Here is a 237,805-nt window from a genome sequence, read left to right as displayed (position 1 = left end):
AGGGGGCCGGGGCGAAGGGAGGGCTCCGCTCCCGGGCGCGGCGGCGCCGCGGGGCTCCCCAGGCCGGGCCCGGGGCAGGCGGACCCCCAGCCCCTGCTCGGCAAGGGCAGCGGGGGATCCCGGGAGCAGGGGGATCCCGAGGGGCAGGGGCATTCCTGGGGAGCAGGGGCCATCCCGGAGGCAGGGGGATCCCGGCAGCAGGGACCATCCCGGGGGACACAGGGATCCCGGAGGCAGGGGGTATCCTGGTGGGGGGCATCTCAGAAACTGGGCAGAGCAGACAATGCAGTATGGAGTTCTGCCGGATAGATGCGTTGGTTGACTCAAAATTACAGGGGAGGGCTTCCCCTCCTCTGCACACAGGGGTGATGTGCAGAGGGGAGCATGAGCACTCATCTGCACCCTCCCGAAGGCTTTTGGTGCTCAGTTCCCGCGGCTGGTGCCCATTCCTGAGGCTGCTGCAAGCCTGCTGAATCCCCTAAGAGTTGTAGGGTTTGGTGTGTGTTACACGCCTACAGCACAGTAGGTAATTCAGATATCCTGGAGAGAGATGAAGAACAACGCAGGTACTTTTCAGTGCATTTTTTTTTTAATGTTAACCATTGCAAAGTCATAGGGTTTCAATGCCACTGGCACCCTGCACTGGCCCAGGGCACCGGCCATGGTTCAGACCGAGCCAGACCTGGTGAGGTCAATGCTGTCATTGTATGATGGCTCCTCAGGCGTCTGAACTGGTTCTGGTTTAAAGTGACTGAAGAATATGGCTAAAATAAAGCCTCTATACAACCAAAGAAAGCATATTTCTGTCCTTATAGAGGACATCTCTCCAAAACCAAACCCAGCACCATTTGAATAGGGTGGAGGAGAGGGTGTCATAGCTGATAATTGTACAGGGACCCTCATTTGTTCGTGTTTAATATGTGCCGTGTTACTGTGTGATGGTATGTACAGAACATGGCCCCAGACATCAGCTGAGAAGAGGATACAAGGAAGCTCAGATAAACACGGAGGAAGTTGCTTTTGAACTTGTTCTGTGCCAGATCACTTACTCCGCAAACCAGAGCTGGTGGTGCCTGTCCAGGCAGGGATTTCTCACCATAAACAGAGCAAACCTATATATGTGTGGTAGTCTGTGCAAGAGGTGAAAGCCTGGCACCAAGCAGCAAGCTGCTGGAGGCTGGCTGACCCCCAGAAAGATGGAGAAGCCTTGGGGGGAAGTAGCGAACCGGTGCACAGTGCCCAATGCTTCCCTGCAGTGAGTGGCCTGGGAAAGGCATGGACCCAAAGACAGAGCAGTAAATCCTGCCCGTCCTCCAGACACAGGTGCTGTTTTGCTCAGTGGTCTGATATCTGAAGTGCCAACCAAAGGCACTTTCTCCTGAGATTTGCCAATCCAGACAAAACTTTTAGCAGGGTTTTTGCTAAATGAGAACAAAAGCATCTTGTTCTTTGTTTATGCAATTCCATTAATTCTTGGGGCCATTCACACCCTTTAAAATATTCGTACAAAACATTTAAGTTCAGTGCAGCAGATCGCTCCAGCTGAGCCTTGGCATCAAACATAGAAGTGTCCACGGGAGTCCCTGGGACTGCCCTCGTGCAAAACTGAAGCCACAGTCTGTTCAATCACGGCTGTTGCAGCAATTACTGTCTTTATGAACACCTCTGGAAGTGCTGTCTGGCAAGCACCTCTGTGAGATGGGCTGCTGCCTCCACCCACAGGTGAGTCACCCGCCCGCAGAGAGGTTGCACCCCTCGAACAGACAGCCCCCCCGATGCCAAGGTGAGAGGCATTTTGTATTTGCCGAGCAGGGCTGGCATCTGTCCAGAGCTCCCACCGCCCCTCGGGGACCCCTTTCCTCCGCTGGCTTTTGCTGCTCCCCGGTGCGTTCCCCAGCGCTCTGCAGCACTCCGATGGATGGCAGCGTGCTGGGAGCTGCCATCCTGACACTCTACAGCAGGCATTGTGTCGGTGGGGCCCTGTCAACTGGCGGGCTCAGGAAATCTGCCTGGCATCTTTCAAGGGAGAAACCACAACAACAAGGGGTGGGAGAGAGACATGCTAGCTGTCCACAAGCATCCAAAGAGTGCAAGCAGCAGGGAGCCAGAACAATTGTTCAGGGTGGTACCAGACGAAGACGGGAGCGTCAGAGCCTACTACCCCTGCTGATCCTCTTCTGAGAATAGACCTGGGGAAGAGGAGGGCCCCGGGGGCATGTTTGCCTCTCTCGGTGGCTGGCCTTGCCTAAACCTTGTCTCTCTGTCAGTACAAAACGGCCTCGCTGGAGTCCTCCCGCGTGCGGATGCTTGCGTGCACGCACTCGCTTTGGGGCCAGGTCATGGGTTTTCACCATGCGCCACGTGATGGCTGCTGTGGTCCTGCAAGCCCCAGCTCCTGCAAGCAGGCGAAACACAGGCATCTTTCCTTTGCCTAAGAGAAAATAGCTGTTCATCGCTGAGCTCCCTCCACCTCGGGCACGCTGTAACCTTCAAAAGCTCAGGAAAGAGAAGGATGATTAGCCAAGGGTGACAGTTAGTTTGGGTTTGAATCACGTGGGATTTTTTAACCCACTTGCGATTTTGGGCACTCAGGATTCTCTAGGGAACAAGGGACTGACCCGCTAGCACAGGGTGTACATCCACTGCGGGTTCTGAAGCCTGCGTTACACCTCCAGAGCTGCTCACCTCCTCCCTGCTCTACCTGCTGTGCTTGACCCAGGACAGTCCCGCTCCAACAAAGTCCATAAGCACCTGCGTGGTTTTAGGTCTGTGCATTGTCCCGCTGAAACCAAAGCAGTGATGTCAGTTTATATCAGCTGGGGCTCTGGCTTTCCTTATCCAAATGCTGAACAAACCTTAAATAAGAAGCCTGACAGCATCCGATTTCAGTCCTTGGCATAGTATTTAATGTATGTGAGAATTTACTTTCCGAAAACATTTTGTGCCTTTTGGACTTGAAATCTGCTTGAAAGACACATCGTCTTTTGCATGATGTATTGTGCCCAAAATAGCTCAGCGGTTACTGCTTCCTCATGTGACTACGATGTATTTATTTCCGCTCCCTCAATTGTAAATTGTTTTTGGGGTTTTTTTTTCCCTTTCTTCTGTACTGATGCACATATTTCTTCAGAAAACAGCAAGGAGAAAATATCCTGTGTATGGATTGTACCCAGCAGATTAGATCAGTAATTTAATCCAGCAGATGTAATGAAGTTAAGGGCTCTCCCCCAAAAGCTAGGGCTGCCAAGCTGTACTGAGGGCAACAAACAAGGAAATAATTGAGTGAGTGGGAAAGGAGACAGCAAATCTCAATAATTTGTTCATATTGAATCACCATTTTTTGTCTTGGAGGAAGGCCTCGTCACCGAGTCGGGATGGATTTTAAAATGCAAACTGCAGAAAATGATGGAAGTGGAAAATGTACTCTGGGGCTGGGAGGTTGTTGCTCACTGCGAAGCTGGGAATGGCTTGTTGTGGGGAAGGGATTCTTCTGGTTCATCCTACTGGCAAGCAAATGGAGAGTTTCTCAACACTGTTTACTTGAAGTAGAATTAAAACCCCAACTAAGAGGGTGTTAATTCTTCCTGTCCCACCACTCCTGCAGGCTGAATTCACTCAGAACAGCAGCAGCAGCAGATACACTGTGGTCAGCAAAACGTGATGGAGCTGTGGCGAGCCGGGAATGTTGCTGCTGCTGCCAGGCCCCTCCGGCCAGATCCCAAAAGCACCACAGATGTCTTCAGCGGCACCTGGACAGCCCCAAAACCCCGCTGCGCGTGGCCAGACCCTGCGGCACCCCCTCTCTGGCACTACATTTCTGTCTATTAAAGCACTGTTTTGCTCATGGCTGCAGTGCCGCGGTGCAAGGGGCCGTGAGCAGCTGGTGCAGAGCGGGCTGTGCTCCCTGCAGCCATGTGCTGCAGCCGGCGTGCTCTGCAAAAATCCTCTGCACAAGCACCGAACAGGGCTTCGCGTAAGACACAATGGCAGCTGCTTTAAAAACACACACTGGGAGCAAGTCTCTGCTGCATTGCCCTCCCACGCTGCTGCTTTTTCTCTCGCCCAAGAATCCTCTATCCATCACATTTACGCATGGAGAAGCGGGTTGACAGGAGTGGTGGGGACACCTCGTCACCCAGGTGGGTCCATGGAAGCTCTGTGCAACTGAGCCAGCCAACTTTTGTTTGGAGCCAGGATAGCTGGGCCAGGACAGGGAGCCTTCTGCTTCCAGCAGCATGTGTCTGCCGTACCTTGCGTGTGGTTTGAAGAAGGCAGGAAAAAATGAACTTTCTGCCCCCTTACCATGAGCTTTGGTCCCTTTGGAGGGCAGCTGTATTCACATTTGCTATTATTTCCCTGTTTAGAAAGTACTCCTGCCTGACGGAAGCAGCACAGCTTGCCCTCAGCAGGTGTACAGGGAGAGAGAGCTGTTTGGTTTACTTTCGCATGGGATATGGGTGCCACAGCAGAGGTGAAGATCTCTCTTTCTCCTGGGAGGAAAAAGCTGTTTCCATCCCTCCAGGTTGTTGCTCTGTGGCTGTATTTTGCACGCTCCTTGCTCTGCAGCGGTGCTCTGCTTGCACGATGCCATCCTGCAAAGGGGGTACCTGAAGAGTGACCCCCACAAGAGCCATCTCCGTCCCCCCAGGCCTGGCTCCCGCTTCCCCTCCCGGCACCGGCGTTCCCCAGCTGTAATCCACGACCCAGATGACTGCAGCCAGATGTACAACCTCCCCATCGCTCCCCAAGCCCCCCTCGGCAGCGGCAGGACGGCACCGGGAGCCCAGCCCGGCCCCGCCGGGGGATGGGTGGGGAGGGGGCTGCCCCGGCTCCGAGCAGAGGGGCCCGGCGGGACGCGGGCGGGCTCAGCCCCTCACCGCGGCCGCCCGGCGCTGCGGTGCCGGTTTGCGGGCCCCTGGCGCCCTCTAGCACCGCCTCCCCGCGCTCCTCCGGAATAAAAACCGGGGAAAAACGGGTTGAGCGGCCCCACAGAGCAAACGTGATATAAAATCGGCTGCAAACGGAGCCCCACCAGGTGCAGCAAGTCCCGGACAGCCCGGGCTGTCCCTGCCACCTGTGACGGGCATCGCTGTGGGGTGAGGATGATCCCGGCTCCTGCCCTTCGCCTCCCCCTTGCAAGTGTGTGCGCACACGGAGTGCGGCACAAAATCCATACGGTCAGTGCCGTCTATGTGTGATGGAGCCGTTGGCTCCCAGCTGCACGTCTGCAGTCGCTGGGCACAGGAACGCTGCGGACGAGGCAAGGATGCATCGGCTTGACACAGCTGTCCAGGCAGCGTGGGGTGCCCACAGCCAGGTGGGATGGATGCTACCACCCGGCTTCTCTCCAGGTAGCTGGAAAAGAGACCCTGTCACTCCCCAGACTGTGCTTGGGGTCCATGCTCTCCAGCAAGGCACGTGGTTGTCTTTTAGTGCTGGGTTTTCAGCTGCTCGGGGCTGAGCTGAGTCAGCAGCACTGGCACAAGCCCATTGGGCTTTTTCTGGATGATTTTTGTGGACGGTTTCAGCTTAGGATGTGAATTTATTCAGGCTGATCATTTTCATCCATTTGACATAGTGTGAAAGCAAAACTGAGCCAGGTGGTTTTAGTGACAACGCTTTCTGCTCAGTAACTAATTGTTGGCGATTCTGCTTTTATTTACCAAACCCTCTTTCAAAGCAAACAAAACTTCATGATTTCTCTCTCAATAGTTTTTGATGCTTAGGGTTTTCAGGGGTCTCTAGCTGATGGAGGGACGTTCCCATCAGGCTGAACTTGCAGGCTCCTGGTTTCCGGCTGTGGGTGCTCTCTGCCCGTTCCCACTTGGCTCTCCCCTGCAGTAGCTCCCCAGGGACCACCATGCACACCAGAAAGGTTTACAGCTGCTTGGGATTTCCCTATATACGGGTCCCTGCCCAGCAGCAAAAGCAAGGTCAGAGGGGTTGCTTTTACTGGAGACAGGATGGAGAAGGGGTTTGTCCTCGGGCACTTGTTAATCAGAAACTTCCCAGGCATTGCAAGGTCCATCCGAGAGCCGGCCACGTGCAGGCAGTGCTTGGAGGATGCCGTGTGCTCTGCACGCACAGGCTGTAGCACATGTCGCTGCTTGGGGAGGATGTGAGCTTTGGGGCAGGGGCCAGACAGTGAGGCCAGCATGGCAGAGGGCTTTCAGCTATGGGGCTGGCCTTGTGTCGCCTTTGGCCACCATGTACCCCAGTCCCCCCGAGAGCTAATGCTGCTGAAATCCCTTCTGCCAGCTGCAGGCATGTCAGTGCTGGCAGCAGGGACAAAGTGGCCCTGGCTTCTTACTTCTCGTGTTGCTGGAAAAGTCCAAAGTGCAGGGAGGTAATAACCAATTCAGCTGGGAAGATGCTGGTGAGCGCTGGCTGCAGCAGCTGGGAGGAGGGATGCTCTACACGGTGGGTGCCCCACGGGGGTCCGGCCTCACTGCCTTGGGGCTGAATGTGGGACAAGGAAGCAGGCAGCGAGGGGGCAGCGGTGCCAGTCTGGCCGCAGCGCGGTCCCCCTGAATTGCTGCTGCTCTGGGCCCGTTGCTATAGCAATGCTGATGTCGCAGCGCTGTCAGGAGGCAGTGCGGTGCTGGAGTTGGCATCTGTCATTGAGGCGAGTTGAAGCCATCCTGGGTTTCAGTTGGATAAAAAGTTGGGGAGCAGCCAGAGCTGCTCATTTCCCCACCGCAGGGGCTTCAAGAAGTTGTCTCCCCTCTCCCTCACCGATTATGCCCACCCGTCATGGCATCACCCTGCCCTGCACAAGGGGAAGGCTCCCAGCCTGCTGCAGAGAGCCCAGGAGAAGCGCTGCCTGGTACCAAGCTTGGGGTGTGATGGTCCCATTTCCACCACAGATGCCATCGATGAGAGGAGGTGAAGGCTGAGGCTTCCCTTCCCCACTGCAACGGGGCCTCTGTGACCATTTGTGCCCAGAAGGCAGGGTGCAGCAAATGCACCGATGAAGCTGAAGCCAGAGGCCAGCTGGCGAGAGGCACAGAGGCAGAAACGTGTGTTCAAAACCTTTAGGACAGGCTGAGTTTAAGGCTCTTTCCTCCCCGCTCCAGCCTGGCAAAACCTGGGGTACTGGCACCCCGGCAGGGTGAGAGGGTGTTCCCCAAAATGCTGGCAGGGCAGGGCCTGTTGCACCACAATGCATCTGCTTTTGAGAAGCCAGCTTGGAAAAGTTGCTTGCCAGCAGTTTTTTGGCTTTGAATTGGCTGTAGCTGGTTGCTTGTGGCTGTGCCTCGCTCCCTGCCTTTCCCAGGCAGAGCGGATGGCTCCCACGTGAGCTCGGCTGGCCAGATGCGATTAGTCCCTCTGATTGCAGGAGGACAACTAATGCAAAGCAAATTACTTGCAGACAAAATGTTTGCAGGGCTGGGACAACCCTTAGCTTCACTGGGGAAGAAGATGTTTCTGGCAATAGAGAAAAAACACGTTTAAACAGACCACGAAATTGTAAAATCACAGAAAAGAGAAGGCAAGAGGAGGCTGTCTGAGTGGATCTGTCACAGCTGATTGCATTTCAGAGCTCAGGGTACCTGGAAATGTCTGGCCCTGGGCTAGCCATGCTGCTCACGCATTGTCATCTTGAAGAAAAAAGTAATTGCCCAAACTTACTAGAGTTTTGCCTTCCTTGGAAAATGTTAACAAACATCATTAAAACTCTAAGCTGCATCTTCATTGTCCAGATTATTAATTACCTGGAGCAGTGCCACTTGCTAACAGCTCAGACTGTGGAACGTCGTTGCAGGTGTGTCAGAGGACAAGCACAAAGACAGAAGCATTGATTCTTAGGCTGATAAGTGCCACCTGGCACTGCCTGTTAGGTCTAATCAGCAATCTGCCACCAATTTGCGCTATGAATGGCTGAACAAGCCACGGCTACGGATCTGCATCTCCCCCAGCAAGCGGGAGCCCAGCTCTTCATCCACCACCACGCAACCGCCACGAACAGGGCCCTGCTGCTCCCCAGCGCCCGCAGCTTTCCCAGGAGGTGAATTTGCTTCCCCCCCCCTCCGAGGGACCCGCACCCCTGGCCGGTGAGGGGCTGGCACATGCTGCCGCAGGGGAAAGTGCAGGCAAGCCCAGCACAGGCAGGGATGCAACGACTCACTCCAGTGGGAGTTTCTTCCCAGCCTGGCCCTTAGTGGTTGACTTATTCTCTGGAGTAGCAGCTTTATGAGCCTCTGCACATTTCCATGCTTGCTCATTACTGCTGCTTATTATTTTACAGGGCCCCAGAGCACTGCACTCATCCCAGAGCTGGTGCTGGCCCAGGGTAGCTCTCTAGCTCTGCAGTGCCTCCAGCGCTCTGTGTTTCCAAAGACAAGGGTTTTTGGGTTTTTATCTGCTCAAGCTCCTTGGGCTCTGCTGCAGTGACTCTTCAGGCAGCACCCCAGGAAGCAGCCAAGCTCGGGGCCACCGGCTGGGTTCGTGCTCCCAGGCGTGGTGTGACTGGTGTGAACCTATCTGGAATTGAAACGGCCGAGTGTGCACAAATAATGGACGCACCCTGTGACATTTATACGCTTGCTTTTGAACCCATAACCATGCTTTAACTCTTCCCCATCTCAGGATGTGTCTGTATATGGCTACAAAATATCTTGGATAGTTTTAAGCTGTGATGTTATATTTCTAAAATATTTGATGCTGCTGAGGCATGTCTGAAAAGCATTTAAAATTTACCAAATAGCCTGAAAATATCTCCTATTTGGGAGTCTGAGTGTTTGTTGCTTGCCCCCCCCCCATCTCAGTAGGACACGTTTCAAAGGCCCTTTGAACATTCAACTCTTCATCACATTTGAAAGCTCTCGTGGGTGACTGCTGGAGCTGGGGGCTTTCCTGTGCCTGGTCCTCCGCTGGCTGAAACCTTGGCTCATTTTGATCTTGGCACAAGGAAAATTAATTTCCTGGCCTCAGCCCAGTGCAGGCTCATTAGAATCTGGCACCATCACCCTTCAGTGCGCAGGAGGGGTCGGCGGGGGCCCGGGGCAGCACTGTGGTTCCCCTGGAGATGCCCGTGGGGAAATGCCAGGGACAGAGGAGGTGCCAGGCAGGGCCCGTGTCCCAGCACGCTGCTGGCAGGGACGTGGGATGCTGACCTGCAGGGAGCAAAACCCTTCAGGTGCAAAGGGGGGGGGGGGTCCCCGTGTTTGCTGGGGTTTGTTTTATTTTACAGTCAGTATCAGCAGCCGCAATGTGTCCTGCTTGGCCCCAGCTACTGCTGCCACCTCCCAGTGCCGTGCCGTGGGTAATCCCGGGGTGCCGGCCCCGGAGCAGGGCAGAGGGGGAAGCCGTGCCCCATGTCTCATTTGCCAGCCTGAGCCCAGGACAGCCAGCTGGTTACAGCGAAGGGCTCTTGCTCTGCTCCGGAGGAGGGGACTGACTGAGCCACCTCGGCTCGGCAGCTCTGCCGGGCTCTGGAGCGCGGGAAGGACTCAGACCTGCAGGGCTGTGCTTGGGGCACAGACCCCGTCCACGTCCTCCTGCCACCCGTGGAAATGATGTCTTGGCGGTGGTTTGGGTGGTGCTTTTGTTGCCAGCATGGGTCCCACCTCTTGAACACTGCTAGGGGTTGCAGAGTGTCAGGGAAGATGTTTTCTTCACTTGACTTTGCCTTTTGGAGAGGGAGAAGGAGCTAATGGGGGCAGTTTGGTGGGCAAAGGAGTGTTCAGACTTTGTCCCTGGGCTGCACGTGCCAAGACAAGGCCTGTGCTGAGATTACAGTATCTGACCAGCTCCATGGTTTACAACCCTCCTTGGGGAGCTGGTTACTGCTATTACCAAAAATTTCTTCAAAAGCAGCAACTTCTGCAACTCATTAAAGTGCCAGCCTGGTTGCAGGGCTGGTTTGTGGCGTGACGGAGCTGCCCTGCCCTGCGGCGGGCTACACCCTCCCGACCCCCAAATCTCCTGGGGTCCCTCCAGCATCGAAAGGAGCACAGAACCCTCCACATCTCTGGGCAAGCCAGACCTGCTGGGCGAGCCTGCTGGTGGTGTGACACATTGAACAGGGCTTGCCGTGCAGATAAATTGGGGATTTGAATGCCAAGAAGCAAAGACTTAGTAACAGGCTGGGCTCTGCAAACCTCCTGGATGCTTTGCAGGGAAAACAACGGTGATGAAGGATGCTGGAGGGAACCACAGGTGGAAGCTGTCCTTCAGGAGAGATCAGAGGGATAGGCTGAGGAGCCTGAGATGGAAACAGAGGGACTGGGCACAGGAGAGACCGAAAATGAAATAACCAGACAAAGGAAAGAGAGTTGCAATGTAAGACTGGGCTTGGCAATATGAGAAAGGCAAGGGACAAAAGCAGTCTCCCAGCGAAACGCTGGAATTTAACTTTCACAGCTGCGAAAGGAAAACAATCGCTTCCCACACAAAAATAACTGATGGGCTGTGTTGATGAGAAGATGTCTGAGGAATTTCAATTAAAAGCCAGTGACACTGACAAAGGCAACGAGATTGAAGTGTTCAAAGGTAAGTGAGCAATGGGGAGGGAAGAACAATAACTGGCGAGGGAGGGAACGGTTCCTGCTGAGCACTGCGTGGGCTGGGCCCTTCCCAAGGCGGCAGAGAGAAAGCCCTCGCCCGCTGAGCATGGCAGGGTGCTGGGATCCACCTCCTGCACGTGTCCCGTGCCCTGTGCACGCTCCCTCTGCCTTCCCGTGCCCCCGCACGCCCCCACACCTCCTGCATGCACTCTGCTCTGCGGGGAGATGCTTGCTGAAGCAGGGCTGTCCCCTCTGACATCTCTGGTGGATGTCTGCTCGTGTGTACCACGAAACCAAGCTCCCTGCATTTTGCCCAGGTGACGAGTCAGCCCTGTGAGCATGGTGTCACCTTTGTCCCCCGGCTGCCCTCCTGCACCTCCCATCCAGGTGATGCCCACTGCCTTCAGGCCCCTTCTCTATGACCACTTTGGAGTGGGAGCTCTGTGCATCCTTGGCAAAGGACCTGTACCAGAACAGAGTGGGAAGAGCCGGCAGGTTTACATGTGATTAGGAGAAAAGTCCCCTTAACCTTGGCTGGTGGCACTGCAATAGGTCACAGCAGAAGCAAGCCGAGCCGTGCTTACCAGCAGCGCATGGAAAGAGCCTGCACTGCTTTTCCTGCAGCCACCAAACAAAGAAGATGAACACCTTCCAAGATGGTGCAGCTGACATTGTCTCTGGTGGGAATAGCTCGTCCTTGCAGCCTGCCTGCTGAAGACACAACTCTGCTCCGTCTGAGCCAGCGACAAGAGCTGGGAGCAGGAGGGCAGCAGGCTCAGCACGCTCCCGGGCTGCCAGGAGAGGTATCGCCAGAGCCTGGCCAGGACAGGGCGGGTGTCCCTGCCCAGGAGACGGAGCAGCGAGGAGCAGCTGAGGCTGGGGGAGTGCGGGGAAAGCTGCGGCACGAGCCAGCAATCGAGCAACATGGGCCAGCGGGAGGAAGGAGGGCTGGCCTCGCACTGAAATAGCTCGCTTGGCTCCGAGCACAGCGTGCAACTTCTGGCACACAGAGAACCCTGCAAATTTCCGTGCCGAAGAAAACATCTAGATTTAAAATCCTGAAGCACAGTGTTTGTGCAGAGCAGCTGGCCAGAGCCCAGCGCCCAGCATCGGCCAGGCTCTTTGTGTCTCCAGCCCTGCGCGGAGCTCTGTCCCCAGGCAGGGATGGCCGAGCCAAGGGCAGGTGCCGTCCCCCACGGGCCTCGGGCTGCTTCTCGGCTGTTGGCACAGGCAGAAGTAGCTGGCGCTAGCGGGCGCTTAGTGCTTGCACTGACAGTCCCCCATAGGCTGCAATACAACAGGCCTCTTGGGTTGACAGCCCTGATGGGGACGAGCTGATTTTCTGCCTTTAAAAACAAATCTACTTATACGTAGATGTGTCAGAGTAACAGATAGCCACTGTCACAGCCGGCCTCGCTCAGAGCCCTGCCAGATACCACAGTCCTGATTCCCCAAGGCATGCCGTATCTTCAGGCGTCTGTTGTTCCATTAATCTATTTTTAGTAAATATATCCCCCTTAGTTCAGCTGCAGTTATCTGATTAGTTCCTGTAACTATATGAGGAGCAACATCTCCAGGCGTGACTGCGATTTCTGAGCAGACTGTGTCTCTGCACACACGTTTTCTAAAGGAGAGAAACTTGCTGAAGATGCTTCTCCCTGCAATGTTCGTGGTCACGGTGCTCTGAGCTCTGGTGCTGTACGAGGCTGAATTTGGGGGGGCCAGGGCAGCAAGGATCAGCACTGCTGCAGGCGCTGGAGCACGCAACCTTTGATAAAGGCAGAATTAACCAGGCATGCTTCCCTGCTGCCACCCGTGATAAGGAGCCATCCTCCTCCGGCGTTGCCCTGATGCGGCGGCGATAAGCAGCTGGCTTTGTTTGCTCCTGAACACAGGGCTGTTGACAGAGATTTCCATCGTCATTGACTGAGAGAGGGGAAAAGTCCCTGTGCTTCAGCGGTCACAGCCTGGGGGCATGCTCCCCAAAGGTGCGGGGTGCTGGGGCTGCGTACCCCCTTCCTCCAGGCAGGTAGTGCCGGGGAAAAGCTCCACCACGGACTTGTCACTGCACAGGGACCACTTAAAAACCCTACAGACCCACAGATGGCTCCAGCATCACACTTTGCTCCGAGGCCTCGGCCTCTATTGACTGCAGCTGTCCCGGAAAATCAGATTATACCTGGCATCGAGTCTGCTCTGACGAGTCAGGTCTTCCATCTCCCGGCTAGCTCATCAGGATGGAGAGTGCGTGATGGGGAGCAGGGGGATAAGCCTCCACTGTGAGAGCATTTCCTCTGGCCTCAGCTGCGTTGGAGGAGTGCTGCAAACCCAGAGCTCCTCAGTGTTTCCTGGGGCCCACGACGGCCACGCGTGCCTGAGACTTGGGGTGGGAGGAGGATCTCGCCCAGGAACCAGGCACGGGAGCTCCTGACCCGGCTCATCTCCCTTGTCCGTGTCCAAAGCCATCGGAGCTCTACTGCCTGCTCCTCCTCCTCACACCGGAGTGCTTTAGGGCCATTGATCAGGGATTAACTGTAGAATTAAACGCTCCCAGGGCAGCAAAGGGAAAACCTCATCCGTGCCCACGCTGACAGCAACCCCTCAGCATCACCGCACCTGGCACCCGAGCTCCAGTGTTGGCACCTCAGCGTCACCGTGGCAGGTGCCCCAGCTCTGGCACTGGCCCTGGGTTTGCCGGGCGGGCTGAGCCGCGCCGTGTTGGCCATCACCTCCCTCTTGTGCAAGTGCTATTACTTATTTACATCTTCATTGTGCGCCTGCCTGACTTCTCACCAGAGCAATTTATTCTCCACTCCTCCTTCAATGTGACTGTTCAAGCCTCCCTTTCCAGTCAGGATGAGGCCACACCACTGGAAATATGTCACATAGCGAAAGACATTTATTTCAGTCGAGAGAGTCGCAAGCGCCTCAGGTGACACTCCATTTGCAGTCAGAAAGATGCCAAGTGTTGCTCGCTGAAACCAGTTGCTGAGACGGACTGGGGATAACTGTCTTAGAAACACTCGAGCCTGCGGCCCCGGCAGCCCACGCTCCGTGCACCCCCCGGGCTCTGCCCTGCTCCGCGCCTGCCCTCAGACCCCGCTTCTCACAGGGGTGCTGCCAGCAGCAGATGGTCCGTATCTGCCTCGAGTGAACCCCCCCAACCGTGCCCGGACTGTGGCAAACCTGGGGCAGGGGGGACCCCAGCTGTGGGGGATGGACCCCAAACCCGGCTGGGTGGGGGGCTGCACCGAAACCCCACTGAGCACCCTCCCTCCTGCCGCTGCTTGCTGTGGGGCTGGGGCACACGAGTGGCTCAGGGGGGGCGGGCACGGGGTAGGACACCCCACGCTGCTTCCCGGGGTGCAAATGTCCCCGTGGGTGCGTGTGAGCACCCTCAGCGCCGCTCCCTTCGTGTGTGCAACACCCCCCCCCCCCGCTCCCTTCACGCACGTGTCGCAGCCCCGCGCGCCGCTCCCCACGCGCGTGCACCAGCGCCCCGCGCGCCGCTCCCGTGCGCGCGCAGGTTCCCCCCCCCCCCCCCCCGGTTACCGCCGGTGCAGCGCGGTGCGGGGCGCGGGCCGGGGCGGAGCCAGCGGGCGCGGAGCGGAGCGGTCCGGCCCCCGCCACCGCCCCCGCGGCGCTGCCATTGGTGGCGGGGCCGGGCCGGGGGAGACCGCGGCGGTAGCGGCCGGCACAGCCCGCGCCCCCCCAGCGCCCGGCGCGGCGCCGTGGCCCCGGCATGTCGCGGAAGAAGGCGGCTCGCAGCAAGGGCGGCGGCGGCGCCGCGCCCTCCGCCGCGCTGCCCCCCGCCGCCCAGGGGCCCGGCCGTGCTGCTGCCGCCGCCGGCCCGCGGAGCTCCGCGCCCGCCCCTGAGCTGCCCCGCAACGGCGGTGCGGCGGCCGGGCGGCCCTCGCTGAGCAGCAGCGGCGAGTTCTACGATCTCGCCTTCAAGGTGCGGGGCCGGGGGGCGCGGGGAGGGGCGCGGAGGCGGGAGCCCGGTGCAGCTGTCGGTGCGGGGTCCGTCGGGTGCGGGGCCGGGGCCGGGCGCAGCCTGCCCGCGGCCGCCGGAGAAGTTCCCGGGGTCCGGGACCGGGCGGGCATGCCTTCCCCCCCCCCCCCCGCCAGCCCCGGCATCCCCCCCCTCCTCTGCTGCCGCCTGGTTCGGGTCTCAGGCGGCGGGTCCGCCGCGGGCGGGCTCCCGGGGCGGCTGGGGCTGGGCTCGGTGCGGGGCTGCCCCTGCAGAGCCCTCGGCAGCGGGGCTGCTTCTGCGGAACTTTTACAAGTGATGACAAAAGGCTTTCTGCTCAGATGAGTTCTTGTAACCTTCTGGTTCCTCTTTAACCATGTAAAAAATGCGGTTGTAGAGCGGGGTGACAGTATTCCTTGAGTCTCATCGAATCTGCTCTGGCTGCTGTTGAAATGTCTCCAGCTTGTGCTTTCTTTTAAGGGCTCAGATGGCTTCTTCTCGCCGCTTCAGATTCTGGGGAGCGAGTCACAGATCAAACATACTTGCAGCCCCTCTCTGTCATGCGACCTGATGCAAGCCTAGCTTGGAGCTCACGTAGCGATTTTGGCTGAGGCTGCAATTCAGCGCGACCCATCTGACTGCATTTCTAACACAGATCTTTGTAACCGAGCGCAGGGGGTTAGGCTTGGAGAAGGTGTTTGCTACGGCAAGTCCAACCCTGGCGTGCTCTGTTGGAGAGCTCAGTGCCTGTGGCGTTCAGTGTGGCCATCACGTTGTTAAGATTTGGGACATTGAGTAGGTGAGGGGTGTTCAAGAAGTGAATTTGTTTGCTTTTGTAGGCGGTTGGTCCTGATACAGCTGCAGTGACAGTTCAACAGCTTCCCTAAAATGGAGCCATCTCCGTGTTCACGCTGGTCCTGGCTCCTTGAGCTCACATCTACCTCCCTGGGGCTGGGGCTTTCGCTGGAGATTGCCCCCATGGCACAGGGATGAGCCAGATGGGGTCTCAGATAAGCCCAAACGCCTCAGGTAGCCAAAACCTCTGCTAACGGTCTGGTTGGTTTTCAACCAGTGACAAATTGCTTTGTATTTAGTAAAAACCTGTTTTATTAAACTTTCTCTTTCCTTTACCCCTCTGCCAGAGGCAGTGACCAAACACGAGTCCCAGGCATGGGGCTGGCTCCTGGTCGCTGAGCCCTTGGTGTGAGCCTGGCCCTGGGTGCTGCTGCGTGCCCCGGCTGAGGCTTCAGCAGTGCTGGGCAGGGAGAAGCTGCCTTTAAAGGTCACCCTGCTCTAGAACAGAGGTCTGGAAAATTTAAAAAAAAATCACTAAATTTGTACTAAAAATGCCTTTTTTCCTCCCCTTTCCCTGGCTTCACACAGATACATTTGTGGGCTCGCTGGCTCCCCTAACCCTGTTGTGCCAGAGCTCGGCGCACGACTGCGTGCGGTGCTCCCGTTGGAGACCCAGTGTGGGGCTCTGCACCGTGGGCGATGGAGCACCATGGCTGGATCCCCGCCACCCGCTCCCCTCCCTGGCGATGCCCTCCAGCCCCAAAACAAGTTACAGCTGCAACCGGGGCTACTGGGGCCTCTCGGGAGGCTGAGCTGCAGAGTGGTGGTGGCATTTGCTGCTTCTGATGGCTCCTGCGTGGGTTCGGTGTAACCCAGGGCAGTGCCTACCTTAAAACCATATAAGTTCGGTCCTGGGCTAATGGCTTACAGAAGGCTAATGACAGCGCTTTTGGGAGAGAAGGAACCTTGCCATGTCAGCGTGAAGCCATGCAAGTCGGTGTGGGTGCAGAAGCCACTAATGCAGCTCAGCTGCGTGGTCTGGGATTTCTCGGTGTCAGGAAGTTGTCCTGCCCAGGGCAGCAGGGTCGGCAGCCCCGGGGGGGCAGGAGGGCTCAGGAGAGCTTGTGGTTTGAGCACAGGCTTCGGAGAGCTGCGTGTGGGAGCAGTTTTAGCTCTGCTGTGGTTTCTTTGTGGCAGTGTGGGTGCTTGCCCTGTCTGTCCCCGGGGCTGCTGCTGGGTGGGGAAACTGAGGCAGGCAGCATCAGGAGCTGCTCCCTCGGTATCTGCTGAGGACCGGGAGGGCGGCCACAAGGCTGTGCGGGTCCTGCTGAAGGAGTTTGCTCACAGAAGGCAGAGTGCGCTCCTGGAGCTGGTGCTTATGGTTGGGGGCCCCGTGAAGTCTCCCCGTGGGCAGCAGTGCCCTCCCAGAAAGCTCCACGCGTGGCGGGTTCTGGGCTGTTTCATGTGTGCGCTGGGGGCAGCACCTCTTGGTTTTTGAGGGCTGTTTGTGCCCCCACAGAGGATCAGTTAAGTACTGGTCGGGGGAAGGTGTCTCAAGTTTGGCGAGTGCTCAGGGACACGTGTAGTGCAGGGTAGGGAATAATCCCACTGTGGGTCCCCTCTTCTCTCCCCCACCCTCCCCTGCGTCTAGAGGACATCGCCCTTGGACATGCTTTTCCCCCTCAAGGATACAGGATCTCCTGGGATGGTGCTTTTGGGATGGAGACACATAACAGCTGTGGTGGGGCTTCCTTCCTGAAACTCGCTAACGCACACCCCCCCTGCTCCCTCGCAGGTGATGCTGGTGGGCGACTCGGGGGTCGGCAAAACCTGCTTGCTGGTGAGGTTCAAAGACGGCGCTTTCCTCGCCGGCAGCTTCATTTCCACAGTCGGAATCGACTTCAGGGTAAGTGCCTGGGGGGCTCCTCTGTCCCCGGCGGGTCTGGCAGGTGAGTGACGGCTTTTGCAGAGGAGCAACAAAATATTGCTCCAGCGACTTAAACCTCATCATCCTGACCCGTGTCAGCTCCAGCTGGGGCAGCTCAGGGCTGAGCAGCCATCTGATGGCGGTGGCAGCGCCGCAGCCTCTTCGCTACTGTTTTGCATGAGGATGGGGGAACATGTCCTCTGCCCTGGGTCCTGGGGATGATTCGTGTGAGAACAACGGCTGAGGTCTGAGCATCTGCCCAGTGAAAGTATTTCCCTAAATCAGTTTCGGTGTTCTTAAGAGTTTGTCGTTTGGTTATTTTTTAAAAAAAACAAACAAAAAACCCCAACAAAACCAAAACTGACACACACCAAAATCCCCTGGAAACATCCCCTGAGCACAGCTTTGGGGTGCCAGTGTGGAGGTGCAGTGCCAGGGTGGCCCTGCTCCTTCTGGCACAGAGGACATGAGTTGTGCTGAGGGCTGTCTGAGCTCCTGGAGAATAACTGTTCTGGTGGCAGCGACCGGAGCATCCCGGTACCGGTGCGGGGGGAACCCCAAGGGCAGCGTGTCAGGGCTGTGCGGCACCAACGAGGACAGTGGGAACCTGCTTGAGAGGGGGGATAACGTGGGGAATGGGGGACAGAAGGGGAGACAGCTCATGTCTTGCAGTGCCCTGGTGTGGGCAGAGCGTCCTTTGCCAGGCAGGAACGTGTTAGTGCTGGCCAGGGCCCTCGGGCTGGGGGGCTGCCCAGGGATGCTGTGGTCCAGGCAGCCCCTGGTGAAGGGGGGCGGTGGGGCTGCCATGGGCACCCTGGGCTGCAGAGCGGGCACCCCTGGGGTGGGACAGCAGAGCAACGGGGCCGGTGACTTTACAGAGATGGCATCAAAGAAACCTTACGGCAGTCTGTGAAGGGCAAGTGAGGGAGCTTTTGCTACCAAAAGCAGCAGCCAGCAGTGTGCCTGCCTTGGGTCGCTGGCCCAAGGATCGGGTGCTCCCTGTCCCTCACCAGTTCCCCAACCATCTGTTTCCCCCAAACCATGAGCTCGCAACCCCCCGAGATGTCCAGCCAGTGCTGCAGGCCCCCGGGGGGAGGCTCAGCCCTTGGGAATGGGGACGTGCCCGGTGGCTCTGCTCTCCCTGCCCTGCTGTCAGGGCACCGACTGCGTCGTCTCACTGTGTGATAGCTTTTGGCTCTGCTTCAGTGGGTGCACTGAAGCACTGGTGGTGATGCCACACACCAGTGCTGCATCTTCCCGACCGCCTTTTCTCAGCAGGATCTTGGATTTCCCCTTCTTGGAGGATTGCTGGGAACTGGGTGTCTCTTGTAACCTATTATTTTGTTGGTGTGTGAACAATAACTCACTGGTACAGTGAGTTGTGGAAGAGATGAGGGATGGCTCGCAAAGCCTTTAGAAACAAAGTGATGCTTTTCCCTGCAAATAGGCTTTTGGTGCAGAGCGACGCTGCAGGCTGCAGCAGCGGCTTGGTGAAGTTGGTAAATTGGAGTCCATATTTTTATACAACGGTAATTACATGGTATTTCAGGTACTCTTAAAATGAAAAGCGTTTTATTACTGATTGCAATGATTGATACCAAGGGCAGTCATAAAATCCTGTGACTTATTGATTAGAGCACTGAAATGACTGCTACTGAGAAGCAATCAAATTAGGGTTAATTTACTTCTGTAATAGAGCTGCTAAAGCTACATCAGTTTGAAATGGGCAGATTATACAGTGGGGAAGATCATGTGTATGCCCTAAAACTCATTATTATCACCTTTGTATGGTACTCATAATTTTTGGGGGGACACATAAATAGTTTTTTGATTGTACATCTCCGTTTCCATTAAGATAATCCTATTTGCAGGCGCCGTGTAATTGTGCCCCTCTCGCTGTTTGCATCACGATGCAGAAGCTCTGGGGTGGTAACGCTGGAGGCTTCTGCTGCGAGAGCGTGTTTGGGTTTTAATTTGTGTCTAATAACAAAACTGTCACATCAATGCTCCTTTTCTCTGTAATCCCAGAATCTGGGATTGGGTTTTCCAGGTGAAGCAAGCGAGGCTGTTTGCAACCGTGGGCAGTTGTGGTCGGGGAAGGCAGTCACTGGGTTTTTGCTCTGTTTGCCTGGGACCTGTGCAAGAGGCGCTGAGCGAGCACAGGGCATTATTTTGGTGCATCGGGCTTTTTCAGGAGGTTTTGCGGCGGTCGCTGAGCCTCGCTGGCGGCAGAGGCCGTGGGGACCTCCCCAAGGCCAGGGCGTGCGGCAGCTGCACTCCCGTGCACGTGCGACCTTGCTCGGCCAGGGGAGCCGGGAGCTGCCGGGAGCACGGGTAAAGGCTGGGAACGTTGTGGGGACGGAGCTGCCCACCTCCTGCCGTTGTTTTTGGGACTGTCTCCACTCCTGTTGATGCCGGCAGGTCTCTGCGAAGCACCCTAGGATGGGACGCAGCCCCCGCGCCCACCCAGCTGCTCTCCGCCTCCTCTCCCAGTTTGTCCACTGGTCCCAGTGGCTCCAGGATCAGACGCTTGTTTCTGAGGGTGTCAAACCATTACATACACGCAAAGCTACGGATTATGTAGCCCTGAGTGAATGTAAATGAATAGAAATCCATTTAAAATTAATCTGGCATTACAATTCCTAATGGCCCCCTAAGTTTTTTCCCTCCTACTGTTTTATGTTAGGGAGAACCTCTCGCATTGTGTTTGTTTATCATCGTCTCTTAAACAAAGAAGGATGTTGATCTAAATAATATTTGGAAAAATAAACCGCTGATACTAGGGAAACAAAGATGATTGTAGTATTAAAAAATGCATCACAATGATACCTATTGGCTTCTACTGGGGGAGCATCTTTGGCTCCTTGGGAACACACCAGCCCTCCCTGTTCAGCCGGGGCAGTGCCGGGGTGTCCGGGATGCCGAGCAGAGGGTTTGGCTGGGGGTGCGCTGCTGGGGTGAGCCCCCTCCCACTGTGGGTGCCACTAAGGCAAGGCAGAGCCCTGGGGAGAGGGGTCCTGCTCCTGGTGGGGGCTTTGTGTGAGCAGAGGGCTTGCTTGGAGCGACAGAGACTGGCTGAGCTGCTTCCCCCAGACCGGAAAAGCCTTCCCTGGGGGGTGGGGGGGCAAACCCCTCTCTGCCTCCGGTGTCTTTGTTGCAAGCATCGCCTTCAGGGTTTCCATCCATTGCTAGGTAATGGGGGGCTTAATTATTCCCTCCCATGAGCCACAGTATGGCCAGGGCTGTGCCGAGCCGTGGCATGAAGTCTTCCTCCTCCTCTTCCGTGGGGCTGGGGGGTCTCGGCAGATCCCTCTGCGTGGGGGCAGTGGTGGGGCCAGGTCTCTCCCTGCGGATCCCCGCTGGTGAGGGCAGGACGGGTCCTGCCTGCGCAGGCAGAGCAGCCATCTGGGGCAGGTCGCAGGTTTTGTAACTTCGTATGTTAGGATTTCAGGAAGAAGGGTCTCCTGGAAAAGAGCAGGTTTATCACTCAGGGGTGTGAATCTCATTTTTCTTGGTGCTACTGAAGAAGCTGCCTTGTGCTGTAATTTTGGGAACACCGCAGAAACCTCGACAGAAATTAAAGCTGTGCAGCCAACAGTACTTCTGTCTCGTTGTAACAGCTGACTAACGGGAGGAATGTCTTGCCAAAGCCGAGAAACCAAAGGGCGACATGAGCCCGCTGTGTGCCCCCTCCCTGCTGATGGCTGGTGCTCACAGCCCCACACTCTGTCCCAAGCTTTGCAGGGTTGGCGAGTTAAGATTTTTGTACTAATTAGACCTGAAAGGAGAAGAACATAAAAGAAAAAAATTAAAGATGAGCCTCTTCTCCCTGGGAAGAGGTGCTAATGAGTTTCTTTGCATTAGCAGGGGAGATGGTTTCTGTGTTAATCAGTGGGATGAAACCGTTAGGAAGCGCTTTGCCAGGGAGTTCAGAGCAGGGCAGCTTGCCTTCGTTTCCTCCGAGGTGTGTAACGGTATCGCCCCTCTCTTGCTGCCCCGAGGAGAGGGAGCAAACCAACATCGTCCTGGTGCAAAGCCTGTGGGAGGAGGAGGAGGGAGCCAGCCCCGGTGCTTGGGCACAGCTTTGGGCTTCCCGAGCTGGGCACGGGGAATATTTCCTCTGAAGGCTGGGACTTAATGTCCACCGGTTTGTACCAGCGTGCCCAGGAGGGGTTTCTGCTGGTTGTTGCCCTGCAGAGACCCCCAGCTCCCCCCCTTCCCCCCCCAGCCAGAGTGTCCTCGGGTGTGGGTGAGCCAGTGGTGGCCGTGCTCTCTGCCCAGCCTTGGCCGTGCCGCAGTTAATCTGCACGCTGGGACGGCTGCTGCGCGCTGTAAATAAAAGCTGTCACTTGTGACCCTGAGCTTTAAGGACTCTTGATTACATTTAGCCCTGTGCTGCTCTGGGCGTGGAATCGGCAATATATAATACTTCTTTTTTGCGTAAGAGATTTGTTGCATCTCTATTTATTTTTTGTAGTGTGTATGTGTGTGCACCTTCCGTTGGCAAAACAGCAGCTGCTGGCTGCCTGCTGACTCTCTCAGCGAGCTTAACTTTGCAGGAGAGATGGAAAGCTTTGTTCCGGCCATGCAGGGTGTGCAAACTAACGCTGGCCACTGTCTGGATTTGGCAAGTCTGGTTCTGGGTCTCCATGCGCTCAAGGGAGGGAGGTGTGGATGCCCTGAGCGCCTGCCGGTCCCCAGCGGGTGCCTGCATCCCCGCCTTTGGGGTGATGCTCCAGCACAGCGTTTGTTCTCCTTTTGAAGGGTTGGTGCAACCTGGAGCCATCTGAAAGGCAAGGGCTGGCTTTTATCTCAGCAGCTGGCACTGAGCATTAGCAGGGCTAATTTTCTGATGGATCAATCCGGAAAAAGTGGGAGGGGATCTGCTTAGGCCAGAAGAAAGAAATGGAAATAAATTAATTCCAGCGTGTCTTTGTATACAAAAATAGCCCTGAACATTCGAGGGAAGGGACTCTGGGCATTGAGCAGAGTGTTTTGTCTCTTCTGTTCTCACGCTTTGCCGTGTAGCGTGGTGACGTGTACGGGGTCGGACGGGGGGCTGCCGCAGGCTGCGGTCAGTGGGTTTAGCTTGGTGCCTGGGGTCATGAGCTGGAGCTCCCTGGGGGACAGCCCTGGCTCCGTGCCCCTGCAAGAGCAGTGGCCTTCCCCTGGGAAGGGCATCTCTGTGCTGCCTGCGTCGCCTGGGCCTGCCTGTCCCTCCGTGGGGCTGCTGTGCCAGCGGCAGTGCGGCTGGGACCGCTCCGGGCCGGGGGAGGCGAGGAAGGAGCCCTGTGCTGGCAGGGCAGGGCGGGCAGGGGTGTGCCTGTGTGCCTGCCTTGGGTACGTGTTTCCAGCAGCTCTTTGTCTGAAATTGGCTTGTTCTGCATCTCCTGTTGCTGTATGAATTTTAATAGAAGCCAGTAGCTGATTTCATACTTTTCATTTCTCGCTGTAAGGAAAGCTGAGCTAAATTTGCCCAGAGGAGTTTTCTTGCGATGCTTTTCCACCCCTTCTGCCCAGTTTCAGGGGGCAGACGAGATGCAGGCGCCGGTGCCGTAAGGACCAGGTGCTGCCTGAATCCGGCAGCAGGTGAGGCAGGTCCTGGAGAGCTCACACGGGGAGGGCAGGTGCTCTTAGCCGGAACACGCCTTGATTTTATCGATTTATGTCGTGTCTGACTCTTAGGACAACAGCTTCTCCGCAGCTGCTGCTGGTTCCTGTTCCCCGCTCCCAGGATGGGCTCTCAAAGGAGTAAATAATAATTTTTTTTCTGGGAAACTGAGCCCTGCTTTGCTTTCAGCTGCTGCTCTCCTCCCTTGCAGAAGGACACAGCTTTGCAGTCGGCGAAGCCTGTCATTTGCATGCAGGGGCTCAGTTGCCAAGAGATGCTGCGCACAGCGCCCGTGGCGGGCTGCACCCGCTTTCTCGCATATGCTAGTATTTTATTCATGTTTCTTTGGCTCTTGTATTTGAAAAATAATAAACCTCCTTGATGTGCTCCAGTTCTGCAGCACACCAGTAAACTGCAAGCACCAGTGTGCTGGTGGTAATCCCAGTGGACAACAGACTTGATTCTTGCCGTGGGGTTGGTAAAAGAAGTAAGATGAATGTCTTCAAAGCAGAGAAGTGCTTGAGCTGCTCTTTAAATGAGCAGCTGCAGCGGCATCAAGACCCAGAGCCTTGTTAAGAAAACTCTTAACCAGTTTGCAGGATGATGTGAAGGTGCCTGCCCTGCTGTCAGCACACCGGGGGCTCTCCCACCTCCTTGGTGGCTGGGAAATACCACCCAGAATAGATTGGGTGTTTAATCCAGGTGTGAAATTTTGCATCCATTCCAGCTGACAGCGAGACCACTGGGGATGTTGGGTTTCATGGGAGATGCTCCTGGAAGGGCAATGGTGTCTCACAGGTTCCTACCGCCCCGCTGCTGCCTGGTGGCTTCCCGGTGCCTGCCGGCAGCCGGCATCCCCATAGGTCTGTCCTGGTCTGGGATGGTTGGAATAAAAGGTGTAATTAGCTCAGGTGGAGGGCAGGAGGCCCAGGCTGCTCGGGAGCAAGCACGGAAAAAATACACGTGGGAGCTGCTGGTGGAAGGAGGGAGGTTGTAATCTGCTTCTGTATCCTCCTCGTTAGAGCTGTACGGGAGCTCAAAACCCTGGTAGGGGATGAGGAGCAACACGGTGGAAACTCAACTGGATGGTACAATTCCCGTAGATCCGCAGCCTGTTGCAAACCTACGTGGAAAGCACAAGCCGAGTCGCTTCCCAGGCCCTGTAGCGTCTGACCAGAACGGCTTAATTTCTTAATCCTTTAATTTCTTTTCCAGGCAAGTTGTGCTGCAGTGCCGAGGCAGGTTGGGAAGCGGTGCCCAGGCGCGTGTGTTGTCACTGCAGCGTCCCCTCCCTGAGCCAGCGGCATCCACTGCAGCCGGGTCACCATCAGGTGCAGTCCTGGCTCTGTGGATGCGTGGGGTTGGTGATGTGTGCTCTCCGTCCTCAGCGTGGGGATGCCACCGTGCCGTGGGGATGGCTGCCTGCACTCCTGGAGCCCTCCCATGCCTTCACCTTATTTCTGTTTTTCCTGCAGCAGCGTGGGAAGGGGAGCGTTGCTTTGTGCATCGTACGATTGTGTGAGGTTTTGGTGGTAGCTCGGTGGCCGCGCTTCAAAGTGCCCTGCGAGGTCCCTGCAGAGAGTTGGGTTTCAGTGCGGGGCGATGGATCTGCTCGTGTGAGCACCCTCGCTGCAGCACCCGTCTCCTGCGGGGATGGTGGGTGCAGTGGAGCTGCCACTGGGGATTGCTCCGCCTGTGAGCGGCAGCCGGAGGCATTTCCCCGCATCCTTGGGGATGTGGGTCGGTGCCCCGCTCCTTGTTTTGCTCCATCTTAGCAGGGTCCCTGCAAGGAGCAGGATGAGGAGGGGCTCGGTGCTGGAAGAAGGCTGTGGGCATACACGTGCGCTGTGTCTGCACCTCTGTGGATGGTGCCAGGCGAGAAACTGGCCCTGGGGAGGCCAATTTGGGTGCTGGAGCATCAGCTGTCCTGGTGCTGAGCCAGGCATTACGCTGGGTCTGCTCGTGGTGCCAGGGCCTGTGAGGGAGTGTTTTATAGCCAATAAAACATTTAAATGGGTCTAGAGTAAGTCTAAATGGTTTGAATATTTAATGGAATACATTTGGCTTAATTTCACTTTCATCTTTTATTTGCGATAAAATACTGAATTCAGCTGTGCAGAATTGGGTTTTTCTTTGAAAGTGGAGGGGAGGTGGGTGAGCTGGCAGGGATGGGTGGGCTTTGGGGTGCCTCTGCCCCCCACTGCTGCCCCTGTGATGGGGGCATTTAGGGACATCCCCGCCCCATGACTCACCTTGCTCACACCCCCGAAGTACCTCCCAAGCCCTCACTGTCTTTCCACTGAGCCGCTGACTCATTTCATTACCGCTGATTAATTATTTGCCCCCAGCAGGTTTCGGTTTATTCCTGGTGTGGATGCTGGTGATCTCTGTGTGCACGTGGGGAAGGGCAAGGTGCCAGTCCTGGGTTCAGCAGTGCTGGGGAGCGCTGTAGCGGGACATCGCTGCCTTTCCCAAAAAGCTGGTGTGGGGACAGCCATCTGCAGCTGAGCTTGCAGGGCACCGACAGGAACAGTGAGTGCCAGCAGAATATTGTCGCCCATTAGGATGGGGGGGGGGAAGAAAAAGGGGAAATCCAGTTACGTCCAAGTGGATCAGAGCCGTGTTTGCTGGGGAAGAAGCTGGCAGCAATTGTCCACTCGTCCTTGGCTGGTGATGGGGACACACATGCTGGTTCCTATGGCAATGGGGAATTCAGGCATTGAGGGCTTGTTCACCTGCAGAGCCTTTGGAAGCAAAATATTGTGTTGGCAGTGTTGTCCTGGGCGCGGGTGAGGGATGCAGCGAGCAGGGGGATGCAGGGAGGCCGCTGGCGGGGAGCCCCGAGGAGGAGGAGAGCCGCTGGGGAAGCATGGGGAGCTGTGGAATTCCTGCACAGGACAACGTTGGTGGCACCATGGGGACATCCCTGCCCCGGAGCATGGGACTGGCTCCGTGCTGTGCCATCGAATGCCCACGGCCGGGCAGAACTGGGGTGATGCCTTGCTTGGCTGCACCGTGCTGCCTGCGTGGCTCCTGGCCATGCTCACAGCCTGGCAAAAGGGCAGCGAAGCCACGGTGCTGCTGTACAACGCTGCTGGCCAGCTCTGAGAGCGATGGAGCTGCTCCCCTGGCAAGGGATCTCCAGCGGAGCGGTGTAACTCATACAGCTTTGTTTATCTAACAGGGGCACGCAGCATTTTTAATCCTGGCTAAGCACAGAGTCATTGCCTTGAAGGATTGCAGAACCTCTCGAAGACAACATCAAATATTTCATCTTTATGCCTGCATCAGAAAAAATATTTCTTCCCAATCATAACTAATATGTGTTGGGAGCTTGTGCTCCTTCAGCTTTAAAGGGTGATGCCTGCTGCCCTGGTCTGAGGCCATTCCAGGGTGAGAAGCAGCCCCATGGGGGTCTGGGGGTCTTGGTGATGCTTTGGGTCTTCAGGCTGGGGAGATGTTTGTGTTGCAGATGTGGTGGTCGTGGGGTCAGTGCTGCCCTCAGGCAAGAGAGGTTGATTCTAGAGGTTGTAAGACTGACAGTACATCTCTGAGGATGCAACTGGTCCTGTTGGGAACATCTGGACAGATTTTGTCTCATTTTCTGTGGTGTTTTTTTAGTATTTAATTTATTGAAAAGATGGGAGCGGTGGGAAGCCGTGCCCAGCTGCATCAATGCAGCCAAACCTCCCCGGGTTGGACCCCACGAAGCCGTCCACCTGCGGTGAGCCCGGACCTCGTCAGCTCTTGTTCAATCTGCCCGTGTCTCAGGATGTTTTCCTCCTACCCGTCGAGCCATGATGTTCCTGTGCCCAAGTGACGCTCTGGGGAAATGGAGGCTTTGGCTTTTCCAGCTTTGCTTGCGCGGGTGTCACCACGGCAACCGTGCGGCCACCTCCCCCCTCCCACCGGCAAACGCCTCATCCGACGCGCACCGTTTTATGGCGTTAGTGCGGTTATTAGCAAAACCCCACCGAGCTGCTGCCGTTTGCGATACGCGCCCACGGTGCGATGCGTGCTGGGGGGGGGCGGCAGAGGAGGAGCGGCGGGTCCTGCCCCAGCACCGATGCTGCTGCTCCTCGTTACCGATAATGAAGCTGGACCGACCTTGGCTCTCGGTACTGTTCGCGCCACGGAGAGCTGTTGGTGTCGGCACTCCTGTGCCTTTTGCTCTCGACCTTGAAACAACCCCCTGTTAATGTTTTTTCCCCCCAAAGCGAACTGCTGGAGGCATCCAGGGAGCCCCAGCCCCTCCAGGGAGCGCAGACCCCGCTGGCCAGGACCTTGCCCTCCGTTGGACGGTGATGTTGAATTTGGTTCGAATTGCCAGGGTTTGCTTCCCCCGTGCCGCTCGACGGCCGCAGGTCCCCGCCAGTGCCTCCGTGCCTTGCTGCTTCCTCTGAGCTGATGACTAAGAAAAACACAACTGCGTGGCTGGATGAATAATTCAGTCCAGCCTTGTTGCTGGGGAGTTGGTAGCGAAGACCCTGTTTGGGGACCACTTCATCGGAGGGGGCTGGTCCCTAGATGAGCATCCGTCTTGCAACAGGGATTCAATGCCCTGGGCGATGCAGGGTCTGTCCAGTCCTTTTCCAGGGTGCACAGGGAGCCCTTCCCAATGGTTCTGCAGCCAGATGGTTGGGCTTTAATTTGTTGTGGGTTTTTTTTTCCCCAGTGTTAAGCACACTCGGCTCTCGGGAGCTGCAGGGAAGCAGCTGTTTCTCCTGGGTCGTGGCTGCAGGAGGACGGCAGCGTTTCCTCTGCATGGCCGGGCACTTGCCCTCCCACCCCACCGCCTGCAAAGCCCCCGCGGGCTCACCGCTTGCAGCGTCGCCACATTTGCCGTGTGCCTCGGCGGAAATGCCGGAGGATTGTTGCTACTCTCAGCGTCAATTTTTAGAGCACGGCGCGGGTTTTGGCAGCGGCACCGGTCAGCCCACGCAGCCCCGAGCAGCGCCAGCCTTGGGGAGGGACTGGCAGCTCTGCCAGGCTGGCGGGGACGCGGCTTTCTGGGGGTGAGCTTGCCGTGCCATGTGCCTCCCCAAGGCACCAGCACAGCCCGGCTGGCTCCTCCAGGCTGGGCAGAGCAGTGGGGCAGGACTGGGAAGAGACGCCAGCGCTGTGACGGCCGTGCTGGGCTGCCCCAGGAGCAGCCACCGGTTGCATTTATTTTCTGCCGTTAACTGTATGCTCTTGGGCATTGCCGTGGGGGCTGAGGGGCCGTGGGGTGTTGTGTGGTCATGGTGTGGGTCGGCGCCCGGAGGGAGCAGGGCCGGGGCTGCGAAGCATCTCAAGCCATTGCACCGCAAGTGTGGGCTTCCTCGGGCTCCTGTGAGTCAATGCTTTCTGAAAGAAAAGCATTCCTGGGAGATCACACGTCACAGGTTTCAGATGAGTGGGCTTTACTTTTTCCTCTAAGTGCCGAGGCACACGTGGCCTGAAGCCAACCCTGAGCAGCTCAAATGGCGCTGGGTCCTCAGCCCCGTGGGCATGCTCTCCTCCCGCTCAGGGAGCCCGGCCGTGGGGAAGCCCAGCTCCTTCCCTAGACCTGCCACGGTTTGCTGACGTGGCTTGGGAAAACATGATGGGTCCAGAGCGGGGCTGGGAATCGCTTCCCAGTGCATCCTGCTGCACCGCGTTTGGGAGAAGAGCTGGCTGCGGTGCATCCCTGCGGTGCGTCCCTGCGGTGCGTCACCACGGGGCACCCCGGCAGCCCATCCCAGTGGGACATTGCCGCGACACAGGCACAGCAGCCCTGTGGCAGAACTGGGGGGGAGCTGGAGCCATAAGAGGGGTGATCCCAGCTGTCTCTGCCTGAGATGAGAGGTTTGTGTCGTGAGGAGGGGGAATAAAAGGAGGCTGTTCTCCCTCCCCGTGCCCGCCGTCGCCGCAGTAGGTGAGCGGCGCTCGGCTGAACAGCAGCGCGCACCGAGGCGCTCGTTGCTGCTGCCTCTCCTGAGGCTTTGCTGAGCCAAGAGAGCTGCAGGGATGGAAACACCTGAAACGTGCCAGCACAACGGTGCTGGAGCATGATCTGCCGTGGGGGACGAGTGCTCCCAGGCCTGAGCATTGTGCCTGCCGCTCTGCTGCAGTCTCTTTCCCGAGGGCTTTGCTGAGAAGGTACCAGCTCCTGCGGCATCGCCGTGCTCTGTGATGCAGGACGTACACCAAAATCAAAGAGCAGTGCCAGCCGTGGTCCTGTGTTCTGTGGTGCTGACAGACCTCTGACAGTGGCACCGAGAGCACTTGATTCAGTTAGGGACAAGGAGCTGAACATGGAGATCCGGGTCTCGCTGTGATGGGGGGGTGCGCCATACCCCTTTGCATCGGGGTGAGTCGCAGCTTGGCGAGGTGGCTCCCTGCAGGGCTGGGGCTCTGCAAGTAGGATTGCAGTTCAGCCTGAACTTTCTTAAATGCATTAACATGCTGCACTTATAAATGTGCATGAATTAATGTGAGAAGTGCTCGACAATGCCTAAAATAACTTTGTTCCAAGCAAGCACTAATGCACGGCAGATGTGTTTTTCTCTCCTGAATAGTACACGCATGAGGTCAAATTGCTCCCAAAAGCTCGGTGCGCTGGCAATCCTGCGGGGCCTGGCATTGCCGGGGTGTTGCCAAGGGAGAGCATCAGGGAGCGGCACAGCTTCAGGGATGACCGATTCCCCGTGGGATCAGCCCCGCAGCTTGGCACAGAGGTGGAAATCCTCTCCCGAGGACCCTGGCCGTTCCAGCCTGAGTTCTTGGCTGCAGTCGGGCTTTCCAAGGGATGTTCCTGGTGGAACAAAAAAATCAAGGCAACTGCTTGTGGGTTTTGGTTCAGTTTTATTTGCAAAAAGGGGCTTATCCTGCCAGGCTGGGGGGTCCCCTCGCTGAGTGTTTCCTAGTGGCTTTCTGTCCCGTGAACCCCACTGCTGCATGGCTGCTTTGGGACCAAACCAGTTAAACTCCTGAGCTGGGACGGGTTTTGGGCTGGAAATGAGACAGCTGCTGCAGGGCTTAAATGTGATTCCCAGGACCCTGCTCCCAGACACAACTGGACTGAGGCAAAATCACATCCCCTGTGTCTGGGGTGGCTCCCTCGGAGGGGTCGTCCCGTTTATCGTCCTTGGAGGGAGCAGAGGATAGAGTGCGTGGGGATGGGGCACACAGGCTGCCCAGGACTGGCCGCAGTCACCGAGGCTTTGAGAAGGGTGAAGCATTGGGTGCAAACCCAGGAGGCCGGTGAGCAGCGAGGCAGTGGTGCGGGGCACGGCTCTCACGGCAGGGCTGCCCAGCTCGGCTGCGGCTCCTGCTGCTCCAGCACCCTGCGGGCTGCTGTGATGGAAGCACTGGGTACCGCAGCACTTCTGACACAAGGACTGGCTTCTTTGACATAAAAACTGATGCAAGGCTTTATTTCCACCCCTGGAGCAGAGTAAACAATTCCCTGTATAACAGTAATTGATGACCCATTTTTCATTCTCATGGCATTGACAGGCGCTGTGTTTGCTGCAAATGAGAAATGATATTGCAATAAATGCTCTGTAGACATCCTTGTTCTGCTTTGCAGCACGGTATGTCCTTGATGAAGAAAATGAAGATAAATATGTTGAGTGCCACGTTACTTATTCTCAGTATTGGCACAGATCTGCGTGAGCCATCTCTGCCCCCTTTGTTTCCAAGGCTGCCTGGTTTAGAAGTAAGCTCAGATATTTTTAAAAATATCTCTTCTATTATAAAGTAGGAAAAAAAGAGACTGAAGGGGTGAGTAATGCAGCCCAGGGTGGTGGGAGAGCTGTTGCAGACTGTCCCTGGGCAGGGAGGAGGGATGCGGCCGTGGGCTCCGTCCGCTCCTGGCACCCGACCGTGTGCTGGGAGCTGCCGCAGCCTTCCTGCTGACTTTGGCTTTTTGGTGGCTCTGGTCTCTGGGACAGCTGTAGCAGATCCTACCCTGTGGATTTTTAAGGGTGGATAATCCAGTTTCCCTGACTGCCCGCATGGCTGGGGCACAGGCTTGCTCCGATGTGGTGGAGGCATCTAAAAGACTTGCACGGCCGTTCCTCCCATCTGTTGGGATGAGCCTGAGCAGCCCTGTCGGGCTTAAAAGCATCGACAGTCTGAGTCTCGCCTGCCTGTGCCTCCTTCAGGGCACCGTCCCCTTGATCATCCCCGGGGCACCAACTTGCTGGTGAGATGGAGCAGCCAGGCTGGGGAAGGAAAGAGTTACCGACCTGGTACTGCTGCACCAGTGCCAGATGGCTGCAAGACACGGCTGCCACGGGCGATGCTGAGAAGCAGAGCATGACTTTATTTTAAAATATATGATCCTAACCAGATCCTCTTACCCCTAATCTGTGTCCCTAAGACAGGATTCTCTACTTCTTGCCAGAAAAACCTTTTATGTGCAGACTGATGTGAATAGAAGATGATAAGTCACTAATTCTTCAGTGTGTCTGCTCTAACAAGAGCCTTGACTCTTATCTCCTGCAGGGCTGGCAGCCAGGGAGATGTTAATTGTGCTTTAATGTAGCATACATGGCTCTTGACAAAGACTGGTGCTGCAGACATCCCTGGGGCGTTCGCTGGGTGCGGGGAAGGGGCTGCGCCGCCCATGGAGGCGAGGGGCTCTGCAGGGCAGCACAGAGGGTCCGTGCCCACTTGGAGACCATGGGTTGGGGTGATTTATATAGGGCAGGGCTTGGGGCTTCTCCTGTTTGCCTGCAGCGTGTGGGGCAGGTTGTGCCCTGGCCAGGACCTGACGTGCAGGGGGAGACGGGACACAGTGGGGAGACCCCTCAAAGGAGGTGGTTGGGGGGGATGCAGGGTCAGCTCCAGCAGCAGAGCGGATCAGAAGCGCTGTCTGCTGCAAGGTGCTGTGCTAATCTGTTTTTTGTGGGGTCTGCTGTTGAACTGAGCAATGAGGACCGACACATTACTGTTTCTGAAAGGATCTTGGCACCGGGGATCGGTGGCTGGCTCTGGAGCGTCTCTGGCTCCAGGCAGGAGCGTGCAAGTCCTGGAGGGGAAAAAAAAAAACCAAGGCAGAAGTTTCTATTTTTAGCTGCAGAGTGCAAATGCACAGTGCTGCCGAGGAAATTAATCACCTGCCCTGGAAGATGAATGGTCAGGTTTTCTCTCTGAGCAGAAGATTTATGGGATGAGGTGGAGGGAACTGTGGCAGGGTGTCCTGGCTGCCCGGGTCTCCCCCAGGACGTGTGCCAGGGCTGCAGGGCACATTGCCGGCGGTGGCACAGCAGAGATGTGTTTGCTGCTGCTCCACAGCTGCTGAGGAGGAGGAGGATCATCGAAGATGTTTCCCAGTAGTTGGACCATCCTTCAGCGGGACTCAGCATGACTGGAGCAGGACTGCGTCCAGCCGCACCATGGCACAGCCCTGCATCCATCCTGCGTCCCTGCCCTGCTCTCCCAGCAGCTTTCCACAGGCTCCAGCGCAGCATTGGGCTGTTCCCTCCCCTCTCTTGCAGGGGATGTGCTCCTGAAACAGTTTTTTCCTAAGCTGGGGGTGGTGGGCTGGCTGGCTGCGTTCTCTGTCAAGGTGCCGCGTGGCCGAGCTGTGCTGGACGCGCTGGTGGCACGGCCGGGAGGAACGCCTGTTGCCCCGTGAACCGGTGATGGGCAGAGCAGCCCTGCCATAATGTGCTTTGAAAGCTTGCGTGAAGTCGAGATAAGAGCTCAGCGCTGCTCTTATTGCTTGGTGTCTGCTCATGGTTGCCGAAACTTAAATATTTGTTCCTGGTTACCGTTTATCTCGCTGAACAGATCTTGATTTCGGAAGTGCAGATCCTTGTGCAATATCAGCCTCCCGCTCTCTTCCCTTTTGTTACCCCCAGCAGAAATAATGGGATGATTTAAAACCAGCTGCTGCCAGGGCGGTTTCTCCAACAAAAGCTCTGGGCAGCTTTTTCCTCGGGGTTGGGTCCACTGCGCCAGCCTCAGGCACAGCCGCACTTGGGGCTCCTGCCCGCGGCTCCCCCACGGCATCGTGCCGGGCTGCTGAACCCTGGCGGGGGGGGGCGGGCAGCAGAGCCAAAACCTGCCGGGTGCTCACCCTGGGGGCCCTGGGCTCGTGCCGAGCTGCTGCCATGCTCCCCGTGCCATGCCAGGGTAGTGCACAGGCTGTACATAATGCAGAGCTGGAGAGTCGGAGAAGCTCCAGCTCCTCACCCAGAGCCTGCTCAGATGGTCTGTACCCCGAGCCAGACCCTGCTGCCGTGTCCCAGCCTCCCAGCGTGGTGTTTGGGCACCCCGTGTTGGCCGATTTGGTTGTTTCGTGAGGTTGGGGTTTTTTTCCATTTTCTCAAATGAAAATGAAATTTTCTCATTTTCAGTCTCAAATATCACCCAATTTGGCTGCTTTATTTTGAGGGATCAGGTTTTTAAAGGACTGCTTGTAGTGAGGGAGCAAAGGGGGGCTGCTCTTCCAGCCCTGACCTTGGCACAGGGCTGGGCTGTCCCTGAGCCAAGCTGCTGTGGCTGGAGAAGATGCTGAGCTGCCAGGACCAGCTTGCTGGCAGCAGCACACACGCATGTGGGAAAACTTCAGGGTTTTAATGAGTAAATTTAATGCAGTGTCCTGCTGTTTTGGGCAGATTTCCATATCGATCCTTAATCTATTTTTGCAGCCGCTTTTGGAGGTGGCATTCACTTGTCTGTCTGCTAGGGCTCCATCACAACTGCATCCCAGCTCCTCCTGGCACGGGAGCCTTTGTGCTCGTGGAGGCAGGGGCTCCCCGGGGCTTTGCCGAATGTGAATTTGGATCCGGGTCCTGCCTTGGCACGGGGCTGGGGTCACCCAGCACCCCTTAAGCCAGCTCACCCCTGCCATGCTGCTGTTTTCCTCCTGGCTTCCTAAAAATAAAGGATGCCCCAATCTCTCTCCCATTCCCCGTGCACTCCCCGGCAGCGATGGGGTCCTGGTAGCCCCCCTGGCCGCGGTTGGCGTGTGACACTGCAGCCCTAATGAAGTTTGCTGGGTGGCCGTGCTGTCAGTCCTGCAGCCCGCAGCAGAGCTGTTACTGCTGCTAATTAACTCAGCTGGTGCCCCAGCCGCCTTCGGTCGAGTTTGATGTATATTTGCTAATGCAATTTTTTCCCCTTTCCACAGGAACTCGCCCCTGGTCAGCCACAGGGGCTCTCTCCAAAATGCACTAATGACATTTGGGGGGGGCTTCTTCTTTTCCATTGTAAAAGTGGAGATGGACGGCTGGGGGCCGGACCCCCACGGGCTCTGGGAACAAACCCACTGCAGCAGAGGTGCTGGCGCAGCTGCGGCCCCCAGCAGCGGTGACAGGGACAGGGGCCTCAGTCCTTGCCAGGACCCTGCAGCCCCCAGGGTTTCGCTCTTCTCCCCCTCTCCAGGACACGACCCCAAGGGTTTGGGCAGGAGCAGGGCTGTGGGCCAGGCACAGCAGGGTCCCTCAGCGGGTCCCCAAACGCTGCCCGTCCCCTCTCCTCCTTTGGGGCTGTGCACGCCGGGCTGCAGCCGTGCCCGGGACGTGCTGTGCCACGCAGTGCCCACCCACGCAGGGGGATGCTCGGGTGGGTGGGTGTTGGTGGGTGCTGCTGGGCAGCGCCGTTTGAGCCAGGAGCCAGGGTGAGGGGTTCCCCTGGTTGGAACCTGAATGGTGTCAGCAAGCAGCTTTCCATTTGTCAGATTAATTACGAAGCGAGTTAATCCATGTATCCAATTTAATTTTTAAGGCTTTAATTAATGAGCTAACGCGTGGAAAAGTTGGGGAGCGGCAGGGTTGTGGTGCGATTGCTGACCCTGGGTTACGCTGCAGCCTTCGCCGTGTGTCTGCGGGTGGGCTGGGATGTGCCAGTCACTCCGGTGTGGTTCACCAGCACCGTGGGGACCCCGTGGACCGGGAGGGTGGCATTGCCCAAACCGCAGCCGCTGATGAGCTGACCTGAGAGCAGAGTGGGGGCACCTTGATTTGGGTGGGAGCATCGTCCATCACGGGGTGCACATTTCGGGGAGTAGCGCAGTTTCACCTTGTCACGGGCACTTTTTTCCTCCCTCCTTTCTGCCTCCAAACGGCTGCTCTCGTGCTGCCGTCGCTGGGGCGGGATCGCGCCAGGGCTGCAGCCAGCGGGGCCGTTGGTGTGTTGATAACACTGCTTTTAATTGAAGACCATCTGTACTTGGTAATTTAATTTTTTCTGCATCTGCAAGGTTCCAACTTTATTTATCTGACGTCCTGAGGATTATTTAACTCACAGGCGTCATGTTCCTCCAACAAAGGCACCCCAGGCATTCCGCTGCAGCCCCTGCTAGAAGGTATTTTAATAACATTGTCAAAGCCCCAGGAAAAAGGACACATAAAAACTGAAATTGCAAAGGGCAACAACAGAGCTGAGTTGCGGGGACAGCTTTTCTGCCCGCTTTTGCATAGCGGGTGGCCTGCTGTGAGTTTTACCCCTATTACATTAAACTGCGCAAGATTAAGAATGAACCCTGAACACCACGACCCCTCTCATTGTGATCAGGCCCGGCAGTGTATTTCATGTTTCAGTGCATTGACACACGTCATCTTTTGTCTTTGGATGCTTATTAGTCGTTAAACCCCCCAGCTGTGCCTTTGAAAGGCTGTGGGCATGGAATTGAACTGCAGCTCCTTAAAAAATAATAATAATTGGAAACTGGAAAGTCTATTAGCCATGGTATGGGGGAAGACTTGGGCATCTGGTTCACGTGGCCCCAACGGGAGCTGTTGTGTGCAGCTGGCGGCAGCCCCTGCCTTTTCCCACCCCACTCCTCCCACCTTCTTCACCCGTGTTTTGCAGCGCCCTGTGCTTGGGGGCAGGCAGGGATGCAGGCAGGAGCCGCTGCTTGAGACAGCTCCGGCTGTGTCTCCTGCCTGCAGGAGCGTCTCTGCTAATACTCATCCTGAAACGCTGCTCTGTTCCACACCGAAACCCCAGGGAATCCACTATTTTCCCCAGCCCAGTCCAGCAGCACCTAGATCCACATGCAGCCTTTAATTAGATTTAAGCATTTCCCCCTCTGAAATGTAGGTCAGTCGTAATTAGTGTGAATCCTGCTGCTGCCAGCTTTGCTTTTAATTAAGCTCCTGAAGTGGAGGTCGATGCATGAGGTGTGCAGCATCGGAGCTTCAGCTTTTTCGGCTGCTCACCAGATGCTTTGTGGTCGTTTCGGCTCGGCTGGTCCATGCTCAGGGCCGGGGCTGTGTTCTCCCTTCTCCTGCCGGCTGGTCACCTTTGGAGCACGGCCACGCTGGGGATGTGGCTGCATCCCTGGGCACAGCCATCCCTCAGCACACACTGTCCTCTGAGCTGGAGGTGCTGGTGCGGCCGTGGAGCTGCGCGGGGAAGGGCACTTGTTTAGTGCAGGTTTTAACGTGAAGCTCCTGTTGTCATCGTCCCTTGTCATCATCAGCTGGGCACTCCGGGATCAGCAGGGACACGCAGAGTGTTTTTCTGCCTCTCCAGGTCCCGGCACGGCATCCCTGGCGCGGTCCCTGGCAGGTGGCATCGGCAGCTGGTTGCCACCGACTGGGGACGGTGTTTGGACGAGCACCGTGCTGGTGCGGAGCCCAGGGCTCCCAGCCCCTCCACCTTGTGGGGCTCTGGTGCGGCACTGGGACCTGTGGTAGGACCCAGGGTTTTCGGACAGCAAACTGAGCATAGAGACTGGATCTTCTGCAGAAGGTAAATCTGCTCTGTCTCACCCACAAAACAGGTGCCTGTCAGCGTGGTTCTCCATCCGCTGGGAACGACGGCAAAGGCGCAGGTCCTCTGGTCGGGTTTTCTCAGCGCTGTTTGCTGTGGCGCGTTTCCACCCCGGGACAGCTCGCCTGGCACGGCCACACTCACCTGGGAGCCGGCGTGCAGAGATGCCGGGGGCTGGGGAGCACGTCACGGCAGTGGGGACCCTCAGTTTTAAGCACTTCAGGCCTTCAGCAGCCCTGGTTTCGTGTCCTGGGGAAAGCCGCGGCTCCGTGCTCGGGGCACGGCGAGCCAGTCCTGAGCCCCCGACCGGTTCCCCGAGCGCTTTTTGGCTCCCCCACGCCGCAGCCTGGCTGCCTATTTTTACTGCTCCTGGGCTGTGAATCACTCCGCTCCCTCGTCTCGGTTGCTGCCTTTGAAGGTATTTATAAACCACGATCATCTCCCCTGTGCCTGCTTTAGCAGACTGTGTAAATTTAGAGCTCTGGCTCACTCCTGCCCTCTCCTCCTTGTCCGTATCCTTGCTGTTCGGTGAGCATAGATGTGCAGGACTGAGATGCTCTCTCTACCCTAATTAAAAACATCAAAACAGAAATGAAGAGCCCCACTGCTGCTGTCCTGGCAGGGTGATGCTGGCACTGGCATCCTGAGGAGCCGAGCGGTGTGGGATGTGCAGGGATGGCCCTTGGCACGTGTGTGCTGCTGTTTACCTGGGAGGGTTTTGGTGGCACCGGAGCTGGTGGCGTGTCCGGTGCTGAGGGGTGAGCTGGGGCAGAGCCCCTGTTCCTGCCGGTCGGTGTCGGGGAAGGTGAGGAGCGGGGCTGAGCCAGCAGAGCCCGGCCGGGGTCAGGGCAGCCCTGGCCATCCCACGGCTGTGTGTCTGGAGCGGGGAGACCACCCCGTGCCTGCTCCAGGGAAAAGGGATTTAAATTGGGCATCACTGGAGCAGTGAACAGCTGCCCCATCCTGCCGGTGCACAGTTCCCTGGCTGTGTTTTCATCACGTCCTGCTGATTACCGTGCTAATTTCTGTGGATCGAGCAGGCAAATTAATCTCTTCTCTTCTTCTTCCCCTGGGACCGCTGGATCATTAGGATTGAGTTTTGTTAAAACTTATGAGAGCCTGGTGTAGCTCACCGGGCCGGCAATCGCTTTGGGATGCGGTCAGGATCCATCCCCTGCCCTCGCTGGCCGGCACAGCCGCCCGGAGGGGCACCGATGGGCTCCCCCCGCAGCCCCACACTGCTCCCGGATCTGCCGGGGCGTTACCTGGGCGGTCACAGAAAGTTTCTTGTTGGCTTTGGGGAAAACCCCAAGGGGCAGGGTGGAGGGGCACTGCCCCCTCTCCTCCTCCTTCCCACATTCGCTGCTAAAAACCAAACAGGAAAAAAACCCCAACCACCAAACGTGAGCTCACTGGGAGAAAAATGGGTACAAACAGCAGGAAAAGGAGTTATTTTTAAGTTGCTAACTGAATATGGAGTAGTTGGCTGTGTCTTTTGAAGGCCATTAAGATGGGATGCTGGCGCTCATTAATTTATTGCCAGAGGTCTTCTAGCCCAAGCCGCACACCGCACTAAATCAGCCTTGCAGACGCGAGGATTTAACTATCCAAATAGATGTAGCTTGCGGCAGATGCAGGGAACGATCTTCTGGCTGGGCCATGGTGCAAGTGGCTCCAACAGGCTCTGGGACCAATGTAAGCGAGTTTAAAAAGTGGGGAGAGGAGATCAGCCCGAGGGCTGGGGGGGAAACGCGGCTGGGGGGCTGGGGTGCACGTATCTCCCCAGGGTCCTCAGCATCCTGCAGTCGTGCTCGCCCATCATTGCCCTTTCTCTTCTCTTTCAGAATAAGGTGCTGACGGTGGATGGGGTGAAGGTGAAGCTGCAGGTACGTCCCCATGGCCCTGGTAGCAGCTCCCTCACTCCACCTGGGGCATTCAGGGCTGGGAGCACCCCAGAAGCAGGACCCCCGTCTCCATCCTTTGCCGTTTTGTCTCCTCCTCCAGGACAGCCTTACAAGCCCTTTCGGCCGCCCCGTCCCCTTGGTGGGAGCCTGCTCAAGGCGGGGGGCTGTTCTGGCCATGGTGATCCCCGTCCCAGCCTCCCTGTTGGCAACTGCAGCTGGAGGCGGTGGCACCGGAGCAGTCTGTGGGGTTTTCTCCAGGCAGCTCCTGCTTTGGGAGAGCCAGAGGACGGTGAGAGGGACGGAGACCCTCCGAAGGGATCCACATCCCCTGGCTCAGCCTGCATCCAGCCCACGAACACGTGGGAGATTTTGTGTCCCCCACAGCCAGAGCCGTGCTGCCCCCCCGAGACCCAACCATTTCTCTGACCCCTTTTCCAGGAGCTCAGTAACAACATTAGCGCTGATCTTCCCCCGACAGCAGCATGGCACTCTGCAAACGTATCGCTGCATTAAAAACTGATAAATTAAATTAGCGGGTCCCCACGCATCCATCTGCTGGATGGATTTGCCGATTAAGGGACGCGTCGAGAGCCCTTTGCCACGCACCATCGTCTCCACAGGCTGAGGAGCGGGGAGGTGCTGCTTCAATATTTATTGCACTTGTCATTTTTCCTATTACTGCCCCTAGAAGCAAAAGGCCGAAGAAGCTTCTGGGGGTTGCACCGTGCTGTTTGGTTTGGTGTTGGTTTTGGTGCCGGGTGGGTCCCTCAGCCCGCGCATTGGCAGGTCATGGCTGACCCCTCTGCTCCCGTCTGCCTTCCAGATCTGGGATACGGCCGGGCAGGAGCGCTTCCGCAGCGTCACCCACGCCTACTACCGGGACGCCCACGGTAAGCACGGCCGCCTCTGCTTCCCGGGGGGGGAGCACCCTCCCTCCGGCTCTTCGGGACCCTGGGCTGTGACTCCAGGCCAGGTGAGTCGGGAATCCCCGGGGCGGTTTCCCTGTAGGAAGCAGCCGCCAAGGATGGAGGAGCCTCTGCCTGTCGAGGTGCAAACACCGTGTGTCTAGGGCATTGTCCGTAGTGGATTAAAGCGTGTTGCTTTGTATTTTACAGCAGGGACCTCAGCGGTGCTTTAACGCCGTGTCCCCAGGCGCGACCGGCAGCGGGGGGCACACGCTGCCTCGGGGAACGGTGCAGAGCAAGCTCTGAGCTGTGGGCTCTGCTTGGCCGTGCCTCTGCCCAGCACCACGGCACCAGCATTAATGCTCCGTCCCTCTCTCCGCAGCCCTGCTCCTGCTCTACGATGTCACCAACAAAGCGTCGTTTGACAACATCCAGGTCTGTCCCTCGCGTGTGATGGGCTGGGTCGCGGTTGCGGATCGGCCCTGGGGAGGGGGTATGTGCTGCCGGAGATGCATGTTCGTGGTGTGAACCAGGATTGTTTCCAGAAGGGCTGTGGTTGATGCTAAGCACCTGTCTGATGGCAGGTCTGCCTACGAGGACACCAGAGGACACACAGAGAAGTTTTTCGCTTTCATAGTAAATAAAAGGGCTGACGGATTCACTTCACTGGCAAATTTACACTGTGTGTAACCCTAGTACCGGCTGGAGAACTTGCTCCGGTAAATGAGTGCAGGCAGCTTTACCAAGCGAGGTGCTTCCTCGTCTTCCTCTGCACCTTCAGGTCCCGACAGGTCAGGCTTGGGGGGCCACGTTGCCTCCCCCCACCTTAGTGCCAAACCCAGGCAGGGGAGAGGGTCGCATCCTGCTGCACGCTCCTCGCCCCCAGCAGACCTGCCCTTCCTGCCGGTTTTTGTGGGGGTCCCTTGTGCCGCCCAAGTCTGCCCCCTCCCTGCAGACCCGGCCCCCGGGCTGACCCTGAGCCCCGGTGTGGGTGTTTCAGGGGTGCTGGGGAGCAGTGTTGGAGCAGAGGGTTCCCTTAAATCTGCTAGAGAGGGGGAGAGCAAACGCTGCCCGTGGGCATGTCACTGTGTGGCGGGGAAGGAGGACCTGGCCTCAGCGTGTACCCCCCTCACCCCGCTGGACCCGTGGAGCTGCTGGGGGCCGCCTACGCCAGCGCCGGCAGAGCGTGCTGCTAGCCCCGGGAGCAATTAGCCCTGGACGAACAGGATGTAATTGCTCGTGTCCCGGACACAGAGTACACCGTGTGCGTCTGCAGCGAGCAGGCTGTGCACCAGCAAAAACACCCTGTTTAACAGCACGGGAGGGGCCGTGCCAGCATTAACACCTCGGTGTGGGGAGCAGGGGGCCGTGATCTGCCGGGGCCGTGATCTGCCATGGCCGCTCCTGGGGGCAAGGAATGCGTGCCCAGAGTGAGTGCGAGGTGCTGGAAAGAGGGATGGAGGGGGAAGAGTGCCAGAAGGGAGCCAAGGGGGGTTGTCAGGAGTGACCCAGTGTCCCTTGGACCAACCCATCCATTGAGCTGAGCGCCCTGAGCCCAGCCGGGGTGCGATGGGGTCCTGGGGCTTTTTCCGTGTGCATTGGGCTCCTGCTTCAATCCCGAACCATCCCTCACTTTCCTAGCCAGCTGGTGGTTGATGCAGGATGCTGCTGGGTGAGGAGCGGTGGTGGAGCAGGGATCACCCAGCACTTGCCATGAGCCCAGCGTCAGTGCTCAGAGCCAGGGCATGGGCTGCAGCAGCACTGCCCGCCTGGGAGGCAGCAAGCAGCCGCTCGCACCGCAGGGTCAGGGATTACAGGGAATTAGGGCAGGTTTGATTAGATTAGGCTGGATTAGAGGGCAGGGAAGCCACCCCGTGGCTTGGGGAGACAGATTCAGCCGCCTGCCGAGACAAGTGTGCTCAGCACAGGGGCAGCATGTGCAGGACACAGGCATGAGGCACGTCCCAGAGCAAACCCTCAGCCTTTTCCTCCAAAAGGAGGTCTAGTCTTAGTGTCCCAACTGAGGGGGAATTCGGGTTAAATTCCTGTAAGCGCCTGTGGTCAGATGGAGCGGGCCGCAGGGCTGAAAGGCTGCCGTTACCCTTGAGAACAGGGGCTTGGTCAGCAGTCGAAGCAGGGTGCCAGGCTTGCTCGGCAAAGCAGGTTCCCCAGGGCTCAGTGGCATCCCAGGACACCCCCTCATCTGCAGGGCTCTCTGGGAAAGGGTGTCCTCGGGGCCGAGTCACTGGCTGCTGGCTGGCTTCTCCTGCCGAACCACAAGGAAGGAGGCTGCTCCTCTCCCGGGGTGCTGCTGAATCACAGGGGATCTGTGGGACCAGCTGCTTCCTGCGTGCCGCTCCCACCCTGCACAGACGAGTTTCTGAGCTGGGCTTTTTGTTTGGCATCTAATCCCCAGCCACCCCTCCCTGTGTCCATGTAACGCCCCCCAGCATTGCTCGGGGACGGTAGCGTTTCCCATGGGGGGTGCCCTGTCCCCAGGACCGGGGCAGTCCCGCATCTTCCCCCTCCCGTTAACCCCTCTCTCTGGCTGTCTCTCCCCAGGCTTGGCTGACAGAGATTCATGAATACGCGCAGCAAGACGTGGTCCTCATGTTACTGGGAAACAAGGTGAGCCCGGCCCCACGGCTTTGCCAGAGCCTCCTCTTCCTCCCCTGACGGTCCCATGATGGAGCTGCGCTGCAGCCGTGGGCAGGGGAGCCTGGGAGGGCGTTGGGGGATGTGGGGCTTGTCTACTGACCTTCCAAATCATCCCAAATTACTCTTCGATGTTACTGTTGGCAGGTGGATTCGGCCCAGGACAGAGTGGTGAAAAGGGAAGATGGAGAAAAATTAGCCAAGGTACGTGAGGTGTCCGTCTGCTGCAGCGGAATCGGTTGTTGCGTGCTCTGACGAGGGATGTGCAAGTAGAACAACTTGTAATTGATGATGTACACCAGTGGGATGGTTAACTGGAGACCAGTCTGACCAAAAATACGTCTGGGAGCACTTTGCTTTTCTTCCCTTGTCTTGCTTTCCTCTTCCTGCTCATCTGCTCTTCTTCCTCTAAGCTTCCACTAACATTTTTCGCTTCTTTGACCTCAGAAATTATTTCTGAAGAAGTGTAAGGAACACCTGAGCTGTGACCCCTCACTCAGCTTTTCCTGCCCACCGCGGCAGAGCCCCTCTGCCAGGGCAGCTCCTTCGGCAGGCACCGATGTCGGCCAGGGCTCAGCGCAAGCCGGGAGCTCCCGAGCCCCCGGGGACACCCTGGGTGACATTTCTGACACTGGTGTGTCTTGTCCCACAGGAGTACGGTGTGCCCTTTATGGAGACCAGCGCAAAAAGTGGCCTCAATGTTGAATTAGCGTTCACAGCCATTGCAAAGTAAGTGACTAGTGCTGCGGCCGTGCTGGGCATCTCTCCCGCGGTGGGGGTAGCAGTCTTCGAGATAAAGGCTGGCACTGTCACCCCTCTTTCCATTCCCGGGGCTCCCACCTTCAGCTCTTGTGCTGGCAGATACTTGCCCATCTCATATAAGATACAAAATGTCTCATGGAGGGGAGCTTTAGCAAACCATCTAGACCAAGTCCAGTTCAACTGAGCTGGGCCAGGCAGCTTAGAAGCAGGCGGCGCAGGCAGAAAAGTAACGTGCTTTCCCCCTTCCCGCAGGGAACTGAAGCACAGGTCCATGAAGCTGCCCAACGAGCCCAAATTCAAGCTCCACGACTACGTGAAGAAGGAAGTGAGAGGCTCGGGCTGCTGCAGGTCCTAATGCGCTCGGTGATTTGTACAGAGACTCGTGCCAAGTGTTTGTGCGCCGCGCTCTCTCCTCGTGGACAGTGTGTGCATGTCTGTCTGTCGTGTCTGTATCTGCCTGAAAGGTGAGCTGAGACGTGGGGAATGGAAGCAGCAGCAGAAAAAGCTCTCTCGGCCGGGGCAGACGCTGGCCGTGTTGCAGCCAGGTGCTGCTCCCCGAGCCCCTGTCGCATCCATCCGCACTGCGAGCCCTCCGGATTCCCTCTCCGCTCGCTCCCGCTTCCCACGCAGGTGGGAGGGGGGCATTCAGGAAGGGACTGGGGTGGGCTGGGGTCTCGCCATTGCTCCTTCGGCAGACCTGGCTGCCTCTACCCGTTCAGCAGCAGCCAGGAGCGTTATGAGGCTTCCTTAATGTTAGTAGGAATTGTGACGTGACCAAGGGGAACGAGCGAACGCCTTCTCCCCATCAACATCTGGGTAGGAAAAAGTCCCAAATTCCCTTTCCTTTCCCCACACACCTGGAATTCAGCTGTTCAGAGCCCTGGCCCAGGGCACACAGGAAAGACTTGTTTTCGAGGCAACCAGTTTTGTAGTTGCTTACTTAGGTCTGTTCATCTTTCATGTGGTGTAACACACCTCCTCGATGAAGGCTTCTCCTCTTCCCTGCAGAAAAGAGCTTAGCTGTCTGAGTAAGCTGCTGCTAACCTATCTGTTGTACAAAGATTCCTGAATGTTTTATCTGTTTGGTAAAGGCTTTGGTTCTCTTACTACTGCTGTTTCTAGTACTTTAATTGAGAAGAAATCTAATGTACTGCAGCTTATTCTAAATACCTTCATGTAAGTGTGATAGCGTTTTTAGACTGCAACAATGCTTTGATATCTTCAAAGTTCTCTTGGGACAGCTCTTTCTGTTAACTGAAGAAAGCTGGAGGGATGCTGTAGGCATTGATTTCACAGGTTTCAGACTCTTCTGCCAGCTCTCTTCAGTGGGACTCCTCACCCCTTTAGTCTGTGTCAGGCATTTGGCTTTTTTTTTTTTTTAATCTTTTTTAAAGCAGCACCTCTAAGTACAAATTTGAATTTGGATGAAGTGTTTGGCCTTTGGCAATTTTCTTCTTTGAAAATTCCACATGCGCGACACCAGGTGCCCCCTGCACTGAACCTCCCCGCGCTGCCCTAAACAGACCATTTTAAGTAAAATAACCCATCCTTCGCTCTCCAGCCGCCAGCCGAGCACCAGCGCTCTCAGCAGTCAGTTCAGACGCCGCTGCCCCTTGTTTCGCTCGGGCTGTAGCTCCAGCGCTGCATTCCTGACTTGCACAAAGACCCTCTGCAGCCACTGCGTGTGGTTCAGGCAGACAGGGACTCCACGGAGCTACGCTCCTCAGTAAAATGAGCAGCTACTGCTTGAAGTGGATCCAGCACAATAACAGTATGAAAAAAGGATGTTAAAATAAACCTGCTGCAAACAGAGCATTTTTTTTTTCCTAAATAGCTTTTTAGGGAGAAACAAGTCTTTCAACTGCCTGTTTTAAAATTTATTTAAATTTATTGAAAAGCCATTCCTGCAGGAATATTTGCAGCACACAGCCAGGAGCAGACCCCTGCTGCAAGTACCGCGGAGCAGGCAGGCGGCGGCAGCAAGCGGGGCTGTGGGGGAACAGCAGTCAGGACCCCCCATGTCCCACCTCAGCAGCAGCACTCCCCACAGATCCATGGGGATGGCCAGCACTGGCACAGATGCTCCCACCAGAGCAGCAGCCATCCATTCCTCAGCCGAGGCTTTCTCTGAAATAACTGGAATGAGACTCTTCACCTGCTCTAGAAGGTGGCAATGTCTGCTACAAGTCCTCTCATTTGCAAGTAGTGACAGAACACGGGGAAGGCTCTGAAAGTGGCTCGGGCACTGTTAAGTGCACAAGAATCTGTAAAACTCGCTATTTCACGCTGCTTTGGTGAGCTTCGCTGTGCTCCTGTGGCTGCTGCTTGTCCAGTGTCTCCTACATGAAGCTGCTTATCTCACAGCCACCTCCATTCTCATCCTGGGCTGTGTAGCACACGCTTGCTAGCTGCAGTGAAGAAAAAAAAAAAAAGGGAGTGGGATTTTCTCTAGTCCTGAGCTTGCCAAGTACCAGTATTTTGGTATCCCAGCTGTGCCCTGGGCACTGTGTTTTCTCAGCCTGGCCTTGGCCGTGCAGCACCAGCCCCTGTCCTGAGGTGCCCATCGTTGCACGGACACACTACCCCAGAAGCTAGAGTCTCCCAGAGGCCAAAAATAAGCAGCAGTATTCTTAATGCTCCCATCAGGTTGCTGCCTTCTCTCTTCCTTACAGGGCAGGAGAGCCTTGCATCTTGCCATCTTGAAGAAAAAGCTTACAACTCAACTTACTTCAGTGTGGAACCAAAACAAATTTAAAAAAATGATTCAATTAAGGAATATGTAAATAGTACCATTCAGAGTACTTTACACCTGTTGGGAGCTAACAACTGCAGCAGAGACATCACAACTGCGTTTAGGTCTAGTACCACAAACTTTAAGCCAGATTCAACCCCCATCTCTCCCAGTCACAAGTTCACTCTATACAACTGGTCTCCCAGCGCCTGTACATTGACCTTCCTTAAAGCTCTTCCTCAGACGGTTACTTGGCATCTTCTTACATGGGCCTTTACTGCCACCAAGCGATGAGGAATTGTTCGGTGCATTCAAACAAGCCAGAGGACTCAGCATTACATGCAACTTCTCATTTTTGCCGCTTGTTTACAGCTTTTGTTTCATTCCTGTTAATAAATTTTTTTAATAATCTTTGTGGCTACAATGGTATTTTGGTTAACACACCTGCAGTGTTTAATCTTTCAAATAGTTCAGCTCATGCTTAAACCCACCTAGATCCTTCCATCACCAGCACATGGTCAGGTGCTCCAATGCAACCAGTATGAATCAAAGAGAGCTGGGCTAAGCTGCACCACATGTTTTAAGGGGCTCTGATCCCCTTCAAAGTATATATTAATAGTAGAAATGGTCTGCTGGGTGCCCAAATGTAAAGTTTAAAGTTGGTCTGTGGTTTTACATTCCACCCATTAGATTTGTGAAAAACAGAAGCAAAAGCAAACCAAGTCTTTTGAAAACTTTATTAAAAATTTTCAAGTAGTCATCTACACAATCTAGCACTGAAATTCATACATATGGCGAGAACTGCCACCTGTGAATCCCTTCAGTTACCCACACTACTTCAGGCAGCTCTGCAGCTGCTTCTTTGTGCTTTAAAAGCTGCCTTGACTCCCAAGTTGTACAGCATGAGAAACAGCAGCGTCCGCAGAAGAGCACGTCTGTTAGCCGTACCGGGAGCTGCATCGCTTGCTCTGCTCCAGAGCTTGCGGCTCACACGATGCCTCCAATAGCGGCTCTGCAAGGCACGAAGTAAGTGCCCCAGCCCCCGTTTCACCCGCCTGAAGCCCACCCTGCTTTCCCCAGGGCTGTAGATCCCAGCAGCAGCTTACGGGGATGCATGGTACGCTAAAAACAAGCGACACTTTATTTTACTTCCCTGAAAGCCCGCGCGTAGGCCGCGCTGCCTGCCCAGGCAGCCACCCGGCAGGCAGGGCCAGCGGGCGGGCACGGAGGGTGCCGGTGCCCGGCCCACACCACCCAGGCCCCCAGGAAAGCCACTCGCCGCCAGGCTCCTACGTGGCCGTTCATCGCCCCCGCCTCGCCGCCCCTCGGGCCGCCGCGATCCGGTTCCCGCCAGCCCCTGAGGAGAGAGAAAGCAGAACGGTGAGAGCGGGACGCCCCACCCCGCCCGGCCCCGCCGCGGCTCCCTCGGGCCTCAGCCGTGGACGGTCAGCAGGGGCCGCGGCCGCCCGCCGCCCTCAGACGAGGTGTCAGAAAGGTAGATAGAGATCATCACCGGCCCGCCGCCATTAACAGCCCGGCGGCCCCCGCTCCGCCTCACCTGCTGGCTGGAAAGACCGACCGCGTGCCCCAGCTGCAGACTTTATAACTCCCCCGCGTCGCTATTGGTCAGACTGCCTGCGAAAACGGCCAATCGCGAGCGGTTGGCGTGATCGCCCTCCCGCCTCTCCCAGCGCTCATTGGTTGCTGTCCTTCCTCCCTCCAATGGCGCCGCGCGGCGCAGCGTGGCCCGAGGCGGTGGTCTGCTGCCGTGTGATTGGCCCCTGGAGGAGGCCGAGCCAGGCCAGTAGTAACAGTGGTTGTAGTATAGAGTGACTGGGGAAGCGCCAATCAGCGCTGGGCCCTGAGGGCTGCTGGGAACTGTAGTCCTAACGTCACGGAGGCGCGGCGAGGAGCGGGCGGAAGGCAGCGCGCCGGACTACAAGTCCCGAGGAGCGCGGGGCGTAGGGCTTCCGGCCCGGGCGGCAGCTGAGCCGCTAGACGAGGGGGGAGCAGGCCCAGGGTCGCGATGTGCCGGGGCCGGGCGCCGGCGCTCTGGCCGCTGCCAGGTACGAGAGGGGCCGGGCCGGGTTGGGCTGAGGGGAGCCCCCCCCCCCGGCTGAGGGGAGCCGGCCGGGCGCGGGGCTCTGTGAGGGAAAGGGCTGGGCGATGGGGACGGTGAGGGCCGGGGGCTCCCCGCGGAGGGGCTGCGCGGCGGCCCGGGCGGGCGGCCCCGCTCTGGAGAGGTGCCTGCGGCGGCTGCCCCGGGCGCTGCAGGGCTGCTCGGTGCGGCTCCGGGGGCTGCCGAGCACCGCCTCGTCTTCTGCCGCCCCGTTCCCTTCCCTTGCGCGGTCTGTTGGTCGGTTTTTAAACTCTGTGCAGGTGCCGGCGTGATTTCAGGTGCGCAGAGGAGGTCGTGCATCACCTCCTGCGTTGTTCGGTCCTCGGTGAATCCTGTCCGTGTCTTGCGTTCTTTGCCCCGGCCGCCTTCCCTTTGCTGTTTGGCATACCTCATTGCGGGGCATGCTTAGTTTTGTCTTTTTGTGCTCCATTACTTGTGTGACTTGTGGCACGTGTTGCTGATGGTTCTCCCTTGATCTCCCAGTAACCTCATTTCCTTATGCTTTGCTTTCACGATTTACGCAATATGGGATATTTGGTGGTAGATCTCCATAACTGCCCCAAGACAATTGCACATCTCAGGGGAGGCAGTGAAACTGCGCTATCATCTTCTCATTTGGAACATGCTGTTTAGTTCTGCCTGATTCTACTGCCAGCTTGCAGCTGCTGCTCCTCTGACAGACTCGCTGTCAAATGCTTTTCTCCTGTTTGATCCGTGACTGTAACCTGATGATCCTGTTGCGTTGCACGAAATCCAGAAGTGAGGACCTTCTTTTGGTCCAGCTTGCTTTTGTGCTATGTTGGTATCAAAGACAATGGCTCAGGCTCTGCTGGGGGCCAATGAGTGTGAGAAGAAAGCTGGTACATAAGTTAGCCAGGTTTAATATGTATGTCGCAAGCCAGGTTCACGCTATTGTACCCTCTGGGGAGTAACTGTGTTGTGAAGAACTCTGGCCTAGCAGTTACTGTTTCAACTTTAACAATGTTGCCAAACACTTTGTTTCTCAATCCCAGCACTTTAATTTTGCCTCCCTGTGCGTTTTCACCCCAGTGATGTATTCTTTTCAGTCTGTCCCAAGCAGTTAGCGTTCCTTTTAAATAGCTGTTGCATTTTGGCTTCGAGCGTTTCTCTGACAGTGACTCTTGCTTGCAGCCACAATGACATTTGTTAGGTTTGCAGGGAGAGGTCTGTGTGAGTGAAGGACGGTTCCAGAAAGCCCTTGCTGAGGGAAAGTGGCATGAGAAGGTCAACCACTTCCATAACAGCCTTTACTCAGCTCCCTGGGAGCTGTGCGAGGAGAGGAGGTGGCTCACAGAAAGCGTGTTGTGATGAAGATAACCCAGTGCACCACCAAAAACTGAGGCTGCATTGTGTCGAGTGCTGTACAGGCATCTATTAGCCACGAGAGCTGGCTGTTGCCATTGACAAGGGGCAAGGGAATGGATAGTGCTGTCCTCATTGCACGCCTGGGGAGTGAGAGATCAAAGAGTTTGGGGATTTCCTAAGTGTCGTGCAGGAAACTGTAAGAGCACGGAACTGCCTGCAGTCTGTTGGGTCCTCTTCCAAGTCCTGGGACCCCCTGGGCATTGCTGTCTCAAGTAAGGCTGAGAAGGGAGGGGGTAAATCCAGCCAGAAGGTTCCAGCTTTGTGGGTTGGTTTGCTGCAGTGCACAGCAGCAGATCACTTGCAGGTGAAACTGCCCGGAAAAAAGGAATGTTTCGTGATGAGGGAGGTTAAATTTTACCAAGCGGCAGTGAGCAACCTAAGCCGAACTGGAGTGACCAGAACATTTAGTCAGGGAATGCAGGTACCTTCATTGGTAACACCCAAACATGGATTTTCATGATGTTGCTTGAACCCAACGAACAAAAACCCAAATCCATAGTTTTCAGGCTGTTTGGTTCCCTGGCCCAAGGGATGGCATGGCGACACCAGCCACTCTGCAGTGTGAGAGTGGTGGGGCTGGGCCCACAGCTGCCCTTTCCTGTGGCAGCACAGCCTTAGATGACCTTAAGCCACTTGTGAAGCACCACAGGTAAGTTTTTGGCCCTTGATTGAAACCCTTCTGCAATCAACCGTTCCCTTCCTGTGGCTCAACAAAAACAACCTCACTGCTGGAGTTGCAGGGAGGCCAGCAGGCTCTGGGAAGTTGCTGAGCACCCTGTGATGGTGTTGGTGCCTGCTCTGCCCTGCCATGAGCTGCTGCAGAAGTGGCTGTACATCAGCCGGGGTTGATCCTGGACAGCGCTGAGCATTTTGCAGCTTCAGTTGGTGTTCAGCAGTTAGTGACCTCGTGGGCTGAGCGTTTGCCATTCCACGGGACCTTCCTAGCCCCTGCTAGCCATGACTGTGGTGCTTCCTGAAGCATGATTGTACTTGCCTCTTGGGTTGTCTCAGCCAAGCTCAGCTGTGCCAGGAGAAAGGCATTTGAGAGAAAAATCCTTCCTGGTTTCACTAACTCAATACTGGGATTATGTGGACAAGTTCAATTTGTCAGAATTCTTCCCTCCAGATTTTTATGTCCTATGCCTTCCCTTCCCTGGCTGTACTCCTTTGCCATGGACATGATGAGGCACACACTGGCATGTCCCCTTGCCCGTGGGTTGGGTTGGGGGACATAGCAGCTGCCTGGGGCAAGGGAGGAGGCGGGTGGTTGCTCACAGGGGTGCATGTCACCCTTCTTACAAGCTCAGCAGCTCCCCCAGGAATCCAGGGCAGCAGCACCCCGACTTACCCATTTACAGACTGCTCCCACTCTGCCTTTAGCACAGCCTGAGTTTGGAGCTTCATCAGTTACCTTGCTGCTTTTAATGAGGTGTAAAAACTGCAGAAGGTGTATTGGGTGCTGGAGTGGGGTGAGAGCTTTCCATGCAGTGCCTGCTCTGGGAGAGCCTCAGCCATAGGAGTATGTTGTTCTCCTGCGTGGGGTGGGTGTCCTGGCAGTAGAAGTCCCCCACCATCAGTGCCTGTCTTTCAGGCTAGCACTGCTCACCAGCTCTGCCTTTTTGTGGCGTTTCTTAGTTAACTGGATTTCCCTGGATTGTCTCTACAAGCAAAGACTGTGTTGCTCTTTGTTATGCTGCTAGATACTCAGTATTATGAATAGTTCGGGAACCATCTAAAGAGGGTGAGAAACTCAAACTCCCTTTAAAGTGAGTGATGGACTCTCCTGTCCCTGGAGATTTCTCTGATCAGAGGAATAAATCTGAGTGTGCTAAGAGAGTAGTTGTTTTTTTTCTGAACTAGACTAAACCTCTTCAGTCTCAGAGCAGTCAGGGCAAAGCTGCGAGGGAGCTCAGAGATTGGCTGAGCTGTGGGATTTTCCAGCTGAATTTACATATCGCCCACTGCTCTGCATGCCTTTCTGTTTACATCACTTAAGAGCGATACACACATACACGCACACAGATAGCGGAAGAGACAGTTTGACCAAGGAAAAGCCTGCCCACAGCTTAGGAACTTGGTCATGGTGGCGTCTTGCCGGGCTTCAATACTCCGTGCCAGCTTGGACAGCAGATGGTGAGTTTCCTCCAAGGTAAAGTGTTTACCCTGGGTGCTGGATGTCAGGGCTGTGTCGGCAGGGTTCCTCGGAGGCTGCTGTGCTTTAGCGGACACAGGAGTAGTGAGACAGGAACTGTTTTCATGCCTGTGTCTATGTCTTAGTAAAGAAGCAGGAGGTATCTGAAATCCAGCACCAGTTTAGAAGCGGGTACCTGTCACCTGTCCAACGAGCTGGACCTGTATTATGCTGATTTTATGATCCTTCAGAGTGACCTTTGCAAGGACGTGTAACACTTGACTGTGCAGTAGCCCTGCAAGTGTTTTCTGAGGTTGCTTCTGGCAGTTTCAGAAACGGAAAATCCTTATACTCTTTAGGTGAAGTTGTGAGCAAAGCAGCCAAGTTTGTGAGAAGAGGCAGTAACTCTCACTGCCTCTCCCTTGCGTCCTAAGTCATCATGGCTACAGTACAGCTGCTAATGGTTCATTGGGGGAGTAATTTAAATACAGCTTTCCTAGCGTGGTGTTAGGTGGTTGTGGGACACTGAATAGTGCTTCCGTCTGAAAGTTGTCAGTAGACTTGCCACAGTGGAAGTGTCCACATCCACTGATCTCTTCAGGAATCAAGGATTCAATGCTTGTTTATCAAGGGGCAGGACCTTACTACTTTGCTTGTATTTTGCCCAGCTGACATGCTACCTGTAGAGCACTACAGCTTTCTCCCTTTCTCAGTTGCTGGTTAACACTCACTATCACTATCTTACATTGTGCTCTCCTGCTTGTTCTCAGTTGCAAAGTCCAAGGAAACTGTACAAAAAAAGAGCAGGTTACTGAAATTTACTGGATTTTTGTTTGTTTTGTGAAGGAGCTGATACATTTCAGATGGATCCTTAAATTGGTCTAATTGCACACAGAGAGCAAGCAAGAGTGTGTTGTGAAGTTTCAAAGCTTTGGAGGACCTTGGAGGGGGAGCAGGGAGTGGAAGTGACACTTTGTGCAGTCTGAGTAATTGAATGGATTCAGGTTTCTTATGACTTTAATCTGGAAGAATCTCATGTGGTAGGAGTGGTTAAACCTTTCCAGAGAAGTGCAGTCACTGGTAAGGCAAAGCTGTTTGAAAAGCCCTCAGTGACTACACAGCAATCGAGGAATGAAGTAGAGAAGAAACTTTGATTGCCTTGGGTCTAGCAGGGTGGCTCCAGGGAAGGGGAATGCAGCAGGTGAGAAAAGCATGCCTCTGGATTCCTTGGAAGAGTTGGGGTGCAGTGTCTGCTAAAAACTTAGTACATTCATTGGTGTTTAGCTCCTGTCCCAGGCCAGTTGAGAGCAGCTTTTGAACTTTGGTAAATTAACAGCCAAGGGTGGGACTAGAATGGCTGAGGACGGATTAGTTTCTGTTTTTCATGAGTAAGTATCTTGGTCACAGCCTTGCTGAAGTGCTTGTGTCGGCACTGCACCGGGCGGAGGTGAGAGGTATGCAAGGGAGTTCCGGATCTGTTTGTACAGGGGTTTTCTGTGTGACCTCCAGCTGCACCTGAACTGATCCACCAAGATTGAAGCCCACCGAGCAGAGGCTTTGCTTTGTCATGTGCTGCCCTGCCAGGACAGAGGCTGAATCTCTCCAGAACCAGGCTTTGCTGCTGACCTGGCATGTCTTAAGAGTTTTTTTTAAATGAGTTGCAAGCCCATCTATCTACTGGATTCCTGCAGGCCAGTTTGCGGCAGGGAAATCAGCAGCAGAGCCTCAGCTAGTCCGCAGGACCCCATGGGGTCTTGGCAGCTGCTTGCTCTCTGTCAAGCAAGGCTGAGGAGGACCAGTTAGCACCAGTTCTGGTGTGATTTGTGTAGGTGACTATTCTTAGCTTTTGAAGCATGATATCTTATATCGTGACCTGCCTCGCACAGAGGAAATGGCTGTTCCCTCTCAAGGAACAGCAGCAGGACTGAGATTTTGTCTTGGAGGGGTGGGAGATTGTTGGTTTGGGGGCTTGGTTGTGTCTTGTGGGTTTTTTTTCTTAAACAAATACACAATTTAATAATGTGAAGGTCCCTGAGTGGTTCTGGTTTTCAAGTGAGGATGTGGGAAAGATCACAAGCTGTGAAAGGAACAGCATGCAGCGCTGTCATGTTTGGGCCAACTTTGAAAGCACCTTTTGATTAAGGTCTTTGTGTGGAAGAGCTCTGATTGTGCTTGTTTCTGCCAGCCTGGCCACCCCAGCAGTGACCGTGTAGGTACTGAGCCAAGACAAGCTGATCTCAGTTGCAGGGGTTGGGCACTACCAAAACCTGGTCTGTGGCCTCATGCATAAGAAAAATGTTTTATAGGTGGATGCTTCCAGGTTTCCTAAAATGGAAGTAAAGCTTCAAGTATAGCTTTTGTGTCATGGAAACAGCATTAAACATTGGCCTCTGTTCTAACTTATAACTTGATTTTATTTGGGGGGGGGGGGGGGGGATTAGATGCTTTGTTCCACCAGAGCAATCATTTTTGATCCGGTTACAGACACATCTGAAAGTTACTGCTTCAGGTTTTAACATGAAGTATTGCAAAAAATTTTTCTATCCCAAGGACTCATTACCCATTAGGAAAAGCACCTAATACAAAATGATTTACCTTTCTGAATGGCATTTGCACAAAGGAATGACAGTGTTCAAACAGCTGTTGAATGTGCTCTCTCAGCTCTGCAGTCAATTGAAGCACTGGTAAAAGTAGCAGCAATTAAAAAATCACTTTTATATTTATTGATGACAGTTCAGTACAATTATGGTCTCACGTTAAGTAGCTCAGAAAAGTTTGTATGACTTTTAAGAGCAATGCAAAAACTTGTAAACAATAAAAAGATTCTTTCTGTTCCACAGAAGCTAAGACCCACCAGATGGAAGTACCATGCTCTGTTGGAAAGGCTGAACTTCTGTTCATGTTTTATGTTCTTCTAGTACTGACTGCACCTCTCGGCATGTGAGCCTGGTCTTGGGTCACCCCAAGTGTAAGAAATGCCCAACTGGGTCAGAGCATTGCTCTGCCTAGCCCCAGGTCTGTCTTCAGCAGTTCTGTAAATGGATGCTATTCATGGAGAGCACATGAACCTGACCACTTTCTACAATCCCTTTGCCTGATATTTTCCCACCACTCAGAGGAGTTGGACTAGGGACTACATCCCGTTGATCATTTTATTTGTCAGTCCCTGAAGTTTCTCTAACTATGCTGTGGCCTTCTTCCGAAGCAAAGACCAGAACTGCTACAACACACAGGAGACAAGTGCATCAAGGTTTTATGTAGCACCCAAATGGCACCCTCATGGTTGTTCTCCACAGCTTTTGTGATGCTGCTCAATGTTTTGTTGGCCTGTTTGCTGCTGCCCGCCTGGGCTGAGAATTGCAGCTAACTGTCCACAGAGACTGCAGCATCTCTTTCCTGAGTTGGAGCTGCCAGGGCAGAGCTGAGCATGGCATAGGCCTGCTTTACATTATTTTTCCCTAGACACATTGCTTGACATTTATCTCCATAAAAGCTCATCTGCAACCTTTATGTCTTCTCAGCTTTGTGGGGTTCTTTTTTAGTTCCTGCCCATCAACACTGTATTTGACTACTCAAAAGATCTTAGTGTCATCTGCAAACTCAACAATTTCACTGCTTGCTCTTAGTCAACGTCTTCACCTATGACCTTGGAAAAACTTATTCAGCAGTGGTTCTTGGGGGAACCCTTGCGTAGTCTCCTCTAACCTGAAGAGTGACCATTGAGCTCCACCCTCTGCTTCCTGTCCTGTGACCGCCTTGAGAGATGTCTATCTCAGTGATCATCTGTAGCTCACGCACATTCTTATGACCCGTGTTTTACAAGTCAGACTAGATGCTGATAGCCCTTGTCACCATGTTCTTTAAATCCTGTTAATGCAGTTTGCAAGCACTTACGAAATGAGTGCTGTTTCCACCAGAAACACTGACCAGGAAAGCTGGAGTGACTGTCCCGTGGCTGTCTCTGTAGAAGAGCTGATGAATCTTGTCTCATTTGTGCTTTGGTCAGAGACATTCCATTGCAGGTTGCTGTGGGCCACAGAGAATCAGTTAATGGATAGAAAGTGCAGGCAACACCTTGGTACTGCAGAAGGACAAGGTGGACAGAGCCTGCCTAAACGGGGCTGGATTTACTAGCCCTGCTAGCTCCCCTAGAAGAGCCCTGGATGTGTGAGAGCTTGTGATGCAGCCAAGGAAGGGGTGTAGTCCACAAACCTGCACCCCCTGCTCTCAGCATCTGCTTGCCTTGCCTGTCCCTTGTCCCGTTGAGCTTGGCTGTTGGAGCAGCACAGTGCATTTTAGCTTTTGTAATAGTATTTCCCCAGTGATGTGCCAATAATCTCAAGGATGTGTAACCCTTCCCGTTGTGGCAGCAGTGTTGTAAGAGGAGCAGAAGCTTATGTCTTTTGCCATAAATACCCAGGCAGTGAAATAAGGAAATTCACGTCACCCACGGCCTGTTCCCAGCTGGAGCAGGATAACCCCATGCCTGCCTTTCTCACGAGGCCAGCTGCATGCATTGGCCTCACTTTCCAGCAAACACTCCTGCTGTGTATGATTTTGCCAGCCCAACAGTTTCTGCAGGAGTGAATAACCTTAGAGACAGCTTCAATGAACTGAGGGAGGAAAAAAGGAAGAAAGCCGAGCAGATGTAGGACATGTCACTGAGCTTTACGGGCTGTTGATTGCGTAAGGCAGAGACACTTGCAGATTTCTTGGCAAAGAGACGCTGTGCAGCATGGGCCATTGCATCTGCCAGCTGCTCCCCAGCAGTGCCACTGTTCACCTGTGGGATCCGGTGCCATGCCTGTGTCTGGCCCCGGAGAGCAGCTGGAGCACAAACCCCAGCAGTGCCATTGCGCCTGCAATAGTGTGGTTCCCATATTAGGAACTGGCTCTGAATCAGGGCCAGGCAGGTTACATGATGTTTATGAAGGACGGGATACTCTGCCATCCCTTCTCCTCTTGCCACGTCCCCACTCAAAGCCCTGACCTTGATCTTGAGGTTGGTTGTAAGGATCTTTTGCTGAGTGTTGGGAATAGTCAGGGGTGTATGTGTGCGCTCTGGGGGCTGAGAGGAGGGGACACCCTTGAGGTACCTGTGCCGGTCCCACCGCACCCCTCTTGTGGGCAAACTCTCCACCACGGGCCAGAGGATTAGCTGGGCCACTGGTCTCGGAGGTGATTCCCTTCCCTGGTCTGAGCTGCAGCAGTGGGGCTGGCAGCAGTGTGCAACAGGCAGCAGTAAACTGCTCCATTGCTGATCTTGTTCGCCTTTGCAGTGGGGAGGAATAGCATTGCTTTCCCCAGCTGTCTCTGCAGCTACTGGTGGTTGGGTTTTTCCTTGCCTGGAGTACTAAAGTAGGAATTTTAAGGCTTTTCTTCTTGCTGAGTCTCAAAAGCCTGAGTTGATCCCTGTGGTGTGCAAATGCTGAAACCTAGCCTTTCCCTTCCCTCGCATCTGGTTACTATCAGCTGTGTGATTTAGCAAATAGCAGGTCCCCACATTTTCCTTTTTCCAGGGTAGACTTTTTTTTTGTCTTTTTTTTTTTTTCTTTTGCTGTCAAAAACACTAAAGTTGTGCGTTTTTAAAAAAAAAAAAAAAACTCTAGGCAAGGAGAGTGTGGATCACAGTCTGGGTTCCCAAGGTGATCTTCAGATGTGTGGATCCACACGTCTCTCCAGTTTAGAGGGCAGAGTCCTGTGCTGTTGTGCTGCTGGGACACACAGGTTCTTTCAAGAGTCCTTGTCTTTTCAGAGCAAACAGAGCCTATCCTCTCACTGCAGGTGTCAGGGTGCCTCTGCAACCCATTTTGCTGTAAATCATAGCCTAACCCTGCAGAGACCTGGGCTGGAAAATTGGGAGAATGTTTCCAACATGAGGGCTTCTGACCCATTGCTCTGCGGAGCTGCTGAAGATGCTCAGGGGATTTCTGGAGACCCTTTGTATTTGGTCCTCAGAGAAGGACTTAGCAGCCCAAAGGATTCTGCAATTTCCAGTAAATCTTAGTTTTCCTTCTAGGTCACAGAGCGCATGTGTTTTGTAACACAAAATATTTGATATTTCACTGTGTCATAGTCTGTATCTCCTCAGGATGCGGTTCTGGTCATACCCCGCAGGCTGAGCAGCTCTGCCTGCAGTCAGACCAGGGGCAGGAGCTGCCCATGGCCCGTGCAGGGTGCCCCAGGGAGGAACACCAGCCACCCGGGAGGGATGCTCATCTTCCAGGCCTGGGAGCACAGGGTGGTGTAGCTGGTAGGGATCAAATGCCAAGCCAGGGTTCAGAGATCTGGTGGAGATTTTTCCGAGTGCTGTAGGAAGCTGGTATTAATGTTGACAACACCAGTTCTTTTCTGCCTCCTTTTAACTTCTTTGATAACAGTTGGAAAAGCCCTTTCTCAGTACCTCTTGGAAGAGAGCTTGAGATGTGAAGGAGCTGTCAGACAGTGCTCTGGAGAGATGTCTGCTCTATTGAAGTGCTTCCTATATATGGTGGTTGCAGAGATTTGGGCTGAAATCAGATATTCATGTGGCAGCTGGTGTTCTGCAGCCTGGCTGATGTTCCACTTGACATTTTTTCCATTGCTTGCATTCTTCTGGTTTCTGTTTGGAGAAGACATGAAGCAGGCTCCCTGCTGCTGCTTGCAGGTAGGTTGCTCAGCCAAGCTGCAGAGTAGAGGACATGCTTATATACAATGAGTGGAAAATGCCTGTATTCCAGCCCGTGTTCCCTTCCTCGCTTTGGATTTATCCAAGCTCTGTTGAAGTTGGAAAGCATTTTGCATCCATTTCAGTGGGTCTTTGGGACAGGGTGAAACTGGAGATGTTCCTCCTTAATGCCTCTCAGCAGTAAGCAGTTCTGTGGCCTGAGGTTACCCTGTAAGCTGCACCATGGTGGACACCTCCTAGCCTGCACAGAAGTTTCAAAGTTATTTAAAGGGTCATACTCATCCTTGGCTGACAGGCCATAACTTACTGATTGCAGCAGCTCGAGTGTCTGTATGTCACTGTTGCAAATCTGATCCTACGTTTAATGACATTACAAAACTACTCAAACTGTTGTCCTCATTCTTGGGTTTTCCTGTCTCTCTGTGCTCCACAGTGAGTGCTTTCCTATTGCTTTTTTGAGTCTCCATCTGTTATGATTGAAGGCAATACATACCCTGAAAATGAGAAGGGGGTGAAGCTTTTGCCTGAGTCTCCAGACAGCCCACAATCCTCCATAAGGATAGGCTTCCTCTCTTTCCATCTGGGGGTGATTGTTTGCCTTAAAAACCCAGTAGGAATATTTGATGTGTGATGTTCCCTTAATGCTGTCACGACTGGTGAGGTGGGAGCATATCCCTGCTCTTGTCCTGTGAGTAGTGCAAGACAGAGGGTGTTCGGGTAGATGCTGCTGAGGTTGTCTGAAGAAGGATTTGTGAATTCTTAGCCCTGAAAAGTGAGTCCCTCTATTTCTACCCTAATGTGGGAGGAAGAGCATGCTGAATCCCTTAGCTTTATTGTTAGACTTCGGGAACCTATATAAGAGGGAAACTTTAGGGATACGTACATGTTATTAGACATGAGATAATGCAACCTTGAGGCATGAAATCATAGGAAATATGGCAGTTTGTGTCATCACTCATAGAAGTACTTGCTTTTATTTATGAGCAGTGCATCATCTGGAGGCCCCAGCTGAGGTGGAGACCTTTTTGTGCTAGGTGCTGCACAAATGTCCAAAGATTCTTTCATCTTCAGATTTTGTAGTCCAGATGTGCTGTGCAGAAGAGGTAAACTAAAGAGACTTGTGCAGGGAGGAAGCAGAGAGCTCCAGTGGCTTGCCCAAGGTTGTGAGGGGCTCAGTGGGGTTCAGATCTTGTGGGGCCATGGCCAGTGTTACTCAAAAGCTTTGGCTCCCCTTTTCCCCAGCACTCAGCCTCCCTGTGCCTTCTGCTATCTGTGCTCTAAGGAACCACTGAAAAGACTAAAAGGATCCTGATGGCCAATATCAAACTTCTCACTTGTTGGAACGCAGCTTTAAACTCGGCAGGTCTCCATGATGCAGCAGCACAACACTACTTCATTCCTGCTGTTCTTGAGACTACTCCAGCAACTCTGCTTAGCATCTCCTAAGGGATCTGGCATTTGCAAACAGCCAGGACAGTGCTTTCAAATGTGTGGAAAACATTATCCAGATCCCTATTTTTAAGATGGTCTTGGGTTTGGTTTTGAGATTTTTGTTTGGTTGGTTTTTGGTTGGGGTTTTGTTGGTTGGTTTGGGTTTTTTTTTGTTTTAGACTGCAAATTTTTTAGAGAGTTTAGTCCTGAGTGGCAGTTCCTGGGCTGTGCTGCTGCTGTAATCTGTCTGCCTGACAGTTGTCCGATAAAGAACTGCAGCGAGCAACACGAAGTGCTGTGTCAGGCGTGGCTGAGCTGTTGGCTATTAGCAGAGCATTGGCTGAGGGCATCCTGAGTATCGCCTTTGCAATGTTGAAAATGTGAGCACAGGATATGACCAGTTCTGTGTGCAGGCAGCCTCGTGCTGGGGCTTGCAGGGAAGGTGGGTATGCTCTTGGGCTGGGACTAAGGAGGCCCTGGGCAAGTCTCAGGTCACAGCTACGTTGCGTGATTGTGTCTCTCTGAGCCTCAGTTTCCCTTTCTGTAAAGCGGAGAAATCACAGTGGTCTCCTTTATAAAGAGCTTAGAGATTTAGGGCTTGTAACCCTCAAATAAGAGAAAATTAATTGCTAGAAATACCCAAGATGCTTCACCTCCCCAAAAGTTGAAAATGTGAGCAGTGGGAGTGCAAAAGCCCAGCCAGAAAGCCTGGTGCCATCTCAGTGGGGACCAGGAGCTCTGCAGTGGCTGATTGCAGGCATCTGCGGGGTGTTTCTTCTGAGGTGCCCTTCGCTGGTGGTTGGCTCTTGTCCTGCAGAAAAGGATTTTGGTTGTGTTTTAGTAAACCATTTTTGGCCTGTCTGTCCTCACTGCAGATGTCTGTCTGGTCTGTCTGTTTAGCCCTTGGACTCTGCTGCTGGCAGTGAGAATACCAAGACTTAACTATACCTTGGACAGAAAGGGATCTCTTAATCAGGATCCTTCCTGAGCAGCTTATTCCTGGAGTGCAGGGTCCCTTTCTCCTTGGGCGGGCTGGGACAGCCTGTGAGTGCAAGCAGTACCCTTCAGCTGCAAGGATGAAGGGGCAGCTTGGGAGGAGAGCTCAGTGTCCTGCTGAACCATTGTCTTCTCTGATGGAAACATCTGCTCAAGCCAGAAGCATCTCTGTGTGATGGCAGAGAGGAGGTGCAGCTCCTTCCTATGGGTACCCTGGCTCCAAAGGACACTCTTTGAGAGCATCTTGTCAGATTCGTTGGGACAACAGCAAAATCTTGTGCCCTGAAGCCAGCATCAGGTTTCAACAGAGGTTAAAGAAAGCAAACTTCTGCAGATCATTATTGTGTAATACTTGACTTTGCAAACTTGAACATAGTAAAAAACTGTATAAACAATGGAGGAAGATAAATGAGCCCTACTGCTGACTTTTGGGGGGAGAGGATTTCTCTTTCTGGGTGATGATCCAGACTTTGCTGGTTGTTTCTGAGCAGAAACTGGGAGTGAGATCTAGAATTACTTGAAGTAAGGTTTCTTTCATACTTTCCTTGACCTCGTAGCTCAGACCGTGCTGGAAGGAACTCCTTTAATGCAAATATAACTAAATCAAATGTGGGATTTTTGCTTTCAGCTAAGATCTAGCCCTGGCTTTTGTGTTCAGCAGTACGGCCCAGGGCTTTTGAATTAAATAGCAAAACTCCCACTGAGTGCCTTCCATGCGCTCAGCTCCCCAGCACGCTGAAAGATCATGCTTGCATCTGTGGCCTCAGCTGAAATGCCCCTGCCTGCCATGGTACAGTCTGCTCTTTGTTTGCCGTTGCTGACTTGTGGTGGGGGCTCCCTTTTAGGACCCTGCTTTTACTAATCACTGCTGTGTGCAAATTGTTTTGGGAAGCAGTGGGTAACCTGCTTTCTGAACTAACTGAAACTGGGGAGGGAGAGAGGACCAGATACAGAGCGTGTATAGGGCTCTTCTCTGCTGGGACTGTGAGTCACAGCTAGTACATACTCTCATTTTGAAAAGATGATGTGTATCATGGCCAGTCGGGTGCTATCTTCGAGTAGTCTCCTGAGAAGTCTCATCTGCTGTTAAAACGGTCGTATACTTGTAAAAGCAGCTAATGATTATGGGTGTTCCAGTATTTGGTCAGTTAAGGAGTTATTTTAAATGATAATCGTTTTTTTTAGAAAATGCTGAACACTCATCCAGGAATGATTTGAAAGAACCTGACTGTGTGCTTGCCACCTGCTTCTGAAAAATCCAGGTTTATGTGAGTTTAGGTAAACACTTGGACTTAATGCTACAGGAGTGTTCTCTGAGCCCAGCAAAATACATACAATGAACCTAACTCTCTTTCTGTCCTCTTTCACAGAGCAAACTTCCCATGACTAAGAAATGCTGGCCTAGATTATGAGCTCAAACAAGAACGCTCGCTACAATCGTTTCTCCAGTGGCACAACAAACATCAGTACTTCCGAAAACACTAACGGGGTAAGGCTTGGTGTTGTTGGCAGAGGATAGGGGCTAGGGCTGCTGCTTATGTTCTCATCCTTTCTTTTGAGGAAATGATGCCTGTTGAAAAGATGGTGTTTTCTTGGCTCTTAACAATCACAGTATGCACAGATAAAAGTTGGGAATATGTATGTACATTTTTTTCATCAATTCAGGAAAGGTAGCAAGGCTGTGGGCTGTGCTGCAGTGGTACACACTGACCTTCGTTTTGTCAATATTTCAGACAAGAATGGAAACAACTTTTGGGCCAGCCTACTCTGCTGTGACAACCATCACAAAGGGTGAGTATATTTCATGCATAGAGCTTCTCCTCAAAGCACTATGTGTGATTCCTACCAGGTTTGTTGTTTTTACAAATCATAAAGCTGTTGGGAGCATCACTGTGTTCATTACAGACAGGTGCCAAGGTGCTAGTTTTAGTATTTTGCAGCCCAAGTGTTATTTAATCATGGCATCTGATCACCAGGCATGATGGAAATGAGCATGCACAGAAATTTTCTCCCATTAGGCAGACTTAACGGTACCACTGGGAAGCCACTTGCTGAAATTAGGATAGTACAACAGAGTTTGATACAGAGCTCAATACCAAATCTTATTTATCCCTGTAACTTCTCATGCAATCATTACTAACGCTGACAATTCCCACCTTCACTCTCTGTCTGACTGTGAGTCACTCTGGACACTTTGGCAAAACCACCATGGCCATTTTTAGCTCAGACAGGAGGGGATGCAAGTGTACCTGCTCATTTAAAATTCTTGTGCTTTGTTCCTCAAAGCCCAGCAGGTGAGAAGTCTGAGCCCTGACACATGGTGTAAGTGTAGAAAAAGGTCTGGTTTCATTTTGGAATAAAAATATCCTTACTTTAGTAAAGATAAACTGTGGCATTTGACACTGATTTAGATAAGGAAATGAACATCTGCCCAGGGAAAATGTTTGGATTACATTTGTACGGGACTCTGGACTCTAAATGTTTTTGGACTCCTGAATATTTACATTTAAAATTTTATATGTCAGTAATACAATCTTTATACAAATACCTCCAATTTAATTTAGCATGCTTCCCTTGTGCTATAAGAATATCCAGACCTCCCTTGATTGAAGCAATTTTTGTTGGTGACTGAAATATGTGGGAGTATAAGGTTTCCTTTTAATAGTATTTTTAACCTATGAACCCGGTAGAATATTATCTGTGTTCTTTTCCGGGCAAGCTACCTTCAAAGGGCTGCATGCATTTCAGCAAGCTATCAGAGTTCAGGATAGTTCTGCCTGCACTGATATGTCTAGGTCAAGAACTGGACTTGGGGAATCCCTATTCTTTTCCTTTTTCAAGGAACATACAGCTACAGAGACTGACCTGTAGCTCAGAAATGTTACTGAGGAGCCTAAATGCTTGCTTTTTTTTCTTTTTCTTTTTTTTCCCTCTTCAAAGCTGACGGGACCAATACTTTTAAACAGCACCGTCGGACCCCATCCTCCTCCAGCACACTCACCTACTCCCCACGAGATGAGGATGATGGCATGGTAGGTGTTGTCAGAAGCCCCCCTGCTGACTGGCTTAGCTTGATTATATGTCAAATGAGACATGTCTGGTGCTCCTCTGGACTTCTCTGCCTCCCTCATCGTTCCCACGCACTGCATTATATCTGAGGCAGATGTCTGCACCAGAGGCAGGACCAGCCTCAGCATTTCCTGGCTGCGCCCGGGGTTGGTGCAGTGGGGAAGCAGAGACTGTTTCTGACCTCGGGCTTTAGGCTGGTGCTGCTGGTGCTCATTTTCAGATTGCTTTAAAATGTTATGTGGTTACAAAGCCCAGGAGCTACAAATCTCACTTGTGAGGGTACCTCTGCCCCCTGATATGAGCACTGTGCTCTGGGTCTCCTGAGCTCGGGAGAAAACAGAGCTGCTGTCAGCGATGTCTGGGGCTGTGCCTGAGGCCAGTCAGTCTCAATCAGGGTGCGTTGGATGGACCATCCAGCAGCACAGCTGGCCCTGCAGTTATGACCAGAAAATCCATTCCTCTTTCCACCTCCAGATGGTGCTTCTGACCACAGGGAACAGGTCTGAAGCCTGCAGAGTGGGATGTTGGACACTACAGACTATGCTCTGCTCCTGGGGATTGCAACATCGGGGTCTTCTCACACAAACCATTCCCATGTCTCGCAATATCTTTGCAGAAAAGCACTTCCCAGTTTTTTAACCCAGCTTTCTCATTCATCACGCTCACTTCTGAGTAACTTCTTTTGGAGGAATCTAGTGATCCAGTAGGCCTCAGGATTAGCTGCTTAAAGAGAAATTAAATCAGCTAAATCAATCAAATCAAGAACAGCAACAGCAAAGCAAACCTCAGTGAATGGACAGATAGCTCCAAGACCTTGATCTTCTATCTCTAGTGCTCCAGCCACATCTCATAACCACAAGCTCCTATTTAGATTTAAGCACGTCAGTAGTAGACTCTTCAAATTAAGTAAGTCGTAGACTTTGTCAGGTTACGAGACCCAGCTTCCAAGCCAGGGATAAATGGATCACTGCTGCTGAAGTTAGGCACTGGCAGAGACTGGGGTCAGCAACAGTATGGAGCTACAACACTTCTTAAAATAAATCTGACACCAGATTGCAAAGAGCTTTATTGTCAGCATCCTATAATGTTCCTTCTGTTGCTCAGAGATCTTGCTGTGTTTTATGTGAGCGTGTGTTTGTTTTTTCCAAAAGTCCTTTGAACATTTGCCTCATGTCCTTGGCAAATGCAACTCTCCAGCACATCACTGACCCCATGGTGCTGGGCCGCTGTTCCAGGAAGCCCTTGGCTGTCAGCACTGATCCTGTGGGCTGAGCGCTGTGCTCACTGCACCCTTTTCATGAGCTGTGCAGCTCTCACAGAGCACAGGTGAGGATTTTTCCAGAGGAGTAGGGGGTGCTGGGAACCTTATATTTAGCCATGTCGAATGGAGAAACTCCCTGACTCTGTTGAAAACTAGTGTGGCAAATAGAGGTATGCAGCCAAGAATAGGAGAGATCTCTCCTAGGACCTAGCCTCTGTCCTCTTGGACAGTCTCAGCCCACCTTCCCTGGAATGCTAAATATTCTTAAGCAAAAACAGCAAGAGGATTAATGAGTGGTTCAGGAAGCAGCCTGCAGCCCTGGGTGCTAACAAACCAGAAGTGCCACAGCCCTGCTCTGCCTGCTGCTCCAGACGAATTCTCACTAACCCTTTTAGAAAGCTTCCTTTGCTTTGTCAAGAAATAATCTGGGATTTCCCTTCCTCATCGCTGAGTTTTCCCTTCTCCAGAAGCTGCCAAGGGCTTGTCAGCCATCAGAGAGACAGCTGGAGACAAGTCAGAGCCCTCCTGTGACCTCCACCACCCCTTTTTCTGTCTTTTTAAAGCTTCTGTTAATGACACCAAAAGCAGAGCAGCGTGTTCTGTGTGCAAGGCAGGGATTATTGAGCGGCTGCTGTCATCTTTCCTGAAAACAGCGTTCCCAGCCTTGCTATGCCTACAGGGAGTGGAAACAAGGACTGTACTAGAGCCTTCACGTGGAGACTGCTTTTGTAGCTGACGTGATGGGAACTGCACCTAAAGATTACAGCTGAATATTGGGGCAAATGTATACTGATGGATGAAGAGCTGCCTGGCTGTCCAAAGTCTCTGTTGTTTACGGGGAGTGTCACCTCTGAACTAGAGGCTGGACTGAGTTACTGGCCAGCCACAAGCTATTCATCTTCCATCTAAAGATGTTTGAGCACTCCATCCTTGGGCTGTTTGAAGATGGACTTGATGTTTAGTGCAGAAATAGCCCTGGTGCAGCTGTGGGGAGGTGGGACCCTCCTGACACATCCTCCCAAATCCTAGCCTGGCCGAAGCAGTGCCACTTGTGCTGCCTTGCTGCTGAACTCTGTGGGCCTTGAACCACAAACCCTATGGTAGGGCCTGGTGCTCCTTGGCTTTGGTGCATGTGGTCAAAAACAAATGCTGCAGATACCTAGAGGGGCAATAAATGCCAGAACACACCTCTGCCATTCAGCATTGTCACTACACCCTGAGTGGAGTGACCTTTTTCAGCACATCAGCTTTCCTTCTGCGTAGTGTACACCAGCATTAGCCCAGCCAGGACACCGGGAGCTGAGCTTACAGTGTTGCAGAAGCCTAGCAAGGCTGTGTCTCACACCCCTGCCTGCTGGAAGTGGTCTTGGGCTGCAGTCCCTCTCCTCTCCATCAGTGATACACACGGGATGTTGCTCTTGATAAACCTGCCTCCCTGCAGAGCCTGCCTTTGCTGCCCTGCTTTCTGTGTCACCTCCAGAATGGGAACTGTGCACAGTCATTCTTGTTATTTTAATAACTTCTGTTACTAGTGGAGGAAAATAATAAAATTAATGGATACACATAAAATTGATTTACTTTGTTATAACCATTCCTCCTCAAGTTTTACATATTTAGCCAATAAATATGCCTTCTTTAAGAAAAAGAGCTTTATGCTTTGGCTTCTAAGCAGATGCAGCATTTCTGAGCTCCTAGGATCCCACTATCATAAAAATTAAGAAGCAGAGCAGTGTGAAGAACCAGCAGGATCCTGGTCTGCTCCTCTTCTGCAACCTGGCAAGGACTGCACTCAGGCTGCAGTATAGTCTGTCTCTGGGGAAGACAGCAGTCTCTGAAGCTCATCTTACATCTTTCATTGCTGAATTTCCTGACTGCCCCACTGGCCTCTTACAGTGCTTTTGTCTGTCCTTGGGTCTGATGTCACACACTTTCACCCAGGGCAAGCACACAGAATGCAGCACAGGAGATTTAGGTTGAACATGAGGAAAAACAGTTTTGCTCACAAGGTAGTGCAGGACAGGAACCCAGGGCAGCAGAGTCTCATCTGTGCAGCTTTCCCCATTCCAGCTGGGCAGGGCCAGGGCTGACCTGATCCAGGGCCAGGGAGAGTCCCTCTTCGAGTGGGCAGCAGGGCCAGTGATCTCCAGAGCTCCTTCCAGCCAGCACTTCTAAGAGTTTGCAGCTGATGTAGGTTACAGTCAAGACACGTATAGGTGTGATATGTGCAGGTGCAGGCAGCGTGGGCATTGGTCATCTCTTGATGCTAAGCATCTGAAGCTTATGGCTTCGTTCTGCCATTTCTTTGTCAGCCCATCTGTTCTGCTCCTTGAAGACTTTTATTGCTTCTCTGCACTCTTCCCAGCAGCATCTCCTCCAGAGTAACCCAGCAGTAGCTGCGCTACCGGCTGCTCTAGACCCCCACATCCAATCACCCCCTGGTCTGAAGAGTCTCTGGTTTCGCTTTGATGCTGAATTGCATCTTGGCTACACGCTGCTGGTTGATATTCCACCCTTAGAGATGAGCTGCTGGTTAATATTCCAGTGCAGCATTCCCTCAAAGCCAATCCCAAGGCCGCTGTAACCAGTGGGATTTTTCTTGATTGGTGCATGCGATGTCCACTTAGCTCTCCCCTCCCGAGCAGGAAGCGACAAAGCCAGTCTGTTACTGAATTGAATAGAAGGAAGTCTCCGCACTTACGCAAAGAAATTTGGCAGAAGTTAGATAGCGAGTGAAACAACAAGTGCTGCTGCAGAGATTATAGAAATTGCAGACGCTGGTAGCTGTCTCTGGGGGAGATTTACAAAGCTTTCTGTGAAGGATTAATTCTTCCAAACCATTGCTTTGCAGGTGCCCACGGTAAGTATACAAACGAATGCACTTTTGAGAAAGTTACGTGCTTGGAATTTAGATGTCAGCTTGGTTTAGTAAGTTAACGCTGAATGATGCCTGACCTGTCTCTGAACATGGTGCGCTGTTCCCGGCTGCCGGGAAGGGCGCTCAGCAGCGAGACGTGCTACTTCTGGGGGCCACTCAGTGCAGCTTGGCAGAGTGGATGAACAAATGGAGCGGCTGAGTTTTTTGGAGGGGGGGACTGCACCTGAAGTCTGTGTATATGGTTTTGGAGCACGGGGAATTATTTGCAGTAACAAGAACTGGTTTTTATCTCTTTGAAGCCTCCGATCAGCACCCCACGCCGCTCTGACTCTGCTATCTCTGTCCGTTCATTGCACTCTGAGTCCAACATGTCCTTGCGCTCGACGTTCTCACTCCATGAGGAAGAGGAGGAGCCAGTAGGTATTTGGGATTGTCTGAAGAAGCAGTATTAGGAAGTTCAGTGTCAAAAGAGTAACTTAGTGGACTCTTGTGAGCACATAGAGCTATCATGGGCAGATTTTCGTGGTGTCTGGCAACTAAAAGCCTGGCTGTCAGGGCTCCTGTTTTTAATTTTGTTTCCACCACTGACTTCTGTAAGTTACTTTGCTTCCTTGTGTACCGTTTCCCCATATGTAAAGAGGGGACAATGGTGAGGCTTTTCTGCTTCTCAGAAAAACTTAAAGTCTTTGCAAAGCCATGTGTGATTCCCTGGCTCTGCTGCAGAACAGTAGGGGGTTGCAAGTCTTTAGGCTGGTGGTCTAGCCCCAGGCAGCAAGACTAATACAATTCCCCAGTGATTCAGAGCCCCATCCCTCATTTAGGGCTGCGTGGCACCCCACTGACTTGATTGTAAGCCCTAGGAGAGTGCAAGGCATTGTCCACATGTGACTCTTATTGGAGGAGGATACTTTTAAGCTGAGCTTAGCTTGTGACCCAGTAACTAACCCCAGACTGGATACATAAAAGGTCAGGTGGCATTTTGCCACAGATCAGGGATAAAAGTTTGTTTCATATTTTGGAACCCAGGGGGTTGTGTTTGCAGTTCTGAGAGCAGCACAGGATGAAAAGACAGACCAAACTGCAGTGATTGATTTGAAATGCTCTGAAATGTGAAGCCCTGCTCTGGCATGGAGTGGAGAGCTGTGCTGCTCCAGGAGGACGTGCTCAGAGCCTGCGCTTCAGCAGTTTTAGTTGGTAAACAAAACTGGAGAGATGGGCCCATTGCAGCAGAAACAATGTTGTTTCTGCTTCATAAGGGAATGAAAGAGCCCTTCCTTCAGGATGTTTCAAAAATACAGAAAGGCAAGTTGGTTTAAAATTGCTTTTGAACTTCAGGCTTAGTACAGGGGACGTTTTTGACAATGCACTGTTCAGTCCACCCAAGCAAAAAGTGTCAGGCAGTGCAGCTCACGCAGTTCAGGTGACTTGAGTCACTCTGGCAAAGAAGTTGGTCTGTGCAGTTTGCTGTCAGATCCTGATCCTGCCACATGCTGGTGGCAGCCAGTTTGTGATGAACTGAGGGTCTCCAGCCATTCCCAAATTCATTCTTCCTCTACCTCTTGCATGCTGGAGGTCAGCAGATGCAGACAAAAATTTATTTTGAGATAATGGAATACTTAGTGCCCCAGGCTCCCCAAGGCTCACCGCTGAAGAGTTGTTTTGTTCTTTCTGCAGAGCTGGAGGCTTTTGCGTTTGGACTAATCCCTGTCCTCTCTCTGTCCCTTTCTCTCCTCCTCTTCAGGAGCCACTGGTGTTTGCTGAACAACCGTCCGTGAAGCTGTGCTGCCAACTGTGTTGTAGTGTGTTTAAGGATCCAGTTATCACAACCTGTGGGGTAAGGCAGTACTCTTTCAAATCATGAGTGTGGGTTCCACAGATGTCCTATGTGACCTATAGCCAAGCCCTAACTGTCCCCAGTGACTGTCCCCAGTGACTATCAGCCTGAGTGAGCAAAGACGAGGCAGCCCCTATCCAGGGAAGTCAGGCTGGTGTAGGACCAGATTTGCCATGAGGCAGCTCTGAACCAGTCTGCAGTGGGGTGTTCGGGGCACTCTCCAGTTAGCCAGAGAAGCCTGGGGCTTGCTTAAAATTGGGCTGCTTTTTCCAGGAAAGCTGTACTGTTGGCTTTCTTATCCTGGCCATGTTCAGTCTCCTTTGGTGTAGCCTCAGCGAAGTCTAAAACTTTCCCGTCCTGAAGGGCTCTGCAGAGTGGTGCTGCCTCCTGGGTACCCCAGGAACAGCTGCTCTTCAGTTGTGAAGAAAGCGTTTCTTATAAAACAAGAATGGCTTGAAGCTTCATTTATTTAATGCTTGCAAAGGGATTTGAGATCCTCTAATGAAAGGCACAAAGTATTATGAATATTCTTCTAGATTCCATTTTACAGGGATTTAATAGAAACTGTATATTATTGCTGCTTCTGTGCTACTTGTGAAGAAAGATGGCTTTGTGACAGGCTCTAGTGCTTCTGATGTGCTTCTCATTGCTAGGACAGAGCTGTAGCAACAAAAGCAGAGAGCAGAATTGTTTATTGCAGTGAGGGTGCTATCCCCAAAGGTGTTGGAAGTTGGTGCAGTGAAACTGCACCATTTCAGTAAGCAGCTCTTCATGGAGACACTGAGATTTACTGGTTAATATGGAAAAAAAAAATCTGCTGCAGGAAGCAGACTGGCTTCATTTTCAGTCCTGGTTTGGCAGCTGTGGAGAGAGCACCATGCAGCTGTGCAGGGCAGGAAAAGGCCACGTGAACAGGGCAGCAGATAACGGCTCTGAAGAGTGACTTGCAGCTTCTCCAGTGCTGCTGCCAAGTGCTGGCCCTGTGGCAGGGGAATGTGGCTGAGGAAGCTCCAGGGAGTCCACGGGGCAAGTTCAGGACCAGTAAAATGCTGCAGCTTTTGTTCTTCTCTTTATATTCGTTAGAATGTTAGATTGAATTTGCTACTTTATCAAGTTAAATTGTTACCATACATTCCTGCTGTGAGAATAGAGAGATAGAGAACTATTTAAAGTGACAAAATTTATGGTACATTTAATGGGCTTACAAACCAGCTGTCCCATCCACCTGACAGCAGCACAGCTTCAGCTACGTTAGAAGAGCTACAGACGGATACATGTGATGGGCTGACTGGCCAAGGACAGGGAGAGGCCAGATTTTCCCTTACTCTTCCCCTTGAGGACTCCTCAGGAAAATGAGAGGAATGACATGGACTATAAGTGGAGGGTGAAGAAGAGAAACCGTGTGCAGACTTGGAGGGTAGGAGTATCAAAGTGTGGCAGAACATGTCCCTGGCTTTGTCTTGCACCATGATCATGGCCTGATCTTGAACAGGGCAGAACCCTCAAAGCTTCAAACTATGCACTTAATACTTCTCAGGAACAGGAACTGTGTTTCATTCCTAGCTGCCTGAGCAAGCAGCTGGTTTTTGCCCTGTGGTGCAGACTCAAGAGCACACTGAGGTATAAAGCAGGCAGAACAGCTGCTGAGGCCCCTGTGCCACAGGCTTTGGTATCTCCCACCTTTCCCATCGTCAGCCACAGGGAGTAATTTGTCTGATATTTTTTATGCTGACACTGCTGTTCCTCTTTGTCTCCACAGCACACATTTTGTAGAAGATGTGCCTTAACATCTGGTGAGTACAGAACTGTTCTTGTGTGATACAGCCAAAGTGCTGTTATTTTCTGGTTTGTTTGCTTTCACTTAAAAAAGAAACCTGCAGAAAGATGTCTGAAGGGCTTAAAACAAGCTGTCAGTCATAGGCTGGCACTGCAGCAGTGAGGGGCTGGGGCATGGGTAGCTGTGCAGCTGGGAGCTCTGATAGTACACGCTGTAGCATGGGCACTAGAGGGCTAGGCCCGGCTCTTGGGCACAGGATGTTCTCAAATCCTGGAATATGCAATGGATAATCCCAGGATAATACATGTCTCGCCCAGAGCTGACCCACTGATTTCAGACAGAAAGCTTTCTGTGGCTGCCTGAGGAACAGGGGGGCTGTGTTTGGCAGAAACCCATCAAACCCCTCCTCCCCCATCCCGTTAGTGCCAGCTCTCGGGCCACTGACTGAGCCCCTGCGCAGCAGTACACAGAGCTGCTTTAGCTCACCCAGCTCTTCCAGAAGCCTGGTGGAGCCCAAGTGTCTGGCTGCTGGCCTGGCCTAACCAGCTTCTACTTGGTTTGGACTCTGACCTACAAAAAAAGACTTTATTTGGCACGAGCCTGTGCCCCTCTTGGAAAGCCGTTGTTCAGCACAAAGCCAAGTGATTTGTATTACCAGAACAGTGAGCCCTGAGGAGGATCTCAGGGGAGTTCAGCAAAACAGCAGCTCTTTCTGCCTTAAGACATTCCTCTTCCACATGAGGGGTCCCTCTGCTTTGCATGCTAACCCTCTGTCACCACATTGTGCTGTATCTATCCCAACCCACAGATTTGTAGCAAAAGGCTTTGCAGTTGCAATCCTGAGTTGCTCGGTTTTGCTCCTGCCCTCAAAGCTCGTGTCTTTGCTTCGCTGCAGCATCCCTGGCCTGCAGTGCCCCACTGGCAGCAGAGGAGCTGGGTGAGGAATGGGTTATGTGTGGGGCATCTGCTGATTTGTGGTCACTGCCTGTGAATACTCTCACACCTCAGCAAGCACAAGGTAGTCTGAATTAGTGTGGCCGCCTTTCACTGGCAGCTAGCTCAAATTATCATGGATTAACATAAACTGTAACTTTTCACCAAGCCCCAAGACAAACCAGAGATAGTGGTCTGCAGACCTTGTGGGAATATTCATGGCTTGTTCCATTGCCATGTACTTAAAGCACTGGAAAGAAATGGAGGACAGCGGCATTGATGTTGTTTGTTTAGATGGAGTTGACCATCTTGGCCAGAGAAGGCAAAAAAAGTAAAATCTCCTGCTGTGTCTCAGCCCTTGCTGACTCTCTCTCTCTCTTGCTTCCCCACCTGGCAGAGAAGTGCCCAGTGGACAATGCCAAACTGACCGTAGTGGTTAACAACATTGCGGTGGCCGAACAGATCGGGGAGCTCTTCATTCACTGCAAGTATGGCTGCCGGCCTGCAGCCAGCAGCAAGCCCGCTGCCTTTGAGGTGGACCCCCGTGGATGTCCGTTTACAATTAAACTGAGTGCCAGGAAGTAAGTGGCTTGTTACCAGCATGCAACATCTCCAGGGAAAGTGCTCCACCACCAGCAATCTGTTGTCGTGTCTGAGCTGGCCCACGGCTCCTGGGGATAGTGCAGCTCTTGCTAGCAGTGCTCTGCTGGGGCATGCAGGGGTGTGGGAATGGGCAGGGTGACTTGAGGGGACAGTTCTTTCCACTATGTCTCAGTCTTAGGGTGATGGCAGATGGAGTCGTCTCAGGGAAAGGATGCTGTTCTCTGCTCCCAGCTCACCTGAGTGTCTCAGCATCAGGACAGGGGATACACAGTGAAAACAGCCACCTCACATCTAGGGTGAAACACTGTGGCTATGGTCAAGCAGAGACCTTGGGATTCTTTTTGTAAGAGGAGTTACCCTAGTTATGTCCTAGGTATCTGAAATCTATCTCCTTCCCCATCCTAAATGCATTCACTGTCTGCCCTATCACCTGGCCATTGCCTGTTGTTGATAGCTGCCTGAAGGCTCAGTCAATGAGCTGCAGAAGTAGATGTTCCCTGCATAAATGTGGCCTATTACTCTCAACTTACTGTCCATATGAGAATTTAAAGCTGTAATTGCAGTCTTAGAGCAGGAGGCTTTTGATCACTTGACAGTCTCACAGGGCTGATGTGCTCCTTTCCTGATGATCTGTGTTGTTTCCATTAATTTTTGCTTATCGTTGATTTTCCCTCCTTTTGCTTCTCTCCATGGGCAGAGATCATGAAAGCAGCTGTGATTACCGGCCAGTTCGCTGTCCCAATAACCCCAGCTGCCCACCTCTCCTGAAAATGAACCTGGAGGCACATCTGAAAGAGTGCGAGCACATAAAATGTCCCCACTCCAAATACGGGTAAGGAGCTGGTGCTTTTTAGTGGGAAGCATGAGCTCATTTCTGAGCTGCTTTTTGGCTACTGCAGCCTTGGGATGGCTCGATGGGCCCTGAGCTCCTCTACCCAGTGCTGTGCACTGGCCTGAGACTGAGATCAGTCTTGCAGGGCTTGCAAAAGGCAACTCCCAAGCCTCTTGTTGAGAACAGGCAGGTCACGCTGCCCAGCTGTAAGCCCTGCTGGCAGCCAAGGAGGATGCTGAGGTGTGTAGGCAAAAGAACCAGCTGGAGGAGAGTCAGAGCAGTGGATGTGGCCAGAGCCATGCAGGGAGGAGGATGAGTACAAGAGTAATGCGAGCACTGTGGCGGTGTCTTTCAAACCAGTTCTTCTCCCAGGGCAAGGGAAGTGCTGATCAGCCTTGGAAGGTTGATTGTCACCTGAGCAGGAGTGCAGCCTGGGCTGGGGATTCCCTGCAGGATGCACAGCTAAGGTTACTGTTGCAGGAAGAGATGTCTTGGCAGAAGTAGAGCAAGGCAAGTCCTGACAGAGCAGCCCTGACTCCCTGCCACGCTGCAGGCCCAAGTCAGCATCTGCCGAGATCAGCTGCAGTTTTTTCCCTTGGTTTTGATGGCTCTTAGATTGGGCTCCTGGTGAGCACACGAACTGACACCACATTCTGTCTCTTGCCCAAGATCTGTTTTTCCTTGCAACTACCTAGACAGTTCAGTTTGGGGCCAATGCCCTGGCTGGATGAATGGGAGCAGCTTGGCCTCTCTGTTGCCCTGCAGTTGCCTGCACCCAGCAGGATGGTGAACTGCAGTACCACTGCTCCTGGTAAGAGGAGCAGAACAGCTGGGGACCCACACAGGCCTCAGACCTCCCTCTGAGAAGCCAGCTGAGCAAGGAAGTGTCCAGTGTGAGCCTTGCTCCAGCCAGTGTCTGCCTTCCCCTTGTAGGTGTACGTTCATAGGAAATCAAGACACTTATGAGACCCACTTGGAGACATGCAAGTTTGAGGGTCTGAAGGAGTTCCTGCAGCAGACAGACGATCGCTTCCATGAGATGCAGGTGGCAATGGCTCAGAAGGACCAGGAAATTGCCTTCTTGCGCTCCATGCTGGGGAAACTCTCAGAGAAAATCGACCAGCTGGAGAAGAACCTGGAGCTTAAGTTTGGTGAGTCTGCACCAGATGGTCAGAGCTCTGTGGTCAGAGCTGTAGGGACAGGGCAGCTCTGTTAGGATGGTGCATTACAGGATTCATTCCATGTTTAAAACTGGTGCTGAGCAGGTTTCAGGAGGTTCAGATATTCCTTGCAGAGGAACAAATAGGGGTTTCATTGACTCCTCCGCTGCCAGAATATCATGGGACCTAATCCTGCAGTCACCGATCACATGGGAAGTCCTAGAAATGTGTGCAGACAGCTACCACCTTTCTCCCATGACTTTTCCTGTGCAGTCCGTGGCACAGACCCCCATAAAAATCAGTGAATCGAATAGCCTACAATGCAGCCATCCTGGAGTGAGCATGGTTCTTGGACACCTTTGCTGTGCCCAGCCCTGTCTTGCCTCTGAAATTTGCTGGGTCTTCAGCATCCAAGTATAATTTGCATTTGAGTAGCAGACACCCGTCCTGCTTTTCCCTGCTGATAACAGCAGAGTATGTGTTCTCCTCCCTCCTTATTCAGAAGTTAGGTGGCAGCGGGTGTCTTCTGCCTGCTCCCTGGATGCCGTCACTGACTCTCCAGTCACTATGGGCCTGTCCATCTCTTGTAGATGTGCTGGATGAGAACCAGAGCAAGCTGAGTGAGGACCTGATGGAGTTCCGCAGGGACGCCTCCATGCTGAACGTGAGGAGGGGACGGGCCTTGGGGCTGTAAAAGGGATTGCATGCAGTGAGCTGTTGGCTCTGCTGCTAGTTAGGCTTCTCCTGCAGTGGGGGGAGTCTTTGAGTTCCCTCCTGCTTGCTGGCTCTGCTCACCCCAGGTTCGGTTTGCTTTTACTGCAGCTGGGGTCTGGGTGAAAGTTTCCTCTAAGCTGAGTTAAAGGCAGCTCAGTGAGCATGTTCTGGTTGCTGCATCTAAGCTGCTGTTTTAACTATTCCTGCTGTCTTTTCTCAGCCTGTTGCTGCTCCTAAAATGTGTTACCAGAGGAAAGGACCCTTAGAGCAAGAAGAGAGCCCTCTGCTCCAAAGCCTGGGCACTCCTGTACCTTTTGTACTAGCCAGGGACAGTATGCCCTTCTCCCTGCTTGCAGAGAAAGCAGGAAGATAAGCAGATCCCTGCTAACAAGCTGGGAGTGAGGGCTCTCTCATGATTTTGGACATTATTCAAGCACTGATGTTAGACAGACATTGCTCCTGAGTTCAGGCAGACTGCATCCCACTGGATGTACTGATCAGGAGGAGCTCACCCTGGTTTACCTAAGCATACTAATGAAGAGGATCCCCATGGATGCAGTAGAGACCAGGCCGTAGAGGAGACTGCAAAGAGACCTTCCAATTCTTCTCCAGCAAGGTGGGCTTCAAGAGCCCAGCTGAGCAAGCAGTCCCCATAACCGATTTGATTATTTTCAGCAATCTGGTGAATGGCAGAGCAAGGACAGTATATTCTGAAAGGTATTTCTGTGCCTGCCTGAATACTGAGGAGTTTAGTACAGGTCTGAGATGCTGTCAGAGCCCTGTGGTCTCTGGAGAGACGTGAGAGGAGGATGTACGTGTGCAGTCCTAGAGCAGGAGACCTCCAATAAGAGAGTCAGCTGCTGAGGGAGGGCCTTCACAGGGAGTCAAGACCTGTCCAAAGGCAAGAGTGGTTTTAGCAGTGGAGGGGGACAGTCTTAAAGCCATGCCCAGAAGGGCAGACTGGTCTTGATGGCTCTGCAGCTCATGCAGCTTGTTCTGTTTTTCAGGATGAACTCTCCCACATTAATGCTCGGCTCAACATGGGCATCCTTGGATGTGAGTATGCATGTGGTTTTCATCCTCTCAGGCTGGGTTTGGGTTGATGGCGCAGTGAGCCCTGTTAGGCATGGTCACAGTTGTCTCTGGGTGCAGCAGTGATTTGTTCACAGGATCACCGCTGCTGCGGGAAGAAAATACTGGTGGGAGAATTTGCCAGAAGCACTGGCTGGAGGGGAACTCACAGTGCTGCAGGGTTATTAGCTGTGGGAGGAGATGTCTAGTGGATTCTGCATCTCTGACCTCCCTAGGTCCAGCCTGGGGGAGGTGCATTAGGGAAATGACTCCTGGGGCTCAAAGCAATGATAAGTTGATGAGCTGTAAGGGTGGGACACGAGGCCCTCCAGCCATACTGGGAGGGTCGCAGTTCCTTCTGGCCTGCAACAACGTGAAGTGCAAGGAGGACTTGCCAGGCTCGTGCAGGGAGTTCTGTCCCCTCCGAATTCACCGTGACATGGCACAGCACCATTCTCCCTGCTCTCACCTGCCCTCTTTCTTCTGTAGCCTATGATCCTCAGCAGATCTTCAAGTGCAAGGGGACCTTTGTGGGACACCAGGGCCCTGTCTGGTGTTTATGCGTTTACTCCATAGGAGACTTGCTCTTCAGTGGCTCTTCAGACAAAACCATTAAGGTAAGAACTTGCCTCTTCTGTGTATCTTCTGCGTTTGTAAATGTGCTTCAGGTGGGACAGAGGCTGAATTGCAGTTTGTGGGGTGGGAGGTGTCACTTCCCAAAGTTTCTCCCAAAGAATCTTAAATGATTCTTTGCAGTAATAGTTGGGCAAAATTCTTTGTGAGGCACTGTTATGTGAGAGTGAAATCGAGAGACAAATAGTGTTTTTTGCAAAGCCCTGATTAGAATCTCATTCCTGCTGCTCCTGGTTTTACTTTATATGGTGTTTAGGGCATCCAAGCCTATTTCAGCTTCTGATTTTATTTTCCCTTGTTATAAAAAGTCATCTTAGGAAAAAACATTTCCCCCTGATCAAATATGTCCTTTTTCCATCTTATGGCATGTTTGTTTTCCTTTGTCCTGTTTTCAGTAACTCAAACTGACAGCACTGCTCCAATGCAGCCTAAACAACAGTTCCCAATGTCACTGTGTTGGCTGCTGGTGGCTGATGGCTGGGCTGGGGAGCCCCGCAGGCTGCCAGGAGCAGAGCTTTGGTTTAGTTTCTTTGAGCAATAGCAAGAGCTACATGAAAGAAAATGGACATTGCTGCACTTTATTGAAAGAAAACAGCTTTCTCCCCTGTCCTGGCTTCTCTGGGCACCACATTCCCATGTTTCCTCTTTTGAGAGAGTGGTGTGTGCTGAGTGGGGAGAACTTTCGCAGTGGCAGAGGAGGCTGTGCTGTGCTAGTGGAGCCCTAGGACAGGGTGTGAGTTGCTAAAGCAGGAGTCCGAGAACTGCTTCTCTGGTTCAGGGTGTTGTGTTGGCCTGGACTGTGAAAGGCAGAGCTGGAGGGGGCTGATGCGTGCTGCTGTCCAGTGTCTCGTTAACTTCAACCTGACCCTTTGCAGTAAATTTCCCTTCCTAGACAAGCTTATCTCTGCCTGGGAGCCCGGAAAGCAGGTGCCCAGGTGACAGCCTGTTTCCTCATTTTGGTGCTTTTGTGGCTTTGCTGACGTCCTGCCCGGGTCCCCAGCTGCTCTGTCTGCCGGCGTGTGACCCTCTGTTGACTTGTGTTTCCTGTTAGGTGTGGGATACCTGTACCACATACAAGTGCCAAAAGACCTTGGAAGGTCACGATGGAATTGTACTGGCTCTCTGCATCCAGGGGTGAGTGGAGAGGACACCTGCCCCTGCAGGAGAGAGCAGGGAGAGCACTGGGGGTCCTGAGCATGCCCTTACAATTCCCGTCCTTGGTCCTGCATGTGCCAAGATTGTGCATGAGAGGCACATCTTGCCTCTTTGCTCTTTAAAAATTGACAAAGCGTGTATCTCTCTGGCCTCCCCTGCTATCCTGGCTTCCTTCCCTGGTCCCCAGCAGGGTGCCTGGCCTCCTGCTCAAAGAGCCAGTCTAGCCCAGCCTCCTCACGAGACCTGGGCTCCGCTCTTGGGGGTGGTGTGTTTAGTCCTGGCTCAGTGAGGCTGTGGGACTGGGAACGAGCTGGGGCCCTGCACTCGTTGCTCTCCCTCGCTGACCTCCTTTTGTTTTCTGGTGACGTTACAGGAACAAGCTGTACAGTGGCTCTGCTGACTGCACCATTATTGTGAGTACCCAGGACCCCTGCTCCGCTTTGCAGTTGGGATGTGAGATCTACAGGCCAGCCCTAGGCTTTTGTAGAGCAGGGACCTGTGTCCTTTTTTCTATGAGGCTCTTCAGCTGCCAGTGGTGTAGGACTGATAACCTGTGTGTGCTTTATCCACCACCTTCAGCCAGGTTACTCATGGGCTGGATTTGGGTGTTTCCTGCAGGCTGGATTTCCCACTCCCTGCTCCTGCATGGGGAGCAGGAGGCTGGTGCTTGGAGCTGGGGCAGGGTGGTCAGTCCTGATCAAGCCAGGACAGCAGCTCGTATAGGTGCCCTGTCCTGCCTGTGTTTTTGCCTGTGTGTGATTGCCTGCCTTCAGGGGCAAAGAGGAAGGACTTCAGCACAAGGGGCCTGTCCCAGCCCCTCACGGGCACTCTTCTTCTCCTTTGCAGGTCTGGGATATTCAAAACCTGCAGAAAGTGAACACGATCCGAGCACATGACAATCCTGTTTGCACTTTGGTCTCCTCGCACAACATGCTGTTCAGCGGCTCTCTCAAAGCCATCAAGGTAGAGCTCTGGGGTGGCTCCTCTTGGTCTGGTTGGGGACCGATGGTACAAACGGTCAGGGAGCAGTGTCCAAACAGGAAGAAAGTGGCATTTGGGTCTGTAGGTAACCTTGTTACTCTGCTCTCCTGAGCCATACAGAGGAGCACAGCTACACAGAGCAGCCAGCACTGCAGAGATTTAGCCCATGCTCTGTGCTGAAGTCAAAGATGTTCTGGGACCTGGCTGAAAAAATAATTTTTGTTTCTTCTAACTGTAAACTTGAGGCTGCAGGTGACGTATCTTAGCAGTTCCTGAGTGTGTGTGTCCTTGGGTCCACAACGGACCTGCTAAGAACATTGAGAATTGCATCTGGGGTCCAGAATTGGCTGGGGATTCAGGCTGCCTGTTTTGAAACCCCCTCCAAAGGATCTTGAATCTGCATTCTTTACCTAAAGCATGCAGAAATCAGAGAACAGCTTTGCAAGTTGCCCTTTAAAGCCTTGGCTAGATTCCCTTGGTTCTGTTTCCAGCTCCTGGTGAGATGGCTTATGGGACCGTCCATCTGTAAGAGGGCGCATGCTCTTTTCTTTATCTGGGGCCTGGAACGTTCAGCTATCTGGAGAGCACTCAGGGCTGGAGGAGCAGTGAGACAGCACTAAGCAGAAGGACAACTTGGGGCCTTTTGTTTTTATCGTTCCCAGCCACTTTCTGCCAGAGGAGCCAAGCAGGCCAGTGGTGCTCCTCCGAGTGGCAGTGTGAGATCCGTCGGTTCCTGTGGGCTGGGTGTTTTGGCCACGGTATCCCAGGAGCTGTGGGAATGGAGCTTTGTGGGGATGGGCTGGGAGAGGAAGTCCAGAGCAGTTCTTTACTGTAGATTTGATTTAGGGTTTTCAAGTCCATGGCTCTGCTAGGGAAGGGTCTCTGCCAGTGATAATGTAGGCTCCAAGTGAGCTCTCCCAGGCCCTCAGGGAACATGCCTATTCAGCAGAGTTATTGTGTGTTTTATCTGCAAGTCAGTGGGTTCAGGTGGTTCCCGCAGGGCAGGAGAGTCAGCATGAGGTTCTCCTTAGTGAGCTGGTAGGGCCTTGTGCTGGCTGGCTGGGCAGGGGTGGGCAGCGCCTGGCCCCCGAGCTAGAGGCTGACCTGTTCTGCCCATCACTGCCCAGTCCCACTGAGACTCTCCTCCGTGTGTGTGCGTTTGTGATTTCCACAGGTCTGGGATATTGTAGGTACCGAGCTCAAACTGAAGAAGGAGCTGACAGGTCTCAATCACTGGGTGCGAGCGCTGGTGGCTTCTCAAAACTATCTCTACAGTGGATCTTACCAAACAATCAAGGTGGGACCCTGAGACTCGTGGTAACTGTAAGCCATCGGCTCTCCCCATGTCTTTACGTATCTTTATTCTGCAGCATGGGTTGGTGGAGCAGGACAAAAGGTAGCTCCTAGGATGTGAGAGCACTGCTGTAGCGTTGCTGACACATTAGATTTTACTGTGCTGATTGCATCTTTGCAGGCACAAAGGCTGGGCTCTGGCTGGTCCTTAGGATCGCAGCTGCTGGGGGATGTTCACTAAGATAAAATACGGCCTCACAGCCATGGCGCCTCACGCTGCCTCCGCAGCTGCTGCAGCGTTATCTGTGCTGACAGTCCTGCTGATAAGAGGAGAAGGTCACTGTCTGGCTGCAGAGTTACCATAAATCTGTGTGTGGTTTCCGAAATGCCCTCATCTGTGTTGGCTCAGGCTTTGATGAATAGTTCACCTCTCAGCATCTGGGTGACACAAGAGAATTTGAAGTTTCGCTCCTCAGTGTTAATAAATCTCTGTTAATTTGTCTGCATCAGTTTTTAGTGCTATCAAGGACTGGGCTGTGTGTGCACATGGGCGTGCACAGCCACACGCACAAGCTGTGCAATCTCCACAACTTTTTCAGCCTGGATGTTCAAAGCTGGGCAGCTAAATAAGATAGAAGGACTTTGCTCATCAGTACCGAACATTCCCAGCTGGAAAGATTTGTCCTTAAAGATGTGATCTGGGCACGCACGGATCCAGGCTGACTCCGTGCATGGCTGGAGAACAGCTTCAAGGGAGCTCCCTCCTGGAGAGGGGTCCCTGCATGGATCTCATCCTGCCTTTGCTCCGGTGTCTCTTTCAGATCTGGGACATCCGCAACTTGGAGTGTGTCCACGTGCTGCAGACGTCAGGAGGCAGCGTCTACTCCATTGCTGTGACAAACCACCACATTGTGTGTGGCACTTATGAGAACCTCATCCATGTAAGGACTGTGGGGTTTGATGCTTTTGTTAGCTTGAGGCTGGGGAAGAGGGGCAAGGAGATGGTGGCCGTGCTCTGCTGGTCCTCTTTATGGCACGCCTGGAGCATGGGTGTGCAGCACCCACCCTGGAGGTGTGCGTGGAGGTGGAAACACCTCTCGGAGAAGTTGGTGGCCTGCAGCCCAGGGCAATATCCAAGTCCTGCTCTCCTTCTGCAGGTCTGGGATATAGAGACAAAGGAACAAGTCCGCACGCTGACCGGGCATGTGGGCACGGTCTATGCCCTCGCTGTCATCTCCACACCGGATCAAACCAAAGTCTTCAGTGCATCGTATGACCGGTCTCTCAGGGTATGTGTCCAGGGCTGTGCAGTTGCATCTGTGCATTTTTTAAAACATGGACAGCCTCGAGGGAAAGGAGGATGGGGGACCCTCATCTCTGCGTGCTACGTGGCCTTGTATTTAATTTGTGTCACCTGGCTCGAGCCCCGCGTGCCTCGCTCGGCTCACGCCTCCTGTGTGCCCGTAGGTGTGGAGCATGGACAACATGATCTGTACCCAGACACTGCTGCGACACCAGGGTAGCGTCACTGCCCTCGCAGTCTCCAGGGGCCGCCTCTTCTCTGGCGCTGTGGACAGCACTGTAAAGGTTGGTTTCCTCAGGCTTTTCCTTGATGTTTTGGTCTCTTCCAGTACTAGAAATAGGGCATTAAATGAGTCAGGAGCTATCTTCAAACAAACAAGGGGACAGTTCTCAATGGGTGGGAGGTTTAACTCCTGACAGAGGGTGTTGTGGATGCTGGAAGCCCAAAGGGAAGCTCCACAAGAGGATGAAGACAAGCCCACAGAGCAGCTCAGAACAGTCACTGCCATGGGTTCCTGTTGTCTCTCCTCCGCAGGTCTGGACGTGCTAGCGAGAGCACCACACTAGTCCTGCACACTGAAAGACCAAAAACTCCCCTCCGTTGGCCTGCTGGGTGACTAACACCACTATGAAATAACTGCTGCAGCTCCTCTCCGCACCGACCACTGCCTGCTGCTGCCCATCGGCCGGTTCCCCCACCCGCAAGGACCCTGGCTGGCAGCTCTCAGGACGGGTCTGGCCCATGGATGCTCCAAATGTTCCCTCAGACCTGCCGTATACGATTAGAAACACAGAGGAAGCCGTTCCAGTTGCCAGAGCCTTCCGCACTGCAGGCTGCCCTCCTCTGCCCGCGTCCCCCCAGCTGGGGAGCATCCTCTGGGGCCGGGGCAGCCCCGCCGCGCACCGGTGCGGATGCAGCGCAGCCCTTGGCCAGCGATGGGACTGAATGGTTCAGCTTGTCACGGGTGGGAGCCAGCCTGGCCAGGGCAGCGACGCTGGGAGGTTGGTCCCTTTGTAAATGGTAGAACCGAGCATTAGGCCTTGCCCTGGGTTGGGACCCCGACCCCTTTCTGTCTCTAGTATTTAATTTTACTGCCAAGATGTCAGGCTGATCCGTCTGGGAAGAGGTGTTTTCTTGAGTAGCCAGGTACGATTTTTATGCCACAGCTAGTTCTCAAATCAAATAACACAAGCCCATTGTTCACCACCCTGTAATAATGGTCTCCACATTAAAGAGAAGAAGCCTCCGTTGCATTTTTACTCACATTTTCTACTGTTTTTAAGATTGTAATAGAGATTTGATTATTTCTTCATTGACAATAAAAGCAGAAAGAGTTGTTCCTGGCCAGCGTGAGTTATTGCAGGCTCTTGGCGGGAGCCGGTGCCCAGCACTGGTCCCGCAGCAGCTCCTGCCTCCAGCCTGCATCCGTCCAACCCGTGGCTGCTGCCCAAGAGCTTCCCCGGAGGCGTGGGCACGGCCACGGCCCCCCCCCCCGTGAAAAATGGGGTGCAGGGACTGGGCAGTTTGGGGGTGGGGAGAGCAGTTCCCAGCCAGCCAGGCTGCCGCACACCCTGCAGCAGCCCCAGCACCTGGCCAAGGCGCAGGCACCCAAGGGCGGCCTGGAACCGTGCAGCGCATATTCCCAGCAAGACACAACCACGCCACGAGGACTCGTCTGCACCGCAGCATCCGACACCCACGTGTCCCCTGTGCCGGCGTGGCCCGGGACCCCGCAGCCGCCCGCCAGACCTGGCTGTGCAGTGTGAGCCATTGCATGCAATGGCTGATGGTTTTTGGACACAAACAGTGGTGGCAGCCTGGCAGGGGTTTTATTTTTTTATTTTTCTTTAAATATTTGTTGCCAGACTTCGTAAAGGAGCAAACTTCTTCACAGCACCACGAGCCATCTACTATTCAGAATAGGAAGAATAAGACAAGTAGAGGTGAAATCTAAGCACAGAAGAGCAGGGAGAAGCACCAAGATGCATAGCTTGACAGATGGGATACGATACAGAGTCCATAACTTAATCATAAAAAATATATATATGTATATATCCATCATGTAGAACTTTATGGATTATTTTTTTAAGATACATTTTTTTTCTTTTCAACAGATATTTTCAGGCGGGTGATTTTTTTTTTGTTATTTTTAGAGTCTTTTTTTGTTTGTTTTTTTTTTTAAAAGAAATTTCAAAGTTGTGCCAAACATATTTGGATCAGCGACCACAACGGGAGAGATGGGGAGAGAGAGAAAGAGAGAAAGGGGGGGAGAGGGGAGGAGGGAGAGGAAGGCGGGGGGAGAGACCACTCTGTATGTCTCAAGAAAAGAAAGGAACAGCAACACTTTGTTTTGAAAACACAAGCGAAAAAATGCATTCATCAGGACTCAAGCGACTGAACCAGACTCCAACTCCAGTTTATACATGAATATACAGCGGTGCGTCCTGCAGAACGCACGCGAGCACACGCACCCCTGCGTGCACACACACCCACACACGCACACGCACACACCAAACAAATGCAAAAAAAAAAAAAAAAAACCAAAACCTGAAGACACTCCAAAAGAACTGAAACACCTCCAGTATAAGAATTAACAAAAACCTCCATAAAACAAGGCACATCCTTTGAGTTCTTAATGGTGTAAAAATAAAGACGTGACACTGAATCCCAACGGAGAGACCCGAACAGAACTGCTTGCACGTACCTTCCACCCAGAGAAAAGGTAAATATTGTGCTACTCTTAGAATGAGTTTGCCACAAGACACACAGCTTAGTATAATCTAATAGTTTTTCTCAAGCTAAAATCCAGTTTTCTCTTGATTTCTTTTAAACTGCTTTATATATAATTGCTAATATTTTTAAATCTTTTAAATATATATTTGTTAAAGTTTATTCTTTTTATTATTTTGGGGGTGGGGGAAATCTGGTTTATATCTTTTTTTTTTTTCTTCCCCTCCAATAAATTAATACTTCTTTATAGCTTATCACTGTCCTCTCCCCCAGCGGGGAGGGGCTGGGCAGGGGCACGTCCCGCTGCCCCCCGCCCACGCCACCGAGGACCCCGAGACGGGGCGTTCGCTCCCAATTTGCAACCAACGCAAACAAAACCCCCTTCTGCCTGAGGCGAAGCCCCCGCGAAGGGGAGCCCTGCGGCCGGGCCCCCGCAACCCCCTCGGGCAGCATGGCTCCACGGGGCAGCCCCCAGCCCGGTGCGACGCCGCGGCGGGAGCCTGCATCCTGCCCGCCCCCAGCGAACGACGACAGAAAAAGAAAGAAAATTTATAAAGGAAAATTAAAAAAAAAAAAAAAAAAAGGAGAAAAGAAACCCAAGTGCATTTGCCCAACGGGACCCGCCACCAGCATGGCCACCAGCAAACGCCGTTGGTGACACGTGGCACGCCACTGGCGGAGCTGCTGCCAGGGCCACCGCGCCGGGCAGGGCTTGTGCTACATTCGGGCCACAACAACCCGCGGCACCAGGGCCGGCAGGGCACAGGCGCAATGGCGAGGGCCACCGGACAGGTAGATAGAGACCCCCCCCCCCCCCCCGCCTCGCCAGAGCCCCAGCAGCCGGCAGGGACTGTTTCAGTCCGGGGCGTGTTGCTTTGTTTCTTCTGTTGTTTTTTTTTGTTTTGTTTTATTTTTTGCTTCTGCAAAAGGGAGTCCTGCCAGAGCCGGCGCCGAGTCCGTGAGCACAATCCTGAGGTATCTTCTTCTTTGTGCAAACCCCAAGGGATGGGATGTCCAGGAGGGGACGGCTGTACAAAGGGACGAGGGGAGGGCGGTGGGGCTGGGGGGGGGGGTTGTGGATCGTTGTGCCCTTGTGCCCACGTAAGCCCTGAGGTTCGTGGGGCCCTGGCGCCCCTCACTCCAGCATGGCGTCCAGCTGGTCCGCCAGGTCATCGAACATGCTGCCAATGTCGTCCAGGATGCTCACGGTGCTCTTCGACTCCATGGCCGAGCTAGGCGAGCAGTGGGGATGGGTCAGTGCCATGCACAGGACAGCAGAGTCCCCTCTGCCCCGTGCATGACCCTCCTGCCCCCGCCCTGTGCCCTGCAGTGCTCTTCACCGTGTCCCCAGTGTCACCTCCCCAGTGCTACTGCATGGCTGGGGCCATCCCAGCACCACAGTCTCCAGCACAGTGTCCCCCAGTGTCACCTCCAACAGAGCTCCAGCTGGGGCCCCATTATGCTCCAGCAATGTCCCCACAATGTCACCCCTGGCACAGCCCTGCTCCCACCGCAGCGGCACAGCCTGACACCCTGCCCGTGATGCTCACGGCCTCCCAACCCCATGTCCCCACGCAGCTCAGTGGCACAGCGCAGCCCCGTGCCCTCCCCTGGGACCACTGACTGCCCCACGCCTCCTTACTCTGCCGCCTGACTGTCCTCCTGCTTGATCTTCTCCTCCACAGCCTGCAGCGCAGCAGCCAAGGACGCGCTCGTCTCCTCCAGCTTCTGTTGTGCCAGCTCAGGGCCGGCGCTGTCGACGGAGGGGCTGGCGATGGCGGAGCGCGGCGGCTTCACCGGCACCTGCTGGGGCTGCGCACCGGGCGAGAGGGGCTTGGCGGGGCTGGAGCAGAGCGAGGGCGGCGTGCTGGACGGCTTGGCGGCAGCGGCACCCAACTGCCGGGCAGGGGACGGGGCCGGTGTGGAGCCGGCGCTCACCGACTGGATGGCGGCATGGGGCTTGGGGGGCTTGGGAGCCGTGGGGGGCGGCGTGGGCTTGGGGGACACCGGGGGTGGCGTGCCATGGACCCGCTTGACCTCTGCAGAGAGAAGAGAGAGGGGCAGAAGGGCAGTGGTGCCAGGTGGGACCCCCGGCATCTGCCCTGAGGAGCTCCCGTCCCGGGGGCTGGTGGGGCACCTACCTGGGCTGCCAGGGCTTGGGATGGGCACCTTTTTGGGGACAGGCACCGGCGGCCCAGGCACCTTCTGGGGCGGCTGGGTCAGCACAGGCTTGGGGGACACCGGTGGCTTGAAGGGCTTCTTGGGCTCCGTGGGCGGCGGGGCGTAGTCGGGACCATCAGGGCGGGCGGCGGGTGGTGGGGTGGTGGGTGGCTCAGCCCCACTCAGCTCGGAGGCCGGCCGCCTCTTGACGGTGCCGGTGCCATTCTGGTAGACAGCGAGCGGGGCCGGCTCCAGCGCCGGCTCCTTGTCCTTGGCCTTGGGCCGGCGCTTGACGGTGTCGGACTCAGTGAGGACAAAACGGACACCGTCCTGCTGGCTCTGCCTGGCCCGGATCCGCCGCTTGAGCGTGGCGCTGGCCTCCACTTTGGCCAGGTCCCCATGGCGGTGAGCCGGGGACAGCCCCTCGCCCACATCCCCCCGGCTCGGCCCCAGGGGCCGCGGCCGCTGCTTGATGGTGAGGTTGCCCTCCTCGGCAAAGGGGATGCCATCCGGGGAGCCGCCGCGCTCGACTCGCAGTCGCTCACCAGGGCCATCGGCGCCCACCTCCGACCGCACGCTGTCAGCACGCTCACGGCGGGCAGCCGCCACCAGCCCAGTGACGGGGCCGCTGATGGTCCGGCGCCGGTTCACCACCTCCCCATCCAGGCCAATGGCCTCCTTGTGCTTGACAGTGGCCAGGACGGTGGCCACGCGGGCACGCTCAGGGCTGCCCGGGGGGGCCCCTGGTTGCAGGTAGTAGCCCTCGGGCGCCTTGGCCAGCCCCGGCCCACTGGCCCCGTGCGGTTTCTGCAGCGCCAGCGCCCGGGCCCCACCACCGATGGAGGACATCTCCAGCATGGCCGCGATGCTGCGCACGCTGCCGGCACTGCCCGTGTCCACGCTGCCGCCTAGGTCGCTGGCCCGCCGCTGCTCCCGACGGCTCTCCCCTTCAGCGGCGGCGGGCCCAGTGGCCGCCTCGCCTTCACCGTCCTTGGGGAAGTCCTCGGCCATGCCGGCGCTAGAAATGGCGGAGCTGGAGCGTTTGGGGGGGGGCGGCGGGGGCCCCTTCTTCTTGGGGCGGACGGCAAAGGACTGGCTGCGGTTGACGTTCTTGTCACTGCCGGCGGGTGCCCGCACCGAGTGGCTGCGCCCCACGCGCCGCTGGACGGTGGCGTAGGGCCCCGCGTCCGGCACCAGCAGCTCATCCCGCTCCTGCTCACTGTCAGAGGCGGCGTAGCGGTTCAGGCTGTGTGCCCGCTTCTTCGGCCGCCCCGGCTCCTCCTCGCCCTCACCCGCCGGTGGCAGGCACAGCACTGGCACTGAGACGGGCAGGACGGGCACCCCTGGGGGTCCCCCCTCGCCCTCGGCGGGCTGTGGCAGGACGTAGGCGAAGCCGCGGTGGGTGGGCGACTGGGGCAGGGAGCGGGGCGATGCGGGGCGCTCGCCCGGTGGCAGCAGCTGCGGGGTGGGCTTCACCTTGGCAGTGGCATGGGGTGCCGGCGGGCCTTGCGGGGAGGGGGGCCGCGGCTTGCCGGGGGTCTGTGGCGGTGTCAGGTGGCCAGCAGAAGACGGGAAGGGCTGCCGGGGCTTGCCGGGCACTGGTGGCACGCTGGCACGCTTGACGGGGTGGCCGTGCCGGGGCGGGCGCCCTTCCTTGGGTGGTGTGGGGGGACCCTCACTGGCCCCCTCTGCCAGGTACTCCTGGCTCTTGGAGATGGCGGTGGTGGGGGGGGCCCTCGGGCCATCCCCCAGCAGCTCCTGCGAGCTGCTCATCAGCCTGGTGCGGCCACCCAGCCCCGGTGGCGAGCGGTAGCCAGGTGCCGCGGGGTTCGCAGCCTTCTCAGAGAGCTCCTCAGGGGCTTCACCTGTCATGGCCACCTGCAGCTCACTGCTGAGCTCGCTGTCCTGGAAGGTGGTCATCTTGGGTGACTGGCACTCAGGTGGCTCCGGAGGAGGGGACTCAATGGCCAGCACCTCCGGGCACGCCGCTGCCGCCTTCCTCTTCAGCGTGCCTGGCTCATACTTGCCCAACTCGGCACGCTGCAGCTCTGCCAGCTTCTTCACTGCCAGCATCAGCTTCTTCTGGTGGCCTGGGGACAGCATGGGGCATCAGCGCCAGCACCGGGGGCTGGGGCCACCACAGCCGGCGCTGCGGCACGGGACCTTACCCAGCTTGGTGATGCCGATCTCCTGCAGGTCCTCCCAGGTGATGTCAGTGATGAAGTCGATGTTCTCATAGCCGTTCTCCACCAGCACCTTGTAGTACTGGGACAGGCCGATCATGGAGAGCCACAGCGCCAGGTTGGCCTAGGGGAGGCGTGGGGCATGGCTCAGCGCTGGCTGGCAACAAGGTCTGACCCCGGCAGCGCAGCACGCATGGGGTCTCCCCATCCCGTTGGCGGACGGCCCCAGGGGGCTTCCCCATCCCCACGCTGTCCCGGTGTTCCACAAGCACCCAGAGCCATGCCCAGCCCCGTTCCCATGGGAAGCCCCTTGCTGTGCCCAGCCGACGGGGCAGGAGGGGTGTCAGGGGGACACGTGGTGTCACGTCCATGCGGTGACAGTTGGCACCAGCCTGACGGTTCCCCAAGCTGTCAGGAAGGGACGTGCACAGCTTCGGGACCGTGGGATGCAGGCATCATCTGGCAGCAGTGAGCCAGCTCCCACTCTCAGCCCCCTGTGCCACCCCCTCCCTGGAGGGGACAGGACAGAGGGGACTAATTCCCACCCTGGATGTGGCTTTGGCGGCCCCGGCTCACGCAGCCCTTACCGGCTTGTACTCTGGCAGCCATTCGGGGATATTGAGGTTGTTGATCTCCGAGGCGATCTTCTTCCTGTGCCCCGGCTTGGTGACGCCAATAGCCGTGAGGTCCTGGGGCAGAGAGGGGGGTCAGCGCCGCCCCGCACTGGCCGTGCTCCCCCCCCGCAGCACCGGCCAGCCCCGGCATCCCACAGCCTCACCTCCGGCGTCATCCGGCTAATGGTGGTGATGTCGTAGCCAGCGTTGATGAAGTTGGGTGCGTAGAGCTGCAGCTGGAACTTGCAGAGCCACTGGTACACGGCCTCTGAGCTCTGGGGCGAGAGGGATGGCGCAGCTCGGGGCAGCCCTGGGGACAGGGACCCACCGCCCCTGCCCGTGTCCCCTGGGGCTGTCCCCACACCTGACCGCGTGCTGGGGGGAGGCCCTGGCTGGGAGCCAGCACCGCAGAGGGGCTGCGTGGGGGCTGGTACTGTGGAGTTGGGGGGGGCAGCAGCCGCAGGGATGACTCACGCCACTGGCTCATGGCACGGCACAGCACCCCACAGGCACTGCCATCATGGCCAGCACCCAGAGCCATGCCAGCCTTGGTGGTCACATCACAGGGCTGCCAAGGCACCTGCAGCTATGGGGGGGGGGGGTGGCCGTGCCCGTGTCCCCCAACACCACACTCCACCACGGGGCTCCCCACGCCACCCCAGCGCTCTCTGCTCACCTTTCCCTCCGACGGCGGCTCCATCTTCTTCAGCTGGGGCTCGGCAGGGGTCTGGGGGGCGTACGGGGAGCTGGCCACACTCTGTGACCGCGATGAACCTGCCGGAGAGGCAGTGGTCAGCGGGGCTGGGGCTGCACGGCCCTCGGGCTCTGACCAAGCGAGGTGGGGAGCCAAGCCCCTGTCCCGGGTGGGATGACACAGCCACAGCCCCCGGGTCAGCAGGGCCAGGGCAGGGATGGGAGAGCGACACCTGCCCCAGTACAGCAGCCTGGGCCAGGCGAGCCCCCAGCCCAGCCAGGGGCCAGGGTGCCACAATGCCCTCCACCCAGCGTGGCCCCGAGCAGAGGGAACCAGCTGCAGCAGCAGTAGAGTGGGTTTCCCTGGCTTCCCACCCTCTAGGGCAGCAGCCAGAAGGTTCCTGCTGCCCAAAGCCCTACATCCCTGCTCCTCCGGCCATGCCACCAACTTGGGACAGAGCTCATCCACCCGCTGTGACCCCAACAAGGGGCCTAGCTGGGGAGGGCAGGCTGGCACCCCCACACAGGCACCCCCCACAGCCCTGCTGCGCCCACCCTCCAGCTGGTGCCTTCGCCAGCCCTGGGGGTGACAAGGGGGGCTGAGAAATTTCTGCCTCATATTTCTAATCAGGACCAGCAAGAACAGCCCCTTCCCCCTACTGGCAGCTGCATCCTCCACTCCGTGTGTGTGTGTCTGTGTGTGTCTGTGTGTGTGCATTCCCCCCGCCCGTGTGTGTGCATCTTCCTTGTGTGTGCATCCTTCTGGCATCTGCATCCCACTTGCGTGGGCATCCTCCTCACATGTGCATCCCTCTGCCATGTGCATCTCTCTCACGTCTGCATCCCACTTGCATATGCATCTCTCCAGCATGTGCTCCCCCCTCACCGAAACATGTACATCCCCCCTGTGTTTGCACCCCCCCGTGTGTGTGTGTGCACCCCCCCATGTGTGTGCATCCCCCCCTTTGTGTGCACATCCTCCCATTTCCCAGGTTTCTATCCCCCCTGCGCGTGCATCTCTGCAGCCCGGGCATCCCCCAGCACGTTCACCCCCCACGTGTGCGTCCTCCTCGAATGTGCATCTTTCACCTGCCCCCTGCCCCCCGCCCCAGCGTGTTCCTCCCCCGCGGCACGGGTACCCCCCGCGGTGTGGCCATGCTCCCCCGCTGCCAGGGCAGCCCCCGCCCGCAGCCCCCCGGCCGGCGCTGACGGTGACAGGGGGGACCCCGGCTCGGTCTCCGGCGGGGCTGACGGGGGGGGCCAGGGAAGGGAAGGGGCCGGGGAGGAGCGCTGCCGCCCCCCGCCCGCCCGCGCCGCCCCCCGCCCCCCGCAGGGCCCCCACTAACCGAGGCAGGAGAAGGCCTGGCAGCAGCCGAAAGGCGAGAGAGTCATTTTTTACCCACACGTTTTTCTTCTGGTGACGGGTGCCGTGGCAATAAAAAAAAAGACAAATCCCTGGATCCACGGCACGCCCGCGGCAGGGCCAGGGCTCCTCCTGCTCCCGGCAGCCGGGCGGCCGGCAGCACGCACCTGCGGGGATGTCCTGCGCCTTGGCCGGCCCATCGCCCACGGCAGTCTCTTGCGCAGAAGCCTTCTGGGAAAGGACCGTTGCCAGCAGCTGAAAAACACCCCGGGAAGGGGGGAGAGCAGGCAGGAGTGAGGCGGGCGGCGGGGGCCGGTGGGCGCGGGGGGCGCGTGCTGTGGGTGCCGCGGGTGCCGTGGATGCTGAGGGTGCTGCGGGTGCTGCGGGGTGCTGCAGCAGCCACCCCGCCGCCAACCCGGGCGAGGGTGGGCAGGGAGGGGCGCAGCAGATTCGGGCTGCAGCGGGGAGAGCGGGAGCAGCACAGATGGTGCTTCGCAGGCAGCGGGAACCCACGGCATCGCAACACCCCGAATCCAGCCTGATGCACGCCCGGCCCAGGGTGCCAGAGTAGGCTGCAGGAGCCCCCCTGCCCACAAAACAGATCCCCCATGGCCGTCAACGCAGTGCTTGGCTCAGGGGCATGCAGACCCCGGTGCCCAGCCTGCTCTGGCATAAGGCAGGCAGGATGCCAGGGGAGGTGGGCTCACGGGTGCCTCGGCCTGGGGACGGGACACGCCAGGCTGCCCTGGGCAGTGCACAAAGCGCAGGGGTGCGGGCAGCAGTGTGCAGTGGGCAATGTGCAGGCAGCAATGTGCAGTGTGTAATGTGCAGGCAGCAGTGTGGAGCGTGCAATGTGCAGCGGGCAACGTGCCGGCAGCAGTATGCAGTGTGTAATCTGCAGTGTGCAATGCAGGCAGGAGCGCACAGCAGGCCATGTGCAGCGGGCTGCGTGCTGGCAGCAGCAGGCAGACGGCAGCATGCAGCGCAGAGCTGCAGTGGGCAGCGTGCCGGTGGCAGTACGCAGCGTGCCATGCAGCGTGCAGCACAGCATGCAGTGCGCAGTGTGGAGGCACCCTCCAAGTGGCAGCAGAGACACAGCGTGGAGCCTGGGCCGGGCCCTGCACGCACCCGCAGCCCCTGCCCAGCCATGGGACGCCATGCCGGGGGCACGCTGGGTGCCGGTAGGACCTCACAGCACCTGGCTGAGCATCAGTCCCAGCAGGGACCGGGGGCAGCTGCCAAGGCAGCAAACGATTGCCCCAGGGCAAGCGCCTGTGCTGGGACCAGAGCGCTGCCGCAGGCTGGCACGGCCGCCTCGGGGCCCGCCTTACCTTGACGCCTTCAGAGCCAGCGTGCAGGGCGTGCGCGCCACTGCCTGCGCTCTGCCCGCTCCCCGAGCTGCGGGCAGAGGCCACGCTGCCTGTGCTGCCCAGGCTGCTGCGGTCGCCACCTGTGCAGAGAGAGGACATGCCGTCATGGTACCAAGCCCCATGGCCGGGCCACGGGACACCGCAGTGCGGGCACACCCCGCCAGAGCCACCACGGTGTCCTGGTAGGTGCCTCCCCAGGTCAGGGAGGCTCCCAGCAGCACGTGCCCACCATACCTGCAAAGGGTTTCCGCAGAACCCAGATCTCCTCTGCAGGAGCTGGTGTGGCTGATCCACCCTGCGACGGCGAGAGGTGGGACGGGCTCATGTCGGCCCCGCGGGACCCTTGGTGGCAGAGCAGAGAGAGCAGCCATCAGGCATGTGTGGCTCCGCATGCTCGGGCTCGCATCGGTGTGACCCACGGCCCCGGGGCCCATTGCTGCTGCACGCAGGGAAAACCCCACAGCGAAGGTGGGGGGTCCTTGGCTATGGCCGTGCTCAGGGATGCCAGCGCCGTCCCGGGGGCCTGTCCTCCCTCCAAGTGGCTGGCATGGGGTGACAGTGACCAGCCCTAGGACCCTGTTCTGCAGGGCATCCCCTGCCAGCAGCCAGGCAGGATGTCCCAGTGCCCCGGCTCAGCCTGGGCAGGGGATGGAGACCGCGTTGTCCCTGCACGGAGCAGGACGGGGACATGACCCAGTGCGGGGGAGCAAAGGGAGCAGGGCAGACTCAGACAATGGGGATCAGTGTCCCCATCCCACTGTCCCCCGGCTGAGGCAGCGCTGGCCATGCCCCCCCCACTGCCTGCACCCATCTGGGGGAGGACGCAGGAGCAGTGTGGGACCAGGCACTGGGTGCTGAACCCCTCGAGCTCCCCAGGGTGCTGATGGTAGCTGGCAACATGTGGGTGACACAGCAGTGGGTGAGAGCACCTGGCCATCCCAGCAGGGCATGGCTTGAGGGTCACCCCCTAAGCACCACTCCTCCACCAGCTCACCCTGCTGCTCGCCTCCACTGGGTCCAGCTTGCACCAGCGCCGGCCGGGGATGCCCAGCGCTGAGCTTGAGGTTTTAAACAGCATCAGATGAGATGGACAACAGCCCTGCAAGGCCCGGTGCTGCCACAGCCCCGCCACCAGCTGCAGAGTAGCCCGGCTTAGCCTAGCCCCGTCGCCAGCCACCAGGTACGGGGCATCACCACCGCACCGCTCCCCAGGCCGTTTTCAGTCGTTAAGCCACTCGCCCCATTAGCGGCCGGGCCATAGCAGGGGGTAGATGGTGCAAGGTGATAAATTCACCGAAGGAGCGCAAGGGGGAACAAACAGCCACGCCGCAATTGGGCTGAGACGTCTCTGAGCCGCACGTGCTGCGGTCGCACTGAGAGGAGCCCACGCTGCCCGGGCAGGCACGAGGCTCTGTGCAACCCAGTGAGGAGAGAAAGCCCCAGGGAAAAGTTTTTCTCCCTTGTCCCCATCACTGGCAGATGAGCAATGTCAAGCCGCAAGTGTGGCTGGCTCAGTGCTCTCCCAACACAACCTGCTGTGCCCCCGCCGCCGGGGCGCATGCAAAGACTCCCCCAGCCTCCAGAGAGCGGGCAACAGCCCCTGTGGGCACGGCATGGGCTGCAACCCTGTAAAACCCTCAGCCAAATATCTGCTCTCTGGGTGCTCCTGATCCATGGACCTGCAGTGTCCATCACCGGGGCACTGCCCGCCCTGAGACCATCCCCCAGAAAAGCCTGCCCGGCACCGCAGCCCCTTCCCACTCCAAGCACAGCCCCGACCCGGTTAGAGCAGCTCACTGGGTGTCGAACACCCTGCAGGGGAGGCTGCAGCGGGCAGAGGGTCCTCGCACCCAAATTTGCCTCCCGCGGCTCCCGGCCGGGCACCGCGCTGCCCAGCGCTGCCCCAAGGCACAGAGCATGGAGAGTGTATTTGGGGGTCCTCACGCACCCGGACAGGGTAGGCAGGAGAACAGGGACCGTGGGCAGAGCACGGACAGCCGGCAGCACAGCGCTGCCTCCAGCCCTGCCTCGCAGATGGGGACACCAGGATGGCGGAGGTGGGATGTGCCGGCAGCGCTAGGGCAGCGCTGGAGAGGGCGTGCAGGGGAGGGAGCCGACGGCATGCATGTGTGTATCCACGCGCCTGCCTGCATGCACACACACACACACATGCATGCACACGCCTGCATGCACACACATGCACACGTCTGCACGCACACGCCTGCATGCACGCACACACGCCCGCGTGCACGCGCTTGCACGTGCCTGCACGCACCCGCGTGCAAACGCACCGTGGCAAGGGGAGAGAGACCAAGCAGAAAGAAAAGACTAGATACACACTTTAAAGGAAAAGAAAGAAATCCATCGAGAGCACGAAGCGAGCGGTGAACTACCTTGTCCGTAACGCGGCTCGTCGGCACTGCTAGGGGAGAGCCTGTGATAGCCAAAGGAACTGAAAAGAGTCTGATGGGAATGTGGTGGTGGAGGTGGAGGTGGAGGCAGGGAATGGAACGGATGGGACGAGGCGTCACCGTTTAGCACAGCAGCCCCGTAAGCCGGGAGCGGGATCTTTTGGTACTGTTGGGGGATTGTTACAGTCTCCCATGAACCTGATAATAAAACATAACAAGAGACAAAATGAAAAGAATCAAAATAATAGAGACACGCTCAGCGCCACCAAAAAAAAAAAAAAAGAGAGAAAGAAAAAGAAAAAGAAAGGAAAAAAAAAAGCAGCAAACAAAAAAAAGCAACCAAAGGAACGTGAAGAAGCCAGAACCGACCCAACCGATGCAGAGCCGAGTCAAGGAGCAGCAGCAGGAGCTCAGCGCAGGGCCCAGCCTGACAGCAGGGTACGGCCCACGGGCAGATCCTGCAGACCCACCATGGCTCCCCGGCAGGGCGTGGATGCCGGGGCAGCCCCGCGGTTGAGGCAGCAGCATTGCCATGGGGCTCCCGGCACCATGGGGCTGCCACAGCCGGGCTGCCGGGGGTCCTGCTCCCCGCAAAGGCATCCTGGGAGGAGGGGGACTGCAGGCATGGCTGGGCTGGGGGCTGCAGCACCAGCACCCCTGTGCCCGGCCGGCCAAGCCTGGTGCAGCCGCTGCCTGCACCCCACACTGCTGCCCCGCTGCACGGGGCCCAGGGCTGCAGCTGATGGGATGGCTATGAGACCCACACTCTGCCAAACATCACCGCGGAGCTGGCTGCATCCCAGGAGACACAGACCTCATCCCTGTGATATCAGCACATGACCCACACCCAGAGGGCAGCGCTGGACCTGCCCGTCCGGCACATGGCACCTCCGCAACCGGTGCGGCAGTGCTCGGCAGCCAGCAGGCACTTGTGCCACCGTTCCCCTGGGATCTTGTTCAAGCGTCGCCATTCACTGCCCGCACCCCAGAGATGTGGCCGCCCCCGAGATCGCACAGAGCTGGGCAGCGCGTGGCTGCTGGAGGGGAGCACACTGGTTGATGTGGGGGCTTTCAACACTGCCTGCAGAGGCACCAGCCCCATCGTGCTACTCCCGGCAGCGGGCACAGCCACGGGCAATCCCAGGGCATCACGCGCCCTGTTGGGAGCCTACAGGAATGGGGATGGGGACAGGGACAGGCAGCTGCAGGGCAGGGGAGCAGGGTCTGATCCCTGAGACAGCCCCTGGCCAGGGAGAGGGTCCCTGTGGGGCAGCGCCAGGTCCCTGGCACCAGCGCCCAGCCCCTCTGCTCAGCCCCTGAGCACCAGGTCCCATGGCCTCACCGCTGCACCACCCCCCCTCAGACCAGTGATGCCCCCAGCTCTCCCCATGCACCGACCTCCTGGAACCGCAAATGGCTGCCCCAGCCCAATGCCAGCCTGGCCCCGGGGCTGCCCCGTGAGCACCCTGGGGCTGCCGGTACCGACCCCCACGTGCACCAGGAGGGCACCAACCCCACAGGCATGACAGGGACAGCGACCCTGCACACTCAGTGGGGGCATCGGCCCCACACGCACGACAAGAACAGCAACCCTACGTGTGCAATGGGGACACCGACCCCACACACTCGAAGGCACTGTCCCCATGCACACGACGGGGACATGGACCCCACATGCATAACGGGGATATCGCCCCGGCTTGGCTTCACCAGCTGCACCCCCCGACACCCCCGGCACCGCCAGACTGAAACAGGGCTCCCCGGGGCTTGGGTTTAGGAGCAGCCCTGTGGGGGTGGGCAGGGGGGGGTTATTTGCCTGTTCGCTTGCTTATGGCCTCGACGAGGCTGGAGGGGAAGTAGCCCACGCGGTCATTGCCGGTCCGGTTGTCATGAATGCAGCCCTTCCAGCGCCCGTCCGCATGCTGCTCCAGCACCTGTGGGCAAGGTGTGGGTCAGGGGATGGTGTCACCAGTGGGGTGTCCCCCCCCGGCTCCCCCAGCCCCCCCCAGCCACACTCACAGTGATGATGTCCCCAGCTTTCACATTGAGGCTGGTCAGGTCGTAGTTGTTGCAATAATCCTTGACGGCCCGGACCTGCAGAGCGGCGGAGGCGTCTGCGGGGACAGAGCGGGAGCGTCGCCGGCCGCCCAGCCCCACCGTGGGTGCCGTCACCCCCAGCCCAGCATCCCCCCAGCACCGGCACAGCCACCCTGTGCCCCCCCCAGACCTCCTACCCCGCAGCATCTGCTTGATCTCCTTGCTGGCCTGGCTGGTGGTGAACTGGTTGACAATGTCCAGGGCCGTCTGGTTGTACGTGTTCCTGACGTGGGCATTGATCCCACTCTGCAACGGCACAGAGAGGGCTTGGGAGGAGGCTGCCCTCTGCCCCGCCACCCCCAGGGACCCCCCTGGGCCACCCTGAGACCAGCAGCTGGAGGGCACAGCTCACTGCCTTGGGGTGTCCTCGCCTGTGACCCTCACCCCCATTTCCCAGGAGAGGTGCACGTGCTGTTCTGCAGCCCCCAGCTGCAGGGCCACCCCTTTCCCACAGCCCCTCCCTAGGATGCTGGGGGGGCCCTTACATCCAGCAGCAGCCGCACCACATCCGTCTTGCCGCACAGGGCCGCCTCGTGCAGCGCCGTGCCCGCCTTGGTTTGCCGGTTGATGTCGATGCCAGCCTGCAGCAGGAGCCTGCGGGCAGATGGTGGGGTCAGCGAGCCCGGGGGGGGGTACGGCGCTGCCCTCCCTGCCCACGGCACCCACCGGATGATGTCGATGTGGCCATTCTTGGCGGCGAGGTGCAGGGGGCTGGTGCCGTTGGGGTCGGTGGTGTCCCCCGGCTTGGGCTCCAGCAGCGCCGCACACATGTTGCTGTTCAGGAGCAGTTGGACCACCTGGCTCAGCAAACACAGACGGAGCAGGGCTGCAAGGGCGGCTCAGCCGCCTGCTGGGGCTGTGGCCCCCGGCCCCCACCTCCCTGCTCTGCCCCTCCTCAAGCAGCCAGAGATCCCCCACAGTGGTGGCACCATGGGCCCTCACTGCCATCCCTCCTGGGTGCTGCCCCGTGGCTCCCTGTGGCTGCTCCAGCACCCCAGGGACCTCACCGTGTCCCTGTCCCCTCCCAATTTTCCTCTCAGAGGTCTCGGCGCTGCAAAAACTTACCCCGACCCGGCCAAATTCACACGCAAGGTCCAGAGGCGTCTTCCCCGAATTGTCCATGATGCAGGGGTTGGACTGGTGCTGCAGGAGCATCTCCGACTGCGGAGGAGTGAGACCCCCAGCTCAGCGAGGGCAGGGGCAAGGAGGGCGGCACGGACCCCCAGCCACCGCCACACCCCGCTGCCGGCCCCACCGTACCACGTCGTAGTGCCCGTGCTGTGCTGCCAGGTGCAGGGGGATCTGGCCCTCGTCCGATGGGATGTTCACGGAGGAACCCGCTTTCAGCACCATTTTCATGGGCTCCTTCTTGCCTTGCCAAGCCACATAGTGCAGGGGCCGCATGCCTGTGGGTGGGCAGGACAGGCGCGCCATGAGCCCCTCGGCACACCGATGCACCTGGCCAGAGCCTGCAGAGAGGTACGGGATGGGGAGCTGTGGCCAGGACCCCAGGACTCACCTTTGTTGTCCTTGATGTCCACCGCAGCCTGCGCCTCCAGCAGCAGCGAGATGAGCTCTGTGTTGCCGTTGAGTGCCGCATGGTGCAGAGCCGAGAACCTGAGGACCGACCGTGGTGTCAGGGGTCCCGTGTCCCTGTCCCCTCTGCAGCCCCACCAGCCCCTGCCCAGCAGCATGGCCCCAAGCCCACAGCCACTGCAGCACCCCAGGGTGCCTGCTCTGCCTCCCACAGCCCCCCACGTGCACATGTCCCCGAGCTGCCCAGGCAACTCCACCTCTACATCCTTCCATGGGTACCCAGCAAAAGAGATGCCACAGGGACCAGCCGTGGCCGAGCCAGGAGCCGACCATGTCCTGGTGTGCAACAAGGGCCAGACGGTGGGATGTGCCATGGCAGATGTGGGTATTCTCCAGCTCATCACTTTATTTAGCTGCCCCTGGGGTGCTGCAGCCACAGGACAGACCCCTCCAACACAGATGGTGGGACGCAGGGCTGGGGATGTCACCGAGCTGGGAGCGGGGGCTGGCGGGTCCGATCTGGGGATGCTGGAGCGAGAGGGATGCAGATGAAACGCTCCCTGAGGACGCTGCAAGCCCACGGGGTTGAAGGCGATGGGCAGAGCACAACCCGGGGAAGGGCAGGCACAGGGGGGTCCTGCTGGGGTTGGGGGGGTGCCAAGAAGCCACCCTCCCCACTGACCCACTTCCCCCAGCCTGGCCCCGGCAGCACAACCACAGGCACCAGTGGGGGGGGGCCCAGGGTGCCAGATGGCAGCGGTGCCCCCGTCCAGTGCTGGGCCTGGCTGTGGGGCCGGGAAAGCCCCCAGCCCCACAGTGCCACATCCCGCTCTGCTTTCGCAGCGCCAGGGACCGGCCAAACCAGGAGGCTCACTGCTGGGAAGGAGGCTGGGAGCTGACCTACTTGCTGCTCCCGGCAGCGGCATCCTCTGCGTGGCTGCGCTCACGCCTGTCACCCCGCTGCGCCGGGCCCCGGTCACGCTCAGTATCCCTGTCCCATCCCCAGGGCCACCCCGGTGTCACTGCACTACGGGAATGGACTGTGGAGCCCAGCAGGACCTGCTGGCCCCCACGGCCGCCTGGTGCCCAAGAGGCAGGTGGTGGGGCAGCGATCCTGTCTGCCCCCCATCACCAGGACCCCCAACTGAAGGGGGGGACGCGTCCCTGCTGGGGAGCACGCTTGAGCCACCATGTTCCCCATGGAGCTGCCGCCTGCGATCCCCCGGCAGGGAGCGGCGATGCGAGCAGACAGCTCACGCAGGAGGCCGATCCCCAACGTCTGCCTGGGAAATGTCAACATTTTCCGCTCCAGCGCCCCGCTCAAATCTGCTCAAGATGGTGCAAATCGCAGCCCTCCCCCGGGCTGCCTCGGGGGCTTCCCCTGGCACAGCCACAAAGGCCACGGGCCGTGCAGGACACCGTTCCCTGAGCAAGCGTGGGAACACCAGCATGGTGCTCACCCACAGCACCCACCAGCCCGGGAAGCAGCAAGCACAGCAGAGATGGGGAAACTGAGGCACGGTGCCGGGGCTGGCTGAGCTGGCACAGCAAGCCGGCAACAGAGCAGAGAACGTGCAGGCTGCAGCCTGGGTCTGCCCTGCGTGTTCCCGGGAAATGTTCCTTTCCAGGAGCAGCGCTGGAGGCTGGAGGTTGCTCCTCTGCTGCAGGACTGCTCCTGCACCCTCCAAGCTGGCCAGTAGCCACGTGCACAGGGGCCCTGCCTGCAGCTCTCAACTGCCACCGCAGCCCTGCCACGACGCACAGCTGCCGAGCGACCTGCAGGCTCTGGTAGCCGTCGTACGAGGTGGTCCGTGGGGTGATGCATCCCCTCGCCTTGCCCACATCGCACCCTCCAGCCCCTGTCCCGTGCAGGCAGTGCCACACACCCACCCCACCGCTGGTTGGCGTGCCCGCATGCTCCTGCTGCCGTGCGCGCACGCTCACACTCACAGACACACTTGCATGCACATGCTCACTCAGCTGCATATCTGCACGCTTGCATGCACCCGTGCATGCACACACGTGCACACACGTGGGCTGGCAGAGCTGACATGCTGGCAGGTACCAGGGGATGCCTGCTGCCACCACCCCAGTGCCAGGGCCCTGCTAGGGGGTGAGGATGAGGAGGGACCCAGGCTGCTGTGGCTGCACATTCCCAGGGCGTGCCCTTCCGTTCCTGATCCCATCCGGCCCCTCAGCTCACGTGCCATTTCCATGGCCACAGCAGAGCCATCCCCAGGGACCAAGCGGCACTGCCCAGCCCCATGTCCTGCCACCCCGCTCCATGTGGGGGGCACAGGAGGCAGCTGCTTCCTAGCCCTGCAAGCATCACTCCCTGCTCCCACCGCAGCCCCCTCCTCCGCAGGGCTCCAGCTGCCTTCCTGCGCCGGTGGCCTCATTAGCAGGATTAGCAGGGGTGAGCCTGCAGCCCCCTTCTCTGCTCCTCCCTGCCCGTTGGACGCTGGCTGCGATGCAGCGCACTGGTGGCACAGCCCGGCAGGGTCACGGCTCGCCTGCCTGGCGTCCCACGGGGCTGCTCCCTGCGCAGCACCGGCAAAGCCCCCAGCCTGGGCAAGAGCCGGGAAGAGGCCGGCAAGACACGGGGCACGGCTCTTCCTCTGCCTGTCAGCCCTCGCCTCCCACCTGCTCTGATGCCCGTGGCTGCACGCCCACTGGCTCAGGGGTGCAGGCAGGGCTCAGCCGCACTGGCTAAGGGGGCAAGGGCCCTTGCCCGTCCAGACCCTGGCTGCATGACTGCATCGCTCCAGAGATGCCCGCACAGATGCACGAGACACCTGCTCACTGCATCCTGTGCCACACATATCCCCAGGTACACGTAACCCTGCACACCCCTGCTTGTGGCATCCCCCCGGTACGCACACCCTTGCCCGCGCGTCCCACCATGTGCACGCCTGGGCGCAGGACTCCTACTCACCCGTCGGTGTCTTGGAAGTTGACGTTGACTTTTTTTGCTGATCCAAGGAGCTCTGGGAGGGAGGGAAGGGGACAGCATGTTAGTGGCGCGGGAGGCGGCCAGGGCAGGGACCTGGGGCACACCAGGGAGGTGGATGCAGCTGCAGCTCCAGGTTTCCCTCCCCACCTAGGTTTTGGGTCCCTGCAGTTCCACAGCCCGAGCCTGCAGGTAGCTGCTGGCAGGAGGGCTTGGGGTGGAGGGGTCCCTGCTGATGGTGGCAGAGCCCAAAGGCGTCTCCTGGCACCAGGGTCTCCGTCCACTTGCGCTGCGGTGGGTTTGCCTGGGGTTCCCTCCCTGGTTCCTTTGCTTTGCTGGGGTCTGGCATGGCCCCATGGAGTCCAGCATCACACCGAGCTGCCAGGCTGGGCTGCTTCGGCAGAGCAGGGAACTCAGCGTGCCCCTCTGGGCCCCAGCACGTCCCTTGTCCCTGCAGCCCCCCCCAGCCGGCACTGCCCCACTCCCGCCCCACACCTTCCTGCGTGGGAAAATAAACTGTGTCAGGGCAATCCAATTAGCACCACGAAGAAGAATGAAGCCAGATTTACATAAGATTTAACCAAAAAATGCCACTCAGGCTTTCCACTGAGCCTGCTCTTCCTCGCAGTCCCCAGCGGGGAGCCAGAGCAGGAGAAGGAGGAAGAGGAGGGTGGATGCAGCACAGCAGAGCCCCAGGATGGGGACCCACACAGCAGCCCTGCAGCGAGCCGGCACTGGCACGGCCCCGAGCCTACGGGAAATAACTCAATAAAGGCGTCCCAGCCCGGCAGGGAGGAGGGGTGGCCATCCTCACCCCAGCAGCTCGGCAGGAAGCATGCCAGGGACAAGCTCACCGGGAGAAGCCGGCGGGAAGGGGCGACTTCAGGCTGGGAAGGGAGATGGGGGGCCAGAGGGACGCTCTGCACGTACCACAGCCGTGGCCTTGCTCGCTCCCCCAGTCCCACGGCTCCTTGTCAGCATCCCAGTGCGATATTCTATTATTCAGCACACAGGGCTGTGGTCAGCAAACGGGACGCAGGGGGCACTGGCAGAGGGAAGGGTGGCTGTGCCTGGCTCTGACCCACGAGCCTGCATGGGCCACACGTGTCGGACAGTCCCAGGAGCGGCCAGGGTGGTGGCAGAGGTTTCTCCCTGCACACGCAGAGGCTCCCGGGCTCTGGCACCCAGCACCAGCTTCCTCCCGCGCTCCATCGGCCACTTGACAGCCTGAGCTGCAGGACATTTGCTAACGATGATGCAGCCCGGTGCCAACAGGCAAGAGCTATGGAGGATGGCTTCTCAACAGCCACAACAATCAGCCCCCATCCACCAGGTCCCCAGCCTCGCCTCCTGGCACGTGATGCCACAGTGTGGCTGTGGGACAAGAAGGGGCATGAGGGATCCCCAGGGCACAGAGAGGGGCAGGGCACCATGGCATCCCCTGGGCACGGGGAGGGATGGGGGCACCACGAGGTCCCCTGTGTGTGGAGAGGGAGGTGCAAGCCCCACTCCCCTCCTTGCAGCAACAAAACCCACCACCAGCCCAAGTCCCGTGTGATGGGGCAGCCCACGCTGTTCATTTAACACATTAACGAACCACTCCAGTAACAAATCCCCATCAGGGTGACTGGACCCCAGGAACAGCCTCCCGCATCCCATCCCTACTGCAGCATCTCTGTGCTCCCCCGGGAAGGGCTGGAGATTGCTGGCAGGCAGAGCCCCCCGCAGTGGGGTTGACCGCAGGTCCCCGCCAGCCCGAGCTGCCGCCAGGCTCCCCAACAAAGGTGCCATTCAATGCTGGTGGAGAGGAGCCCAGGACCGCTTCCGCTGCCGCCCTGCGCCAAGAAGCAGCTCCCAGGAGAAGGGGGCCGAGTTGCCCCCCAGGGATGCAAATGGCCGGCGGACAAAAGGAGCCGGCGGGCGCAGGAGCGGCACCATGCCCGGCACTGGCTCCAATCTCCGGCCCCGAGACGGGCCCCGCTCCGGCTAACCGGTCCTCACAGACGGACAGACGGATGTCAGCAGGTCTGCAGTGCCTGGCCTTTCCCACGGGTTGCTCCCAGCAAGGGGCTGGGACGGGGCAATGCCTGGGGATTGGTGTCGTGGAGTGCAGAGGTGACACCAACAGCATCACCACTGCACCCCACGATGCCGATCCCTGGGTGCACACCAGCAGCCCCCGGCACTGGCCAAACCGGCATCAGCCGAACACACCATAGCGGCAAATCTCTCCTCCCTGCACCTGCAGGAGAGGCTGCGGCTGCCAAAATCTGTTTAGCACTTCCATCAATGCCCGTGCCAAGTGCTTAGTCAGTGACTTCCAGCCGTGCAGCGGTTTGACTTTCGTTAAAGCCCTGGCAGCAGCCATGAGCATGCCGGTGCCCGTGCCGGGCTGCGGTGAGCTCAGGCCCCGACGTGGCTTCAAGCGCTGCTGGGAAAAGGTCTTTAGGTGCAGCGTTGGTCTGATGGGGTGCCCTGAGGAGCAGCCGGGTGGTCCCATGTCCTCCTGGGGTGCAGCACCTCGGGGTGCTGCCAGCTGCCCAGCAGCATGGCGAGGTGTGGATGGTGGCACGGACGGCTGCACAGCGGCTGGCTTCCCCCACGGGGCCAGGCCAAGGCCCCAGATGGTGGGAGCCAGCGTGGCACCAGCGGAGAATCAACCCCATGTCTGCACCAGCGCTGGGGCCCTTGACGGACAGCAGCTTTGCACCAGCAGCAGGCAGGGCAGGGAAGGCAGCGGCTGCTGCGCCAGCCATCACCACCAAAGCTCCCGAAGGGCTGCAAGCAAAACCCTCATGCCATGGTCCCACAGCCTGGCAATTAAGCCCCTCCTGTAACGAAGCAGCGTGCTTGTCCGACATAGCATTGGCATGGGACACGACAGAGCCGTGCCAAGGGTGCAGCACCGCAGCCGGAGCCTGGAGCCCAACCGTCCCTCAGCACAGCCCCGCCGCAGCTGGGTGCTCGTGGTTCCCAGGGCAGGGGGAGCAGGACGGGTTCCCCAACATGCCGCCGGATTCACAGCCTGGGGCCATCTCAGCCCCACTGCCGCAGTGTGGGATTTGCAGCCTGTCTGGGGGCAGCGGGAAAGCTTGTTAATGGCTGGGAAGCACAAGGAAAACTCCTCCACTAACAAGGGAGAGGGAAGGGAGCTCAGAGCACCGCCAATTAAAAATACCAGCCACAAAAGGAGACGGGCACGGCAGGGAGGAAAGCAGGGCTCTTGCACAGACATGCTGCTAGCAGGCACCAAGTGTGTCCCCGGCTGTCCTCCCTGCCACGATAGCCAGAAGGGTGACAGAGAGCACCAGGCACCCACGAGCACTGTCCTGCCCTGCCTGCGCACAGGCAGATACCGGGGCCATCGGGCAGACGTTGCAGCACAGAGGAATGGTGGCACCCCCAGCACTGGGGCCCTTGCTCAGATCACCTGAGCCCCAGCAATGCCCTCGGGACACCCCAGTGTCCCCTCTTTGCTCCCCATGGGCTGCTCAGGTGATGGTTGTGCCACGTGGGACCATGGGGGTCCCTGGGCACTGCTCCCCTTGCACCACAGCACGGCTTCCCCCAAGGCTCTCAGAGCAGCTTGCACCCCATGAGCATCCTGAGGGGCCTGACGGTGCTGAGCAGGGTTGGGCAGGACCACATCGCCGGCCACAGGAAAGGGGGACGCGCTGCACTGTGGGATCCAGCCAGTCCCAGCACCACCGGGTCCGGCTCCAGCCCACGACTCCTGTGTGCAACGGTAGCCGCAGCCGTCTGCCACAGACACCGACTATAAACAGCGTCTGCTGCGAGTAAACACCGCCGCGGGGAGCTCAGCCCAGCCACTACTCCCAGAAATGCCTTTACTTAAACGCAGGGCTCACAGTAGCTAAATGCACGCTTGAATTCAGCCCGGCACTCTGTGTGCAGCGAGGGCGGCGAGCCCCTCGCTGGCCCCATCGTCCCCCACTACGCGCCAGCCTGCGTCTGCTGCCCCGCAGAAGCGACGGCCCCGGGCGGGTGTCGCGATGGCAGGCTACGCACAAGCCAGCTGCACGTGCAGGGCCAAGCATGCACAGAGAACTGCTCTGCCCGACCCCAGGGTCCGGCTGCGTGTCACCCTGACCCCCTGCAGCCTCGTACCATGCTTGGCAGCTGCTCCGGGCATCCCGGTGCACACCACAGGGAGACCCCCGTGCCCAACCGCTGCTCTGGGCATCCCAGTGCATGGTGCGGGGAGACCCCCGTGCCCGGCTGCTCCAGCCCTGTCCCTGCACACGTGTCTGAGGCCACAGCCCCACACCAGCGGGACTCCTCAGTGACTCCGGGGGCCCCTCTCCCTTCCCAGCAGCGGGTCCACACAGGACCCGTTAGCATGCTCATGTGCCAGACCCTGCATCCGCAGCCAGTGCAGCGCCAGCAGCGATCGATGCCCGGACGGGGTGCAGGGGCTCCCGGCCAAGCCCCCGCTGACGAAGCACATCCTCCTCGCCCAGCTCCCCCCGGCAGCGCTGTGCCAGCTCGCAGGGAGAGGGCGGCTGCTCTGAGCAGATGGCTCCAGCCTCCGCTAAATCAACATCTACTTAATGAGGGGAAAGCCGTCGCTGCCCCCCCCCCAAGCTCAGCAGCAGTGGAGAACAAGCTGGGGCAACCCCCCCAAATACTTCTCCTTCCCATCCCTCCCATCACCCCGCTGCAGCGGTCCCCCTCCCCTCCAGTCCCACCAACCCTGCCGCTGCCCCCCTCTGCTGCAGGACCCCTGTATGCGTGTCCCCAAGCACAACGGGGACCCCCAGAACCCCACAAGCAGGACAACACCAAGTATCCAGAGGGAAGACATTCATGGGAAAGCCAAGTGCCTATTTCAGAGGAGGAGGAGGAGAGGACCCTGCAGCGGCATCGCCGTGAGCTGCCGGATAAAGGAAGCATCCAAAATAGCTGCTCTTAATTATATCCTTGCTGACGAGCGCCACGCAAACAACGGGCGCTGCAAGCACTCACTACACGAGGAGCCCTGGCACGAGTGGTCTTATTCCTCGCAGCAAGGATGGGGTCCCTGCTGTGGGGTCCCCACAAGGGCATGTCTGTGGGCATGTGGCCACATGTTCTGCCCATGTATGTGCTGCTGTGGGGACCCCACGGAGGAGGCCAGAGCAGCCCCGGCTCAGTCCGGTGATGATGGGGATGCTGAGGAGCCAGTCCTCACTGCTGTCAGACAGCAAAAGGCTTGTACTCCTGCAGCCAAGGTCGTGTCAAGCACCAAGGCCGGCGCGATGTTCAGATGCTAATGAAGCCGTTATCATCTTCTGATCAATTTTGACTGTATAAATAATGCACCGGGAAGCTCGCAGGCTGCTGGCTGTGTGGCAAGGGATTGCCTAGGGCAAAGAGGTGGCAGAGATGGGATGGACCCATTGTAACCACAGCTGGATAACTACTGCCCACCACAGCTGGACACCCACCAAGCTGGACGGCCAGTGTCCATCACAGCTGGACACACTGATCACCACAGCTGGACACACTGCTCACCACAGCTGGACATGCCATCACCCATCACAGCTGGATAACAACTGCCCACCACAGCTGGACATCCCATCACCCATTACAGCTGGATAACAACTGCCCATCACATCTGGACACCTCATCACTGCTGGGTACCCACAGCTGGGTGCCCTGGTGCCCATCACAGGCCACTCCCCAAATCCCAAGGCACTTTTGGGGAATGCTGGCCCTGTGCCCAGCGCACCTGCTGGCATGCTGGACACCCGGCCCTCACACGGAGCTTTCCCTGGGGAACGGAGAAATCTGCACTTCAAAATCAATAGGCTGTGGCAGCCTGAGTCACGGTGCTGCGGCAGCACAGGGCTGTCCCCTGGGGCCAGGATGAAGCAACTTAAATACAGCTTTCTAGAGGCAAAAGGACTCCTCTATAATTTTTTTTTTTTAAAAAGACGAAACTTTTTGATTCCAAAGAAGGATGAGGGGCTGACCCTGCAGACTGCAGAGGCAGGCAGCAATGAGGGATGTGGATGCACCCCAGGCAGAGCCGACCCACTAAAAACCTGGGGCTGGAGCTGGCCAGGGGACCCAGCACCCCATGGTGCCCACCAGCACTGTGCCAGGGCAGCGGTGCTCACCAGCAGCTACTGTGAGCATCCCTGCTCTCCCCGCATCGCCAAGCCATATCCTCACCCGACCTTTGCCACGTGGTGCCGCGGAGCCTGGCCAAGTCATTCGCCACCGGTGCTGCATCAGCCAGATTCCTCCGGGGCATCCCCAGCCCCCCAGAGCCTCCCCCAGCCCTGGTTCGAGGCTCAGCCACTCAGTCCCTGGCTCTGCAGGTGCCCACTCCCAGCGTGGGGTCGCTCCCTGCGAAGTCCCAGCAGCCTCCTGCCTGCTCCGGGCTGCCGGCAAACCCGCTGACCCCTGAATAACACACAGTGCCACGCTGCTCTGCCACGTGAAGGATGCCGGTGACTCAGCCCCATGCAATCGAGGATGCGGGGAAGCTGGCAGCAGGGATGGGCAGGGGTGCGGGCAGCGCAGTGACACGCCAGCTCTGGCCCTGCAGGTGGGACACGGGCTGCCACGCTCAGCCCTTGCGGGACTGGCACCAAGCATCACACCAGCCCTGTTGCTGCACCCGTTGCCACCAGCCCGGTGCCAGCCGTACGCCCACCCTCGTCTCTGCGGAAATACGTGTTGGTGCCGCTTCCACGGAGCCTTAATTGACAGCCTGCTTTCCCCATGCTGGGGCGGCGGCAAACAGGTAATTTTCAGTAATCACCCTGGCTGGAAGGAGTCACCGCCGGCACGGTGAGGCTGCCACAGCGGGGAACGGGACACGGCTGCTTGGGGCCAGCACCAGCCTGCATCTGCCTGTCCGTCTGCATCCCAGCAAAGCTGTCACTGGGCATCCTCTGTCTCGAGCAGAAGCTGCCCAGCACAAGGGAGCAGAGAGGGGCAGAAGCTGGCACCACTTGCTTCCACCCTGGGGCAGAGACGATCCTGCCTGGCCCTGTCTCCATCCTCCCCACTTCTGTGCAGCCAGGGAGCCCTGAGTGGACTGACGCAGCCTTGCTGGCCTGCAGGGCAGGACCCGTAGCTTTGTGTATCTTAAAGCATCATTAACTAACAGTTGCTATCATCTGGCCTCCCACAAACCCAGCTGCAGCCCAGACATCACTGGGAAGCGGTAGAGAGCTCCCCAGCATACACAGAGCATGTACCCACGTACACGCGTGTGCATACGTGTGCGTTTGGGCAGCCCGGATAAATAAGAGGGCAATAAGCGATGCTGCAGCACTGGGCTCTGAGCTCCTGCACTGTACAGGGGTAAAACAGGCCCTGGGGTCTATTTTAAACACAGCATCTTTAGTGCCATCATTTGTCCTCGTCCACATGGCTTCCATGCGTGCTGGCACGCCCTGCCCACCCCTGCACCCTCCACACTGCAGTGGCTTTCCCAGCGGTGCCTGCGGGCAGGATGGGCATGACGGGCAGCTCTGTGGGCGCATGGGCTGGCAGCTCGGTGATGCCATGGTCACTGCCGGGGTGGATGGGCAGCACGTGGATGTGCAGCCAGGCGATGCTGTGCAACGGCCCTCAGCACCGGGAGCCCAGCATGGAGTTGCAGCGCTGCAAGGGAAGGGCAGGGCTTGCAGGACCTGTCCCAGTGTCCCCAGCACAGCGGCTACTGGGGGAAGGAGCCTGGCAGGGGCAGTGCAGGACCACTTGCCCCATCCCTGCCGGGAGCCGGGGCTTAGTCAGAGACAGCCCCAGGATCAGTGCACGCTGGAGTGGTGACAGCCGGGAGAATAGCTGCTGTGGAGCTGCACAGCCGCGAGGAGCACGCTGTAAACAGCCCAGCTGCAATGCAGGAGCCGGGCAAGCGGCTGCTTTGTCTGCTCCAGCAGCTCCGGCAGCCACGGACTAAAAACCTATGGGGGCCTCAGTGAGGAGGCGGCGCGGAGTCGGGCTCCCAGCAGCCGCATCTGGAAAGGATCAGCCGGCGGCTGCCACCGCTGCTGCTGAGAGCCATCCCCAGTGTCAAGCCCCACGCCAGGCCAGGGAGGAGACACCGCCGATGCGGCCAGCGGAAATGGCCCTGAGCACACGGATACACAGGGCAGATGTACATGGGCACACAATGCACACGGGCACATGCGTGCACACGGATGCACAGGGACACACAACACACATGGATGCACAAGGGCAGATGCACATGAGCACACACATGCACATGGATGCACACAGACAGATGCACGCACACAGATGCACACAGACGCACAGGGATGCACACTGGCAGAGCAGCGTGGGTGCAGAGCAGCCAGCCACCGGTGGGCACGATGCTCGGAGAACCAGTGCCCGGGATGTGCCTGTGGCAGCTGCTTGGGCACCAGCTCCAACCTACTCCATCTCCAGCTGATACGGGCCGTGGCAGGGCACCCCAGCCCCACGACCACCTCGCTCTGCTCAGGTCTCACCAGGTGGCTGGCAACGACCTTGCCAGCGAGACCCAAGGAGACCCAGGCAGATTCAGCATTGCCCTGCCAGCCGCTCTCCCACACCATCCCAGCACCGTGCTTCCCTGGCCGGATGGCTCACGCCGGGCACCGGCACCCATCCATCACCGGCGCAGGCCCGGCAGCATGGGGCTGTCAGGCTGTGCCAAGGCCGGTGCTGCGTCCCTGGCTTCCCATTTCTCAGGCTGATTGCTCCTGTCGCTGTGGAGCCCAGCGTTAAACACCTCATTTTCTACTCCCGTATTGAGTTAGAAAATACTATTAACATTTCATTATGGCTTAAACATCCCTCTCAGCCCGGCACAAAGAGCCAGCCCGCCGGCAGGATCGCTCCTGCACCGGGTGGGCTGTGCTGGTCCCCATTCCTCTCGGGAGATGGGACCAGGACAGCGAGTCCCACGTGCCCCAGCTGCAGAATGGGATGGAAACCCGGGGTGGAGGTAGACATCGGTGCTGCACACCAGCTCGGTGACCAGCCCAGCAGAGCAGAGTGACAGAGCAGTAGTGTCCGTGCAGGCTGGCACAAGCCCAGGAGCTCCTGCGCGAGTTTCGCTTCCCAACACCTTTCCCTTGCCCGTGGGAGCCCAGCCCGGCAGTAACAGCATCATCCATTAAATATCAGCAAATTAGTTCTCCGACGCTCTCCTGACAGTGTCTGAACACTTGCGAAAGGCGAGGGCAGTGCACAGCGGGTTCATGGCCAGCGTTCAGCCAGAGGCTCACCAGCTCTTCAGGGCAGCCACAGTGCCCAGCCCCGGCAATGCCCAGTCCCAGTGCGGCAGCACACACTGCTCCCGGCACACGCTGCTCCTGCACCAGGAGGGAGAGCGCCGTGGCAAACACGTGCAAGCACAGCCCTGAGCATCACCCCAGAGCCAGCCAGTCCCCTCCACCGCTCCCCCCACCAGCAACACTGCAGCTCCCACCCACCACGTGCCCGGGGCCAACATTCACCAAGGACCCTCCACTGCTTCGGCACCCTCCCGCTGCCCTGGCACAATGCTGCACAGCCGCCGTCCATGGGCATTACCGACGTGGGGTCGAGCACGCCACGGCTCGTGCAGCTGCCAGCGGGGCCCCGTGGACACAGGGGGAGCAGGAAAGGGCCAAGGGCACCCAGGCATACTGAGCCAGGGAGGGGGCCGATCGCAACCTTTCCCAGAGTCTGGGAAGGGGAGGGAAGGGTTAAAGGGAGCGCAGAGGGGGAGGGGAGAGGAACCAGAGGCCTGGAAACCGAGCTGGGCTGGCTGGGAAGGGGGCAGCTGTGGAGGGGGGCTTTGGGTGCCCATAGCACCCAGCCTTGCTGCACCACTGGCACCCCAAACATCCGCTGCACCGTCGCCCTTGGGTGCAGCCTGGCCCTGCCACGTCCTCTGGTTGCTCCCTGAGAACATCATCCCACCACCGTGCACAGGCAGCAAGGAGCACCGCAGCACCCAGCAGCAAGGTCCTCGTGTGGGAAACAGTGGTAGCCAGTGGCCACAGGAGAGCCTGGGGCACGAGGGGCCACCCACTGTTGGCGAAGGGCTAATTGGTGTCAAGCCAGGTGAATTTGGGACTGCCTTGAGAAAATCCAGGTCAGCAAGGGAGCCTCAAGCTGGGAGGGGAGGCACCGGCCCATGGCCCTGCTGCTCCTTGGTGGTGGTGGCCAACAGCCCTGGGTCCTCAGCAGCATCCCCTGTGGGCAGGGATCCTGCGGCCGGCCCCGAAGCAGGAGCTGCGCTGGGGAGGTGGGGGGACAGAAGAGGGTTTGCACCCACAACTCCAGCCCAGCTAGAGAGAGGGGCAAGAAAATGTAAAATAACTAGATGTCACCCCAGGCTGAGTAATAATCCCCCTCTGGAAGGAAACTTGGCACACGCCAGCCTGTGCCAGCCTGCCAAGTCCTGCTGGGAGCAAGGTTTCACACGCGGGCTAGAAACCCCAAGAAGTTTATAAGGGACCTGCTGACATACCGTTAAGCACGGCAGTGACAGGAGCTGCTCAGCCCCAACCACCACACCGGATGGCCCTCAGGCTCTGCACCTGGGACATGGCTGGGATGCACCAACATCGCCCCGTGCCAGCATTGCCCCATGCCGGCATCGCCCCGCGTGCCCCAGCCAGCCCCCTTAATCCATGCCGAAGGGATCGGGGGAGCCGTGGGAACAGCGCCCAGCCACAGGACGGGGGATGCACGAGGGGCCCAGCACCCCTTTGCAGCCCCTCAGCTTGGCCAAGCTGCCACAGGATCTGGACCCGCAGCCCCTTCCTCCTGCTGCAGATGTCCTGCCTGACACGGGTGGCTCTGGAGGCCAGCAGCACCCAGGGGCTCTGGTGTCCTGGCAAGCACCGTCCGCACCCCTCCTGCCTGGGCTTCCCCTGCAGCAAGGAGGGGTCTGCCCCAGTACCTGTGGCTGGGGAGCAGCAGCAGAAGCCATTGGGGGCGGCTGCCACCGGGGGAAGTTTCCTGCGTTACCCAAGAGCCGGGGGCAATCGGGCAGCTCCGGCGGCTGCTGGCCACGCGCGCCCTGGGCACTGCACCACAATTGGATTTGCAGCTGCCCTGCCTTTTACTGCATGGAAATTGAATTGTAAAATGTCAAAGACATTTCCTAACTGCGCCATATTAGCCTGGTTTTATTAAATACTGTTATCAGAGGAGATTATTAATGCAATCAAATGCAGGCAAAAAAACCCAGAATTAACTGGCCGCTGCACAGGAGGACGCACTGGAGGGCAGGAGGCAGCCAGCGAGGCCCTGCTCAGGGAGCCCGTGTCCCCAAGGGGTCTGGCTTCTGCCTCCTGCTGCCCCCGCATCCTGAAGCGCTGGCGAAGCAGAGATCCCACCTGGCTGCTTCAGCTCTGCTTGCATCCCAGGATGGGTCCCCATGGGATGGCAGCACCCCAGAGGGTGACAAGTCTGGGGGTTCCCCCTGAGCTTTGGGGTCCCTTCCCTGCTGCCCACTTCCAGGCAGGCTGCCCACGCTGCCTGCACCACGCACACCCCGCCAAGGAGCTGCCTGGTTCCCATCCCAGTCTTTTCACCTGTAGCAGGCTCTGCCTGCCCTGCACCCAGGAGCGGCGTGACCGGAGGCAGCTGTGGGGCCAGCACAGGACCGGTGGTGCCAGCAGGGCTGGGGTCCCTTCCTGGGTAGGGCAGGACCCGCTCCCCATGCACAGCAGCAGGACTAGGGCTGGCTGGGATAAGCCCCAAAATGCTGGGGCTGCTGCCAGCGACATGCAGGGCAGGACGCAGAGCCCTGTGTGGATGGCAACATGGGCAGGGGCACTCCAAGAGCTGCCTGCACCTCGGCACCCACATCCCCTGGGACTGGGTTACCCCAGCATAGCAGGGTGCAGGGGGTGTGAGGCTCCATGCCCAGCTCCTGAAGCCAGGCAGACAGTGTGGTTCACCCAGCCGCGGGCGTCCCGGAGCGAGGTACCCAGAGCTCCAATGTCGTACAGGGACACGAGCCCCGAGAGCAGCCTGGGGGACCAGGATGGCACTGAGGAACAGGCACAGAGTGGGCAACACAGCCCCACGGGACACAGCCCGGCACAGCCGAGCTGCAGCCAGCCCCCACCACGCCGGGTGCTTACCCTGGCACTGCGGGGCCACATGCCAGGACGTCTCCTTTGCCACATGAAGCTGCCGCACGTGGAAGCACTTTGCAAAGCCCCTCAGCCCAGCAGGAGAAGTCGGGGCAGGGAGGCCCGGCCCTTGGCTAGAGGTCCCTCCCACAGCACTGGCGGGTGCCACACAGAAGCCATTTCCAAAGCAGACGAACCACCAGTGGCACCAGCCTGGCAGGGAAGGAGCCAGCTCGCCCCAACACACCACAGCTGGGGAACAGCGGCTCCCTTGCGCGGCACAGCACAGCCCCATCTCCCGCTGCCCAAAGCCCCAGGTGCCCGGGATGGGGATAGTGCGGTGGGCACGGACCCCACTGGGGATGCTCTGGGGCCTCGTCCCATCCCACAGTGCCTGAGCTGAGGAACCGAGGGGAAAACGCCAAGTCACTACAATTCTTCGAGGTAGCACCGGGGAGGAGGGGACAGGGAGGGAAACAGTTTGCTGCCAAATCCCTGCATCTGATTTGCGTAACTTTCAGACAACCTTATCAATTATGGATGCCCGGGAAGCGAGTGCGGTGCGCGCTACGGCCGGCCCGGGCCCCACAAACTCGCACTCCACACGCTAAATTGGGGCCCATGTCGCCATAGCAACTCGTGTTAATTCACACAGGGATTTTTAAAATCTCCTTTATTAAACCCCATCTGAATAGGATAACAGAGCTAAGTTACAAATCTTCCTGGTGCCGTGCAGCGCAGGGAGCGCCGGAGGCACGCGTGGGATCAGCACGCGGAGGGGACAAGGGAACGTGGGGACGCCGCGACATGGGGACTCGGTGCTCTCCCACCCCACACTGCACACCGCTCCTCCAGCCCTGCTGCCACAGCCAGAAGTGCTCGTACCCCCCAGGCCAGGAGCACGGCACCCGCTGCCACCCACGCAGCCCTGCTGCTGGGCAGGAGAGCCAGCTCCCATGGGAAAACGGCACCAGAGCAGCCCGGCACTGGCACCAGGGGGTCCGGCAGAGCTGGAGACATGCAGCCCAGCTGGGGCACAGAGCAAGCAGACAGGTCCACAGCAGGAATCTCCCCAATGCCAGGCTGGCCGGGCGCAGCCTCGCTGAGTGTCCCTTGTCCCTCGCTTGTGAGCCCGGCACAGGGAGCACCGCTGGCCCCCGTGGCCATCCCACCCAGCAGCTGGAGGGCTCTGCAGCGGGAGAGCGGCCGGCAAGGGAGATGCAGCAGAACAGGGCTGGGAAGGAAAGGGATGCGGGAGGAGGTGGTGCCACTCCGGCACCGCTGGCCGTTGCCACAGCAACACCAGCTGTGCGCCCCGGCCAGCGGGGATTGGAGAGGGGTGCGTGGGGGACAGTGCTGGGCACAGGCCAGGCGTCGTCCCCGTCCCCGCATACTGCTCTGAGAGGCCACAGAAGTGCCAGCACCTGGGGCATGTTGGGATGAAGGGGGCTCTGGGCTGGAGCCCCTTCTCTCCGCACATAGGCCCTCGGCAGCAACAGCAAAGGTGGTACTGGGGACACAGGGGACACCACGCCAGCCCTGCCATGGCACCAGGGACACCACACTGGCCCTGCCACGGCACCAGGGACATGGTGGATGCCGTACCAGCCCTGCACTACAGTGGGGCATGGGGGATGCCATGCTGGCCCCGCTTGCCACCAGGACACGAGGGGTGCCACGCTGGCCCTGCTTGCCACCAGGACACAAGGGATGCCACGCTGGCCCTGCTTGGCCAGGAACACCCCAGTATGACCAAGGATGGGGGACAGCGCATGAGCCTTGCATCGCTCCAGGGACACAGGGGTGCCCATGTTTGGGGAGCGCTGGGCCCCAGAGGGAGGGACGTAGGGTGCAGTGGCAAAGCAGCAGTGTGCCCAGTGACCCAGTGCCACACAAGTGCTACCCGTGGTCCCTGCCTCTGCCTATGGACAGTCCCCGGGTCGGCCCCGCACGCCAGGCCTGAAACCTGCGTCTGCATCAGCACCATGAATAATTTAGTCCCGGGTGGAACGCCTCAACATAGCAGTTAAATCGTACAGAGAGCAGATACTCATGGAGCTACACACACGTACACACACAGATACACACGTACAGACACACATACACCCCTGCCGCCTCACGCCTGGACACACACACTCAGGTGCACACATGGAGACGTGCAAACCCAGCTACAGAGATGCACGCAGGGAGATACCCGTGGAGCCACATCCAAACACCCCCACACGGAGAAACACCAACACAGCCACATCCAAACACACATATGCCAGGGTACACACCGATACACAAACACAGACACGCACCCAAACACAGACACGCATGCACACCCGGCACCCACATACACGCACACAGACACATGCAAATGTGCGCGGACACCAGCAGCTCCGGTGCACACACGCACGGTCCGTGCACACACGCTCCACGCTCACTCATGCACACGCAGATGCCCCCAGCTCTGCCCTGCATCACAGGCCGCAGCCCCCGACCCGTGCCCAGGCCAAACCCTCCGGCTGCACTGGCCCGGCTCCCCGGGGGCTCGGGAGCTGCTCCGGGCGCAGGGCAAGGGCAGCCCGGCCGGTGCCCGCCCGTGCCGGGGGTTGCACCGGGACCGGCGGGGCGATTCTGTGCAGCGCCGAGCACCCGTGCAACGCCCGGGGATGCTCCGCCGCTGCCAGCCCCCCCCCACCCCGCCGGGCTGGACATCCCCCCCCCCTTCCCCCACCGCGGGGCGCCGCCGGGGGTCCCCGGCACGTCTACGGCCCCCGCCCGCCCGCGCCGCGCCGCACCGGGGAAGGGCCGGGGATGCTCCGGGGCCGGGCAGGGCGGCATCCCGGCCGGGCCCCAGGAGCAGCGGGCGGGATGCGGGCCCCCGAGCCGCCGCGCCCGCTGCTGCGATGCCGGTCCCCCCCCACACACACACCCCGCGGCGCCCCCGGCCCGGCCCGGCCCCGCCGCCGCGGCACTCACTGGCTTTGCCGGGCTTGGGCCTCTGCAGCAGTTTCTGCACGGCCGCGACGTCCTCCGCCTTCACCGCCTGCACCAGCTCCTGGTCCTTGCCCATGGCTCCGCGGCGCCGGGGCTGCCGGCTGCGGGCTCACGGCCCGAGCATCCTCCGCGGGGCGGCGAGGGGCGGGCGGCTCGGCACGGCACGGCACGGCTCGGCTCGGCGCGGGCCCCCCCGCCCAGCCCGCTCCGGAGGCGGGGGCGGCGGCGGCAGCGGCGGCGGCGGGCGCCCGGGGCGGGGCGGGGCGCGGCGGGGCGGGGGGGGCCGCACCGGGAGCGCGGGGGGCAGCGGGGGGTGGGGGGAGGTTCCGGGAGGAGGGGACGCACCGGCAGCGCGCGGGGGGGGGAGGATGAGGAGGCGGAGAGGGCGGGGGCCGCCCCGGTGCCTACGGGCGGGGCACGGGGATCCCCCCTCCCCGGTGCGGGGGAAGGTGTCGGGGCCCGGGGGACGCCCCGGCGGGAGCCGCCGCCGCCGCCGCCGCCGCCGCCGCCGCCGCGCAGCCGTGGCGTGTAACGAGCTGGCGGGTCTCAGCGGCCTCGGCAGCCGGAGGAGAGAGAGGGGAGCAAGGCTGCCCGGGGCCTCCTCTTCCACCGGGAAAACCCCGGGGGCGGCAGTGGCCCCCGGGAGAGAGAAGCCGGGGCTGCAGACTGGCTGGGGGCCGCAGACTCCCACCCGGGGCACCCCGTGCTCCCCAGCCCCGCTCCGGGGTGACTGTAATGGCCGGGCAGAGCGGCGGGACGGGGACATTGTCCCCATTGCAGTCACCGACCGTCATCCTGTAGTGCCTGATAATGGGAACCAGGCTGAAGCAGCTTTTCAATTTCTTTAAATAAAGCCCTTATTACTGCCTAACTTTCCACTTTTGTAGACACAATGGCCGGTGACATTGGACCTCTTCCGCTTTTTTATGGCTTAAATGACTGAGACATGAAAGGTGTGGAGGGTGCTGAGGATGCTGACGAACCAGTTGGGGAAATGAGGCCACCAATAGACAAGGCGTTAATGTGCTAATGGTGCCCAGTCAGTGCAGAGTACAGCCATCACCCGCACAAAATCACCCCCAAATTTCTGCTCTCCCAGAGGAGTTACTGTCTAAAAGCCTTACGGAGGTCCCGACTCCAGCAAACCAACATTGGGGCACGATGGTCCAGAAGGTTGGTACCCAGCTGGCCACTACAACGCTGGTCACTGCAGGGCAGCGAGGCAAGCAGCTGCATGGGGACAGGGGGCTGGAGGGCACCGCTGGGTGCAGTGCATGGGGACAGGTGGCTGCGGACTCAGGTGAGTGCCTGTGGCATAGGGAAAGATGGAGGGAACCAAGCAAACTCTAGACAAACGTGAAGCAACTTCTTCCCCGATGCCCCCTGCCCACCCCATGCTCTCCCATGCCCCCAGAGCTGGAGCCCAAGGATGCTCTTCGCAGCCCTGACTCCCTCGGCAGCCCCCAGCTCCAGGCTGACCCCCGCTCAGGCATGGCAGGGGCGGTCTCCTCTCCCCACCCCCGCTTTCCAATCCAGGACATTTGGGTTGCCAGCGAGAAACGCCGTCTAATCTGTCCTCTAATCCTGCAGCCTGGCAGCGTGCGGCTGCATGGGGGGCCTGAGCCGCTGGGGGTCTGCCTGGGCTGGGGGCTGGGGCTCTGCACGTGCCCGGGGGGCCCAGGCAGGTTGGGGGCTTCCTCACATCTGCCACCACTGATAACAAATGAAGCTCCTCAACAAAGGTCCCTTTGTGCCCCACAGCTCTCTCCTGCTGGGCTCCCGCATCCAGCGCCAGCACCCAGCGACCCAGCACAGACACAGGATGGGGCAGCCCCTGCCCCGATGGCCTCACCAGGCACTGGGACCTTTGTGACCGAGCCAGGACATAGGGCAACAGGGCTGTGTGGGGCTGTGTGGGGCATGCAGTTGCCATCCCTCCTCCCCTGGCTGAGCCAGGCTTTTGCAGAAGGAGTTCCAGACCGCCTCGCATTTCTGTGGCTCCCTCCGGGCTCTTGCCAAGTCGGGTTGGTCTTTGCAGAGCAGAAGAATGTGCAGTGAAATGTCCGTGTTGCTGCCGGCACACACCGAGCCGAGAACGACGCCCTGAACGAGGAGAGCTGTGGGCACGGGGGGGGGGGCGACGACGCGGTGTTGCCTTCGCCTCCCCCCTCCTGCTGCACGGATGGGTGCCGTGGAGCAGCAGGCACTTGGAAACTCTTGCTTGCAGGAGCCCGAGGCACTACCAGCAGTGGGAGGGCTCACCCCACACAGGGGTCCCCCCCACATTCCCCCACCACAACTGCCTTTCTGACGGCCGCAGGCAAGGAGCGTGGCGGAGGCCCCTGCCCAGGCATGGGAGGCAGGATGGGCCTGGGAGCGTGCGAGGCCCCAGGCGCTGGATTAAAGGGGAGGAAGGAAGAGATGAAAGCAGAGTTTGGAGAATGGCTCGGCTCAGCGCAGGAAACAAGCGTTGCGCTCGCCTCCCTCCCAGGGATCAGGGGCTCGTGATCGCAGCCACTTACGAAAGCAGCTACGGGGTTGGGGAGGGGTGCTGGTGGGAGCCTGGCAGGGCCCCCCACACATCCCCCTCAGGCACTGCCCCATCCTGGGTGCCAGCCCTCGCCCGGTGGCATGCAGCACCCAGCACGCGCACCGGGCTGGATCCCATCCTGTGAGGAGGGCATGGCCGCCCTCGAGGCCAGCACGAGGCACATGGGCGTCCCCGTGGGTCCAGCAGCACCGTGGGGCATGAGCTGCCCTCTCCCTGCCCTCCGTCACGTCTCTGCCCCATGGCTGCCAAACCCTCCTGCTCCAGCAGAGCAGGAGCAATGGGAACCATCTACAGGACAGACCCCAGCCCTCCATGCCAGCCCCAGCTCCCCCTCGCCTGCGCAGGGGGGCAGAGCTGTGGCCCCCTCCAGCACTCAGCAGCATCTACAAAAATACTTTATTGTGGAAGTGGGAGGCACAGGAGCTCTCTGTACAGTACAAACCAACAGCAGCAATGCAGTCACCAGCACACAGACACGTGATAGTGGCACCTGAAGCCTATCCTAGGGGGGCAGCGGGAGCTGGGGGGGCTGTGGCCCCTACATCACCTTGGGCCTGGCGTTGAGGCGGATGATGGCCCGGTAGTCCCGCACCAGGTCCCGCAGCTGGTCCAGGTAGGGGTTGATGTTCTCCTCCATCCACTCCTCCACCATGTCAGGGAAGTAGACTCTCTCCAGGTGTGTGCGCAGGTCGCGAACAAAGCTCTCCCAGTCCTCGTGGAGCCTAGCAGGGGGATAGTGAGGGGGTCCAGCTCCCTCCTGCAAGGAACCCCTGAGCGAAGCCCGGGACCCCTCCCACCCCCATGCAGGCACCCAGAGGGGCTCCCAGCCCCCAGCACCACGTACTTCACCACCTTGCTGCCGAAGCTCTCCATGTTGCGGGGATTGCCGAACTGGCGCTTCCGGTGATAGGGGCTGAACCAGCCCTTGATGGCACTGGGAAGGCACGAGGGGAGTGGGGGGCGTGGGGGCCACCCTAGGTTGGGAAGCTGCGTGCCAGGCAGGTCCCCTCCCCTGCACAAACTCTTGTGCTCTGGCCCCATGGCCAGAGCCAGCTGACTCCGACTCCGTTGCCTCCCACCACCCATTACCTCTCCTCCTCCAGGGCTTTAAGGATGCTCTCCTTCAGGTGGCCATTAACCTGCTCGACCATGTGGTAGATCTCTGCGCCAGGGAACACTCCCCTGCCCTCGCTGGGGAAAGGGAGGAGGAGGTGAAAGCCCACCATGTGGGGTGCATCGGCCATGTCACACCTCTGGGCTGGGTGAGCCCCAGCACCCTGCGCAGCTGGAGAGCACCCGCCCTCACCCCAGGTGGGTCTGGGACCCAGGCATTTGAGTAACCAAGCCCCTATCCCCTCCAGTGCATCTCTTCTGATGTGACCGGAGTGGCAGTGCCACGGCCGCCCCCCACCATGGCTGGGCTGTGCCACGCACCACGTGCTCTGCTCCAGCTGCATGCTCTGGAATCCCAGCGTGTCCAGGACCTTCCTTTTCGTCTCTTCCGTGAAGCCCCCTGGGGAGGTTGAGGAGAGGGGCAGAGGGTCCCAGGCCACCCCACCGTTAGGCACTTGCCTCTGGCTTCACTACACCCCTGAACTGGGGGAGCTGAAGCTCTCCTTCCCCTTCCTCCCACCCCCCTCCCAATATCCTTCCCTGCCTGCAGGACAGGGTCTCGCAGGCAATGGCTGCCCGTGGGGTGGGGAGATGGGGGACAAGCCTGTCCGCGATGACTGGTCCGGTGCCGGCAGCAGAGGGGTGGCTCACCGTTCACCAGGGTCTGCAGGCAGATGGCCAGGGAAGGGATGCCGACGGGCAGCAGCTCGCAGAGCACCGAGTAGTGATCGTACCTGTGGAGCAGGGCCAGCCATGCCATTGCCTCCTGTACCACCACTGGCAGGGCTGCCTGGGCGCTGGGGAGGGTGGGGGTCCCGCTGCCCCTCACCTCTGCCAGCCGGTGAGGACAATGCCCTGGAAGCGCAGTGGGGCCAGCCGCGGCAGGGACTGCATCACCTTCAGCCAGCTCAGGTGGTTTTTCAGGTGGTAGCTCAGGGGGGTCCAGGTCTGCGCTGGTCCTGTGGTGCCCTTGAAGGCGCTGGCGAACCACACCGCCTCGAAGCCGCTCTCCACATACTTGGTGAGGAATGGCCCTAGGGTGGGACAGGCATGATCCACCAGTGCCACTGTCCCCAGGGGGCTGGGGGGGGACTTGGTGGGAGGTGTCCCCCCCTGCCAGCCCCAGGAGCCCGGCACGCTGCCTTACCAATCTGCTCAGCCTCAAAGTCGGGTGCATAGAACCACACCACAGGTGAGACGTGCTTTGCTATCCCAGACTCTGGGGGGGGAAACAGGGATGGGGACATGGGCACTGGTGCCAGCAGCAGGAGGATGCCTGGGTCTCCTCATGCTCCCCTGAGACCCGTGTCCCCACAGGGCCAGGCACGGCGTCCTGCTGGGCTCTGGGCATGGTGCCTGCCAGGGCAGGCACATGGACGGGCGCTGCTGAGACCCCCGGCTCCGGTGCCACTGCTGCTGTCCCCATTGTCTCACCCTGCAGGGCTCCCACGCTGATCTTCCTCAGCATGTCATCCCACATGAGCACCCGCAGCCCCCAGAACTGCGTGGTGATGAAGCTCAGCACCTCCTTGATGTGCTTCAGGTACATGGTCCCCATGTCACCCTTGTTATGGCTCATCCAGTTCTTGGAGTCCATCCCCTCCCCAAGATGGAAGACCTGGATTTGGGGAGGAAGGGGGATGCTGAGCACCCCTGGGAGCATGCCTGGCACCCAGGACAAGGGCTGGGGTTCCTGCATGGCCCGTTGCCCACCTCATCTGCACCGATGTGGATCCAAGTGGAACGCCTGTGCTTCTCGATCACCTGCGACAAGATGCTCTTGAGCAGGGCCAGGGTGTCAGGGACATGGGGGTTGAAGCTGTTGGGGAAACGCTCAACCTCCCGCAGGTGCTGGTACTTCTCGTGCTTGAGGATGAACTGTGCGGGAGGAGCCATCAGGGGGGTTTCCAGGCCATGGGCCAAAGGGATGCAGGATGAGGAGCAGGACTGGGACCCCCTACCTCCACGTGCCCAAAGGTTTGCACCAGAGGAACCACCTCCAGCTTGTGGAGATCTGCCAGCTGCTGGATCCGCTCTATGTCCTTCTCGCTGGGAGGGCAGGGACAGGCTCACCAGGGGATGGCGGAGCAGAGGGCAGAGCACGAGGGCACTCCCTCTGGCACCCTGCCTACGTGGCCCCAGCCGCCCCACGCCTGTGTGGACTTTATTATGGGGACACAAATATTGACCCAGCGGGGCAGAAAGCCAGTCTGCCAGTGGCACAGCCCGGCACTCTGACCACAGTTATCACAGCCATGGGTGCAGGTGGGTCACACCCAGCCCCCATTGCACCAGGACCTGCCAGGACCGCACCGAGTCGGCAGCCCCCGGCCAGCTCAGCACACAGCCCCGGCTCACCTGTAAGCGTATGGGGACTTGAGGATTTCCAGCTCCCCCTTGAAGGGGAACATGTCCTCATACTCAATGAGGATGCCGTTGGCTCCCAGCTGGGACAGGAGGGGGAACACCTGCGGAGCGGGCAGGGTCGGCTCAGCTGGCGGGGATGGCACAGTCCCCAAGGAGTGGGGGGCAGGCTGGCAGGTCGAGCCTTGCACTGCCTCTGCCCCCTTGGTGCATCCCTCCCCGGCACCTCCTGTCAGTCCCCAGGCATCCTCACCTGCTCCAGGTAGGAGATCCTGGGTGCAGCTCCCTTCAGGTCCAGGTGGACCAGCCTCATCTCAGTGGTGCTGGTGTCTCTGGGGACCTGCTGGCCCGGCTCTTGCCTTGGGGCTGTTATCTTTACCACAGGGAGCTCCAGAGCCTGGCTCTGGGGGCCTGTGTCCTGGTCAATGTCACCTGTGTCCCCCCAGAAGCCACTGTCCTTGCTGACATGCTTGTGCAGCTCCAGGGTAAAGCTGCAGGGAGCAGAGCAGGGCTGGGGGTGCCGCAGGGTACAGGGGCACCAGCTGCCCCCCCCAGCCCCAGACCCTCACGCAGGCATGACCCAAGGGCTCCCTGCAGACCCCGACCCCGCTGGGGCCCCCACCCACACCTGGGGTCCTGCTGTCACCTCACCTGTCACGGAAGAGGAACTTGATGCCGGCCAAGGCCACGAGGAGCAGCACGATGAGGCGCAGCAGGTTCAGCCTGTGGCTCCGCTGGAAGGCCATCTCTGCGGGGCACACACAGGGGTCCAGCCGCATGGCAGTACCCCAAGGGACCCTGAGCTCGGGTGACCCCGCGCAGCCCCACGTACCATGCCCTGCTCCCCTGACCCAGGGCAGCACAAGACCCAGAGAAAGGGGACATGGGGAAGACCCCTCCTGCCACCCTGGTCCCCATCGGGACATGCCCAAAGACACCCCATGTCCCTCTTACCTCATGTGCCCCAGCACAGGGGCCAGTGGCCGGACCTGCCTTTGCCTCTGCCTGCAAGGGCACAGCCTCCTCGGGCTCCGCCAGCACCGGAGCAAATAAGGCGGTGGCTGCAGGGCAGGTCCCCACAGGGGGATCCCCTAGAGCCACCGTGTCACCTCCAAGACAATGGCTGTGTCACGGGGTGGCTGGGTGGGGTGGCATCATGGGGCGGGCATGGTCCAGCTGGGGCTCAGCCAGGCACAGGAGGCAACACCCCTGCGGACAGAGGAGAGATGATTCGGGATCGCCTGGGCACCTGCCAGCACTGGGCTGCTCCGAGGACTGGCATCGGGACGGCCATGGGCACTGCTGGAGGGCAGCAGCCTGGACCACCCCGGCACCCGCAGGCACGGGCACACACTCACTGTGTGCAGCCCACAGCATCTGCCCGGGGAGGCGAGGCCCACCCGGCACCACTGAAGGGAAGGGGCACAACCTGCTTTGCCTGCCAGAAAACAACCTTGGAGCGGGGCAGGAGCCCAGCGGATTCCAGCCACCCGGGATCCGAGCCTGGCGAGAGGACCTGCCACTTTCCCTACAGGGGAGAGAGGAACAAGGGTGCTGCTGCTGGGGGCTGCAAGATGCCGCACCATGCCATGCAGGAGGAGGCTGGGCTGGTTAAATTGATGTTTGATCCCTTGCGGGACATGTAGGACAGGCTGCATGGGGTGCAGGGAAGAGCTCATGTCAGAGTTGTCACAATTAAGGCTCGTAAAATTCATTTGAAGTCTTTTTTTCCTAAACCAGTTTTGAGAACTACTGAGATGGGGATCTACCAATTCAGATGAAAGTGAGCTCAAACCAAAGGCAGTCTCTGCAGGGCAGGAGGCGGCAGGCGCCTCTTCCCTGGTCCCCCCCACTGTCACAGCTTGAGGGATTGCACAGAGATTTCTACCTGCTGGCATGTGACCAGACCTGACACGGAGACTCGCAGCAGCATCCTGTACGGCACCGTGGCTGCAGCGAGAGATGCTCAGCCAGGCCAGACCCCATTGAGCACAGCACCAGGGGTGCTGTGCAACCGGGGGCACAACTCCCGTGAGCCCCAGGGAGCCACCAGCCTCTGCAGCTCCAACACAACCCCCTGGGAAAGCACCGCGGGGGGAAAACACCAAGCACACCCCACATCCCCTGCTCCTGCAGCCCCCTCAGGACTCCTCCTCGCCTGCAGCACTGCTCCCAGGTGACAAGGGACCAGTGGTGACACCTGCTCCTGCCCCAGGAGCCCATAGCCACCCTGCTGCAGGCAGCAGTCTCCCACAGCCCCAGGGGCACAACAAGCACCAGGCAGCACAAGTTCTCCTGGAAGCTGCATATGAGAAGCGCTAGTGTTATTTCTGCTCTTTTTTCCCCTTTTTTGCCAACTCTGGCACGTGCGGTGAGGCAGGGATGGGGCAGCGCATCAACACCCCTGGCACTCCAGCCTGGCAGCTGCTGTGAGCACCACGGCAGCTGCCACCACCCCTTTCGATGAGTTGCCACTCAAACGTGCCGGAGTTCAGGGTTAAATTCAGTGGTGCCAGATTTGGGAACTGAAAAGCAGATTTTCGCGGCTGCGGGAGCACAAGCGTCTCAGCTGATCGCAAGGGTTCTGTTTGCGTTGCCAGAGCAGCGGCAACAGGGGAGAGCCACGCTGAGCCACTCCGCACCTCCGGCTCTGAATTAGCCCTTTTTCTAGACATAGCCCTAATCCCTCCTGACATGCTCCTCCTGCACGCTGCCATGGGGCACAGGGTGGGCGCAGCGGCTGGGACCCCCAACATGTCCTGCAGAGCCAGCATGGGATGTGCTGTCCCCCAGAACACGAGGCCCCAGCAAGGGCACAATGTGGGGCAGGGCAGCACCGTGCGGGAGGGAGCTGGAGCGTCCCCGCTCCATCCCCATTGCCCAGTACCTGCGGGTACCTGGTTTGCTGGTGCTCATGCACAGGAGGCAGGGCACGATCCTGTTTTGGGGGCAGGTCATGCCAATGCCGTCCCTTGCGCTCATGTCCCTGTGTGAAAAACATGCCTCGTGCTCAGCACCGCACCTCCCGTGCTGCAGGGGACAAACACAGCACCAACTCCCTGTCCTGCCTGTCCCCGCTGCATTTCCATCCTTCCCGGCCCCGGATGCTCCTGGCAGCGCTGGCACAGCCCGGCAGGGATGTGCCAGGCTGCGGACAGCTGCCAGCCCGGCGCTCACCTCCGCCGGGTGCACGGGAAGGTGCAGGGGGGACACACACACTCAGTGGTCCCCGTGCAGGGGGGACACGGGGCGGGGGGGGGCACTCAGTGGTCCCCCAGCACGGGACAGGCGGGCACCCAGGAAGGCCATAAATATGCAAAGTGCTAATCGCGCTGTCATGGGAACGCAGCGCCTGATTGGAACAGGGATAAATATTTAGACAGACGCTGTCAGCTCGCCAAGATTTGGCGTTTTTAATATATGTTATCTTATTTAAATAGAGAAGAGGTTTCCGGGGTTAGAACCTCCCTGGCACAGCCCAGGCGAGGACCGGCGGGCTGGGCGCACACCGGCGGTGGGATGCAGCACCCAGGGGTGACGGGGCTGTGGCAGATGCACCCACCCCGGCAAAGCCCGCGAAAACCAAACAAAGACCCGGCAAAACCTTCCCGCCACGGTTCGAGCCGTGCCCGCAGGGCAGCGGTCACCTCGGCTCGCAGGTGACGGAGCTGAGGTCTGCGGCCAACGGGAGGGCTACCGCGCCGCGGATCACCACGGCTCGGACCGGAGCTGGGTATAAATGGGGCCACGCGAGACAACCGTTTTGGGTCGGTTTCCCTCAAAGCAGCGGGTCCGCGGTCGGGGCTGTCCCCGCGGGCTGGGGACGCCACCTACGGTCCGTCTTCTGCAGAGATCGAGGGACCTCATCGTACGTGGGTGAGTGGGTACGCGCGGTATCGACCGTAAACCTTAGGAGCAGTTAAGTCAGGGGTGTAGGGCGAGCATCCCGACCGGCACCCTCAGCCCGTGGGCTGTTACTGTCTGTTGGAGCCTCAGAGCGGTTTCGGTTAGAGTAAAACTCAGTTTGGTTTTGTTCCCGCTTTGTAAAAATAAATCCCGGGTTTAGTTGGTTAGTCGGCCCGGCCTGGTCCGTGAGGGTCCGTGACATTTTAAACTGGCGCGGTCGCGGCGTGGCCGTGCAGGGGTCGTTACGGAGGCACGGCTGGAATGCTTCGCCCCCCCCCCCCCCCCCCCCCCCCCCCCCCCCCGGTTCACGCTGGGCACAGACGTGCGGGGGGAGCTCTCGGGAAAACCTGGACACGCGGGAACAGACTGTTCGTGGAGTCTATGGGGGGGGGACAGGATACCGCTGAGCGATGACGAAACGAGAGGGCTTTGGGGACCGGGAGTGTTTCCTGAGGGACGGACCGCACAGGGTAACCAGCCGTAACATCCCGAGTGGCTTACTGGTCTGGGGGTGCGGACCCCAAAAAGCGGGGGGAACCTGCTACCATTAAAATAAAGGGATGGTCGGAGCTAGCGGGAAGGGGGGCAAAATCCCGCTTGTATTCGGGCTACGTACGAGAGGGCAGCAAGGGATACCGGTGGCTGCACCGGCGGGCCCTGGCCACCTCCGCCCCCTGCCAGGGGGCTGCCGGCCGCTGCCCAGCGGGAGGGGCTCGGCGCCATCGAGCGCAACCCGCCGGACCCTCCGCAGCCCCCGCGCGCGCGTTTTGACTCGGGCGGAGACGCCAAACAAGATAGTGAGTTACGGGCGCGAGATGGGACGGACCGAGCCGGGACCCGGAGGGTCCGAGAAACCGGGGGAAAATCCCACCCGACCGCGCTGCCCGCCGGGAACCGGAGCCTTTCCGGGCGGGTCGGGCTTAGGAGTCAGAAAGAAATAGGCTTTGGCGAAAGGCATTAGCACTAGGGGCACTCCGAACAACGCCGCATGAGCGATCCAGGGCTCAGGACCGGAATCTGGTGGAACTGCTGGAGGGGAAAACCCAGGAACAAAAGGAGGCGCCGGCTGCCCCTCGGGGAGGGAAACGGAGCCGTTTCTGTAGGAGCTGCAAGGGTTAACCGTGTTGTTCACGGTAGTTGTGACGAGGGTTTTTTAAAAACTAGAAGCTGCGGTTTGGGGTTCGGGCCGCCCGCTCCGCACGGTGGATTCGTGCCAATGGTCGGCTGCCAGGGAGCCTTCCGTGCACAGCGGCCCAGGCGGCTGAGGTGAGAACTTTTAATTGGTACAGGAGCCCAAATTAGCGCTTTAAATAAGCAGTAGTCTGAGAAATTGGGAATTAAACCCTTAAGAAAAGCTATAAACACAATAGGGGTAGCAGGTACAGCAGAAAAATGTCCGTTGGCTCGGGTTCAGCTGTGGCTACCTGGGGAGAAAAGGATGGCGGCTGCGGAGGCGGCGCTCAGCCCTCACGAGGGAAATACATTGGGATGTGGTGTACCAGCGGGCAGGCGATGGTGCCTACCTAATGGCAAGATACGGAGTTTTGGAAGTTGATGAGCAAAAGCCGCCCGTGTTAGGACCCCGCAGCTTGCACCCGCGCCACCGCAACGTAAGCTAACCAGATCCGGTTTTGTTAGGCCGACCTTACAAACCTTCCCCAGTCAGAGAGGCACCCAAACTATCCGCAAACTGGGATACACAAGGAGTGTGGTTCACTGATGCATCTGCCCGCTGATCAGGATCAAAGTGGCAATATAAAGCAGCAGCACTGGAAATTGGTACTGGGAAAACGGTTACCGAGGAGGGAGAGGGTAGCGCACAGGTGGGAGACTTGCGTGGTCTCCTGCTGGCAGCGGAGGATGGTGCCACCACCATTTGTACCAATTCTTATGGAACCTCCAAGGGTGCCACAGAGTGGATGTGCCAGTGGGAATCCAATCAGTGGGCAGTGGGCTGTACAGAGGTCTGGAGAACCAGAGACTGGCCACGACTGTTAGAAATAGGCAGATCATGACCCCTAAAGGTGAGACGGATGAAAAGCTGTGCAGGGAACAAAACCCCTACTGCAAAATGGAACCAACAGGTAGATCATTTAGCACAAATCAGGGTAGTTGATAGCAAAAAGGAAGATTTGGGATGGTCAGCTGAATGACTACACGCTAAGCAAGGCCATTCAGGGAAGATAGATCTCTGTTACGAATGTTGGTCTTGGATGACCAGCGCCTATGAAAATAATGTGAAGCAATTCTTACAGCTTGTCCACAATGCCGAATAAGGCTCAAGGCCAACCATCCAAATCAAGCCCCTGCCCAGCGTATCAAACACAGCAAAGCTCTTTGGAGCACCTGGCAAATTGATTATGTCGGGCCCTCGACACCATCCCATGGGAAGAGGTATGCTTTGATAGCAGTAGAGATGGTCTCGGGACTGACCATGGCCACAGCTGTTGGCACAGCCACGAGAGATCAGTCGGTTCAAGTGCTACAAGGATGGCTTGGTATTCTGCCCATTCCTGAATGTATTCAGAGTGACAACGGGTCGCATTTCACAGCCACAGTGGTACAAGACTGGGTGCAGAGAGAAAGTTTCAAATGGGTGTTTCACACACCATATTATCCCCAGGCTAATGGTATTGTTGAGCAAACAAATGGATTGGTCAAGCAATTTGCTAAAATCCATGAATCTGGGTGGCATCTGCGACTGTCCAACGCCATCTATCAGTTAAACAATAGATGGAGCGGAGACGTTTGAAGACAAAAGCTTTTTGTGCTTCTGCCACAACTTTGGTGCCAAAGGCAGATGTAGAACCAGGGGAATACCCTACTGGCTTTCGTATGGGCCAGCCTGTGCTGGTTAAAACGCCTCAGACTGGGACAGTGACAATGGTACTAACAACCCCAAAGAGCCTTTATGCTTGGGAAGCAAAAGATAGCTCTGGAAAACTCCATCAAATCGGTACTAGATGGATAGTACCCACCTTTTAACCTAACATATGCCGGTTAAATGACAACCAAGCACCTCTTCTTTTGTGTCCACAGGTACTCCGAATGCTGGGAGATTGCACCTGGGATCAAGGACTCCCCTGTACCAATCTGGAGTGCCCCAAAGGACTGCTGATTTTTATTTGTTGGGTATTTCTATTTCTGATCCTCATACTTATCTCTGGAAACCAAAGTTTTAACATGGCCACAACTAACAAAACTGGGATATTGTTTGGGGCCATAGCTGAAATAACTTGTGTGTATTTATGAAGATGTCGATTTGGAATGTATTCCAGGCTTTAATTGTATTTATCATTATTGTTGTTCTGTTTGTACTATTGATTGTTAAGTGGCAACTGAAGTTTTGATCAATATGAGCCTATTATTATGTGTGAATAGTTTTAGGAAGATATGTATAAGTTTAATATGTATGTATGTGTTAGGTATAGTAATTGTGTGTGTGTTCGATAGAGATTATGATCGAAGAAGTAAGAGAACCTCAGAAATGTTGCAGGAAAACACAATTTTTAAGCTATTACAAGGATTTTTTAGGATGATTAATTGGTCCCAGGGTACTACTTGCTTAATGATGCCAACAACCCCTGTGGAGGGACTCCCTTTTATGGTGATTCCGCTTGACCTAAGGGGAGCACTATCTGATCTATGGAAAAGGAATGACACGTTAATACAAGACTTAACATGGATGAGTGTAGAAAATACTACTTCTTTAAACTATACATATCCTTTGGGCCTTAACTTTAGCAACATATGGGGTACCAATTGCACTATGCAGTATTGGCCACAGGATCCCCAGCTATACCCGCGCGGATCAGTTGACAATGCACCTGCAAACATCACTTGCACTGAGGTACCTTGGCTTAACCAGCCTCCTCGACCGTTCTGGGGTTTGCCCGTTACGTTCAAATATAGTGTCCCAATAAATGCCGAATGGTGTATTGAGTTTCCCTCTGAGTATGGATCTGAATGTGGCCCACAATCTAATAACTTATCTTGCATATGGACTACCTCTGATCATCAAAAACATTTTAAACAGTGGGTGAGGAGACCCCAATATACCACCCCGTTGGGACCAGTCAGGCTATGGAATTGTACCAACAAGATAAATTGCTCCAATATTGATGATTATCTATGGGTGTGGTTTGCCTCAGACCTCTATCACGCCTTAAGAAGTATATGTCTGTGCCATAATTATAGTGCTCCGATCCCTGGGCCAGCACCAGATTGTAAAAAGGAGGTGACTCCTGGGAACATTACCATCTGGTCAGTCGATAATGCTAGTAAATGTAGAATCCCTACGAGACACTATAGGAATGGACACTCCACACGTAGCGAAGTAGAAAACAGTACATGTACCACTATAATGCTACCTGCACCACCTGAAACCGTATGGGTATGTTCTAATGGACAGATAACGGATTACATTCAACCCTATTGGGACGGGTTGGAATGCACTTTAGGAATTCCAAGTTTATGTCCCATAATAGCTTTTAATTATATTCAGTCATTAGTGAAACCAAGAAGGAACAGAACAAAGAGAAGCTTATTGCCCCCTGTGCCATGGCCAAGTTATTATACACCAGGAATGAAGATAAATTTAGGAATGCGAGCGTTTTGGGGTTTTTGGACAGCAATAGTTGAAAATCGATTATATATAGAAAATCTAACATGGCAAGTGGAGACTCTAGCCAATTGGACATGGACAGCCATTGAGGCTAGCAACACCCAGCTACAAGCAACCTCACAGATGACCTTACAAAATCAATTAGCGTTGGATACGCTATTACTAAAGGAGAACGGCGTTTGTGGGTGGCTGAATACCACCTATCCCGATGAAACCTGTTGTGCGTCAATTCCAAATGTGTCCACTACCTTGTATCAAGCTATGAATGAAATGCGAAAAATTGCAGACCAGACCCGTGAGCTCCGAGAGAAGATGAAACCGAGAGACTGGCAATGGACTGGGTGGATTTCAAAGGTTTTCAGTTGGCTTGGATTAGAAATTAGTGGGTGGATTCAGAATCTAATCCAGTATGCATTAATGTTTATCATAATAATTGTTATTGTTAGTATTGGGCTGTCATGTGTGAAATCTACGGTAGCTAGAACCATAACTACGCCTGTTAGGATGCTTCAGGTCTGGGATCCTGAATACATCCCTTTAATACCATCCCCTATTGAAAATTACCAACCAACAAGGGAGGACAAAAACACAGGGGAGAAAAATAAGTCCCTCAACCCACCTAAATCCAAATTATACGATGTTCCTCTTGGCGAGTTGTAAATAAAGGCACGGGGTGGATAATGTGGAGAACCAGGCTTGCTGGTGCCCAATACAGAGTCACCGTGATTCGGCAGAGAGTAGTGGGGTCCGACTCAAGTGAGAGCACCAACGGAGCAACTCGCACCAACAAGCACCAGCCCAGAACTTAGCAAGAGTTGAGCAACTTGCTTATCTTGCAAAGATCCAGACCAGCGCAACGGCCTGTGGTCTAACACTCGAATTAACTGAGTGACGTGTGGGGTGAGGCGCAGCCAGATGGGTCTCACAGCCAGCTGTTGCTTCAGTAAAACCAGAAAAGACCACCGCACCTCTGTACCAAACGCCTGTTCCCCCCCTCGCTGCTCCACCCTTGATCAACAACACAACAAGCCTTGTTGAGACCCAGTCGCACGTGGTAACTGACTTAGTCCCACCCCACCAAAAGTATAAATCTGGTGTTTACAAGCCTCCATTTTGAGGACGAGAACACCAACTGCCGGATGGGTTGAAGGGCCTGGACCTCCCCCCTCCACAAGCAGAGACGCCTCTTTGGTAAGACTTGCGCCTCCAACCGCATCAGATGTTACCCGGGAAAGTGTCGTTAACAAAAGTGCTGAACTATTAACTCAAGCTCGATTTTTGTAGTAAGTGTATTTATCAATGGCAATTCCAAATTTGTTTTATCTGTCACCTTAATAAATCATCTGTCTTTTCAACTTTGCGAAACTGTCTCAGTGAAAGTCCTTGAGGGCTCTGACAGGCAGATGCTAACTCTGATAAGACGCTACACACGTAATCCTTTAGACATAAACCGTTGGTCAAGTCTGGGGCTACGACTGGACCCAGCTGCCCTAGACTCCTCTCTGAGGAGCAGTTTAGAAAGCAAGGAGGGGTTCCTTTCTGAACCTCCTGACTCAACGGGAGGGCCTCCCTCAGCCACGTACTGTTACGCGACGGGGGGCAGCCATGACTCAGTGCCCCTGTGCCAGCGGGAGATCCCTGCAGAGCGAGGGCTCAGCTGATTGATGCTGCTGCTCCAACCCGGCATCTTGCTGCTAGCACCCACTATATTTATTAACATGACATCTTCCGCTGCCAGCCCTTCGGGGATGGTGCTGGCACGGTCCCCGGGAGGCTGGGAAGAGCCCGCGGCTCCTCGCAACCAGCCAGCCTGGCTCAACACTCTCAGCAGCCACTGTTCAAGGAGGGGGTCGGGCCCTTGCACCCCTCCCCTGCCTCCATGCATCTTATGTGGGTTTTGCTCCCCAAAACCAGCCCAGCTCCCTGCTTACCCTCCCGAGCCTGGAGGAGAGGAGAATGGAAGCAAACACAAACCCAAGCTTGGAGAGAGTGTGGCCGTGGGGAGGACAGAGCTGAGTGCCCCTGGCTGCCCCTGGGGTGGTGGGTGCCCACTGCAGCCCACGGGCCAGTAGTGGGGGTTTTGGGTGCCGCTGCAGGGTTCGGATGCCGCCTGACTGCCCGCCTTCCCACTCCCCAGCCGTTGCCATGCCAAACCCTCGCTCCTGTCAGTGCGCATGATGGTGCAGCCGTGAGGAGAGCGATGCTGCTCTATGCACACCCGTGTGCACATTCGCACACGTGCACACACTCATATGCTTCCAGACCCTTCCCGGGTCAGCCCGGCCGAGGCCGTCCCTCGTACCCAGCCTGGGTCTTTGCCACGGGATAAGCTGCCCTTCACCAAGGGCCCTTCACGGTGCTGCAGCCCACTGCCGGGGGGTCCTGCGTGGGGAGGCTGCGGACCCCACCACGCAGCGCTACAGCTCCCACGGCAGCAGGAGCGGGCCGCTACCCCGGCTCCCGGGCAGAGACGGCTCCTCGTCCGCCCCCTTCCCCCCTGGGACGCGGGGGCACACACGGGGCAGCCCCCGGGCACGGAGGGGCCTTTCCACCCCCCACCCAGCCCACTGCACTGCCGGGGCACCACCTGCAAGCCTGGGGCACCCCACGTCTCCCCACGCCCCAAGGTACCTCTCGGGCATCCCCGCACACCGCCGGCACCCTGCAAGCTCCGCTGAGCATCCCTCCATCCCCGGTCCCCACTGCGGCCCCGGTCATCCTTGCGGCACCGGGCATCCCCGCATCGCACCGGGCATCCCCGCATCCCCGATTCCCCCTGCGGCCCCGAGCATCCCTGGCTCCCCCGGCCCTTACCGGCAGATGCGGGGCCGCCGCGGGCACCGCCGGGAGCGGGAGCGGGCGCGGGCGCGGACACGGACACGGACCGCCGCCGCTGCCGCCGCTCTTAAAGGGCCCGGGCGGCGCCGGTGCCGCGGGCACTGCGGCGGTGCGATGCGGGGCCGGGGGCGAGCGGCAAGTGAGGAGGGATGCTCCGGCTCCCGCTACCCACCGTGCACACCGGGGCGGCACCGGCAGGGCGGGGACCGTGCCCCACGCCCCGGTGCGACACCTGCACGGCGGGGGACACCGGCACAACGCGGAATCACCGCCCTCCCGACCCCGGGGCGGCACCGGCTCAAAGGGTGGCACCGGGACCGCTCCGCAGTGCCCCAGTGGGCTTGGCCGTGCCCGGTGTGTGCCCGGTGTGTGCCCGGTGTGTGCCCAGCCCCCAGCCCCCGCCCCGCGGTGCTCGGCGCTGCACAGCCACGCTCGGCGCTGCGCCCCCTGGCGGCGCCGCTGGGAACGGGCTCCCGTCGTCCCTCCCCCCCCCCGTGCCCCGTGGTCTCGCTTCATTCCCCCCCACGCCCTGCACGTAGTATCGCCCGCCGCCGCGCTCTTGCGCATGCGCCCTGCGACGGACGAAGCCCCCTCCCAGCAGCTGCGCGCTAAGGTCGGGCGCCAGGCGCATGCGCAGTCAGCAGCCCTGACCGCGTGGCGCATGCGCAGAGCTGAGCTGTGCCCCCCTGTGCCGGCCGCGGCTGCCGGTACCGGAGGAGGGCGGCGGGGGGGGGGGGGAGCTCCCGGCTCCCCCGCGCCGCGACACGAGCGCACGGGGCGGGCACGGGGCGCAGGAGCGGGCCCACGCGTGAGTGCGGGGCCGAGCGTGGGCGGGGTGCGGCGGGCCGGGCACGGGTCGCGGGGCGGGGGGGGGGTCCTGAGCGGGGCCCGGCGGCGGGACCATGAACGCCACGCAGGGCACGGTGGGCAGCGACCCCGTCATCCTGGCCACGGCCGGCTACGACCACACGGTGCGGTTCTGGCAGGCGCACAGCGGTATCTGCACCCGCACCGTCCAGCACCAGGACTCCGTATCCTTCACCGCCGCCCCGGGCCGGGGGAAGCCTGGGGGGGGCCGCCCCCGCCATCCCACGGACACCGTTAGCTCGGTGTCACGCCCCACGTTTGGGAGCGCCCGGCCTCACCGCTCGGGTCCCGGCTGCTGCTTCTTACCGACCTTAACGGGCGTCTGCAGCAGGTGAACGCCCTGGAGATCACGCCGGACCGCAGCATGATCGCTGCCGCAGGTGAGCCCACCCGGTCCCACGCTACCCTGGACACGGGTGACGCTGGGCACGGGCGGGGGGACGTCGGTCATCCCCTGCCCGGTCGTTGCTGCAGGCTACCAGCACATCCGCATGTACGACCTCAACTCCAACAACCCCAACCCCGTCATTAACTACGACGGCGTGAGCAAGAACATCACCTCCGTGGGCTTCCACGAGGACGGGCGGTGGATGTACACGGGCGGGGAGGACTGCATGGCCAGGATTTGGGACCTGAGGTGGGCAGAGGTAGCCGTTCCCCCCTTCAGCAGCATCCCGGAGGCGGAGGAGCTGATTCCACGCTCTTAGTCACTCTCCTTCCTCATTGTTTTGTTGCAGGTCTCGTAACCTCCAGTGTCAGCGGATTTTCCAGGTGAACGCTCCTATTAACTGTGTCTGCCTGCACCCCAACCAGGTGAGCACCGGCTACTCCGCGATTTCCCAGCTCATGCTTTGCCGTGGCTCTTTTGGGTAAACCTGAGGGGCTGCGGAGTTTTATACTGGCAGACACGGCAAAAGATCTGGGGGCTGGCTGGGGAGGGCGGCCTTCCTGGCGGCACAGGCCTGCAAGCTCTTGGTGGCATTGCTGGACAAGCAGCAGCTGGCTTCCCACAGCCAGGCTGGCTGCTCCCTCGCCGAGCTGCTGCCACCAGGAGCTTTGGATCGGTGTGGGAACAGAGCCCATGCAACATGGGAGCCAGCACAACAGATGCACGGTCCTTCCGTCTGCCCTGGGAAAGCCAACGGTGCTTTGTGCGTTGGAGCAAACCTCCTCGAGCAGCAGCGCTGGGGAGCGAGCAGGTACTGCAGGCTCACGTTGTGCTTGCGGCAGGTGTCTGTGCTGCAGCCCAGGGGCTTTCTCCACTGAGCTCATTTGCCAGCCGGTGTGTTTGTGCTAATTACCTGGTGGCTGTTGCAAAGAGACGGCGTAGCGGCTGCGCTGGGCCTCTCGTCCCATAGGAAGGAACGCTCCTTTGGGGCTGTCTCTGCCCCATGAACTTAACTAAAGGGATGTGATGGGAGTGAAACTGGTGACACGGGGCGGGCTGGGAAGCTTGAGGGTGGCACCGCTGCCAAGAAAAAGCACCTCTGGGCCCTACTTACCTTCAGGGCTCAAGATTCACCAGTCAGTTCAGAAGCTGTTGATAAACAGATGGCTGGGGCTTAGGAAATGAGGCTAAAAGGGAGCGTGGTGCATTAGAGGGGATGGCAGTGAAAATCAATACGTATCATTGCAGTGTTAATAACCCGTCTGGTCCATTTTATATTCACAGTGCTGCAGGGTGTGATTGCAGACACTTTTAAAAAGCTGAATAATACAAATTTTTCTTTGCATTTGGCTTTGCAAAGGTTTAATTTTGCAAGTCTGGAATTTCAGACCAGATTTGAGATCAATTATTTGGACCAGACTTTACCCAAATGTTGCTGATGCTCTTATATTGCCGTTGCTATGAGAATATATTATATAAAACCGAATATTATTGTGGTACTTAGATCTTACATGTGACATAATCACTAACCAAGGTACTGCTGAGTTGCAGAAGTGTTGGGTTTGAGCAGAACGCAGTTAATTAGTCCAAAGGTGGCAGCATTTATTCAGATAGCTTAATTGCTCTGCAACTCCCTGCTGCAGTGACGCTGATCCAGTTATCCGAGAGAGATTTCTCACAGCCTGGGTAAAGCCATGATGCCTTTAGCAATTGTACTTACACCTGCTAAGAGGGGGCTAAGGGTTGCGGTGTCCAGAAGACGTTTCTGCACTGTGCCGTCAGCTATATATGTTGAGCAATGATTGCCTTCCTCAGAAACAGGCCTTTGCTCACAGGTACAGGATTAGCTGTGTCCGATGACCTGATCTCCTCTAGGGATTCTGCTAAAATTATGGACAGCACAAGACTGTTGATAAAAGCCCTGGTTTTAGTGGAGAGCCGCCAGCATTGTCTTCTGGTCTGAGCACAGGATCGGAGCCAGAACTCCTGCCCTTCAGCTGGCTCTTGCCCTTTCCCTGAGAAGGGGAGAGAGAGAAAAATCCATTTAGGCTTGTGTTTTTCAGGTATCTGTACACTCTTGAGTGCTTCAGTTGTTCGCTAGCCAACTTGCATCTTAATGCCCACTTCTCAGACATGCTGAAAATAATTTGGCTTCTGTGGGTGGTGGTTGGAGCAGTAGCTGTGCAACGGTTCTGGAAATCAGGCAGCTGCTGTCTGCTCTGGGGTTTATAAAATTAGCACACAGTTCTGTAAAGGTAAACAGCCTTTTTGCAGAGCGTAACGTGAGATTAGTACTCTGTTTGTTCTTAGTGTACAGAGGTGTCAGCAGGCTGCTGGAGCTCTGAAAGAGCCCTGTGCTGGGGAATAATTAGGCAGAACGGGACCCGGAGGCTTAAATCCAGAGGAAGGCTCCACGTGGTGCTGCAGCAGGCGTGTTCTGGGCAGCAGCTTGAGGCTGCTGCTTACGGGGTTCTCCTCAGAGAGACGAGGTTGCTGTTCTCTTGCAGGCAGAGCTAATTGTGGGTGATCAGAGTGGTGCCATTCACATCTGGGACCTGAAGACTGACCACAACGAGCAGCTGATTCCGGAGCCCGAAGTTTCCGTGAATTCGGTTCACATTGACCCCGATGCCAGTTACATGGCAGCTGTTAACAGCTCGGTGAGCTCCGGTGGCCTCAAACGTGGGATGGGTTTTACGGTGCTCCAGCAGCCGTGGGCTGTGCCTCCTGTAGGCAGAAGCAGCCAGTCTGCACGTACCAGCTTTGCCTGCAGCTTTGCTGTGCTGGGATGGAGTGGGGAAAGTCTGGGCTGCTCTTGGGTGGGTGACCACCAGCCCACCCACAGATCCCCCTGTCTCACCACAGGGAAATTGCTACGTGTGGAACCTGACGGGCGGCATCGGAGAGGAGGTGACCCAGCTGATCCCCAAGACAAAGATCCCCGCACACAACCGCTACGCCCTTCAGTGCAAGTTCAGCCCCGACTCCACGTGAGTGCGTGCCAGCCCCTTGCCTACCTGCAGTGGGAACAGACAGTCCTTTCCGGGCAGGCAGAGACCAGCTGTGCCTCCAGCTGTTGGCTGATGCTGGCTTCACACCGCCCTGTAGGTCCCCCAGCGGGGAGCGGGACAGGAGGCACAGGACACGCTGGAACTGGGTTGCTCTCAGTGGCATTCCAGCCTCATGCTCTGCAGCCACAAGCTGTTCGTACAACTGGGATCGAATTGCTGATCTCTGGGAGCAAAATGTACTCCTTCACTGAGTCTGGCTTGAATCTCGTAAGGCAGATGATATAGGTGCAAAGAAATCTGATTACAATGAACGCAGCTCTCCAGTTCATTGCTGTTCCAGGCCCACATTAACGAGTGGCCCTTGGGTGTACAGCATGACTAATAAGGTTGCCCTGGCATGTCTCTTCCTTGCAGGCTCTTGGCTACATGTTCTGCAGATCAGACATGTAAGATCTGGAGGACTTCAAACTTCTCTCTGATGACAGAGCTGAGCATTAAGAGCAATAACCCAGGAGAAACGTCTCGGGGCTGGATGTGGGACTGTGCATTCTCCGGGGACTCCCAGTATATCGTGACAGGTGAGGCACTGACTGCACTCCTGCCCTTGGCCCGTGGTTTGATTTGGATGATGCCAGGACCCCAGCAAGCAGAGCCCTGCACTAGCACAGGACATGGCAGTTTCTCTAGCTGGGACATTGCCAAACCCTCGTGCACCAGCGTATGCGAGGAGAGAACACCCAGCCTCGCACCCACAGCGCAGTCCACTAACTCCTGTAAGCGTTTTGCCTGTGCTGCAATAGGGCACCTGTTTAAAATTGAGAGATGATCGTCAAGTGTGCAGGTAGGAATGCTGCTTACAGTATTTGCAGCGTGATAGTCCCTTGAAAACAAACAGGCTGTAATTTCCACAGTAACTTCTCTCTGAAATAATTAAAAACTCACATAATACAGAAAAGCACTAAGCTTCTTGCTCTGCATAGCTCCCTTACCTGTCATCAGCGGCCCTAATAAAGGTGCTGAATGAAGCAAGAGGAAAGATTTTCTTGGAATAAAAAAAAAAATCTAAAGGCTAATGCAATATATCCCACTCCTCTTCACATTCTGTTCCAGCCTCCTCTGATAACTTGGCCAGACTTTGGTGCGTGGAGACAGGAGAGATCAAGAGGGAGTACAGCGGCCACCAGAAAGCAGTTGTCTGCCTTGCTTTCAACGACAGCGTGTTGGGATAATGGACACGTGTGAGAAGGAAAGGACCTCTGCTTGTTTTCCCTTGTCTTACAGTGGCAAGCACTCTCTCTGGAGCCTGAGACACGCACTTGTAACCATCCCCTGCACCAGGGGAGAGGGCTCGGTCTCTGGCAGAAGCAGCTGCATTTGCCTGGAGTGAGACCAGGCTTCGGCTCCGAGCGGATCGTTATTGAAACGCGCGTGGCCTCTAAGGGAGGCCGCTTGGACAAAAGGGAATGGGAGAGGGAGGCACAGTCCCACTGAGGGGAGCTGGGTACGGGTTCAGCTGGAGGAATCCCTGTGGCATCAGCTGCTGACAGCTTTGTGATGTTCTTGTACCCCAAAGTGGAAAAAAATATAATCAGCCTTTCTAATGATGGAAGAGGCTGAGCAAAGAGAGGAAAGGCAGCTGTTTTCTTGGTTTGCAATCCCTTTATTCAAAGTGTATTTCACAGACTTGGAGAGCTGCACTCTTGCTAAGCCAACCACTCCCAACAAATTTAATAACCTTGTGTTGAACAGGGCACGTAGCCATAAAACACTAGCTACTCCACGTGATTCCTCTAGGCCTGGATCTCCTAATACCTACTTACAAGATGCAGCCCTGGAGTGCGGCTGCAAATAAAGTGTCTGTATCGACAGTGCTGAGCAGAGTCCTGTTATTTTTCTAAACTCTCCTGAACTGCAGCATGAAATCAGCAGGAAGCCTTTGGGGGATATTGTAGATGTTACCTTCCTTGTTGAAATCAGAGGCTTTTCAGGAATCCAGTTCAAGTATGTAGGGCAGCGAGGGCATCCGCAGCCACAGGACTTACTCAGGGAGGTAATAGAAGCAGATAGATACACAAACATTGCTTGGAAAACAGATGTCAATGCAAAGGTAGATCAGCCGCTGCTTCCCTGGGCCTGCCAAATGAGCAAACAAGAAGCAGGCTGAGAGGAATGCTTTTGCAGTCCTGCAGCTAGGAGTCCCTGGGGAGCCGAACAAGTGAAAAGCCTCAGGGAATGACCTTTCTCATTAAAGCTGGAGTAAGACAGAAAAGAACGAGAGCTCGGCAGGCTGCTTTTGGTGAAGATGAAGGTGACAAGCATTAAGCCAACAGCGTCACAGGGGACTGCTGTGATGTAGTTGTGCCACACAAGCAGGCTGTGCTGCCTGGGGCAGGGGGCTCGGAGCCTTTCCCAGCCAGTACCACGGTTTGCTGCAGGTTGTGGGTACAAAGCCAGCACTCGGTGACCGCTGAACAATGGTTTGATTCTGAACTAGAGGTCACCTGTCCTGGGCTTTGGCAGCTCATCCCAGGACGTACATTAGCTTTTGCACAGCAGAACTCACTTCTCTTAGATGTACTAGAAATAAGACTGCTTCCCTCTTCTGCAAAGGAAAAATGTACAACTTACCCTCCCCTCTCCTGACCCAGAAGATGGATGTCTGCTCACACAGGGTCTGGACAGCCTCCCCCAGGCTTTTGGGGTCCACCTCTTGCCTTGCCAGAATGCCCAGGAACTCCTGGTAGTACTTGGTCTGGTTATTCTGACGTAGCAGCTGATCACCCTGAAAGAAATGTCCCTGTTAATTCCTCCCAAGGCACTTTGCCTCTCCTGGTGCTGCCCTCCAGCCCTGCAGACCTGCTCTCGCTCTCAGGGCACCCAAGGAGCACGCTCTGCTCCAGCAGTAAGGGCAGGTTTCTCCTGACAGCCACCCCATCCCACCAGGGTGCCGGGATGCTCGCTCTGGCCAGAGAGCAGTCTCTCAGGGGCTGGAGCAGGGACAGCCCACAGCCCCTCGCTAGCTCTGCAGCTTGGGAAGCAGGGGGACAGTTCCTCCCAGGTCCCTTGCTTGGACCTCTTTGTCCCCAGGCCTGGAGCTAAAACACCCCGTTGTGCTGGGTGTCCCAGCAGCCACAGCCCGCTGGCAGAGGGGCATCTGTCTGACCCTCACCTGCCTGCCCAGAGCCACCGCCAGCCCTGGGCTTCAGCTGCATCAGAGCTGTGGGGACCCACAGCAGCCCTGTCCCCTCTCCATGCACGGTGGTGGAGCCCCCAGCACTGGGCATGATGCAAATTGGCATCCTTCAGCCTGTGGTGGCTGAGACAGGACACGGCTGAGCTGAAGTCCTGACTGATGGCCGCGTGGGCTGCTGGCAGCCCTGGGACCACCAGCTCTTTTACCTCCATTAAAGAGCCTCAAAGCCCAGCAGGTGCTTTCTTCTCCTTGCATCCCACTTGGTAGCCTGCTCTCATGGGTGCTGCGTTCCTACACTCCTCTGGGTTAAACTCTGCCCATCGCTTCCCGGCTGGGTGGGAGCAGCAGGCAAGGGACCAGGAGCCCCCGAAGAAATGGAGAGCAGACAGCAGGGGCACAAAAAAAATGGGGCCTTCTGTCTTCTGGAAACAGAACCTGCCCCCTGCCCATGCATCCATTAACATTTTGTTCAGAGGGTCCATATATGTGATTTACTCCAACTTTTTCCCCTGCGAATTGCTAACAAACCCCCTTTGTTTTTTGTTCCCCAGAATTTTGAGCAGGTAACAGAATCCAGTGGGAGCAGGTCCTGTGAGAGCCCTGCTATTCACCTCTCTGGGACATATCCCCCTTCCCTGGCCTGCAACTCAGCTGTTTCTCACAAGATAGGATATCGGTAAAACCGGGAGCTGCTGCTCTGAGCTCACACACTCGGAGCCCAGCGCTGCAAGGCAGAGCTCTGCTCCTACACAAGATGCCAAACAAGCTCTCCCTCGAGCAGTGAATCGCAGAGAACAGGGCTGCCGCTGCTACCCCTGGCTGGGAAAGCCTGTGCCCTCATTTAGCCACAGTTGGGATACTGGTGTGCAAGAGTCACCCCTGCAAACACAAATCCGTGCAGGAAAGGGCCTTCCGTGAGCTGGAACTCCATGCAAAGCCCAATTCATCACCCCTGTCTGCTCAGCCACACTGGGGAACGGCCGCAGCAGCTGCTCACTCTCTGCTCAGACGTGTTGAGGGTCGTCTGTAGGGTCTGGAGGTCCCAGGTGTCCATCCTCCTCAGGTAGCACACGTGCTGCTCCACCGGCTTGTAGCACACATAGCCCTGCGAGACAGATCGTGCTCCGTTACAGCAGCAGCACACATCCACAGCTGTCTTAAGAGCCCAAAAAAATTACATGCCTCCTTTTGCCCTGCATTATCTTTCCTAATTAAAGGTGAAGAGAAAGGCACCAAACAGTAGTTGGTTGATGCTTTTCCTGCTCCCACCACAGCAGCTCTTCTCTGAGCAGCCTGGGCTCCTCTGCTCACTTCCAGGCTAGCAAGGCAGGTAATTATCCCGACACACTTACGTTCCTGCTGTCATACAGCACCACAGCGGTGTGGTTACTCTGCGAGGTTATGTAGTAGGTCACGGTGCTCCTGGACTTGTCCACCAAGGCTGTCTGATTCCTCAGCGGGTCTTGCTGGCCCTGGACCGTTAGCCGGACGAGCTGCGAGTCAGTCTGGGCACAAAGAGAGTGACAGCAGCACCAACCATCAGCTGTTCAGTGTCTGTGCATGGCATCTCCCCACTGACATCCCCACCTGGACCCTTTGCTGGTCCCTGTTGCTCGTCTGAATAATTTTAGCAACAGAGAGAAGCAAGCTCTGACCCAAGGGAGGGGAGCGGATCCGTGAAGCAGATCGCTCTCCATCACCAGGGCTGGGGTAGAGGTTCTGGTGCCCCTCATGCTGAAGGCACCCACTCCACCGGGCAGCTGGGTGCTGGAGGAAAGTGCCGGGGGACCTGCCAGCCTCTGCCACAGCTGCACATGGAGGGGGGGCTGGGATCTGCCTCCCAGCCAGCACAGCTCGCTGGCAGCTAACCACGCTTCCCCCTCACCTCAGAGCAACGCACCTGCTCAGCAAAATGCCAGCTTGCGGCTATATTTACAAACTATCAGATGAATTTCTCCAGCAGCGGTTTCTGGCAGGCACGTTGCAGGGGTGGGACAGCGGCTGCTCAGCTCGCTGCCTGCAGCGCTGCCAGCACCTTCCTGCCCTTCTGCCTGCAGGCTGCCTGCGATGGGGTAACTGGCCAAACCCAGCCCTGATCTCAGCCCGTGCCTCTCTCCCGGCAAGTGCTTCTGACACAAATCAGGGCTGCGGGCAGGAGGAGGTCTCCTGTCTGGATCGGGATCCCTTACCTGGGCAGAGCTGGGGGAGAAGCTGAGAACCCCCACAATGCTGATGCCAACAACTGCAAAAAACAAGGCAACGGACAAGATGATCCAGAATGTCCTGGATGGGGCTGTGAGGTGTGCTGCAGCGCTCCTGTCCTGGGAGCCAAGGCAAAAGAAAGGAGTTAAAATCAACCCTGGTTATCCCTCACCATAACACGCACTTCCTACTCGCGACACAAATCACTGTGCAAACTGCTGGGGTTTGAATGCAGAACTGCCAGAATATCGCAGCAGCCCTGGAATAATGTTGGTTTTATCCCACAGTGCTGGAGTTTCAGATCCAGCATCCCGGTGACCAGTACTCCCATAGCCGAGCACTTTCCTCCTGTGGCTGGGGAAGCATGGAAACACTGCAAGCCTGCTGAGGAAGGGCTGGAGCAGGAAGCTTTCCACAAACAGGCTGTTGCTGCGCTTTAGCAGCAAATTAAATTATTTGGGTTTATAGCAGAAATCCCCAGGACAACCATCAGCATTTGAAACAGGCCCCATGCGGAGTGACCCTGCTTCCCTGCCCCTCTGTATATTTGGCTGTATTTTGTTTTCTTGATAAGTTGCTCTCCATGCAGACCAAGCTGTTACTTGAAGCAAAAGAGCTTGGCAGTCATGTGGCACTTCTAGTGGCTTGATTAAAATTCACTTTAATTCTTATATTGAAGCAATTCAATTCAACTTAATGGCACATAAAATACTTTTTACAAAGCAGAAAGAATGGGCTTTCGATAATAAACACACTTAAAAAAATAACCTGTTTCTTAATCCTTTGAAGCACATAGAGAAATTCAATAAATGCCCATGGTTAGATTTGCTACAGCCGCACAAGGAACGGGCTCTTCAAGCCTCCGGGTCAGTTACTGATCTTTTTTGGTAATACGTAATTTCCAGACAGAAGGTAGATAGAAAAGTAGCAAGTCTTAACAAAGTTAAAACTCCGTAAAGCTGAAAGCTCATCAATTCAAACAGAGCAGAGCCCAAGCCCTATGGTAACGGGCAGGTTTTCAATAGCTAAAGAAATTCCCTCAGGTGGGAAAGGTGCAAATAAAGAAATCCAGTGACTCCTGTTCCTCGGCAGGCTGCAGTTCACACGTGCACACGTATCCCGAGTGGCTCTGCAGCGTGGAAGACCTTTGGCATCTCTAACCTGACCACCCTGCCTTGTTACGCCATAGTTTTATGCCATGTAACTCTGGGCACTTACAAGAAACTCTGGACAGAGTGAGCTGCCTTAGAGGAGCTGAACTGTGGGGTGCTGAGGTTGGGATGGGCCCTGGAGACGCAGGTGATGAACAAAATCTTACTGGGATCCGTGGGAACAGCAGGAGCTCAGCTCCTTCAAAAGAGGAATCAAGCAAGCACAGAGCGGGGACTCCGCGATGGGATACTCACTGCAGAGACAGCGTTGCTGGTGCTGTTCCTACTCTCCATCCTCCACTTCAGATGAGGACCTTGCTCCTGCAGCTCTGCTTCCTGACAGCCGATGGACTATGCATGATCCTCAGCTCCAGGCGTGACTGGGAAATCTAAGCTTCTGTATCTGTGAAACATAAATATATGTCACTCGCAGCCAAAGTGCTTCCCAGCCAGGTGCTCCTCGGCTCAGAGCGCCAGGGAGGGTGAAACCTTAGAGCTGCCACCTGGGGAGAGCCAAAGGAAAGGGGGGGGGGCCAGGGCTGCCGAGCGGTGCTGTCAGTGTATAAAACCGCTCTTCCTGCTCACCTGGCGAGTCGGCTGGAGGGGGGCAAGTGGATGACAATCGGGGGCTTTGTGTCGGCCCTCCCTGCTGGCAGGCCCTCATAGCAGGACCGGGTAAGTCTCGTTAAGAGATACGACGAATAGAGAACAGTGGCAGCCTGCCCTTGTCATCGGTTATTTCTACATTTCGACATGAGCTTCGTGCTGCCAGAGCTCCGTGGGCTGAAGCCAACTGTTTATCCTGCAGACTGCTGCCCTGCAAGCCTTGGCTGCACAGACGTGCTTGTGTTCCACCTATGGACCTCGATTCACCCCGACCCTGGGGAAAAGAATCTCTGCTACAAAGTCACTGCCACAACCTGAGCTGCACTCGTGGTAACACCTGTGTTCCTGCGATGAGAAACACCATGCAGGGAACAGCGTTCCCAGGTCGCCAGACCTTGGTTTTCCTGAACAGTCCAGGAGCCCCTGACAGAGCTCTGTGTTTTTGAGACCTGCCAGCCAGACATAACCAACTGGAGGCAAGGAAAAGCTCAACAGAATTCCTCCACATGGTATCTATCAAGGGAAAATACTGCTTTCGAACATTTTCCTATCAAGCATGGCCCAGGACTGGTCAAACTCAGCCAAGAGGGCAGCTCATCCTGGAGTTTCTCATCATTGAGGCATGGGCAATCCTTCTCCCTGCTCACCCTCTTTCCTCCTCTGAGTCAAAGACGACCTATTTCGGTAGATCCCCATCTTGTTCTAGCACGCTGCTTCTGTGGGATGTGAACTCAAACTCTGGACAAATACACACCCAAACGCTGTGGCCAGTGAGTCAACCATCACGGTCACTCCTTTACAACAGCAAAACCAGCATCCTGTGCTGCAGCTCTGATGAGAACAGAATGGTATTGCAACAGTCAAACCACCAGTTCTGCTTCTGCCAATCGAAGCGTTACAGAGCTCAGGCAGCGCTCCCCGCAGCGCAGCCTGCTAGCTGGCTTCTGCTGTAGCAGAGCTCAGCACGAGAAATTTGAAAGACAAGCCGCAACTCGCAGATGGGATGTTCTCCCCATAGAGATTTTAACAGCCACACAGCAAACACTTTCTTACTTGAAGAAATTGATGCCCCGCCTAATCTAAGGCACAGGAACGAAGTAAAACCCTCTATAAAACAGTGTGTGTGAAAGGATTCTTGCGAAGGGGAAAGCATTCTGCTCTGTGCTGTGCTCTTACTCAAAGAAGCAAATCCTGGCCCACACGAAGAGCCCTGCGCAGCCCTGGGCTCCTGAACTGAAGAAATATACTCCATGGTTTGGATTTCTTTCCCTAATAGTGCATGTAAGGAGTAAAGAGGACACACACAAACTGCATCACCAGCTCCCAGAATTTCCACATGGTATGGCTGCACCAAAGCTCACAAAGAGACTACAAAATAAGACAAAACCAGGGGAAAGCAGGTTTCTAAGTTTAATGTGAATTCAAGTAGAGGCTTAAAAACCATTTGGAAGTTGATACAGAGTGTTGAAGCATGATTGACACCTTCACCAGTACATTTCAGCATACGTGAATCGAGGTAATGGTTCCCTTGTACAGTGAACAGTACTTGGCAGGGACAGTGCGCTGCTTGAACGAGGCTGAATGCCTCACCCGGCCTTTACTACTTTAATTGACATATTCCAAAATTATAAGCACCAGATACAGGAACTAAAAGAACACACCATTAATTCAGACCCTACCTGCAGCAAATCCATAATGTCCATTTCCACGTTACCCAGATAAAGTGAAAGTTCTACCTGTAAGTATTTCTCTGTGACTTTACACAGTCACAGCTTTCTAGCTGGAGACAGGAACGGGGAAGAGATTGTCCGTGCAGCCTTGCGCAATGCTGAGTTACAAAATGAACACCCTTTTAGAAGATCAGCTCATCTTCCGGTAACACTGAAGGACAGTATGAACTGCACGGTTATTGCTGTGCAAACAAGGTGGCAAGCCTACTCATTTCAAGTAGAAGGAAATGGCATCGGCACACTGCTAGAGCCATTCAGCTGAACAGTGGGAGATGAAGGAAGGCCAGTGTTTAAATTTAACTGCTGATAGTAGAATCTATGGAATCAAAGCATGTTAATTGCATATATAATTTTTCACTTAATTCTGTAATGTGAAAGCTTTCAACTGTGGCCTTCAATTCAGCCAGAAGAAAAATCTACCCCATAGCCTGGGCTGTGCATCACCCAAACCCACCTAAAGATCAAAATGAAATAATCACCTGAGCAAGCAAGCACTCCTCTTCGGACAAGCAACTGGCGCCAGGCCCCCACGCCTGACACACGCGGAAGATATTAACCGTGGGTATTTAAAGGAAGCACACGCTATCGTCACACACCGGCTCGTTCAGGTGGAAAGCTGTACTGCGTACTGCATCCACCCCCCGTGGACTGAGCGTTAATTTGCATTCCGCAGCTAAAGCCAAGGCAAGTGGCTATTTTGACACTGAGGGAAGTACAAGAACTAACTCGGTACTAATCAATTCAGTTACTTCTGGGAAGCAGCAGTAGTGAAGGACAGTCCTACGTGACTTTACAGACTTTCTGCATTACCAAATGCAAAAGCTTAGAAGAATTAACCCTACTGTGATCATCAGTGAAGTACATTCCTCTTATCCTCCCTTCTGGGAAACGATATATTATCATATACTATACTTAAACTTTATATTTTATATATATTCTGATATATATTTAGGGTTGGGGTAGTTCTTGCATGTACTTTACACACACATCCAACACTTGGACAAATACAGTATACAGAAGACACCGTTTGTGTTCTGCGAGTGGAATCATCCTCATCTGCATCACAAGTGCAATTTGCAACGGTCAAATAAAGGAGACAGATATCAGTTTCTGTGACCTGACGTCGCGCTTGCAGCGGCTGTACTGCTGAACAAGACCCCCTTCGGAAAAAATAACTTAAAAAAAAAATCAATCTAAGGCCAAATGCTAGTTCTGCCAGCCACTGCAAGTGTTTCCAAACACAGCCGCTAAGTTGCTACACACTCCAAGAGTCATTTCCCTGAATAAACCAGACTGAGCCACGGCCCTTCCAAGCGAGGACACACCGCACGGTATCAGGTTCTTTTTCTCAGATCAACCAGCCCTACTTTCCTTAACTCAGTCCAGAGGACAACGTGACATCGAGTATCACAAACGTTTGGATAGATGTGTTGCTTATAATTTAAAAAAAAAAAGCTCCAAGCCCACAAGACGTGGGTGACACCGTAATGCCCTCTTTGTTTCAAAGTGCATTTAAAGACTGAGGTGTAAACAACATCATATTGAGAGGACAGAAAGGTTAAAAAGCTAAGGGTTGCTAACTCCGGGTGGTATCCTAGTGAGTACGTTACTGTCACAAGGTGATTAACTGGGGCCCTCCTCGGGGCACCGCTGCAGAGGCTGCAAGCATTTTACTATATTAATCCCCCAGTGCTGGGAGAAGGTCGGCTATGCTATCGACATAGTAATCAGGAACCAGGCTCTGCCTGGCCGGACAGTCGCTCTCCTGGTGGCCCTTCACTTCGTCCAGCGTGGTGACCCCGGTAAGCGTCAGCAGGGTGGTGAGGCCGCAGCTGTTGCCCATGAGGATGTCTGTGTCCAGCCGATCTCCCACCATGATGGTACGAGCAGGATCGATGTTGAACTCGCTCACCACACAATCAAACATGTACCGGTTGGGCTTTCCTACAATGAACGCCTCGCGCTGGGCTGCCGTCTCCACTGCTTTTACCAGGCAGCCAGTCCCTAGGGAGAGAACAGAAAACATTAATTAGAGACTGCAGAAGACTCTCGGCATCCACGCGAGCTGGTACAAAGCCGCACAGCGCTTTGGAAATGTAACCCCTCAGCTTCACAGACAGGACAGGCAGAGGAAGGGGTTACTCCCAAGAGAGGCGGTGCATAAAACCTGCCAGGAGGCTGGAATACCGTCCCACATGGAGATCAAAAAGGAGCCGCTATTCCCCAAGCAGAGGATCAGCAAGGATTCTCCCTGTTTCGGGGTGGAAGGTGCAGCGAGGACAAGGGGAAGCCCAGGCTCCGGGACACCCAGGCTGCCACACCGAGGTGCAATGAGGCCGAGCTCGGACACCCCCAGAGCACGGGGACTCCCCACGGGCTGCTCTGAACGGGCCGGGGACACCTCCCCGCCCTCCCGCCGGGCGGCAGGCGAGAAGCCCGGACGCCCCGGTCCCGTTCCTCCCCTCTCCCCCGCCCCGCGCACCGGGGATGGCGGTGCCGCCCTCGAGCGGGAGGCGGTGGTCGCGGTTGGTGCCGACGAGGAGGCAGTCGGGGCCGCCGCGCAGGAGGTAGCGCAGGGCCTGGCACAGCTTGGCGTAGCTGAAGTGCTCGTCGAAACCGACGAGGACGGCGCGCACGGCGGGGTCGAGCGGCGCCTGGGCCCAGTCGGCGGGCGCGGGGCCGGGCAGGGCGGCGGGGCCGGGCCCCAGGTGCGGGACGCCCACGGCCTCCAGCTCGGCGGCGAGCGCGGGGCTGCCCAGCACGTAGGCGGCGGCGCCGGGCGGCAGGGCCTGGCGGAGGTAGCGGGCGGCGCAGTAGGCCGAGCCGAAGACGTGGCGGGGCTCGGCGGGCGGGAAGCCCAGCCGCCGCAGCTTCTCGGTGTAGGCCGCGCGCGTCCGGCTGCTGTTGTTGGTCACGTAGCAGAGGCGCTTGCCCGCCGCCGCCAGCCGGCCCAGCGCCGCCGCCGCGCCGCCCACCGCCGCCTCGCCCCGCCACAGCACGCCGTCGCAGTCGAAGAGCAGCGTGTCGGCGGCGCCCAGCACGGCGCGGGCCGCCTCGACCTCCAGCCGCCGGCACCGCCGCGACCCGCCGCCCGCCATAGCCGCCATCGCCGCCGCGCCTCAACCGTGCGCCCGCCCCCCCGGCCGTGCCCATTGGCTGCGCCTCCCCCGACCCGCGCTCCCATTGGGCGGCGGTGGCCCCACCCACCCCGCCTGCAGCCGGCGTCCGACGCCCTCTCCCGCCCTTCCGCGCGGCGCCGCCGCCGCCGGCCGACTCGCTCCGCTCTCATTGGTCGTCCGCCTCGCCCGCCCGCCCCCCGCGCGCTGCCATTGGCCAGAAGCGCGCGGTCACCCCAGGCACTCCGCGACCCATTGGGCCATCCAGCCGCCCCGGGGGCTCGTTAGGTAACTCGTTAGGCTCCGGTCCGTCTGGGCACGGGGGTCAGAGGTCACCGGGAGGCGCGGGGGCCGGGCACCAACACCGCTCAACGGCGCCCGGGTCGCGCGCGGCCTCGGAACTCCCGCGCGGCGACCGCGTTCCCCACCGACCCCCTACGGTTGTCCGTCCCGCGGCACGCGGCCCGTTGTTATGACGACACGGCCGTAAAGCCGCCATCTTTGGCGGTGCGGCTCGTTGCGACATGGAGGCCGCGATGGCAACGAGCGCGGGGCCGGCGGGGCTTACGGCAGCCGCGGCCGAGGAGCGGGAGGGGGCGGCGGCAGCGGGCTCCGGCCCCGCCGCACCGCCCGCCGGCCCCGCCGCCTTCCTCAGCCTCCCGGCGCCCTTCAGCGAGGAAGGTACCAGACGCGGGGCGGGCGGTGCCGCTGCGACAGGGCCCCGGCCGGAGCCAGGGGAAAGCGGGGCCCGCAGAGGCGGCCCGGCCCGGCGGAACCGGCCCCGGCGGCGCTCGGCGCGGGGTGAAGGGGGTTCTGGCTGCAGCGGTTCTGTCAGCGGGGGTCGGGCAAGCGGCTGGCGCCGGGGTCTCCGTGCCTCTCTGTTCCCTGTCCCTCCTCCGGGCTGCGAGAGCGGAGCCGGGAGCCCGGCCGGCCGGGGCGGGGGGGCGGGGAGGCGGATCCGCTCCGCTCCCGAAACCGCCTCGTAGCAGGAGCGAAACTACCCTTCGGCAGGACATCCCCCCGGGCCCCTTCTGTCCTGGCGCAGGGGCTCAGCGGGACAAGCAGAACAAAAGTTTTCGGTGTGAACACTGCTCGGTAATAGGTGCCGTGTTTTCCTAAACCGATGACTGGATTTTAAATCGTAGACGAAGATGACGTGCATAAGTGTGGTCGCTGCCAGTCGGAGTTCACCTCCTTGGAAGAATTTGTGCAACACAAGTTACAGAAGGTCTGCCAGCGAGCTCCAGAAGCTCTCGCTGCTGCATCAGCAGGTCTCCTCAACCAAGAAGTACAAAAGGTGACAGCAGGCTTCTCCTCAAGCCGTGGCTCAAAATAATTAGGATGCAACGGTCTGTTGGGTTGGAGGGGAGAGAACAGAACACAATGTTTTTAAAGGTAAAAAACCCTTTCTGCTAAAATGTTATCTGTTACAGCAGGTCGTTCCTTCTGTCAAGGAGTCGATAACTGTTGCTCATATAGTTGTTGAAGCATCTTCAATAGCAGAGGAAATCAGCAACGCATCAGCTATAGTAGGTGAGCCTCGGGACGCGTGCCTTTATTCCCCTGCCAGGTTAGGGAGAGTTTACTGTCCTCTTCTGTTCGATTTCTGTTGTAGTTGGGTACGCGGCACCTCGGTGTTACCGAGCACTGGGACTGAGCTTTACCTCAAAGTTGTGAGAGAGGCAGCCCCAGGCCAGCTTTGCAATTCTCTCCGCATTAATACAAATTAGATTTAAAACTCAGTTCCAGAAACGTCCATTTTACTATTTATGCTGCGATAATAAGAAATTTGCAAAGACCCGTGATCCAGGTTTAACATAACTGTTTCTCCTTCCTACTGCACAAAACGCTGAAACGGTAAATTGCTCTTGTCGTATAAAGCTCTCCGCTGTAAGGAACGTAACTGTCTTCCTATCCTTTTCCCAGGTAGTGGGCACATCAAAGAAGTCATTGTTGCAGGAGACCACGTTTTCGAAAACCCAAATGGTCACATTGATGGGGAAGTCACTGAAGAGCAAGGCAACCCTGACGACCAGGAGCAGGATCTTTCCACAGAACTGATAAAGGTTAAGCTGCTGGTTAACAAAGAAGGGCGATACGTATGTGAATTATGCCAGAAGACTTTTAAAACAGTAAGTATCATTTCTGCCGTGTTTGGGTTAGTGAGTTATTTAGGCTAGCTGTTAACTAAGACATTCCAAGACTCGGTAACAATGTGCTTCTCTACTGCAGGCTACACTTCCAAAAGGAAGGTTCTGCTTTCAGAAGGAGCACTGTTGTTCTTCAGAGTTGAAATGTAAAATTTGTAACCATTGGAACGTCCTTTAAAATGAAATTCTTTCCATAGGCCAGCATCCTCAAAGCTCACATGATCACTCACAGCAGCAGAAAGGACTATGAATGTAAACTCTGTGGCACTTCCTTCAGGACAAAAGGGTCTCTGATTCGACACCATAGGCGTCACACTGGTAAGACAGTTCTCCAAAATAAGAGTTCCTCGTTGCTGGAGTGTGCTGTGTGGTTATCTGGCTGACCTTCCAGTGGAATTTATTGCTGCTTTCCACCTGCTGAGCTGAGACCGTGGAGCTCCCTGATGTTTGGGGTCCTGGGATAAGCATGGTCTGCTCGCTGTAGAAAGCTGAAAGCATTCTTCTAGCAGTCTGTCCCATAGAGCTAATACTAGCTGTGGTTAGTTTAATACTGTTGTTTCGATTCTCATAATTTCCAGATGAAAGACCTTACAAATGCAAGAAATGTGGGAAAAGCTTCCGGGAATCGGGAGCTTTGACTCGGCACCTGAAATCTCTGACACCTTGCACCGAAAAAATTCGCTTCAGCATGAACAAAGAAATAGTAGTCAATAAAGATGATTTACCAACAGGTCAGTGATGCTTCAATTACCTGCCTTGGGTCTGATAAAACTGAGCGTGCTCCCGGCACTTGAACTATAAAGTCTTTCTCAGTTGCAAAAAAACTATTTCTGTAGTATTCAGTTTGTATCTTTTATACAGGAAGAAGTAATTGACAGCTAAACTGTTAACCTGAAGTGCATGTAGCCCTGCACTGACTGTGAAGAATGTTTGAGAATCTGGTACAAAGATGGCTTTAACAGGCATCTCATACTCTAAGACACATTTTTTTGTAGGGTAGAGCAAATTGATAAGGGGTGGCAGTATGCCACGTGATTCATTGTGCTGCTTTTCTTGAAGGATCCTGTAGTTCAAACACAGACACCGTTTCATCAATAGCGAGTGAATCCATTGAAACTTCGCCCGTCATTCATCTTGTGACAGATGCAAAAGGCAACGTTCTTCATGAAGTCCACGTCCAAATGCAGGAACTTCCTGTTGTAGATGCGAAATCCCTGGACCAAGATGTGAGTGTCATTTCTCTTAAGTACTCTTCATTGCTTTTATGCAAACAAGTACTTTGAAGTATTTCACCTCAGAAACAAAATTTTCTTAGGTGCTGAGAATAAATCTGTGTGGTGGATGTCAGTGGTTAATTAGCTCCTTCCTCATCTGAGAACATAGAAGGCAAGCTCTGACCTTGTCCGGCCATCTGCTGCTGCTGAGCTTAGCAGCACATGTATAGCATACAGGGGGATGCTTAGGGTTCACCACCACATGCAGGATGATACAGAAAGTGAGAGGGTGTTTTTGTTGATCGGCCCCTGCTACGACACTGTGGTAGGAGCAAAGGCTTATTATCCCTTGGGTGATAACGTTTTCAGAGTACAGCTTCACCTCATCTTCCTCCCCAGTCCAAGATCGTTCCCTGTTGATCTTTCAGCCCTACATCGCAGCATGAGACACCCTAGAAAGAATGACTGTCAGCAATCTTGGTTTAAAAAGAGGGCTGTGTTATTTGCTGTACCACTTACTGTCCTGTTTATTCCTACAGGAATCACATCCTGAGGAGCTGCCGTGTGAGGGGGAAGTGAACAGTGAGAATCTGCTGAGGCAGGCCATGAGGAATTCGGGTATTGTGATAGAGAGAGTCGCTATGGAGGAAATGCAAAAGCCAGATGAGCCTGCTGTAGCTGCTACAGAAGAACTAGGAAATGAAGTGGTGGAGGCAGAAGAAGAGCCGTGTGGGGAACAATGTGTTGAAGTAGAACAAGCAGAGTCTGTATGTTTGTATTCCATAAATAGATTAATTTTTTTAGTCTTCCTTGCCTGTACTTGGTTGTGGTCAGCACTGTTAGCCTCAGCACCCTGCGCGTTATCCTCAGTGCTTCTCTCCCTGTGCCCAGGTCTTTGTGTCAACTTTTACAGTTGTGTTTTTCATATATGCTTTAAGCATAGTGTTAATACACACACGCGCGTGCTCTCTCTCCTGTTAACAATATGGCTCTCTTTCTTGTCAAAGCTAGAGTATTTAATTGGGAATTTGGCTAGCAATACTTCCTGTACACACTAGTACAAAAAATATTTATGTTGTCCATTTTCTTTCCAATAGATAGGTGCAGAAAGAACAAATGGGTACAAAAGTTACGTTTGCCCTCACTGTAATGAAGCATTCAGTGAAGCTACTTCCCTTGAAACACACATCAAAGGTCACTTAGGTAAAGTTCTACTGCTTATGCTGTTGTCTGAAATGCACTGTGTCTTACTATGATGTTAAGCATAGCACAGCTTGCTTTGTTTCAGATTCCTTGCCTTTACGTTGCCGTTGGCTTTGCAAAATCAATTGATGTTTAACACACTAATATAAAAAGGTTGACTTTTTTTGTAAGAATTTTGTTACAGCGGGTACTAGATACTTTGCAGGAAAGGGCTAATGTGCAGAAGAGGGTGGTGTGGTTAGGGTGATGGCGGTTTTTTCTGCCTTTGGCTGGCATTCAGCAAAGGGCACACATGACCTCTTAAGCCATCAGTTAGCTGTGATCTTACAGATGGCAACACTAGCAACTGGCTCCAGACAAGCCTTGCTTCATTTAAGACATTAAGGGAGTAACATCACCATTTTCATTCCCCTGACAACAATGACATGAGCTGGTGGGTACAAGTGTTTTGTTTTATTACTGTGTAGTGGCAGGGAATGCCAGCTCCCCTGTTGCTGTAGTGATGCCATGTGGGTGCAGTAACATCTGCAGAATTTTCCTGCTTTGCTCCTGCTGGTTGTTCTTTATCAACCATGTGTTCTCTCTCTCCCTCTCTCTCCCTCTAGATTACAAGCCTTTTAAGTGCGAGGAGTGCGGCAAAGAGTTCACAAAGGGCTATCTGCTGAAAAAGCATCAAGAAGTGCACGTGAATGAACGGCGTTTCCGCTGTGGAGAGTGTGGCAAGCTCTACAAGACCATTGCACATGTGAAGGGGCATCGAAGAGTGCATTCTGATGAACGGCCATATTCCTGTCCAAAGTGTGGCAAGCGGTACAAGACAAAGGTGTGCCTCCCTCACAACAGGCTTGCCTTCAGATTTTCCTTTCCAGAGCCAGGGTTTGGGAGAAGTTAGGAGGCTTTGCTCCTGAAAGAAAAAACGTCAGCTCACCTGACTCTTGTAAGAGCAGAAGCTCCAGAAGGAGCTTTTGTTTTAGTGGGGAAAAGAGGGATAGTCTTAATAAAGCCTTCACATTTGTGAGGAAACTGTTCCTTTGTGTGGCAAAAAAAATATGTAATAATAATACTACCAAGTATTTATCATGTCTTACATGAGAAGTCCTCAAAGATGTTGACTTTTGCCCTGGAAGCTAGAATACTGCCTGCTTGAGTTTGTCATTCCCTTTAGCTGCTCTTCCCTTGCTCTCTCTTTGTACAGAATGCGCAGCAAGTTCATTTCCGTACGCATTTAGAGGATAAGCCTTATGTCTGTCAGTACTGCAGCCGGGGCTTTCGGGAAAAGGGCTCGCTGGTCCGCCACATCCGCCATCACACGGGGGAAAAGCCTTTTAAGTGTTACAAGTGCGGGCGAGGGTTTGCAGAGCACGGCACTCTCAACAGGCACTTAAAAACCAAAGGTGAGGTGGCAAAGCTTCTCTGCCTTGGGGTGAGGTGTGTTCTAGGATTTGGTTTGGACAAACTGCTCTTTGGCTGAAGGGTAATGATTTTTCAGAGTGGATCCAATGACCTTCGTCCAAGGCCACTTGTTTATCTGCATCTCAGTTGCATCAGTAGGAAATGCATTATATTTTTTTTTTCATCTACATTAATGAGTATTTCTGCTGTGATCTTTCTGACCAAAAATGATGCTGAACAAAGAGCCATGAAGTTCTAATATAAAATCTAGATCCCCTAAATAAAGAGAAACATAACAAAAATAGAATTTGCATTAAGAATCCCAACTGCGGGAGTGCTGTGGGCTCTCTGCTCCAAACTCTGGCTTAAGTGCTCTCTGCAATGTCACCACTGCCCTAAGTGGTTCTGTTCCAAGGATATACACAAAGAGGGAGAAAAATAACGTTTTCATAAAGTAATGCCAGAGAGAGCTTGATGTCTGTGTTGGGGAAGAGCCAAGAAGACACTAAAACTTACAATGTGGCGCATATTGTTATGGTTACACTTGCCAATTGGGTTTTTTTTGGCATGAAATTCATACTAATTTGGGGGGTTTAATGAAATCCTGTAAAAATACAAAGTGTCGATGTTCTGTCAGGAAAATGTCTTAAGTATTCTCACCGATAACGTTTGATTGAATTAGTTGCACCGGACCTGCTCCTCCTTTAGCTCCTAAGCACAGATTTTCAAACTTCTTCAGGTAGCGATGATGATGTACTGTTCTTTACATTCTCAATACAAGTTTACTGGAGGAGAAAAGTGTTTCTTAGGTAGATATTGAAATGTAATGCATAAGCAGAAAGGATGTAAGACTTAAAATATACCAAAAGTCTTACTGTATGTTCTTCACATATGGCTTTTGAAATCCTATATGGTTTTACACATCTGAATTTAGTTGTGTATTTTTTGAAATGACACTGGACAGTTGCTCTGCTCGAGGCTTGGTTCTGATGTCACATGGGTCTCTTCTAGGCCATTACTTGGCCTGTCTTGGTGGGACAAGAGCCTGTTGTCTGACTGCCAGTCGCTTGACAGCAGCATCCTGTTAAAAGCGTCTCATTTGTGCTGCATAGTATTTTCCAGGTACTCCCATATGGGAGACGGTTCTGAAAAATAATGTTTTTCTGGCATTTTTGGAATACCATTCAGGTGGCTGCCTCCTTGCTTTGAAAGAGGTGGAAGAAGTGATGGTGTCTGAAGAAAGTCAGTCAGCTGACAACTTGGCTGCAACAGTCATTTCTGAAGATCCTCACACTGTTTTGGTCGAGTTTTCTTCAGTGGTGGCGGACACTCAGGAATACATCATTGAGGTAAGAAGTGAAGCAAACAGCCTTCTCATTCTCAACGCAGTATGGTATTTTGTCAGGAAAAACTGCAGTTGTGCATGTTCCTCATCTAGGCTTTTGGGAGAAGGTAAAACAGGATCTAGCCAATGCTACCCCTGCCTGCATGACCCTAGGAGTAAGTAGGGTTAATCTTGTTCAGAAGGAGAGTGCCTGGAACCTACTTCATCCTTCTGAAGTCCTGCATGTAATGTAGGCAGGAAAAGGAGAATGCAGGGCAGATTGATGGTAGTTCATCAGAAGGCTGAGACTGAGAACTTCTGACTATACCAGATTTTATGTCCTCACAAACTTGCCTCAGCTTTTTCTCAACTTTTACCTACTTTTTTCTCTCATTTCTATTTAGCTTATTTTCTGTGAAATAATCTCTGTTGGTTTTAACTGGCTGTAGCTGCCAAAAGCACTGAATTGTGCATTTTGCTTTCTCCCTCTTCATAACAAAGAGCCAGTACTCATCTGTGCAGAATAACACAGTTCATTTATTGAGTCCCTTAAGTGCTGCCATAGTTTTTCTCCAATAGGAGAAAAATCTGCTAGTTGGCTGAGTCCTGCCGAGAGAGGATGTTCTCCTTCAGTTATTTGTGAGCTCTCTGCATTACTTTTAACTGGCTCTTGATAATGGGATTTGGAGGAGTTGCCTTTAGAGTAGCTACTGTATCGTGGGGGGGGGAAACAGAAAGACTTTTGTAAAAGATCTTCGTGTCTTGTATCTTGGTAATAAAAGATTTTTTTGTAATAATCTAAAAAGGGAATCATCATATTTTGTCTTTCAAGACTGCTACTGAAGACATGGAGACCAGTGAAGCTACTGAAATAATAGAGGGAACAAGACATGAGGTAAAGCTGCCACATAAACTATTATTTTGGGGACTTGCTGTAGCTTAAATGAATCACTTTTAGTGTCTGAAAGGCATGCTAGATGAACCCAGCCTCTGTAGTTGTGCAGACTTGTCTGTATAAAACCATAATACTGGGTTCGACCAAGCTCTGTTAGCCTTAGATCCTCTCAGTGATAGTGGCTAGCGACTTGCGTGCCTTCATACTCGAGAGTGCAGCTGCCAGCTGTACAGTAACACTTCAGCCTTGGGGAAATGATCCTCTTGAAGCATTCCTGAATGCCAGAAATAATGGTTGCTGCAAAGTCAAAGGCTGGCTAGGCTCTTGAATTGCCTTCAGTTAGTTTGTCTGGGCGTGCATTCTTAAGATTTTTCTATGAACAGCAGTTTTGAGTTTCTGTAGGAAGTACCCTGCTGGCAAAACACCTTCAGCGATGTGAGGTGTGACATGTTCTAGGAGTTCTCAGGGGTTTTGGGGTGATGAGAACTTCAGTGAACAGCTAGAGTAAATTGGAATTAAATGCTGCTTGTCGTACTGCCCTGGTGGTCATCAGGCACTGTTCATGGTGATGGTAACTGTATTTCTAACAGAGTACTATACACCAAGAAATAAAGTGGCCTCTTTTCTCTTACTGTAGGTTGACAGCCACATTATGAAGGTTGTGCAACAAATAGTAAATCAAGCAAACTCTGGTCATCAGATCATCGTACAGAACGTCACCGTGGCAGAAAACTCTGAAGTAACCACAGATGCTGCGGACACCATCACCATCGCGACCCCTGAAAGCCTCACGGAACAGGTTGCTATGACGCTGGCTTCCGCCATCGGAGAAGGAGCAGTGCTGACGACGGAGGGTAGCATCGAGACGGAAGAAGCAACGGTGACGATGGTGGCATCCGAGGACATTGAAATAATGGAACATGCAGGAGAGTTTGTGATCGCCTCCCAGGAGGGGGAGGTGGAAGTCCAGACTGTGATTGTGTAACAAACAGCATGTAGCTAGTGACAGATGTTAATGTAAAGCTTACTCTTTTTCTCCAGTTTGGGGAATTTGATCAGTCCTAAGTTTGCCATTGTAATTGTTCAGAGAGCAAGGGAGAGAATGCTTCTATAGGTAAGTGGCTTAACAGGACGGTACAGCCCTGAGATGTTTTCTGTTTAAAATGGAAATAACAGTATTAAAAAACCTCTGCATGGTTGTACTGTGGAAGTGACTGATACACCATATTTGACAGTCTCAGTATTTTGTACAGCTGCCTCAAATAAAGGAAGATCCTTCGCAAAGCACTTACCTCTGACCACAGGACAGTAGTGTTCTGGTGTTTAAAAAGATTCAGAAAGCGAAGCAAATGTGTAGGGTCTCATAAGGGACTACTTAATCATATGCATTTAAAACAAACCAAGAAAACCAAACCTAAGGAGTTGTGGTGTGCATTCACCACCACTCAAAAACTTTCATGCCTTTAACCTCACTACTTTAGTCCTTCTAAGGCATGGTACTGCAGTATTTTTCTTTTATATCCTGAACAAGTAGCCTTATGTACTGGTCTATAAAAGAATGCATCATTGTACCCTTGCAATGCCAGACAGGCTACTCTGAGAGCTAGTCTGTTGGTGTGTAAAGCCATATTGTACATGATTTTTTTTAAAACCATATATGGATTTTTAATTGCATATTGTACAGATTCGGCATGTAAATAAATACATTTTTAAAAATAAAGCTATTTAAAGTTCTTACTACATTTTTCCAATTTCTGCTCTATTATCACTCAAACAGAAGAGTTTCTGGAAAGAGAACTGGGCCGCTTAACATTGTGCTTAAAAGAAACCCTCATCGGTGGGTGAGTCAAACACACTACTTTTCCCAAAACAAGCCCAAGGCTCTAAAAGCAGACAGTACATCTATGCTTTGGAGATATTTCAAGTGATCCCTAGTTAGAGGGATTTCAGAAGGTCACTTGCATAGCTGTAGGTTTACTTTTGTCTTCCGCTCTTGAGGGACACTGATGAATTGCCTTTCAGTGTTCACCTTGAGAATCCCTGTACAGAAGTGGAAGACCACAGCACTGCTGTGCTTCTGAAGTGGCCCGTTCAGTGGCTGGAGGTGAGCAGCCCTAGAAACAGCCTCAGCAACTCTAACTTCCCCTGCTGCAAAATGCCCAAAATACAAAGAAATGCCTAAGACATGGTTGAGCTTCTTGCTGTGAGCAGATACATCGAACAATGGAATAAAGATGAGAAATGCCGGAAGGATTAAGTTTGTCATCTTCCACAACCTGTATGCCAGGAGCTCAATATCACATTTCCCATACCCTTTACAGGATGCTCAAATTCTGTCCAAAAGGCCACCATTTTCATGACTCTAAGGCTGAAATGGCATCTTATTTTGAAGAAGTTGAAAACAGGTACCAAGAAAGAGACTTAGCAGGTAAGGACAAATAGCACTTGCGGTAGCTTCTTTTCTGAAATTACTAGTACAAATCTGCAGTATAACATGGTTTCTGCAGGTTAAGATTCTGCCAGTAATCATGTTGTTTTCCAGCTAAATGCATACAACCTGTTCTACACATTGTTAACAGTAATGGATTAATCATTTGGTACTTACAAAAAGATGCTTCCTCAAAGTTCACAGCAGCTCTTTGTTAGCTCTTCCCTTGCAAATGCACGCACATAGAAAAAGATTCACTTCAGTAAGATGGACCAAACTTGCCTCTCCATACCAGCAAATTCACTGCTGGTCCCTCTAACAAGGAAAAAAAGAGAACTAAGCTTAACCTCAGAGATCTCACCAAGTGAATTATCTTAAATAGTGCTCTGTGAGGCATCGTTAATCAGAATACTGCAGTCAGCTGTGAGTTACTATTTTCCTGCGGGGGGGGGGGGGGGGGGGGGGGAACACAAATAACTGACAGACAAGTGCCACTTCCACATGTGTGACATTGCTATATTCCTGTAAAGTCTCCTGCAGGAAGACCTACTTAAAATGTACCAGAGTAACTCAGAAACTCCATTTGCCTGTTACACAGTGGTATATATTATGCACCATACAAAACAGTAACCATAAAAAAAAAAAAGTTCCTTGTGCATGTGTTCCTTAGCAGAACCTAACTCTAGTCCAGCTTGCTTCTGTACTGTGATTGTGTCTGAAAAGACTTAACAGGCCACTGGTGCAAGTAGTGTTACAGATAAACTTGGAAGAATTCTAGTTGTTTGAAGACTGGTCAGCTTTATGAAAACATAGTTTCCAATTACTTAATTGAAATACAGTAATCCTTTTACAAAAGTTGTTTGGGGCATCAAAGCGCACTGCTGAAATAAATTCTTACAAAAAGTTTAAAAATGCACATAAAAAGAAGAGTATCTTCATGTTTTCTTCTTTCTTTCCAACACTGTAGGAGGCTTAAAGATTTCCTTTACATTCATCCAGACTCCTTTAGAATAAATGTTATCGTAGACAACTTGTCTGTCATGAGGCTGCAATGTTGTATGGTGGGAACACCCATATCTTCTGGATTTATACCATTCGTTGGAAGTTTGGTTGGTTAAGGTCAAATATAGATTGAAGCAGCAGTATGCACCCAGCACAAGCGTGAGAAGAATAACAAAACCAAGCATGAAGACAATCCTAGGAAAAGTCAAGAAAAGGTGCTGCAAAGAAAGAAAATAATAACTTAGTTAAAAAGTTGGAGCATTAAATCACACAGAAGCATGTGGCCATTGCAACAGGCCAGCTGAAATGCACATCCATAACTGTGCAGCCCCAGAAATAGGGTTACAGCCCTGTCCCCCAACCAGCTCGGTGATGGTCCATCACCTCTGAGTAAAGCACAGAGATTCCCAGCAATGTATTTCCTCACAAGTCTTGCTTATGTGCAGGAGTATTTTCTACACCCATCGATCTCTGAATGTTTGTATTTCATGTTAGAATTTTGCTTGTTTGTTTTTTTGTTATTTAATTAAAAAAAATCATTAATGCAGATCATCTGAAAACAAACTGCCAAATGAAGAGGCTACAATCTGGTACAACTTCAGGTTTTGGTGACATGATACAGTTTAGGCAGCTCTTTTCTGAGTTAAATTCCAATACTGGGGAGTGGTAATGGTACTTCTCAAACACGAGCAAACATTCCCTGACCAAGATCTCTTTTTCAGAGGGCAAGGCTGAAACATCTGTTGTCTAGGATGAGGAAAAGACAAAGCATTTACTACTTAACACCTCACTGCCATACTACAGAAAGGGATGAGGGGATTGAAATGCAATTGCCTCATGTGCTAAAGAGACTCAAAGTCACCCTTTGCATGTATGTGAGAGAAAATACTCAAGTATCTAAATTCCAGGGTAGTAAGATCCTGCTTTAACATCTCCACAAAGGTATTTCAAGGATTTTTAACTGTTTCCCAAATATTACTACAGTAGATGGTCATTGGAACATAAAGCCATTCTTTATGAGTCAGATCTGCTGAGTGGAAGCAGTCTGGAGACCAAAATATGAAAAATGGGAGAGCTGAATGAAGTGCTATGAGAAAAAGCCCATATTTTTACAGTATTCTGCAACAGCAGTTTTCTAAACTTAATTAGCCCTGTAAGTTGGTCAAAACCTGCAGTCTGTCCACATTCTGCCTGTGAGAACAGGTGGACTTAAAAGATTCCTGAAAGCAAAGACTGAGATAAGCCTTTTTACAGGCTAATAACCCAGGCAACATAAACTTACCTGAACGAGAAAGAGAATCTCAACAGCATGCTCTTGTCCTTGGTCATCAACGTAACTTCCATGCATCATATCTGACAGCAGGACCACTTGGATGAGAAACGCTGTTGTGATGGTTGCAATGGTTGCAGCCATGGCACTCAGTGTGAGAAGGTAAAGGAAGAAATATTTTGCATTGAAGGCACCAATGCAGTTGTTGACCCACACGCAGTGGTGATCAAAACGATGTATGCACATACTGCAGAAACCTGACGAGGAGAGAGCGACAAGATAGTTCAGTTAATTGTTTTTTAAGTAATCAAGTTGATTTTTACACAGTTTAGGATAGTTTTTCATCTGAAAAAATCTGAGAATTATGGTCATGATGTAGCTGATAGCTTTTTAAAAAAAAAAAATTAGTTTCAATTGCATAGTAAAAACCCCCATTACTAAAACCAAAGACCTGTATCTCATTCCTTCTTTTATTCACCAAGCCTGCAGCTCAAAGACTTTGGTTTCTCTGACAGTACTGCCTAGCGAAGCATATGAAAAGTAGAGATTGTAGCTCTCTGCTTTATTTTAGATGGTAACAGCAAATTCTGCAAGAGAAACACAAAATCCTGAACTCAGGTCTTGACAGGTGATCCTTTTTCATTTAAGTTGTAGATGTGCAAAAGCTTGCCTGTTCCTGACCCAAAGCGATACTCTCAGAACAGGTAATTTCTGTGAGAAAAATAGCAGCAAAACAGTTCCATGGGTGGGCAAAGGGTAGCTGTGATCTGGGACCCCAGTAAAATGAACACAATCCTGTCTGCATCAAGCTGGATAACAGAACAGACATAGTGCGAACTGCAGTTATTGATGCAGAATTAATTTGGGAAGGTATTACTGTTATGCTTATCAAGGAAGTTAAGATTCTTACTACAATGTTTTGATCTGGCTGGCTTTTCCATGTTGCACGTAGGACATACGATGCCTTTCTGAAATAATACACCATCATATGCATAAATCTTAACGAATGATGCATGATTTGATTTTGTTATTACACCTGTGCAAGAAACAAGAAAAATAGTAAAAGTAATGGTATTTGTAGCATTTTTTAGGTTCCATTTTCAAACAGCTACAGGCTCACAATTGGCATGAGCTTACCAGGATTGGTGCGGGAGCAGAGTATGAAGCAGCCCACATTCCCAGCCAGCAGCAGGTAGGGCAGCAGCAGGAGGAGGAGGTGGAATTGCAGCTCCCAGCAGTAAACAAACACTTCCCATGTGTATTCCCCATACACTGCAGCTTGCAAGGCCATGTGCAGGACAACAAACAAACAGTTTCTGTAACAGAAAGGGAACAGTCTATTTAATACTCGGCATCCTGATTAACAGGTCAAGTACACTCAGAGGTGATCCGCAAAGACTTTCCAAAGCAAGGAGACACCTCTTTTAGGTTTTCAGGCCAGCATGGATTACATATTAATAGAGTTTTCTCCATCTAGTTGGCTTCTCCTTCTCTTCTTCCCACATACACTCCTTTAAATATGCCAGACAAACTCACTTCTATTATTGTCATGTCCTTTGGATTTTTTTTCCAACAGTAGAGTCGAGTACAAAGCACCCTTGGTGCTGACAAAATATGCCACAGCAACAGGTCACAAAACATCTGCCCGAAGACATTTGCTGTGTGCTGCCCTGAAAGCAAAGAAAACCCCAGTAAAAGGTAATCTTAAAAACCCCTGTAATAATATAAGCAGCTGTTAAGAAAAAAGCATGGCAGGAGGTTAGAAAGGGCAAACACTGGTTCCAACCTGTCGGCAGACTACCGCTTCTGTGAGGCAAGCTGCACAACTGTTCGGCATGCAGGTTGGTTTGGGATGCATCATACTGAGCAACAACTTCCAGCAGCCTGGCAAATAGATGCTCATGTAAGCCACGCATTAGGAGACCAATGTTTGCTTACTACAGTTCTCTGCATTATACATCAGTTTGCTGGAATTTTATTATGAGCTTTAAATAACCAGTGATGTGTGTTTTACTACAGTGGGAAGTCGTTGCAGACAAGCTCTCCTCTACTGCTCTCTCCTACACCACTTCTGTGTGCAATCCAGAGGATCCCGCAGAGTGTCCTCTCAACTGCAGGGATACAAGAAGATACCCTCAAATGCTGTGCCTCACTGGACTTCTGCATGAACTGAAAAATCTCTTGCTTGAATGAGGTGATGCAGTCGAAGGGTGTGTGTGGAGGATCAAAGTGCCTCCAGCGCACAGCATCATCTAGCAATGACAACAACACCAGGCTCATCATATAATTGCTCTGTTGCTGACTGCACATTTGACAGTGTAACCCTCTCTTGGGCTGTGTTAACAGCAGAGAATCTGCACAGCAGACAACAAAACAACTGCCAGCACGCACTTAACAGCTGTAGATGTTACGACCCTGAAGTGTCTCATACTGCAGTTGCTGCCCCAGAGGAAAGGTATTTAAATCATTCGTGAAGCAGATCCTAAAGCACCAAAGTTTATGCGACACTACAAAATTCACATTAATACAGCAGGCCCCACATTGGCAGCTGTATGGCTTCTCCGTGGGCCACCTGGACATCCAAGCTGCTGGCCTGAGACTAATGGGATTTGTGGGAGAGGATGGGGATTGCTAGCTCTGTCTAAACTCAATCTGCAGCTGCCAGAGAGTCTGTTGCAATTCTCATGTGGATGCAGTCTCCCACCCAGTGTCACCAACATCTGTTACACTGGAAGCTACTGAGCCACATTATCTGTCAGTACGTTCAAATATTTCAGGGTACCATCTTCTAAACAATAAGCAAGGAACAAAAAGACAACAGTGTGGCAAACCTTAAAGGGAATCTGTAATCCCCGACAAGCACCCCTAACGAAGAGAGAATATCTAAGGATAATACTGAAAGCTCGGATGATGGGAGGAAGTCACCAATAGTAACCAGAAATACTAGTAAACATAATGTTGAAAGCGTTAAAAAAAAAAAAGTGTAAATACCTTGTGTGGAAGAGCCTGTGAAGCACCCTCTGCGTCACTCTCTGGAGCTGTGTGGGGATTACAAATGACAACACCTGAAGCAAATAAAAACACTGTGTTATCTGAACTGCACATCGCTTCTGCCTTGTGGGAAGTTCAAATAAAAATACAAGTCACTTAATCCCTCAGTTACGTATCTGTAGCTATATCACCAGGGAGGAAGCTCATTTTCAGGGGCTTCTAAGGTCATAAGAATATAGGCAGGCGTGTTGCTGGGGTTTTCAAAATGGGAGTCAGGTTCCACATTCTTGGGAGCCCAACAGGCACAAACAAATGTATCTAGGTTAATGTGTGAAAGTTATAAGGAGCTTACATCGGGTTATAGACTGGGTAACTGGTTAAGCAGGGGATAGAACTGAGCAATTTCTGAACTCCAATATGCTTCATCAGGACATCTGACGGATGCAAGTGGAGATAAGCAAAGGGATAAAGGCTGCTATCCTCCGGAAAAAAACCCCAACCCCACAACGCAACCAAAACCCAAACCCCAGCACATCCAAAAAATCCACAGTTTCTCCAACTACAGCTACGATACACCCTGGTAACTCCACGTCTATCTAATTGCTGTTTCAAAAACGGCTAGATAAAATGAAGAAGACTGCCTGTCTTCATTCAGTGAAATCCTCAGCAATCGTCTGCTAGGTAGAATTACTTGACTCTGCTATTCAGAAGATGACAGATCTCTATAGCAACACGCTGCTCCATCAGTGGTGGAATGTGGAGGAATTAGAGCAGCTGAGCCTATTTCTAGCTGACATGGAAAGAAAATATGCAGCGAGAGCGTCTTGTCTTAGATGCGAAAGACCAGAAGGCAAAAAGCATATGTAGAGTTGAGAAGATGTTAAATATTTTTCCTTTAACTGCTATGCCTCATATCAGCAGTTCAAGTGACAAGTCTTTTTAAAAAAAAGAGGCTGTGTGCTGCAATAGGAAACACATAACTAGACAGAAAAGCAACCTGCATGCAATTGCAAAATTCAAGTTTAACTGTGTGTTAGTACAGTCTAACATCACATTCCATATCTGTTACTTCCCCTTCATACAGCAGAGCAACCCCTTGTATTTCAGCCATTCCTTACGCCAAAGCAAAAGGCGCTTACAAATATGATTTGTGCTTGCAGCAATGACGAAAGTAGGAGAGAATGAGAAGACTTGTACAATGAATACAACCATCTCGCACAACTGAACCGCTGGCTGCAAGGAAAACAGATGGAAGGTGGAAGCTGACTTGTCACAGAGCTAGAAACAGCCATGCTCTGTGCAAGTTAGTTATTTCATATTGCTCACAATTAATACTTTAAAGGATCTTACAGGAGTGCAGTCAAACAATTTCAACAAACTTCCAGGTTTCATTATTCCAGGTTTCATTATTCCAGTCAGAAATTAATTTAAAATATAGGGTCTAGAGAAACTATTTAGGATTACCTATATTTATTTCACACATACAAGTATCGATTACATTTCTCCAGACAGTGACTTTACATCACAGCAGTATTTTAATTGCTGATTGTTACACATGATTCATAAAAGCAGCTATTAAAGAATGGGGGAAAATAACAAATTTCTCTGCAGATGATCTACATGTCTATCGAGCTAAACAAAGTACAACATTAGTAATATAAATCAAAGTCTGTTTAGACCCATGTAAACAGCATTAAATATTATTTACAATTTAAATAATTCTCTTATCTTTTCCCTTCCAAGAATGCTGCAATTTTTTTTTCCTTCTCCATTCAGACATAGCCCAATAGACAGAAAAATAAGCTAGTGCCTTTTCAACTCATTCCCTGTTTTTACAATAAAATGCCAATTCTTAATCCTCTTTTAAAGCTCTTCATTCCTCCCTCTTAGGAATCAACAGACTGCATCATTATTACAGAGTCACATTAAAGAGCTTCCCCTAAAACATTTGCTACTAGTTATAACTCTCTCCCTATTTTAATTGGCAAACCTCCTCCCACCTTTTTCCTCTTAATAAGAACAGCAAACACCATAAAACTGCAAATACTCGGGGCTTCATTATTATTTAATTTCTCAAAGCTGACATGTTACAGTGTAACTGAACAATGTACTTTTAGCATCACGAGAGGTTCCATCCTTATTACCACCCTGTGGCGACTGCAGCCAGCCAGACTAGCACGCACAGGAACAGGAGCTGTAAGATTCAAATGTTTTTTTACTACCTGCTTGGGCAGGATTTCATCAGCTGAAAGGAAGCGTATTTATCTTTCCAATCCCAATGAGCACTAACTTGAGAGCAGTTGTCAAAATAGGATGAAATATCAAATATACTGTGTCATCACCTTAACTATAAATACTAACATTTTTAATGGAGGAGAAATACAGCAGTTGCACTAATTTTAGCACAATGAACTCGGGCAGACCACCAGAACGGGAGATGATCATTACTCTGAAAGCTCAGTTCTTTACCTGGGTTGCACTATTGACACTTCTTAGGAGGAAACTCTCCTTCCTTCCCGAGCAGATGCAGAGTAGAGCAATAGAAGTGAGAACAAAACACAAGTAAATCAAGAAGAGCGTCAGAAAGTCCATCCTGAGCCCTGCAATGCAACAGAAGCAGCTTAGTAGTGCCCCTCGGTGCCAGCCCTCTGCAGCAGCGCCGGGGCCTGGCCATGCTTCCCGCCGTTTAGCGCATCACTAGAACACAGGAATGAAGCCGCTCAAAGCCCAGCCAGCGCAACCCGACCTCCTCCACGGGATTTATTTCCATCTCTTATCTAGTTCTGTATCTGTACAGCCTCAGACCCTGCGACAGGGCAGCTTGTTGACAGGGGACGGAGAAGCCGGGCGTCTGCCAGGCCTCGGGGCTCTGCCCGGCTCTGGCGGCCTCTGCGCTGCCCGCGGCCTGCCTGCAGCGGGGACAACCCCAGTCCCGACGCCCAGCCCAACCCCCGGGCACCTGCGGCCCCCGGGCGGCAGGACACAGTTGGGGCCTGCAGGGCGTCGAGAGCGGCGGTGCCCAGCCCCGAGGGACACCGGGCGGGAGGGCGCTGGCCCCGGGGGTCCCCTCAGCCGCACCGGGAGCTGCCCACCTCCCCCCGCAGCAGGGGGCGCGCTCACCGCCGCCCTCCCCGAGACCGGCTAATCGATCGCCGAGCACCCTCCGGCCCGGCCGCTCGGGCATCTGCGGTGGCGGAAGGGCCCGGCGCCACCCGGAAGCGGGCGCCGCGGCGGGAGGTGCCCCTGGGCCGGCCCTGCCCCGGGGGAGCCGTCGGGCTGGCCCGCTCTGCCCGAGCCGTTCAGAAAGTCCGTTTCCAAGGACGGCGCCTCTCCAGCCGGCGTCCAGCACCCGCCCGGGCTGTGCCGAGCCGAGCGGCCCCGGGGAGGCGGCCCGGCCCCAGGCTGAGGGTAGCGGGTTGGCGGTGTCGGGACGGGGCTGCCACTGGGCCGCACACCGGGAAGCGTCTCCAAACCGAGCGGGAAATCAGCCGTCACCTCCTGAAGCTGTTGGGGAGAGCTGTTCGTTCCGGCCTTCTTCCTTCCTCCGCAGCAGAAAACAAAGATTAAAGCAGTAGAAATAAAAGTTAAATCATTTTTATAAATCCGAGAGTTGTCTGTTGAGTTCTTACGGTCCTGGGCAGCTCGTTACCGTATGAGTGGAGTGCAGTTGACGTGCTGTTTTCTTGTTTCCTGAGGGTCTGTGTAGCGCTGCCGACTGGCATGGCGCATCTTGTGCATTTTCTTGGGAATCTGCAAAAACTTCTTCAGACTTGTTGCCTTTGATGAAATGTCTAAAGCAAAATCCTTTTGTTTTCTACAGGAGCTCTGAGCATTATATTTTCCCCTTTAATACGGAGCCTCCTCTCAGGAGCTAACAGAAGTAGGGGTGAGTTTGCTATAGTACCTGCAGGGATCTCGTCTAGACCCGGGCTGAGGAGCACTAAACCTGCAGGAGATGAAAGTCCTGTGCTGGTTCCTTACGCCGTGGCTGTCAACTGAAACCATCCCCACAGCCGGCATGGTCCGTGCTCTCCTGAGCGCCGCTAATGAGCTGCTGATTGGGTTACGGTGCCTGGGTAGAATTTGCCATAGAAACTCAGCCCGTTGCTGCTGCCGGGTAACTGATCCAAAAGCTTCGAAGCTGCTGTGATGATTTTGCCAGCTCTCGGTCCCAGTCTGCCGCTGGCTGGATCTTGGGCACAACAGGTAAGGTCTCCGAGGGGTGCTCGGGGTGCTTTGGCACTGAGAGGAAATTAATTGGCTTGGTCAGGAGACACGGCAGCAGGAGATAAGGTTGGGTTTCAGGAAGGGGATCTTTTTTTTTTCCCTGGTAAGTTCTTGGCCCACGACGCACCAAACCAGCACCTGAGAGAGAGAAATGCAGCCAAAATGTTGCTGGGGCACAGCTATCCTAGAGTGCAGCCCTTTGCTCCTGATAGAGGACATGGTGAAAAAGCCATTTATTCCCATCCCACTGATACAGCAAAATTTCTGTACTGCTCCAGGTACAGCTGTAGGTTTGTTTGGGACATTGGATGTAACCCGGCAAGTTTGGCAGTGTAGGTGGGGCCCTGGGATGAGGGGGCGGGTGGCAGCATGGGTGTGAGGTGGTTTATTTGTCTGCGGGCAGACAGGCAGGGTTTGTGCACCGTGGTCCCTGTGTGGAGCTGCCTGCACTACCGGCAGGAGCTGCAGCGAGTGTCAACGAGCAGAGCACTGGCACCAGCACAGAGCTCCATCCACTCTTAGTGGCCTTGTAGGCTGTGCTCAAGGACAAAACAGCCAGCAAATACTTTAATAGTAGGTTGAGTCTGAGAGAGATGAAGCTGATTCAATCCAGGTGCTGTGAAAATGAGTGAAAAGTCTTGTTTGATCAAAGTCTAGCAGAAGGTCTTCAAGGAAACAATCTTTTCATTAGTGTGGAATCCCATAACATTTCTTGCAGGGATTGAAATTCACTGTCAGTGGTTTAGAGTACTCAAGTCACTTAAAAATGGTGAGAAAAGAAACAATTACTTGCTGGGAAAAAAAAAAAGGAAAAGAATATCCATTACAGTTTTTTTGCCTGCCTGTTCGGGCAGTGAATAGCGAAGATGCCCTGACCTTTTCTAGGAAGGCGTGTGCATTTCTGTGTCAACACGGGAGGGCAGTGCACGCTCCCCTCAACGTGCACCTGCAGATCTCAGCTGCTGAGAAGGAGATTTGTGTTTGTGCAGAACCTGTGAGAAAGGAGCCACGTCCCGTCTCTAGCAGAGCATCACCGACACCAGAGCTGGAGAGGACAGGAGGGGGGGCGTGTCTCCAAGTCCTTCGCAGCAGTGGCACGTATGAACATGAAGGGCACGAGTGAGAGGAACACCCTCCACCGCATCGTGCTCACCTTCAGGTCGGGCAGAGCAGGTCCCTGCAGCTCTCCTTCGTAAGGCTTTACCCGATCCCATGTCAAGTCTCCCAGGTTTCCTGGAGAGGTTGTTTCCCACCCAGCCCAGCGCTGCCGACAGCTCACCCCGCGCCAGTGCAAAGGGAAGATGGGATTGCTGTGTGGTCCGTGATGGGATGCAGACGGCTCCTCCCGCTGGTGCCACAGCAGGACATATAATACCCTAAAACCTCTTAGTGTGCTAAGCCCTGGGATCCCTAACTGCTGAGGAAGCAGAAGAGAAAATCAGAAATAGCAGCTTAACAAGGAGTGGGTGCCAGTGCAGGGGTCTCTGCTGCGAAACGCTCTCAGCTGCTCCCCACTGCGAGGACCCCCGCTCCCCTGCATGGAGCAGCCTGGCTGGGAAGAGCTCTCCTGGTGAGCCCCACAGAAGTTGGTCCAGACCCAAATCCCTGCAGCAAACTGCACATCATTGTTTGGCAGACGCATACTCCCAAAATCGCTGGTTTCTCACCCAAATTGCCGATGGTGGGCCCTGCGAGGTCTCAGCGCATCCGGTTGCTGTTTGGGAGTGGCAACAGCACACTGCGTGTCTGCTGCTTTGCCAAGTGCTGTCTCTTTGGATTTGCCCTCTGGGTAAGGGATTTCCCTCCATGGGTGCTAATCTGTTTTACCTCCTTCCAGCTCCTAATTCCCCCTCAATCTGCAGGCTCAGGTCAACACCATACTCAGCCGGGACCAGCACAGCAATTAGTCTGTCCGCGCTTCTCTTTGCGATGGAAATAAAGTTAATTAGGAAAGGAAAAGGCAAGAAAGACCTTTCTGCATGCTTGGTGCTGACTCAGAGTGGCTGGAAGGGCACAGGGCTCAAGTAAGAAGCCCAGAAAGGGGCAGCCACCCCCTGCCCGAGGGGCTGCTCTGGCTCTGCCCCAGCACCACAGCACAGCAGCAGTTTCGCCCACCTCAGGACCAGCGTTACACACGAGGGCTGAGCCCCCAGCACCCCCCAGGGGCTGCAGCGAGGACATGGGAGCAGGGGAGATGCCCCCAGGAGCCTGGTGTGTAGGTGGGACCTGCTTCCAGGGGTGATGGAGGAGGACCGAGAAAGCTTCGACCCCATAGTGGGACAAACGTGCTGCCGGTGAGAGCCCACCAAACTCGCTTGGATGGCTGCAGACTTCTGTAAGTGCTTGAGCCATAGTGTGTAGAGGTGGAAGGGGGTGATGCAGATCCCTGCAGCAAGGTGACGGATGCTGCTCTGCTGGGCTTTGCCACGGAGCTCAGCCCAGAGCAGCAGCACTGGGGCCGTCCCAGTGCTTACTGGGCTCTTGCTGGAGCCTTCAAAGCTTGTGGTCCGCAGCCCCAGGGATGCCCCGGTGTTCACTTGCCAACGGATTTCATCCTGCTGTTGCCAGACTTGTCCCATGCTTCACCCTCACACTTCCGCTCCGGTCCTTGACATCTGTACCTGCTAACATGGGCAACAGCTTTGTTTCCTCTTTAAATAACAACAATAATAATCATCTCTGATTTTTATGTAGTATTTAATCAGCACTGCTGTACCAAGGAGGACAAGATTATTACACTTACAATGTTAGTGACAGCATATTGCTTGGTCCTTTCTAATATTTCCTTATGAAGGCTGCAATTCTAGTGCCCTCTGTAATACAGCCTTAAGTAGCTGTTTGCAACAGCTCAGATTATTAATACAGATTTCTGTGGAAATGCTGTTTTCCCTGCCCATCCCCACGATTCTGCTCTCAGAGCAAGCTGGACTGTATTATCTGTGTTGAAAATGGACATGAAAAGAGTTCCTTTCATCTCTCTGGCCTATAATAGGGTATTAAACAATGTTTTCAGTGCTACTGAATTTTGACCAAGATTTCCCAGGTCTCAAAGGAGTAGAAGATACGTCTTTTGGTCATTCAGATCAGATCCAAGCTGCCCAACAGCAGCGGAGGTGTGAAGGGATGCCTTTGCTGTGCTGGCACGAGCACGGACCGGCGGGAACTGGGACCCTCTGGGCTGCCTGGCCTGGGGGGAGCAGCCACCTGGGGGGATGCAGCCAGAGCCAGCTTTAGGCTGCTGCTGGGCTCCGTGCATTTGAGACTTTTTGATCTGAAGAGGACAGAGCTAACGGTGTGTTCATGAGGATGTTTTCTTGAGTGACTCTGAAACCTTGTAGATATCCATAGGTAATTTGCCTGGGTAAAATAGTCTGCATTTCATTTTTGTAAATGCTTAATGTGTGTTAAGTAACACAGATGGAATAAATAGGGGAGTAAAAAGCATTTTTACAGATAGCAAAGATCAAATAAAGACAAAAATCTACATGCAAATTAATTTAGCAAGTGTCAGCAGATAATGAAGACACACATCAGTGGTGTCGAAAGGGCATCCAAGTGAGCTGCGTAGATTTGCTGATTTGATTTACCTTGGGCAAAGATGACTTCTGCAGATGTTTAGGGCTGATGTGCCCGATTTCTCCTTGAGCATCCATGGTGCTAGTCCTAAGCCTTCAAATGAAACACAAACAAGTCCTTTTGAAAATCCTTATCTCCGTATTTCATGATGCTGTGATCAGGTTGATACTGTACACAGAACAGGGAGGGCACAAAGGAGTACTCCTGGGAGAGCTGAGAGGATCTGGCAAATTCTAATGCATTTGCAGTAATTTTGCAGTTGCAAACTGCTCAAATATTGAGTATTGAGAAGAGCTGGTTAAAATAAGGCCGTCAAATCATTAGATGATCCATTCAGTAACATGACAGGCCAAGGAAATGAAGTAATTATTTTGCTGGACAAATAAACACAAGCAAGTGCCTCAACACACCTCCTGGGGGGGGGGGGGGGGTAGGTAGGTACCACCAACGGGTGAGACAAGGGCTGTCCCTGACCTTTCCAGCCAACTCAGCTTCCTCACTGCTAATGGTGCTGACGCTTCCAGTAGCCTGATGATAGATGAATAAAAGCTATTTTTTAGGGAAATACAGAGGAAAAGTGTCCCTCTTGGGGCATTCTTCTAGCACAGACTAGAGCCCCCATGCCTGACGGGATCCATGTGGCACCTACAGGAGCTAACATTAAGGATGGAAAATGCACCACTACTCCTTTTGCCCCCCCTCCCCCCCTTCTTTTCCAGTTGCAGCCATGCCGGCAACCAACCAGGACTGGCCAGAGGCCTTCGGGTTCAAGATAAGCGGGACTGGTCCATGCTACATCCTCTGGGTACAGGAGGGCAGCAGCGCAGCGGCGGCGGGGCTGCGGCCAGGCGACGAGGTGCTGGAGATCGAGGGGCAACCCGTCTCCTCCCTGGGCTGCGAGGCACTGCTGGGGCTGGCCAGGCGCTGCAGCAACGTGCCCCCCAGCATCGGGGTGGTCTCCCGCCTGCAGCACATCGACATACCCCCCGGTCCCTGGGGATGCTTCGGCTTCGAGCTGGCGAGCGGTAGCCCTCCGCAAGTGGCCAGCATCAGCCCAGACTCACCTGCCGCTGCCTGCGGGATTGAGCCAGGGGATTACGTGCTGGAAGTCAACGGGATGCCAGTGATGCTGCAGGAGGCGGCCACCGCCATGGTGGGGTCCTGCCATGGGCGGACCCTGCGGCTGGGGCTGCTGCGGCCGCAGCGCGGGGCTGGCACGCAAGACTCCGTCCCCAGCGCTGATGCTGTGCACCAGGAGAGGAAGCAGAAAGCACAGGAATTCAGCAAAAAGGTAAGGCTGGGGTGTGGGGTGAGTGTCCGGGGCTCTGGGCGCCTGCTGCACTGAGTGGTTTAGAGATTCCCACATTCCGCCTTTGCAGCACGCTCAGACAGGGGGATGCTCCTGGCTTGGTCACAGGGCTGGGGTGCAGACTGGGGGCTTCAGTGCTCCAGAGAAGTGTCTCAATTACCTGTATTTCAGTAATTCCTGGGAGAATAGATGGATGCTGCAAAGAGCTTGAAGATCCTCTGGGAGATGATCCCAAGTACTTATTCCTTTGTGCTACGAGAGCTTATGAAAACCCATGGGAGCAGATCCCTCCCTCCTGTGCATCTGGACGTCCCTTCAAAGTTTGAGCATGTCATTCTGCAGACATTTTAGCTCTTATTTTGTTGCAAAGGGAACATTGATATGATTACATCTTCACTGTGTTCCTGAAGGCTGCCTAGTGGGTAGTTTACCAAATACATCGCCTCATGCTAATTATAAATTAGCACCAAAAAAATGGTTGTTTTTTTAATCATTCTAATTTCCATTTCAAAGTAGCCTTTTAAAATACTGTTATGAAAATAACCAGGCTTGTGGTTTTTTTTGATCCCAAGCTAATAAAGGAACAAGACATTCATAAAGAGATTCGTGGGTATCAGCTGAATCCCCTCAGTCAGCTTCTACATTAAAGATTCACAAATATTCACAGAGGTTTGGATTCATAAGGCAGAACATCGCATGTGAAACAGATACCTGCTGATTACAGGAGATTAACAAGAGAATGAGAGGTTGTTCCACACTGCCTCCATCTCGTGAAGTCACATTAAACTGTATAAATATTTCCTGGATGATCACAGGAGAGCCCTTTTGAAGCAAGCTGGTCACGATGCTGCGGGTGCTTGCAGCAGCACCTCTGCCTCCTCCCTTCCCAGCAAAGCCGCCTGTGATGGCCCCGGCCAGCCTGGGTAGCAGCAGGTTTGCAGAGCACGTGTGCTGCTGGTCCCTGGGTGCTGGAGCAGAGCTCAGCTGGCAAATACCTCTCTAGAGTGAGTTAATGGCACAGATGTTTTAAGCAGCTTCATTTTTTTTTTTTTTTTTTTTTTTTTTTTTACACGATGCAGAAAGTAACAAACCCTGGCAGGATGCTTTACCCATCGGTTACCTGGGAGCTCAGCTCTGGTAGGTGCTGCTGGTGCCATGAGCACCCAGGCACTCCTGCCCACCCGCCACAAGGCTGGAAGGTCAGGGGGTGCTGGTGGCTCGCTTTTCATGCCTGCACTGCCCGCAGGGCACTCACAGGCCTGAGGCACAGAGGCTTTTCCCACCCTCATTCCCGGCAGAGCCCATGTGAATCACACTCACCTGGCAGACCGACTGATGGCAGCAGGGCCAGGGCTGGATCTCTTGTCCCCTTGCACACTCAAGGACACACCAGGGACCACACAGACATGAGGGGTGGCAGCACCCCCCATTCCTGTCCACCAAGCCCTTTGATCTCAGCCCAGGCAAAAATTTAACAGCAGCATCCAGGGATTCAGCCCACCAGGAGCACCATGGTATTTGTAATTTCTGTCCTGGACCTTGGGTCTGAAAAGCATGTGAGTCCACCCCAGGGACACAGCTGCCTTGGCTGCCCCAGATTCAGTAACCTTGAAGCGCTGCTGCTGCCGGGAGCCCCTGCAGCACTTGCATGGCAGCTGCGCAAACCCACAGCACCTGGAGGGTTGTGCTGGGGGTCACAGCGCCTGTGACAGCTCTCCCCAGGGAGCTGCCAAGTGGGACAAGCACCCGGAGGAAACAGCTCTGCCCCTTCCCTGGGCAAGGACCTCTTCCAACCAGCACAGGGGGCTTGGCCAGGCAATGCCTGCCAGCCCCAGCACAGTGCTGCTGCAGGGGTGCCGCACACCTCCGCTCCCCTCACCACTGCTTCCCCCCTGCACTCACAGAGCTGGAAGGAAGCAGTTAAACCTGCACAAAACCATCACCTCACAGGAAAATCCAACTCACACAAGGACTGCAGGGTGGTCACAAGGAGGTTTTTTTGCATCCTGTGCATATTTGCTGCATCCAACAAGGCTGCAGGCAAAGCAGCAGCACTCACTGCCCAGCACAGCCCCCTGGCCTGGGAAGAGACTAATAAGGGGGGGTCCATGCAGGCTAATTGGCTGGGCAGTAATTAGCTAATTACTCTGCCTGTCATGGCTGTCACAGGTGGACAGGACAGGACAGGACAGTGGTGGGAGCTGCTGATGCTGTTTTCAGGGCTGGTGCTCATGTTCGTGCTCCCTCTCCCCACTTCCCTGCAGCCTCCCGGAATTAATGTCGGGACAGTGCTGCCTGGCAGGATCATGGAGTGACGAGAGGCTTAAATACCTCCAAAAGCCCATTGTCGTGTCCTCTGCCAGGTAGACTCCAGACCGACACACTGTCTCCCCACCCAGCCACGCCGTAGAGCCTCTCCTGCAGAGACACTTGTGACCCAGCAGAGTTTTGGGGGTTGCTGTCACACCTCTGTTTCCAGTGCAATGTTTATAACACGCAGAACAGCGATACCAGGGGCATGTGCGAGGCCCCAGCAGTGCTGTGTGATGGGCTGACGACTGAAGTTTCGCTTCCCTCCCTGTGTGGGTTCCCTCCTCATCTGACCAGGTGCTGCAATGAGACAGACATGTTTTCTGCACCATTAGTGCCTCCGTACGCACGGTTAACTGCTCTGCTGTTCAATGCCACTTCCCTCTTCTTTCCCGGCTCCCGTGCTGCAGGTGGATGACATCCTCAGTGACCAGCCAGAGGTCAAGGAGAAGGTGTTCACCGTCCTGAAGCAGTACGCGGCAGAGCGGAAGGTGGAGTACTTGGCTTACGCCCTCTGCATGGTCCTCACCCAGGAGTCCCACCAGCATCTGATCGACAGCATCAGGTACAGGGTGTCAGCAACCTCCGTGCTGGTCATTAAACCACGTGCGTCCATCTGCCCATCAGCGACGAGCGTGCAGGGCTGAGCGGTGCAGGCACGGGTCAGGAGGTTCCTGCGGGGAAGATGCCAACCTCCTTTCCAAGGGGCAGCTGAGCTGAGCTTGGTGGGGTTTCAGCCCAGCATCCCTGAGCCTGCCAGCCTGCGTGGCTGTCCTGCCCCGGGGAGGGACGGGGGGGCCTCCGGCTGCCCGCTGGCCGGCATTGCATCAACTGCCGCCCATCCCTGTCCCTGCAGGGAGCGGTGGTCACCAGCTCCACGGAGCCACCGCCTCTGCCTGCAGCCCAGGATGTGGCTCCTGTTTCTGGCCATTGTTTCGAAGGGAGATGGGATTAGCTACAGAACGGCTGGTGATTGTCCAAGAGCCTGGCCAGAAGATAAACCAAGCTCTTCAAGACGAGAGCTGGCAGTGGGCAAGGGACCGGCCAGGGCTGCCAGCAGCTCCAGCAGCAGAGGCGGCTGCAGGGGATCTCTGCCAGGTCCATGGCTGCCTCTGAGCCAGCACTGCCCGCAGCGTCCCGGGGTGGCCGGGGCTGATGTCACACGTACTGGGATGCTCTGGCAACGCTCCGCTTGGGCTCGGGGTCCCCGGCACCTCTTGAGCCCCCAGCAGCGCGGTCATGCCGTGAGTGTGCAGCCGGTGCAGCTGCTCCGCTGCTCTTCGTGCAGCAAAGGGCCGGCACTGTGGGCCGGTGCATGGACACGTGGTGGGGATTATGGCCAGGCTGAGACGATGGCCATTAGGGAATCAGGTCTCCATCTGGCCCCACACTGGGCCTGGCTTTCCAATTCTTGCTTTAATCAGTGAAATTGCAAGATATTACAGTTACCATAACAACATCCCCGTGCCGGGGTCTCTGCCGCGCTGCCACGATCCCACGGTGGGGAGGATGGGGAGAGCGGGTCGGTGGCCCTTGCCACACAGCATCCCCCCACTCTGCCGCGGCTGCACGCGGGCCACCCCATACCTGAGTGGGGACAGGCACAGACCCCTGCAGAGCTGGGTGCGGAGGGGACTGTCACCTCCCCAGCAGCCACCTTTTCTGGGTGCCCGCGTCCAGGCTGTCCTGCCTCCATGGCAGCGGTCCTGTCCCCCCCAGGGCGTCCTGGGGGGCTCCAACCTGCAAAGGGCTGGGGGCAGGGATAGCCTGCACTGAGCCGTGCCTGAGCCATCACCCCAAATTAGTCCCAAGCAAAAAAATACTCACCACCCACAATTCAGGAAAAATCTTGTTCCCAGCAAGATCCATGGAAATGCCTCGAATGCCTCAGAGAGCCCCTTTGTCTTCATCCCTGGGGAATTACAGAGGATTTTTTTCCCCACAGAGAAGATTTGAATAAGTGTCTACATTTTCCTCTGGACCCAAGCCCCTCTATGGGGGGCACAGCAGGTTCCCCCTGGGGTGTCCCTGTCCCAGCAGCCCCCATGTCAGTGGAGGAGAGCGTGGCCAGACCCGGTGCTGCTGTCCCCCCCATGCAGTGCAGAGCTCACCCCATGCCCAGCCCCGCGATGCCGTGGGGTAGCGCTGCGTTACAGCCCCCCAATAATGGAGCCAAATCCTGCAGCCGTCCTGTGCCCCCATGTGAAAGGTTAATGCCAGGGCTGGGGCAAGAGGCGCCATAAATCAGGCAGCTAATCTTGGTTTAATGGAAATGAAATATTTAGCTTAGGGAAAAGATTTACTGTCTAATCTTAATGAAATGAAGTCAAGAAAATAAAAAAAAAAGTGCTTTGGAGACCAGGTTTCCCAGCTGCAGAGGTGCTGGGGAGGTGGGGGCAGCTCTGTGTGCACTGCTGTGCATGATACAAGCTGCTTGTCCCAGGGTTTCCCATCCGACGAGTTTGCTGCTGAGCAAGAGCTTTGAATGCTTTTAATAACTCACTGAAAGGTGGTGAGCGGCTCCCAGGTGCTCTGGATTTAGGGGGTGCTGTGAATTCATGTGGGTGATTTCTGCACAGCTTGAGCTGGTTTGGTCCGTTGCTGGCTGAGGAGGGGTCTGGGGTCTGCGCCCCAGTTGGCAGCTCGGGGCTGGGGAAGGGCTGTGCAGGGGATTCATGCAAAGGGGGGGTCCCAGCTCCGGCACTGGCTCCGGGGACTGTTCCTGAGGCACAGGGCAGCCACCCCTGGGCAGCGGTGTGTGTTGGTGCAGTTCGGGTGAATGGAGCCCATCTGAGCTGACCCAGCGAGCATCCTGCGGCTTGTTCTGCAGGACCACCCCTGTGGGCACGTGGAGCCATGTGAGGACTGCTCGGTACCACACGGGTACCCATCAGCCAGCCCGACCATCCCGTCCAGCTCTCCTGTCCCTGGGGGCTGTTTCCACCCGAGATGTGGGGGGGTAGTCCCGTACACCTGCATGCCATGAGCTCGCCCGTGCTTCCCGCCCTGCAAAGCCTGGAGGAGAGCCGCTGAGAGGAGCCCTCGGAGAGGCTGGGATGAGCCCCTTCCTTCCAGCGGTGGCGGTGCGCATTGGCCAGGGCCGGGGGAGGGATGCTGGGGCTGATGCTGGGGTTGATGCTGGCAAGGGTCCCCAACACTCACCGGCAGCCCCGGGCCCCGGCAGGCTGGCCGAGCCCTGCTGTGGGGTGCGTGGCGGTGGCCCGCTGTGGGTGACCGTGTGGCCCCCGGCATGCAGAGCCAGGCGGCCGGTACGTCCCTGTCAGCTGCTGACCCTCACACTGGCCTGATTGGATCTTCCCTCTGCACCAGCTGTATTTATTTTCGGGCTGTTGCTGCTGCCGCCTGTCCTCCCTCCCCTGCCTGTCCCCTCCCTGGACTCCCCCCAGGGTTTAACATGCTCCCTGCAAGATGCTGCGGTGCAGCGTAACCCAAGACCCCCCGACTCAGCACACAGATCGACCCAGGACTGCAGACACCTTTCCTCCTCCCGTCTGTCCTTGGGCTGGGCTTCTTCCAGTGTTGGTGGTTTTTTTTTTTTCCTTTTTAGCTCAAATGGATTTCATCCCATTTACCCAGAATTAAGCTCCTGCAGAATTTAATTTGCTGACATTTTCTTCATCCGTTTGGTTGTGGATAGCAGGGATAACGCACGTGCTGCGCCGGTTCCTCCCCGCTCCCATCCCCTGCCCATATGGCTGGTGTGTGTAGTAAAGTGCACAATTGTAGTTCTGCTCAAGAATGATGAAATACGGCAGCGAGGGGGAAAGATGAGCTGTCTCGGGTGAGTAAGAACGGACCTTTCCTTGAGCCGAGGGGGCTGGGAGGGGAATGGGTTTCAAGCAGTTTAATTCTTGAATCTAGCAACCCCCAGCACCGCAAAAACGAGATGTGCTAAAAGTTAATTAAATCTTAGCATCCATATTGCATCGGAACTGCTCTCGTCAGGGACCCCGTGGGCATCACAGGTCTGCCGGGGAGAGGGAAATCTCTTATTTTGTGTTATTCCATCACCTGCAAATGCCAAAGCCCAGGTCTAGTCCCGGGGGAGCCGTGTGGTTTAACTCCTCTGCTCCCTGTGGCCATGCCGAGCGTGCGTGCAGGGCTGTGTGTGTCTCGCACTGGCGTGGGGAGGGGAGCGGATTATTTTGGGCAGGTCAGGGTCCCAGGGGCATGTGCCTCTTGGCACTGCTCTTATTTCTGAGCTGTTTTCAAACCAGGGCAGAGCTGTGATTGCAGCAGAGGAACGGCACCGGCTCTGCACCCAAGTGCTCTGCAGTGCTGTCGCAGCAGCCGCCAGCTTTTCCCCGGGCTCTGGGGACCAAAGTCACCCAGGTGGGATCCTCACCTACGCTTCAAAGGGGTTTAGAACTTGCACACCCCTGCATCCCGGTTGCCATCTCCCTTTGCACCGTGCGTTCCCCCAGCGCGGGCGGCAGCGCCGGCAGTGCTCATGCCAGCGTTGCACCAGCTCCCGGCAGTGGTGTTTAGCTTTGAAACATCTGTTTGCAGTAGAATTGGGGAGCGATGGAAACTGAGATCCCCTCCTCCCCACTGATCTGCGGTGTTACAAAAACTGGTGCATAAAACACCGGTGTTGATGCTTACACAGACATCGTCCCGTTAACCTGGATTTGAATAGTGGGATGCATGTGTGCTCCGGAGCACATCCAGCCTCTCACCCTGGCCGCATTAATTGATTAGATGATCACTCTTGGGCTGTTTAGATTGATATATGTTGTTGTGGATCTCCTCTAAGTCATTTTGTGCTTCACTCTGTTGCAGGGAGAATAGTTAGGGGTAGTTCGTTACTTCGCTGCTTTGGTTACGGTCAGTTTGCTTCCCAACCAGCCTCTGCTCCTGGGGCCAAACCAAAACCTGCAGCTGAAGCTGCTGGCCCACGGCGGCTGGGCCGAGGCGAGCGCCGCTCTGCTTGCAGTCACTTTTGATCCCTGACAAAGATAAAATTGCTGCCCATCAGGGGTTCCCTTATTACGGGAGAAATTCCACCGAGTTCATTTTAATAATGCTCCAAACAATCTATTTGTCTCAGCTTGTTTTTCATGGCAATAAAATTGCTTGGCATGTTCCTGTATTAAAACACTCCAGCCATCTGTGACTGTCTCTGGATAAGAAATTTCATTTTAGCCATCAGGATTTATATATTATGGATTGTGCTGCTTCTCTGCTTGTCCTCCCTGCCCCCCCTCCATGTACCCCCTCCTTCAAGGCTGGGGGGAGCTTTCCGGCTCTCTCGGGTGCCGATGCAGCTTGCAGCAGGGGTGACCCCCCGGAACCCGCGTTGCTCTGGCTGCTGCCCGATGCAAGCACTTCAAACTGCACACGGACACTGTCCTCCTGCCCGCGGTCCGGGCAGACCCGCTTGAAACCACACGGATGGCAGGATGATAATGGAGGAAAAGCAGCTCTTGTTTGCTTCCGTTTTAAAAAATCCCTAATCTGATATCTGGACATATGGTCAACTGCCCAAAAAAGGGAATTAGGGCAACAGGAAAACAATGTGCCAGCGGGGAAAACAATTGAGAGTGGAGTTCCTTTTCTACTGGCTGAGTTCAAATAGGTCATGACCAAAATGCCTTGGTGCAAAATCTCCTGTTAGGAGATTAATTTCTTTTGACAAATAGAACTATGGCTGTAATGCAGATTATATCAGCCTGGCCCGCTCGCACACCACCACTGAGTCACAACTTTTATTTTGGGAAGTGGTTACTTGGTCCAAGTGTTTTCTAGCATCTTAGAGAAAACATGCATTTGTCCTGGTGTTCCCACCAGAAAGCAGGTTGGGGGCAGCACCTCTGCCGAGGTGACTGCTCTCTGAGGCTCTGAAAAGCAGAGGGTGACAAAAGTGCCCATGCCCTGGGGCTGGTGTGGGGTGCTGGCATGGGGCATGGGGTGTGCAGGAGCTGCCGGTGGCCCGGCACAGCAGCTGGCAGGGTCCCACGGGTGCCACAGGGGGTCTGGGGGCCATCGCTGGGGCTGCATCAAGCAGCCGTTTGCATCTACCAACCTGGCCGTGATCCCTGGTACCCACTGGGTGATGCTGGGCAGGATGGAGGCTACAGAAAAAGCCTTTCTGGGGGTTTCTTTGAAGGTCTCTGTGTCCCTGGCAGCTGCGGGGTTGCCCATCCCTGCCAGGGGAAGGACAAAGCCACCGCTTCTTGGTGCGCAGTGTGGTTTGGGCACAGGCACACCGGGTTTGGGAGAGGCGAGAGCACCCTGAGGCCCCGGCCTGGGCATGGGCTGGGGTGCTGCTCTGGGAGGCTCTTACCGGCAGATAATGCATCAATCGTTACTGGAGCTGGTGCAGGGATGTGTCATGTGAGAGCTACCCTCCCCAAAAGCTGCTGTGCAGGGCCAGGGGGGTTTGTTCTGTCTCCAGTGATGAGTTTGGTGGCCGGGGAAGAGTGGCAAGGGGCTCCTGGCCCCCACCATGTCTGTGCTCCTGCGTGGAAAAGCACCTTCATTCCTATTTAATGATAAGGGTCACATCTGCAAAACATCTGCAGCCAGATGAGTGATTATCAAGCCTCCCGTTACCAGGGATAATGGGATAACAGCTCCTGTGAAAACCCGTGCGCGAGGCAGGTGCTTCCCGTGCACCGCGTCCCCCCATGGCTTTCGGTGCTGCTGAGGCTGGAGGCCAGCACAGGGCTGCCATCACCCCTGCCCACATATGCCAAGACAACAGGGAGATTAGGTTTGGGAAAATCTGCCCAGGTTCATAGGCAGAAGTCCTGTTATGTGGGTAAAGCAGTACACGAGTTTTCTCTCCCGAAAGCATGTGAATTTTAGCATTGTGGCATGCTGTCAGGGCAGAAGTTCTTTTCCAGACTGGTAGCTGTTTGCACTGCACAATTCAGACATAATCCAAGTATAACTCAGTGTTTTAATCTACCCTGGATGTGTTTTTCTGCACAACTGACAGACTCAAGGTCAGGTCTTTGCTAGTTGTTTTGGGGCTAAACCATACATTTTTCATTTTTCCTTCCTTTGCTACCTGAAGATTGTATCTGATGTGGGCAGCTCTGGAAATCTTCACATCCTCTTCATCAAACGCGAGCGCTGTGTTTAAAGATGGCGTTATTTAAAGATTTTCTTTTTTTTTTATCTTCTATCCCTAATGCAAAGCGCTGCTGTGTTACCCTGGGGGTACACGATGCTCTGCGGCTCGGGAGGTTTGGGCCCGTGACTGTGGTCCTGCTCCTGGTGCTGCTCCTGGTTCTGGTCCAGCCTGGGCGACTCCGCCTGTGCGCCCAGCAGCCACACATCCGCCGCCGATGCCATTTGCCTTTAAGGTTTCTCACCCATTACAGCGGCATGTAATTTAAACAGAAGCACTTTAGAAGTCAACTAATTAGCACCAGGGAGGCATCCCCCCGGAGTTCGGCGTGGAGACGTGCCCTCCTTTCTGTTACGAGATCGTTCCAGCTGGAAATTACAGCGACTGCAGTTTTAGGGAAAGCGAGAGGCTTCATCGCTGCGAGCCGGGGCAGAGCCGGAGCAGGGAGGGCAGAGCAGGCGCTAAAGCCCAGTTGATAAAAAAGGAGGCACTCGGTAGATGGTAAACCTCTGCCCGGGACTGAGAGTGCAGCGGGGAGGCGAGGGCGAAGGGAGGCAGAGACTCAGCCCAGGTAGAGTTTGCCCGCGAGCCGGCCCATCTGGCCGGGGTCCCCGAGCACCGCGGGTGTGCCAAGTGGCAGGGGGGCACCGGCTGGCGCACTGTTTGGTTGTTGGATCCGGCCACGTCGTGGGCGTGAGCCGAGGCTGAGACTCAGCTGCATGAGGATCTGAAGCATCTCCCTTTTGTTCCCACCGCACCCTGACAAATGGGAAAGGACCGGAGTTTCTCTCGGCATTTTCGGTATGTCTCTCCGCTCCGCTCCTCCGCGCGCTGTGCATGGTGTTGGATGCGCTGGGAATGCCTCACGCCCCGGCAGACATCCCCGCGACGTCTCTCCTGCCTCTCTGAGCTGCGGGGACCCTGCCTCCCGGCACCGGTGCAGCCCTGCCGCCAACCTGCGCCCACCACTGCAGCAGCGTGAGCTGGTGGGGGGAGCTGAGCAAAGCTCAGATGAATAATTGGGGGTGGGGGGCTGGGGAGAGGCAGGAAGAGCACATCTGGGTCTGCTTTGTCTCCATGACTATAGTCCACCAAAGGGATGGGCGGTGAGGGCAGGGGTTTGGGGGTGCTGCATGGTGCAGGGGCTGTGATGGACCAGGGAGCGGGGACCCCTCACTCCCAGCCCCACTGAGCGCAAGCTCTGAGCAAACTTGGGGCTGCTTTCGGCTGCTCCCACCGGGGCCAGAGCTGCCTCTGCTGCCCCGCTTGAGGGGTCGCCTCCTGCACTGGTGAGTCTCAGCACCCAGCATCCTGGGACGGGACCATCTGGGTGAGCTCAGCTCCCATCGCAGGACACGTGCACTCGTGAAGGGTGGTTTTCCAGAGCGCCGGGCTGGTGGGGGAGAGAGCTCTCAGCAAGTGCAGGCTGCAGAAATGGAACTGTCTGCTCAGAGGTGAGCTGCAAGTAACTCGCCTAGGATTTTCAAAAATACTGTGTGACAAAGACCGAGATGTACTAAACATCCTCCGCTGAAGTGAGCCCCAGAGCAGAGCCGAGTGGCAGGGGACAGGCATGTTGGCAGACAGGCTCCTGCTGGGTGATCTCCCACTCCGTGGCAGCGTGCCATTGTCCCAACCGAGCTGCTTCGGAGAGGGAGTGAAGGCGAAGCAGGTTGCAGCCTCTGGGGCCCCTCCCAGCCTGAAAAAATGCCCTGAATTCGCACTCATATGTTAGAGCAGACTGAATCCTGCTGAAGACCGTGCGCCGACGCTGCTGCAGAGGAGGGTTAGTGCACCAGGGCTCAGGCACACCCTACGCCGGGGCCAGAGAGCAGGCACAGGGCTGCAGTGCCCAGGGCTGGGGACACCTTTCCTGTCCCCTCTCCAACAGGGAACAGTGCCAGGGCTGACCTGAGGCTCACAAAGAGGAGGAAAAGGAAGTTGAAGGCACAAGGACGATTCTGCGCAGCTCCCAAGCCCTCCCATGGGCATGCACAGCCTGCAAGCTGCTGGGACACGGAGTCTGCCCCTGGTCCCAGGCTAACCTCTGCAAACAGGGCAGGTGCAGCCATGCTCCCCGCACCCCCGTGGGCTTTGCGGGGAGAGGGAAACCCCAGCTGGGTGCTGCACCTCTGCCACACTCATGGGCAAAGCCAGGCTTGTCCCACAGGACAGCAGGTTAAGGCAGAAATAGCTGCAGTTTCTCACTGGGCGCTGGGCACCATCCATCCCAGCGGTGCCAGTGCTGGTGCTGGTGCTGGTGCCAGTGCGTACTGCATGGGTGGCATTGTGCTGGAGCAGAGGACAGGCTGAGGCATCAACGCCGTCTAACAACACCCCACGTGCTGCCTTTGGTGGGTCCCTCGATAAGGACCAGAGCTGAGCACACACACCTTGAAGGTCAGCACCTGCTGAACCACAGGGCATCGGGGAGCTTGGGGGATCCAGCCCCAGCAGCTCTGTGGCATGGGGCAATCCTGGGCTCCCCGAGGCCGTGCTGCAAATTCTTTCTAAGGGTTTTGCAGAAGAAAACTATTTTACATGCTTTAATAGGATTATTTTTACCAGTCAATTAGCTCCTCTCCTTGCTAAGACACCGTTTTACTTCTAGCACTGAGTCAGTTCATGGTGAAACCCTTAAAGCATGTCCTTGTGCCTGGTTATTGAGGTAGCCGTACTTTGCTCCTCAACCCTGATGTTTGTCAGCCCGCAGGCGAAGTAGCAGTCAGTGCAAAGTGGGACACCCCTGCTGGAATGAGCAGGGCCGATTTAATTTGGCCAACTTAATGGGAGTGTGCTCGTTTTGCCCGCAAGGAACCCAGACTTGTCCCAGGGCAGAGGTGTGGGGTCCTGCCAGGACTCACTGCTGCCATGCAGCATCCTCCCTTCCTCCCTTGGCACAGGGCTGCAGCAGCCTGTGTTCCTGCAGAAGCCTGCTTACAGCTGGGTGAACTATTTATTAGCATGATTTCACTCTTTTCTAGTTGATGCTTAATGACAAATTGACTGTGAATTGTACCAATGTGTTACTTATTTTACATTATCACCAAATGCTTTGCGTGAGCATATGTTAGCCGCGGGGTGGCTTACTATCTGTCTGCTCCTACTCAATGTGAGCATCAGCTCTTATTTTGAGTTCTGCATTTTGTTGGGGAGAAACAGAGATGTCCTGGTCCTGGTAAATTTGGGCTTTAAGCCTCCCCTTCCTTCTCCTCTGGCTTCCCCCAGGCTTTCAGGGTTCTTTGGCAAAGTTGCCCAGGGGATGGGGGAGATCCATAGGAGCCCCAGGCCAGCCCCAGCCTCTCCAGCCACGCTCCGTTAGCAGCCGGCCATCGTCACAGCCATGTTGCGCTGGCGGCAGGAAGGTACAGCCCCTCAGAGCAAGTTGCTCTGGGACCTCTGACGCCAGCTCCAAGTCTGGCCTGGTTAGTGCCCCCCCCGAGATGCGTTCCCCGGGCGGTTTGGAGGTGATGCTCGCATCCCTCCTCCACCGCAAGTGTCAGAGTTTGTGTTAATGTAGGGAGCGCGTTCTCATGCGCCATGAGGTGAAGAGCACTAATGAACCTCACAAGATGGTATTGTCTAACGAGCAAATGCAGCTGCGACAGGCAGCCCGGTACGGGTGCAGGGAGGAGTTGCTATAGAAACACACGGAGATAACAGTTCCTCCAGAAGCCCCTAAATGTGCAAATGGGATGGTAGGAGGTAGGTGAGCGGGGTGTCAGCATCTCACTGTTGTGATGGCAGAAGGAAAAGGAAAAGTGTTTCCCCATGTTACAGGGGTGAACCCCCAGCTAGGATGGGAGTGGTGGAGATGCACCCTCCTCATTTCCCCCCGGGATTCCACTTTGCACGCGCTGTGCATGTGCATCCCCCGAGGGTCCCGGAGTGTCCTCTCGGGGGGCACAAAGGCCACTTGGCTGCTGGCAGAGGGGAGGTGACCTGAAACAGAGCAAGTTGCCAGTGGTGTTCCCTTGCCTGCAGCATCACCACACCTGTCCTTGTCCCCACAGCACCAGCGTCTCTCAAGGGGCGTGAGGCTCCTGCCTGGCCGTGGTGGGAGTTGGGGGTGGCAGAAGCCAAGGCTGGAGCCCAGGAGAGTGGAGTCCAGAGCTCCCAGCAGAGAGGCTGGGGCAGGAGATGGGGAGCAGTATTCTGAGGGTCCCAGAATGTGCTGCAGAAGCAGCAGGTCTGGAGGAGGCAGTTAGGCACTGGCAACACAGGTGGCATTTGCACGCTGGAACCCCCAGCCATGGGTACCACGCAGCAAGGAGCAGGGTTGCAGCGGGATGGGCGCTGTGGGGGGGACAGTCTGGCCAGCTCCCTGGCTGTCAGCATGGGGGGAAGCAATTCATCTGGGACTTGAACTGAACCTCATCATCAGTCTACCAGGACTGGCAGCTGAAGGAGTCAGGGATGGGATGCATGAGGAGGAACCAGGATGTTTGAATCGGTCTCTGCGAGCACTACACTGTGGAGGGGTCCAACCTCCTCGCCCCAATGGAGTCATGCACAGGACGGGGCAGGAGACGCAGCCAGTGTCCCCAGCATCCCCAGCCCTGGCATTTGCAGCTTTGGGGAGGTCTGAGGCCAAGAGCACATGAGGGGCTGGGGCTGCACTGACCTTTCCTTTCCCAGGATGGGATCCCGTGGCAGAATGCAGAGCTCTGGGCCATGGCCCCCCCCAGCCCCACTCCTCACTCCCCTCCCTTGTCTTGTTTTTCCAGGATTTTCATCCCCAAGAAGCACCGGCAGCGGTTTGACGAGGTGGTGTCACAGAGCCTGATCAGCAAGCTCTGCCGCTCCAAGAGCGAGCAGCACAGCAACCGGCTGCGGCGCAGCCGGAGCGAGGACCATCAGGAGCGGCTCCTTGTCTCCACCCGTGCCAGCTCCGTGCCCCGCAGCCACGAGGAGGTCAGCAAGAGCCTGCGGAAAACCACCTCGCTCATCACCAGCAATGTGGCCTCGGGGGCTGCCCGCAGGTAACACCTCTCCTGGATGCCCTGAGTTCACAGCTGCAGCGTCCGGTTTCTTGTGGATGGCAGCATGCGGGAGGGATGGCAGGGAAAGGGGAAAGGCACTAGGAAAGGGGATTTCTTTGGTGTGCAGAGTGGGTGAAATCCTCCTGGGATGAGGATGAACAAAGACCTCTCCCTCTCAAAGGCTGGGCACATTTAAGCCCCTTGTCCCACCTCCAGGCCACCCTTTCTGTCCCCTCACTGTTGCAGGGCTGGCAGGGACAAGCCGCGTGAGGAGCCGAGATGGCACTTGCAGGCTGCGAGGGGGTGTTGGCTCCTGTGCTGGGGGGCCGCAGGGTGCCTGGCTGTGCCGGCGGGATGCAGGGCACCCGGGCACAGAACTGGCTGTATCGTCCTGCCCTGCCCCGGCGGATGTCTGGGGGCGAGGCGGTGGGAGGAAGGACGGACAATCCCTGGTGCACAGGGGATTAACCCATTTCCCACTGCCATATGGCCAGACCTCAGCAGCTCCGGAGGGCCGAGGAGCCCTGCTGCGCTGGTGGTGGCTCCTGCTCTGCTCTCAGCCCTGTCTCACAAACGAGAGAGCAGGATTTGGTCTGCCAGCACAGCCAGGGAATCTTCCCAGAAAGGGACTGTGCTGTCACAGACATGTCCCAAGCTATTCCCCTGCCTCCAGCTGGTATCTCCAGGGTGCCTGGCTGCAGCACACCTTCCCACCAGGATAATTTTTGGTGTGACTTATCCAAAATCCAGTTCCAGAACAGTCTCCCTCCTTGCCAGCATAGGATTGGTTCCTATAACAGGCTTTCTGGCTTTAAATGATGTCAGTGATGTTGCCTTCCCCCAGCTCCCTGCGGGAAACAGCTCCCAGCTCCAATCAGCCTCCCAGCAGGGAGAGTTCCTAATGCTCCTTCCAAAATTTCCTAGCTGAATTTAATTTCTCTCTCATCAGTCTACAAGATCTCTGCCCCCTAAAACACATAATCTCTCTTATTCTATGTAATATATAAGCTACATCCCATGTTCCACTTTAAAAAGACATCGGATTTGAAGGACTAGATGGTGTTTTTATTAATTTGGTAATTAATGCAGAGCAAGAGGTCTGCCCCTAAAACAGAGGCATCTCTTCCTGCCTCCAGAGCATTCAGATCCCCAAAGTTTTGTGTGGGCCATTTCTAGCACCCCCCAGATCACTCCCCTCCACCGGCTCAGTGCCATGGGCTCCCTCTGCTCCCCAGCACAGGCAGGCTGCAGGCAGGAGAAGCTGTCCGTGCTGGCAGGACAGGCAGCTGCACTGTGCTCATCCAGGGCCACCAAAACAGCACACACCTTCCCTCCATCCCCACTCCCTGTGGGCAGGGCACGTTCCGGGGGCTCCCATTTGAAAGACACTGGTACCAAGGGGGACCTTGCGGGGGGACAGGGAGCCTTGGGCGCTCAGGAGACACCCGGGCTAACGGGGTTTTGGAGGGGCTGGGAAAGGAAGCAAGAACCAAATATTGGGCTCTGATTTCACATTTGCTTTTTTCACCTGCAGAACTGTGCGAGTTTATAAAGGCAACAGAAGCTTTGGCTTCACGCTACGTGGCCATGCCCCAGTGTGGATTGAGTCTGTTCTGCCAGGTAAGAACACCTCCAGCCACAAGATTCAAAGACGCTTATTTATTTATGGTCTGAATTTGCAATTTGAAGTGCTTGCTGTTTGCTCAAAAATAGCAAAAGGGACTTTTATGAGACTCAGTGATGGACTTTTCCCAGTTTGAATAACTGGCATCTTTGGTACAATTTAGTTTGACTTTATGGACTCCCTGTTTTGCAAGGTAGAAATTGTCTGCGTTCAGTGAATTGCCTGATAATCACACCTGCATTTCCAATGCAAGCTGGGCACTGGCATCACTGTGCCCAGTGAACAGCTCCAGCCCACCCAAATAATCCAGCTGCAGCAGATACCCTGCCCTGGGGGCGTCCCTGGGCACAGAGTGGCCAGAGAGCTGGGACCCCATCCCTGTAAGCGGGGGTCCGCCAGCTAAAGCCCCTCTCGTTCCCTGTGCATTTAGGGAGCCCAGCTGAGAAGGCTGCTCTCAAAGCTGGAGACCGGATCCTATTCCTCAATGGTCTGGATATGAGGTAAGAGGGTCTTTAAGAGGGGTCCCAGGGGGTGGTAGGTAGCCAGATACAAGTGTGTTCACTTGTTCGCTCTTGTGCGACAGAAACGAGAATGGGTTGTCTGTGAGAGCTGTCTACTGAGGTACACAAGGCATTTTGCCCCATATAGGCATCTCCTTTACTATTCCTCTACAAAAACTGGCTCCAAGAATAGTATTTCAGCTCCATCCCTGCTCCTTTGACTTCTGTGTGCAAATAACCATGTATAATGCATGACACACTATAACTAGTGTCCTGACTGCAGCCCACTCACAGACCCTGATTTGAGCCACTGTGAGTTAAGTTGTACATGTTAATCACCTGTGGCTCTGCTTTTGGAGGGAGCAGAGCACCACCCAGCCCATAAATCACTCCCAGAATGCAATCACAAGCTTAAAAATCACATGGATAATCACATTTCCACCCAGAAGTTAATTCTTCTATATTTGTGCACAACAAAAGCAATCGCACCAGAGCTGAATGTGCACCTTGCTGGGCAGTGGCAGCAGCCTGTATTTTTTCAGGTTGGTCTTTCTGGACAAAAAGTGAGAGCAAAGGGTTAGAAGCAGCTACACAATAAGAGAGAGTAATGAATATTTAAAGGTTAAACATTTGATGCTGCTTCTGTCAGTGCTCAGGTTCTCACATTTCAGCTGGTCCAGCAAACTGCAGGCTGATGTAGCATTGCCAGAAAATAGAGGAGACCGAGTTGAAGATTGTCCTCTGAGCCCACATTTTGGCAGGCATTGTCCCAGGCTGGCCCATACCCTTCTCCAAGGGCACTCCAAGACTTTTACCAAAAAAAAAAGTTTTGCCAAAAAAAAAAAGGGCATTTTATATCCACCTTGCATTTTCTTTTCATGCAGAATTAGGACAGGCAAGGAGAGACTTGCACTGTATCATCTAAATTGAAAGTTCATCTTCTGGGTCTGAGCATAGCTTAAAGTAACGCTGGCTTCATTTGCCATAACAGCTCCGCAGCGTGCTCGCTGGCATGCCCTGCAGTTATTCCATGCTGCAGGTACAGCCGAGAGCCCAGACACAGGGCAAGATTCACGCTCTCCCTCAGGGAGGCTCTTTTCTGAGCAGCACAGATAAAACCAAGCAAAGATTGAGAGTCCAGTGGAATCACAGCGGGGCCCAACACTGCCTGGCTCTGAGCAGCAAGATGAGGCTTTTTGCTAATTCAGTGAAGGCAGCTGCAAACTCCATTTCACCACTGCTCTCCTGCAAGCTGCTGCCTGCAGTGCTGCCCACGCAGGCAGCCACCCTGGCAGCTCTGACCCCGGCTCTCCTGTGCCCTGCAGGAACTGCTCCCATGACAAGGTGGTGTCGATGCTGCAGGGCAGCGGGGCGATGCCCACCTTGGTGGTAGAAGAGGGGATCGTCAACTTCTCCAGCGGTAAGAGCGCGGGGAGGAGAGGGCCCGGAGCAGCAGAAACCCCGTGCTGGCTCCCAAGTTCCCCGTGCAGGAGGGAATTGCCAAATACCTTCTGTAGGCTCAGCAGGTTTAACTGCTGCCTGGGGGGGCTGCTGCTCCTCCGGCTGGGGCACGTGGCTGCCTGCTTTCTGGGATCAGGCTTAATCTCAAGCTTGGCTGCTCTCCAGAAGGGTTCATCCTTCTGTATGATCGTCCTTGACAATGTCCTTTTCATGCAGTCTGTGCCATGTACTTGACCGAAGTAATCCAACCCTGTGCATCCATGGTCACTGTGCAAATCCCACGGTTGTGTAGGGACTGTGCTGTTCAGAGTAACTGCTGCTGTTATGAATAATTTAGCTTGCTGCTGGTGAGAGAGTCAGCAGGAGATGAGGGTATCTGGAGCAATGCGGGTGGTTGTCAGCACAATTTCAGCAGAGGGGCAGGACTGCAGCCCAGGGCAGAGCATGGTCACCACCACGTTTCCAAAGCTGTGTGAAGGCAGGAGGGTCAGTGCGTTATTGGGGTGCTGCTCTCAATGTATAGGCCCAGGAATTAGGGAGTGGCTCTTCCCTCCAGAGCAGCAGTGGAGTCTCCTGAGCTTCACAGTAGGAGCCCTGTGTTACTAACTCATTTGCACATGCCCTAGAAAAAACTGAGCACCTTGCTACTTCATAGTTCAGAGCCAGTGGCATTCAAACTGCTTCGCTGCCCCACCCCAAAAGAAACCAAGAAAAGATGGAATTTTGTGCTCCCACTGCCTTGGCCATATTCCTAGGCAGATAAGAGCATCCCACAGTCTCAGTCGGGTCCCTTCTCCCAGCTGTGCTCACTGCAGAGGCAGCCAGGCAGGGCCACAGGGACTGGTGCAGATGAGCATAGCAAAGGAAATTACCTTTCATGCCACAGTTTACTCACAGGTAACCCTTGACAGCTGCTGCTTTTGAAGTCAATGATTAATGTAAAGTGCTTTAGAACTTGAGCAGAGGCTTTAGAGAGCCAGAGAAGGAATCATCTGCATGCATTCACAGAAAGTGCAGAAGCAGCATGGTTGAAGAGAGAGATCCCAGAGAGCATCCCAATCAAAACATCCCTGCTCATCTCCAGCAGGTCCACAGACCTACTGGAACAGCCACAAGCTCCAGAGCAACTGGTCTGGATCATGGGAGGAAAGCAGGGGCAGTCACAGCTCCAGATGAGCCATTTCACCTTGTTGGTTGCTGGAAGGCAGCATGGTGACATCTGGTTTTGCTGGGGTAACAGTGTCTGTATCAGCACATCAGAATTTGTATTTCTATGGAACACCCACTGTGTGTGGGTGCAGCTGCCCTAGAACTGACCCTGGTTTCAGGACAAGCCCTTTAACCCATGGTTAAGACCCTTTGTCTGTTGAATTTTCTTTCTTCTTTCTACCTGCGCCTTGCAGACTCTGACTCTGCTGACTCCCTGAGTACCTCCTCCGCCCTCACCTCTCTGCAGTGGGTTGCAGAGATACTCCCCTCTAGCATCAAGATTCAAGGAAGGACCTTCAACCAGCAGCTGGAGCACCTGCTGACTCCACCTGAGCGCTATACCATCTGCAAAGCACTGGAAGGCTTCTTCCAACATCGGTAACTCCTTAGCAGCTCCATTCCTCTAATGCTGGTACCTGGCCTGGAAGCAATGCCCATGTCACAGCTGGTCTCCAAGCAGAAGGCAGACCTTAGCTGCAATGCTGTCAGCGCTCAGCTCTGCTGTGATCATGTTCTCTGGTTTCCCCAACTGTGTGTTTCCCTCTGCATGACCGCAGGGCACAAGTCCATCTCTCACCACATGTCCTGCCCCAGGAAAGGGCAGACCCTTTAGCTTTTGAGGTTAGTTTGGTCACCTCTTAATCCCTCCTAAAATGACCTTGGTGTCCCACAGCATGGGCTCTCTTGCTGTCCGGCTGTCCCCAACAGTCAGAGATCCTGTTCCACCTCTTTCAGTAAATCTCACTGTTTCATCCTTATCACTCTTCTCAGCACCTTGGCTGCAGCACTCCCTTGGTGGCAGCACAGGAACAGCTGTGGCTGGCAGAGCCCTCATCCTGCAATGGAGCACATCCTGCCCTGCTGCAAGGGTTGCAACCATCCCCTGGCAGGCTTGAGACCTTCAATAGTGACCTTGTTTTCTGCTCTTGATCTTTAACCTTTCTGCACCGTGGTGATTAAGCCATCCCCCCAGGCACTGGGAGTTGCCTGCTGCCTCTTCCCACAGATGCTGAGCTGCCCAGCTGCTCCTCGGGAGCCCAGGTCCCACACAGGCTGTGGATGCACCAGCCAGGGCCAGCCAGGCTCCTGCTGCAATGGTGCAGCAGCCAGCTGGTGCAAAGACTGAAGGATCAGGAGGATCTAAATCCTCAGTTTGACAAGGAAATGCAGTAAAGCCCTCAGTATTCAGGTTATGATGGTAAGAGAGAACAGAAACTACCAAGAACACCACCACGGCACTGCCCCTGTGCACCACAGCTCAGGCTGAGGGCTGCACCACCCCGCAGCATCCCCCTGCCTGTGGGGAAGCTGGGCTGCCTCTGGACCCACAGGTGCTGGGGGAGGCCTAGCTACACAAATCCCCTGGCACCAGCTGAGTGAACCCTCTTGAGGCCCCATGATCACTAACATTGCCCCAGAAAAGCAGAAGTCATTGCTTTGTGCTCCCTTGAGGCTGCACTGCTTTATGGCATTCCCCAGTTGGGCATTTCAGCCCAAGGAGCTGCAGCTGTGGGAGCAGATCCAGTCCTTGTGGTCTGCAACTGGGAAACACCAACCCAATCCTAGGTCCTGCTCAGTGACACAAGGATGGGAACCCCAGTACCCACAAATTGAGCCCCCAGGTCCCTTCCCAGTACAAGACAGCACACATTGCTTGGTCTTCCAGCAGTGTTTTACCAGGGGCTGTCGCTGCTGCCTGTGGGGAGCAAGGTGCAGCAGGGGCACGGGCACGGCCACCCTCTCCCCTGGCCATTTCATTTTGCCTGTAGCTGCCCCAGATGGCTCAATGCAGTGGCCACTGCCCCATTTAACAATAATTCATCATGACCTAATTGTGAGCCTGTCCCAGACAGGCCAGCTGCAACCTCTAACTGCTCCAACAAGGAGGGAAATCCCCAAACATTAAGTTTATGTTGCTTGCCACCACCACACACAGATATCAGCATTTCCAAGCAGCAAACACAGGAGACAGAGTCACAACACCCCTGTTCTGGGCTTTGGCCCCCCTCCAGCCAGTTTGCACAGGACAAGCCAGAGGAACAGAGGCTTCACAAGGCAGAGCAGCCCCTTGCCTCAGCAGCTCCTCTACACTACTGTAACTCTTCTGAATGGGAAATAGCCTTGTGACAGTCAAGAGATGTTTCCAGTTCCACACAAAAAGCAAATCAGCCAAAAACTAGGGAGAAACTTAGCAGGTAACTCCTGGCAGGCCCTAGATGACTCCTACAACTTCTCATCCCTCTGGCCTGAGGACCCCCCAAGACACTTTATTAATGAAGCCCTTGCAGCATCTGAGCCTCTTAACCTTCAGCTCTTCCCTGAGTACCTGGCCCCTGCTCCTTAGGAAGCAGTAATAGTTTATTCAATTAACATCAAGACAACAGATTTATTCCTACATATACAGTCTCTTTCCAGCTCTTCATAAGAGGTTCTTACTATTACTTCTACATTAAGGATGCAATAGTCACAGTGAGCTTTAACCCAACATCTCTGCCTCAGCTTCTCAGTACACAAGCAGCCTGACTCTAGCTGTCTGATCCAGGACTGCCCTCCTGCCCTAGGCTGCTTTATTCTCATCACTGAATCAGGTGCTCAGTCCTGCTGTTCTCAACAGCCCCTTCGCCATCTCTACACCCTGCAGAGCCAACCTGAGACCAAGCCTTCAGCCCAGCAAGGCTGCCAGCCCAGCCACCCTCTCCAATGCATTTTTCCCTGAGCACACTTACCTACTGCCAGCCAAAATCCAAGCCTTTCTAGAACACCCCTCTGCCCCTTGATACCCATCTTGCTCCTCCTACACCCTAGCTGACTCACAAACCGGGCTTTATACCTGGCTGTCAGGTGCTGCCAGTCCCCAGGAGTTTGCTTTCCCCATTAGCACCAGCTGCACAACTCCACTTCCCAAAGGGCTCGGTCCTTTGCCCGCAGCCTGGCACCTCTGCTCTGAAATGATCTGTTCATGCCAAAGGCTCAGAGGCAAGCCTGGCAGCTGAGACCTGGCTGGAGGCAGGCTGGGAAGCGCCGGAGCCCAGGGAAGCGGCATGGTGGGGCTGTGCCGTAGGGATGCGCTCACTGCCCAGCCCTCTTTTTCCAATTTTGCAGGAATATTGACACTCTCATTGTGGATGTGTACCCGGTGCTGGACACACCAGCCAAGCAAGTCATTTGGCAGTTTATCTACCAGCTGCTGACGTATGAAGAGCAGGAGCACTGCCAGCAAAAGATTGCCAGGTTTCTTGGTTACAAGTCCTTGGCAGGTGAGAGAAAAGTCCCTGCGCTCTGGCGTGGACATGCTGTGTCCCACCGGGTCCCTGGGGACCTCAGTCCATTGCGCTGGGAGCAGGCTGGGTGGGCAAGGGAGCAGCCAGCTCTCCCCAGGGGCAGCGGCTGCGGCTCTGTCCTGCCTGGCTCCTGCCCACACGCTGCCTGCACGGAGGTGGCGGCTGTGCAGGATGTAGAGCAGCACAGAGGAGATTCCAGCTCCTGTTACTGATGAGGTTGATTTGTAAATGTCAGGCAAGATGTTACCTTTTCTGCACCATGGAGCCATGTAGTTTTGGAAGGAAACTCTGCATTGAGAGGAAAGATGGCACCTGGCTCGGTAGCAGAGGTTTTTGGAAGCTGCTTGGGTCGTTAGAGGTTAGGAAGTCCTGAAGGGAAATGGCTGCTTTAAGGGCAGTGTTCAGATCAGAGCGGCAAAATAAGCGATGACAGCAATGTCCCTCGGGACATCTCCAGCCGTTCAACATACGCAGGTATCCGTGGTTAGAGGAGGAGGGGAGCGTGGCAGCCCTGGCAGTGCCGTGCCTGCCCAGGAGCGCTGCTCTCCCAAAGAGACTTGGAAGGCGGTCGGCAATTCTCCTTCTTCCCGGTCCACCTCTCCCCTCACCATCACCTGGCGCTGTGGCAACACAAAAACCAGCTGTGGTTTGCTGAGGACTATGGGCTTTGCGGTGAGACAGCAGAAAAGTGAGGGCAAATTTGGAGTGAAATGTCTTAGTCTTATGGATTTGGGCTTCTTAATTGCTTTAAAATTATTCTATTCTTAGCTCTTTACATTTTGTTGACACGTTTATTTTAGACTCAGCGTAGCTAGAACCATGTGAAGGAGGTGTTAGTTGAAGAGACACTTTTGGAGGAACAGTTATTTTAGCACAGCCTTTCCCCTCACAGGGAGAAACAGCTCCAAGTCCTGGTGCAAATACTCCCCGTTGTGCATGGAAAACTGTTGGGTATTTGCTCACCTAATCTGCACTCTCAATTATCACTGCTTTTATGTGTGCAGAATCATGGCCCAACCAACCTAACGGGTTGTATATTCCCAAGAACTTAGACCCTAAAATTAGTTTATAAACTTTAGAAGATCTCAGAAGAAGCCGATATATTTGCAGTTTGCAGCTATAGAAGGAATATAGTGCAGGAATAGAAGGAAGGTGTCTCCAGCCACTGGCAGAGGAGGAAAGCACAGGAGTAAATCTCCCAGGACCAAACTGTTTCAGACTCGTCCCCAATTTGTAGGCTGGTCCCTGGCTCCTTTCAGCTTCTCAGGTGAAAGGGGCAATCTCTGACCTGTGAAGTTCTGGTTGTTCTGGTGCATTACATGTGTGTCTGTGCATGGAAGCACGATGGCCAGAGATCTCTGAATTTGGGTTAGTCCTTCATCTGGGCTTCTTCCAAACTCAGTGGTGATCTCTGATGTTTGTGTGTATTGGGCTGTCTGAGCACTGGTCTGTTGGATACCACGGAGACTGATGCTCTGGTATCTTCATCCTGCTTAAGTCTGACCCTCTCTGAGCTGTCGCACTGAACTGCACAAGGACCAATCCATTAGATAATGTGGTTCTTCCAGGCAGCATTTCGGTGCTGGCTCCCACTCCCATCTTGTCCCTTGAGGGCGGGAAGGAGTTAACCAGGTCCCTCTGGACCAGCCTAGCTCAAGGCTGGAGTTTTGTGTTCACCATAAGCTGGTGGATGCCAATCCTGCCGGAAAAAGCAATTGCATGTCCCATCTTTGGGCAGCCATCCCCCTGCCCTGTGCTGGCAGGAGCGTTTGTAACCCGCTGAGCTCCCCAGGGCCAGCGTGAGCACAGAGTGAGCAGCAACCTGGGGGCCGGGCAGCCGCAGTGCCAGCAAGGCTGTGCACAGGGTCATGGTTGAGTGTAGGGCTCAGAGAGCAGCTGTGAGTCCCACAGGCCTGGGGGAGCACTGATAAGGAGAGGAGGAATGGGGGAGCTGCGGGGTCCGGCACGCACCAGCCATGCCTTACGAAGGGTGTTTCCTGCTGCAGCTGAGCCAGAAGCAGAGGATCGCTACCGCAGCTCCGTTCGAGGGGCCTCCTTGTGCCGGGGAAGCCTTCGAACCCCCCGCCCCGAGGAAGGGGGGGCAGCAGGTGAGTGATTGGGGGCTGCGCAGGGGTTCCCGCTGCAGGGAGGAGGAACCTGGGTCCCGATGGCCGTGCCTGAGCATGAACAGCAGGAAAAGATGGAGGTCAGCATAGAGCCAGCACAGAGGTTTGACTGGAAATCCATGTTTTCAGAAACAGTTCAAATAAGCAGTTCCAATAAGAGGCCGCTTGGGCTGAGGCTGAGCAATGTTTCTAATCCCTTCCATTGCTCGGATGTGAACTGATCCTGCCGCTCTGAGCCCTCCCTTCTGGGGTGCACAGTTTCTAGCTTCCCCGTGAACTTTCTTGGACACCATCAAATTCACAGGGAATTTCCACAGCATTTGTGGAATCCATGTGAGGAAGAAGATCATGGTTCAGTGCTTCTTTGCGACTCTTGATGAACTACACTCATGGCACAAACCCTCCCTCTTTTCAGAGAAGCCCCATATCTCCCCATTCCTCTGAAAATCCCATCCTCCTGGTATTGCTGCAGGGCTTTCCACAGCCTCCAGATCTCTAACCCTCTCCCCTAGATGCACCCCAGGCTGCTCGTTGTGTTTTCAGTCCTTTGGGTCTTTGCCCTCCTCTCCCAGATGGCAGCACAAGGCATCCCGCCTATCCCTCCATCACCCTTAGCTTATGGTGAAGGACATTTGACCTGTGCTTACGGCTTCTGACCATGACCTCCCCACCGCAACCTCCCCACCTTGATCAGCCACAGCTGCACGCCTTCCTCCCGGCACCCCTCACCAGGAGTGTGGTGCTCCTCAGCTGTCGGGGAGGGCTGCTGCCAGAGCGGTCAACTCGGAGACATTTCCCTGGGGAAGATCCTCTAACCTGCCTCCGAGGAGCATTTCTGGTTGTGATTATAGCACGGAGAGTGGCCGACAGCTGCATACGCTGGAGGGAAGCTGCTCACCCGGGCAGATGCTTGCCAGCTGCGGGGAAAAAGCCTTGTCCTCAGCTGCCCTGCGGAAAGAGCGGAGCAGCCCACGACCTGTCATGCTAACCTTAGCCAAGCCTGAGCAGGCACTGGGGTACTTCCTGCCCCGGGTGCTCCTAGTTCACCTCCCTGCACAAACCATTTATTTATAAAAAGCAGACAACTTTCCTCAGTCGTGGAGAGAGAGGTGGTGCACGGGGGAGCTGCATCTCCTCTTCCCGATGAGAGCCCCACTCCAGAGCCCTTTCTCATTACAGCCAGCTATGTCCGTCCTGGGCTCTTCTTTCTTTGTTGGCATTAAACGTGGGGCCCTGAGCACACGGGTCCGGTTTGGTGCTGGTGTGAGTGGAGCTGCTCCTCTGGGCTCTCCGGAGCTCTGCCAGCCCACCCCGGTACTCAGCCTGGCCCTGACGGCTGGGTGGAAATATTGTGGCTGAAGGGAATGTGAATCCGTTCGACCTGCCCTCCGGCAGCTTGGGAAAGGCAGGGATTGCAGACTGCTTCCTCCCAGCAGCCCTTCACACATCCTTGGAGATAAATCAGGGGTCTGGACGCATCTCTGAGTGCTTATACTGCTGCAGCCATTAACCCCAGAACAGAAGTTCTCCATGAACATAACTAGAAAAACTGAATTTCAGCTGGAACTGGTCAAATCAACCTGACTTCAAGTGAGCTCCCTTGTGCCTTCATGGGGGTTCCAGACTTCCCTCCCTCCCTCCCTCCTCATGTCCCCTGCAGAGCCCTGTCTCAGGGCACACTGCTGGGGTGGCCAGTGCTGCCTGGGCATCTGCGACCAACAGGACCAGATTTTGGAAACTGTGACCTCAACTGCCACACGTGGTGACCTTGACTGTCCTGGTGTCCAGCACCTACCAGACAGCCTGAAGGAAAAGAAACCAAGAAAAAAGGAACATCCGTGACACCGCAGTGTCTTGATACCTGGAGAGTTCTTGACATAGTGCAAACTCCCACGTGTGCCCTGGACAAAGTCTCTTCCCCTGAAATGCTGGGATGGAAACCCCCTGCTTGGCACTGTCCCCCACAGTATTTCCACCAGCCGTCAGGGCCAGGCTGAGTACTGGGGTGGGCTGGCAGAGCTTGGCACTGTCCCCCTGAGTGCAGCACTAATGAGGAACACACTAACCACACTGCAGTCACAGCATTGCCCAGGAGCTGAGGATTTATAGGCAGCTTCCAAATCTACCAGTTGGGTAGAGTGAGAAATAAATAATATTCTCATTTTATAGAGAAAGAAATTGAATATGGAGAGGTAAAGGGCAAGGCACGGGAGGATTTTGTCTCAGCTGTGTTTGTTTTCTAGCACGCATCATGCTTCACTGCCGGGTGACTTCTGCTGCCGCCCGGGGAAGCGTGCAGCAAGACGTTCCCTGTTTGACACACACCCCGTGCATGGGGCCATCGGCTGCCCCACATGCCCTTGGGACCCCCAGAACTGGGAGCTCCCAGTGCTTCGCTGCATGCCTGGGCAGGGAGGACAGCTCCGGGTCCCAGCAGGAGATGGGGGGGGACTTTGATGGGTCAGGACCGTTGGGAGCCCTGGGGGGCAGAGGCAGACGGAGGGGTTCCTCACTGGTTTGTCTCTTCCTTCCCCAGCAGGCCAGAGTGACACCGTGGAGGTCCCGGTTCGCCTGATCCCCGGAGAGAGACAGGCTGGTGATGGCACGTCCCTCCCGGAGATGCCCAATCCCAAAATGGTGCGATCTTGTGGGGCTGGTGGGGGGAACACCTCTGGGAAGCACTTTGCCGATGCGTGCCGGACCATTGTGTTCACAGGGAGGGTCAACAATTTGACTCCTTTCATGTTAATGCAGGAAAGCAGAAAAAAGGGAACGGGGGAAGGATGTCTGCATGTCAATACCGGCTGGTGGCTAACAACATCCCTGCCTCAGAGCTCATCTCTGAGGTCACTTCCCTGGGCAATCAGTCAGCTTTAATAAGGCTGGTGTCTGTCAGTGTCTTCCTGCAGCTTTGCGAGTGAGAGGCTCTTGGGGAGCTTCAGGAAAGGCAGAGCAGCCTTGGGTTGGGGTGAAGCACTGCTTTAAAGAGCAAAAGACTGGGGGCTGGTGGGTCCGTGGTGGCTGTCCTGTCCCCAGGACATGGCAGGTCTCTGGGTTCTCCATGAGCCCCATCGCAATTTGGGCATCAACAGCAGCTCTTCGCTCTTTTTTTCAGATGTCGGCTGTCTACGCAGAATTAGAAAACCGCCTGATCGGCAGCTTTGCTGGCAAGATGGGTAATGCTGCCCTGCACAAAGCATCGCCTCCGGCCCCGGAGCTGGCACATGCTGCAGGTAGTGTCTGACTTCCCAGGGCGTGAGAGAAGCAGTTTTGAGGGGGTCTGAGGCGATGGTGGATGGTGCTGGCCAGGCAGAGGAAAAGACATCTTTCTCTTGGTGCCATTTTATAACGAAGCAATGACGGTGCCACATGTGAGCCCAGCGATGGCTCCTGCAAAGCTGCGTCTGCAGGAGGGCGACGGAATGTGTGGGATGGCAAATCCCACAGGACTCCAGCGCACTGCTGTGCAGCACAGGGCACTGCCAGGGGAGCTCTCCTCTCCGCAGGCTGCACTGTTATCTCACCTCACATTCAGTGCGGTTCTGGGGCTTGTTGCAGCCCACGGGTAGGGGGCTCTGGGCAGTGCCCAGTGCAGGACCCCCTGGGCAGCGCTCTGTCCTGCAGGTGCTCGCAAAGCGGGGATGGCGATCTCGTGGCCAAGTGACCCTCTGGCCTCCCAGCAGTGCTACTACCGCCTGCACAGCAGCGTGGCCTCCCCAAGCAGCACAGAGTCCAACCCCTACATCAGCCTCGACAGCAGCCCAGCCCCGTCCCCCAAGCACCGGGACTACTCGCTCAGCCCTCTGTCACGACGGAAGAAGCTCTTCACCTTCTCCAGGCCACCACGCAGCCGCGACACCGACCGATTCCTGGATGCCCTCAGTGAGCAGCTGGGACACCGGGTCACCATCGTGGATGATTTTCTCACCCCCGAGAATGACTACGAGGAGGTGAGCGTGGCGCCGGGGTGGCTTGGTGCATGGTCCGTCCTGGCCGTGGAGCATCCATCATGCAGGTTGCACCACACTGGGAAGGGTGCAGAGCCTCTGGGGACACGTCCTGGGGGCTCTGCGGGTGGTGGAGGGGGGCGAGGGCTGCCCCACTCTGGGGTAGGACCCCCCCAAGTGCTGGGTGGGTGGAGGATGAGGTGCCACCTTCAGCCTCTCCTCTCTCCTTCACCCAGATGAGTTTCCATGATGACCAGGGCAGCTATGTCACCAATGACGTCAGCAGCAGCGAGTACATCAGCAGCAGCGATGAGGGCAGTTCCCTGACCTACTCCACGCTCTCGGACCACATCCCCCCTCCGCCGTTAAGTCCCCCACCCCCACCCCCTCCCCTGCAGTTCCATGACCCCCAGACTGTCCCCACCAAGGCAGACGCCACGAAGGCCAGCATGTCACCTGCCCCCAAATCCCTTGTCAGCCACCTGCACCCCATCCCGCCCCCGCCCCCCCCGCCACCCCCACCGCCGGTGCCCTGTGTGCCCCCCCTGCACCGGGGGCTGCTGCACCGCAGGAGCGAGTCCAACCACATGAGTGTCAAGAGGCTGCGGTGGGAGCAGGTGGAGAACTCGGAAGGGACCATCTGGGGGCAGGTATGGCCCAGGTGCAGGGAGCGGGGTGGGGGGCGAGGGTCCAAACCGCGGTCTGGGGAGCAGTTGCCTGTACCGAGGCTGCGCAGGTCAGTGGGAGCATCCGTGGGCACTGCCCTCCTCCCTGCCCAGAGTGCTGGGGGGCTGTCCCCTCCCCGGAGCATCATGTCCTAACCTCTTGGTGGGCCACACATTCCATACCTTGGCCAAGGGAACGATCTCTGAAGATGCCATGTTACAGAAAGCCTCATATTTCTTTTCATCCTTTTAATTGTTTGGACCAAAACTGCCGGGGTGAGAAGATGCTCTGGAAAGCATCTGAAATGCTGGCTTTGACTGCAGCGTCCTGGGCAGTGCTTGCTTTCCTGCTCTCTGTGGGTTGACATAGGCAGGAGCTGCCTTCAGACATGTTCTGCAGCTGTAGGAGGTTTTATCAGTGGAAAACTGAGGAGAGTTGAAAGCAAAGTGATGGGGAGAGAACCGAGGCAGGGGAAGACACCAGAGGGGGAAATCAGAGGCGAGGAGTGAGGCTAGATGTGATAATCCTTTGGCATCATGGACTTGAAGTGATGCAGAACTCTGGAGGTGGATTTAAGTCCCTGTAGGGAGAAGCTGGCCTCCCTGGGGTTTAACTTCCAGCCTCTGTGTCTCTCATGATGATGAATGTGTTCAGATGTGCCATATTCTTCATGCCCTTAGCAGCTACAGGAGACCTGTGGGATCATCTTCCAGTCCTACAGGCACCCACCTCGTAGTGGGCACTTGAAATCCTGCACTCTGGAGAACAAGATGCTTCTTCCCAGTGATTTTTTTTTTTTTTTTGTATGCAAAAAATTCCCAAAGTTTCTGGAATTCCCACTTTGTCCTTCAGTAAAGCAATCCTGCCCAAGTCACAAGTGAAGAGCAGTAGTGCTCTGCAGGATTCCAGCCATGTCAGAAGCTAAATGAATCTGTGGGGCAGTGCCGCCAGCTGCAGAGTGCAAGGAAATGCTGATGGGGTGATTCTCTGGGTTTCTTCCTTTCTTCTGAAACGAGAATGGGTCCCACCTGATGGGCTTAGTGACTTGTGTAGAAACTGCCTCCACAGAGGTGAACGGTTCACCAGGCTCTGGTTTCTGCACCGGGTTTATGATGGCTGAGTCTCCAGTTACAGGACAGTGCCATCAACCCGTCCTGGTTTCTTCTAGGGACACAGAGCTTAGCCCGGGGCAGAGGGAAGGTGGCCCAGCACAGGCAGGCTGTCCCCTCTGCCAGCACAGCTCCTGACTCTTTCTCCTCCTGCAGCTCGGGGAAGACTCAGATTATGATAAGCTGAGTGATATGGTCAAATACCTCGACCTGGAGCTGCACTTTGGGACGCAGAAGCCTACGAGTAAGTACCTGAGCCCCAGAGCAGGTCCTGGTACTGGCTGGAGATGGGGTGCTGGGAGGAACTGGGTCTCGGTGGGCAGCAAGGCAACGCCTGGTCCTAACATCACTTGTGGCACAGAATTCATTCATACTCAGGATTTTGTGGCTGGTGGCACAGCAGATCATTAAGGTGGAGATTGTTCCACTATCTCCCTTAATTTTCTTTGCTGCCGTCATCTGTTTTCTCTCCCCATTTCAGTCTATCGGGGCAGTGAAACTCAGCTGGAGGGTTTCGCTCCCTGTTGTGCTCCATGCTGCTTCCCCGCTCTCAGAGTGTCTGCCCTGCCATCCCCGTACCACGGGGAAAGCCGGTGTGCCAGCACCGCTCTCCAGTGCCACAAGGGACCTGGTTTGTAACACAGCAGAAGCTCAAACCTGCACCACATTTGTGCACGATTTGTGCACAGCCTCTGCTTGTCGTGCTCTGTGCGGTGTGGACAGTCAGCCGGGCTGTCGGCATGCACAGACACCGGGTTGTGCTGCATTAGCAGTAACGGCTGCAAATTAGAAAGCGAATTGCAGCTCTCTCGCTTTGAGAACTCAGCCCCGAAAAAGCCATGAAAACATTTCTCTGTCCATAGAGGGCATTGCAAGCAACACTTTTCTTTTTACATATATAATGTTAGTTCCTCCCCAAAACCCATGTGTGGGATCCGTGGCTACCTGCCAGTGCAGCCTCCCCTGTCACTCTTGAGTTGGGGTCTCCTGCAGACCCACTGGCCAGGCTCTCCCACCCACCGGGGTTTCCAGATGCTGCAAACCCAGCGCTGGGGATCCAGGCTGGGGGTGCTGAGCAGCGGTGGCTGGGGTGGCTGCCCTGTGCAGCAGGAGGTATTCGGGGCGCAGGGTGCAAGCGGTGTGCTCCTGCCTGTCCACTGCCTGCCCGAAGGGAGGTGTGGGGCAGCGCGGCTGCCTCGTTTACACTGGGAAAAGTAAAATGCCAGTGGGATGTCTGAGCTCTCCTGCAAGGGACATGATGCACGATGGCAGCGTGGGCAGAGCTAAGCGAGGGCAGGCAGATACAGATGGGACTGGCAATGGAAGTGGGATGAAATGGGATTCTTCTCAAGGGGTATCTTTTTGGGGATGTTTCTGGGCTGTCTGGGATTTTCTGTGTGTTTCACCTCTTGTTTTACCTTTTTCAGCTCCAAGTGAGTCCTCCATTGAGGAGATCTTTGAATCGCTGAATTCAAGGATTCCCGGAGCCATTGCTGTGTGCAAAGCATCAGTTCTCCTCTCTTTCATTCATGGTTTCACTGTTTTCAGGACAGTTTTCTTCCTGCTGGAGCCGGCTGAGCCTGTCCTTACCCATGATTAAATCTTTCAGTTTCTCTTCCAGAGCCAACTCTCATGCCTGAAAACTTTAAAAAGAAAGACGTGGTTGAAATTTTGTCCCACAAAAAGGCCTACAACACATGTAAGTAAACATCACGGTGAATGTACCCCCAAAACGGGCCCAGGGATGGGACCAGGGATGTAGAGAACTGGAAAGGTAAAAGGAAGGAGGCTACATGAGCACAATCCCATGAATGCAATCCAAGCACAGCTCTGCTGCTCTGGGCTGTTCCTGCAGCCCAGAGCCCCTCCGTGCTGGGCTCAGCCCTGGGCAGGGGGAAGAAGATGACTTTACAAGGAAGGATGGAGATGGGATGTGACTCATTGGTCTGAGGAGGGAGAGGGGAAGAGCTTGCATGGCCCCACGGGGCAGCAAGGGTGTGCGGGGCTGCCCTGCAGCCCCCCGGGGAAGGGTCAGTGCTGCTTCTCCAGGATGTGCTTCTGGTAGGAAGGAGGGTGGGAGGGCTTGGTGGGACCCTGCGAGATCGTGGTCTCCTGGCTGTGGGGAAATGGGAGAGGAGGAGGTGCTGCGGGTGGTTTCCAGTGCAGCCCAGCCTGATGCATTGGTGAGGTACATGCACATGGTGCAATAACCTGGGGGGATCAACAGGACCAGAGCGACTCCATGGGGTCCCCATGCAGCCTCTGCAGGGCCTCAGGGAGCAGAAAGCCCTTCCTCTCCTCAGGGCTGACCCTGTGCCAGCGTGGGCATGTGGAGAAGTCCACATCACTCTCACACCATGGAGAGACTGAGCTTCCCCTCGTGGCTCCATCCTGCCAGGCAGTCTGTCCCAGTGCAGCCAGGCCCCCCGGGGTCCGGTCCTCCTCCCCTCCCAAGTGACGCACCTCCCTTCCCCCCAGCCATCCTGATAGCCCACCTCAAGCTCTCGCACGTTGAGCTGCGCCAGATTCTCATGACGATGGAGACGGACCGCCTGGAGCCTTCCCACATCAAGCAGCTCTTGCTGTATGCCCCAGATGGGGAGGAAGTCCAGCGCTTCCAGAGCTACAAGGAAAACCCCGGCAAGCTGAGCGAGCCCGACCAGTTTGTGCTGCAGGTACCCCCGGGCAGAGACGTGCTCTGGGAGCGAGGAGGTCTGCACGTGCAGTGTCCCTGGGATGTCCTGCTGTGAGCTGGAGGGGAGGAAAACTCGCAGCAGAGAGGAAGCAGTCAGCAGGACGCTGGTCTGCTCATGCATGGTGTGGGATGGGAAGAGCTGGTGGCAGTGGTCGCAGGGACGGCCGGCAAGCGATGCTCGGGCTGATGCCTGAGGCATCTGGCACAACGGCTGTTTTACAGCCAAAGCATACCACAATGTTTACTCTACAGTAAGAGTGACTTTGCCCAACTCTGACTTACCTTCTGTTGACAAAGTCACTTGTGGATATTGGCATGAAACCTCCCCATCCTGTGGCAGCAAACTGGCCGTGCTCTGCGAGCTACAGCAGCCGTCCCAGCTGCTCCACAGCGTTGCCTGTGCTGAGCAAGTGCATACTGCTTTCATGTACAGGGAAACAGGCCAGGAAAAACACCATATAGGAGGGATTATGGCTAATGGTGAGAGTAGTAATTTTCTCCTCCTTTTGTTCTCAGATGTTGTCAGTACCAGAATACAAGATCCGTCTGCGCAGCCTACATTTTAAGACCACTCTGCAGGAGAAGACAGAGGAGATCAAAGCTAGCTACGAGTGCATCTGCAAGGCCTCCTTAGAGCTGAAAAGCAGCAAGAAGCTGGCTAAGATCTTGGAGGTCAGAACGGTTCTTCCCTCTGGTAACAGCCACCGGAGGCCCCCAGCATCCACGGGAGCACCCAGAGGCAGCCGGGTGCTCGCAGGCAGCTCGCAGGCAGCCGGGGCGCAGCTCCAGCTCCGGGGCTGTACCCTGGGTCCCTCTGGGTCCCGCTCAGCCAGGGTCCATCCCCTGGCAGCTCCCACTGGTATTGGCTTGTGGGGATCCTGGCATGGGGAGGATGCAGGAGGGCAGGTCGCAGTCAGCCGTGCACCCACCCGCAGCACACAGCAGGGCTGCAGGAGCCAGAAACCCACCCAGTAGCACAGCAGAGCCCACGGAGGTTGTCCTTTGGCTGCGGTGGAGCTGGAGGATGTGGGGTTTGGCAGAGCAGTCATTGTGTGTGTGTCCACACGCAGGTAGCTCTGCAGGCTGGTCCTTGTGCATGGCTGTGGGCTTGTGCCAGCCCTGCTGCAGTGCATGCTGCCCGTCCCTCTGAGAAGGTGCTTTTGGGGTCCCTGGGACAGGCTGTGCCTGGCAGAGGGGCACTGCACTTGCAGGAGAGAACGAATCCTGCTGCAGTTGCTCCTTGACCCTACTAAGAAGAGCTGCCCCAAATTAATGTTAAATCATTCAAGTTTGCTTTTAAAAGAAACAGGTAGGATAAATGAGGACATGATGTGACAAAAGGCTTTTCCAGATGCAAGATGAACCTCCTTAGTGGCTCCTGGCCAGTAACCCCCCAACACCTCGTTAAGTCCTCGGGGGGCAATGGCTGGTTGCACATTAACGGCTAGTGAAGAGAAATTCAGAGTCCCAAGCTGAAATCCAGGCAGTCCTGAGGTCCCCACTCCTCACCAGGCCCCAGGAGGGACATCAGGACTTGGGTGAGCCCAGCCCAGAGAGCCCTGCTGTGCCTCCAAGGCTGCAAAGCTGCAGCACAAGAAATTGGAGCATTCTGGAGGGAAAGCTGGCTCTGCTTGGTCACTATTGCTTTATAAGATCCCTTTGAAGATCTGCAGATAACAGCTGCAAAAGACTTTGGGAAGAGGAGAGCTTAGGCACTTGCCAGTCAGCAGGAGAGTCCGTGTCCTGCAGGCAGGAGATCTCAGAGTGGACCTCCAGACTTAGCCCTGGTCCTGCAAGGAAAACCGACTGAGAAATAAAAAGGCAACACCAAATTGTGCATGCTTAAAGCCTGAGGCTATAACACGAGACAAAATCCCCCCCTTAAAGTTAACAAAGCTTGGGCATCTGCATTGTCAGCCTGGAAGTCGCAAAGGAGCCAGGCTGGTGTTAGTATTGCCATGGGCTCCCTGCAGCTCTCTGGCAGCACAGACCTTCTGGACGGCTGCAGGAGAGGGAAGGGGACTCCTGGGCAGCATCCACGTAAACCACATGGGGAAACATCTAAATGTGAGCTCTTATAAGGGCTTTGGAAGTTTGGGTCTGCAGATGACAAATGGGGTGTGTTTTCTAGCCCCTGCTGAAGACACAGGAGAGGCAGTAGATGAGGACCAGTTCCTGCAGCTGAAACGTGGGCTTTGCTGTTGAGGGTTCCATGCAGGCTTTGTACGGGAGCAGCATGGAGAAGAGAACAGCCTGTGCCTCCAGACCCAAGCCCGCGTCCCTTTGGGCTGCCATGCTGATGGGCACATTAGCAGCCTTCCTCCTCCCAGTGTGCTGTGGCTGCCCTGTGTGGGTGATAGGATAAACTGTGTGTACAGAACCCGCAGAAATTCTGCCTTTAACATGTATTCATCCACCTAATCTAACCCACTGAATGAAGTGATGAGGTTTGATTAATGATGCTCTACGAACACATGTACAGGGCCCCTTAGCAGAAATGACCTGACACAAAAAAGGGTGTTTTCCCACCGTCCTGTAGACAGAGGGAGGTTTTTTACCTCAGTTCCCACTACATCAGTGTGACCCAAAAGCTGGTGCAAAAGAAGATGGGAGATGGGACAATATAAGTGCTGGAGGTCACTGGCCACTCATTCACTGAGGTTTCTCTTTGCAGTTTGTGCTGGCAATGGGAAACTATCTGAACAACGGGCAGCCCAAAACCAGCAAAACAACAGGCTTTAAAATCAACTTTCTCACTGAGGTAAGACAAGGCATACTTGTTCCTGTGAAGGAGGCAGCAGCGCCGGGAGCTCCAAGTGCCTGGGTTATCGTGCCTGTCCTCGGCTCCTGGGTGCGGCAGTTGCCGGAGGGGGGACCGGTGGGAAGGCTGGGATGGATGCGCAGGGTTGACTTCAGAGAGGCCCTAACAACGGTCTGGTGCTTCGGTGTGCTGGGGCCTGAGACCTGCACTCAAGTGCATGGCTGGCCAGAGCCCACTGCCTTCTGGCTGGGGCAGGGCGGGGAGAAAATGAAGGTCTTTATCCCCCGTGGGTCACTGTGGGACTCCTGAGGGGTTGGGGACAGGGTGACAGCCCTGGCCTGCGGGAAGGAGGCATTGCTTAGCATCTCAATGCCACTAATCTGGGCGTAACATGCTGTGTAAACATTAATGTCCTATTTAAACATTAATCCATATAGCATGGCTGGGAATTGCCACACACGTGAACACAGGGTGGGCTGACCAGAACAAAGGAGCCCTTGTGTATTTGAGTGCTTGGCAAAACCCGCTCTCCTCTGCGTAGGAATCTCCTTACTTGTTTTTGTTTGCCATAGCTGAACACAACCAAGACTGTTGATGGGAAATCCACCTTCCTGCACATTCTTGCCAAATCACTTAGCCAACATTTCCCAGAGCTCCTGGGCTTTGCCAAGGATCTTCCTACAGTGCCGCTCGCTTCCAAAGGTAAAGGAACAAGAGCATCTGCAAGCTTTGTGTCCTCTTGCACTGTCTCTTGGTTTTGTACAGGTCTGGAATTGGTCATGAGCTGCATAGCTTTGGCATGAGCAGGATGGCAGCCCAAACAAGTGAGGAATGGTCCTGAGCGAGAGCATGGGGCTAGGAAAGGATGGGCTTAGTGACAGGGGAGATCCCATCCATCCCATGCTGCTGCACATGGGAGTGTCTAGACAAGGCTCTGTCCCTGACCTGAATCTTCCTTCTGACTTGAAAAAGTGGTTCCCAAGTTCAGAGGTACCTTGTAAATGCCAAGGAGGGACAGAAGAGGAAAGTGCCAGGAGGTGGTCTGTTCCACCCAGCCTCTGCCTCCTTCCATCCCTGGCGTGCAGCCTCCCCAGTGTTGGTGCCAGCATTATTACTACCTGCAATCGCATGTGGTTCAGAGTGCACAGCACCCCTCATGTTATGAGTTCACAGTCCAGTCGCAGGTATGTCATGCTGACTGAGGATCGTATGGCTTCGGTGGCTGCAATAAAAAAAGTCACATAGATGCTGGGGTTATTATCCATCCACTTGTGTTGCTGGTGTCATAACAGGCTGGCTGCATGCAAAGCATGGGCTGCGTTCTCCTTGCACATCATCCCCTGTTGTTTGTAATTCCCTTGGGAATTAGTGCTACAGGAGATAAATAAAGGAGAAAATTCAGGCCTGGAGATGTAAATTTCCCCCTGATGAAGGTCTGTACCTGTAGCTTTCCTAGCTGGATTTTGTATCTGTCCTAACTGTTAAATAACACTTCTGTCACTGAAGGCTCCCTGCTGCCCAGACTCCTGCCGCTTTATACCCAGTTTCAGGCTGTGTGCTATCTAGAGCTGCCCAGCTTCACTCTCATACAGGCCACAGAGTGACACAGCCGCAGCACGTAACCCAAACCCTCCTGACATGCTGCAGTTCACCTTCTCCCTTCTCGTAGAAGAGCTAAGGCTTGGCTGCCCAAGACAGCAAGGAGTCTGAACTGCTCATCACTGTTCTGAATGCTGGTGCTATGATGAGACGCCATGGAGGGCAGCCTGGATATTGATATTACCCCTTGTCCTACCATCCTGTACACTCCCTCTGTCCCCCCTCCTAAGTCAAGTACCTGTGTATCCATCACTGCCCTTGTGCCGATGAGTCCTGCGTGCTCCTTGCACTTGGCACGCTCCATGCTCCCTTTGAGGTTCTTGGCATCTCTTGGTTTGAGCACCCAGCAACAGCTGCTGGCAGCCTGCTGGAGGACAGCAGCAAGGTCTGGTTGTCCACCATGCCACGGACAACGCGGACAAGTTGTGCAGAGCCATGAACCACCCTGACCGATGGCCCATGCTCGTTGCCTTCACTGTGCTGCAGGAAGCAACCCTGTTGACTCCTCTCTTCTCATGTAGTGAACCAGAGAACACTAACAGCTGACCTAAAGGACCTGCACACCACTGTCAGTGACATACAGATGGCCTGCCACAACATGCCAGCTACCGCAGAGGACAGGTTTGCAATTGTGATGACTGTATCCTTCTGTAAAAGGGGCAAAACACCAATGTGACTTACTGCCCTCAATTAAAACCATTCAGTTGCTTTATGCCTCCTTGGTAAGCAGCAGGGCTGTGTCCGGCTGATAAGAAAGGACCATCTCAGCACTTGGTGAGAGCGTGGTGGAAATCTCCGCCCCCCACACTCCCTCTTAGCCACCGTGGGAAACAGCTTTTGTGATGACCACCAGTTCACATGCCTCTGCGTGGCAGAAACCCAGTGCCACAGGGCCAGAAAGCTTTCCGAGGCATTTTTCCTTCCAGAGAAGTGCTGTTAGGGACAGATGAGCGTGCCAGCTGGCTCCCTTTGCAGGTGACCGCAGCCTGCATTTGCAGCAGGTCCCTTCTGAGACCTGAGATGAAACCCAGCCATTTGATAATGCAGAAGTGATTCTGAGCTGTAGCAGACCAGCAGTGCGGCTGTTTTCCCTTAAGCCATTTCTCTCAGTCCTTCCTGGAGAGTGCCCAGCCTGCCATGCGATCCCTGGATGACCTGCAGCACAAGGCCATGGAAGAATTCAGCAAGGTGTTGTCCTTCTTTGGGGAAGACTCAAAAATGACAACTTCTGAAGCTTTCTTTGGCATTTTTGCAGAATTCATGAGCAAGTTTGAGGTGAGTTGCACTTTTCAAAGCCAGCCAGCAAGAGGTTTCCTGTTTGATGTCAGTGAAGCATTTTACTTAAATGTGAGCTGTGGGAATGAGAGGAGCTTTTTGTGAGCACGTGTACCTGAGTGTAAAGTGCAATTATTCTAATGTACAAGTTGGCTGGCTGGTGCAGGGGGCTGAGGCGAGGGTTGATGGTCCAAGCACCAGTCCCATGGTAAAGCAGATGTTTTCATGGCCTGACAGGGAGAGTAAAGCAGATGTTGTCATGGCCTGACACTCTTTGGTAACAAAGGCCAGGTTGGAGCACCACAAAGCAAACACAAGGACTGGCAGGGCTTGTCCAGTGGGAAGCTGGCAGAGAATTAAGTCTGTAGTGGCCAGTACCACTGAAACATCTCCCTGTCCACACCAGCTGCCCTTGCCTGATACTCAGCTCCTGCTCTTTGCTCTCTCCCTGCAGCGGGCACTCAGCGATGTGCAGGTCGGCGAGAGCCAGCGCAGCCCCAGGATGACCTCCCCCCTTGCCTGGTGACGGGCCTGCAGCAATGCAAGGTGCAACAATTTATTGCCAACAAAGTGCAATTTGCTCCTGTTGAGTTTGGTTGTAAATACGCTGCTGTCACCTGCTACCACCGAGCAGAACCACAGACCAAGGGGTCAGGGCAGTTTCGACACTGAGAAGGCACCATAGCGGACAGTGATGGATGTGAGGGTGAGGCACAAGGACATGAAGGTAAACACCATGCTGGTCTTGACAACAGCTTTCTTAGCATCTTCCATTTCCAGTGTATTACTGAGTCAAGGATTTCAGACACATCTGGGTAAAACCCCACTCCTCGTGTTTTCAGAACTCATATAACTGGTGCCAGCAGTTGCTGGAGACCTTCCCCACGTCCCCACAGCCAGTGCCCGAGCATGGCTGTGCAGGGAGTCTGCTCTCACCGGATACAGCTTTGCCCAGGCAGGCACCGCTTGTCCCCGCCAGCCTCAGGGCCGGGGTTAAAGCCCAGCCACAGACTCCCTGGGAAGCCAGAGCAGGTTAGGTGGGGAAGGGAGCGTGAGAGGACGAGGAAGGGGGATGGCACCAGCACCTGCTCCCCTGGGACCCTGAGAAGCAATGCTGCTGAGTTCCTCTCCAATCCCTCTCCAAGCCCTCCTGCCCTTGGGCAGTGCACCGCGGGGCTGGAGCTCCACCTGAACAGACTGTAACAGCAGAATGGAGATCACCAGAGGTGGTGCGGAGGCTTTAATCCCCCATCATTGACTGCCAGTGGCAATGGAAAGCAATACGACCTTGCAGAACCCTTCTGGCACATCCGTGTGGTCCCAAATATGGATCCAGTCTAGTCCTACCCAGCTGCGCTGGAGAGTAAGGAAAGCCCAGAGTCCTTCCCAGCCGTCAGCTTTGTTTAAAGGTGTGGCAGCAACTGACAGGTCTTGAAATCTTCCCAAGAGTTTATCATCAGCACTAGGCTTATCTGAACTTGCCAGAAGACATAAATCCTTTAGCATTTTGGTGCCTCCTTGGAAAATATAGAACCCCTGGTAGCCAAAAAATGAGTGGGAGTCCTCTGCAGCCCCAAGTACCACCTCTGACGCACGGCAGAGACCAGCGAGAAAGACATCCCCTGCCCTCCTTTATTCACTCCCAAGGGCTGGAGTCCTGAGAGTCCCTTTACTGTATGACCAGTCATTCACGCTGAATATACCCAGGGAACTCTAGAAGCATGCACGTCCACCCTTCAACAACATCTGATTGTTATTTAGCTGACTTAATTCCCTCTGAGATGTCCCCTGGGACGAAAGGGCTAGCAGCATCCCATGGTCAGTGCATGCGCCTCTGGGCAACACGGTGCCCCGAGAGCTTTACGGCAGCAAACCTACAGTGCGTTAATATTGTTAGGCATTACTCTGTGCAAAATGCATCCATTGCCTTCCAAATCCAACACCCCCCCCAAACCCCAGTCCCGTGGAAGCGCTCCAGCAAGCCGTAGCATAGGTAACCTTCCTCCCATCTATTGCCAGAGCAAGAGCTCTTCCTACAGCCTCTGCTCAAGCACAGAATCACCAACAGGTGCATTATTTATGGGAGACCTTATGACCATCAAATCTTCAGTTTTCAGTATTTTTTTAAATCCTGCTGTAGAAAGTGAAGTATATTTTCACAAGTGTTCTCAGTTTATACAGCTTTAAGTGCCAGGTAGTTTCTAGTGTTGTGTTCCCAGCAGTCCAGCCCTGTCTGTCTCTGCCTCTCCCCTGCCCCAGCAGCAGTGACAGGGCAATGCTCACTCAGCTCCTCTTTCTGTTTTAGATGTTGCACACTGCATTCAGTTGATTATTTTTATTTTCTAAATCATATTCCATATTTAAACCACTGGAGATTCTTTTGAAACTGTCATTACAAATGTGAAAATGCTGTACATAGATTTTGCTACATGTTGCAACTTTCCAAAATAGTTAGACCTCCAATCCCTTTGGTATTTTTATGTGAATATTTTCAAAGAACCAGAACTTCTGACATATGGTCATATTATTTGATAACGAGACTATGTATATTCACAATTCAGTCTCTACCCAATGCCTATGTGCTATTCCTGAAATAAAGCTACTGCCTTCTGCCTCCTGACTGCGTGTACCTCTGTGTTCTGTCAAAAATTGCTCTGAACAATAGCTGCAGGAGAAGGTGTGAGGAATTCTGCATCTGGCATTTCTGTGACTGCACTTCTTAATATCGGCCCATTGCACCTACAGGAGAGAGATGCAGGATCTGACCTTGCTGGATTTGGGCTGCTATGGGGAAAATAACTGAACAATTTGGGCTGCTTTTGCACCAGCATTCATGCCAGTGTGATGAACATGAGCAGCAAATTCTTAAAATAGTATGGATTTTTTCTGCAGCCTTCAGAAGAAAACCTTTAGTGAGCGTATGAGCCAGTGAATTGTTTCCCTCTGAAAAGGAATTCTTGGCTGAGGTTGAGTTTATGTCTCCGGAGCAATTTATCTCCCTTTACACTAACAGCAGATAGATAGGGACTGGTTTCGTATCAGATTTCCTGGTTGTAGTTTAGCTTGTTTACAGCAGCCTGCTCAATCCCTGGGTACTCCCTGGAGGCCACGGCACTGGCAACTGTAAAACAGCTCTGAACAGAGTTAAAAAAATGTTATGGGTAGAAGTCCCTTGCTGGGCACACACATTTAAAGTGCTCGAACCCTTCCTGATGTTTCTTTAGCCCTCCTGGCCGATCCAGCCTGGCCCTTCTGCAGCCCCAGGGATTTCAAGCTGCCCAGTGTGGCTGTCAAACCTCCCACCGCATGGTCCAGCACATCCTGGGCTGCAGCCCATAAACAGAATTCTTGTCTCGGAGCCTCCTTTGGTACATACAACAGTCGGCATCATTCACCGCACACACTTGTTTTGCTGTTTATTGATAACTGCAAACATTAGGTTATTTTTCCCCAGAATCTGTGTGCTGGCTGGGTGCTCTCCTTTTAGCCTTGTACAGCCCAGCCGTAACAGAATGCCTGCGTCAGCCTTGATCATGGGATCGTCTTCACAGGAAAGCCTGTCCTTGGAAAGGAAACAATAACTCAGGCAGCAGCCCGGGGTCAGTGCGGTGAACGCAGCTGTGGCATGGCTTCTGCTCCACGGGGTGCCACTTCCATCCTCTGACAGAGACAGGGAAACAGTGACCCTGAAAATCCCAGGTTACCTTTCAAATTTTGGATTATTTAAGGATTTTCACTCTTTTCTGCAAAAAATGGGGAAAAAAAGACCTCAAAGAGAAAATGGACAGTTTTAGTAAAGTCATGGTGAAGACATGATCGCAGTGCTAGTTGGTGGACTGTCTGGGATAAAATAGTACCAGGCTGGCATCTCCAAGCCAAAGTGGAACCATGTACGAATCCTCCCTTTAAGTATCTTGATAAGGATTTGAAGGGCGATGACCTGCAATTATTATCTAGGTGCCATGAAAGATGCCAAAGAGACAAACAGAGGTCTCAGCTTCAGACTGGAAGGGCTGGAAGTCAGGAAAAACTGACACAGACTGGGAGCTAGCACAAGGCACATGGATGCTGAATTTGAAGCCATTGAGGAGCTGCATTATTTTAACACAATTTAGGAAAATCTGGGTTTTCCAAATTCTAGCAGACCAAATTAAAGCACCTCCAATCGCAAGATTCAAAGGTTTTTCCTACTTTGCTTTCCCGTTTCTTAAACTCTGGGGTGCCTTTTTATATTTAACATGTTTAACTTGTCTCCATTGTCAATCTAGAAAATTCAAAAGTGAAGGTGAGAGCTGAATTTCTGATTCTAGCAGCTGAGATTGTCAGAGAAGGGGTAAGTTCCATAAAACCTTTGGTAAAAGCAGTGCAGTTAGTTGCAACATTAAATGACCGGTGAGGGAGAAAGACAAAAGCAGCACCTGCGCTCAGAGATGCTGCTCACAACTGGCCAGCGATGTGGGACCGGCGGTCCCTGGGGGCTGCCCTGCTTTGGCCGAGACTTTCACCCAGGCGTCGCAGAAGAGCTGAGGACTCGCCAGTAAAACGTGCTCCTTAGGGGATCCCGTACAGTAAAATTTAACTCCACTATGGGGATACGAATTAGGCTTGTGTAAGGACAGTGCCCGTGCTTGATCTGCACACGGGGCTTCTCGGTAGTGCTGCCCTGGGGCTTTGTGCACCCCGATTTCAGAGATGTATGAGCTGCCTCCAGCCACAGTCTCTCGCTGTGATGGAAGGTCCCTCTTCAGCACCATTCTCTGCGTGTTATTTGGCTGTCAGTGTTTATCAGATTTTTCAGACAGATGATGCTGAAGCCAAAACCTCCAGCCTGGTCTCAGAAGCAGACCCGATTTGAGGATAAACCTACAGACTCAGAAATGAGTAATGAGCCCCAGCCCTTGGATGGATTCTGCTCTTTGTAAGGCTGAGGCATAAACTTAGAGACAGGACTAGCTGTCAGCTCCCCCCTGTGTCGCGAGCTGTCAGCTTGAGAGGACATCGGCATGGATTTTTTTTATTGTTACTTGTCCTTTCTCTAGCTGCGCAGATTGCTTAAGAGAATGGCGCTCTGTGGAGTTTGACCCATGAGCCCTGATAGTGAAAATAATACACTTCTCACCAGAGCCACAGGAGACCAAAAGAGTAACTTCGGGCAATTAGTTTAACTTTGACTATAAATATTCCTTCTCATTCCTTGTGACACCGTTAACAGCTCCGCTGGCAAATCCCGATTCTCTGGCAATATTTAAGCTGCCTGTCAGTTGGCAGAGGCTTGGTGGTGCCCGGCGCAGGGAACAGAATGAGACCCAGCTGAGCACAGTAAGTTCCCTTTCGGCTTCTACCTCGAGTCGGGGAGCTCCGGTTGATGTGTGGGTTCGGGGCTGCTGCTGGGCTGCGTTTCAGCCCCGGTGAGCGGTGGTGTCGTTAGGAGGTGGATGGACCTGGGAATGCTTTAAAAAATCCCCTTGAGGAGGCATTTAGAGCGATACAGTCCTGACGGGTTACTCGAGACCCACGTGGGCTGTGTCCCTCCTGGGACCATTGATAAAAGGCTGGCTTCAGCGCCTTCATTTCAATGCCACGGATGTTTCTTCCTCACAATCTCTGGCGAGGAAAGCGCTGCCGCCTGTGCCAGGAACCGAGGGAGACCGGGCTGTGAGCTGAATTCACAAAATGGGCAAAATTTCCACTGGGCTGTGGTGGAGTTAGGATCTGAAATCAGAGCAACTGAGTCTGCTCCATCTTTCCTAATGCCCAGCCTCACCGCCGGCTCTGGGAGCTGCAAGAGGAGCTTTAACCAGGCACCTGTATTCAGCTCCAGGAATTTCCCCTGGAAATATCCCATGTTTTCTGTCTTTACTGACGGGCACGACAAATGCCTGCAGAGCTCTGCCCCAGATCTGCACACATTTTGGAGGGAAAGACAGAATGCTCTCCTGCACGTGTGGCTGAATCCCGCGTGAGACGACTGAGCGTATGCATCATATAGCATATGTACTGCCGGTGCCGACCTCCTGCCTGCAGGCCCTGAGATGGAAAGTGTCTCGGGACGAAAACAAACAGCAATATCAGAGCTGCCAAAGAGAAAGCAGGAGGTGTTAGAGCGGGGTTAGCAACTTCCCAAGACTGGCATACCAAACCCCATTTTTCTTTTCCTAACTAGAGGTTAAGCATGCCAGTAAAACCTCGGCAACAGCCAAGATACATTGCCTCTTAAAGAGGTAAGATAGCACTGATCTTCTGATTGTCAGTGTCCTGCATCCTTGCAAGGCAGAAGCTCCTAAGCAATTCAGTGGGATTCAGGAGCTTTATAAAGCACAGAAAAAGCTCTGCCAAGAAGCTGCAAGTCCCCGGTCCCAGCCCAGTGCTGCCACCACTGCCACTCAACCAGAACGTGACTCTGTACCTCTTGTGCAGGAGGCTGCTGATGTCTCAGGATACAACCTGCCAGCTCTGGGACTGTATCTGCCACCAGGAAACTGCTTATTTATCGCCCAAGCTTTTGGTAAATGCAGGAGCCCAGCAGCGCTGCCCCAGGCAGAGGTGCAGGACTGGGTGCAGCAGGGACACAGGGCAGGGCTTGTCCTCCTGAGCACTGCCCAGCAGAAGATATCGCTGCATCTCCATCACCACGGCACGTGTGGCTCCCTGCCCGCTCTGCTTCCCTCGCACACCTGGCAGTAGGTGCCCGGCGGTGCCACCGGTGCACAAGAACAGCCAGTTGCACTTCAGGCCACAGGGGAGCTAAGGGCAGGTTCCAGGTGCTGTCAACACACTGACAAAGGGGTGAAGCGAGTGAAGGTTGTGAAACACACGACTGAGGGACAGGGCAGCTGTTTTGGTCTGTGCTTTGCTGCTCGACCGGTGTTCAGAGGAAGAACTTGTTTGACCGCTTGTTGTCCAACCTTCCATGCCGGGAGCCCCGGGCTGGTGCAGGCCACCCTTCGCCCCACCTTCTTCAGCTTTTTGGCAGGGGGGACCTTATAAGTGTCGCCTTACAAGCGCAAGAGAGGCCAAAGGACCTGGCCAGCCGCATAGGCAGGAGGACGAGGACCAGCAGACACCCAGCCCAGCCACACCGGCGGCACCGGGGCTGGACCCGGAGCTGAGCTGGCTGCAAGGCCACGCCAAGGCTGGGGAGTGCCGACTCTGCCCCTCTTCAGAGGAACCGTCTCCTCGGCTCAGCAGGGTGAGAGAAATAATCCCGAACCTGCTCCGTGGCTGGAGCGTGGCAGTGAGGTGCTGGGCCCGGGATCCCTGGTGACCGACAATGGCCACTGCCGAGCCAGGGGCTCTCCGAAGTCTTGCCCCACCTTGGCTGCACCAGGGCTGCCACACGACTCCTGTCCTGCTCTCAAAGTGGGGCCAAGCCTGGGTGAGGGGAGGAGGAGGAAACGAGGAGGAACTGCATTAATTCAATTACCCGACCAACCTCCTTGCGTGGACTTTATCCTGTCCCTTCTGCCAAACGGCAGCAGCCTGGCACCACGGGGTGCTTCGGAGGGGTTGAGAGAGCCCTTGCAGGGGTCCCTCAGTGGTGCTATGTTCTCCTCATCGGGCATTTCTGGACAAGAAAATGAGTGTTTATTCCTGTGGGAAGCACATGAGTATCTCACCCGCAGGAAATGCCACTGCAGGCTGGTGTGCAGGATGGATCCCCAGCTCTGGCACCGGCTCTTCCACCACTTGGTGCTGGTCCCACACCGCTGCACCGTCTACCAGGGGTACTTGCTGCTCATGTGAGGCAGAGGGTACATCCATCCCTGTGCTCGGCAACACGCTGCCAGCCTCTGTTCCCGATAAGGGAGTGGAGAGGGCAGTGCCTGCTCGCCAGGAGGTCAGCCGTACCCAGGAGGAGACCCAAGCACTCTCTGCACCCAGGCTCAAGCTCTCGCTGTGGCAAAGGAGGAAAATCCCACTGCCGCTGGAGCAGTTCACGTGTCTTCACATCCCAGCGGTTTGTCATGGGCACATTTCTGGCAGCAGCTTCTCATCAAGGCCAGTCCCACAGTGCTGCCGCATTGGGACCCGCAGGCTGTCATCATATGTCCTGGTCCTTTTCTCTGGCTATTATTTCAGCTATTCACACCTTCTCTCTAGTGCACCCATTTCTCCGCAATAATAGAAAATCATCCACCGCATAAGAAACCCAACCAACCCACGGCTGGCCTGCTTGCTGGCAGCATCTTCACACCACGGAAAGGGAGTCATAAATGAAGGCAAACGCCAGAGATGAGAGCCTTCTCCACAGCTCCAGCATGAGCAGCACTGCAGCCACAGCCACAGAGCCGATAACCCCTGAATTATTCAAGAAACAGTCAACACCTTCATGGTGCTCCCACATCCTCTCCTAACCATGTCACCCATTTTTTAACAGATATATGCATCAAGACAAAAAAGCACTCAGCCTGCATAAGAAACCATGGAGACCACCAGCAGCACTCCATCCTCTGTGAGCCCCTCGTGGGATGTGTTTCCCCAGAAGACACTGGACTCCATAGACATTGCTGTTCTTGTGCTGTACTTCATATTTGTCCTGGCAGTTGGGCTGTGGGTAAGCAGATACCATTAAAAGCTTTCATATGCGCCCTGTTATACTGGAAAATATGGCTGTTTTGGCCTCAAATTATTTTACTTTGGCTTGAATCAGGTAGCACTTTACTGAATTCAACTGAAAATAAATTTACAGGTCCTTTTCCTCACATCAGCCTGAGGAAGTGTCCTCACTGCTCCAGAGAAGAGCTGTTCAGGTTTAGTGTTTGCCAAGGTTTTGAGAACCCTTGTAAGGAAGAGGTTGTCTAAGTACAAAGTATTGCTAATAATAATGCTTTGTTCATCCAGGAAGGAATTGCTGTCCTATAAATCACCTGTGCTTGTCCGCAGTGGTCTCGACAGCAGATTCCGTAAATTAAAAATACTGTTCATATACAATGAAGGCAGAAGGACATCCTTTTGGCATGGCTTTTGTAATAGCAAAAGCACAATCTGGTTGTCATAAGGCAGAGATTAATAGTTGCTCCCTTCAGATGTGGTGCATAATTCACAAGGTATTGCATGAAACTATCTGAAATCTCTGAAGAAGATGAGTCAGTAATACATGCAACGCTGAGTATTTCTTCTGGCTGCACCTAATAACTAGGGATGTCTGCAGTTCTTGTCCAAAATTGCTTGTCTTCCTTGCGGATCTGGTGTCATTTAGTTTGCTTATCACAGAAAACATTTAATCATGATGCTGAGATGATAGAAAACTTTGTGCATGGCTTACTGCATTGGCCAGTCCCCTCCCTCGTCTGCTGCTCTCTCATCCCCCAGGATTTCCCAGCAGCAACTGGAGGTCCTTCAAGAAACCCTTCACTTTCATCTGCTGACAGTCCAGAGTCTCCCGCTGGGAAAATCGCTTGATGATGCTCTGAGCAGCAACTGAAATGATTTCTGAAACCTTTATTCTGCTTTTCTGCTTTCCCAGTCCATGTGGAAGACGCAGCGCAGCACTGTAAAAGGCTACTTTCTAGCTGGAGGACAGATGGTTTGGTGGCCTGTAAGTATCTTTATCGTTACACTGCTTGTGCCCCTAGGCTACAGCAAGACTGAAGAGCACTTTTGTCCACGCAGATCTTACTTCTCTAAACAAAACCAAAACCAAAAAATTACTTCCGTGTTTTACAAAGACCTAGTTACAATACTGGCTTTTTTCTTCCATATTTGAGTCTGGGGAAGCAGAGTTGCTGCAGGACACCTGCCACAGCCCTGCGTCCCTGCGAGACCCAGCCCACCGGCTTGCAAAGCCTGCCTGGTTCTGCATGCTTCGATCTGGAGATTTCCAGAATTAACTGGGTGGTCCCCATTGCAGACGCAGCTTTATGTTGAGCCGGTCTGCTAAGTTGCGTATTTCATTTGGGCTGATCTGGTGAGTCAGTATGTACAATAACATGACGACCTGACATTTCTACTTGCTACCTCCACCTTCTGCCCAGCTCTCCTGCAACAGACTAGATGCTGTTTTGGAAGCAGGATGGTCCTAAACATGCCCACAAATGAGCGATAGGCAGTGAATGATGAAAGAAGCTGCAGAGAGTTGCCAAAGCCACTGAACACGTAGGCAAAAGAAGAAGGCGGCAGAGGGTGACAAGGATTTCATGTCCCCCATAGTCATGAGTGAGGGAACAACATCACTGTGTAACCTCCATGGTGGGAATCTACTGGGGGGTGTGTGTGCACTAGAGCATGGAGTTACCCTGTTTACACCTTTGTCCATCACCAGACTGAGAACAACGCCTTGTGCCAGGGACAGATCCAATTTCCTGTCTTTCTCCAGGTGGGCGCATCCCTGTTTGCCAGCAACGTTGGAAGTGGCCACTTCATCGGCTTGGCTGGATCGGGAGCTGCCTCGGGAATTGCTGCAACAGCCTACGAGTGGAACGTGAGTGTGGCACGGCGGTTCTGTAGCCATCTCCATGCTGGACAGGGCAACTCCAACACCAACGGGTCGCCACACAAGGGTATAGGTCTGGCAGCTCCAAAGGCTCAGACTCCTACTGTATGAGCTAGAAGTCACCTCCAGCTGCTGGGGGTTTGAGGGACAACCCAGTCCCTGTGTCCCCATAGATCCACCTGATTGCAGCCTTGACCAGCCTCTGACCTTCCTTTCCATTTGCTTTGCAGGGGATGTTTTGTGTTTTGGTGCTGGCCTGGCTGTTCCTTCCAATTTACATAGCAGCAGGAGTAAGTAGTGTCCATCAATGATTTGCTGGTATTTAAACCACCTGTTTGGCTCATGGGCTTAACCATCTCCTGCTGGACCTCTGCTTCTTCTGGAAGGCAAGGTGTGAGCCACGGTGCACCCAGCTGCTCCGGTAGCCCAGGCTAAAGGGGAGCAGAGCTGCTGCCTGGGAACAGCACGTGGGGATCAGACTACCCCGCCACCCCTGGCAGTGGAGGAGAGTTGCTCCATCTCCTGAGGAGATGGACAGAGGCTCCCATATCACAGTTTATAGTGAGCCTTATAGTGAAGTCAGTGCTTGCTGAGCTGTTGTGCTGGCCTAAGTAGGCAGCTGAGAATCAAATACCAGTGCAGTGCAACTGGCAGGGCTGTTCTGGTCTTCTATCAGTGCAAACCGCCCACGCTGGCTCTGTGGGTGAGCCCTCTGCAATTCACAGGAGTGACTGCATGCCACCTTCTCTGACGGTATGTCTCCCACATAGGTTACTACCATGCCTGAGTACTTGCAGAAACGTTTTGGAGGCAAAAGAATTCAAATGTTCCTGGCGATTCTCTACTTGTTCATCTATATCTTCACCAAAATATCAGTAAGTAGAAAAAAATATGGAAACAGACTGAATTAAATTCACTTTGGAAACACATGCTGGTCAGCAAGGCTGAGAAATGCAACTACTGGCCCTTCCCTGTATTATCAGAAAAGGGTGTATTGTCAAAATACCTGAGGAAGCTAGACTATAGTTGTTTTGAGAACCTAAACAAAGAGAATAATTTCTTTTGGCTTCCTACAGTAAGAGGGAAAGCTAGGTGTCCATGTCCTGGACAATAGTTCATTGAAAAGTTGAGTTGTGAGTGTGGATGCATTTGTTGTTAGGTTTTGTATGTCTGGCAGCTTACCCAGTTTCTTCCCTTTGCATATTTATTGCCCGTGCAGACACCAAATGCTGTTATGTGCAGGATGAATAAGAACGTAGGAGTTGGTATGTGTTTAGGTGAAAAGAGTTTAGTGATTTATTGCACCTGTGTGTAGTGCCTTGAATAAATAACTGAATCAACCCTTGCGCAACACCTCACTAGCTGTTTATTAACCGTGCAGCAGTGCATGAATCTGTGAAGTCAGACAAATCCCTGCCAGTGTTTTTCTTGTACGTATGGGGCCAAAGTGGGATGCGCTGTCTGACACACGTCTGCCCGTGTCCCCTCTGAAACAGATGCTAGTTGCGGGGCTCAGGTGGCACCGAGGCACTGGGCTCAGGTTCTCCTCTAGAAAAAACTAACCATTTGATGCAAATCACTGATAATACAATTCCTGGGAGAGAATGGATCGTTCAGATGCTTTTATATCTGTCATTCTATGGTCTGCAGCTTGCCTATCCTAAAGCTCTCCTAAAATGCAGCGTTTTCACGTAGCTGCAGAGCTAGTTGGTCAGGGTTGGGTGCCAGCCCCAAGGACACTATTATCTCGCTGTCGCCGCGTCAGCAGGGAGGAATTTGCATTATGGCAAAGCGGTGCTGGGGCTGGTGGCAGGCTGAGGCACCCGTGGAGTTCTCTGGTTCCCTGGCCAGCACAGCTCCCCCACCCAGCTCACTGGTGTTCTGGGGAAGAAATGAGCTCACCCCACCCAAATGCCTTCTTCAGAGTGCTGTGCATGCTCCCCCTCTCTCGGGACAGCTCCATCATCGCCCTCCCTGTGTCCCCCCCATGACCAGTAGTAATAAACTCTCTAAGTGGAGGCAGGAGCTGGGGTTGCAGAGGGACGTGCCACGTGGAGAAGATACTGTGGGGAGTCACGGGCAGTTACAAACCAGACTGGTTCCACTAAAGGAGACAGCTTGGTCAGCTAAATGTTCACGCTCCTGGCACTACTAACTTTGAGGGGCTCGGTAATACCATCGTTGCAACTGTGATAACTATCTTTTCCTCTAGGTCGATATGTATGCTGGGGCTCTCTTCATTCAGCAAGCCTTACACTGGGACCTCTACATCGCTGTGGCAGGCTTGCTGGCAATCACAGCCGTTTACACTGTTGCGGGTACGTGGCTGAGTTTCAGGTCATACCACAGATCCTGCTTAGTGACCTCAGTGTGTTCATGCAGTGCACCATGCATCCTTGCGCTCGGAGTCCTGCATTTCCCGTACAATCTGGTTTTGCCATGAGTATGGATAATAGCAGGGAGAAAGAAATTGATAACTTGCCTGTTAGGAAAAAATTACCAGGTTAAGAGTAACTGAATACCCCTTATAAGGCCATACCAGATGTGGATGCAAGTCAGTTCTGCTTTAAGGAGAAGCTATGCTCAAGGCATTTGCTCAATACATTCTTCCTCTGGGCTTTTTTGGAGGTATGAGGGATTAACATAACAATGAGCCGTGTAATGCGGAAAGCATTGTCAATCTTGGGTGCCCTTTCAGGGCTTATGAGTGGCCAAATGGAAAAAAGCCATGCACGAAGCAAGCAGCAAATCCCAAACAAATAAAGGTTGCTCCTTTCCCAGTGCTCACCCCTAGTGATGTTGCTCATAAAATTCACCCCCTTCTCTTTTTTTTCTCCTCCTTATTCAGCTTGCGTTTTGTTTTGGAGCTTTTCCATGTATTTCCCGTAGAAGTACTTATACCGGACTTTGGCTTTTTAGTGACAAAATGGTGACTCATTATGATTCAAAACATGAGAAATTTCAGCCAAATTGTCATGCCCAGGAATTGGCCCGACTGCCCCCCAACACGGTCTGAACACACCGGCCTGCCAGGCACGGGGCTTGGCTTATGCTGCTTGTCAAAAACTTCTGCAAAGTGTGAGATGCTACGGCAGAACCAACCCAGTTTCCCACAGTTTGCTGCTTCTCTGCTCTCGTAGGTGGCCTGGCAGCTGTGATATACACAGACGCTCTGCAAACTCTCATCATGCTGATCGGGGCTGTGACTCTCATGGTCTTCAGTGAGTGTTTCCCTGGGGTTTTATTACTAAAACTATGATAGAAGCTTTACCAAGTACTACAAACCAGCTGGATCATCACAACTGATGACTCAGTTGATATTCTGGGAACTGCTTTCTATATATTTTCCTGTTGGAATACATGCTCATACAAATAATCTTACAGTAGTTCTCTGTGGTAAAAATGCATGAGTACTCCCTGAAAAATCTGTAAATATGTTCTGAAGCAGTATAATAGATGAACAAGCACCTCCTCCAGCCAGCAGTTCTAGCATCATGCTATCCCCCAGCCCAACGTTAAGAGTCAATAGCTTCCGATTTTAAAGAATACTTGCGGAGCATCACCCATAGCAAACCACAGAGACTGAAAATCAGAGTACTGACCCGGGAAGATGTGATAACTGCTTCTCATGATCTATTTTAGGCTTTGTTGAAGTTGGCGGTCTTGAAGGTTTGCAGACAAAATACTTTGATGCCATTCCCAGCACCCACAAAGAAAACAGTAGCTGTGGCTTGCCAAGAGAAGATGCTTTTCACATTTTCCGAGACCCTGTTAACTCTGACCTTCCCTGGCCGGGAGTTTTGGTGGGAATGACCATCCCATCCCTGTGGTATTGGTGTACAGATCAGGTGGGTTACTGCTTATTTCTTTGTTTGGTTTCAAGAACATGCTATTGGTTGTTTGAATCTGATTACAAACCTTGCGTTTGCGACATAGCCTGGATTGCTTTACTATTTCTCATGGGAATTTAGTAAAATCTGATGGTTTCAATCCTAAAGATGCAAAACTTGATATGCACAACTAAATTTTGGGAACCATTTCAACATAAAAAGGGGTAAGAATGTGTGAGTTAATCCCAGTCTATAAAGATGATTTGGTTTGTTTGTTTGTTCATTTCTTTTAACTTAAGCCTTTCACTTCTTATGAACCACCTGTGAATTCATTCTTTCAGCTTCCCAGGGCTCTGGTTACCATTCCTCTTAGTGACAACATCAGAGCCAGCAAGGCTGAATCCCTAAGCAACCTCCTGATGTTCCTGTAGTACTCCTTATTTAACTCACTTTGCTTGTTTCAGACTCTGTCCTACTTTGACAAGAGGGCTGCTGACCTGGCCAGGCTTCTTTTTAGAAGAAAAGAAAATTCTAAGCCTGAGTATGATTAGTTAAGGAACAGATTAAGCAGCATGGTATACTGCAGGAGCAAGGCTCAGATTTGACGACACAAGCAATGCCTTTCAGGTTTACGTTTCTGTAAGGTACTCAGGATGTGAAGCAAGAATTATAAAGCTACAGCCAAGCTCTGTGTTCACCCTTCTAAGATTTCAGTAGTTTAGATGAGGATAAAGTATACACATTAATGCAACTGGTATCACATCATCGACAGCTAGCTCCTCTCTGCTGACAGCAGACCAAACACATTTCTCCATTTCTAGGTCATCGTTCAGAGGTCTCTTGCTGCTAAAAACCTCTCTCATGCTAAAGGAGGCTCCTTGATGACATCCTACTTGAAAATTTTGCCCCTCTTTATGATGGTAATGCCAGGCATGATCAGCCGGATTCTCTTTCCAGGTAAGTAAGTGCTGAAGAAGAGATCTGTTCCCTCTGTCACTACTGGTTGTGCCTACTCTACAGAGCTGCAACAGCCTTTACCCAGTAAGTTAAAAGGTTGCAATGCTTCAAATGCCCAAAGTATGAAGAAATTTCCTTCTGGTTATAAGCGGAAGCATGCGTATCCTCCTACAGCAGACCCTAGACGCGTACTTTCACAACGCGCTGCTCTGCGTGCTAGAGCAGTTGGCTGTCATCCGTTCTCACAGCAGTTGTGCTGGTCTATTCTGAGCTTGCTACCTGCAGCTGCTCTGCATTTTGATCATGCACTTAGGACCCTCCTGCATCCGACGTGTTACTCCTCCTCAAATTTAAGTTTGAGGCACTCAGAGAAATCCTAACATACCACCTTGAGTGTCGTAAACTGCTCACCAGGTGGGAACGGGTGGATGTGCCTGTCCGTGAGGAGCTGTGCCAGAGGAGGGTGGATAGCCGTAGTCCTCAGGTAAGCAACATTCCTAGAGAAGAATTAGACACACAGGGCAGGTCAACTACCTATACCGATAGGAAAAAAAGGGAAAACAGGGAAGCTCAGTGCTGCCCTTACCTCGCCATGTTGGGATAGTCCTGTGTTATTTGCTGGAAGCTTTTCAAGCTTTCCAATATGCAGTATTTCACTTAGAAAGCCGTTTACAACATTCAGTAGACTAACTTGTTTAGATATGTTGGTTTATTGTGACTACACAATGCTGCCTCTTACTCCTCCTTGCTTATTTTAGATCTGGTGGCTTGTGCAGATGCGGAAATTTGCCGAAAAATCTGTGGCAACCCATCTGGGTGTTCTGATATTGCTTATCCTAAGCTGGTCATAGAACTTCTGCCTGTAGGTAAGGAGCCTGGTAATGGTGCTGGCACTGATGGGTACAGTATGCACCAGCCAAAAAGTGTCTGTGAGAGAAGTTCAGAGAGGAAAATACCCTGCAACTCTAATTTCAGTGGGGCTTATGTTGGGCTTGGTGAGATGGGACAGAACGCCACAGGAGAGATGGGTGATGATCCAGTATCCAGACGTCTAATTGAGTCAACTTTGGATAAGAGATAATGCGCAGATGTTTAACAATGAGAATCAACAGCTAACACCTCCTTATCATTGACATTTTAAAATCAGGGCTAAAACCATTTTTGAAGTCTGTTCTAGTTCAAAGAAGAATTTGAGGACACCCTACAGTGGGGTTACTGGGGATTCCTCAGGGCAGCTGTATTTCTTCTTCTGTTTCCAGGACTCAGGGGCCTGATGATGTCAGTGATGATAGCAGCTCTCATGTCCTCCCTGACTTCCATCTTTAATAGTGCCAGCACCATTTTCACCATGGACCTCTGGAAACACTTCCGTCCTCGTTCCTCTGAGTGGGAACTCATGATCGTTGGCAGGTATGGAGAACTCGGACACGTGCATTACACCAGAGCCTGGGCATTAGAGATGCATCTTGGCACGCCTCGCACCCTGCTGCCCCTGTGCAGATGTAGTATCTTCATATTGCATAGGTTTGCTGGAGGACTAGAGCGGGGGCCTTATGGTTACGAGACATCTCAGTAGGAGTCCTGCAAGCTGAGCAATTGGAAAAGAACGGCCTGAGCTAACAGTAATGGCATCTCTTCTTGCACAGAGTCTTTGTGCTGCTGCTCACTGTGGTCTCCATCCTGTGGATCCCACTGGTACAGGCTGGCCAGGGAGGGCAGCTCTTTATTTACATCCAGTCCATCAGCTCCTACCTGCAGCCCCCAGTGGCAATGGTGTTTATACTGGGTTGCTTCTGGAAAAGAGCAAACGAAAAGGTAAGGACTCTGCCGTGCCCAGCACAGTCACCTCTGTGGCCTTGTTGTGCTAAAAAAGTCTTAGAGTTCAATCCACTACCCGAGGTTGCAGTTCTGCCACCTCTTGTAGTGTTAGGGAGAACAAATGCACCCAGACCTCTGCACAACCCAAGCAACCATCACCCACCCAGGAGGAAACAATTCCTGCTGGTTTTCAGACTCCACTGGCATTTCAGCAGCAGAGAGATGACTGTGTTGCTTGGCTGCAGGGTGTCCTTCACAAATCCTGAGGCCTGTTAGAGGCGTATCAGCCATCAGCTTTTTCATAGTGTGGACTGTATTATGTGCATCATGGGGGGCTACAGAAGGCACAGCGAGCGCTGGGAGAGAAGGAGACAAACCAAATGGCATCAGGGGTCCAAAACCTCCAGTTTCGCCATGATGACTAGTGCTGGGTAAAGTCTTCCCAAACTGGGCTTCAGTTAGGTGGAGAACAGTTGTCAGCCCCCCAGGATTAAGGTAATCATTAGGATACAAATATCAGTCTTCAAAGTATTCTGTATAAGATGTTATGCTTATGTATAATATACCTCCATACCGAAATTAATGACCCACTTGCCCCCACGGGGGAGAGGTACCAAGCTACTGTAACAAACAGCACTACAGACCTAGATAGCAAGAGCAGAAAAGGAAGGAGAGGGAAGCCCACCAAAAAACCAGTAAGGAGAAAGCCTGGCCAGCTTGTAGCCTGCAAACACGGGTATAGCCCTGGAACCTGGGTGGATGCAAGCTGCTTGCTCCAATAAAGAATCCCCTTCCTTTCCTAGGGTGCGTTCTGGGGCCTGGTGATTGGGCTGCTGCTGGGCGTCATTCGGCTGGTGCTGGACTTCATCTACCCGGAGCCCCAGTGTGATGAGACTGACCTCCGACCAGGCGTGGTGAAGTACATGCACTATCTCTACTTCTCCATGGTCCTGGCCGCGATCTCCACACTCACTGTGCTGGTGGTCAGCATGGTCACAGAACCCCCCTCGGAAGAAATGGTGCGTCACCCCTTCAGATTTCTCTTGTTATTTGTAATTGTTTTCCAGGGTGCCCCACACTACATCCATGGGAATAACATGGGGATATATAATCTAGAAATGGAAGTTTTCATTCATTTTTTATTTACAACCACACTTGCAATAACCTGTAACAGCAATCACTCCTCTGCTCCACTACCCTGCTGCTATTTAAGATTTTGGTCCCATAAATCCAGATTCCCACCCTGGAAACTGGTCAAAGGTAGATGCTACAAAGAGCTGTTCTTAAGTTTCAAACGTGTATTTAATCCATGACAAATTAGCTTTTTCCCTCTATTTTCCAAGAAATTCCAGCTTCTGGGTCATCTTTATCAACTCTCTTACTAATTTAGTGAGGAACCATTTTTACTCGCAGAAAAGAGAAATCAAGGGCAGAGAGCACACTTCCTCTGGAACAGGTTTGTGCCAGTTTGACTATTTTCAATAGATATACCGAGGCTACAGAGAAACATTAATAGCAGAAAGAGGGGCCAGAAGGGACCTTCAGAAATCATACAGCCAACGCATCCTCTTGCTTCGAGACAGGACTAACCTGATGTATTTCTGAAAGACCTGGTGAACTTACTCTTAAAAGTCCCCAGAGAGGGAGAGTGCCCAGGGAGGTGTGGTCAATCTGAGAGCTCACCTGCCCTTCCAGCCGCAGCTTTTCCTCATCTCCAGCCTGAATCTTTCCAGCTTCCTGTTGTGCTCATCCCTCTCTGTCTGCCCTGTTGTTGATATTGAGAACGCTCCTCTTTAATGAGTCTTTGACATATTTGAAGAAAATTATCATTTCTCCCCCCCTGTCTTCTCTTCTCTCAACAATCCCAGTTCTTTGAATCATTCCTCCCTGGCCACAATTTCCATTCTTTCGCTCCCTTCACTGACCTGCTCTCAGTCTGCATCCAGTGATGGTCCTGTGCAGAAATGTCTCCTCCTCAGTAACAGAGTGAAGAATGCCATCCTTCAGAGAGTGTCGCTCTACAAACAGCTGCCGTGTTCCAGAAAAACCTAAATCCAACATGCCGATGGTAGCCATCGCTTCTGTAGTTACCAGCTGAGCACTTGGCTGTTCACCTGCTCCAACAGAGTGGGAGAACAGATTTCAGCCCCTCTAAGTATTCTCTCTGCAGGCTGCTCTACCGGTAAGGTAGTCCTTTAAACAACCGTGAAAGCAGTTTTCTTTAACACCACTCTTCATGCCATCAGATAAGTCGGCTTACCTGGTTCACACGTGGGGATCTACCAGTCAAGAAAGACCTAGCAGTCAGCCCTTCCCCTGATGCTGCAAAAGGAGTGTGTGAAGCTGAGCGTCCAGCTCTCCAGATTGATATAAGCATTGCTTCTGAAAATAGTTCAAATGATAATAAATGTAAGTGCTCCGACATCGTATTCAGTAATACCTACACTTAACAACCCTAGGCATTATGTAAAGGCTTTGAAGACAAGAAACGTTAAAACTACTTCCTCCGGATTTCTGTAACTTCAGGGCATGCTAAAAGGTTTTTACCTGACAGTGTTACCTAAGCAGAAGTTTAGTTTCTTTTCCATCTCTTGATGGCATTAGATATGCTTGAAATCAAGAAGGAGCTGGATGGGATACAGAAAGCCATGCCCATTATCCTGCACTAGCGATTGGTGCTGCTTGCACCTGCTGCAAGGAGAACTGGTTGAAAAAGGGGAGGGTGGAGGATAAACACAATTATTTTCATGAAATTCCATTTCTGTTTTTCAGTGATGTTTTCTGATCGACTCTAGCAGCAGGGAGAACCCAGAGCCCTGGGCGGAGTTCTTGACAGATCAGTGAAGGAGGATTTACATTTTTTAAAACTTGTACTTGTCGGTATTAGGTACAAACATGCATAGCAACTCATTCTGCATTTTCCAGCGATGATTATCAGCACTTGTTTTTGCCAGGCTTGGGACACTGTTTATATAACTTTGCAGCTTTTGCTGTGTATTCCTTTGATCTATAAAAAGCTGTTGAAAAGATCAGTAAGTTAATGAATTACGGTGCAGAGCTCCCAACTGCTGGGAAATCTCACATTTGTTGTGCATGACCACTGTCTTCCCAGCGTTTAGTCATGTATGCCCCAACCCACACCCGAGCTGGGAGAATTCAATTTACACGTGTGTGGCGTGGAGTAACCCGAAATGGAGTAGAGCATGCACTTGTAAGAGGGAGCTGATGGGCACCAAGCAGCTACAGCTGAGATTTTAGGTTTGGTCTACTGTTAATTGAGTGTTGGGAACAGCAGAACTTGAGCTCAGAGCTCCAGGGAAGAATGAAATTGGTATTACAGCCCCCAAAAGATGCTAATTGAAGGCCTTCCTACACCTCAGCATAGCTAGTATATTCATTTAAAGAACACTGGTGCATTTTTGCATCAAAACCCTTTGTACAGGACCACACTGATACCTTCCTGGGATGCATTTTGTTGCTTAAATTTATACCTCACTATTTGCTGTCTTTTTAGGTACGACTCATGCCAAAGGGAACTCGAAGCTGATGACCACCTTTCTGTGGCTCTGCGGGATGGAGCGCAAAGAGGAAAACACCGAGAACGCGGTGACGACTAAACCTGAGCCGCTTCCCGTGGCTTCCCTGGAGGAGAAACCGCTGGTGAAACACATCCTGAATATCAACTTGCTATTATGTGTGTGTGCTGGGATCTTCCTCTGGGCCTACTTCGCATAGCAGATACCAGATGACATCAACTAATTTTAATTGGTGTAAATAATAATAATTAGCAGAGGGTTAATGTAATTCATAATGCTTTCTAAATTTTATTTCTTTCTTTATTTAAGAAGACAGACCCTCCTCCCTAATCCTTTCCTTATTTCTAATGGGGGCCTGGCTGTGAAAGGTGCCGAGCGCTTGGCACCATCACTGTCAGACCTGAACTGACAATGACAAGGTGGGTGTAAAGAGCTAAGGAAGGCAGCTAGGCAGAAGAGGTTTGTTTGGTTATTTTAAATATTTAATTATGCTCTGGGGTTAGAGCCCTGCCTGGAATTCAGGAAGTCTGGATTCTGTTCCTATTTATGCCTCTGTAACCAGCTACAACCACTTGGTTCCCCTTTGGTTCAGCTCCTCTACCCTGGAGGAGCGAGTAACGTCTCCAAGTGCCCCAAGGAGGGTCAACGCCTGCTGTCAGAGCAGCGAGCCACGCTGGTTTAGCGTCTTCCGTCAGCGCCATGCATGCAGCAGGCAGAAGTGTGTGTAATTAGTGCTTATGGGGCCGCCAACCTTTCCGTGAGTTTGTGCTGAGTTAATATAGCTCTCCCAGCCTGCCTGCATTGCAGCCTGCCCGCACAGTGCCAGCACCGCTCACAGCGACAGTGGGGCCGGCCGGTGAGCTGACACTGACCAATGCCAGCACCCAGCGTGGAAAGTGCCATGAAACTGCCCTGAAACTGTCCTCAGGGACAGCTGAAGGAACTGAACCAGCCACGGAGGAGGGCAGCGCAGGGCCTGACGGCACCCTCTCACCTCCTGGGGAGGACCAGGCACCCCGCGGCCATTGTCCAAGCACTTCAGGGCCGTGAACGCCCTCAGCCGGGACCAGCGACCGCCTTTCATGTAACGCCCTGTCCCCAGGGGAGGCCTGCCTGCCCGTCCCCCGGGCTTTCTGTAGCTGCAAATAAACTTATTAAAGAGCGAGAGCTGCTCCCTGCCTGCCTGGAGTCTGCGGGGCTGGGGGGGCTGCCCGAGGCCTCGGGCCCAGCGCGGCCACTCGCGGGCTCCACCGGCCGCTCGCGGGTTGCGGTCCCCGCGGCCGAGCCGGCCATGTCGGAGGGGGCCCTGGCGGCGGGGCGGCTGCACACGCCGGAGCCCGCAGCGCCGGAGCGGCAGAACCTGCTGGCCGTGCGGCGGGAGCGGCTGGACCGCGCCGCGCAGGTGGTGGTGGTGGGGCGGCGGCAGGGCCGGGGCTCCCCGCCGAGGGCCGGGCGGTGCGAGCCGGCCTGGCGTGGCCTCTCGTCTCCTCCCCGCAGTGCCGGTTCCTGCTCCACAGGCTGCTGGTGGTGGCACGGCTGGGCGAGGGGGCGGCGGCGGAAGAGGTGGCAGGTGAGTGCCCCGGCCGGGAGGGGACACGCAGCCCCACGCTGGCCACTCGCAAAGCCGCTGTGGACCGGATCCCCCCCCCGGTGGGGCCGAGCGGGCGGGCGGCTTTCCCCGGGCCGCGGCGGGCGAAGGGCCGCGACGATCGCTTACCTGCTGCGCGCTGGGCTCGGGGGATCCCGCCTTCTGTGCTCCTCTGTCGTGATGTTTCTTAGTAAATAGCACAAATATCGCCTACAAAAGCTTATAGCACTGCATGTGCACGGAGGAACATAATGGGCAGTATGGAGTGGTGATACACGTTAAGTGTTGTAGTAGCCCATAAAATAAGAAAATACCGCGTTGTTAAACCATATAAAGAGTTTTGGCACTTGGGAATCCTTCCTAAGAAAATAACACACCACTATTAGAAAGCCTGAGGGGGAGAGAGATTTTAAAGTCTGATACTGTTTTTGCAACCAACCTGCAAAAAGTATGGCTTTCTTAGGTCATAATATATACCAAATGTTTTGTCTGAGATGCTACATTAAGACTTTTTTTTTTTTAAACACCTGTATCAGTGCCAATGTTAAGCAGAGGCAAGGGTCCAACTGCACGTGCAAGACTGCTCAAGTGCATTATGTTTGTATCTACAGCAACAAAGATGTAACTACATCTTTAAACAAATGCTAATAGGAATTTGAGACTTCAGCTACAGAAATATTGCAGGTTTTGGTGCAGTTTTAGGAGCTAACATGAATTGCATTGGTACATGTCAAGAAGAGATTCCCCTGGCAGCTATGCTTTCATGCTTCTTCTGAACACTAAAAGCTTAATCTATGAATCTGTTGTCTGCAGCAGCAGAGAGGACACAGACCAGACAACACAACACTAACTTGCTGGAACTATCGCTATAAACCGTTTGACAAACTGCCAGTTTTCCTTTTGAAACAAGGTTATCACAGAAGATTGTTTGAAAATGCATTAGAAGACCACTCAGGAGAACAAGTCTCAGGTCTGCTACTTCTCTATTCCAGCTATATTTGTCACATAGTAGAGGTAAGTTACATAAATTCCTGGTGGGATCAAGTAACCTTGATTCATCTTTGTACAAGTTTGGCTTTAAGATCCAGCTAACTACAAAGGTACAACCATGTCTTACCCCATACATAGGCTTAAAGACCTGAATAACACTGGGGTGGGCTCAGTATCTTACCTCTGGGATTTGCTCCTCCCAGTGCTTCAGATAACTGCTCCAGAACATTCTTCTGACAGAATTAGATGACGTTCTGTTAGATGTAATAGGAACAATGTGTGTTTGGCCTCAGTGCCTGTGACTCAAAGAGAAAGCCCACCTAGGGCAGCTGATGACTTAGTTTGTAATATGCAATTCTGTCACAACTCTGCCCTTTCCTCTGCAGTCTTGCAGTAGCACAATCCATCTCATCATCCAAGATTTAGCTTCTCTCCAAAATCAAGGTCATAGGTAAGTGTTTCGTATCACTGAGATGAAACAAAATTTTAGCTGAAGTGGTAGAACACTTCATT

General features: G+C 54.8%; 11 protein-coding genes, 1 long non-coding RNA gene and 1 other non-coding gene across 28 annotated transcripts; 7 read left to right on the top strand and 6 right to left on the bottom strand.

Annotated features, from left to right (window-relative positions):
* Window positions 1-14,135: 14,135 nt before the first annotated feature.
* Window positions 14,136-45,874, top strand: RAB26 (RAB26, member RAS oncogene family). The gene is made up of 9 exons (XM_075767505.1): window positions 14,136-14,463; window positions 17,069-17,179; window positions 38,351-38,392; window positions 39,234-39,300; window positions 39,698-39,750; window positions 41,878-41,943; window positions 42,118-42,174; window positions 42,623-42,699; window positions 42,985-45,874. The coding sequence occupies exons 1-9, from the start codon at window positions 14,251-14,253 to the stop codon at window positions 43,085-43,087; spliced, it is 789 nt and encodes a 262-aa protein (XP_075623620.1). The 5' UTR covers window positions 14,136-14,250; the 3' UTR covers window positions 43,088-45,874.
* Window positions 45,875-46,890: 1,016 nt separating this feature from the next.
* Window positions 46,891-46,981, bottom strand: LOC142604066 (small nucleolar RNA SNORD60). The gene has a single exon (XR_012837963.1). It is a non-coding gene; the product is annotated as a small nucleolar RNA SNORD60 (small nucleolar RNA).
* Window positions 46,982-47,381: 400 nt separating this feature from the next.
* TRAF7 (TNF receptor associated factor 7) lies at window positions 47,382-83,023 on the top strand. Of its 7 annotated transcripts, none has more exons than XM_075767341.1 (22): window positions 47,385-47,529; window positions 61,379-61,471; window positions 61,564-61,682; window positions 61,927-61,984; window positions 63,134-63,225; window positions 67,698-67,814; window positions 69,140-69,232; window positions 70,992-71,025; window positions 72,340-72,523; window positions 73,243-73,377; window positions 74,311-74,528; window positions 75,128-75,201; window positions 76,259-76,307; window positions 76,812-76,939; window positions 78,007-78,089; window positions 78,484-78,523; window positions 78,957-79,073; window positions 80,266-80,388; window positions 81,206-81,325; window positions 81,542-81,673; window positions 81,852-81,971; window positions 82,222-83,023. In XM_075767341.1, the coding sequence occupies exons 3-22, from the start codon at window positions 61,602-61,604 to the stop codon at window positions 82,234-82,236; spliced, it is 2,013 nt and encodes a 670-aa protein (XP_075623456.1). In that variant the 5' UTR covers window positions 47,385-47,529; window positions 61,379-61,471; window positions 61,564-61,601; the 3' UTR covers window positions 82,237-83,023. The 7 variants fall into 7 exon arrangements, with proteins under 7 accessions (XP_075623459.1, XP_075623456.1, XP_075623461.1 ...); XM_075767342.1 differs by lacking the exon at window positions 47,385-47,529 and adding an exon at window positions 50,957-51,101; XM_075767343.1 differs by lacking the exon at window positions 47,385-47,529 and adding an exon at window positions 52,282-52,300.
* A 493-nt stretch (window positions 83,024-83,516) lies between these two features.
* CASKIN1 (CASK interacting protein 1) lies at window positions 83,517-117,092 on the bottom strand. 2 transcript variants are annotated; one of them, XM_075767678.1, is made up of 21 exons: window positions 116,839-117,092; window positions 101,777-101,828; window positions 98,825-98,922; window positions 98,566-98,711; window positions 98,371-98,466; window positions 97,972-98,102; window positions 97,791-97,899; window positions 97,443-97,551; window positions 97,228-97,322; window positions 97,025-97,142; window positions 95,194-95,409; window positions 93,035-93,142; window positions 92,762-92,880; window positions 91,598-91,685; window positions 90,051-90,148; window positions 89,539-89,649; window positions 89,348-89,449; window positions 88,746-88,884; window positions 86,559-88,667; window positions 86,060-86,456; window positions 83,517-85,649 (listed from the first exon to the last, which is right to left on the bottom strand). In XM_075767678.1, the coding sequence occupies exons 1-21, from the start codon at window positions 116,930-116,932 to the stop codon at window positions 85,553-85,555; spliced, it is 4,632 nt and encodes a 1,543-aa protein (XP_075623793.1). In that variant the 5' UTR covers window positions 116,933-117,092; the 3' UTR covers window positions 83,517-85,552. The 2 variants fall into 2 exon arrangements, with proteins under 2 accessions (XP_075623793.1, XP_075623792.1); XM_075767677.1 differs by lacking the exon at window positions 95,194-95,409 and having other exon boundaries at window positions 116,839-117,091.
* Window positions 117,093-119,789: 2,697 nt separating this feature from the next.
* On the bottom strand, window positions 119,790-134,633 carry LOC104636676 (hexosaminidase D). 4 transcript variants are annotated; one of them, XM_075767572.1, is made up of 15 exons: window positions 134,229-134,633; window positions 123,839-124,093; window positions 123,536-123,632; window positions 123,138-123,375; window positions 122,879-122,988; window positions 122,482-122,569; window positions 122,234-122,398; window positions 121,955-122,138; window positions 121,668-121,739; window positions 121,350-121,554; window positions 121,172-121,254; window positions 120,842-120,920; window positions 120,497-120,598; window positions 120,252-120,341; window positions 119,790-120,129 (listed from the first exon to the last, which is right to left on the bottom strand). In XM_075767572.1, exons 3-15 carry the CDS (start codon window positions 123,628-123,630, stop codon window positions 119,946-119,948), a joined length of 1,695 nt encoding a protein of 564 aa, XP_075623687.1. In that variant the 5' UTR covers window positions 123,631-123,632; window positions 123,839-124,093; window positions 134,229-134,633; the 3' UTR covers window positions 119,790-119,945. The 4 variants fall into 4 exon arrangements, with proteins under 4 accessions (XP_075623687.1, XP_075623690.1, XP_075623688.1 ...); XM_075767575.1 differs by having other exon boundaries at window positions 120,260-120,341; window positions 134,229-134,622; XM_075767573.1 differs by lacking the exon at window positions 123,839-124,093 and having other exon boundaries at window positions 134,229-134,629.
* Window positions 126,598-132,774, top strand: LOC142603979 (uncharacterized). The gene is made up of 2 exons (XR_012837865.1): window positions 126,598-126,760; window positions 129,830-132,774. It is a non-coding gene; the product is annotated as an uncharacterized LOC142603979 (long non-coding RNA).
* Window positions 134,634-135,105: 472 nt separating the features above from the next.
* On the top strand, window positions 135,106-140,389 carry MLST8 (MTOR associated protein MLST8). Its single transcript, XM_075768049.1, has 8 exons — window positions 135,106-135,283; window positions 135,448-135,499; window positions 135,594-135,756; window positions 135,857-135,932; window positions 138,015-138,167; window positions 138,373-138,497; window positions 138,933-139,096; window positions 139,629-140,389. The coding sequence occupies exons 1-8, from the start codon at window positions 135,155-135,157 to the stop codon at window positions 139,745-139,747; spliced, it is 981 nt and encodes a 326-aa protein (XP_075624164.1). The 5' UTR covers window positions 135,106-135,154; the 3' UTR covers window positions 139,748-140,389.
* On the bottom strand, window positions 140,383-146,628 carry BRICD5 (BRICHOS domain containing 5). Its single transcript, XM_075768051.1, has 6 exons — window positions 145,320-146,628; window positions 143,901-144,032; window positions 143,064-143,216; window positions 142,709-142,816; window positions 141,147-141,300; window positions 140,383-140,651 (listed from the first exon to the last, which is right to left on the bottom strand). The coding sequence occupies exons 1-6, from the start codon at window positions 145,356-145,358 to the stop codon at window positions 140,557-140,559; spliced, it is 681 nt and encodes a 226-aa protein (XP_075624166.1). The 5' UTR covers window positions 145,359-146,628; the 3' UTR covers window positions 140,383-140,556.
* Window positions 146,629-147,066: 438 nt separating this feature from the next.
* On the bottom strand, window positions 147,067-150,534 carry PGP (phosphoglycolate phosphatase). The gene is made up of 2 exons (XM_075768050.1): window positions 149,883-150,534; window positions 147,067-149,404 (listed from the first exon to the last, which is right to left on the bottom strand). The coding sequence occupies exons 1-2, from the start codon at window positions 150,505-150,507 to the stop codon at window positions 149,079-149,081; spliced, it is 951 nt and encodes a 316-aa protein (XP_075624165.1). The 5' UTR covers window positions 150,508-150,534; the 3' UTR covers window positions 147,067-149,078.
* A 336-nt stretch (window positions 150,535-150,870) lies between these two features.
* Window positions 150,871-160,432, top strand: E4F1 (E4F transcription factor 1). 2 transcript variants are annotated; one of them, XM_075768046.1, is made up of 14 exons: window positions 150,871-151,197; window positions 151,662-151,813; window positions 151,953-152,049; window positions 152,443-152,648; window positions 152,864-152,984; window positions 153,245-153,397; window positions 153,726-153,892; window positions 154,420-154,647; window positions 154,978-155,083; window positions 155,689-155,906; window positions 156,279-156,477; window positions 157,664-157,824; window positions 158,632-158,694; window positions 159,332-160,432. In XM_075768046.1, the coding sequence occupies exons 1-14, from the start codon at window positions 151,041-151,043 to the stop codon at window positions 159,677-159,679; spliced, it is 2,376 nt and encodes a 791-aa protein (XP_075624161.1). In that variant the 5' UTR covers window positions 150,871-151,040; the 3' UTR covers window positions 159,680-160,432. The 2 variants fall into 2 exon arrangements, with proteins under 2 accessions (XP_075624161.1, XP_075624160.1); XM_075768045.1 differs by having other exon boundaries at window positions 151,950-152,049.
* On the bottom strand, window positions 158,208-169,738 carry ZDHHC4 (zDHHC palmitoyltransferase 4). Of its 2 annotated transcripts, none has more exons than XM_075768048.1 (7): window positions 169,478-169,738; window positions 168,855-168,985; window positions 166,386-166,459; window positions 164,532-164,710; window positions 164,305-164,430; window positions 163,407-163,651; window positions 158,208-162,342 (listed from the first exon to the last, which is right to left on the bottom strand). In XM_075768048.1, exons 2-7 carry the CDS (start codon window positions 168,975-168,977, stop codon window positions 162,058-162,060), a joined length of 1,032 nt encoding a protein of 343 aa, XP_075624163.1. In that variant the 5' UTR covers window positions 168,978-168,985; window positions 169,478-169,738; the 3' UTR covers window positions 158,208-162,057. The 2 variants fall into 2 exon arrangements, with proteins under 2 accessions (XP_075624163.1, XP_075624162.1); XM_075768047.1 differs by having other exon boundaries at window positions 169,345-169,506.
* Window positions 169,739-174,915: 5,177 nt separating this feature from the next.
* On the top strand, window positions 174,916-216,646 carry GRID2IP (Grid2 interacting protein). The gene is made up of 22 exons (XM_075767649.1): window positions 174,916-175,479; window positions 178,218-178,372; window positions 189,634-189,888; window positions 191,423-191,508; window positions 191,943-192,012; window positions 193,338-193,432; window positions 194,877-195,060; window positions 197,785-197,966; window positions 199,970-200,071; window positions 202,629-202,726; window positions 203,205-203,322; window positions 203,714-204,039; window positions 204,273-204,686; window positions 205,968-206,055; window positions 207,433-207,510; window positions 208,290-208,486; window positions 209,023-209,178; window positions 211,181-211,267; window positions 211,840-211,969; window positions 213,388-213,506; window positions 213,977-214,141; window positions 214,596-216,646. Exons 1-22 carry the CDS (start codon window positions 174,916-174,918, stop codon window positions 214,665-214,667), a joined length of 3,741 nt encoding a protein of 1,246 aa, XP_075623764.1. The 3' UTR covers window positions 214,668-216,646.
* A 2,702-nt stretch (window positions 216,647-219,348) lies between these two features.
* SLC5A11 (solute carrier family 5 member 11) lies at window positions 219,349-234,977 on the top strand. 4 transcript variants are annotated; one of them, XR_012837871.1, is made up of 18 exons: window positions 219,407-219,460; window positions 221,104-221,330; window positions 222,519-222,695; window positions 223,608-223,679; window positions 224,457-224,561; window positions 224,804-224,863; window positions 225,344-225,448; window positions 226,786-226,891; window positions 227,714-227,794; window positions 228,216-228,421; window positions 229,225-229,360; window positions 230,119-230,226; window positions 230,620-230,770; window positions 231,007-231,175; window positions 231,982-232,197; window positions 233,425-233,587; window positions 233,951-234,065; window positions 234,693-234,811. XR_012837871.1 is itself a non-coding variant. In XM_075767647.1 (17 exons), exons 3-17 carry the CDS (start codon window positions 222,564-222,566, stop codon window positions 234,911-234,913), a joined length of 2,031 nt encoding a protein of 676 aa, XP_075623762.1. In that variant the 5' UTR covers window positions 219,407-219,460; window positions 221,104-221,330; window positions 222,519-222,563; the 3' UTR covers window positions 234,914-234,977. The 4 variants fall into 4 exon arrangements, 3 of the variants coding, with proteins under 3 accessions (XP_010305885.2, XP_075623762.1, XP_075623763.1); XM_075767647.1 differs by lacking the exon at window positions 233,951-234,065 and having other exon boundaries at window positions 234,693-234,977; XM_010307583.2 differs by lacking the exons at window positions 221,104-221,330; window positions 233,951-234,065 and having other exon boundaries at window positions 219,349-219,460; window positions 234,693-234,977.
* Window positions 234,978-237,805: the final 2,828 nt, after the last annotated feature.

This window comes from Balearica regulorum, chromosome 15 (genome assembly GCF_011004875.1).
Source record: "Balearica regulorum gibbericeps isolate bBalReg1 chromosome 15, bBalReg1.pri, whole genome shotgun sequence".
NCBI classification, from domain to species: Eukaryota; Metazoa; Chordata; class Aves; order Gruiformes; family Gruidae; genus Balearica; species Balearica regulorum.
Note: the sequence above shows the minus strand (reverse complement) of the source record. Positions and strands in the feature narration are given on the sequence as shown.

Excerpts from the sequence above, each read along its gene's own strand:
- RAB26 (XM_075767505.1), top strand. The coding sequence starts at position 14,251 with ATGTCGCGGAAGAAGGCGGCTCGCAGCAAGGGCGGCGGCGGCGCCGCG. Across the intron at positions 17,180-38,350 it reads CAGTCGGAATCGACTTCAGG|AATAAGGTGCTGACGGTGGA; the intron begins GTAAGTGCCTGG and ends CTTCTCTTTCAG. Across the intron at positions 39,751-41,877 it reads CGTCGTTTGACAACATCCAG|GCTTGGCTGACAGAGATTCA; the intron begins GTCTGTCCCTCG and ends GTCTCTCCCCAG.
- TRAF7 (XM_075767344.1), top strand. The coding sequence starts at position 61,602 with ATGAGCTCAAACAAGAACGCTCGCTACAATCGTTTCTCCAGTGGCACA. Across the intron at positions 71,026-72,339 it reads AAGATGTGCCTTAACATCTG|AGAAGTGCCCAGTGGACAAT; the intron begins GTGAGTACAGAA and ends CCCACCTGGCAG. Across the intron at positions 81,674-81,851 it reads CGTATGACCGGTCTCTCAGG|GTGTGGAGCATGGACAACAT; the intron begins GTATGTGTCCAG and ends GTGTGCCCGTAG.
- CASKIN1 (XM_075767678.1), bottom strand. The coding sequence starts at position 116,932 with ATGGGCAAGGACCAGGAGCTGGTGCAGGCGGTGAAGGCGGAGGACGTC. Across the intron at positions 97,143-97,227 it reads AAGCTGGGGACATCATCACT|GTGCTGGAGCAGCATGCGGA; the intron begins GTGAGTGTGGCT and ends CCTTGCCCACAG. Across the intron at positions 88,668-88,745 it reads GATCGGCATCACCAAGCTGG|GCCACCAGAAGAAGCTGATG; the intron begins GTAAGGTCCCGT and ends TGCTGTCCCCAG.
- LOC104636676 (XM_075767572.1), bottom strand. The coding sequence starts at position 123,630 with ATGGCCTTCCAGCGGAGCCACAGGCTGAACCTGCTGCGCCTCATCGTG. Across the intron at positions 123,376-123,535 it reads AAGTTCCTCTTCCGTGACAG|CTTTACCCTGGAGCTGCACA; the intron begins GTGAGGTGACAG and ends TGCTCCCTGCAG. Across the intron at positions 121,740-121,954 it reads CAGCGTGGGAGCCCTGCAGG|AGTCTGGGATAGCAAAGCAC; the intron begins GTGAGACAATGG and ends TTCCCCCCCCAG.
- MLST8 (XM_075768049.1), top strand. The coding sequence starts at position 135,155 with ATGAACGCCACGCAGGGCACGGTGGGCAGCGACCCCGTCATCCTGGCC. Across the intron at positions 135,500-135,593 it reads CAGCATGATCGCTGCCGCAG|GCTACCAGCACATCCGCATG; the intron begins GTGAGCCCACCC and ends TCGTTGCTGCAG. Across the intron at positions 139,097-139,628 it reads CTCCCAGTATATCGTGACAG|CCTCCTCTGATAACTTGGCC; the intron begins GTGAGGCACTGA and ends ATTCTGTTCCAG.
- BRICD5 (XM_075768051.1), bottom strand. The coding sequence starts at position 145,358 with ATGGAGAGTAGGAACAGCACCAGCAACGCTGTCTCTGCA. Across the intron at positions 144,033-145,319 it reads CCAGCAACGCTGTCTCTGCA|GACAGGAGCGCTGCAGCACA; the intron begins GTGAGTATCCCA and ends CTTGGCTCCCAG. Across the intron at positions 140,652-141,146 it reads CTGGGTCAGGAGAGGGGAGG|GCCCAGGGAAGCAGCGGCTG; the intron begins GTAAGTTGTACA and ends CTCATTTGGCAG.
- PGP (XM_075768050.1), bottom strand. The coding sequence starts at position 150,507 with ATGGCGGCTATGGCGGGCGGCGGGTCGCGGCGGTGCCGGCGGCTGGAG. Across the intron at positions 149,405-149,882 it reads GGGCGGCACCGCCATCCCCG|GGACTGGCTGCCTGGTAAAA; the intron begins GTGCGCGGGGCG and ends TTCTCTCCCTAG.
- E4F1 (XM_075768045.1), top strand. The coding sequence starts at position 151,041 with ATGGAGGCCGCGATGGCAACGAGCGCGGGGCCGGCGGGGCTTACGGCA. Across the intron at positions 152,985-153,244 it reads ACACCATAGGCGTCACACTG|ATGAAAGACCTTACAAATGC; the intron begins GTAAGACAGTTC and ends CATAATTTCCAG. Across the intron at positions 158,695-159,331 it reads TAGAGGGAACAAGACATGAG|GTTGACAGCCACATTATGAA; the intron begins GTAAAGCTGCCA and ends CTCTTACTGTAG.
- ZDHHC4 (XM_075768048.1), bottom strand. The coding sequence starts at position 168,977 with ATGGACTTTCTGACGCTCTTCTTGATTTACTTGTGTTTTGTTCTCACT. Across the intron at positions 164,431-164,531 it reads CTGCTCCCGCACCAATCCTG|GTGTAATAACAAAATCAAAT; the intron begins GTAAGCTCATGC and ends TTTCTTGCACAG. Across the intron at positions 163,652-164,304 it reads AGCCAGATCAAAACATTGTA|GTTTCTGCAGTATGTGCATA; the intron begins GTAAGAATCTTA and ends TCTCCTCGTCAG.
- GRID2IP (XM_075767649.1), top strand. The coding sequence starts at position 174,916 with ATGCCGGCAACCAACCAGGACTGGCCAGAGGCCTTCGGGTTCAAGATA. Across the intron at positions 204,687-205,967 it reads AAGGGACCATCTGGGGGCAG|CTCGGGGAAGACTCAGATTA; the intron begins GTATGGCCCAGG and ends CTCCTCCTGCAG. Across the intron at positions 211,970-213,387 it reads AGTGCCGCTCGCTTCCAAAG|TGAACCAGAGAACACTAACA; the intron begins GTAAAGGAACAA and ends CTTCTCATGTAG.
- SLC5A11 (XM_010307583.2), top strand. The coding sequence starts at position 222,564 with ATGGAGACCACCAGCAGCACTCCATCCTCTGTGAGCCCCTCGTGGGAT. Across the intron at positions 223,680-224,456 it reads GACAGATGGTTTGGTGGCCT|GTGGGCGCATCCCTGTTTGC; the intron begins GTAAGTATCTTT and ends GTCTTTCTCCAG. Across the intron at positions 226,892-227,713 it reads AGCCGTTTACACTGTTGCGG|GTGGCCTGGCAGCTGTGATA; the intron begins GTACGTGGCTGA and ends CTGCTCTCGTAG.